At 46.1% G+C, this 288,358-nt stretch overlaps 2 protein-coding genes and 1 long non-coding RNA gene across 4 annotated transcripts in view; all 3 read left to right on the top strand.

Annotated features, from left to right (window-relative positions):
• The window catches only part of LOC126232123 (uncharacterized), a 32,090-nt gene extending 28,478 nt beyond the window's left edge, over positions 1 to 3,612 (top strand). The window contains exon 3 of the long non-coding RNA XR_007544667.1: positions 3,473 to 3,612. This is a non-coding gene — a long non-coding RNA (uncharacterized LOC126232123). The remainder of the gene's footprint in view (positions 1 to 3,472) is intronic.
• A 25,360-nt stretch (positions 3,613 to 28,972) lies between these two features.
• On the top strand, positions 28,973 to 90,324 carry LOC126232122 (uncharacterized). 2 transcript variants are annotated; one of them, XM_049942432.1, is made up of 4 exons: positions 28,973 to 29,099; positions 59,689 to 60,262; positions 64,142 to 64,288; positions 89,908 to 90,324. In XM_049942432.1, exons 2-4 carry the CDS (start codon positions 59,700 to 59,702, stop codon positions 90,287 to 90,289), a joined length of 1,092 nt encoding a protein of 363 aa, XP_049798389.1. In that variant the 5' UTR covers positions 28,973 to 29,099; positions 59,689 to 59,699; the 3' UTR covers positions 90,290 to 90,324. The 2 variants fall into 2 exon arrangements, with proteins under 2 accessions (XP_049798389.1, XP_049798388.1); XM_049942431.1 differs by lacking the exon at positions 28,973 to 29,099 and adding an exon at positions 34,931 to 35,061.
• A 39,674-nt stretch (positions 90,325 to 129,998) lies between these two features.
• LOC126232124 (circumsporozoite protein-like) lies at positions 129,999 to 276,478 on the top strand (the record flags this gene model as incomplete). Its single annotated transcript, XM_049942433.1, has 2 exons — positions 129,999 to 130,108; positions 276,084 to 276,478. Coding segments are annotated over exons 1-2 (505 nt in total), but the record flags the coding sequence as incomplete, so codon positions are not given.
• Between the last annotated feature and the right edge of the window lie 11,880 nt (positions 276,479 to 288,358).

Here is a 288,358-nt window from a genome sequence, read left to right as displayed (position 1 = left end):
CATGCATCCTATGTTGCTGACAAGAATAACATGCAGGAGAATGGAAAAGAAAATTGAGAATGTGTTATATGACAATCAGTTTGGCTTTAGGAAAGGTACAGGCACCAGAGAGGCAATTTTGACGTTGCGGTTGATAATGGAAGCAAGACTAAAGAAAAATCAAGATATTTTCGTAGGATTTGTCGATACGGATGTAAGATGTTCGAAATTCTGAGGAAAATGAGAGAAGGTTCAAACTGCTCTAAGCATTATGGGACTTAACATCGGATGTCATCAGTCCCCTAGACTTAGAACCACTTAAACCTAACTAACCAAAGGACATCACACACATCTATGCCCGAGGCAGGATTCTAACCTGCGACCGTAGCAGCAGCGCGGTTCCGGACTGAAGCACCTAGAACCGGCGGGAGAGAAGGGTAATATACAACAGTGCCAAGTGCCAAGAGGGAATAATAAGAGCCGACGACCAAGAACGAAGTGCTTGGATTAAAAAGGGTGTAAGACATGGATGTAGTCTTTCATCCCAACTGTATATCAAAGAATACATGATGGAAATAAAAGAAAGGTTCAGGATAAGGACTACGGTGAATGGGTATCAATGATGCGATTCGCTGATTACGTTGCTATCCTGAGTGAAAGTGAAGAAAAATTACAGGAGCTGTTGAATGGAATGAGCAGTCTAATGAGTACAGAATATGGAGTGAAAGTAAGTCGAAGAAAGACAAATGTAGCGAGAAGTAGTAGAAATGAGAACAGCGAGAAACTTAACACCAGGATTGATGGTCACAAAGTAAATGAAATTAAGGACATCAAAAGCGGATTAACACTGGCAGAAAGAGCATTCCTGACCAAGAGAAGTCTACTAGAACCAAACATGGGCCTTAATTCGAGGAAGAAATTTCTGAGAATGTACGTTAGGAGCACAGCGTTGTATGATAGTGAAACATGGGCTGTGGGAAAACCGGAACAGAACAGAATCGAAGCATTTGGGACGTGGTGCTACAGGCGAGTGTTGAAAATTAGGTGCAGTGATAAGATAAGGAACGAGAAGGTTGTGCACAGAATCGGAGAGGAAAGGAATATGTGGAAAACACTGAGAATAAAACGGGACAGGACGAGAGGACATCTGTTAAGAGATAAGGGAATGACTTCCACGGTATTAGAGGACAAAAACTGTAGAGGAGAACTGAGATTGAAATACATGCAGGAAATTATTGAGGACGTAGGTTGCAAGTGCTACTCTGAGATGAAGAGGTTAGCACAGGAGAGAAAGTCGTGGTGGGCCGCATTAAACCAGTAAGAAGACTGATGAATAATAAAAAAAAAAGTAGTAAATCGGCTGTGTCCTGTTTCAGGGAAACATGCCCTCAGTATGAAATGAAATGATGTTGGTAGCCCTCAACTACGCGCCCTCCGACTCAGAGTTGAAATATTAAAAGTTTTGGCCGGTTTCGTTGTCCAGGGGCTGGGATACGTAGTTGCCGCATTGCTTGCCACATACTGCTGAGTCTACAGTATACTACAAGAATACACACATGAATCGAATGGTCGAAGGTTTCTATCACTCGGCAATTGCGAATTATGAAAGTAACATATAAATTTATAAATGAAAGATTGCAATTAGATAAAAACTGCAGGTACTATCTTAACGACTTTGAATGATAAGTACGATAGTAGAAGTACTTTTGAGAATGCGGTATATTTCTGCAAAAGACTTATTGGTGTCGTTGGTCCAGCAATTAAATAAAATATAAGTTGAATAACAAGGAAACAATAGATTCCTACTGCACGTAATTAGTTACGAACAACGACATAGCTCGCGAGATACTCATTTCTAAACGCACACTACGTCTCCACTGTAGAAGGCACGGAAATCTCACAAGTGCACAAGTGGGCACTACGGAATATATCTACCCACCGCGACCACGCGCAGACCGCTCCACACTCTGCTAGTCTTTGCCACGACTACGCGCCCGTCGCCGTCCACATCAAAATATCCGAAAATGACGCTCACACGACAATTTCACGTCTAAAAACGAACAATCCGACTAACATTCAATCACGTAAAACTACTCATCACGTATATCCAACATATCACTCATCATCCTAACACTACATCACGAAACACTACTCATGACGCACTCCAAACCCATCATTACAATCCCCCCATCTCAGACAGAAGGTATGGGCTTCAATCAGTCCCGGCCCTTCGACACAAATAGGGGTCCAGAACCCATCCGATACTCCATCCTGTTCGGAACTGCCGTGTCCCGTGCGACCGTCCCTCGCGCCGCACCGTCCACCAGCTGCTCCGTGTCCTCTCCGGAGACGATGCTCCCATCCAGTCTCCCCACCCACGAGCGCTCGCGCCATGTGTGCAAACCGACGCACACACACACGCATATTTAAGCACATACGAAATACTGGATTTACATTTAAATACTTGAAATTAAATAAATATTCCTACGGCTGGACCATAAACACGTTCTAACACACATTATTAGATACATAAACAAATTAAATAAACATATATCAAAGGAATAGCAACAAAAGGTAGGCCAGTAGCCTAATGTCTCTGTGCTTTCTAAACCACAGTAAATATTTAAGCAATTTCTTCATGAATAGTATATATCGGATATAAACAAAGACATAGGTGAATAAATATATTTATAAGCATGCTGATACCGTTTATTTGTGTAACTGTGGAGTACTTATGGCCTGGCGCGATCGATAGTAATCGGCCACTTTGACCTCCAATAACTCATGTACTATTCAAGTTACATGCCTGTAAATCATACCAATTTAGGTTTACACTCATACCATTCTAAAGACACGGCGATCGACAAATTCGGAAGAAGCATTTATATTTTGGAAATTCGTTACTGGTTGTTATGTGTATAATTTACGGTCAGTACTAAACTTCAAACTAATAAAGATATTGAAAATCCGATCACACCATCAGAATCGACGTGCAAATAATAGTAATGTACATATTTCTTTTTGACGTATCATGATTCATCTGGCTACTATTAATTTCTATACGAACTGTGAGATGTCTGCCATTAAGGTTTCACGAAGTCCGCCATCTTTGGCCCTCCCGGCGCAGAGCGCCACCAGCTGTTGCTAAGGTAACGTTTGGGACCATGTGGTTGCTGCCGGGCCGCGGCTTTGGTGAGCATCCTGTGCGGCCGCCCCAACTCCGACCATATAATATTTCCAGGGCGCCGCAACTAGCCCGATACTTCACAAGTTGAATCTGGATGCCATGGCGGAGACTCAAATGGATGTGATCATGGATGCGACCTCAATGTCGTTTAATTCTCTGGTACAGAATTTTTTTGGTAGTAACAACACATGTGCCTGAACTTTACAGTTTTGACTTTTAAAATCCATACCAATATCCGTTGTTTTATTAAGGGAAAAGTTGCTACATATTCGTCATTGTAAATGCTGATGCTTACGTTGTTTACAGGTTCTGCATGGGGCCGAGGGTGATCAGCAGGTACTTCAGCAATGGTTGTGAACGGATAGTGGCCTAGCGTAGCATCTTATGTACAGCTGAAGTAAGGAACTACAGTGTATTCGCTTTATAATAAATAAAAGTTGATAGTCTCCATTGTTTTCAGTGCTGCTCCAGTCCCACAAGCCACGATGTTTAAATTCACAGTCCATAAAATGTCCTACGTATTCCAAACACCAGAAAGATTTGTAAAATTTAAATTATTGATTGCCCCTCATGATGTTTACAGTGTGTTTATGAAGGCGTATATACGCATTGAAAAAGCTTCTGACAGGTTTATAAAATTTCTTTCTTTCCAAACATTGGACGATACACTATGACATCAAAAGTATCCGGACACCCACAAAAACATACATTTTCGATATTGCATTGTTTTTCACATATGCATTTTGCTGCCACCTACTTCCAGGTACTCCATATCAGCGACCTCAGAATTCATTAGACATCGTGAGAGAGAAGAATGGGGCGCTCTGCGGAACTCACGGACTTTGAATGTGGTCAGGTGATTGGCAGTCACTTGTCTCATACGTCTGTACCCGAGATTTCCACACTCCTAAACATCCGTAGGTCCACTGTTTCCGATGTGATAGTGAAGTGGAAACGTGAAGGGACACGTACAGCACAAAAGGGTACAGGCCGATCTCGTCTGCTGACTGACAGAGACCACCGACAGTTGAAGAGGATCGTACTGTGTTATAGGCAGACGTCCATCCAGACCACCACACAGGAATTCCAAACTCCATCAGGATCCACTGCAGGTACTATGACAGGCGGGAGCTGAGTAAACTTGGATTTCATGGTCGAGCGCCTGCTCATAAGCCACACAATGCGCCAGTAAATGCCAAACGACGCCTCACTTGGTGTAAGGAGCGTAAACATTGCACGATTGAACAGTGGAAAAACGTTGTGTGGAGTGACGAATCACGGTACACAATGTGGCGATCCGATGGCAGGGTGAGGGAGGGTATGGCGAATGCCCGGTGGACGTCATCTGCCAGCGTGTGTAGTGCCAGCAGTAGAATTCAGAGGCTGTGGTGTTATGGTGTGGTCGTGTTTTTCATGGAGGCGGCTTGCATCCCTTGTTGTTTCCTGTGGTACTACCACAGCACAGGCCTACACTGATGTTTTAAGCACCTTCTTGCTTCCCGCTGTTGAAGATAAATTCGGGAATGGTGATTGCATCTTTCGACACGATCGAGCACCTGTTCATAATGCACGGCCTGTGGCGGAGTGGTTACACGACAATAACGTCCCTGTAATGGACTGTCCTGCACAGAGCTCTGACCTGAATCCTACAGAACACCGTTGGTATGTTTTGGAACGCCGACTTCGTGCCAGCCCTTACCTACCGACATCGATACCTCTCCTCAGTGCAGCACTCCGCGAAGAATGGGCTGCCATTCTCCAAGAAACATTCCAGCACCTGGTAGAACGTATGCCTGCGAGAGTGGAAGCTGTCATCAAGGCTAAGGGTGGGCCAACATCATACTGAATTCCAGCATAACCTATGGAGGGCGCCATGAACTTGTAAGTAATTTTTAGCCAGGTGTCCAGACACTTTTGATCACATAGTGTACATTTCGTGTACCGGTATTTTGAACTCACTTCGCGGCGGATATCCACTCCTGAGCTTAATTACTGTTTATTAGTTTTTCATTCTGTCTCAACTGATGGTCTCTGGAGTTCTTTCCCTATTTCCTCCAGACTTGCTTACATTTTTAGCTCTACCTATGTTTCGATGATTACTTTACTCTCCTGTCTTGTAAAAATTCTTGTAAAATTAAATTCATTTCAGATGGAATTCAAATGGAATTTCTTAACAAAAATACGAAAATAATTCTCATGCATAGAAAATATTGGCGTCACATTTCATATTCATGAAGGCAGGATCGCACAATTAATTGAACTCGAACTACGTTCTACTGGAGAGACGTACAAAGCAACAGGAGACTGGTAAGCTTTCAAGAGTACAATAACCTAGAGGCTGGTTGAATGTCGTACACGAAGGATGCCGACATAGTCTGTGAATGAGCTATACACATTATCAAGAAATATCAGCATAATTCCTGAAATGGGCCTCCAACACATAACGAGGAAAAGCTTAATCACCAGTCATTTAAAATACGATGGCATATCAGGCATGTAACTAGAAAAGATTTGGAACTGAAGACAAACATTCCGCCAAAACGATATGTTTATTGGCTCTTGTAATTGAGACATTATCTACAACCTGTGTTACTTCATTGAGGAAAGGGTCCACATTAACACTGGGTGATTAAGACATACGTAAAATAACTGATTTCTTGTTGATGTCAGGTGTTGTTAATGCAGTATCAGATTTTTGAAAGTGTTTCTGTTCACTTACGGTATCAAGTTCGTTCCTTGATATAACTGTGTTCCTTTTCTGATAGAAACGAACCATCGTCCAGCTCTTGAAGCAGATCTACAGGAAGACTGTCATTTCATACAATGATAATGCTATACAGGGCCGTACACTAACACTAACACATTCTTCGCTTGCAGCGTTATAGGACAAAGTAAAATATGAATGAAACAAAACCGTCTGGCAGGCAGGGAAATGCTTCTAACAGCAAACTTGTGCTTCCCTTCAGCAACTGCTATACGATAGATGATCCATAACAACGATAAATGTCTGGAAGTAAAAGAACTACACACAATTCATTCAATAAGTACTTCGTAACAGCTGAGGAAATATGTTTTTATCTTATTCATTTCTTTGTGAATGAGGCCAATGGAACATATGAATAACTGACTGGCTGTCCGTAATACACTGAGCCATAGAAACTGGTATAGGCACGCGTATTCAAATACAGGGATATGTAAACAGGAAGAATACGGCGCTGCGGTCGGCATAGCCTGTATAACACAACAAGTGTCTGACGCAGTCGTTAAATCGGTTACTGCTGCTACAGTGACAGGTTATCAAGATGTGAGTTTGAACGTGGTGCTATAGTCAGCGCACGAGCGGTGGGACACAGCAACTCCGAGGTAGCGATGAGGTGGGGATTTACCCATACGACCATTTCACGAGTGTACCATGAATATCAGGAATCTGGTAAAACATCAAATCTCAGACATCGCTGCAGCCAGAGAAAGATCCTGCAAGTAAGGGACCAACGACGACTGAAGAAAATTGTTCAGCTTGTCAGAAGTGCAACACTACCGCCGATTGCTGCATATTTTAAAGCTGGGCCATCAACAAGTGTCAGCGTAGCATAATCAACATGGCCTTTCGGAGCCAAAGGCTCACTGTGATCCCTGTATGACTGTACGACACAAAGCTTTACGTCTCGCCTGGGTCCGTCAACATCGACATAGGTCGGTTGATGACTGGAAACGTGCTGGCTGGTCGGACGAGTCTCGTTTCAAATTGTATCCAGCTGATGGACGTGTAGTGGAATGGAGACAACGTCACGAATCCATGGACCCTGCATGTCAGCAGGGGACCAGGTTGGTGGAGATTCTGCAGTGGTGTGGGGCGTGTGCATTTGAGGTGATACGGGACCGCTGACACGTGCAGATACGACTCTGACATGTGACACGTATGTAAGCATCCTCTCTGATCACCTGCACCCACTCATGTCCATGGTGCATTCCGACGGACTTGGGCAACTCCAGCAGGACAATGCGACACCCTATACGTCCAGAATTGGTTCCAGGAACATTCTTCTGTGTTTAAACACTTCCGCTGGCTACCACACTCCCCACACAGGAACATTACTGAACATATCTGGGATGTCTTGCAACGTGCTGTTTAGAAGAGATCTCCACCTCCTCGTACTCTTACGGATTTATGGACAGCCTTGCGGGACTCGTGGTGTCGGTTCCCTTCAGACATTAGTCGAGTCCATGCCACGTCGTGTTGCGGCACTTGGGCTTGCTCGCGGGGTCCCTACACCATATTAGGCAGGTGTACTATGGCGATCTTCCAGAGACGTTCGTTCACTCTAATAACGCAAGTAATGACTGCTCAGTAAAAAAAATATTGAAGCTGGTAGGCTTTCAAGGGCACTGGACAAAATGTTAGTGACCCCCGTAGACTCATAGCCAATACTGTGTGGCACCACCTCATTTCGCCAAGGGAGAGATTCCAAGAGTTTCTTCGGGTGCACTAGATCAAGCTAGAGACATTCACTGATGTTTGGGAGCCAAAAGCTGTGAGACTGCGAGAATGGTGATTTCACAAACAGCTACAGACGTGTGTTATGGGACAGCTATCGTGTAACGTAGCGGACAGTTCGAGGTACGACACACTGCCGAACTTCAAGTAACCAGAAAACCATGTGACCTGCCCTGGGAAAACAGGTGTTGCCGTATTGGAATATGCAAAGGTGCACCATGTGCTCATAATAAGGTGTAGGAAAAAGTGCAAAACTTGGTATCGATAATGTTGAAATAAAGATCAGCGTTCGTGTTCGAGGTAATGTGACTGAATGGCCGCAATCTATGGTTCGAGAAACACCCATAAAACATCACAAAACCACCTCCGGCCTCAAATATACCGTCCACACGCTGCAGGCTACACGCCTCATAGAGCCGTCGGTCCAATCAACGGCCTGCATTGTTTGAAAAGGGGCAAAGTCGAAACTCGTCGGAACGTGCTACTCCCTCCAGTCATGTAACGTCCAGTTGCGCCGTTGTGCGGCAAATCGAAGACGTGCAGCTTTACATGCCGTTGCGAGGGATGGACTTTATGGACTTCAGCGAAGTTTCCTACTCCAGTTTGCCACTGCGTGGAGTTCCCTTCACAATCACGGCTCAGAAACTGACTGGGAAGGACAAGCATTGACTAACAGCTGACATTTCTGTCGGGTTTGTAGCAATTTTGTGCCGTATTACATGTTTGCGAGATGGAAATCATTCGTTGCAGACATGTTGTAAAATACGCCTTGATACGCCAACAAATCAGGCAACTTCATTCACCGTGTACCTATTGGCAGCTCCAAACACGGCAGCAGCTTTCTGTCACGTCTCCACGCAAACAGATCTTTCGGTGTTCATTCAACACAATCGAGTGGCACATATCATCGACAGTCGCGTCTGCACACTTTGTATCGGCTCTGTTGTGTGCGCAAATCGGTAGGAGTTGTCGCTATGATACAACGTGACGTCACAGCACTGAAGAGTCACTGACTAGAAGATGTCTCCGAGAGTGGGCTCGAATTTTTGAAACCATTATACGGTGATGGTCCAAGGTGTCACAACCTGCAGTCGTTCACACCGGTGGGCCCTCGTCTGTGAGTGATCCATGAAAAGAATTTCTGAATTTCGTGAGTAGGTCTACTAGAGCTTTGAGTAGGTTCGTATCTCGTTACAGGCTTAGAATTCTTTTCTTTTTTAATCTTTATTGAAATCACTTTGATCGTTAATTTTATTCAAATAACAGTTTTAAATGTAACATTTTTTATTCCTTTGTAACGTCAATTTATTTACACTGTTCATTCTTTCAATTGCTCATTTTTTCTTCCTAACATTCTTCTACCACATGGGATACTTGTGCATGTGAATTTAATTATTGTGATTTATTGGTTACGATTTAATTTCTTTCCTTTTATCGTCTTATATTCTCGTCCATGTTATTGCCTTCATTATTTTTATTCCTGACTTTGCTACATACAGTTTTACTTATAACCCTTCTTTCGTCTTAATTTGCATCTGCGTTGTTTTGTGCATAGTGCAATAAGAATTTTTTTGTAAATGTCAATGTGGCAGTTGCCATTCAAAAAAGCTATGCACCTTGTAACAAAAAATATGTTTTTGACACCATACCACAGTCAATAGGAGTAGGTTTGTTTCGTCTTTTGTTTTTTTTTTAATGATAAAATGGCATTTTAAAGCGTTTAAATATTATGATAGATAAATTGAAAATAATGAAATTCACATGCACAAAGATTCGAAGTGGAAAAAGAATGACGGGAAGAAGTAATTACAACAACTGAAACAATAAATACACTGATTAAAGTAACGTGATAGTGGAATAAAAATTTAAAAAATCACTTTCCTTCCAGTTTATTGAATAAAAATAACACTTAAATCAATACTCGATGTTAACAAATTTCTCTTCTTCAGAAATGCTTTCCTTGCCATTGCCAGTCTACATTTTATATCCTCTCCGACCATCATCAGTTATTTTGTTCCCCAAATACCAAAACTCATTTACTACTTTAAGTGTCTCATTTCCTAATCTTATTCCCTCAGCATCACCCGACTTAATTCGACTACATTCCATTATCCTCGTTTTGCTTTTGTTGATGTTCATCTTATATCGTCCCTTCAAGACACTGTTCCGTTCAAGTGCTCTTCCAAGTCCTTTGCTGTCTCTGACAGAATTACAATGTCATCGGCGAACCTTAAAGTTGTTATTTCTTCTCCATGGATTTTAATACCTACTCCGAATTTTCCTTTTATTTCCTTTAATGCTTGCTCAATATACAGATTGAATAACATCGGGGAGAGGCTACAACCCTATCTCACTCCCTTCCCAACCACTGCTTCCCTTTCATGTCCCTCGACTCTTATAACTGGCTTCTGGTTTATGTGCATATTGTAAATAGCCTTTCGCTCCCTATATTTTACCCTGCCATCTTCAGAACTTGAAAGAGAGTATTCCAGTCAACATTGTCAAAAGCTTTCTCCAAGTCTACAAATGCTAGAAACGTAGGTTTGCCTTTTCTTAATCTAGCTTCTAAGATAAGTCGTAGGGTCAGTATTGCCTCACGTGTTCCCATATTTCTACGGGATCCAAACTGATCTTCCCCGAGGTCGGCATCTACCAGCTTTTCCATTCGTCTGTAAAGAATTCGCGTTAGTATTTTGCAGATGTGACTTATTAAACTGATAGTTCGGTAATTTTCGCATCTGTCAACGCCTGCTTTCTTTTGGATTGGAATTATTATATTATTCTTGAAGTTTGAGGGTATTTCGCCTGTCTCATACATTTTTCTCATCAGATGGTAGAGTTTTGTGAGGACTGGCTCTCCCAAGGCCGTCAGTAGTTCTAATGGAATGTTGTCTACTCCTGGGGTTTCGACTTAGATCTTTCAGTGCCCTATCAAACTCTTCCTGCAGTATCATATCTCCCATTTCATCTTCATCTACATCGTCTTCCCTTTCTATAACATTGCCCTCAAGTACATCGACCTTGTATAGTCCCTTTATATACTCCTTCCACCTTTCTGTTTTCCCTTCTTTGCTTAGAACTGGGTTTCCATCTGAGCTCTTTTCTCCAAAGGTCTCTTTAATTTTCCTGTAGGCAGTATCTATCTTACCCCTAGTGAGATAAGACTCTAAATCCTTACATTTGTCCTCTAGCCATCCCTGCTTAGCCATTTTGCACTTCCTGTTTATCCAGGTCCCATCTCCTTAAATTCCCACCTTTTTGCAGTTTCTTCAGTTTTAATCTACAGTTCATAACCAATAGATTGTGGTCAGAGTCCACATCTGTCCCTGGAAATGTCCTAGAATTTAAAACCTGGTTCCTAAATCTCTGTCTTACCATTATATAATCTATCTGAAACTTGTCAGTATCTCCAGGCTTCTTCCATGTATACAACCTTCTTTTATGATTCTTGAACCAAGTGTTAGCTATGATTAAGTTGTGCTCTGTGCAAAATTCTACCAGGCGGGTTCCCAATCCATATTCACCTACTACGTTTCCTTCTCTTCCTTTTCCTACTATCGAATTCCAGTCACCCATGACTATTAAATTTTCGTCTCCCTTCACTATCTGAATAATTTCTTTTATCTCATCATACATTTCTTCAATTTCTTTGTCATCTGCAGAGCTAGTTGACAAATAGACTTGTACTACTGTCGTAGGCGTGGGCTTCGTGTCTATATTGGCCACAATAATGCGTTCCCTATGTTGTTTGTAGTAGCTTGCCCGAACTCCTATTTTTTATTCATTATTAAACCTACTCCTGCATTACCCCTATTTGATTTTGTATTTATTCCTCGTAGCACTGATGTAAATAATGAAACACGGCAGTTCACCTTTGGCACGTGACAACTTCACTACAGTGACCCAACAAGACAATACGTTCATTCTGATAGTGTTCCGAAAACTCTGTGTTACATCTATATCTTTGTACATAAGTCAGCAATCCACTGTATGTTGTATTGTGGAGGATACCATGTACCACTACCAGCGATTTCCTTTTCTATTGCACTCGAAGTGAGGGAAAGAATGATTGCTTACATGCCTCCGCAAGAGCTCTAATTTATCTGGTGTTTGTGATATTTATGCAAAATATATGTTGGTCGCTGTAGAATTTTCTGCAGGCAGCTGTAGCTATTTCATGGGAAGTGTGTCGTCTTCCCTTTAGGGATTCCCATTTGAGTTTATGAAGCGTCTCAGTAGCAGTCTCACGATGGTCAAATCTACTGGTAACAAATCTAGCAGAGTGCTTCTGTATTGCTTCAATGTCTTTCTTTAATATTACTTTCTGAGGATACCAAATACTCTAAGAGTACTCAAGAATAGGGTTGCCTTAGTGTTGTATATGTGATCTCCTTTTGTAGGTGACCTACACGTTCCTAAAACTTTTCCAGTAAACTGTAGCTGAAAATCCACCTTCCTTACTGCTGTTTTAATGTGCTCATTAGATTTCATATCACTTTGCAATGTTATGTGTAGATATTTAACCGATGTGAATTTGTCAAGTAGCACAGCACTGTCACTGTGCTCAAACATTACAGGATTTTTCTTCCTGCTTATCTGCATTAATTTACGTTTTTCTACGTTTAGAGAATACGGCCATTCATCCAGACAAAACAGAAATTCTGTCAAAGTCACACTGTATAACTCTACAGTCACACAAGGAGAACATTTCCGCATATACTACGGCTTCATCATACGGTGAGGAGTAAACATTCTGCAAATTCTTTACTAAACAAAGGGAATTAATAACAAACTCCTTTTCTTATTATGGAAAGAAAGATGTTCCAGCTAATAAACCCAATATCCACCAGCCAAACAGTTTCTTTTTCTCTAAATATTATATGCACCTGCAGATATTAATGGCACTGTATCACTTGGAAGTGAGTCTGTACAGCCAAACTAACTTACCGTGTTTCCATCCAGCTCACATACTCAAAGTGTAACTATGTTCTGACAATTACGTCAAATGCATTTTCATCTTTAGTATGGAATGGAGATGTAGACGAAGAGAATTGTTAACGACTGTGCAGTGGCCAATAGCCAAGTAGTGCTTTTCGCAACCACACTTCTTTCATAGGTGTGGCCCTGGTGGAGTCGGTGCAGCTTTGCCCTCATCTGTAGTGTGCACAGGATCACACGGACCCACTGTCCCACCCGGACTTCTAACACTGGTCTTCTTTTCTTTCAGTGTTCAACCCTGAGGTTGGTTTGCAGCAGAGCGCCATTCCTCTCTTCTGTCTGCCTTTGTCTTCATTTCCACATATGTGTTACATCCAACGTCATTCATGATGTGCTGCATGTGTGATATCCTTGGTCACCCCCGCCGATTGCTTCCCTCAGTAGCTCCTTCTGCTATTGTTCCAATCATTTTGTTGTGTCGTAGGACGTGCCCTACAAGTTTGTCTTTTCTTGTTTAGATGTGCCTCCACAGGCATCTGGTTTCCTGTACTCTTATAAGCACCTCTTCATTTGTTACTTTTTGTCTCTCCAGCTGATCTTCATCGTCCTTCTATAGCACCACATCTCCAGGGCCTCTAGCCGTCTTCTCTCTTCTCTTCCAATTGTCCAAGTTTCACACCCTTATACGGCCACACTCCAAACGAAAGCTTTCATGATTCGTTTCCTCATTTTAAAACTGATGTTGTTGCTGGTGAGTAAGTTCCTCCGCCAGTTAAATGGAATTTTGACCTTTTGTATTCTGGTCGCAATTTCTTTCCAGCTTCTACCATCCCTTGTGATTTTGCTTCCCAGGTAAGTAAATTTCTCTATGACTTCCAGCTCCTCTCTTCCAATACTCATTCTCAGAGGTTCATATTCTGCTCCTGTACTGCATACCATCACTTTAGTCTTTTTCTTCTTTATTCTCATTCCACACTGATTGCATAGAATTTTTTCAATTGTTCTGAGGACTTCCCATAGATCTTCTTTTGTCTCCATGACTATAGCAATATAATTTTCATAACGTCCCATGTCTATCTTCAGCCCACTAATTTTGATACCAACCTTAGTAGTTTCTCGAACTTGGTCTATACCTTCCTAGATGCAAGCATTGAATATAAGAGGAGAGAGAGCACATCCTTGTCTTACCCCTTTTCTAATATCTGCTTCTTGTTCCTGGTGACAGTCCCTAATCTCTGCCACCTCACTCTTATACAAACTGAGTATCACACGGATGTCTTTGTACTTTATTTCACTTTTCCTCAGCACTCTGAACATCTCTTGCCAGAGAACGTTATCAAACGCCTTTTTCAGGTCTACAGAGGCAATACAAGTTGGTTTATTTTTCTGTCATTGCCTTTTGATAACGAGTCTTAGTGGCAGAATCGCCTCTATTGTTCCCAATCCCCTTCTGAAACCAAACTGATCTTCACTCAGCATATCCTCCACCTTCTCTTCAATTCTCTTCAGAATTTCAAGCGGAAGGTTTTAATGAACCGGTAAAAATTGGAACGCAACGGATAAAGCATTTTTTTTTTAACCATTACAGAAGGCACCTATACAGGGCTTAATAGACAGTATATAGCTTTTATTTGCTTTCATGACCCAGAATTCGCCTGGGGTACTGACTGCCACCTATTCTTTATGATGGACGGAGTAAATAATCAGTCGAGGGTAGAGATTAATTGATATTTATGGAATACCGATGGTATTTCAACAACTAGTCGTGTTTCTCTTGATATGTACATCATCAAAACCGGTCTCTAGTTAATATGGTCCAGCTTCGCCACGTAATTATGAAATCGGACAGATGAGCGCAGACCTGGCTTCAATGTAATTCTATACAACCGCACAATTATACCTAAACCCTCGGTTATTACATTCAGTTACTATAGATTACTCAGAACAAGTTCCGCAAAGACAATACAAGCAAAACTAGGTCAGGGTGGAAGAGTATTTCGCAAATGTTTATCAAATCAGTGGGCATTAAAATCCGATACTTTTCCTAGTGGCACGTGTATTTTACTTAACGCACAACATCGCCAACAAATCAGATCGCTATGGGGGTGCACAAGAAACATCACTTCAATGCTGTTCAACCCACATGGCCAAGTTTCAGCAGCCAACAGAAACCCAGAAAAATATGGACACAGACGATTATCCCTTCCCTATTTTACACTCGCTCACAATCGTATGATTATTCATCTTGTACAATATATTTTCAGACCAAAATTACAATTTATCAATGCGGCGGTTGCTCCACGTGGCGCGAAAGCAAATTCACAAAGAAAATGGAAAATAAATAAAAATCTCAAAAACATTACTGTAAATGAAAGAGCAGATTAAAATACATTGAATGAGTGAATTTCCGTTAAGCACAGAGCAGTAACGTGACCGTGAGCTTAAGGCACATGGTGCGTTGCCTGAACAAGGCACTGACGCAAGGTCTACTGAAATTCGAGTAAATTAAGAACATCCATTCCCTTATGGGGTTCAGTGGTAATCTCGCACCTGATTTCAACATCTGGACTTCATTACAGAGCAGATTTGAGACAATCTAATACCTATGTTAACATTACCAAAACGAGAGCTGCGTCTCCATGTCTGTCCAGCACCACGACCCAGGAACAAGTGCTCTTCCAACCGAATTCGCCTAACCGTTCCGCTTACAAACGTGGTGGGGGTGGCGCGCCAACCTGACAGAGCCAGTACGCGCGCCTACGTGTCATCTTTGCCCTGACCTGCAAACTTGGTCTCTGCTAAACTTGTTCACGCTTGGTTGGTTGGTACTACCCTGAGCCAGGACGACCATTCGTGCAGTGTTACAATCTGTGCCTAAAGCTTTCTGGTAGTTCTCACATTCACTCATTTATACCGTCCAGGTCGCACAAATGAAAGGAAACTGGGAAACATGGGACACAGCATAAAAAAATTCAGTAAATAACACTGTTTAGCCCATTCTCTCGTTTTTGACACCAGCTGAGGTATTACCTGCAAGAGAAGAAACTCTTGCTGATAATTTCTGCGTGCTACCAATTTAATAAAACATTGGAACGGTACAACAAGTTCCGTTTCATCACACTCTGGTATCTTCGAAGAAAATGGACTTGGGGCTGTCTTTCCGATGGAACGACAGTCCAGAACATTTTTCAATAATTGATGCCACGGGGAGCAGACCCTAATCTCCACGCTGCACCAATCCTTATATATATATATATATATATATATATATATATATATATATATATATATATATATATATAGAGCCGGTCGTGGTGGCCGAGCGGTTCTAGGCGCTTCAGTCCGGTACCGCGCGACTGCTACAGTCGCAGGTTCGAATCCTGCCTCGGGCATGGATGTGTGTGATGTCCTTAGGTTAGTTAGGTTTAAGTAGTTCTAAGTTCTAGGGGACTGATGACCTGAGATGTTAAGTCCCATAGTGCTCAGAGCCATTTGAACCATTTTTATATATATAACATGCTATGCTAGGCACTGTTCAAAGTACAACATTGGACAGTTAGTCTGCCATGACCGCACAAAATAATATCATTGACACAGTGACAATTGTAACAAATAATCTCAGCATTGTGAATGTTCTATAAGTGACATCATCTCAAGTAATTAATTTCAATTATAAAATACAGATGGGTACACATTACGCAAACACAATGAATTATTGCAACAAATATTCAGAGCATCCTTGAAGGTTCTAGAAACGATATCACCTTAAGTAATTAATCACAATTGTACAATACAGATGGGTACACATTATGGAAACACACTTAATTGTTTTAACACACTGTGAATTGGAACACTCATAACAACGAGGGCAGTTAGTGGTTCTCAATAGGCATCACAGAAGTACTGTTCAAAATATTAAAATGAGTAAATATTCACGTAATTACAAAGACAAATAAATACACATAATGGAAACACTCTTAGTTATGTCAAGACACTGTGCGATGAAACATTTATAGCAAGGGTGGCAGTTACTGTTTAACAACACATCAAAAATCATTATACAATCGCTTAATAAAAATATTTCGCCTTCAGGGGCTACAAACCTTTTTCTATTATTGATCTTATCAGAAACTCTAATAAAAACTCTAATTTAAGTTTCATTAGTTATTGAGTCTGCTAGCCTATAACTAAACCCTTAATAAGGTATCCTCATTATTGACTGCAATAAAGCTACGTGGGCCATGAAAGCAATGTCATGAACAATTATATAGGCACAAGTAGCTCACAAAACAATATCCCATTACACGTGTCTTAGGACCAGTTAAAATCAAGTATCTTATCCCTGCTACACCGAGGCTTATGGCCGCCTTGTCATGACACACACTTAATTCTGGCCAGACAGGATTGAGAGAAACATTGTCGACCTAGGTTCTGATTAACTCATTGGACGTACATCTTGCTTTGGGTCAGAAAATTTACCCCATCTTACATCCCGAGTTTCAGGCTGGTAGATGAAAGACTAACGACATGCACCTTACTGTACTTCTAACTTTAGAGATAATACTTTATGTTAAAGGTAATGGTCGTCTCCTTTTCCTCTCTGCTCAGAATCTGCTACGGAGTCATCAAAGAAGGATACACTAATGACACGACTAACCTACAACAAGTAACACTTTATACATGTTACTCAACATATTCACATGAATAAGATACAAGATTCTCTCTTGAGTGGCATGATACAGAAACACTTGAAAGAAGGGGCTAGCTCCTCTCTGGTTAGGTCGGTTATCACTGGCACTTCCTACACTTCAGTAGTCAATGCGGCACTGTTAAGTCACACGCAAACAATCTAGGGTTATCGTCGGGGAGGGCTTTCTTCCAAAGTAGCTTGGGGGGTAGCCTATTACACTCAGCCGACTCTCATTCCTCACACGCTGTCTCCTTAAGTTTTATTGCGCCCAGATCAATTGTCTTCTGCGAAATTCTGATGTCAAGCTAGTCGTCCGTTGGCAGTGAACACACTGTTAAAGCGGTTGCCTTTGTTGTCCTGCAAGCACCATGACTAGTGGAATGGGCTGGACTAAAGGTACAGCAGTTCCCGTAAGCCCACTTAAATCACCTGTCATACACTCGTTCTGAACGTTTGTGTCCCTTTATGGCTTGAAGTTTTCCTACTGTCCTCATTCAACCGCTAAATTATTGCGTGGCAGGTTTACTAGCGTTTATTGTCATGGATCACGAAAAGTGCTAGTGAAGTTCATCGTGATACCATCTACTTAGTCAAATATCGGCGAGGTTATGTCCTCTTCGAGTCCGAAACCTATCATGGATCAGTAAAACTGCTAGTGTAGCTCATCAGGATCTAATTAAATATCGGCAAGTTTATGCCCTAAGTCCGAAATCCGCTGTCTTTATATTGCCAGTCTTTCACGGGTTCTCCCTCATTTCCGTGTCCATAGTCACTACAGGGGTTACCTATGAGACTAGGAGCCTTCAGTCTGTACCCCATCATCTCTTGGCTCTGGAAACAAACCAAACAGCAACCTACTTCACCTGACAAGTTCGGTCACGCTAATGGCTTCTGCTAAAGTCATTACGACCGCCGCCTCTTGCATCCAGTCTTAACGGCATGCAAGTCGCCGCCTGACAAGATGCGCCGGAGCGATAACATCAGGGCCTCTTTAGTAGTTAAAGGCTTAGCCGCTCCGGCTGGTCGTGAATCCCCGCAGGTAACCACCCGAGGCCGTCGGCGCGTGTCAGCAGCGGAGAGTGGTACGTCAGCACAGGGCCGCTGTGGGCTGTGGACGACGAGCCACGCCCCAGCTCTACCAAGTGTTGTGGCAGGGGGGGGGGGGGGGTGTGTGTGCAAGGCTCCGTTCATAGCGCCTGGCCCGTGCGTGCGCGCCCTTCCGCGCTCGGCTGCAGCACCGGGACAGGTTCCCCCGTGTCCTTGCCACCTGGACTCCGTAAGCCGCCCTTTTCTCGCAATCGCCTTGCAACATTCAGACAGAACAATTGTCATTCTCTTAATTGTTAGTGGTCATTATCTCCTCACTTGATTACACCAAGTACATTTCTCAATTAACCTACAGTACACAAAACTTAATTATTTACAGGTTTCACCAGGGCTTTACAATGGATGGCAAATAGTTACCAATACAAAATAATTCTTAACCTCTACATATTACATTTTGTTTGTGCACAGACCTCTCTGAAATCTTACGCTAATCTGTTTGGCAATTTACAGTAACTGAGTTCAAATACAGGTTTCTTGATTCGTGAATAATAATTACAACACAGGAAAAAAATGCGTCTCCAAAAGGCGTTAGTGTGCGGAAGACGTTTTATAAAAATTGCTAGCCTATTTTTTGGTTACAGGTGATTTACTTCTCTCTGACAACTGTTAAATTCTTATGGCTACTTCCTTAGATGCCAATCATATTTGAGTGCCCATAAAGGAGCAACCCTTCTGTCTCGATTGTGGAGAAGGGCAGGTATCTTGGGTTTTGGGGATTGTTATGTAAACCACTACACCACCACCACGATCTACCTCTCTATCTTCCTTCCTTCTTGCATGCTCGCATTTCCAAACTACTCGAGTATTACTGCAGACATTCATATGTCACCACAACGTTTTAGATATTCCTTTCACCATCAAAATTTTCTAATCTACTATTATGAGAGATCGTTAGCAGTACTGACAGATAGCTAGAAGCATTATCCCAACGTTTTTTGTTTTTTTTTTTTTTGTTCCTTTAACACACAGGCAAAGCCAACATTGGCGACGTAACTGCTCATCCATTAGGTATGACCAGTTTAGCACACCATCAAACACTGAGTAGCTAGTTACACATCACAAGAAAAAACACAGAATAAAGGTTCATTGGAACGATACCACCTGGAGTTCGTTACAGTTTCATGCTTTAGCCGACTCAGATGTTTCCTCTACGTTTTGTCAAGTTCATTCCACCAAGAACAAGTTACGGCTGTTTTTTACCTGGAAAAGACTCACAGAACATTACACCAACAACTTTGGGTCATCACATCAGTCCTCTTTACTCGCAATTTCATCTGACGCCATTCTAATCAGCATCTCGTCCCTTTTAGTGCTGTTTATTCCCTGGGAACAAACATTCAAGCACAGAAACCGCATACCACATAATAATAGTTATAAATCTAAGGACACACTTTACATCTTGTATCTAGAGTGTCATCATCTTACGTCAAGATGTCATTCGTGACTGCAACCGGTACTCCCTCCTGTTACCTCCCTGGGGCTTCCTCTTCATTCAGTCGTGCCTTCATTCCTCTGGATGGTTTACCTCCAGGAACCTTAACTTGCCTCCGTCTGATTATCCTTGCTATGGTGTGTCACACACTCCTTACCAAGTTCAGCTCGCTCTCGGGATCTCTCAAAGTCACCACCACGTAAGTCAGTAACACTTTACAGCGCTGCGTATCTGCACAACACTAAAACACAAATACCACAACCACACAAAAAATTCGGTGCCTTTTGCAACCGACAACTGGTCCCATTGCTACCTCGACGCGAGCCATTACTACCACATAAGCGCATCTATGGCGCGTTTCCCCATCAATATACTTTGCAAAGGTCTACCTTTCCCAGCGTAACTACTTCTCGTTTCCCTTACGAGTGATCCTCGCTTCTCCAGAGCAAATCACCACCATAGCGTACGAATATCTTCCTTTGACACTCGTTTTTTCCACTTAGCTTCTAGCTTATGACCAGGCAAAAACAGCAAGAAGAGTACCAAATTCATTGCTTAAGATGTTGTGGAGTACTATGATTACACTAAACTAAATGGTTGCCTGCAAAGGATGACCCTCCTGTCACTTGTTCTTACTCTATCCACACCGAGCGAGGTGGCGCAGTGGTTAGCACACTGGACTCGCATTCGGGAGGACGACGGTTCAATCCCGTCTCCGGCCATCCTGATTTAGGTTTTCCGTGATTTCCCTAAATCGCTTCAGGCAAATGCCGGGATGGTTCCTTTGAAAGGGCACGGCCGATTTCCTTCCCCATCCTTCCCTCACCCGAGCTTGCGCTCCGTCTCTAATGACCTCGTTGTCGACGGGACGTTAAACACTAATATCCTCCTCCTCCTCCTCCTACTCTATCCATTTTTTGATGTTGGATATGTGGTGCAACCCTCTTGGCTTACGAGACAGTTTCGATTTCACTGGCGTTCTGATGTGCGACACGTCTCACCCTAAAGGGTCCTGAATACACGTTGATAAAACGTACTGCTAATATGCCGGTGTCTTTTCGATAATCTATGAGTCCTCACGAGAACCTTATCGCCAATTTCCAGTACTAATTGTCTAATGCGTCCCTTTTGTTGCCTTTTTCTACTTAACGACTCCTTCCTGATATTTGCAATTGCTAACTCTACCACTACCCTGTTTTGTTGTCGCCTTTCTGGTGGCCAATCTACCAGTTCCCTAATTCTGTTGGGAGGTGCCTGATTCTTCAGGACCAGTGTAGGACTGAGCTTCATCGTCCCATATGGAATTTCGTTCAGGATTCCTTGGAAGTCTGCCAGGTATTGATCCCCTGTTTTCGCGTTCCGTATTACCGCGGGAATTACGTGGCTCCTCTGACCTCCCGCCTGCTGCGTGCCACGAATTCTGCTCGTTACGACGGCACCGCTCTTCCCTAGAGCGTACCCAGCCTCTGCTGCGTTGTCGCGGGCTCCAAGGGGAACGCCCACGCCTGTCATGTCCACGACCATGATTATCATTACCGGAAAACTCTCCAACTCTGGTTGCGCCTTCGCCCGACATCCTCGTCGCGGTTTCCTTCAAACCTAACGGCGTTTTGCTGTTCACTTATATTTCTTTCAGTACCCAACTCTTGCAGCAGGTTCTGAAAGCCACTAACTTCGTCCATGCCTCTTCCCGCAATTGTAATTTCTTTACGCAGTTTTCTCGGGAGTTCAGTAAGACAGATTGTATTGAGTTTCTTAGGATCATACGGTGCATCAAGGAACTGATTGCTCTTGACCATGTCTTTGTAGTACTCTTCCGGGTGTCTGAACGTACTGTCAACGTAGTTCTCTCGCGTTAAGTTGCCCAATTTCACCCGCTCTTGCATGCTCCGAGACCAGAACTCACTGAGGAAAGCCGCCTTAAAGTCCTCGTACGTTCGACAGTCCTTAAGCATTATTTGTAATCGGGGTAGTGTCTCCTGCATTCTTCCTCATCAGTATCAAAATTCATACCATCATCAGTCGTCCGAGTAGGCGGCTCCGGATTACGCCTTAAATTACCGAGTCTCTCTTCAGAATCACAGTATTCCTCTTCTTCTCTACGTCTACATTCACTTCTGGAACTTTCTGCTCCCCTAGCCGCATTACTAACAGAATTACTGCCGTTGGCGCTTTCATTTTCCTGCAGCTTATTATGCAGGTCAGCTATCATATCCCGATTGCATTTGTTAATATCCGCCTGCGCCCTTTTAAACTGCAGAAGTGACTGAATTTCTGCGGATTCCGCGACAGGTACTGGCCGTGTCCTATCCGAGTCCGTTCCATTATTCAGCGCCATCTTCTCTACCGCACTCGTCAGGACGCCTACCTCATTGATGACCTTATCAATCTCGTCTGCTTGCGCCGTTAGCTGCTCACCGTGAGCGGCCACCTGTTCGCTCATACGAGCAACCACTTCTCTCTGTTCCGTGCAGACGCTCTCCTGTACTTCTCTAACTTGCGACTCGGAAGGAAGCACTATTTCTCGCAGGGACAGATCACTTTCAAGCACTGTGACACGATTTTCGAGTCTGCTTGTGGCCTCGCTGACTTCGGTTTGCACAGACTGTATCTCCTTTAACATGGAGTCAGCCAGTGCCTGGTTTCCAGCAGTGGCTGTTTCGACTCGGGTTTCTAACGCTTCTAGGCGTTCCTGTTGGTGCCCTAGCTTGCGTTCTTGTTCGTCGAAACGGCTATTAATTGCGCCTATCTGTTCGTCTAATTTTCTTGTTAGTTCCTCACGTAATGCCTTATTTGAGTTATTAATTTGTAAGGTCAAATTATATTATAACGCCAACGCCTTGTTTGAGTCCAGTAATGTCTTATTTGAGTCTTCTAACGCCTTATTTACCCTCTTCTGATCATCGGCTTGCTGCTTCACGAATTGCAAAACACTTGCTAGCAGTGGGTTCTCGTGGCCCGTATTTCCCGCGCTAGCCTGTGCTGTGAAAGTTGGCTCGGATGCACATTCCTGAGTCGCACCCTCACTCGTGCTGGTGGCTTCCGAGGTCGCCTCCGCACTACCTGCCTGGGGCCCGAGTCCCGTTACGAACGCACGAGGCTCCACTGTTTGTCCGTGGCCCGCGGTCAGCTCGTCCCGGTTTGGTACTCCGCACCAGCCGGCAATCCCTGCGTGCTGCACACACCACCGTTTTCGTCGTGCAACATATCCATCTCTGCTACGCTTTTCGCGCGCGCTCTAGTAATAATCTGACTCATTACCTATGTTTACGGTTTTAATCACTGTCCCCTACACACTATACAACGTACAATAAAAAAACCCAGAAATATCTAATTAACCGATCTCATGTACCAAAACACCCGTAAATTCAACTATAGACCAAGACACAACAAAATCAGCAGAACACAACATAGATAGAAGCAACGCTCTATTCAGCACAAGCAGAATTGTGCTCCACTGTACAAGAAAAAAAATTATTATTTCATTCAATTTTGTTAATGTAATGTAACCTAATTACTGATCAAAAGGACCTGTGACTCGATATCCAGGCGGGGTCGCCACGTGCAACGTAACATTCCAGTACTGGTGGTTGTATAAGTCCACCTAAGTAGGTAGATGACCGTCGCTTTGACATGTCCTACCGCTCCTGCAAGCTACCGTCTGCAGTAAATGGTTTCTTAAGTTCGTGTGGTCCACGAAATTACTGGCCCCTGCCAGTTATTGCTGGGTATTAATAATTTCTAGCGGAAGGTTTTAACAGACCGGTAGAAATTTGAACGCAACGGATAACGCACTTTTTAACCACTACAGAAGGCACCTATACAGGGCTTAATAGGCAGTATATGGCTTTTATTTGCTTTCATGACCCACAATTCGACTGTGGTACTGACTGCCACCTATTCTTTATGATGGACGGAGTAAATAATCAGTCGAGGGTAGAGATTAATTGATATTTATGCAATACCGATGGTATTTCAACAACTAGTGGTGTTTCTCTTGATATGTACATCATCAAAACCGGTCTCTAGTTAACATGCTTCAGTTTCGCCACGTAATTATGAAATGGGACAGATTAGCGCAGACCTGGCTTCAATGTAATTTTATACAACCGCACAGTTATACCTAAACCCTCGGTTATTACATTCAGTTGCTATAGATTGCTCAGAACAAGTTCCGCAAAGACAATACAAGCAAAACTAGGTCAGGGTGGAAGAGTATTTCGCAAATCTTAATGAAATCAGTGGGCATTAAAATCCGATACTTTTCCTAGTGCCACGAGTATTTTACTTAACGCACAACATCGCCAACAAATCAGATCGTTATGGGGGTGCACAAGAAACATCACTGCAACGCAGTTCAACCCACATGGCCAAGTTTCAGTAGCCAACAGAAACCCAGAAAAATATGTACACACACGATTATCCCTCCCTATTTTACACTCGCTCACTATCGTACGATTATTCATCGTGTACAATATATTTTCAGACCGAAACTACAATTTATCGATGCGGCGGTTGCTCCAACCGACCACGTGGCGCGAAACCAATTCACAAAGAAAACATATGGAAAATAAATAAAAAACCCAAAATATTACTGTAAATGGAAGAGCAGATTAAAATACATTGAATGAGTGAATATCCGTTAAGCACAGAGCAGTAACGTGACCGTGAGCTTAAGGCACATGGTGCGTTGCCTGAACAAGGCACTGACGCAAGGTCTACTGAAATTCGAGTAAATTAAGAAAATCCATTCCCTTATGGTGTTCAGTGGTAATCTCGCACCTGATTTCAACATCTGGACTTCATTACAGAGCAGATTTCAGACAATCTAATACCTATGTTAACATTACCAAAACGGGAGCTGCGTCTCCATGTCTGTCCCGCACCACGACCCAGGAACAAGTGCTCTTCCAACCGAATTCGCCTAACCGTTCCGCTTACAAACGTGGTGTGGATGGCGTGTCAACCTGACAGAGCCAGTACGCGCGCCTACGTGTCATATTTGCCCTGACCTGCAAACTTGGTCTCTGCTAAACTTGTTCACGCTTGGGGGGTTGGTACTACCCTACGCCAGAACGACCATTCGTGCAGTGTTACAATCTGTGCCTAAAGCTTTCTGGTAGTTCACACATTCACTCATTTATACCGTCCAGGCCGCACTAAGGAAAAGAAAATGGGAAACGTGGTACACAACATAAAAAAATTCAATAAATAACACTGTTTAGTCCATTCTGTCCTTTTGGACACCAGCTATTACCTGCAAGAGAAGAAACTCTTGCAAATCATTTCTGCGTGCTAGCAATTTAATAAAACATTGGAACGGTACAACAAGTTCCGTTTCAATAGGAACAATGATACATTTCTGGAAGTCTGTCGGTATCTCTCCTGTGTTATAGATGGACCTAATAAGTTTAAGCAGCATCATTTTCGTGCTGTCACCAACGTTCTTTATTAGTTCTGCAGGGATGTCATCAATACCCATTGCTTTGTTGTCTCGTAGTTCTTTTAGAGCTCTGTAAAATTCTTCTTGCAGAATGGCTTCTCCCTTGTCACCTTCATCTTCTTGCTCTTCTCTTCCTATTACTTCCTCGGAAAGAGGTGTTCCGTCGTACAACTCCTCTATGTAATCTTTCCATCTCTTCACTAAGTCTTCACCAAACAGCAATTTCGCCTCTTTATTTTCTATTGTGCCTAAGAGTGTTGTTTTACGTTTGTTAAAAAACTGATTTGCCTTTCTGTAGGCTAAATCAGTTTCTTCCGTTTTGCATATTTTCTTCCACTTCCCTGCACATTTCTGTAGAGTGAAAATTTCATTCCAGAAACGTCCCCCAGGCTGTGGCTAAGCCATGTCTCCGCAATATCCTTTCTTTCAGGAGTGCTAGTTCTGCAAGGTTCGCAGGAGAGCTTCTGTAAAGTTTAGAAGGTAGGAGACGAGGTACTGGCAGAAGTAAAGCTGTGAGGACGGATTGTGAGCCGTGCTTGGGTAGCTCAGATGGTAGAGCACTTGCCCTTGAAAGGTAAAGGTCCCGCGTTCGAGTCTCGGTGCGGCACACAGTTTTAATCTGCCAGGAAGTTTCAAATTTTCTTTTGCTTTCCTAGATTCTCTATTAACTAAATTCCTTAGTCTTCTGTATTCAGCTTTTCTTTGTTCATCAGTCGCATTTTTGTATAATCTCCTGTTTTCTATAAGCTCAATAATAATACAGGTAGTGCTTCATTAAAAAACAGAAACAGAAAAACAGGGGATACTGGTAGTGGTCAAAATCACATATACTTGTCTGCAATTGCAAGTCAAACCCTGATACATGAAATCAGCCCCTTGAGTATGGAGCATTCAAACTGACAACGTACAGATATCTGTTTGTATGTCTACCACCAGTGCTGGTGCTATGGTAATGAACTGCTAACTGGTTTTCATCAGTCATTTTTAGCCTACCATGCAGTCTCATTGTCATTCTACATTTTGTTTGACCAGTACTTAATTAACAGCTAGTTGTCTCATCGTTTCCAGTGCAAGAAACCGCCTGCTCTAATCCAATAGTTTCTGAGTCGCTGAGTTACTTTTCTGTGATGGACATTTCTATTGGTAATTCCGCACCTCTGTGTGATTGGCTGTTAAGAGGCGGTTAACTAGATTATGTGATCAAAAGTATCAAGATACCTGGCTGAAAATGACTTACAAGTTCTTGGCACTAGCCATCGCTAATACTGGAATTCAAAATGGTGTTGGCCCACCCTTAGCCTTGATGACAGCTTCCAGTCTCGCAGGCATACGTTCAATCAGGTGCTGGAAGGTATCTTGCGGAATGCAGCCCATTCTTCACGGAGTTCTGCGCTGAGGGAAGGTAGTGACGTCGGTCGGTGAGGCCTGGAACGACGTCAGCGATCCACAACATCCCAAAGGTGCTGTATAGGATTCAGGTCAGGACTCCGTGTAGGCTAGACCATTGCACGAATGTTACCGTCGTGAACCACTCCGCCACAGACCGTGCATTATGAACAGGTGCTCGATGGTGGTGAAAGGTGCAATCGCCATCCCCGAATTGCTCTTCAACAGTGAGAAGCAAAGAGGTGCTTAAATCATCAGTGCAGGCCTTTGCTGTGAGAGTACCACGCAAAACAACAAGGGGTGCAAGCCTCCCCTCCCGCCATGAAAAGCCCGATCACACCATAACACCACCGCCTCCGAATTTTACTGTTGGCACTGCACACTCTGACAGAAGATGTTTACCGGGCACTCCCTGCCATCAGATTGCCAGATTATGTACTGTGATTCGTTACTCCACACAACGTTTTTCCACTGATCAATCGTCATATGTTTACGCTCCTCACACCAAGCGAGGCGTCGTTTGGCATTTACCGGCGTGATGTGTGGCTTGTGAGTAGCCGCTCGACCGTGAAATCCAAGTTTTATCACCTCTGACCTAACTGTCATAGTACTTGCAGTGGATCCTGGTGCAGTTCGGAATTCCTGTGTGATTGTCTGGACAGATGTCTGCCTATTACACATCACGATCCTCTTCAACTGTCCGTGGTCTCTGTCAGTCAACAGACGAGGTCGACCTGTACGCTTTTGTGCTGTACGCGTCCCTTTGCGTTCGAAAACATTGGACTTTGGGATGTTTAGGAGAGTGGAAATCTCGCGTACAGACGTATGACACAAGTGACATCTATCACCTGACCATATTCGAAGTTCAAAAGTATCCGGACACCCCCAAAAACATTCGTTTCTCATATTAGGTGCATTGTGCTGCTACCTACTGCCAGCTACTCCATATAAGCGGAACTCACGAACCTAGTGTAGCAGCGCTGGCCCGCCGCGGGACCGAATGACGTCATCTGGAACGAGGGGCCGGCGCCGCGTTTGAAGCCGCCGCTCCCGTCTCTCTGGAAACGTCGAGCGTCCACCGTTGTTTCCTCTCAACATACAGTGCCCGCCCCCACGCCCTGACAACTGTGTTCCCCTCGTCTCTTTTAAAACTGTTGCTGTCCACTCTAATCTCATTCAAAAAAATGGTTCAAATGGCTCTGAGCACTATGGGACTTCAATTCTGAGGTCATCAGTCCCCTAGAACTTAGAACTACTTAAACCTAACTAACCTAAGGACATCACACACTTCCATGCCGGAGGCAGGATTCGAACCTGCGACCGTAGCGGTCGCGCGGCTCCAGACTGAAGCGCCTAGAACCGCTCGGCCACCCGGCCGGCTAATCTCATTCATCTCTTTTATAACGGAATCCCAGTATGTTGACGCGTGAGCTAGGACTCTCGTGTTTTCGAACTGTAGTTCATGTCCGTTTTCCAAGTAAAGTTCAGTTATGGTCAACTTGACAAGCTCCCTTTGTTTAATATCTTATGCTCAGTACAACGCTCTGCATCTGTGAATTGTCTGACGCATGTAAATGCTGCCACATTTACAAGGAACGCCGCACATACTGGGCACATGAACTGCTGTGCTGTCTTTAAGGAGGTAGGACGTCAAACGGCCCGACTTGTAGCAGGAGAGGCACCACAGGACATTTTATTCAGAAATCACACTCATAGCAGTGGAAGTTCAAAAACATAACAAAATAATTTTCTTTTTACATGTGGAATTTCAACATTTTTCACCCACTATTGGCTGCATTTGTTGCTATAGGTATACTTTTCTTCATAAGTAAAAGAGATTCTACTATGAATTTGGCACAGCATACAAACTATACTTACAGCTGTATGAAGCTCTAGAGTTTACTTAATTTATGAAAAAATGAGTAAGCTGTTACATTTTAAACTTTATGGTTAGATAAAAAATCTAATTTTATTGTCAATTATCTCAGTTTTTACCAGAGGTTTTAATAGATTTGGAAAATTCTAGATTTTCATACACCTGAAAGCATGGTTTGTACGCTGCGCCAAATTAACCGAAGAGTCTGTCTTATCTAGGAAGAAAAGCCAATAGCAAGTGAAAAAATGATGAAATTTAATTACTTTATTTTTTTGAATTTATCAGCAATAGCAAAATTATGGGCGACAGTCTTCGTATTACGTTCGCATGTTCTGCGCGGGGTCCCTGGAAGCGCTGCCGGCTGTGTGAGGCCCCGTAGCAGACTGCAGTTGGTACCTGCCGGCCTCGCAGCCGTTGGCAGCACTGACTGCCTGCCATAGCCCTGCCGCTTCAGGCGTCTGTCGCATTTGTAGCGAGTCGTGTCCAGTGTGACGTTCTGCGTTTGGATTTCGTGCTGCTGTTTCTGCGCCGAGAATTTCTTCTGATACACCCACACCCTTAATAAGGTAAGGACGACTGTTTTCATGCGTTCCCACAGTATTGAATTATTTTCTTTGTTTTCTTTTGGTTTGTTTCTGCAAAGTCATGGCAGCTGTAAGGTTTCATTTAGGTTCACTATGGAGACTATCGCGTATAAAACAAACCGCGTTCGTTTATTACGCTCTCAAAATACTAAGGAATTTCGTATTACAAATCTTGTTATTTTAAAGTCCTACCGACATTCCTACTAATTCAGCTGTTCTACGGACTTTAGGCATGAGTGAAAAGCATAGGCTCGGACGAGATTTCTACTCGTATTCGCGCCATTTTGTTGAATTTTTTTTTCCCGAAACGTAGGTTCGTATTTGTACGCATGTGATCCATAAAACGATTATTCTGCTTGTTAGGAATAACAGAACAGAATGATGGAACACTGCTTGTGCAAGTAGATAAGATGCTATGGCAACTTCGACTATTGAGGAATTAAACAATTACTTTACGTCAGGATACTGCGTAGACCTTGGGACAGTCTGATCCTACTCCTAATGGCTTGAAATCAAACCAAGCGAGACGCATTTTGACAGTTCCATAGTGGAGCATTGAATCAGATATTTCCCGAAGCAGTCAGCTCCACGAAAACTGCCGAATTTAGTACAACTAATCTGTTTGCGTCTTTCCCCCAGTCCTGCATTAGCAATCGTCAGCACGTTAAGTCACGCTAATGTGCTTTAGTACAGAACGCTGTTCCATTGAATTTCGATATCTTCACTTTTCTAGAGTAATGTTTTTGATGACAAGGTAGTCTGTTTGGTAGTCAGTAAGACAGATAATGTTATCGTCCATTTCGTCTTTGTTCTATATGTGTAAGTGCAGAAATGAATGAATTATTACGTTGACCTAAAATTGATCCTCTTGCTAGAAATGTTGTCAAAATTCCCGGCGTTAGGGGCTTAGTCTTCACTTATGTTAATAATCGTGCATCTCCAGGCAGTGACTGTGCCGTACACTTACCAAAAAAGTAGTCGGTTTTCTGCTAAGGGCGTATCTGGATGTGTGAAGCAGTGCTCCACGTAAAGGACCAGCACTGAAACACTTTGGCAGTAAAACCAGCCATCCTCAGAATCCTTTCTGATAAGTGTTTGTCAGTGCTCAGAACGATATCAAAATACAGAGTATCAGTTACAAATCTCACTGCAGAACTCAACTGTTATACATATTCTTGATGGAACAGTCCATAGCTGTACTTTCGGTTCATAGCGTGCACGCTGGACACTACGAACAGGCAGTTCACCTGTGGACTGTTCCATCAAAAAATAAGCTGGGAGAAACCTAGCTGCACTGAAGTGTGTTCAGCGGTGTCCGATGTGGAAGGAGTTCAGAGATTACCAGACAGACTCAGATACCTTCAGTGGCTTACGTATTTTACTACAGTGCGCTTTTACGCCACACACAGCTCATGTAGAAAAATTACCCTCGTTAGTCACGAATTTTCATCACTCCTGCTTTTAATTAAAATACTATGTTCGCTACTATCGATGGCATGTTATACTTTCCGTCCGGTCACCTGAGGAGAAAATCACCTGAGTTTTACCATATATTATTTCCTTCTGTTTAAAAATCCACATCCAGAGCTGTGTTGTCCTCTGCCCGTCTCTGTTTACCTCTGAACTGCCACTGCTCACACCAGTGTACGTTAGCTGGACCACTTGCCCGGCCAGCGCTGTCGAAGCCAAATGCGCCGGTAAAGCTGTTGCCCCGTATTACAGCACAAGTCGATAGGCACAGCATGAAACGAAAGCTCATTATCGTACTTGATTGCACTGGTGACCGCTTGGTTTCCGCTCCACCTGAAACTAAATCGAAAGAGGTTCCAGCAAACGCGGAAGAGTACATAGTGTAATGTTTACATGAAGTTTAATGTGATGAACGGACTATAGGCCGATGTCAACATTTGCAATATATTCAACGCACTTTGCCGTATATATCATGCCTTCCAAATTAAAATCTTAAACTGCTAGGGCACAACCACGTACCGTAAAACAAGACTCCTCACCGAGTGTCCTAGCGATGCCACACACTGGCTTTGACCTGTCGTGATTTCACGGGACTCTCTCTACTCCCAGTGCAGAGGCAGAACACAACACTGACCTTTGTTTCCCTCCCACATTGTTGCTTCAAAGGCAGGGTGTGCTGACACTTTTCCGCAGCTTAGACTGAAACGGGAGAGTTTGTGATCTGCGAACCGTATGAATGTGTTCTGATGGAAACAAATTAAATGGTCCTTGTTACTACACGTATTCTACGCATACTGCGTTTTGGTGAGTGGTTTATCCGGCGTTTTCGTCGTCGGTCAAAGAAGATGGCCAGCGGTAGCAACAGGTGCGGTATTTTCTTATTCCTAGTGTGGACAGATCCCGTAAGAGTACTGCTCCGTATTTCCTTTCACGAAATTCGTGCAGCAAGAATCGTCATGTGCTGTTAAATGTGCATTCAGTCTGCGTCGGAAAACAATATCTTTACTAGTCACTCTTTAGATGTTTCTGATCATGTGATCTTCTGATGCAAACCTGTAAAGTGTTGTATGGAATCCAGAATTCAAATGATGATTCACTCATCAGTATGCAAATGAACAGACAGTAATAAATTTCATTTTTAGCTACGTAATGCATACGAAGTTGTACGGAGAATTTTCCCGTCATTTACAATTAGCGGGAAGTCAGTGAATTCTCCCATGACTTCAGTTGTGTCGTGTTGTGGTTGGTGGGAAACAGCAGTCGCAGTAGACGCCAGGTTATATTCAGTTTCGGCGAAGCTTAACTGGTGCATTTCGTAGTCCTTACTTACTAAATTGCACGCCACGAAACTTAGTGACACGTTTTAGGGTACATAGATATTGGAAAACGGAAATGTCCTTCGCAATTGTGCAGTCCAGGCATGCAGTACGGAGCATTGGACAGCGTCTCCAGTACTTGGAGCTGGAACAACGGTTCTGCTCGCTTGGTCGGCAGTTTTCCTGTGAAGACAAACAAAGGAAATGGCGGAAGACCAGGCTTGATGTGGGCCGTCAAGAATGGTTAAAAAAAAGAAACTTATCACACTGTTACTCCGTGAGTTGACGACATTTGCACGTGACTGTTATAATTATTTATGCATGAAAAAAGTAGTCATTTGTCATGGCTGCTACTGGATATGAGGTCCTAAATTCCGTATTATGAAACCACACCATTTCAGGGCAACGGTACATGGAAGATTTATAAAAACACGTCACTTTCTTTCTGATGTGTTATAATCAGACGTCATTGCATTCAGTTTACGGTGCGGGGGCTGATCTTCATGCGGTTGATTGTGAGGCCGCGGTTGTAAGCGTTGAGTTACAGAGCAGAGGGGGGCTACGGAGGTGACTCGCGTCCTACCATCTCACCTTCACGTTTGCAAAGGTTCTGGGACTTCTTTATTAAGTTAATTGCAGTTAGTCCTTAAATATTAGATATTTTGTACATACACTAGTTCCCTCTCTCTGGAGGTGTGCGTATCAGGTCTGGGTTGTCATTACAACGATTACAAGGATTACAACGAAAAGCTCCCTAAGTACCATAAACATACTTCACACAAAATTCAAAACAGACATCAAAGACGACACTGTTTCATAAAGCAAGTAACAACGCGGATCAACCACAATGAAGAAATTGTGTGAGATCTGTAGAAAATAAAATTTACATGTTAGTACACCCTAACAATGTCACAGCATCAACATAAGATGCCTGGGGTGACCGAAATCCTGTGCAAAAGGGTCTCGCCATTATGAAGGCTACCTGTTCTCCGCAAAATTCAGATTTAATGGCAAAGTCGGTGTTCCGAATGAAACATGTTCCTGACTTCAAATACCAACAGCCACCAGGCAAACAGAGGTTATTTTCGTTTTTGTTTCATTGAGCACGCACCAGACACACAAACTTAGATTGTGGCTGAAATTCGTTCATGTACTGGAAAAATAGCCGAGAAAACCACCACCTGTCAGGCTGTTGTATGAGCTAAGGAATGAAATATCCTCGTACTGGATACACAAGACAACATATTACAATTTTATTGATTGATCGCTATTAAGGGAGGATAAGAACTGAATGATTTTAGGGATCTTGACTAGGAAGCAGAGTGGTGCTGTGAGGTGGTATGTAAAGAGCCACTCGACGTTTACGTCTGAATTAAAACACACGAAAATATTAAATGGTGCTTAAACTTCGACATAGGGTACGTCTCTCTCGAATGCAGCCTCCAAATGTGGAACCCAATCTGCCAAATATGGGGTAGGATTTACTTGATGCAGACACTGACCATCCATACATTATATAGTTTTGAAGAATGCTTGCTTATTCTGCTTTTAAGTACACTGGGACAGAGAGCAACTACTTTCGACAGTCAACTTCTGAGGACAAAGGCCCGTTGCAAGAATTCACTATAAATCCAATAATTAGACAGTACAGTTACCGAATAAGAACACCTCTACTCTGTACTTGTCAAAGAATTTTATGTTCGGTGTTGGCCTCTAATATGAGACACACTAACACTTGTGGGGAATGAAGTGGTTCTGGCACTACAGATTCCACCCTCCAAACGGAACTCACAATTGAAAATATTCTTTCCACAACAATACTTGTGTATAGTACAGCAGGAGCAAAACTCACAAGCGTGTCTATATTTTGACATGAAGTACCTGTACTTTTAAGTGTATTGAATACATCGCACAGTCTCTTAACTGTTTCCAAATTAGCTTTTTCCAATTCCTCAAGTTTCTGGGATACAGTGTTGTTCACGCATCCTATCTCGTCTGAAATGTTGCACATGAGTCTACTGCCTTAAGAATTATCAGAAAATTTAAAAGCTCAGCCCAAGAAACAGTATTTTTCTTTTTTTTTGTGTTCTCCAATGAAATGATATCGAGGTTGAAGTGGAGAAATCGACTTTTCCAAACAAGTCACAAAAGTGTCGAAGTGTCTTAGAATTGGTAAAAGGCTCGTATTTTGACCGAGTGAAAGTACCTTCCTTTTCCAAGTTAATTAAAATGGTATTGATTATTTCTTGAAGCAAGCGGAAACCGTGGTTATTTCCAACTTTTGGATTGAATTTAAAAAACATTTTCAATGGGCATTGTGTGAAATGAAGCCAAAGAAGTGATGTCGGTTTTCGAAAATTTGTTTCAGCAACGTGGGACACCTATTCTGAGATAGAAAACAAGATTTCAAAGGTTCAATAACTTTCGTAACTCCTGGCAACACTGACAACCATCTAGTTTTAATACTACCTAGAACTTTGCCGTATCCAGTATCAACGAAATCACAGAATGATTTCAGTTGGTCCACACGTTGAGGGTAAATGTGTGTCGTGCTCAGTGTAACTTAAGTTAAAGTAGTACGTGAGCCCAGGCACCGATGATCTCAGCATTGACATCCCTGTAACGTTCTTTAACGAAAACTTGTCACACTTGTCCGTCATTTCTGGAGTAGCAAATGATCGATACGAATCGCGAAGCTCGCGCGTAATTCACTGGCACTCAGCACGATGACGGAAGATGTTGTGTTCACACCTCTCCTCATCCCGTGACCAAAATGCAGCGCCTTTGTTCCATCTTTGCGTTGACCAAAAGCGGTACTGGGAAATCGGTTGACGAAATCCGGTTTTTGGGGCGCCAGGCGAAGGGGGTGTGTGTTGCCAGCTGTATAGCGCGGCTCGAGATAACTGACTGTGGCGTGGATGGGACGCAGGCGGTCCGGCAGTGCCGACACAGACGTAGACGCCCTGCTGCAGCCGTTCCCTCGCCTGCCGCGCGAGCTGGCAACGCCGCCCCGTGACGTCAGCGCTGGGTGGGGCAGCCGGCTGCCTGTGCGGCCCAGTTGTGACGCAGCAGCCTGGAGGGAAGCAGCGTGCGACATTGTCCTGCCTACCCCGACAGAGCTTGTGTATCTTGTATCTCCACGGGAATACCTCAGAAAGGTAAGGCAGGAATTTATGGGAGCGGCGGATGTTGTGCACGCTTTTGTGTGGTTTTTGTCGCGTAACGCACTTACTGCTCTTGTCTAATACTTTCTCTTACTTTGAAAAATTGCGACCGCTACGAGCAAAGGGGGTGGCTAACAGTGTGTTAAATTACCGTCTTGAGTGTTCAGTGATTTATTGGTCGTTACTGATGGCCTTGCTCCAGTCTATGAAAACTTGAGCGAGAATAACATGGAACGAATGGAAAATAACGCCACATTCAGTCGGCTAGTGTTTCGATGTGCCAGTGTAGATTTCCACGGAATTCACGTACAACAGGCATTTAAAATGAAAACCTCGCGTTCTTGATTATCTTCGTAGGACGCAATTTTACGAAAGCCATCAAACGCAGAACTTTGGAGTAAGCGAGTTTTTAGTGCGACAAGGCGTGTAGCGGCTTGCAGGCGTGGCAGAAACATTTTTTAATGTTTCGCGTAATGTGGCCGAATTCAGACATCTAAAATGTTGTCGTGATGTACTCATTTAGAAGTATAATCTTAAATTGCGGTTGTCACGCAGTAAGAGAAGTACCGCAGTTGGAAACGTTGCTCGTCGCGAGGTAACGTGACTAAGGGCGCTGAAATATGCGGACCTTTAGTCAGACAGTATTTCAGAATGAGCGCAGTTACCGACTTCCAAGAAACTGCACGCAAGACTACGTGAACTGAAGAGATTTTTCCGCTAGCCCCCTACTCCGGCCACGTTGTCGCTGTTCATGGAGTCAACTTAGGCATCAGACGTATCGTTGTAATTTATCAGTACCTGTCTATTCGCGACGCAGTTTGCAGACAGTATCCCCACACCCCGTAGGGTATCTGCAAAAATTACATCGTCGTACGGCCCACACTTCAGTAGACATGACGTGTCAAAAATTTAGACGCGCGATAAACGGGCTTTTCTTTAAAAAGCAGCGCAAATTAAGCAGACTGTGTTTACCCAGTATTTCGGAATGAGCACTTGCTTTCGAACACACATTAAGAACACTTTCAAACCGTTTCTAAACTTTATCTCGCTTACATGCTTAACGTCAGATGTTACACACGTTAACTCGTCTGCAAAGTAATGAGACGTCGGAAGCTGTTTCGTGCGTGGGCGTTGCGGATCCTGAAATCGGTTCTCGAATCACAACTCGTGGCGTCACGCCGACACGCTTGTGGCGGTGAGACGCAGCACACGCGTTCATTTCCGTATTTTCACAATTTTCTGGAATTAAGGTTATGGTCAACGAGCAATCTGTAGCTTTCCCCAACACCCTCATTACACAGAGGCGACCATTTGCGTAGTAGTTGGCAAATTCTTGAGAATTTATCGTAATGTTTGTGCTTCACGAAATAAACATTTCGTATTTTTTATCGCTCTGTCACGTCACGTCTCCTCGTTTGTGATTTGCTGATGAAATTTTTTTAGCACTCTACAACGCTGCATCGCTTTGTGTGGCTGTTCTCGTGTTACTATTTGCCTGATGAGAGAGCCCGGTGTGTCGACAAAGCAACGCGTCAGCGATCTGTGAGACGCGCCGTGTTCTGTGCGGCCTGCGCTTCAGTCGTGTATTATGTGAGGGAGGAATGAATGTCGGTGACTCTGACGCCGTCACTTACCAGCTTCTTCATTTGACGTTGAAATGACACGATTAAAGTGCAGTGTAGATTTCTATGTGTAGCCTGTAACGGCGGCAGAATCTAGATTTAATTTGTGCCATTTCCAGTGCAACAGTTGCGAGAATAGAGGTAGATTTGTTGTTAGTTTCCGTCAGAGGACTGAATCACGTCAGAATTATAACATTTGTAGGGGCATTTGCTAATTATGTTGGACAGAAACCTACAGTAAACATTATTTCGTTTAGCCGGATACTGTTACAGAATCCTTACCCGTTATCGATGGTAAGTCACAGTTTCGGAATCGTGGGTGGCCACTGACGTCACATTTACAGACACTTCGGCATGACAAAGTACTGAAGACGACCCGTCTTGAAGAGTTCAAAAATGCCATGTCAGTTAGACTGCACATCGTCGTAAAACGCAAATTTGAATACCAAAACCATAAAATTGACAATTTTCTTGGCAAACAGGTAGATTAACACGACGACTGTTCAGTGTGCTCCCCTCATCCACTGCCAGCAAAGAACGCGTGACGTCACGGAAAAGTGACTGTCGTCACACATGAGAGACAGGATGATTTGATAAAAGTTGCGCGAATTTTATGTATAAAAAGCAACCCGGAATCGGTGCTGTAAATGCCCTTCACTTCTGTGACATGGAACTGTGTGTGGTGGTTTTCGTATTTATTCTCGCCTATCACAAAATATACAACGCAGTTGATGCACGCCGTATTAAAGACCTGTTCAAAACGTGTCGTGTGTAGCGAGATAAGATTTGCTGAATTGTAGAAAACTGTGGCGTTCACGGATGAACAGCAGCGGCAGCCAAAACAGTTTCCTAAGAAGGCCTCCATTTAATCGCGATTGTGTGGAATCAGCTCTTTAGGTCACACACAGATATCCAATAATAAGGGAGTAATGTCACTCGTGACTTGGGAATGTGTACAGTGTTTCCGGGTGCTTTCAATTCATTAGGTGTTCTGTCCGCCAGTAAAATGTGATAGCTGCATAAAATTTCACACTGTGGTCTCTCACATGGTACTTGGGCCGGCAGTAAACGTGACTCAACGTGGAGACGGTGGCGAGGTGTCGCCCTGACACGTGGCTGAGGGTAACCTGCGTGCAGGAGTAACCGTGCTGTACCGGTGTGCGGACATTCGCCACGATTTTAGCTGCTCCGAAGGGTTGGGTCCCTTGTCTCCCCCTCCCCCTCCTCCTCACCCGCCGCGTAGTAAAGCTACTTACTGAGCCTTTCCGCTGGTTTACTTAACACAGGACCAGAAGCTCTTTGGAGTTTCCGCCACATTTATGGGGTATCAGTTCCGTCTCTTATTAATTTATTTGGTACGAATCTCTCAAGTGCTGTTGATAACATTTCTTTGACCTTTAAGCCTCATATGGTCTTCACTTACATAGTTTGGAAGGACTGGGGAGTGTCTCTTAGAAAGAAGTCTACCGAGTTTTTAGCAGCTTTTATAAATAGATATATTTCGCCTTTAGTTTTGGTGAATTTCTTTTTTACGGAATTGATCCTCGCTATGACTGTTCACTAACCCTCTATCCGTCGTGATGCTCGTGATTATTTGTGGCGAAGAGGTCAAGTGTGTTTTCGTAACCATTTACAATTTGAACGTGGACTAATTGCTAAAAATAATTTTTAAAAAAGCATTTAGAACAATTACGCAAGTTGTTTTATATCTACAATAGGGTGTGAAAATGTATTTTTCTCAACGTACGGAAGGTATATTGAAGTCACTGCCAACTGTATGAGTAGGGTACCTATTTGTGATGACTCAAGTTTTCTTTCAACTGTTCAGCAACTGTTTCTTCTGATACCGGGGGTTGGCAAAAGGAGCCACTTATTAATTTATTCGGGTTGTCGAATATAACCTCTGCCCACACTAAGTCACAGGAACTATCTGCTTCAATGTCGCTTGTGAGTTGGAACAGGCATTACATTATTTTTCCTTACGTTGTGCTTCTTGTTTCTGTTCTAGTGTAGATCATTACAATTACGGGTTTTCCCTCCAAAACCTAGGATGTTTTCTCTGTGACTCTGTAAATACCAGAGGTAAACAATGTAGAACAACGTACGTTACAAGCATAGCATTGTGTATTACCACAGTTCCTTATCTCTAACACTTTAAAAATGTACGTAGACTTTAGATGACATGTCAATCATAGAAGTTCTTATCTCTATTTAGTAGCGTATTTTCAGTCATGTTTTGAACATTGTCCCGCTACACTTTACTAACTAATGTTTCGCCGCAAGAGATATCGGATTTTACAGAGTAAATTAATATGGAGTATGTCGTTCTTTTCAAACGTTCACATACCTATTTCTTCTTTCCTTATTGTCTTTTGGGCATGCAGTTTTAGTAATTAAAGTAGGCACAAATGCAGCGATCAAAAAGAAATGATTAGCGTACATTCGCACTCTTTTACATCTTTCCGTCCTTGTTGTTCCCTTGGCGATGGACTGTTTCTATCTCACTATCTGGCTTAATCGTCGGTATTGCTTTCGTTTCCCAAAAGTTATAAATGTTTCGATTTCGGAGAAGCTCTGTATTTCCCCAAGATGTCGATGAAGGAGGTCCCTTATGTACTGGTTGTATTGAGTAAGATGTGGAGACAGCGGTTCGAAAGCGGACAGAAGTAGTACGAGGAAGGGCGTCCCTAACCTGAGGGATCGCTAGTCAAGCTAGTCAAGTGTTGCATATGTCCAGCGTGGCAAATGTCCGTCATTCGCTGTACCACTGTGTGCTTGTAGTCTGAAGTTGAGCCACTCGCAGAGGTCCATCGTGGGCTGTAACTGCTGTATGGCAGCGGAACTTGGTATGCTAATGCGCCCTTGCGGAACCGATTTACACTGGAAAGAAATGTTCCCATATCTAATGCATTGGGAACGGAATGTGGACAGGAACGGACAAACAAATGAGAAAGGCAGAATGTCGATATTATTAACCACCACTTGCAGAACTTGTTCAGTATGAGCACCGGAGACTTCCGCGAGGTGTTGCACAGTGACAGATTCGCACCTGGTAACCAACATTGGAATTGATTTCCTCCGGCGCCAACTGGTTTCGCGTTAACGCATTAGCAGCGAGACTGACGTCACGGCGCAGCGAAGAACGGCTTCGGTGAACAAAGTACCCACCACCACATTCCGCAAAGTCGTCTCAGGTTTGGATCTGTAGGTGGTTACTTAGTTTTACTGCATGCCCCATCACGATATTGATTTTGTGGTGCTTTAGGTTTAGATTTGATTGATACACAAGTGTGTTGGAAAAGAGCACTGTAACGTATTACGATTATGCACATGACGGTATACAGGTACATTCATGACGGTGCATTTTGTGTGCTTCATATCGTTTGAAAGCGATGTTTCACGCTGAGCCGGAAAACATTGGCGCGTAAAAAATGTGTACGCCACAGGAAGTTTTCAGACAGAAGAACGTTTCCTTCAACTTGGCCGATCTGCTCGGCGGTGGAGATGACCCGAAGTTACGGGGGCGGCGCAAACACCGAGAGAAGGTAATTAGCGACTCGGCCGGGAATCGAACCTGGGACGCTAACAACGGACTGCGGACACTGCTGCACCGACCGTGAACACGACTGGGTCTGGGATACGCTGTGTAGGGCTCACCACCTCTCTTTCCTGCTAGAAGTAGTCAGTGTCTCGAAATTCTTCCGTTCATTACCGCCTTAACAACGTCGCGTTTTATCTCTGTGGAGGGGGGGGGGGGCGGGGGCGCCAAGGGGGGATGTGAAGATTTTCTACAAAACAAAAATCTACTCTCATTTTGACGTAGAACATACGGATTTCTTCTCAGATGGGTCTCTGATAAGAGACGTGCTGTCCGTTCAACGGAAAGAACTATTGTTTTGCGGCATGTAATATCCGCTGACAAACTTCGGGGTCACGTTATTCTGTTTACACTTGTTAATAAATGAAATGGCCATGCTAGTACTCGCAATTATGTAGGAAAATTATATTACAAATCGCCTACTTTCAAAAAGAAATTCATAGCTCAGATCCTCAAAAACAGAATTGTGGTTGTGGAATTGCATACAAAGAAAGATTAATTAAACGAGAAAGCTTATTTGTTGTATCTTGAAATATTGATGCACTATTCGAAGTCTTCCAATTATCAAATAGATGATTTTTGGGCACAGGCCACTGATGTCATTGCCAAACAGAAAGAAGAATCGCTGCAAGGCATGCGAAAAAACGTCAAATTTGTCTAAGGGTGTTATCAGAGGTAACCAAGAAGGATGTTCCAATAATACAGTTTTAAACTCGCGTTCTGTGAACGTGTTATTAATAAAACTTATATAATGTTTTCAACAGCTAAGACGCAGTTACTGTCCAAAGCGCTGAAATTCAATATCGCACCTGTGATTAAAGAACCACACGTGGTAGACAATTTCATAGTATGCCTTAAATTAGATTTGGAGTGTACCAAAACGCCAAAGAATGTTCAAACGCGGTTTGGCTAATAATCCTGTAAAATCTTAGAAAATGATCTGTCGCTCAATCAAAGCATTAAGTTATAGACCGGTGAAAAGTATTAATTGTAAACTGGAGAACAATAGCGCCCTAATTACGAAAGCCGATAACGGGAACTCGTTAATTATAGCTTCCAAAGCGGAATACATAGAAAAACAGCCATTTTTCGATCAAAATGGCATTACTTCCATCGAATCAGATCCTACTCAAGCGTTACAGAAAGAGATAAGAACAGGTTTGCAGAACACTAATAAATTAATAGGAGGGTTTCAAAAGTAATGGCTCCTGAATATGAAACCGAAGCCGCCCAGACTAACGAGTCAATTCAAAGTTCACAAACTTCCATCCGATACGTCCTATCGTGGACAGTGCAAATAGTACGTACCATAAGCTGGCTATCTGTTTACATTACAAAATTAAGGACAACTTCGTTTTCCGGAAAAATTACTTTCAGAAACTCTGTCGATTGGTAAATAAACTGAATAATGTAATCTGCCATGCCACATCCAAGCTGGCTTCCTTTGATGTTTCCAGCCTCCGTACCAACGTACCTGTAGATCGGGCTTACACTTCCATAAGTAATTGTCAGATATTGAAATTGATGTGTTCATGAATCTCCTGCGCATTGTTTTGAAATACAATTACTTTTCTTTTAATGACAAAATATACTCACAAGCGTACGGGTTAGCATTGGGTAGCCCTATATCTTTCCGGTATATTCATGGATACGATAGAATCTCAATTTTTTGTTAATAATATAGAGATGGCGGAGAAAATAAAGTTGTATGCCGAGATACGTGGATCATATTCTCTTAGTGATTGACTCGTCCCAAGAAGACATAGATCAGATACTTGTACTATTTAACGATCTCCACGAGAAAATTATTTTTAGTCTTGAAAACGAGTCACCCAGTAGGACGTTGAACTACTTATATCTTACGTTATCTATAGTAGATGATCACATTGAACATGACATCTTCATCTCCAGGAAGCATAGGCTGAAAAAATGTCATACCTGCCGATTCTGCACACCCGCTGGCGCATAAAATGGCACTTTTTCATTCTAGTATGCATAGAGCGATATCCATTCCCCTATCCGCAGAAGCCTTGGAACACGAACTGGCAACCCTTGGAACAACAGCCCGAAATAACGGTTACGAGCTTGAAATGAAGAGACGGCTCTATGACAGGAAAGTAAATAATTATAAAAGTAAAAGTTCCACGTTAGGTTATCGTGCTGGAAGTTAGTGCATTCATAGGTAAAGTTTCATATTAAATAGGACGTCTTCTAAAGAACCAGGGGTTCAAGACAATTTTGCCTACTAATAGCAGGCTGCAGAAGAACCTGATTCACACTTTAAAAAAGCCTAAGTTGTCATCATCCGGCGTTTACAAGATTGCATGTGGCAATTGTCCGAAATTTTCTGTCGGCCAAACAGGAAGAGCCTTACTAAAGAGATACAAGGAGCCTATCCCTACTAAAGTTGCAGATGACAAGCGTGGTTCGACATTCGCTGAACACTAGGTGCAAACGGCTCACGCACCCAACCCTCCGAAGAATACTAAGCTCTTGCATTGCGATGTTCCCGTACTACATGACAAAAAATAACCTTCTTAACGACCAGCTGCAGCTGCGAAGCAAAAACTTTTTTGAAGGTGTTCAACCGTTATTCCATCCGCCATAATCGTAGGGAGTAATCAACATGTTTTAGCACTCCCGTTTCGCCGAATAGCTGGGATTATCCGGTATTTCAAACCCGTAGTCATCCCCATGTGGTCAAGTTCGATGTTTAGCTCAAATATGCTAGATTGGCTTAAAATAGTAAACGCATTGGTCCCTTCACTTTTGACGTCCAACAAATTATTACAAATGTTATTAAGACAGTCGCTATATCTGTGCTCCTTACAGGACAACGTGTACGTCAGTTTCATTAGCCGCACGCGGTTGTTCGTAAAATTTTAAGTTTAGGAGTACTCGTTGGTACGAGTGTCAACACACAGTGTCGCGCATGCGCTCTCGAGGCTGTGGACAGTACCAGTACAACGTCCGTTGCTGCCGTACAGCGGTCGCGGAGTGGGGCCGTGGCTGTTTCCCGGGTACGTTATTACAACGTGGCGACGTATTTCTGTATTATAGTTTTTAGTTTCTGACGTTGGCCAGTATGGACAAATCGTAGTTCCTTTTATTCTGAAGATGGTTGGGTTGTCCCAATTGAAACCTAGGTAAATCTAGGTAAACATTGCAACTGGTGCTGTTGTTAATTTCAAATTAATATTTATACAGCTGCTGACAGGGCCGCGAAATGTTGAAAATGTTGCAATAACCTCATCTCCTCTTCATTACTGCTCATACATAAGCAGCTTATTTTCTGGAGTTGGGCTTTAAGAGCGTCGTTGGTGGCTGCTCCACACGCCGTGCAGGGCGGCGTGAGGCACACACAGATTGTCCCTACAGCTGAAAGCAGCGTCGTGCCGTATTCGCGGTGCGCACTAAAGGCTGCCGAAGCTGCCGACACCGACTGCCGCATATCGGCGGCCATATTTGTCTGCACGGCATGCAGCCCGTCTTGTTCTCTGGAGTGCGTTAGCTTTTTTTCACAAAAACGTGATACCTGGTTATGGTAGTTATATGCGGACATCAGTTTGAAGAGATACGGACACAGACAAATTTCGAAATTACCGCTATCGGCTGTGTTTTACACATAAGGACGACGTCGTTTTGAGATCTCGTGATACCAGAAGACAGGAATGTGCTGCAGGAAACTCTCGTGCCGACGTCACTCGCTATTGCAGTTCGCTGCTGAGCTCGGAATAGAAGTGAAAGAAAACTACAGGATCCCTTAGAAACGTCCTTTCGTGCAAGAAATATAACTGCGTCTTTGCAAAACAAAACGGAAGCTAATCCTACCGCTGATGAAGAAGAGAGCATACTTTTAAACTGGGCCAAGCCATAGATCCAGTCTCGTATTTACGCCGTGACAACAGTATTGTGGGAAATCGTAACCCATTAGTCTCCGTCAAGGCACGATAATTCCAACTGCATATTCCAGTGTACTCAACGAGATTCTAAATCGAAATACAGTGATACGTAGTCCTGAAATAAATTCAACTCCATGTTTGCAATGTACGTGTTAATTCCATCTCCGGATCACACTTCAGTGCCCTTGAGAGGTGCAGACACTCTCTTCTCACGAGTACAGCTGTGGTAAACATTACCAAATGGTTTCCCATTCTACGAACCCGGATTGACGTGAGCTGTGGAAGTTTGTGCGGCATTCGGGTTAGAGTTCAGAACCGGCCCAAATTTTGGTATTTCGCAAACAGCGGCGGTCAGTCCGGAATCGCGAAATTCGAATACATTACCCAATAAATGTAAAACTGTTTCCCATCTACACGAACCTACCGTTATATATACGGATATGTTTGTCAAGCCCTAACAACTCGTGTACCGGAAAAAAAATCAGAATAAATGGCGATTTCGTAAGTTTTTCATTACTGTGTCACATGTTACGCTTGCACATGTTCTGTATAAAGGAGATAACCTAAAGTGAATCGTTACCACTGCCTGGTTTCTTATACTATTGTAAAACTTGCTGACACTTAAGTTTAGTGAAGCACGATGGATGAAGCTTGCGTATCTAGACATGTTGAAATTTGTCATAAGGCGTGGGCGGATACCTCAGCTGGCAAGAGTGAAGCTTCCACGTTGGCAACCTAATGTGGGGCGTAAACGTCTCGACAGCCTGAATACGCGGGTGTGGTTGACGCTTTGCTGATAGGCGCGGAGGCAAATACTCTGCCTGCGAGGCTGAAACACTGAGGAGACACACAGCCACTGAGAGAGAGAGAGAGCGGTCTGCCACCGGGGAGCGGCCGCCCGCCGCGGCCAGCCCAGGCTCCACAGAGGCCGGGACTTCCCCGGGCAGCTCGCGCAGTGCGGCCACACCCGCGGAAAAAAAGTACCTGTTGCTGCGGGGGAGAGGAGTGTGCGGCAGCGAAGCTGACGCGGCGACGGAGCGCAGAATGGCCTTCCTGCCCCAAGTACCCTCCGCCACACACCGTAAAGTGGCCGGAAGTAGCTGTTCTTTTTATTTTTGGATCGCACTCCAGCTCAGGACTTATTTTGTACTGCTAGATGTAGAATGTCGTATCAGAATCGAACTTCATCGACGAAGCATGTTCATAGTGAAATTTAAATATAGCTGTGTCATTGCTTAAAAGAGCTATTATTGTTTCAATTAAATCTTGCGGTAACTGTAGTAGCTTGCTAACTGTTGACTTTGCTTTAAAGTGACTTCACATTGTTTTCGGTAATTACAAAAATGGTTCAAATGGCTCTGAGCACTATGTGACTTAGCTTCTGAAGTCATCAGTCCCCTAGAACTTAGAACTACTTAAACCTAACTAACCTAAGGACATCACACACATCCATGCCTGAGGCAGGATTCGAACCTCCGACCGTAGCGGTCACGCGGTTCCAGGCTGTAGCGCCTGTAACCGCTCGGCCACCACGGCCGGCTATTTCCTATTATACTTCCACGAAACGTGAATAATTCATAGTCATACCAACAGTGTTTGTCGGTATTTTGCGTGATACTTTAAAGTCCTCCAGGAATTACGTTGAATGAAGAGCTGCGTTAGCGTAATGGTGACGGTGCTTGGCTGCTAAGCAAAAGGTTCTGAGTTCAAACATTGTGTGGTGTTTAATATTTTCTTTATTTAAAAACAACATCGAAGTGTCTTCATGAATTTCATTCGTTTGAATGTTATTATTTGAAATTTCTAGTTGCAACTAAAATCGACCATACGGAAAGTATACGCTGTGGACTTTTACCTCTGCAAACTCTTCAAAATTTCATGCAATGGTTTACTACACTTAATGCTGCGCAATAACTGCGTTGAACATCGAAACAAAATTGTCATTTATGGGGGGAAGGTATCAGTGAAGATGATGTGTTAAAATCAAATTTTTGGGCCAGATAGATTATGTGAAATCGAATAAGTGTGTCAAAGCAGTCGGAACAAAAAGTGTCTGCACAGGCGAGCAGTGCAGTGATGACAAAATCGCACACAGCACGGAATGCGGGGAGCACGTGTCTGCAGCAGCGAAAGGGTTAATGCGGCCGTGGTGGCTTTCCTTCATAAACTGCGCGCTCCCCCCTAAACGTAAGTTTGCGAACTATACTGTACTATGGCGCTGTTTATCTTGGCGCGTGCGTCGTGTGCAACTGGCAACGCAGCAATCTCCCGCGTCTGGGCGGGCATGCGCGAGCCGCCAAGATAAAAGAATTGAACTATAGCATAAACCGACACAATGAGGTTCTTCGTAAGTTATTGAGTTCTCTGGTCGCGAATTACTTGTTTAATGAGACACTTTCAGAATTCTGTCACAGTAGCTGTTCCAAAAATGAATGTTAAAATTATAGTGTGTTTTGGCAAGAAGTACAATTAACCGGTCAACAAGAGGAATATGACAGTTACTCACAAATAGTGATGCTTCATCGAATGAGAAAAGGTTAACAATTCACAAAAAAATAAACCGCCAATGCTGTTGGAATTGTGATTGAATCCCATAACCCATCGTATTTTTAACACTGAGCGACTGGAATGGAAACTTAAAGAATTTTATCCTTTTCTTCATCTGAGGAGTACTAAAATAATGACGAGCGTAGCCGTCGGGCAATACGAGACGCACACGCCATATACTGGTTACTGACTTACGCCTTGCAAACTATGAGAAAATGTGATTCGCGAATAAAACGGTTGTTACTGAGAAAAGTAAACGGTTGATAGGCGACAGAACACAGTGGTCAGTGAGCTGAGAATAATGCGCGCGACAGGAATACGGCAGCTGGCCGTGTGTGCCTTGAGAGAGGAAGAAATCACGTCGTTCGAAAGACATCGCCATGTAATTAGATCTGCCTTCATTGGTAATACAGTTAAGAAGTTAAATACATCAAATCACCACAGACTTTCACGATACTCGTACTTTCGAAATAATACCGACCACTACTTCATTTGTGTAGACTGTTGTATAATTAGTTTATTAATGCTGATTGATTGTGTGTGTGTGTGTGTGTGTGTGTGTGAGAGAGAGAGAGAGAGAGAGAGAGAGAGAGAGAGTATTGTCGTAATGCATGCGATCTAATGCGTAGGATTTGGGTCTAAGAATGTAGTCGCTGTCATGTTCACGCGAGGTACACTCAGCTGTGTAGTGTCCCTGAGCTGTCGAAGTCATTTCTAAAGCTGAAGACAGCGTCGTGTTTTATTTCGAGGCTCGTCTAAATGCGCTCGGACCTGCAGCCACAGAACATCGCGTATCCAGTGACATACGTACTGTTCTGTGAAGTGAGTAAGCTTTATTTTGCAGTTGTTGCCGGTAGTAATACCTTGAATTCAGTATAAAGAGCGGCAAAGTAGAGACTAGTATTACAATTAAATAGCCGCCCAGAACAAGGTTGTAATAGACAAAACTAATTTCCCTTTTCAGGAAGAAGGAAACATTGTTGCACAAAGGTTTATACTGCGAAAGCCAAAGTTACAATGAAACAAGTGTACTGACTTCGTTATTTGACTAACAAGCAGTTGTAAAGGTCACATGTAAATTAAACAAACAATTCCAAAAATAATCTTGCTCTACATACCTCATCTGGTGGAGATTTTGCCACTATTGACACCCCTTCTTTGATACTTCTGTACACTACTGGCCATTAAAATTGCTACGCCTCGAAGATGACGTGCTACAGACGCGAAATTTAAGACAGGGAGAAGATGCTGTAATATGCAAATAAGCTTTCCAGAGCATTCACACAAGGTTGGCGCCGGTGGCGACACCTACAACGTGCTGACATGAGGAAAGTTTCCAACCTATTTCTCATACAAAAACAACAGTCGACCGGCGTTGCCTGGTGAAACGTTGTTGTGATGCCTCGTGTAAGGAGGAGAAATGCGTACCATCACGTTTCCGACTTTGATAAAGGTCGGATTGTAGCCTATCACATTGCGGTTTATCGTATCGCGACATTGCTGCTCGCTTTCGTCGAGATCCAACGACTGTTAGCAGAACATGGAATGGGTGGGTTCAAGAGGGTAATACGGAACGCCGTGCTGGATCCCAACGTATCACTAGCAGTCGAGATAACAGGCATCCGCATAGCTGTCACGGATCGTGTAGCCACATCTCGATCCCGGAGTGAACAGATGGGGACGTCTGCAAAACAACCACCCTATGCGCGAACAGTTCGACGTTTGCAGCAGCATGGACTATCAGCTCGGAGACCACGGCTGCGGTTACCCTTGACGCTGCATCACAGACAGGAGACCCTGCAATGGTGTACTCAACGACGAACCTGGGTGCACGAATTGCAAAACGTCATTTTTTTCGGATGAATCCAGGTTCTGTTTACAGCATCGTGATGGTCGCATCTGTGTTTGGCGACATCGCGGTGAACGCACATTGGAAGCGTGTATTCGTGATCGCCATACTGGCGTATCGCCCGGCCTGATGGTACGGGGTGCCAATGGTTACACGTCTCGGTCACCTCTTGTTCGCATTGACGGCACTTTGAACAGTGGACGTTACATTTCAGATGTGTTATGACCCGTGGCTCTACCCTTCATTCGATCCCTGTGAAACCCTGCATTTCGGCAGGATAATGCACGACCGCATGTTTCAGGTGCTGTACGGCTCTTTCTGGATACAGAAAATGTTCGACTGCTGCCCTGGCCAGCACATTCTCCAGATCTGTCACCAATTGAAAACGTCTGGTCAACGGTGGCCGAGCAACTGGCTCGTCACAATACGCCAGTCACTACTCTTGATGAACTGTGTTATCGTGTTGAAGCTGCATGGGCAGCTGTACCTGTACACGCCATGCAAGCTCTGTTTGAGTCAATACCCGGGCGTATCAAGGCCGTTATTACAGCCAGAGGTGGTTGTCCTGGGTACTGATTCCTCAGGATCTATGCACCCAAATTGCGTGAAAATGTAATCACATGTCAGTTCTAGTATAATATATTTGTCCAATGAATACCCGTTTATCATCTGCATTTCTTCTTTGTGTAGCAATTTCAATGGCCAGTAGTGTATTGTTTTCCAGCACCCGTGAGTCGTTTACGCTTCACGTAACGCCACCCACTCACACGTTGTTTACACTGTTTGCCTCTGTTCGTGTGTTCCTGACAGTGATCTCTGTACTTCCTCCATGTCTAACTTCAGCTGTCAGGTCGTGCCAGCCGTAGGTGCTCGTATTTCGTTTCTTGCCAAACTGCAACATGGCTGCTAGGAAATGTCAGTAGAACACGAAAAGAAAATACTTCCGGAGTCGGCTTCCACATCGGGCTATTAAATCACATGTTGACATAAAGTTCAAAACAAGAAATGGGTCTGCAATTCTTTATCACGTACGGACCGATGGAAATATGTTTGCCAAACTACAACATGGCGGACGATGCAAAGCACATGAATCGGCAGACACGCTACAGTTCCATACTCAACAGACCAGACCACTACAGTCATGTTGTATAGAGGTGACCAGTTTTTGAGCACTGACTGTAATAAGTGTACCGGTACTTGTTGTGTCCGCCATCTTGCGTATTGATACACCCTCGTTCTGTGCAACGCAAACTTGGTAATCTGACGCCAACAAAAGAGTTGGTAGGCAGTTCCAGTATCCCTACCTTGCACCAATTACTGTTAGCAACCTTTTTCCATGCAAAACCCAACTTCTGTAAAAATGAGGGTTGCAACCTTGTTCTGGGCGACTATTCTATGTGCTGAGTTTAATCTCAGAACGAACGACCACAAGGCAGCGACATGCAGCTTTGACCTTTATACAGGTCATGTAGGTAGGATAGATTCAGCTTGCTATTAAGTGGCAGAACAGAAACGAGAGAGAATTACGGGTTCCCTCAGAAATGCTTTTGTAGGAAACAGATGTTACTGTACGTTAAGAAGTCGAACTATGGCAGTGTGGACGATGAACTAGGTAACACAGTTTGGAGTACGTGCTGACTGAGTAAAATACCCTCGTGTTTCTGGTCCTGCCCTAGAATGCAGCCGATGTAATACTGCAATAATTACCAACGGAGAGGGGACCCTGTCGGTTTCGGATAGTATCACAGCGTGCATTAGTGCCAACTAAAATACTGATCTCGTCAAGATTTCTCTTGATACTATCTTTTCACACCTGTAACGCTCGCGACGGCGCGTGGGTAGGGTGATCCTCGGTAAGGCGTCTGTATTGGCCGCAGTTTCTCGATTTTTCTCGTCGTCATTTCGCTGCAAGCCTGGAAGCTTCGAGGAGACGCGCTGGCACGGCGGAACAGCGGTTTGTGGGCAGGAAGCGGGCGTCCGCGCAGTGCAGATAACTGCGGGTCGCCAGTCCAGGGTCAGAGGGTGACGTCACGCGGCGAGGCTGGTGGAAACCGGCTGCTGCGAGCACAGTGAATCGGTACGGGGGGGGGGGGGGGCAGCAGCGAGACTGACGTCACGGCGCAGCGAAGAACGGCTTCGGTGAACAAAGTACCCACCTCCACATTCCGCAAAGTCGTCTTAGGTTTGGGTCTGTAGGTGGCTACTTAGTTACACTACATGCCCCATCACGATATTAATTTTGTGGTGCTTTATGTTTACATTTGATACACGAGAAGTGTTGGAAAAGAGCACTATAACGTATTACGATCATGTACATGAGGGTAAACAGGTACATTCATGACGGTGCATTTTGTGTGGTTCATATCGTTTGAAAGCGATGTTTCACGCTGAGTCGGAAAACATTGGGGCGTAAAAAATGTGTACGCCACATCGAATTTTCAGGCAGAAGAACGTTTCCTTCAGCTTGTATTTCTGTTTTGCTGAAAATGCAGTCCCGAAGGGAGTCAGGTTGTTGTTGTTGTGGTCTTAAGTCCTGAGACTGGTTTGATGCAGCTCTCGATGCTACCCTATCCTCTGCAAGCTTCATCTCCCAGTACCTACTGCAACCCACATCCTTCTGAATCTGCTTAGTGTATTCATCTCTTGGTCTCCCTCTACCATTTTTACCCTCCAAACTGCCCTCCAGTACTAAATTGATCCCTTGATACCTCGGAACATGTCCTACCAACCGATCCCTTCTTCTAGTCAAGTTGTGCCACAAACTTCTTCTCCCCAATCCTATTCAACACCTCCTCATTAGTTATGCAATATACCCATATAATCTTCAGCATTCTTCTGTAGCACCACATTTCGAAAGCTTCTATTCTCTTCTATTTACCGTCCATGTTTCACTTCCATACATGGCCACACTCCATACAAATACTTTCAGAAACGACTTCCTGACACTTAAATCTGTACTTGATGTTAACAAATTTCTCTTCTTCAGAAACGATTTCCTTGCCATTGCCAGTCTAAATTTTATATCCTCTCTACTTCGACCATCATCAGTTATTTTACTCCCTAAATAGCAAAACTCCTTTACTACTTTTAGTGTCTCATTTCCTAATCTAATCCCCTCAGCATCACCCGACTTATTTCGACTGTATTCCGTTATGCTCGTTTCGCTTTTGTTGATGTTCAACTTACATCCTCCCTTCAAGACACTGTCCATTCCATTCAACTGCTCTTCCAAGTCCTTTGCTGTCTCTGACAGAATTACAGTGTCATCGGCGAACCTCAAAAGTTTTTATTTCTTCTCCATGCATTTTAATGCCTACTCCGAACTTTTCTTTTGTTTCCTTTACTGCTTGGTCAATATACAGATCGAATAGCATCAGGGAGAGGCTACAACCCTGTCTCACTCCCTTCCCAACTACTGCTTCCCTTTCATGATCCTCGACTCTTATAACTGCCATCTGCTTTCTATACAAATTGTAAACAGCCTTTCGCTCCCCGTATTTTACTCATGCCACCTTCAGAATTTGAAAGAGAGTATTCCACTCAACATTGTCAAAAGCTTTCTCTAAATCTACAAATGCTAGAAACGTAGGTTTGCCTTTCCTTAATCTTTGTTCTAAGATAAGTCATAGGGCCAGTATTGCCTCACGTGTTCCAACATTTCTACGGAATCCAAACTGATCTTCCCCGAGGTCGGCTTCTACCAGCTTTCCATTCGTCTGTAAACAATTCGCGTTAGTATTTTGCAGCTGTGTGTGACTTATTAAACTGATAGTTCGGTAATTTTCACATCTGTCAACTCCTGCTTTCTTTGGGATTGGAATTATTATATTCTTCTTGAAGTCTGAGGGAATTTCGCCTGTCTCATACATCGTGCTCACCAGATGGTTGAGTTTTGTCAGGAATGGCTCTCCCAAGGCTGTCAGTAGTTCCAATGGAATGTTGTCTACTCCCGGGGCCTTGTTTTACAGTGCTCTGTCAAACTCTTCACGCAGTATCATATCCCACATTTCAGCTTCATCTATATCCTCTTCCATTTCCATAATATTGTCCTCCAGAACATAGCCCCTGTATAGACCCTCTGTATACTCCTTCCACCTTTCTGCTTTCCCTTCTTTGCTTAGAACTGGGTTGCCATCTGAGCTCTTGATATTCACACAAGTGGCTCTTTTCTCCAAAGCTCCCTTTAATTTTCCTGTAGGCAGTATCTATCTTACCCTAGTGAGATAAGGCTCTACATCCTTAAATTTGTCCTCTAGGCATCCCTGCTTAACCATTTTGCGCTTCCTGTCGATCTCATTTTTGAGACGTTTGTATTCCTTTTTGCCTGCTTCATTTACTGCATTTTTATATTTTCTCCTTTCATCAATCAAATTCAATATTTCTTCTGTTACCCAAGGATTTCTACTAGCCCTCGTCTTTTTACCTACTTGATCATCTACTGCCTTCACCACTTCATCCCTCAAAGCTACCCCGTTTCTGTCAATTGTTCCCTTATGCTCTCCCTGAAACTCTGTACAACCTCTGGTTCTTTCAGTTTATCCGGGTCCCATCTTTAATCTACAGTTCATAACCAATAGATTGAGATCAGAGTCCACATGTGCCCCTGGAAAGGTCTTACAATTTGAAGCCTGGTTGCTAAATCTGTCTTACCATTATATAATCTTTCTGAAACCTTTTAGTATCTCCAGGGTTCTTCCATGTATACAGCGTTCTTTCATGATTCCTGAACCAAGTGTTAGCTATGTTTAAGTTATGCTCTGTGCAAAATTCTACCAGACGGATTCCTCTTTCATTTCTTACCCCCAATCCATATTCACCCGCTATGTTTCCTTCTCTCTTTTCCTACTCTCGATTTCCAGTCAACCATGACTATTAAATTTTCGTCTCCCTTCACTAGCTGAATAATTTCTTTGATCTCATCATACAATTTATCAATTTCGTCACCATGTGCAGAGCTAGTTGGCATATAAACTTGTACTACTGTAGTAGGCATGGACTTCGTGTCTATCTTGGCCACAATAATGCGTTCACTATGCTGTTTGTAGTATTCTACAAACACTCCTTTTTTTAGTCATTATTAAACCTACTCCTGTATTACCCCTGTTTGATTTTGTATTTATAACCCTGTATTCACCTGACCAGAAGTCTTGTTCCTCCTGCCACCGAACTTCACGGATTCCCACTATATCTTTAACCTATCCATTTCCCTTTTTAAATTTTCTAACCTACGTGCCCGATTAAGGGATCTGACATTCCACGCTCAGATCCGTCAAACGCCAGTTTCCTTTCTCCTGATAACGACGTCCTCTTGAGTAGTCCCCGCCCGGAGATCCGAATGGGAGACTGTTCTACCTCCGGAATATTTTACCCAAGAGGACGCCATCATTTACCCATACAGTATAGCTGCATGCCCTCGGGACAAATTACAGCTGTTGTTTCCCTTGCTTTCAGCCGTTCATAGTACCACAACAGCAAGGCCGTTTTGGTTAGCGTCAGAAGGCCAGATCAGTCAATCATCCAGACAGTTGCCCCTGCAGCTACCAAAGGCTGCTGCCCCTCTTCAGGAACCACACGTTTGTCTGGCCTCTCAACAGATACCCCTCCGTTGTGGTTGCACCTACGGTACGGCCATCTGTATCGCTGAGGCACGCAAGCCTCCCCACCAACGGCAAGGTCAATGGTTCATGGGGGAGGGGGGGGGGGCAGAACTCGGGATAGAGACGAGATACAGCTAGGTGTTTTAGATAAGTTATATGTCAAAGGGGGCCACGCATTGCTACTAATGGCCGTAACTGTGAACGTCATTTGGTGGTTAAAGTGATTTTTTAAAATGAAATCCTAATATTGGAGTTAAGATTGGAAACATTTTACATGGAAAATGATAAATTATTGGCCATGGCAAGGTTCAGTGCGGGTCGAACAAGCAAATACGTCTTCAGATCTAGCATGGATTAAGTCTGAATATAGGAGGGATACAGCAGAATACAATGTTAGATACAAACCAGAAGAGGTGTGTTGAGGGAAGACAGGCGAGGGACTCGCTCAGCGACTTGCAAACCAGTGATCTCAGGTTTATTTATACATTTTGTCTTGCAAACGTCCAAATCACATTTATACTTGATGATTCATTTATTATTTCCAATAAACACGTTAACTGAAACATAAAGGCCAAATCTCTTCTCGATTTTCAATATGCAACGTCACTAATTGGAATTTCCATGAAACAAAACACAACTTGAGAATGATCTATAATTATCTTTAATACCTTCATTATAGGCAATAATACACGATTCTTTATGCGCCTTCCAGTTTGTATCTAACATTGAATTTTGCTGCATCTTCCGTATTGTGAATTAATCCATACTAGAACGAAAAACATGATTATTTTATCTTCATTGAACCTAGCCACGACCTTGAATTATGTGCCATTTCGTTCCTCAGACCCTGCAAAACACTTAAATAACCAAAACACGATGAAATAATTATTTTCCAAACTACTTTTTATTTAGTCAGAAATCTGTGGTAATGAAACGAAAGAAAATTCCAGACAATTAGATCTTATGGACCTGTACTTCTGGTTGTAGTTTCAATTGATGCTATAGATGAATCCATCAGTCGTCCCTTAGGTAAAAATTTGTATCTCCGAAAGTACTGAAGTTATTCACTTGAAATCAGCTGTGCCAGCGTGAGAACCAAAATTCTGCTTTCCTCCCAGCTCCGCGGTAAGCTACGCTTTCGATGTAAGATGACAATTCGTAATAATTAGCTACATTGCAAACCCAGAGAGTGGTTGAAAAAGTGTTCATATAGCTGACATGGCCAGTTTCATCTGGTTGTTTCATTCAACTGATAAAACTGACAGAGTGAGTAAACAGTTGATCAGCCACTCACGTCTTGCTGCATCAGTGACCTGCCGTCATCCGTGTACTGCTTGCCGTGGAGTGCATCCTTCGTTGGACCAAACAGACGGAAGTCGGAAGGTGCGAGATGCGGGTTGTTCAGCTCTGAGTGATCCACCGGTCACCTTGAAGGAGAGCACGTCCCCACGTCGCAGGAGTCACAGCCGTCTGCAGCTGACCGACACGTGGGGGTCGGCCAGATATGCACAACCTTGCTGCTGCTAGGCCAGGCGTTGATCACCAGTAAGCTCTTCTGACGATGACAGACACGTCGCACTACGACTCGCGGTGCTTCTGTTCACTGCCAAATCTCCTCAGACATTCTGCAAGCGGTTATGAAGATCTCCGATGCTCTGGTTTTCATCCGAGAGAAACTCAGTGACAGCTCTCCTTTACGGACGCCATTTTGGAGGCTACATACTGTGCTGTCAGCTGTTGCAATTTCATGAAGCTGTAGGGGCCGAAGCGGGAATATTCCACGATGTCTCACAAAATTTCGCATTTTTCCAGCAGAAATTGGCCAAGAAAAAAGTGTAGCGTTGCAGATCGAATGCCCCCGTAATTTTATAAGTAGCTCAGTTGGACGATGATTGTGCTTATGTATTTTAGTCTGGGTCCTTGATCTTGATGTGGCTAGATTCTTCACAATACCTGTCTTCGTCTCGGCATCTGGTAGCAAGAAATGCGTGTGTTTGAGAATAGCTCCTCCTTAGTTTCTCCGTGAGGTCACTGGAAATTTGTTTAATATCGTTCTCGGCCGAAAACACTAAAATCTTATTGCTATCTGAGCTGCACAGTGAAGTCGCTACCACAGCCAGGACAGACACACAGCCAAACCAGTTACAGAAGTACTGTCTTGCACGTCAACTAGTTCCGAAAACGACGAAGAGATTAAGGAAATGCTTTTTGAGAGAAAATAAATTGGTCAGATCGTTAAGCGAGATGAAAACTTGTGATGGGGCACTCGAAATCGATAGTCGGAATACGAAGTGGAAGAAAAGTTTTTGGAGAAAAGAACTGAAGTAAGGGAATGAAAGGGGAAGCTGCCTGGCAGAATTTTGCACAGAGCACAAGTTAACCACTGCTAACAGTTGGTTTGAATCATGAAAGGCAATTGTGTACATGTTAGGAGTCAGAATGCACCTCACTATTTGAGACATACTAGATAGTCCTAATATTTACTATTACTTAACAAATAAAAATGTGCTCGGATGGAACCCTGCTTCTCTCATAATGACTCTGGAAATTGCTAATGTCCATTCCAATCAGCTGGAAATTTATTTCCTGAACCAGAGATTACGAGTTGCAATTTTCATTTTAATCAACGACGTGGAAAGAAGTCCCCTCTTAAGAAAAACGAAGACATTGTTATCTAACAGTCTATCCAGAGTACGATATATTGTCTTAGAAATATTGGACCATGGTTGGCTGTCTATTCAGAAAATACTGTCTGAAAAACTAGTTTCGTCGATTTTTGGACTATTTCTGGACCAGTTGGTTGATAAAGACCAGATGCCATCAGATATGTGGAATTACAGTGGAAGGCCCCATCACATCGAAAACGCCTCTGAGTGGTGGAAGAAAGTGATCTATTAATATCCAAAGCTCAGTCAAATGTTTTCTCATTAATAAAAAACCTTCGAGAGGGCGTCGAGTGCTTTCGCTGATTAATTTCTAATTGGGATGGAAAAAGAATAAAGAAGTCTGCAATTCATACTGATGAGGCGACTGTAAAGATTCCAAATTGATGGCACCGTGAAATCGTTTCTGACTTGTGTGACCCACACACGGAAATTACACTGTAGAAGAAAACATCACCACCATTGGAAGTTACATAAATATTGAAAAGTAATTTAATGCACGTCGTACTCATTGGAAAGCTTGTAAACAACTTTAATGATGGACGAAATGAGACCACTTCCTCACTGTTTTCCTGGAAAACGACACACAGACAGTTAAATACCTGTTGCAATTTGTGGAACATTCGGTAATGAAGACCGGTAGGGCTACCTTAAAGGTCATGCCTCTACTAGGGCACCGTCACGGCACTCCTAGTGAGAGAGACTCTATGAAGGAAAACCTGTGTGGGTGGACAGCAAACAGAAAACCGCTGCAGAAGGCACAACTGACAAGCGGCCACATCCACTGATTCACCCTCTGTCTGCAGACCTGCTGCAGACCACTGCACGGTGTGTGGTCGAACCACTGTCCTCCCGAATGCGAGTCCAGAGTGTCTCACCGCCGCGCCCTGCGTATCCAGTCCACTACTTGCATTTCACACACGTTTCTCTGTCGGTTACATGGCGCAGACACGCACGAAGATTGTGTCTCCAAAATATGCTGAAGGTGATCGGGACCATGGCTCTCTGTCTACTAATAATTCAGACACGATCCCGCTCAGTATCTTGGCAAATTTGTGATTACCTAGAAAACAGTTTGAGTGAAAGAATCTGCGAAAGCTCAACGTAAACTACAGTCGCATTGCGAGTGCCACAATAAAGTAGAATACTACACCACTGATCTCGGGATACATAAAAGATTTATAAGACAATGACGTCTGATTCTTAGACGAGGAACATATCGATGCTCGAAGACTGTATGGAAATGTGAACGGCTTTACAGCTTTTACCGCTTCGTTTATTTACATGCAGCACCACTTGGATGTAGGAAAATACGGTAACAATACCTGTAAACAACAGTAAAAAGTCGTTCATTATGCGATTACAACGCCAGTGTCCAAAGTTTTGAGCCTATAACATTGAGTGCATACTTGGAATGGGGAGGCGAAAAAACCACAAAGCGATGTAAAACGGAAGCAAATGTACAACTAACGAGGGATGGGGAAGGAAGACTAGGGTTGGTCGGGTGGCTTCCAGAAGCCTGCAGTGTACGTGTTGGCCTGCGACCCTGCGCTGACCTCCGGCGCTACGCTCTGTACAGCACTGCCTCGGCGTCTCGATCCACGTCGAGCGGGCGCGACAGAAGCCTTCGGATGAATTCTTAGGAGCTCTGCTGGCACCATAACGATCCGGCAGACCCACTTGTCTGAATTTTGGAAACCAGTTTACACTGTAGGGTGTCGAACTATTTCACTGACTCCATCGTATGCCCCCTCATACGACCAGCAGAGTCAAGAGTGATGTCGGAGCTGTGATAAGCTTACTTTGGTTTAGCCATGACGTATCTGTCTAATAAGTATCCGAACGTTCTGTGGGCCAAAGATGCTATACAAACACGTCCACGGCAAAAGGAGATATAAGTATATATTTGTGCGAAAGTTCCACAACACACGTTCTGGAAATGGAGGCAACGAGTTTCATTCCTAAACTGCTCAACCTGGAAATACCTGGGTACACCATAGCTTGCAACATTTGGATAAAATGGCGACATGATTTATGATTGTATTATGCAGCATTTTTTTCGACGGAGGTGGCCGCTGCATCTTTTTCTGAAGAAAGAAGATGCAGATATCGATCTGTTCAAAGGAGAGTTAAAGATACCAATGAATTTAGACTCTTACAGTGGTTCAAAACGGTTCAAATGGCTCTGAGGACCATGGGACTTAACATCAGAGGTCATCAGTCCAATAGAACCTAGAACTACTTAAACCTAACTAACCTAAGGACATCACACACTTCGATGCCCGAGGCAGGATTCTAATCTGCGACCGTAGCAGGCGCACGGTTCCGGATTGAAGCGAGTAGAACCGCTCGGCCACCATGGCCGGTCAAGTTTAATCGTGCCTACCCTGAGACATTCACCGAGGAAACTGATTTCTGCATTACATGTACCCCGCTTCTGATCAGGTGTCACGGATCTGAGGAACCTGAGATAAGGAGGAAGAAAATATTTCTCAGAGGTGCCACGAGCTAGGATTTAAATATAAGTCCTGTAACTTTAGTGCTGAAAGAAGTTTGTTGCTTTCCCATTATTTTGCTATGACATCAATAAACCATCTTTTGACTGAGAACGATAACATTTTTAGAAGGTGAAAGCAGTCAATCGTAGCACCGCGCTGGTAGTTACAAACCTTAGGTGATCACGAAGCAGTACGGACCCTTGTCATTTTAAGGAAACTGGTGACGTTGCAATTGGTTTAGGGTGTACAACACTTTCACAGCTGCTGTTTCATACAGGTCTGCATGCGCCTCGTACAAGTGTTGAGGGTGCAGTGTGAGGGCTGCTCAGTGGCACTGTGTTTCAGGACCACCCACCATGTCGGCAGTTACGGAGGTTCAGAACAACACAACCGAGGCCCTGGCCGCCCTGGTAGACGGGGGTGAAGACGCCCTGGTGACGCTCGTGGCGGGCGAGACGAGGGTGGCGGCTCACAGGGCCGTGTTGGCAGCCGCGAGCCCCGTGTTCGCAGCGATGTTCGCGCACGACATGCTGGAGGCCAGCAGCGGCCAGGTGAGCATCGACGACGTGGAGGGCCCGGTGCTGAGGCTCCTGGTGGCCTACACGTATACCCTGCAGGCCCCCCAGCTGCCCGACACGGCCCCCCAGCTGCTCTCGGCGGCCGACAAGTACGGCTTGTCGGTCCTGAAGGCTGCCTGCGAGCGGCAACTGATCTCGCAGTTGGCTGTCGAGACCGCAGCGGCGACGGCCGTCACGGCAGTGAGGCACTCGTGCCCGGACGCCACGAGGGCTGCCGTCGCCTTCATAAAGGACCACCTGCAGGTGATGGCCACGCGGGGCTGGGCGGACGCTGTGCTCGAGTACCCGCAAGAAGTCAACGAAGTCATCCGTCTACTCAGTGAGCCACCAGCAGAAGCCAGGTAAGCACAATTCCATTTTTGGCAGTGCTACTGTGAATTTGACGTCGTCCTTGCTTTGTTAGTCATGGGTTACTTTGCTGGCTACGTTGCGTAACACCTTAACTTGATCTACTTACTGATCATCAGTCACGATGCTAAGTCTCTCACTGTTTTCACTTCTTCTGCTTCTTATCAATTTCGCCTTTCTCTGATTTACTCTGATTCCATATTCTGTACTCATTAGACTGTTCATTCCATTCAGCAAACCCTGTAATTCTTCTTCACTGTCACTGAGGGAATCAGTCATCAGCAAATCTTACATCATTTCACCCTGAATTTTAATTCCACTCTTCAATATTTCCATTATTTCTGTCATCGCTTCTTCGGTATATAGATTGAGCAGTAGAGGCAAAAGATTACATCTGTCTGACACCCTTTTTAACCCGAATACTTCGCTCTTGGTCTTCCACTGTTATTTTACCTTCTTGCGTCTTGTACATATTGCAAATTACTCGACTTCTCCTATGGCTTACCCGTATTTTTCTCAGAATTTCAAACATCTTGCAACATTTGATATTGCCGAACGCTTTCGCCAGGACCACAAATCCTATGAACGTTACGCAACTTCAGTTTTCTTTTCCGTTCTCCTGTGTATTATCCTTCTTAGCAACTGGGATGCTTGAGCTGTTAAGCTGATTGTGCGATAATTCTCACGCTTCTCTGCTCTTGCAGTGTTCCAAATCGTGCAGATTATATTTCTCTCAAAGTCAGATTGTATATTGCCAGTCTCATACATTCTACACACCAGTGAGAATAGAGCTTTTGCCACTTCCCCCAATGATTTTAGAACTTCTGATTGAATGTTGTCTATACCTTATGCCTTCATTGATCTTAAATTTTCCAAAGCGCTTTTAAAATCTGATTCTAATCACCAATATTTTCCGTACCGACTCCTGCTTGTTCTTCTGTCACGCCATCGGACAAGTTGCTCCAATCAGAGAGGCCTTCATTGTACTCTTTCCAACTATTCGATCTCGCCTCTGTATTTAACACTGGAATTCCCATTGTGCTCTTAATGTTACCACGCTTGCTTTTAATTCCGTGGAAGATTGCTTTGACTTTTCTATATGCTGCGTCAGTCGTCCCAAGAATCATTTCTTCTTTGATTTCTTCACATTTTTCGTGCAGCCATTTCGCCTTAGCTTCTCTGCACTTCCTATTCATTTCATTCCTAAGTGACATATTTCTCTATTACTGAATTTTCCTGAATATTTTTGAACTTATATCTTCGATTGATCAACTGAAGGATTTCTTATGTTTTCCATGGTTTCTTCGCAGTTAGCTTCTTTGTACCTACGTTTTTCTTTCCAACTTCTGTTAATGTCGTTGTTAAAGATATCCATTCCTCTTCAACTGAACTACCTATTGAGCTGCTCATTATTGCAGTATCTGTAGCCTCAGAGAACATAAATCTCATCTCTTCTTTCCTTAGTACTACTGTATTCCACTTCTTTGTACATCGATTGCTACTGACGAGTCTCGTAAAATTGAGCCTACTCTTATTCAGTGCTAAATTCTTATGACTCTATATCTACTCCTGGGTATGCTTTACAGCCCAGTATGATTTCAAAATGTTTGCCTGACAATAATATGGTGTGACTTTAAACCTCCCATATTTCGGTCCTTTTCCAAGTATACCTCCTCGTCTAGTGATTTTTGAACAGACTATACCAGCTATTACTACGATAAATTTACTGTAGAACTTAACTAGCCTTTCTTCTCTCCTATTCCTATTGTCAAGTACATATTCTCGTGTAACCCTTTCTTCTACTCCTTCCCCTACGATCGCGTTTCAGTCCCTCCATGACTATTACATAGTACTGAATTACCTGTTCAATATCCTCACTTTTTCTCTCTCTTCACCTTCAACTTGCGACGTCATCATGTATAGCTGAACTGTGCATGTTGTTGGTTTGCTTTCGATTCTCACGAGAAAATATCTATACTCGCTTTCTGCCCTGCCTTTCTATTGATACTGAATCCTACTGCTGTTGCTACTACCCTATTCTCATGTGACCAGAAATCCGTTTCTTATTTTCTGGCTCCCAACCACATTCGAACTCCTCACTTTCCAGCTCCCGAATCATAGAATGTTATCCTTTCGTTGGTTACTCAACCTTTTTCTCGTGGTCACCTCCCTCTTGGGCCACCTCGCCTGCAGTTTGAATGGGGGACTAGTCTTTTGCCAATGGAGAGACCGTTATGGCTCTTATTGAATCACATACCACATGTCATGTTGATGCACGTTATGTATCTTTATGCAGTGGTTTACATTGCCTTCTGTATCCTCACGTTGTTGATCATTGCCAATTCTTCCTCATTTAGGAGCAGTTTGACCTCAAGGGAAAGAGAGTTCCCTGAACCTCTGTCGGCCCCTCCGACCTCTTTGGAAAGGCTGTTGGCTGAAAGAGGGTCACACCTTATGCTGGAAGTCTTCAGACACCGATGCTGATGATTCTTATTCAAAATTCAAGTGATGGTGAGGTTCAAACCTGGGACTGAGGATTTTCCTGATTACTAAAAAAGACACTACCCCTGGGTGACTGGCCCCAAAGAGCAGGGTGTGACTCCCTGAGATATCCAGTAAAGCAGGAGCTATGAGCACTGGGGCTACTCATGCACACTGGGGGCAAACAAGAAGAGAACACTCCAGCCAGCACAATAACATTGTGACACCCAAGGCTGTGCCTTACAATCACATTTCCTTCTCGTCTCTGTTCAGCTATCACCCCGAATTTTTTCCGTGCATTCCCTTTTACAAAACAGACAGGAAATCTCTGCCCCCCCCCTTGTCTTTTTTGAAGTTCCATGTGGCGTTACCAGAGGTCGTCCAGGGAATCCTATCAGGTTTCCTGCTACTGGGATACAGCAGATTATATTCGCTGTCCACCTACAGGTGTACGACATATCTCCCACGACGTCAGTATTGATGTGACGTTTTCATCCAGCTATCATTTGTTGCCTCTGTCTCTCGGATACATATGCTCCATACAAGTCTATTTTGTTTCTTTTTAAATTAAAAGAAAAATCCATATTCAATAGACTACAGGTTACTTCAAAAGTTGTAAACGTTGTCCATAAGATAAAATTGCATACACTGCGTAATCCATTTTTTTCTTTTAATGGTGGCCTCTACTGCAAACTGCTCAACACGAAAATTGTTGTTTATGAAACACATCACCACTGCTGTCTTTTCAAGGAATCGAATTATGGAGACATTAGATATATAGTCCTATTTGCTTTACTGGGATGCAAAATTTGAATATACTCTCGATAACTTTTATAGCATAGCTCTTGTAATTCTTGTCCATCTTCTTCATTCCCTCGGGCGTCACATCAGAGCGCCTGCATATCCATGACCATATAGTTTCAACAGTAAGTTGATACCCCAACTTATCAGTTTCTCTCTCTCTCTCTCTCTCTCTCTCTCTCTCTCTCTCTCTCTCCCTCTCCCTCCAGTGATATAATTCAGCATCCATATATCAGTTTTCAAATTACCTCACAACCAAAAGTAGCAGCCAGTTGACTTTAACTGCTTCTAAATTCTGTCTGATAGTTGTTCTGTCAGGGCAGCAAAATTGTTGGCCCTTATGTTTGGGATTTGGTTTGTGCTTCATTGTGAACAATTTGTTGTTTTGCATCTTAAGCTATGCCATTGGGGTATGTAGCAGAAGTAGTGCAGAAAAAGACCAGTTAATTGGTGGTACAGTCACCTTAAGTGACAGGCTGGTGTTGTTGGCACTGAGTGTTCTGTTACCCCAGTGGACAGTCCCTCAGCTGTACCACCTGCAGTGAGCCCCTGTGTGAACACGCCCACCCACACAGTGTTTCTCTGTGCAGCTCGCCGACTGCCACAGGGGGCGGGTCCACCCCCAACTCTGACAGTCAACCCCACAGCGGCCACAGCCGGACTCCTGCTGCAGCTGCGCCTCCCACGTCTGCCCAACACACCCCTCCACCTGATTACGCAGCCGCCTTGCACTTCCGGTGAGTTGTGTTACCACATGTGCCCAATTTTTACCCTCACAGTACTGCTTACTTTGGCATTAACCAGCCGATACAGTAAATAAAATAAAAAATCGATTGCTTCAGTTTTTGGATAGAGGTTACAGTTGCCATTAAACGTTACTCCTTTTTATGTTTTTTTGGCTATGATATTTTGAAGATTGAGCACATATGCAGAAGATTTGTTGTTCTCTGTATCTGCCGTGAGAATTACGTTCAATTCAGAGTCACTCAGCTGTAGTTACGTAGGAAGTGCCCCATACAAATCGTACCCATTTCCAAAGATTCTTTATATATTCATGTGTTGAATCTAGATTTTGTTTTGAGTGATGATTGTGTCTTACAAATTGATTCTGAATTAAATGGGTATGGAAACGGGATTTTTCACACAATTCCACTCAACAAAACCTATGTGAATGGTTGTAGATATAAGTTATTGGAGACACTCAGGAAGAAATGGCGAAAGAAAGGTAAACAGAAATACAAGTAATAATGACAAAAAGTTAATATTTAGTACCGGAATGAGGATACAGCTTGTTTTGGGTATGTCTTAAAATGTAATTTGAATATTCCTTAAATGGTTCCCTGGTCAGTTACATCTGTAGTGACTACCGGAAATCTGTGCCGCACTGTAACAGGAACCCAGATTTGCTGCTTATTGCAGGCAGTCTCCTTGACCAGTAGGCTGCCTGAGCACACCTCCACTTCTGACTCAGTGTCTCATCGACACTTGCACTAGAGTTTATCCCGGGGGACTTGTGGGAAGAGCAGCAAAAGGGAAATCGAATCGGTGGATGTTATCCTACTGCAGAGGATGTACATGAGAATCTCTGGCGGTAGTGTTTGCAAACCATGGGTAAAAAACGTCATACACAATGGTAATTCCATCTACGCCAGCAAACGCATTCAGCTGGTCTAATGGTTGAGGTAACTGCTCTGGAGAAGTGGGAAATCCAGTGGGTGTGGCTGAGTGGAGATGCGTGCAGCACTGTATGGATCGTCAGTTGTAAACAAATTCCTGCAACTGATGGATGATGGAGGTCACCAGGTGTGATGAGTAGTGGTTTTGGTTCACCGAGGAGAAGTTTTGCATAATTCCATGGCATAGTTAACTTCTATTTTTAGAAATGAGCAACCGACGTGGGCAAAGATAGTTGGTCCTACTGTGTATATAATATATATATATATATATATATATATATATATATATATATAACCAACAGCAGAGTTTCCACAATGATGATGGTGCCACTAAACCGGAGTTACTAAATACAGCTTTCCTTAATTCCTTCACGAAAAAAGACGAAGTAACTATTCAAGAATTCGAAACCAGAACAGGGGTTAGCATGAGTGACATAAAACTATATATCTGAGGTGTTGTGAAACAACTCAAATCACTTAAGAAAGGCAAGTCTTCTGGTCCAGATGGAATACGAATCAGGTTCCTTTCAGAGTATGCAGACACAATAGTGTGTTTCTTAGCAATCGTATACAACCGTTGACTTGACGAAAGGTCTGTTCCTAAAGAATGGAAAGTAGCACAGGTCACACCAATACTCAAGAAAGGAAATAGGAGTAACCTATTGAATTACAGGCGCATATTACTGACCTCAATTTGCAGTAGGATTTTGGAGAATATACTGTACTCGAACATTGACTCACCTTGAAGAAAATGACTTACCGATACATAACCAACACGGATTCAGAAAATATCGTTCTTGTGCAACACAGCTAGCTCCACGTGATACGTATTTACATTTAGTGATTTTGCTGTTTCCTCGTCGTTTATTGTTCTCACGCCAATGGAATAAAAGTGATTTCTGTCGTTGGGAACTATCAAGTGAATTAAAATACATTCACATAATTATGGAAGGCTAAAATGTTACTAGTTCCAGATTTTAATATAATATCCACCTTTCTGACAGTCAAGCAGCAATCGCCTTGCAGAACAACGAAGTTATTTTTGTCGCTTTACTGAAGAAATTCAGCTTTTATTTACGATGAATTTCTTAAATCGCAGAGCGTTTGACGCTAATTTAAAGACCAACTCTTTGATGGCAAGCCATTTAGAAAAATTTTCGAACCCAGAACATCAGAGATTGATGTTAGTGTTAAACGTTTTACTGGCACATTGTGTGATGTATCTTAAAAGTGCAAACACGCAAGAAAGATAAAAATTATATGTGAAAGCTTAGCTTCTCTTGTAGTTTATTAATCTTCGCAGCAAAGATTATGTATGAAAGCTTTGCTTTTCCTGTACCAACACTATGTAATTAGTTTAAACCATTAACTTTCCCTGTTTGTGTTTTTACCCTAATTGAGTGATGTTGCTATTCACTGACTATATCATGTGTCCTATGTTCTGAATACCCGCTGTCATCGGCTGGCGAGATCATGTGACATGAGCTGTGACTGGCTTACACACAGTTCGTAGTGATAAGACGGCAAAACATCGAGTAGAACTGAAGTGATATCAGGCGTTCCACCAGGTTCCTGATTTAAATAAATGATCTTAGAGATAATATGAGCAGCCCTCTTAGATTGTTTGCAGATGACACTGTTTGCAGATGACACTGTAATTTACCGTCTACTAAAATCATCTCCCCTGAGGGTCCGGGGTAAGAATAGGCCTGAGGTATTCCTGCCTGTCGTAAGAGGCGACTAAAAGGAGTTTCAACCGTTTCGGCATTTCATGTGATGGTCCCCCTTGGGGTTTGACCTCCGATTTTCAAAATTCTACAGAAGTATGAGCCTTTTGGCGAAGGACGCCTTACGTGGTGTATCACTGGTCCTCAGTGCACTAAGACCTTGGCACTCAGCATTGTAACGGCGTTGTAACCATACCCACTATTCCTCAAATTGGGCCTAAACGTCTGATGGGCTGTATAAGTTATGCCCATAGTGCGTCCCCATCGGCACCTACGATCATGATGGACTTTCCATGGCACCCGAAATGCAGCACGGTAGCCAGCCTGTTGTGGTGGGGTCGTCATGTACCCTGTAGGTTGTAGCCCCCTGAGAACACAGAGATCGTACTGCCGATACCTGAGCTGCACCCTCCCCACGTCGGCCAAGGAGTAGATGCCAGTCTCCTTGGGGCATCAGGACTCCCGGCAACGGTCATCCTGCCAGGTGGCCATTGCTGAGGCTGTGTGGCGCCTGTGGGGAGAGCCCCTGGTCGTAATGGGTGGTATCGGGGCGGACGTTTCGCAGATGAAACGTCAGCATGTATCAGGTCGCTCTGCGGCCGAGTCTTTTAAAAAGAAAGGTACTGTCTCTGGCTCTGCTTCTCCTGCCCTTTCCCCCTTGGCCACTCCGTGGGAGGAATGACAGGCCCGCCGGCTTGGGGCGAAGTACTTCCCCCGCTATTTAGTCTGTTCTCGGACCAATGGGGGGACGTTCGCCACCTCCAAGCCCATGTTCTTTGTCCAGCACATCGAGGACATCTTTGGGGAAATTTAGGCTCTCAGTAAAATGCGTTCGCGGTCCGTTCTTATAAAGACCACCTCCGCCACACAGTCGGCAGCGCTCCAGGCGTGCGACCGACTAGGGGACATCCCAGTGTCCATTTTCCCGCATCTGGCACTGAATAGGACGCAGGGGGTTATTTTTCATCGGGACCTCCTGCTGCAATCTGATGAGGAGCTCAGGGCCAACCTGGAGCGCCGAGGCGTGCATTTCGTCCGGCGAGTCCAGCGCGGCCCCAAAGACCGTCGCATCGACACCGGGGCCTTTATCCTCGCCTTCGAGGGGGACATTCTCCCAGAGAAGGTAAAGGTGATGTGCTACCGGTGCGACGTGTGACCTTACATCCTACCTCCTATGCGCTGCTTTCGGTGTTTGCGCTTTGGGCACATGTCGTCACGGTGTGAGGCTGAGCCCCTTTGTGGCGATTGTGGACGTCCTCTTCGTGAGGAACATACATGCACCCCACCACCTCGGTACGTTAATTGTCCTGGCATCCACTCGCCTAGATCTTTAGACTGACCTGCGTATCAGAAGAAGAAGAAGAAGATTCAAGAACTCAAAACTTTGGATCGTCTCTCTTATTCTGAGGCCAGGAAGAAGTATGACCGCCTTCATCCCGTGACGTTGACAACTTCGTTTGCCTCAGTCGTGTCCACTCCTTCCACAGTATCCTCACCCCTACCCTGTCCCCCCTCCACCTCCTCACCCCATCTGGGGTGTATGCCTCCACCTCCCAAATCCCTCCCTTCCAAATCCTCCTCCCTCGCGGCCCCCGCCACCTCTGCCCCAGGGGCCACCCTTCCTTCTCCTCCCCCTCCCCCCCCCCCCACCGCCTGAGAAGCGATCCTCTTCTCAGGCGTCCATCGGGGAAACATTCCGGACCCCGGCTTCCGAGGTCCGGCGTTCCAAAACGGACCCCGCGCGTGAGGACCTTCTTCGGGTCCAGCATACCATCCCCATGGCTCCTCGGACTTCCAAGAAGGCCTCCAAGAAGTAGTCTTTATCCCCCTCTCCAACCCAGCGCGTTTCGTCTGACGCTCCATCCGTGAGTCGCTGCTCCCGGCTGTCCTCAGTTTCGCCGGGACGCTCTGCTGCCAGGCGCTCAGCTGGCCTCTCGTCAGCAAATGATGCTGCTCCTCCTACGCAACCCGGGACAGCGGCCGCAGCTGGCGACGACTCGATGGAAGAGGATCCGCCTCCCGCCGGTGGTAGCGTTGTTCCCTCGAAACCTGGCCCTCCGCGGCTGTCGAGGTGACCAGCTTTTCCCCCGTCTCGTTCCCCCCTTTTTTTCTGACTAGAGATGGCTTTGTTACATTGGAACATAAGAGGTATTCGATCTAATCGGGAGGAATTACAACTGATCCTCCGCCTGCACTGTCCGCTCGTCCTTGGTCTCCAGGAAACCAAGTTGCGCCCAACTGACCGTATTGCATTTACCCACTATACCTCGGAGCGGTATGACCTCACCCCTGTGGACGGTATCCCAGCTCATGGTAGGGTCATGTTGCTCGTTCGGGACGATGTCTATTACCATCTCATCCCATTGACCACCCCACTCCAAGCAATAGCTGTCCGTATTACTCTTTCTGCCTTTACTTTTTCAGTTTGTACCATCTACACTCCATCGTCATCCGCAGTTAGTCGGGCTGACATGATGCACCTGATTGTTCAGCTTCCTCCGCCGTTTTTATTGTTTGGCGACTTCAATGCCCATCATCCCCTTTGCGGCTCTCCTGCATCCTGTCAAAGAGGCTCACTCTTGGCGGATGTCTTCAACCATCTCAATCTTGTCTGCCTCAATACTGGCGCCCCGACTTTCCTCTCGCACTCTACTCATACCTACTCCCACTTGGACCTCTCGATCTGTTCTACCACTCTTGCCCGTCGGTTCGAGTGATATGTCCTTTCTGACACCTATTCGAGCGACCACTTCCCCTGTGTCGTTCGTCTCCTGCACCACACCCCATCCCCCCGTCCTTCGAGCTGGAACATACCGAAAGCTGACTGGGGACTTTACTCCTCCCTGGCGACCTTTCCGGACCACGATTTCCTCAGTTGTGACAGTCAGGTCGAATACCTCACGGCTGTTATCGTCAATGCTGCCGAACGTTCCATTCCTCATACTACCTCTTCACGTCGCGTTTCCGTCCCCTGGTGGAATGAGGCTTGTAGAGACGCTATCCGTGCTCGACGACGTGCTTTACGCACCTTTCGCCGCCATCCTACGTTGGAGAATTGTATTGGATACAAACGACTCCGAGCGCAATGCCGTAGAGTCATCAAAGACAGCAAAAAAGCTTGTTGGGCCTCTTTCACCAGCTCCTTTAACAGTTTTACTCCCTCTTCTGTCGTTTGGGGTGGCCTGCGCCGGCTGTCGGGCATTAAGGCCCACTCCTCGGTACCTGGCCTGACTTCAGGTAATGAGGTCCTTGTTGATCCTGTGGCTGTCTCCAAAGCCTTCGGCCGGTTTTTCGCGGAGGTTTCAAGCTGCGCCAATTACCACCCTGCCTCCCTTCCCAGGAAAGAGGCAGAAGAGGCTCGGCGACCTTCCTTCCACTCGCTAAATCTGGAAACTTATAATGCCCCCTTAACTATGCGGGAACTCGAACGTGCGCTTGCACTGTCCCGGTCCTCTGCTCCGGGGCCAGATGCCATTCACGTTCAGATGCTGGCACACCTCTCTCCGGCAGGCAAAAGCTTCCTTCTTCGTACGTACAATCGCGTGTGGACCGAAGGTCAGGTCCCCATGCGTTGGCGTGACGGCGTCGTTGTTCCTATACCCAAACCCGGGAAGGATAGACACCTTCCTTCTAGTTACCGCCCCATTTCTCTTACAAGCTGTGTCTGTAAGGTGATGGAGCGCATGGTTAACGCTCGGTTAGTCTGGATTCTTGAATCTCGACAGCTACTTACCAATGTTCAATGCGGCTTTCATCGCCGCCGCTCCGCTGTTGACCACCTTGTGACCTTGTCGACATTCATCATGAACAACTTTTTGCGAAAGCGCCAAACGGTAGCCGTGTTCTTAGATTTGGAGAAGGCTTATGATACCTGTTGGAGAGGAGGTATCCTCCGCATTATGCACAGGTGGGGCCTACGCGGTCGCCTGCCCCTTTTTATTGATTTATTTTTAACAGATCGAAAGTTTCGGGTACGTGTGGGTTCCGTATTGTCCGACGTCTTCCTCCAGGAGAATGGAGTGCCTCGGGGCTCCGTCTTGAGTGTAGCCCTTTTTGCAATCGCGATGAACCCAATTATGGATTGCATTCCACCTAATGTCTCAGGCTCTCTCTTTGCCGATGACTTCGCGATCTACTGCAGTGCCCAGAGAACATACCTCCTGGAGCGCTGCCTTCAGCGTTGTCTAGACAGCCTATACTCATGGAGTGTGGCAAATGCATTCCGGTTCTCTGAAGAGAAGATGGTTTGTATCAACTTTTGGCGATATATAGCGTTCCTTCCGCCATCCTTACATCTCGGTCCCGTTGTTCTCCCATTCGTGGAAACAACTAAGTTTCTAGGGCTCACATTGGACAGGAAACTTTGTTGGTCTCCGCACATCTCTTTGGCAGCCCGTTGTACACGTTCCCTTAATGTCCTGAGTTCTTAGTGGTTCATCTTGGGGAGCGGATCGCACTGTCCTGCTTCGCTTGTATCGGTCCATAGTCCGATCGAAGCTGGATTATGGGAGCTTCGTCTACTCGTCTGCTCGGCCATCCCTCTTACGCCGTCTCAACTCCATCCACCATCGGGGGTTACGTCTTGCGACCGGAGCCTTCTACACTAGTCCCGTCGAGAGTCTTTATGCTGAAGCTGCCGAGTTACCATTGACCTACCGGCGCAACGTACTGCTTTGTCGGTATGCCTGCCGGCTGTTGTCTATGCCCGACCACCCCTCTCATCAGTCCTTCTTCGCCGATTCTCTCGACCGTCAGTATGGGTTGTATGTGTCTGCCCTGCTGCCCCCTGGAGTCCGCTTTCGTCGCCTGCTTCGACAATTGGATTTTGCCCTCCCTACCACCTTCAAAGAGGGTGAGAGCCCGACACCACCTTGGCTCCAGGCTCTGGTTCATATTTATCTCTACCTCAGCTCGCTCCCGAAGGAGGGTACTCCGTCTGCAGTGTATTGCTCACGGTTTGTCGAACTTCGTGCTCGACTTGCCGGTCACACCTTTATTTACACCAATGGCTCCAAAACTGACGATGGTGTCGGCTGTGCCTTTGTCGTTGGGGCCGTCACCTTTAAATACCGGCTCCTCGACCAATGTTCCAGCTTTACGGCCGAGCTTCTTGCTCTCCCATCAGGCCGTTCAGTTTGCCCGCTGCCACCGCCATTCATCGTATGTACTCTGCTCTGATTCACTCACAAGGGGAGGCCGCCAATTGTGAAATTCAGATTCGATTCATACTGCACATAATAAAAGCTCATGGCCAGAGGTGTAATGTGGCAAAGCACCAAGATGCACTTCTCAGCCGTTGTCGAGAAAATCGACAGTTAGAAGAAACTGTTGCGGTAAAATACCCTCCACATTTAATAATGTTCCACAGCGTTGTGGTGCAGCGGTAAGCGCTCGGGTTCGTAATCCGCAGGTCGCCGGATAGAATCCCGCCCCATGCAACTTTTTTTTATTATAAGTTCTTTTAAATTCATATATATATATATATATATATATATATATATATATATATATATATATATATATATATATATATATATATATATATATACACTCCTGGAAATGGAAAAAAGAACACATTGACACCGGTGTGTCAGACCCACCATACTTGCTCCGGACACTGCGAGAGGGCTGTACAAGCAATGATCACACGCACGGCACAGCGGACACACCAGGAACCGCGGTGTTGGCCGTCGAATGGCGCTAGCTGCGCAGCATTTGTGCACCGCCGCCGTCAGTGTCAGCTAGTTTGCCGTGGCATACGGAGCTCCATCGCAGTCTTTAACACTGGTAGCATGCCGCGACAGCGTGGACGTGAACCGTATGTGCAGTTGACGGACTTTGAGCAAGGGCGTATAGTGGGCATGCGGGAGGCCGGGTGGACGTACCGCCGAATTGCTCAACACGTGGGGCGTGAGGTCTCCACAGTACATCGATGTTGTCGCCAGTGGTCGGCGGAAGGTGCACGTGCCCGTCGACCTGGGACCGGACCGCAGCGACGCACGGATGCACGCCAAGACCGTAGGATCCTACGCAGTGCCGTAGGGGACCGCACCGCCACTTCCCAGCAAATTAGGGACACTGTTGCTCCTGGGGTATCGGCGAGGACCATTCGCAACCGTCTCCATGAAGCTGGGCTACGGTCCCGCACACCGTTAGGCCGTCTTCCACTCACGCCCCAACATCGTGCAGCCCGCCTTCAGTGGTGTCGCGACAGGCGTGAATGGAGGGACGAATGGAGACGTGTCGTCTTCAGCGATGAGAGTCGCGTCTGCCTTGGTGCCAATGATGGTCGTATGCGTGTTTGGCGCCGTGCAGGTGAGCGCCACAATCAGGACTGCATACGACAGAGGCACACAGGGCCAACACCCGGCATCATGGTGTGGGGAGCGATCGCCTACACTGGCCGTACACCACTGGTGATCGTCGAGGGGACACTGAATAGTGCACGGTACATCCAAACCGTCATCGAACCCATCGTTCTACCATTCCTAGACCGGCAAGGGAACTTGCTGTTCCAACAGGAAAATGCACGTCCGCATGTATCCCGTGCCACCCAACGTGCTCTAGAAGGTGTAAGTCAACTACCCTGGCCAGCAAGATCTCCGGATCTGTCCCCCATTGAGCATGTTTGGGACTGGATGAAGCGTCGTCTCACGCGGTCTGCACGTCCAGCACGAACGCTGGTCCAACTGAGGCGCCAGGTGGAAATGGCATGGCAAGCCGTTCCACAGGACTACGTCCAGCATCTCTACGATCGTCTCCATGGGAGAATAGCAGCCTGCATTGCTGCGAAAGGTGGATATACACTGTACTAGTGCCGACATTGTGCATGCTCTGTTGCCTGTGCCTATGTGCCTGTGGTTCTGTCAGTGTGATCATGTGATGTATCTGACCCCAGGAATGTGTCAATAAAGTTTCCCCTTCCTGGGACAATGAATTCACGGTGTTCTTATTTAAATTTCCAGGAGTGTATATATATATATATATATATATATATATATATATATATATATATATATATATATATATATATATATATATATATATATAGCTTATGCATGTTGAAGGCGGAATGCTCTCCAATTGTACCGCCTCCATTTTTCCGTTTGTTTAACAGGGTGTACCAAAGCTCTCCCGTCCGCACTGATTTTCTACGATGTTATAAGTTGCGCTAGGGACCGCATCTACCTTCTTTCGAAGTTAACAGGCAACTACGCTGTTATGCGACGGCTCGTTTCGGCCCATTCAACATCTGTCCTTCAAGTGTAACGAGCGAGTAACGGAGTTTATATTTCATACCTGCCACAGCAAATTTGTGTTCGTGGGGTCTCTATTCTAATTCGAACGTTTGACTTACGCTATACGTATTCGTTTCGGAATATCGTTTCTACGTCTTCCGTTAACTATACGTGGTTAACATTATGAAGACAATTAATAACATTTGTTAAATACAACTTTGTTCGTGGAAAACATAATGATGTTCGAAGTCGCCAGTTTTTCCACGACAAACGACTTTCAACAACTTAATATATGCATAATTGTTGCAACTGATTGCCGGGGTATTATATATATATATATATATATATATATATATATATATATATATGTGTGTGTGTGTGTGTGTGTGTGTGTGTGTGTGTGTGTGTGTGTGTGTGTATTACAAAAAACAAATACTAAAAAAAAAGTTGCATGACCCGAGATTCGATCCGGTGACCTTCGGATTACAAACCCGAGCGTTTACCGCTACACCATGACGCTGTAGAAAATAGATAATCGTAGAGAGTATTTCACGGCAACGGTTTCTTTTAACTGTCGATTTTCTCGACAACGGCTGAGAAGTGCATCTTGGTGCTTTGCCACATTACACCTCTGGCCATGAGCTTTTATTATGCGCAGTATGAATCGAATCTGAATTTCACAATTGGCGGCCTCCCCTTGTCAGTGCTCTTCAGTGCCTTGGAGCTCCCTATCCCGTCCATCCCTTGGTGCAACGGATCCAGCAGTCCCTCCATTCTTTCGCTGATGGTGGCTCTCCTGTCAGCTTTCTGTGGGTTCCCAGCCATGTAGGAGTGCCTGGGAATGAGGCTGCTGATGCTGCAGCCACGGCTGCAGTCCTCCTGCCTCGGCCAGCCTCCCATTGTGTCCCATCATCTGACGTTCGTGGGGATGTTTGTAAGAGGTTTGTGTCGTTGTGGTGGGATGCTTGGTCATCCCTCCAAGGAAACAAGCTCCGGGCAGTAAAACCACTCCCAACTGCTTGGACAACCTCCTCCCGACCATCTCGGCAAGAGGAGGTCCTTCTGACCAGGTTGCGGATTGGGCATTGCCGGTTTAGCCACCGCTACCTGCTCTCCGGTGACCCAGCCCCGCAGTGCCCTTGTGGTCAAGCATTAACAGTGCGCCATGTTTTATTGTCGTGTCCCCGCTTTAGTCAATCTCGTGTTGTCCTGTCTCTGCCATCTACTTTACTGGATATTTTAGCTGATGACGCTCGAGCAGCTGCTCGTGTTCTTAGTTTCGTAACTTTGACTGGCTTGTCCAAAGACATCTAACTCTTTCACTTATTTTATCTGCATCTTTGTAAGGACTTTCTGGTGTCCCCCCCCCCCCCCTACCCTTTTTACTAGATTCTATGTGCTCTAACAATTGTGACTGGGCGCTAATGACCTCAGTAGTTGAGCGCCCTTAAACACCCCCCCCCAAAAAAAAAAGAAAAAAAAAAAAAACGAAAATCATCGGATGATCAATTCGAATTACAAAATGATCTAGAGAGATTTCTGTGTGGTGCGACAAGTGGCAATTGGCACTAAGCAGAGAAAAGTGCAGGGTCATCCACATGGGTACTAAAACAAATCAGATACATTTTGGGTAAACGATGAATCGCACAAATCTAAGGGCTGTCAATTCGACTAAATACCTTGGAATTACAATTACGCGCAACTTAAATTGGAATTACCGCACAGATAATATTGTGGCGAAGGTGAAACAGACTGCACATTGTTGGCAGAGCTCTTAGAAAATGCCACAATGGCATTTTATTAAATTTCGATACATCGGAAACTACATTTTTAAAATTTGAACAGTCGTAAACAAGTTCTATAATTCCGCAATTGAAGTCTGTTAATTTCCGTCGTGTGGCTATCAAGACATCGGAAACCCTTTGCCAGGAGTCACCTCAGTACAGGTGACAGCGGCGCCAACACGCTGCCCTTTTATACCTTGCGTACGCGATACTGCTGCCATCTGTATGCGTAGATATCGCTATCCCACGACCTTCTGTCAGCTCAGTCTAGCACTTGAGCTGTCTGCCTGGAGGCACCTGGGTGGTTCTACAGCGCAAAAGACCTGCTGTCAGTTAGAAATTAGAAACTACTCGAAATTGTCCATAGACGGAATAGATTTTAAATAAGCTAAACATTTATTAAAAATAACTGATGCCTTGTCATCCACAAACTAAATACTTTCCTTAGTGAAGTGTGGTCTCACATTTTAATGAACAATGTGGTCAAATTGCGCACCATCGACTGCTAGACACATTTGGAGTGGCTGTTTGAGAGAGGGAGATGTACTGGACAAGCTACATTGGATGATACGTCGTTGTGTGGTCTGGCACGAATCACCGGACATACTTGGGGTTCATGTCAGACTGCATCTTTCAGTGCTCCCAGTAGAAAGAAATAGAGTTGAGTCAGATCAGGGTACCTGGCTGGCCTTTGTACTGCAGCATTCCGTCCCATCCAACAGCCGTGAAACTTTCCATTCATTGGTCGATTTACAGCAGGTGAAGAGTCTGGGCAACGGCAGTGTTCGATCCACATACACTGTCGCTTCTCCACGGAACTACCTCTAGAAGAACAGGCTGAATGTTAGTAAAAATATGTGCATACGTATTTCCATTTAATCACCCTGTGGAAGAAGTAAGGTCCCACAATGTAGTTAGTGTTGAAATTATATCAGGAGCAGGCAACAAACAGAAATATTTCAATTTTCGTGCATACAAATCATGCGGGTAATAACGGGTAATTTGGCAGAGGAAGTACATGCCTACAAGTAAAAAAATTTTAAAAACGCTCAATGTAAGATGACACACACCTACATGTGCTACATGCACACTGAAAACATCATCGATAGTGTCGAATTGTATACTTAGTGTCCAGGAAAATGGTATTAATTATGCAGCACATGCTGATATCAATATCAGTATGCTCCGTAGAGAATGTGAAACAAAGCAGAAAAAAATAGAATGCCAGGATGAGATGCAAGATTTGGAAAGGTAAGAAGTGGGGAAATGTTTGGGATGCAAACACAACAGGTTATGTTACAACGAGAAAAGTGAGAAACTTACTGTTAGAGGAGGAAGCAATGGACTTACAGCACACACAATAACAAACTAGGACAATGAAAAACAAAGAATAAAGTTTTGGGGGATGAATCGGTAGCTTTCAGAGAAGGTAGAAAAAGATCAAATAGGTAAAAAACAGGGCCAAATAGAAATCCTTGGTTAATGTAGGAGATACTGAGTTCAACTGTTAAAAGAAGAAACTATAAAAGTTCAGCAAATAAAGCAGGAAAAAGGAAATATGAATGTTTAAAATAGTATTGACAAGAAGTGCAAAATGGCTAAGGAGGACTGTCTAGAAGGTGTGTGTGTGTGTGTGTGTGTGTGTGTGTGTGTGTGTGTGTGTGTGTGTGTGTGTGTGTGTGTGTGTTGTTCTTAGCATGTTAGTTTAAGTAGTGTGTAAGTCTGGGGACCAATGACCTCAAGAACCTGGTAGTAGACAACATTCCTTCAGAGCTATGGCAAAACTCTCCCATCTGGTATAACACAAATCTCCCATCTAGTGTGCAGGATGTATGAGGGAGGCGAAATACCCTCACATTTCAAGAATAATATGAGATTTCAGTTCCAAAGAAAGCAGTTGCTGACAGGTGTGAGCACTAATGAAATACCAGTTAAGTCATTGGGTTTGCAAAGTATTAACATGAGCTCCTTGCAGAATAAAGGAAAAACTCGTAGAAGCTGATGTCGGAGAATATCAGTTTGGATTTTGTAGACGTCTAGGAATATATGAGGCTATACTGACCCTACGATTTCTGTTAGATGATACACTACTGACCATTAAAGTTGCTACACCAAGAAGAAATGCAGATAATAAACGGGTATTCATTGGACAAATATATTATACTAGAACTGACATATGATTACATTTTCACTCAATTTGGGTGCATAGATCCAGAGAAATCAGTAGCCAGAACAACCAGCTGTGGCCGTAATAACTGCCTTGGTACGCCTGGGCATAGAGTCAGAGTTTGGATGGCGTGTACAGGTACAGCTGCCCGTGCAGCTTCAACACGATACCACAGTTCATCAAGAGTAGTGACTGGTGTATTGTGAACAGCCAGTTGCTCGGCCACCATTGACTAGACGTTTTTAATTGGTGAGAGATCTGGAGAATGTTCTGGCCAGGGCAGCAGTCGAACATTTTCTATATCCAGAAAGGCCCGTAAAAGACCTGCAACATGCGGTCATGCATTATCCTGCTGAAATGTAGGATTTCCCGTGGATTGAATGGAGGTTAGATCCACGGGTCTGAAATGTAACGTCCACTGTTGAAAGTGCCGTCAATGCGAACAAGAGGTGACAGACGTGTAACCAGTGGCAGCCCGTACCATCACGCCGGGTGATACACCAGTATGGCGATAACGAATACACGCTTGCAATGTGCGTTCACTGCGATGTCGCAAAACACTGATGCAACGATCATGATACTGTAAACAGAACCTGGATTCATCCGAAAAAAATGATGTTTTGCCATTAGTGCACCCAGGTTCTTCGTTGAGTACACCATCGCAGGTGGTCCTGTCTGTGACACAGCGCCGGCCGGAGTGGCCGTGCAGTTCTAGGCGCTACAGTCTGGAGCTGAGCGACTGCTACGGTCGCAGGTTCGAATCCTGCCTCGGGCATGGATGTTTGATGTCCTTAGGTTAGTTAGGTATACTTAGTTGTAAGTTCTAGGTGACTGATGACCTCAGAAGTTGTCGCATAGTGCTCAGAGCCATTTTGTGATGCAGCGTCAAGGGTAACAGCAGCCATGTCTCGGAGCTGATAGTCCGTGCTGCTGGAAACGACGTCGAACTGTTCGTGCAGATGGTTGTTGTCTTGCAAACGTCCCCATCTGTTGGCGCAGGGATCGAGACGTGGCTGCACGATCCGTTACAGCCATGCTTCTTCCTGTCATCTTGACTGCTAGTGATCCGATGCCGTTGGGATCCAGCACGGCGTTCCGTATTACCCTCCTGTACCCACCGATTCCATATTCTGCTAACAGTTACTGGATCTCGACCAACGCGAGCAGCAATGTTGCGATACGATAAACTGCAATCGCGATAGCCTATAATCCGACCTTTATCAAAGTCTGAAACGTGACGGTATGCATTTCTCCTCCTTACACAAGGCATCACAACAACGTTTCACCAGGCAACGCAGGTCAACTGCTGTTTGTGTATGAGAAATCGATTGGAAACTTTCCTCATGTCAGCACGTTGTAGGTGTCTCCACCGGCGCCGACCTTGTGTGAATGCTCTGAAAAGCTAATCATTTGCATATCACAGCATCTTCTTCCTGTTAGTTAAATTTCGCATCTGTAGCACTTCATCTTCGTGGTTAAGCAATTTTAATGGCCAGTAGCGTATTATTCAGACAACATACTGCATCACTAGAAATACGTCTTCTCGCCACGCGAACTAAAGACAGTCTCTGTAATTTAGATTTTTTCACAGTTTTCGGAAAATATTGAAGTTGCTTTTTTGAATTTGTACTGAGGCACAATTTTACTTTCACTGTGTCAAGGAGTGTAGTCGCTTTTTGAACTTTCATCAGGTCCAGTGTTTAATTTTGACTATGTGAGGCAAGTGTATGTGACACCCATTGCCCCGGGGGAGGAGCGGTTTGAATGGAATAACATGATTTCAAATGCGAAGAAACTGGACACCAGTTGCGTTACACAATTTTTATCGAAACTAGTGTGCTCTTTCTTCACATCGACATTCTTCAAAAACAGACGTTGAAAACGAACAAAAATCTAAACGGCAAGACTGGTCGCTGCAGTGGACTGAGGGAACTGCTGTCGTAATCGGCGCCCAGTGCTACCAACAGAAACTGCAAACTTTCAGATTCGCCACGCAGTTTTGGCGCTGCAGCTGCAGGGTCGCTGGCGTTTGCAGAAACGAAAAAGCAGGGAAGTCGACGTGAAGTGTTGCGGACAAATCCGATACGTGACGACACCGAACGATGGACCCACGAGATACCTTTAAGTGTGCCACTTACATGCAGTTACCGTAGCTAGCACGGTGGTTGTCGGGAGGTGTGAATGTGCGTCGTTCTCCTTTCAGTTCTTGCTCTGAGGGGGATAGCTTGTTGATGTACAGAGTATCCAATAATAAATCAATACTCCAACGTACAGCTCTAAAACCGGCAGTGTACTTACAACCTGCAGCCCATATTTTTATAGGCAGGCACGTTGATGATTTTGCGCTGATATATCCATACTTTCCTCGATACATGGGGAGCAGATAACGGTATTTTATTAAATATCGATACATTTTAAAAATATCAAGTCATAAACAAGCTCTATCATTCCGCCATCGAAATCTGTTAAAACCCGTCGTGCGGCTATCAAGATGGAAACCCTTTCCCAGGAGTCACCTCAGTACAGGTGACAGCGGCGCCAACGCACTGCCCTTTTATACCTTGCATACGCGACACTGGTGCCATCTGTATGTGTAGATATCGCTATCCCATCACCTTCTGTCAGCTCAGCCTGTCTCTGCCTGAAGCACCCGGGTGGTTCTACAACGCAAAAGACCTGCTGTCAGTTAGAAATTAGAAACTACTCGAAATTGTACGTAGACGGAATAGATTTTAAATAAGCTAAACATTTATTCAAAATAACTGATGCCTTGTCATCCACAAACTAAATACTTTCCTTAGTGAATTGTGTTTTTACATTTTAATTAAGAATATAGTCTATTTGCACACCATCGACTGCTAGGCACATTTGGAATGGCTGTTTGAGAGAGAGAGATGAACTGGACAACCTACATTGGGTGATACGTCGTTGTGCGGTCTGGCGCGTATCATCTGACATACTTGGGGTTCATGACACACTATCTTTCAGTGCTCAGGCGAAAACGCTTGCTATTGGGTGGAGCGCCGTGACGTCATGACGAGGACACTGGCGCGGCCGTATGCTTACACGGCAAATGCGCCGCACCACAGACTCGGTGCCATGTTACTCATTCATTTTACTTTTGCTTTCGTTCGATACGCATCTGTAAAAGTCAAAACAAGGGGCATGACAGGTTTTGTACACATTAACAGTAAATAAATGATAATTAAGTTGAAAAATAACTCACTCGTTTAATGAAGAAGCAGATTTGAATGTAGTCTGTTTCTACTGCCGTTTACCAGACGACGATGCAATCCATAACTGCTTCCTCTTTGCGGCACATTTCTTCATTGCTTCCAACTTTGCTTCTTGATTGAGATGCCTAATCCTTACAAATGTTCTCGTTTTTACATAAAGAGTAATAACTGGTTCATGAACCTCAGGAAACTTTTGTTTTGTAATAGAGCACAGAGACTTTACGACATTTTTTTGTTTACACACTCCATTTCCGTGAAAAGCAGCAAATTCTTCTTCAAACTGCAACACACTTGTTTTTCCATGCTGGCGTTGGAGTGTAAAGACCACCACTAGATGTAATTGATATCCAGTCTGCAGCATGATCTCCTTCACTTTTTGCTGCTGGAAAGCCTTGTGATTTATCAGTGTCGTGGCACTTAAATGCAGTATAGCCTGCAATGTATTTTACCGCATCTGGAAGAACATCTGAGATTACAGAGTTATTCCCCATTGTTACCACATGTCACTAAATTTTCTTCCACATCCACAGTTTCTGGGATTTCTCATAGTGGCGCTTCGTCAACAACATATACACAGAGCTCACTGGTAATGAAACTTAGGGATGCAGGATCCAGGTCGACGTCACACTGGGAAGACTCCGTGTTTAGTTCTTTAGTAACTGGCGTGTTCCCAGAGACAGAGATATCACTTGCATTACCTGTCAGTATAAGGAGACTTGCCCTGTTCCTTACTTAAATAGGTGTAGGATTGTTATGAAATGTACCTAATCCTCATACCCTAGGAAAAAAGCTTTCCACGCAATCTTGATTCAGTCTACAAGTTAATACACTCGTGGAAATTGAAATAAGAACACTGTGAATTCATTGTCCCAGGAAGGGGAAACTTTATTGACACATTCCTGGGGTCAGATACATCACATGATCACACTGACAGAACCACAGGCACATAGGCACAGGCAACAGAGCATGCACAATGTCGGCACTAGTACAGTGTATATCCACCTTTCGCAGCAATGCAGGCTGCTATTCTCCCATGGAGACGATCGTAGAGATGCTGGATGTAGTCCTGTGGAACGGCTTGCCATGCCATTTCCACCTGGCGCCTCAGTTGGACCAGCGTTCGTGCTGGACGTGCAGACCGCGTGAGACGACGCTTCATCCAGTCCCAAACATGCTCAATGGGGGACAGATCCGGAGATCTTGCTGGCCAGGGTAGTTGACTTACACCTTCTAGAGCACGTTGGGTGGCACGGGATACATGCGGACGTGCATTGTCCTGTTGGAACAGCAAGTTCCCTTGCCGGTCTAGGAATGGTAGAACGATGGGTTCGATGACGGTTTGGATGTACCGTGCACTATTCAGTGTCCCCTCGACGATCACCAGTGGTGTACGGCCAGTGTAGGAGATCGCTCCCCACACCATGATGCCGGGTGTTGGCCCTGTGTGCCTCGGTCGTATGCAGTCCTGATTGTGGCGCTCACCTGCACGGCGCCAAACACGCATACGACCATCATTGGCACCAAGGCAGACGCGACTCTCATCGCTGAAGATGACACGTCTCCATTCGTCCCTCCATTCACGCCTGTCGCGACACCACTGGAGGCGGGCTGCACGATGTTGGGGCGTGAGCGGAAGACGGCCTAACGGTGTGCGGGACCGTAGCCCAGCTTCATGGAGACGGTTGCGAATGGTCCTCGCCGATACCCCAGGAGCAACAGTGTCCCTAATTTGCTGGGAAGTGGCGGTGCGGTCCCCTAAGGCACTGCGTAGGATCCTACGGTCTTGGCGTGCATCCGTGCGTCGCTGCGGTCCGGTCCCAGGTCGACGGGCACGTGCACCTTCCGCCGACAACTGGCGACAAACATCGATGTACTGTGGAGACCTCACGCCCCACGTGTTGAGCAATTCGGCGGTACGTCCACCCGGCCTCCCGCATGCCCACTATACGCCCTCGCTCAAAGTCCGTCAACTGCACATACGGTTCACGTCCACGCTGTCGCGGCATGCTACCAGTGTTAAAGACTGCGATGGAGCTCCGTATGCCACGGCAAACTGGCTGACACTGACGGCGGCGGTGCACAAATGCTGCGCAGCTAGCGCCATTCGACTGCCAACACCGCGGTTCCTGGTGTGTCCGCTGTGCCGTGCGTGTGATCATTGCTTGTACAGCCCTCTCGCAGTGTCAGGAGCAAGTATGGTGGGTCTGACACACCGGTGTCAATGTGTTCTTTTTTCCATTTCCAGGAGTGTATACAGCTAACTTACACACTTTTTAGACTTTCAAAAAGACCAAAGAGAGAGATTTTATTGAAGTTATAAAACATTTTTGGAAAGGCAACATTGTTTCTTTGTCACCAACGCGCATTGCTGGACAAATATCTAAGAATCTGTTCAAAGTATTTTCACAAATTGAGAGATGGATTCCAAACCCACTACGGAGGGGTGAGCATTCGTATTTTGGAACTCAAGAGTTCAAGACATCAAAGACGTCGTTAACGAGTTCAATAAAATTACTTTCAACGTCTTTATGAAGAACATACTTCAAAGCCTGAGCTGTTAGTCGTGAAAATAGTCGCGCTGCCATCTGTACATTGTGCCTTGCTTGATGAGTTACGTTTCAGTAATGTGTTATCGTTAAGTCACTCTTCTGATGCTTTAAAAGTTCCTGTATAGGAACTTATATTGGATCCATCAGGTAGCGTAAAGCCTGTATCCAAGAAACGGTTCCGTAATAACTTTAACAGGTGTGGTACACCGAAGAAAACCCATACATTCGTGGTGCAGTCTGCTTGATTTACGAAATAAGGTCTCTCTGTATCGACAGACAGTTCCTTCCAAACTTTTATATTTTTTCCGCCCATATCACACGTCACAACAGATTCCTCAACTGCATTACTGATGCTCTGAAGCAAATTACTGGTCATCACAGTGTCGAAATCTTAGTAAACTGGTTGTTTCCACTGCTTACACAACCGACGTATCGTGCAAACTTGTACATTGGAATGTGGTCCGACTACTAAGTCTTCAGACGAATCGTAACATATGCGGCCATCAACATTGATTTCGTCAAATGTCAGAACAGCTTGTCTCTCTCTTGAGTGGTAAGTGTGTGACTTGGCTTTCAACAAACACAGGATATCTTCAAGAATACCATGTCTGCATTTAAATTCCTTTGTCCATTTCTGAAGCGTTGCCCTGCACTGCAAAGGAATTTTTCACTTTCGCAACTAAGTGTATGCTTTAGGTGACAGAGCTCTTAAAGTTAATGCATGGGAAATGTCCTCTGAATTCCACTTTATCCTTTCATTTTCGTTTAATAGACATCTTATTTGCGCCGGTGTAAAACAATTTGACAATACACTATTTACACTTTTGTGCAATTTTACTATTTCTTTCACGTCAGATGACTTTTCTGCCCGCTTCAGCGAAAGAACACGTCGGAGATCTTTCATTTTACTTCGTAACGCTGCATCACATTTTTTTGTGCCGCTTCTTTCTGTGCATTCAATCTCGGCCCTCAGTTCCTTAATTTCCAAATTCTTATTCACTAGTTCAGTTGGTGTATGAACGGAATTGGTGACACAGTTTCTAAAGCCGTCAAAGCTCGCTTTTGCAAACTTCTTGCTCCACAGTGTTGTGCACGACTTCCGGATCCCTAAAGAATGAATTTAATTTTATTATTCCTAAAATTATTTACGGAGTGGGGCCTACTATTCCTAAAATTTTTGACCAAGTACTATGCAACTGCATTAATTTCTCACTAAAAATAAGATCAAATGACAAAAGCGATTAAATATCAGTGGCGTAAGCGGCTAAAATAGCCTAGTTTGATAAAATGCAAAAATACAATGTAAGAGGAAATACAGGTATACGAACCCATAACCTCCAACATGGGAGTCAGTCCACACCACTACGCTGCAAAGTCAACTGGTCAGCATCAGCTATTGTTACAGAAGTAAATGTAAACAAATTAAGCGAAATATGCTGATTTTGTCATTTGAACTATGTACTAGCTTTAAAATAGTGAACATATCGAGAATACTTAAAAAAACGGCTATTTCTAAGACAAATGTAGCTATTGTATCCCGGAGGAAAAACAAATACACTAGAGCAACATTATTTATTGCCTGTACAACATAACGAGTCATTCACTCCTGTAAAGCAATATAGTAATGCGTCAAAAAGCGTTGCATTTATGTGAATTCGTTTGTATTATGGTAATTTTTCAGTTTAAATTATTGAAAGTGTTATGTATGTGCAGACCACACACACGTGCAGTTTCCACATTCACTTTGTCCTTGCGTTTGCATCGAACCATCCATTCACGTCGCAAGTGCTCATCCTTGGGAAAAACGTGACAAGTAACGTCCGTCGTCGTCCGAGCACTATTGATGCAATGTTGCCACGGCACAGCTACAGGGAGCCTTGCTCGTGGCTGTCTCAAAACTGGATGCTCGCCGCTGCAGCCTCCTCTCCGTGACGTCAAGGCGCGCGAGGGCGTCTGCGAGTTTTTTACTCGCTGGGGGCCGGAATGGCCTGCCTGCTTTTTCTATATACCTCGTTTCCGAAATGCCGTGTCGGCGTTTCCGCGGCGCGCGCCTTAAATCGGTTGCGACGCACTGAGCAGACCCATCCGGGCAGCGTTCATGATTAGGTAAATCAGTTGGCACCACTGCGAGACAGCAGACGATAGCCCTCTCCCGAAACACAACATTGTGGAGTAAATTACATCCACACAGGAACAGAAATCAAAAGCCAGGGTTGCTGCATCTATTACAGATATACGTCATAACCGAATGCCTGTTCATCTGAATGCATTTTCACCTACAATTCCCTCCTAAATGGATGGATATATTCCGAAGCAATTATAAACGAAATGTGGTGTAATTATACCGGACAACTGAAGACTTGGTCTTCCATTGTGTTTCCTCTAAGAGGTAAAAGTTCCCCTTGATTGGGTGGATTGAAACGCAACCCTTCTTGTGATACGAGAAACTCGACATTTCACGCGTTTTATTACTCAGATTCTTACTACTAGGTGACAGATGGCCAAGACCACTGAAATGTGAATGTTGCGTGTCTGGCAGTAATCTTCGGTTTTAACAGTACAGTCCACCACGACTCCTCGTCCCAAGATGAAATGGCCAGTAGTCAGAACTTCTCACCAGCTCAACCCCGATGGCTTGAAGCAATGCGGAAAGAAGTCCGGTTTTGTGGCGGAACAATTCATTGTTTCTGCACTGCGATAACGCACCTGCTCACAGTTCATTGCGTGCTTGTGCATGTTTGGCTAGAAACAATACTGCAGTGATGTCCTTGGCCCCACGTTCGCTCCATGTGTGACATTTTGTTCCCAAAAATAAAGACAAACCTTAAAGAGCTGTCTTTTACATAAGAGATGAGATTCAAACTGCACCTCTCAGAGAACTGAACACTACTGTAAGGATTGTTCCAGCATTGCAAGAGCCACTGGAATAAATGTATAATATGTAATGGGAAATATTTTGGTGAAGACGATATTGATGTAGACCAATAAATAAACCAAGTATTGGATTCAACATTCACCGCTGTTGCTTGCACTATAATATTGTCCATTTTGGTGCCAACGTCACGACCCTGTCATCGTCTTCTAAGAGGAAGTTTCGTCGACATAAGAGTTGTGTTGATTTCCTGACTTGTATCAAGTATTTGCATCGCGAGTCAGTAATGACTTCTCTCTAGAGGGACCTTTCCTTTACGTAGAGGTCTGTTGCAAGTAAATCGCATTTCATTCAGTGTCTTACGCTAAACAGCTTTCTTTGAAGGAAAATATTTTTTTTTGTTTTTACGGCAACAACTAATTTGTGTAACGTCAGCCATACAAAAGTCACTATGGTTGATCAAATTACCTATTTTGAGAATCTGCCTGCAATGATGGATTTATTCCCCAAATTTCGTAGTGCACTTTCTTGGCGGTTCTGGCAAACTGTGTGGTTTATTTTCAGTCGCCTTTCTGATGCGTCCAATAGCGGTAAGGCTGACTTTTGTGTAAACTACAATCCCTTTTTTTTTTTGTTTTTTTTTTGTTTTGTTGAGACTGGCAACATCAGCCCAGCCCCCAGTTCTCTCTCTGCCAACTCTTTAATACAATCCGTGATTGCAATAGAGGTGACTGAGCCATTTTTACCCCACAGATCGTAATTCTTTGCATTGTGCAGATTTTCCTGTAATGTGGTGCGCTTGTCGATCGTCTCTGAATAACATATTCGTACATGTCCACAGAGCATTTCACACAGTCTATTACTGTCGACTGTTGAAGGAGATAAAAACATGTGGATTAGGTTCCCATGTGTGTGAGTGGACCTCAGCTCTTAAGTCACAGAACCCAGTATGTTGTCCTCAGTGGCGAGCGTTCGCCAGAGGCAGGAGTTCTCCAGAAAAGGGTGGTGGGACCGCTGTCACTGTCTGTATACATAAATGGTCTGGTGGACAGGTATCTGCGGCTGTTTGCTGATTGTCCCCGAGTGTACAGTAAGATGTCGTCGTTGAGTGAGTGTAGGAGGACACAAGGCGAGTTCGACAAAATTTCTAGTTGGTGTGACGAATGGCAGCCATCTGTAAATGTAGAGAAACGTAAGTTGATGCAGGTGAGTAGGAAAAAGAGACATGTAGGGTCGAGGTGTTCGTTAGACACAGAGGCGTCGTTTAAATGTCTGAGCGAAAGTTCGCAAAGCGATATGAAATGGGACGAGGTTGAGAGGACTGTGGTAGGGAAGGCGGGAGGTCGACTTTAGTTTGTTGGGAGAATTTTAGGAAAGTGTGGTTGGCCTGTAGATGAGGCTGCACGTAGGCCGCTGGTGCGACCTATTCTCGAGTACTGCTCGAGTGTTTGGTATCGGCAACAGGTAGAATTAAAGGAAGACAGCTAAAGGATTGAGAGCTGAGCTGCTAGATTTGCTACCGGTAGTTTCGAGTGACGCAGAGGTATTGTGCAGAAGCTTCAGGAACTCAAATCGGAATCAATGGAGGGGAGGCGAAATTCTTTTCGAGGAATTCTGTTGAGAAAGTTTAGAGAACTGTTTTTTGAGGCTCACTGCAGAACCTAGTTCTGGCGATGTACACTTGAGACAAGGCGTGTGAAGATAGGGTGAGAGGCACTGTCGCTCGTACAGAGGCATAGAGGCAGTCGTTTCTTCCTCGCTCTGTTTGGGAGCGGAACGAAAAAAGCAGATGACTGCAGTCAGTTAGGATAACTTTATGTGTACCAGTTACTACTTTTGTTTCATACGGTTGCTGCTCCACCTACATTGATTATTTTGTACTAAATGCAGCAGTTTTATTACCTCTGTAACTTCTAGTTAGTATTTCACTTGTCTTTGAAGCTTCTTACTGGCTCTCTCGCTTGGGATTAGCCTTTAACTTGCATCAACTGTGGGGAGAGGTTCTCGCGACATTGGTTAAAGTTCAGCAATGCCAGATCTATACAAGTATTTTGATATTTGTAAGTGAACATGCAATAATCAATTAACACTGTGTGTTTCTATTTCTTACAAACAGCTGATTTCTTTCTGGCATGATCTAAATTTATGCACAGCATCAGATATAGGAAAAAATTGTACATTTTTTGCTACGGTAAATGTAAAGTGTTACGCTGCCTGTAGCGGTGTGTAACTTATTTTGTTTCCAGAATTTTCAAAAGGTGGAAAAAGATGCACAAAGTTAACATGACTGAGTATAGTAGTTTTAGAGGATACCGCCTACCACACACCATATGGTGGCTTGCAAAGTGTGTAAGTAGATGGACATGAATGTGCCAGTCAATGTATCTCTTGTCGCATGCGTGATTATATGAGCACATGTGACGATTATTATGCAGCGGGTAGTGTGTGTGTGTGTGTGTGTGTGTGTGTGTGTGTGTGTGTGTGTGTGTGTGTGTGTGTGTGTGTGTGTGTGTGTCAGGGAGAGTCGACCTGGTGCCCTTGTTGTATTTGAAATATGCCTACCAAACTATTGTGTAAGAAGCAGTGACTTTTATATTTTTTGTCGATATGTCAGGAAATTTCCATGTTACTGGTCTGAATCACTTAGCTGTCTGGTGAGCAAATTGTATTTCAGTACTTACAGATGCGTTTAGTTTCTAGTGTTTTCTTCCTAGGTGACAGAAGGAATTGGTACCCAGAGAAGGTAGTTTTAGGGGTGTGTTTGAATGTAGATGAAGGATTGGGTGGCAACTGCATGCCGAGGTGAGAGGAGGCCGATATGTGGAGTGAATTATGAGGAAATGTGCCAAATTAATTTGTTAAGAGATGGAGTGCACCTATTTTTAATGGCAGATGGCTGAAGTTTTTGACTATGGGCTAGTGCTGTGGATCTGTCTGTAATACGCTGGTTAACCCGTTTCGCAGAAGCGAGATTTCTAGATTTGTGACTTGTCGCTCGGAAGAAGTGTATTCAGAATTGTTGGCAGTTTTGCGGCCCTGACAGTTTCTTTCATTTGGTGTGTGTGTGTCTCAATAGTAGAGAGTAAGTGTGTCGATGTTTTGTGCAGGAGCCTTCATTGGGCAGAGCGAGGCAGGAGGCTGATAGAGGCGGCTAAGGCGGGGGCGGTGGGGGAGGTGCGGCTGTTGCTGGCGGTTGGGGTGAACGTGCGGGAGAGGGACGGGGTCAGGCGGACCGCCCTGCACTGGGCTGCACTGAGAGGCCACGCGGCTGTGGTGCGGCTGCTGCTCTCTGCGGCGTCCGACCCCAACGCCACGGATCATGAGAGGTGGACGCCGCTGCACGAGGCGGCATACTTTGGTCGTGCGGAAGCAGTGGCTGCGTTGCTGCAGGCCGGAGCCATAAGGGGGGCAAGGAATTCTAGTATGAAGACCCCCCGGGACATCGCCAGGCAGTTGACCAATCAGCATATCATCAGGATGCTAACATAGCGTTAATACGTGCCACTAGAGAAAATGACATCCTGTACTTCATTCTACATAATATTAAAATAAAAAATTGATAAAAAAGAACGCTTTCTCTATTCATTTCTACATTTGCAGTCCATACAAATACTCCAGTAACACCACAACTACTGCAACATCAGGAAATATCTGTAAACCAATGTGACAAACCTTCCTTTTGAGAATACACTATGTAAAACGTTTCACAAGCAATTTCTGCAAAAGCTCAGCAACAATTGACAAATACTCCATCATTCATAAACTCCACTTCTCTCTCCCTCTCTCTTGTGTTTCTCGTCCCACGTACAATATTCAAACAGCTTACAAGAATACAGCTGATGTCTTTCACAACCGCCTGTATTTCGAAACGTGAACGCCCAATCTCTTCCAAGACACAAACCCGAGAATATCGGTTGTTGTGCAACACTCAGCTGCGTTAATGTTAGTTCTTTCCACCAGTCCGCTACATTACCTAATTACTGCAAACTATTTGCTAGCAGTGTCTATGTTGCTACATTACATCACTGCGAACTGCACCATACTCAGATTACTGGCATATAAGCTGTTCAGTTAGAATGTATCTTCACTTGCGACCTCACACTGAATTCACTTCTGTGCGTGCACTGCACAAGTGCTTTCTGTGTTTAACTGTAATGTCACATTTGTAGCAGTGCTCACACCACATCATGCTCACACCATCTGCAGCCTTCCTGCCAGCTCACCTTCAAATAAAGAGAATTGAAGAACCACCTAAAATCATTCCTTTCCCACACACCTCCCTTGCTGCTCTTACAGAACAAACTACGATCTCTCAGGGAATTATACTCAATCACGTGGGACATGCAGCCATCACTGGAATTATACGGCAGTTTCCCCAAAGTACACTTTTGCGTCTCTATAGGCGTTTTGGAAGCACACCACATTTGGAACATTCATTCCCCTGTCTGCTGTGATACAATTAGACTTGGTATCCCCGTGCGTGCATGTGTGACCAAAGTGGCAGACTGCATTCTGAACAAGAGCTTCTGTGGCCCTCATGTGGCGGCGTTACAGACGGAAGCTCCTCAACATTCTCTCTGAGGAAGCAGCGACGCCAGAAGACAGTATTGACTTGGTGAGTGACCTCCACGGCATTGATGAATACTTCAGGCTCTGCCAGTTGATCCTCAACATAAATAAATGTAATATACTGCGCATACACAGGAAAAGAAATCCACTACTGTACAATTACACTATGCATCACAAATTGCTGAAAACAGTAAGTTGACTAGCAGGAACTATCCAGAGCCACCCTACGTGGAATGACACCACTTACTAAGAAACTGCGGCAGATCTTTTCTCTGCGATTCCATAATCACATGTTTTGGGCTTCTAAACCCAAAATTCGTGCTTCCTGCCTTGTAGTATGTCGGCTCTACAACGAAAGCCTCAAAATTTTCAGACTTTTCTCAGATTTTCATTTATTTCACAAAGACTACGTGTCTCTCAAAGTTGAAAACCCAACACAAAATTAATGTGGACAAACTCTTCTACAACATGCAGCAATGATTTTCTGACGAGTGGTGACCGGGCTAGAGCCCCCTAAAAAAACGGTGACTCCCCAAAATTCGGATCGCGCCTAACGCCATTCACCTGTTGCACTCTGCTATTACGGCTCTTTGGAACGGTATGGCACGCTTCAGCAGACGGAAAACAGCCCAGAACTCCATCTGTGTTCTTCGCATCGTCAAACACAATAGCACTCACGCACGGCAGACATCCGCTGTCGAAACGGACGTCATATATTTTGAAATTCGCATTTATTTAAACTAGTGCATCTAAGTGTGTGTGGTTGGTATCTGAGAAATGGCTAAAATTTATTTTGATATCGAAATACGTAAATCTCAGTCCAGTGCGACAGAAAAGTGTAAAAATTAAATTTTGTACGGAAGTATGCGAAGCACACGCTACACGATGCGAAATCCAAGCTAGCCGGTACATCAAACAATTCGCCTGCGAGAGAGGACGTCGTTTTCAATGTAATTTATACATACCATTTATCTGCAAAACAGATAAATCAATTTAAAATATTTGTCCTGAATATTGTAAATCTTTATCTTCAGAGTTGTAAACAATAACTGCACCAGATCTGCTATCGTATTTATAGTGCAAATGAAGATAAAATGTAACGCATCCCGTTTTGTGTCAAAACTGCTCCAAAATTCACAAGATAACGCCTTTCTGAAATAATTTACCGATTTGGAAAGTCTGAAATGATAATTTCACAGATACATTCTGGTGTGTGGCGGAGGTTAGTTTGAGTACCACAGCTGTTCCGGCCTTTTCCTGTTGCAGTCGCGATGCGAGAAATATCTTTGGACTACTCGTCTATTAAGAGCTCTGAATGGAAAGTAAGGAACCCGGAGAGCATCTGGCGTCCATTTCCTCGCCATGTTACAGTTTTAGGTGGAACCTTTAACCTGCCACCTCTGCAGTGGGAGACATAGGTGACTGAGACTGTTGGCAGGGCCAGGGAATCGTGAGAAACTGATCCAAGTGCTTCACTCAAAAACCACTTCGGGCAATTAATCTGAGAAACGAGTCGTGAAGACAGCATCTTAGACTTGCAAGTGACAGATAGACCCGAACTTTTCGAATCTGTTAGGGTAGAACGGGGATTCAGCTATGAGAACAGCGTTACAGTGTCACTGAATACGACCGTAAAGAGAAATAGAAAATAAGTAGGGAATATTATTGTGCTTAGCAAGAGCGACGAGAAACAGGCTTCAGCTTTCCTTTCCTCTGCAGCACCAACAGCGCGGGTGTCAGTGGAAGCAGTTGAAGAGCATTGTGAAATACGCTTCAGACAGGTGTGTACCGACCAAATGCGTTTCAAGCCCGGTTTCACAGCGATTGGTTTACGGCGCTGGTTTTCATTTCAGTGCGCGTCTGCGCACGCCAGATCACGAGATAACAAAGAAATTTCCGAGATCCGAATTTCATCGATAAAAATGACGCCAAAGAAACAGTTGTTTCTGGAAAGAGTAACGTATCTGTAACATGTTGCATTACTCTCTACGTAACGAAAGCCTGTGTAAACATTCGGTCTTGTCTGTAAGGCAGAAACGCTTACAGCACTGTTATTCACGTGCAAACAGCAACAGGTGGCGTCAGACTGCCCGCGCAAACGGCCGGCGCAGTCGCCGTGGGGAAACTCGCAGGTGGGGGCGCGACGCAGAATGCGGGCAGCGAATCCGGCAGAGGGCCGCGCATGCGCAGAAGCAGCGGAGGCGCGGGAACAGGCGGTAGGGGTGGTCCGACCATGGCGGCGGAGAAAAGAACGGCCACACGACAGGGGCGCCGAAACTAAATCGGAACGATCACTTTACACATAAAATGTGTAATACTGTTTAGCGATTACTGCTCCAGTTCTGATCAACAGTTTCAAAGTCGGTGGTGATCGCAGACACCAGCGTCCGGCTGCAATTTAATGCCCCAGTATTACAAAGATATTTTCTCTCGCCCTCCCAGCAGTTTCGCAGTTACGTCACAGCACGCTACATCCGTCTAATGGCAGTCCACTATGTACTAACACTAAACATTATTTCGATAACAACCTCCGTTAAAATTAGTGCTCTGGATGATTTAATACATGTAATGTATTATTTTTGCAGCAAGTCTCAATGACAGGTATAGGAACATCCGCTGACTTTCAAGCTGTCATTACTATCTATCCAGAAATCAACAGCGCAACGGCAGTTCTTTAAAGGGATGGGTTTACACCTGAAAACGTCCAACTTTATCTCGTGCAATTGCATGTTCTGTCGCTGAGACATTCCGCTTAAATATTTACGCGCCATGCGGGACTGACGTTACACATGCACGATCGGCCTATTTTTATACAGGATGTCCCACATCTTTTGGTAAATGTGTGTATGCGAAGAACATGCTACACGATGCGAATTAGAGGCTACTCAGTACATCGAACAATTCGCCTGCGAGAGGTAGCAGGCCGATTTCAGTGTAATTTGTATATCATTTGTCTCCAAAACAAATGACTCTGATTAAAATGTTGGCCCTGAATATTGTTAATCTTTGTGTTTAGACTTCATTCACCCGTTTGAAACATCTAAAATGATATATTTCCACAGATACATTGTGACAATCATTGTACCTTACAGTGATGGTAATTAAATTTGTTGGCCTAGCTGTGCGAAGGGAACGCTCCTCTGTTCTGGAACCAGTTACTATTAAGAGAGTGATGGAACTGTCAAAAACGTACGGTACAGGTCCAGTGCGACAGCCACCTAGACACAAAAAGGGTACCAGCATCAAAGAGCCAGCAGAGGGATTCGATACGCCTGCGCATGTGCAGAAGTACCCGTTCTGCTCATTGCTCGGGTGGCCACCAGCCAAGGGCAGTTTCGTAATGCAGATATTTCGCCTTTTTCAGTAACTCTTCATGAACACAGTAACTAAATGATGTACAAAAAGAGCCGGGAGAACGAATTGTGACAGGCGTTGCGAATGTGGTCACCTCTCTAAACCTCTGCACTCCCTCCGCATCAAACAAGAGAGCTCCAAGGGAAAGATTTTTCAGCGATCGACTCAGAAGGCATGACACCCTTCTGTGGCGCCCTGCAAAATCTGACTGCAGGTCTGGACACGGAAGCCGCAGCTGAGCGGCGCGCCGCCACACGCACTCACTGCACGCACGCCTCGGCAGTGTCGGCTTCGAAGCCTGACAGACTCCACACCACAGCGGGCTGTGAGTAACTGTGCAGGATTACGACGCAGTCCCTGTCAGCTTCTCCGACCGTGACACTGTAATTGTGAAAGCAAAAGGTCTACCTCGTCCCAAAATAATTCGCAGAGGATAACGGAAATTAAATTGTAACCTGCTCCACATAAAATCAGTGAATATGGATTTCATTGCTCGGTACAAATCATGGGTTAACCGGAAACGTTCCTCCGTAACGCAAGTGAGTGGCGGGTGAACCTTGCAAAGCCCGGTGTCCGGAAATTATTTACCAATGTCGCCTACAGGATTGAAGTAAAGCGTGAATTTCATTTTGAATTATTTGATACTTGTAAGAATAATTAGTAATTAGCACTACATAATTAAAAAAAATAAAACAATTCGTTCACATGACATAACAAACTGTAAATAATATAAAACACTTTGGCAAGTCCTACATCTGACTTATCTACAGAATTTTCATTTGGGGAATAGTAAACAGTTATGTATAAAATGCTACACAGGCAACCACGTCCTCCAGATAAACTCATGTGTGTTAACTGGAGAAACACTGGCCACGGTGGCTGGAAAGGAACAAGTAGCGGCGAAGCCTTCGACTGCAGGCGACAGACTAACTGGGCGACATTTTGGAAGAAAATGTCCTCCAACTAAGAGCAAAGTGAGGCCGTGGAGATGGTGTAAAGCGCGTGGTGACGAAGTGAAAAAAGAAACTGGAGAGTCGAAACGGAAAGAAACAACACACTGTTGTCCAGTGTGTGATGTTGCGCTGTGCAAGGCAGAATGCTTTCAACCGTTTCACACTCTTAACAATACCACCACTTGCAAAGTAAGTTAGAAATCAGATTAATAATGTTGCTCACGCACCATGTGTTCCCTTTATCGGGCAACATCAAAATTATTGACTGTGGATGGTATCGTCAGGATGGAAATAATGAGGTCACTGTAAAAAGAGTCATTAATTTGGCACTTACCTTGAATGGATTCCCACGTAGATTTCGTCCAAGTCGTTATGGCTCATCTTGTTGATTCTAGGGCGATTCCACTTTGACTGCTAGAAGGTCCAGATCTGTATCTTAGCAATATTTGAAGACCTAACAAATGCGTTTTTGTGGAAATTCTTAATGATCACACAATACCAGATCAAAAAAATCATAACAGCACAATCCTTGCAGGGTCGAAATTATGGGAGGCACCCACATGCCTTGCTCATACTGTGGCATCAAGCAGTCAGGCCTGCAAGATGAGTGGTCTGCCAAGCGAATGGATTCCTTCTTATTTATCGAGTAACATGATCTGTCGTACTCACAATTAAGTTACAAATTATCCTCCTGTATGAATATCACGCAACGGAAACTCACATCTGACTATCAGTAATTTACAGAACTCTGACTGTTTACTACGCACTGGCAATACCACATTTTCTTTCTTATTTAACGGCTTTGATCAACACGTGGCCACCGCACTGAATATGAATGGCGCACACATTATAAATTCTGGATATCATGACAACATACAATTCGAAGGAAAAGGCCACCAATCTTTTTCTTTTCACTATCTTATTTATTACGATAAATTCTATAACCTAAACACACAAATTCTATAACCTACAACAATAACACATGAGAAATTCCGCCCAGTGGGCATGGCTTTACATTGGTGATTCTCTATCTTATGGTCTCGTAATTACTTAATGCTACAGTGCACTTTCTGGATAAGATGGTGGATCTTTTGCTATATCTCACACTTCGACTCTCACAACCATCATCACGAAACTTTCCTCCAGACCGAGCGGTACAAAAGGAACATGCATAACCCACTACCTCTGAAACTACGTTGCTACTCTCCCATGTAAACCACACACACTTAAATTACATGACATACACCACACTGCAACATGGAATACAACATCAGGAATAGTCACAACATTATAATCACATCACTTTAACGTTTCCCACTTCAATTAGTATTCATCCCAGTTTCACACGACACTGCCCCACTTCGTAACTTTTCTTTCCTACTACGAACTCTGGACGATATATGCACGTCTTCCTGTGCAATGCAAGCCAAGTGGCGTTGCTGGATAGACAGATGACTCACCTTGCTTCTTTCTCAGAGTATTGTAGTTTGAATCAAGCGTCACACGGAAACATATCTCGCAAAGTAATATTAAGAACATATTCATCACACACACGAGTCCTCAACTGATACCATGGACGAGTACTTCTCTTTATCCTTTGTCTCATACACAGATTGAGACTCACGCAGTACTCACCATGTGGAAGTACTCGCCTCTAATTTGAAGTTCTGCACACGCCATTCCTTAAATATTTCCAACTTATAGTACACACGCCAGTAATTCAGCTTAACAGTAGCACTCGGAAGTATTTAAACTTATTGCTACACGTGGTTTCATTGTGACTGTTGGTCACTTCCGAAGATTACTACGACCCCCTTAATATTGCCTGCCTGACATTTAATTCTCCCCACAAAAGTTCCTGAAATAGAGGAAATAATTATTCCAAACTACTCTAAAGTATTTCACATGCATACCATGTGTCCACTCTTTTGTCTTTACGGAGCACACCTAAGACAGGTCTTACCAACACTAGATCCAGCGTCAGAGTGCTGAAACATGGTCATTCTTCAGGTCATCTCGCACCTCTGTCGAGGTGGGGGAAGACCATGCTACCGTATTGGTCAGCCAAATTTCAGGCGCTCAAAGCTCAGGTAAATTTCATCTCTTTGGTCCTACCAAAGGTCACCCAAGTACCATCTCAAAGATGATCATATATTGCACATTCACTATCTGCGATTAGCAGACGACCATACATTCATTCAATTCGCAGATCTCACCAAATTGGATGTAGGGATTTATTTTGTGAGAGTGCACATGTAATCAATTAAATAAATAGTCATTCTTTCCTGCACTGGTATCCGGCTTCGGTGTATTAAGTGAAATTGAGTTGTTATTACAAAAAATATGTTGTTATGACAAGAATAACGAAGAATGTTGTACCTATTTTCAATGTCGGGCAGTACTGTACCCTTTCACCACCGGCTACCCATCCAGAAAAAAATGGCACGGTACTATCCTTGCAATGCTAGGGTAGTTCTGAACATTTTTTTTTTAAGAAAACTGTATCAGAACAAACGTAGCAAGTAATCAAAATAACCAGGAGGAGACCTTAGCCCCTGGTGACCTCAAATAGATGACCAAATGCTGTTACTTTACCAAATTCTTGACACAGTTGTTGCATTATTGTACTCCCCACAATCCGGAGTAACGTACACATACAAATTTACAACAATCCAAATGAAAAATAAAACATTACATCATACAAATAAAGAATAATGGTATGATAAAAATTTGCTTAGTTACCGAGAACTCCGTTATTTTTAGGAGTAATTCAAACTTCACTAATTCTATAACAAATAAAAAAAATACTAATTATACTCATGAAATTTTAAATAGCTCACTGTCCAAACACAGAGCAAGTAATCTGACATTCATAAATTGCAGGGTAATAATCTTTACACAGCAATGTCTAAATACAAAACCAAAAAATTGTGTACACTAGTTACATGTAGAAGTCAGGCTTCATACCATTACTCTAAAATATACATCAAACCCACAGAGAAATAAAACTGAGAAGAAAAACGAATGAAATATACCACAAGTTACATACTGGTTACGTAGTACAGTCAACCTAAGACATCATGTCATACCTCATTAACTATCATCACTTAAGCAATTGCCACCACTACTCGAATGTGAGTTTAACCTTATCCTTGTCCACCAGTACAAATACCTGCTGCTGAGCTAGTCAGTCCATCAACTTTGATCAATACACACAATAAATAGTTTGCAATAATTGCTTGAATCCACCAGTAGCTCTCGTATCTTACTCTACTGTTCATTTCTCTGTCGTCACACATATAGACGAGAAGAACTTGCATTTCGACTAGCCTCCATTACACTTTAATGTGAAATATCACCACTGTGATAATAAAAATAAGTGGCCTCAGTCAACACACCAACATGATCATTACTGTCCACGACATCAATATGCATCAGTTAATTCCTATATTTGTTGTGCAATGCAAACTCTTGTCCCCTGCGACAATCTTACTGACCAATGCAACAAGAGCCGCTACATTAGTATTACGCGACTGGCTAATAATTAAAGCATCTTTGTACCAAATATTCTAATAAACATGCTACGTGAACTGGTAACCCAGAACAAACAAAAAAAAAGAACACTAACTATTCTAAACACAAATGTTAATGAAATACAATTACACTTGCTGTCCCTTCAGGAATGAAGCATATAAAAAAAATTTACACAATTACAAGTACAAATACATTATTCCCTATCTTGCAAGTCACACGGAATAATTTCATTCTGTGATTTTCTTGGGGGTCAAAAAAGTTGCTGACAGGTTCCCTAGAAACACTGTCTCGGTGTCAAAGCTCTCCCATGGTTATCCGGACGAAAGACTTTAAGTCACTCAAATCGGCATTTTGAACACACACTGAACAGTAAACTGTAACTCACATTAAACACAAATGTCATAGTCACTCTCAGAGTACCATCCACACGAATCTGATCCAGAAATGGCCCTACAACTACTATTACCCACGGTTCTGTCCTTCCAGTTCATGGTGTAATTAAAAGTCGTAAGTTCCAACAAACAGCACTTATTCCCGCACCAATTAAAGAAATGTCTCCTACTACAAATGCAAGTGTCAATGTCCCACTTTAGTTTCTTGCGTTCATACAATAATTAGTCACCAAACGACAAATGTCCACTTTAAGTATACCAAGTGTCCCACATGCAATTCACAAAGCACACTTAACAAGTCACTGCCAAAAGTTTATGGATCCCACCATTCAGTGGTCAAGACAAAACAAAACAATCGTCCTGTCTGCTAAAGACAAAATCTTTACCACCACTCACAACGTGGGAACACCAGTCCTTCACTTTCCACCTTATGGAGACATACGAGCAGTCATCTTGTTTCACAGCTCCTCAGTCCAGTACTAGTTAATAGCTGCTGGTAAAAAATGCCCGCCGGGCACTGCCGCGCGTCGTTCATTCTGCCGTAGCACCGCCGCCGCCGCGCGAGCCGTTGAGCGGAAATAAGCCACCCGCTGTTGCCTCCGCGGGATACTGTCTCCAGTCGTAAGGGTGGCGGAACTTATGGTGGTATGTGCGTGTCGCCCCAGGCTCACCAGACATCACATTTTCCTTCTCATTCAATCCATTAATACACTAACAGAATAGGTCTAGAAGTCAGCTAACCTTAACACCACCACACTCACGACAACATACCATACCTTTGCTCCCTTATACTCAACCACATAACACATGAAGCTGTTTCGGAGATAGCATTCCAGTCTCCGAATTCGTCCTTTCACTCTGGCACCTCTCTCCATTGGCTTACCTCTGCATTCACTTTACCGATTATTTATCCTGCTAAATATCAACTTAGTATTGCGACATTTCATCTAAAACAAAAATACACAAATTATTCACCCTGCACAAGAACTGTACACATTCTTGGTACCGTTTGGTTAGTTATACTGGTACCAGGCTTCAACAACAACCACAAAAATTATTTTTTTCATATTGCAAATGTTATGGTAAGAACTAGATTTACACTTATATTACATCTTACGTCGGTATTCCACAACGTTCCCCATCTGGATCTCATACTCCCTTTATGTCCCTTCACGTTGTGCAGTTGTCCTCATCTCTTCATTCGTATTTCGGCTCTCCGTCCATCCATTACTCCATCATTTCCTGGTCTTCCTTCGCCATTCGCATCAATCTCAATTGCAGCATACACAGGCCTCTCTGTAACATACCTCTAAGACATCTCCACATTATTAGTTCTACTCACCTTTATTTGCCACTGTTTCATCACGTCGAATCTCTCTTTATTAATCACACTGCTTCACGTCGCTTCTCTCCTTAAATATCACCTTTGTCCACTACTATTTATCACGTCGCTTCTCTATCTACCATCTTTATCCACTCATTAATCATCACGTCGTTTCTGCTCTATCCTTATTCAAATGACAAAAAATACGTACATACACCACTCTGTCGACTCCTGTTCGACTCATTCGACCAGTCTATTCCGTCATACTTCCTGACATCCCGCCTGAAAATTCTTATGTTCGATTTGACCGTGCACAACGTTACACACCACAAATAAACACACTATCTACCATAACTTGCCTACTTTCGATCTATCCTTCACTTTTCCATAATTTGATGTTAGAAATGTGATGAAGCCCACGCGATTGTTTTCCCTTGATCGTCTCAATCAGTACAGCATTTTCCCGGACAATCCGCCTCACTCTGAATGTTCCACTATACACAGCAAAGAATTTGCTAGTTAGGAATCTGTGCTTACATGAAAATTAAATGTGTGCAGAGAATAAACAAGCTGGGAGAAATGGGACAGCCCAAGTGTTAGAAACTTTGGTGCTAGTGGCCTCTTTCCCTAACACCAGATTCTGAACAACCATACGCAGCACCTCATAACTGTCACTATGACAATGACATACTACCGATCAGATGGCAGCTAATCTGAAAACTTCGGTCACATTGCTGGTGTTTTATTCTATGATCAGAAGTAAGGTATTTGCGCTCCTACATATCAGTAGAGTATGTCTGCTACATAGACAATTTTCAGTGCCAGCGGCATGTGTTTTAAGGCAAGATGCTAAGGGCTGATATGTTGGATTAGTTTCTCCTGTCCATCAGTCTATTACGACAAGAAAGAAATGCCTGGATTCCATGCTCTCCTGTCATTCTGGTAGTTTCTGCTGATCCTATCCTCGACTCTGTCTGACCTATGAGTCGTGTCTCCATTCACAATGTTGCTCTCATTACCCAGTTCCTGTAACAAGTGCTGAAATGACGCGGAATTGTCTAAACCTCTGCCTGCTATCACTATATCTCTGCGCAATTTCACTGGCAACTTCGCCGGCCGCGGTGGTCTCGCGGTTAAGGCGCTCAGTCCGGAACCGCGCGACTGCTGCGGTCGCAGGTTCGAATCCTGCCTTGGGCATGGATGTGTGTGATGTCCTTAGGTTAGTTAGGTTTAAGTAGTTCTAAGTTCTAGGGGACTGATGACCACAGATGTTAAGTCCCATAGTGCTCAGAGCCATTTGAACCATTTTGAACCACTGGCAACTTCGTTATACGTATCCTAATGAGCTCCCCAGGTTCGTATGGCACATCCAAATACCTATTTCGTCTCAGAATTACCTGATACCACGCCACTGGATCTGTTACACCACCTTCGTTACAATTTGGCATCATCAATATGCTTTGGTTAACCTGGTCCTCCTTACTTTTCGACCAGAATTCATTTAAAAACTTGTCACAAAATTTCTTGTAGCCACTACAGTCTTTAATAACTTCCTGCATTTTCGCTCTAGCCTCGTCCCTCAAATGGATACACACAAACTTCATTTTGAGGAGAGGTCCCCATGATGAAGGTAATGAATCTTGAAATTGAGACAGCCTTGGACTATACCCAGTTGGGTTTGCCACCTGTTTTATCCGACACAACCGTTCTTCTGACTCTCAGAATTCTTCTTCCTCTCCCTGCCTATTTTCCTTTTTTGAATTTATCTCACTCTACCTCTGCAATCTACCTGGTGGTGTGTCACCTTCGCTACTGCACGCTAATTGCAACTGTGCTAGTTCTTCCCTATGTTTCCTACTTATTTCTAATTGCGCCTCTTTAAGCTGTAATAGTGATTGTATCTCCCCATGGTTGGCATAAACCTCTCGCTGCGTACTGTCAGCGCCTGTCTCTCCGCTTATACTGATCTTTTCTACATCTGCACTAATAGTATTCATTCTGACCACTACCTCTTTGATTCGCTCATCCGGCAACACGTCCCTACGTTCTGTAGTATCACTCTCTATTGCAAATATTCGTACCTCCAAATTATTGGCTTTTTCTTTCACGACGTCACATACTTGCTTCAATGCACCCAGGTTCTTCTCCCCCTCATCTAATCGATTATTAACTACGGGCAGACGCTCATCGATAATTGAGAGTAGCTTCCTCATTGCCTGTTTATTTCCCTTATCCATTGCCTGCAATCTCCCCCCCCCCCCTGCGGGTCCGGGGATTAGAATAGGCCCGAGGTATTCCTGCCTGTCGTAAGAGGCGACTAAAAGGAGTCCCTACCCCTCAAGGGGGTAGTTAGCGCCTGCGTCCGGAGACGGACGGTTCCACGACCTCTATTTGCGGTCATTTTGCTTTTCACCTCTCGTTTCTTCCTTCGTTTGGTTGGTTCCTTTCTTTGCTCTTCTCCACCTCACTGTCTTCCTTACTCATTCCCCTGAAAAATCTACTTGCCTTCTTCTCCTTGCCTTTTCATTGCCTTCTTCTCCTTGCCTTCCCATTGCCTTCTTCTCCTTGCCTTCTCATTGCCTTCTTCTCCTTGTCTTCTCCTTGCCTTCTCTGGTCTCTGCCTTGGCGTTTGAGGCAGTCTGTCCTCTCTCTCTCTCTCTCTCTCTCTCTCTCTCTCTCTCTCTCTCTCTCTCTCTCTCTCTCTCTCTCCCTCTCCTTTTTCCTCTTCTTCCTTCCTCCCTGTGCGTGCCTGAAGGCCGACCCACGCGTTCGCACGCGTAGCCGGTGACAGGGTAACGCGTAATTCCCCGCCCTGGGTAGACATGTAAGGCACGCGCGTACCCCCTGGTAAAGGCCAGGCCCGGGGAGGGGTGATTGCCTGAGGTGATACCTTCTGACCATGCCGATTGGTCCCTCCGTCTGTTTCTCGGGAGGTGTGACCTGAGGTGTAAACATTCACCTAAGGCGGGAGTGCCCTCTGAGAGGGTCCCCACAAGGAAGGAGCGCGCCATCGGAGACGCTGGCAATCATGGGGGATTCCTTCGCAATGGATTTCACTCCATCTCTCTCGACTTCTGCCCAAAAACGGAAACATGACCAGCTACCAGTGACAAAAGTACTACCGCCTGCCCCACAGTTCCTCGTCGTTTCTCGATCTGAGGACGGAAAGGATTTTTCCTCTGTCAACCCTTTCGTTATCCAGAAGGGCGTCGATGCCATAGCCGGATCTGTCAAATCTTGTACCAGGTTGCGTAACGGTACCTTATTACTCGAAACTGAGAGCGCCTTTCAGGCACAAAAACTGCTTCGGGCCACACTCCTGTACACATTCCCTGTCCGGGTGGAGGCTCACCGAACATTGAATTCGTCTCGTGGTGTGGTCTATACTAGATCCCTCGATGGCTTGACTGACGAGGAGATTCAATCTTTCCTCGCTGAGCAGGGCGTGACGGCTGTCCATAGGGTCATGAAAAAGGTCAACAATGACCTTGTACTGACCCGGACACTTTTCTTGACCTTAGATGGTGTTCAGCTGCCATCGCGCATCAAAGCGGGCTACGAGGTTATTTCTGTTCGCCCCTATGTCCCGACACCTACGCGCTGCTACCAGTGTCAGCGTTTCAATCACACTCGCCAGTCTTGTTCCAATGCGGCTAAATGTGTCACTTGTGGCAGGGATGCCCATGAGGGTGACTGTCCACCTCCGTCTCCTCGTTGTGTGAACTGTCAGGGTGACCATGCCGCATCCTCCTGCGACTGTCCTATCTATAAGGAAGAACGCTGTATCCAAGACATTCGGGTCAAAGAGAAAGTATCCACCTCGGCTGCTCGCAAGCTATTGGCTAGTAGGAAGCCCACGCTGCTCCCAGCGGGGAAATACAGTACTGTCCTCGCCTCTCCTCGGACTATCAGGGAGGTGGCAACCCAGACATGCGATCTGACCTTCAGCACCACGGTCGTCCGTTCGGCCAGTGCTAAGATCGCGCGGTCGACATCTCCTCTTCCTCCCATCACCCCACAGACACCAGTACCTTCATCAGCTTCTGCTAAGACGAAGACTCAGAAGTCAGATGCACGGGCCTTCAAGAAGGAGCCGTCCAATGCAGACTTCCTACGTACCTCGACCTCCCAGCCTTCGACCGGTACTTCCACCAAACGACCTTCCAAGAAGGCTCACAGGAAGCACAGTTCTCCTTCTCCGCCACGGCGCATTTCTTCACCTGCGCCACCCAGCGGTTGCCGCCCCAGGCCGTCCTCCGTTTCGCCTGGCCGCACCGCTGGAAGCCGAACATCTGGCCGTTCACCGGCGGAGGAAGCTCCCCCTCCCGGCCATCTTCCCAAGATGGCCGATGAACCTATAGACCCAATGGACGATGACTGTCCGCCTACTGACAGCGGCGGCAGTGTTCGCTCGAAGCCAGGCCCTCAGCGGCCTTCGAGGTGACCCCTTCTTTCATCTTCCCTTTTTTTTCTTTTCTTACGATGGCACTTATTCACTGGAATATTCGCAGCATTCGTTCCAACCGAGAGGACTTGAAGTTGCTGCTCCGCTTGCACCGTCCGCTCGTCGTAGCCCTCCAGGAAACGAAGCTACGCCCATGCGATCAAATTGCCTTGGCACACTACACCTCTGTGCGTTTTGACCTACCCCCTGTGGTAGGTATCCCAGCTCATGGAGGGGTTATGTTGCTGGTCCGGGATGATATTTACTACGATCCCATCACGTTGCACACCGGCCTGCAGGCAGTTGCCATCCGCATTACTCTCCCATCTTTTACATTTTCCATTTGTACCGTTTACACTCCATCGTCGTCTGCCGTTACCAGGGCAGACATGATGCAGCTTATTGCTCAGCTACCTACACCATTTTTGTTAATTGGAGACTTCAATGCCCACCATCCCCTTTGGGGCTCTCCAGCATCCTGCCCGAGGGGCTCCCTGTTAGCAGACCTTTTCAACCAGCTCAATCTTGTCTGCCTCAATACTGGCGCCCCTACTTTTCTTTCGGACACATCTCACACCTATTCCCATTTAGATCTCTCTATATGTACTCCCCAACTTGCACGCCGGTTCGAGTGGTATGCACTTTCTGATACATATTCGAGCGACCACTTCCCGTGTGTTATCAATCTCCTGCAGCATACCCCCTCTCCGTGCTCGTCTAGTTGGAATATCTCCAGAGCAGACTGGTGGCTCTTCTCTTCCAGGGCGACCTTCAGGATCAAACATTCACAAGCTGTGATAGTCAGGTCGCACACCTCACGGAAGTCATTCTCACTGCTGCTGAATATTCCATCCCTCACCCTACTTCTTCTCCACGTCGCGTACCGGTCCCCTGGTGGACCGCGGCATGTAGAGACGCTTTACGTGCTCGTCGATGTGCTTTACGCACCTTTAAACGCCATCCTACAGTGGCGAATTGTATCAATTATAAACGATTACGTGCACAGTGTCGTCGTATTATTAAAGAAAGCAAGAAAGCCAGCTGGGCTGCCTTCACAAGCACCTTCAACAGTTTTACTCCTTCTTCTGTTGTCTGGGGTAGCCTGCGCCGGCTATCTGGCACTACCTGAAGACGAGCTAGAATTGGTGACTGACTCAGAAGAGAGAGAGCCACGCCCTCCAACCAGGGATGTAGTCGTACATGCCATAAGCGATCTAAAGCAACTGGAGAAGATGGTATAGCAGCCGAGACGATAAAGTGGGGCGGCAACAAACAAACAGAAAAAATGACCAATGTAATACACCAGATTTGGAGAAAAAAGGAGTTGCCAGAAGGATGGAAGAATGCAATTGCAGCGCCAATATATAAGAAAGAGGACAAGAGAGATGCAAACAACTACACAGGAATATCGCTACTGAAGGATGGATTTAAGGTGCTGTCAAAACTCTTGCTCAAGAGAGTAGAAGAAGAGGTAGTAAGTACAGTTGGCGACTACCATGCGGGATTCAGGAAGGGAAGAGGATGTATAGAACAGATATTTATCCTGAAAAAACAAAAAGACAGTAGTAATCTTCGTGGACTTCACAAAGGCATATGACTCCATCGACAGAGTCATGTTAGGATCCTGAAGAACAGAGGACTAGATGAAACTACACAAGAGCTTATAAATGAAATTCTGAAAGACACAAAAGAAAGGGTGAGATTCAGAGGAGCACTATCAGAAGAATTTGAGAACAAGACTGGTGTTAAGCAAGGAGATGGATTGTTACCATTGTTGTTCAATATAGCACTGGACGAAGTTATCAGGCAGTGGAGAGCAATAAACGAGGAAACGGGAATACCAAAGACCCATGTGGGGGCAAAAAGGACAACAGGGCTCAAGTGGAGTGCCTAGCCTTGGCAGACGACATAGCAATAGTAAGCGAGACGGAAAAAGAAGCAAAGACACAACTCGACAACTTGAGTAAGGTAGCCAGGGAGGTGGGACTGAGGAACGCCTATAACAAGACGAATACATTAAATATCCTGCAGACGGAAACACCAGAAGGCGCCGGGCAAAAGGTAGAAAAATATAAATACCTGGGAGAATTTATAACAGGAAGGAACAGGAGCAAGGAGGGAATAACAGAGAGGATAAAGATGATTAGGTCAGCCTTCTGTATGACGAGAGAGATATACAATAAAAAGATATCCACAGAGGCAAAGATAAGCCACTACAAGGTAACGGTGAGGAATGTAGTATTATACGCTGCTGAGACGGGCAGAACAACTAGAGAAAGAAGAGAGAAAAATACTGACAAAAGTACTAGGTCCCGAAAGAGGTGCATAGAGATGGATGCGAAGACCTAGGGAAGAACTGTACAGGAACACTAGAACAATAGTTGGGGAAATCAGACTCAAAAGGGCAAGGTTTTGCTGGACATGTAATTAGGATGAGTACGGACAGAATGACGAAGAGAGCGTGGGAAACAACAGGGAGGACAAGGGGAAAGACAGGAACCAAATGGGTCGTTGGACTTCGGAAGGACTGTTTGGAATTAGGGATCAAGGTCGAAGGAAAGGAATATTTGAGGAAGAAATATACACAAACTACGCCAAAGGTCAACGACAGAGAAGAATACAGGAAAAGATTAGAGTGTCACCAGTGGAGCCAACAGGAGAAAAGAACACTGAAGATCTCGGAAGAAGAGCGGGAGGGAAGAAGAGAAAGAATGAAGTGGTTCTGGGAGAAGAAGAGGAAAATGCAGTCCACGAAGGGGCTACCCGTAGTCCTACAGAAGCCGTAACGCAAGAAGAAGAAGAGTGAAAGAAACTCCTACACCTAATACCGTGTAGGGCCCCCGCGAACATGCAGAAGTGCCGCAACACGACATGGTATGGACTCGACTGATGTCTGAAGCAGTGCTGGAGAGAACTGACACCATGAATCCTGGAGGGCTGTCCATAAATCCGTAAGAGTACGAGGGGGTAGAGGTCTCTTCTGAACAGCACGTTGTAAGGCAGGTCAGATATGTTAAATAATGTTCATGTCTGGGGAGTTTGGTGGCCAGCGGAAGTGTTTAAACTCAGGAGAGTGTTCCTGGAGCCACACTGTAGCACTTTCGGATGTGTAGGGTGTCGCATTGACCTGCTGGAGTTGCCCAAGTCCGTCGGAATGCACCATGGACACGAATGGATGCAGGTGATCAGACAGGACGCTTAGGTATGTGTCACCTGTCAGAGTCGTATTTAGACGTATCAGGGGTGCCTTATCTCTCCAACTGCACTCCTCCCACACCATTACAGAGCCTCCACCAACTTAAACAGTCCCCTGCTGACAACCAGCGTTCACGGATTCATGAGGTTGTCTCCAGACCCGTAGACGTGCATTCACTCGATGCAATTTGAAACGACACTCGTCCGACCAAACAACATGTCTCCAGCCCAATGTCAGTGTCGATGGGTCTAGGTGAGGCGAACGGCTTTGTGTCGTGCAGTCATCAAGGGTACACAAGTGGGACATTGAACGTGATAGAAGCCGCCATTTGCAGGGAAACAGTGCGTAAACAGGGTATGTTCGTGTGCTGCTTATAATTGTAACAGTAAGAATGGAAGCAAAGACGAAGACGGAAACAATGTTACATTTCACAGGTCAGTCATTTCTGATTGTTTGTTACTTTCCATTACTTGTATATAGTATTTTCATGGAGAAATAATACATGATGACCGTTTGTTTTTGTTTAGGTTTCCCCTTACAAATGATTTTCTAAATCGGAAATGGATAGTTGCTACTCGGAGAGAGAACTTCCAACCTTCAGCAAATCATTTGCTGTGCTCTCTTCATTTTGAAGAGAATTGTTACATGAAAAATTATGTAAATAGACGTCAACTTAAGGACGATGCTATACCGACAGTATTTGGATTTACAACTCATTTGAAAAAGGTATAATGTCCTGGGAATCGTGCAATATAGGCCTAGGTCAAATAGTGTGGAAATATTGTCAGTGTGTATAATTTTGAACGTTCCTTTTCCAGGTTACCAAGGCAATCATATATATATATATATATATATATATATATATATATATATATATATATATATATATATATACTCCTGGAAATTGAAATAAGAACACCGTGAATTCATTGTCCCAGGAAGAGGAAACTTTATTGACACATTCCTGGGGTCAGATACATCACACTGACAGTACCACAGGCACATAGACACAGGCAACAGAGCATGCACAATGTCGGCACTAGTACAGTGTATATCCACCTTTCGCAGCAATGCAGGCTGCTATTCTCCCATGGAGACGATCGTAGAGATGCTGGATGTAGTCCTGTGGAACGGCTTGCCATGCCATTTCCACCTGGCGCCTCAGTTGGACCAGCGTTCGTGCTGGACGTGCAGACCGCGTGAGACGACGCTTCATCCAGTCCCAAACATGCTCAATGGGGGTCAGATCCGGAGATCTTGCTGGCCAGGGTAGTTGACTTACACCTTCTAGAGCACGTTGGGTGGCACCGGATACATGCGGACGTGCATTGTCCTGTTGGAACAGCAAGTTCCCTTGCCGGTCTAGGAATGGTAGAACGATGGGTTCGATGACGGTTTGGATGTACCGTGCACTATTCAGTGTCCCCTCGACGATCACCAGTGGTGTACGGCCAGTGTAGGAGATCGCTCCCCACACCACGATGCCGGGTGTTGGCCCTGTGTGCCTCGGTCGTATGCAGTCCTGATTGTAGCGCTCACCTGCACGGCGCCAAACACGCATACGACCATCATTGGCACCAAGGCAGAAGCGACTCTCATCGCTGAAGACGACACGTCTCCATTCGTCCCTCCATTCACGCCTGTCGCGACACCACTGGAGGCGGGCTGCACGATGTTGGGGCGTGAGCGGAAGACGGCCTAACGGTGTGCGGGACCGTAGCCCAGCTTCATGGAGACGGTTGCGAATCGTCCTCGCCGATACCCCAGGAGCAACAGTGTCCCTAATTTGCTGGGAAGTGGCGGTGCGGTCCCCTACGGCACTGCGTAGGATCCTACGGTCTTGGCGTGCATCCGTGCGTCGCTGTGGTCCGGTCCCAGGTCGACGGGCACGTGCACCTTCCGCCGACCACTGGCGACAACATCGATGTCCTGTGGAGACCTCACGCCCCACGTGTTGAGCAATTCGGCGGTACGTCCACCCGGCCTCCCGCATGCCCACTATACGCCCTCGCTCAAAGTCCGTCAACTGCACATACGGTTCACGTCCACACTGTCGCGGCATGCTACCAGTGTTAAAGACTGCGATGGAGCTCCGTATGCCACGGCAAACTGGCTGACACTGACGGCGGCGGTGCACAAATGCTGCGCAGCTAGCGCCATTCGACGGCCAACACCGCGGTTCCTGGTGTGTCCGCTGTGCCGTGCGTGTGATCATTGCTTGTACAGCCCTCTCGCAGTGTCCGGAGCAAGTATGGTGGGTCTGACACACCGGTGTCAATGTGTTCTTTATTCCATTTCCAGGAGTATATATATATATATATATATATATATATATATATATATATATATATATATATATATATATTAAGTATGAATCAGTGGTATGTCGAATAATTGCGTTTAGATACTTAATATGTGTTGTCAGGTGGTGATTATACTTCGTAAATGGGCAAATATTTGATCAAATGTTGCAAACTCAACCACTTTCAGAGGTGCTATCAGTGTTAAATACTAATGTGCGAATGAAATTCCTACGGTATTTAAAGTGATACGGGTTATTTCAATTAATCATACCAAAATTTGAGTGTAGACAATACTGTGCTAAACAAAAGCAAGATTGCAAAATGTACACAGTAGTCGGCAAAAAGCCATCAGGACCTGACAGGAAAACTACGTGAATTAAATAATAATCGTACTGTCTGCTACTTTAAACGTTTCAGGTAATTATCTAATGCAAATAACTCGTTGTAAACTCGCTCCACCTTGTCAGGAAAGAGTCTTACATTCTTAAATTTCGCGTCTCAATGCAGACGTACTTTGGAAATTAGGAAACTTCATTCATTTAAGTATACTTTTAAAATAGACTCGAATACTCAGTACTTTTTTAAACAAACGTGTTTAATTTGTGCTTCAATTTGCTCTTGTTGCGCCTCATATACCTCAAATCACAACCCCAGTACTAAGATTCATCCCTGCAAATGGCGGCGATCGGCTGCTTCAACTGGGGGACAGCTGCCTCGCTTCTCCGGTACGGCGTGGCAGGGAGGGGCTTGTGTGGCACTGCGTCGCGGTAAACAACAGCCTCTACTCACTCGTGTCCGCCCTGCGCATGCGTGTTAGCTCACAGTCCCATCTGTATCAACTTGCCCACGTATCAACTTACCCCACTCTCCCCTGCACATAATTTTTATAAGGAACCACATCTGATACTCCAGTTCTATGAGGGATGCGTACTAACAAGGGAACCTCCCCATCGCACCCCCCTCAGATTTAGTTATAAGTTGGCACAGTGGATAGGCCTTGATAAACTGAACACAGATCAATTGAGAAAACAGGAAGAAGTTGTGTGGAACTGTGAAAAAAATAAGCAAAATATACAAACTGAGTAGTCCACGGGTCACATAGGGAACATCATGGAAAAAATAAGCTCAGGAGCGTCGTGGTCCCGTGGTAGCGTGAGCAGCTGCTGAACGAGAGGTCCTTGGTTCAAGTCTTCCCTCGAGTGAAAATTTTCTTTTCTTTATTTTAACATAGTTATTATCTGTCCGTTCGTTCATTGACGTCTTTGTTCACTATAATAAGTTTAGTGTCTGTGTTTTGCGACCGCATCACAAAACCGTGCGATTAGTAGACGAAAGGACGTGCCTCTCCAATGCGAACCGAAAACATTTGATCGCAAGGTCATAGGTCAACCGATTCCTCCACAGGAAAACACATCTGATATATTCTATATGGTGACGGCATGTGCGTCACATGACAGGAATATGTTGTCGACCCACCTAACTTGTACACTTGGCGAATGGGTAAAAAGATTCTTCTACCTTGCCCGATTTAGGTTTTCTTGTGAATGCGATAATCACTCCCAAACAAGTGATGAAAACATAGGAGTTTGTCACATAAACTGAAAATAAAAAATTAAAGTTTTCACTCGACAGTAGACTTGAACCTAGGACCTTTCGTTCCGCAGCTGCTAACGTTACCACGAGACCACGGCGGTCCTGCGCGCTCAGCTTCCTTGACATTGCATATCTTCCCATGAACTACTCAGTTTGTATATTTTGCTTATTTTTTCACAGTTCCACACAACTTCTTCCTGTTTTCTCAATTGATCTGTTTTCAGTTTTTCAAGGTCTATCCACTGTGCCAACTTATAACTAAATCTGAGGGGGGTGCGATGGGGAGGTTCCCTTGTAAGGAACGACTGTTACGTTTCGCTCACACCGGTGCTTCGACATAAACATTGAAACTTTCAGCCAAGATTAAAGTTTTAGCGGCTTTATGCTGAGGCAATATTGGTAACACATGAAACTACGTTTGCTTCTAGTGAGATGAGATTGATGGCACTCGTTGTTTGCGACATACACCGCATGCGCCACCGCGCCACACACAGAACGTTAACTTGTCCGCATCTGCATCTACATATACACTCCACTAGCCACCAAGCGGCCTGTGGCGGAGGGCACTATTCGCGCCAAGGTCATATTTCCCCCACCCCTCTGTTCCACTCGCAGATTGCGCCAGGGAAAAACTACTGTCTGAACGCCTCAGTGCGAGCTCTCATTTCCCTTATCATTAAATGGTGATCAATGTGCGATATGAAAGTTTGTGGTGATAATACATGCTGTACATCCTCGGCGAAGATTGGATTTTGGAATTTAGTGAGCAGCCCCACCCGTTTAGCGCGTCGTCTATCTGCAAGTGTGTCCCACTTCAAACTTTCTATGAGAACTCAGTCTCCTGAATGACAGCCAACTGGTAAGGGTCACATACACACGAACAATACTAGACTGGACGAACTAAAGTATTGTAAGCGATGTCCTTTGTTGAAGGACTTCATAGCTTCAGGATTCTACGAATAAACTGCAATCTACAGTTCGCCTTACCCGTTACTTGTGTAGTCTGATCATTCCATTTGAGATTATTTCGATTAGTCACACCCAGATACATGACGGATGTTACCGCTTCTAAAGACTGGGCATTTATTTTGTATTCGTACATTGATGGGGATTTTCGCTTTGTTATACGCAGTATGTTACACTTACTAATATTGAGAGATAACTGCCAGTCATTACACCACGCATTTATTTTCTGCAAATCCTCACTGATTTGTCACATCTTTCGTATGATACTACTTTCCTGTAGACTACAGCATTATCGGCAAACAATCTAATGCCACTGTCAATACCATCAACCAGATCGTTTATGTAAATCGTAAAAAGCAGTGGACCTATTACGCTGCCCAGGGGCACACCTGATGTTACGCTTGTTCTTCTTGAAGTCTCCCCATTCAGGACGACATACTTCTCTCTGTCTGTTAGAAAAATTTCTATCCAACCGCATATGTTATCGGAGAGATCGCAAGCGCGCACTTTTTGTAGCAAGCGACAGTGCGGAACTGAGTCGAACGGCTTTCGAAAGTCGAGGAATACGGCATCAACCTGGGAGCCGGTATGTAGAGCCTATTGTATGTCGTGCACAAACAGGGCCAGCTGTGTCTCGCTATACCGCTGTTTCCTAAAACCGTGCTGGTTTCTGCAGATGAGCTTCAAAGAGTCTAGAAATGTTATTATGTCTGAACACAAAATATGTTCCATGATTCTATAACAAATCGATGTCAGTGAAATTGGTCGGTAATTATGTGCATACTATTTTCTACCCTTTTTATAGATTACTATGACCCGCGCCTTCTTCCAGTCCCGTGTAACTTCCCGCTGTTACAATTATCTCTGATAGATGACGGATAAGAATGGTGCTATATTTGTACCATAGTCAACATAAAATCTTACGGGGATACCGTCTGGGCCAGATGCCTTCCTGGCGTCTAGGGACCTTACTTGTTTTACAATCCCAGATACACTAAACACTATGTCAGCCATCCTTGCGTTTGTTCGATAATTGAAAGGGTGAATGGTGCTGCAGTCCTCTACCGTAAACGAGTTTTTGAAACCTAGGTTTAGAATTTCGGCCTTCTGTTTATCATCATCCGTTACATTACCCATACTGTCAGCAAGAGAAGGTATTGAATTATTAGTAGTGTTCATAGATTTTACATAAGACCTAAATTTTTTGGGGTTATTTTTATAATCTGCATTAAATATTGCTTTCAGATTTGTTAAAAGAATCTCTCGTTGAGCTTTTGACAGCTGCTTTCATTTCGCATAATTTATGTCAGTGGGGGGTGACTACGTTTAAAACAACTGTGCATAATTCTCTGCTTTCTGAGCAACTTCCTAATATGTCTGCTGAACCAAGGCGGATCCTTCCCTCCCCTTTATTTTTGCTAGGCATATATTTCTCTAGCACGTGGTGGACAGTATAAATTCCGACTAAAGAAGCTCGATATCTTTGTGTCCCGCGGTGAATGCTTGGAGCTGACTATGAAGATATTCTTAAATGACCCTTTGTTTGCTTTCGCAAGCAAATAAACTCTACGCTGTTTCTTTGTTTTTCTTTTTTTTTTCTTTTTTTTTTTTTTTCAAAGTCCACTGACAGAAGCCACGACATTATGGTCACTAATACCTCCTTCTAGATTAACTTCCTCAAAAAGATCAGGTCTGTTTGTCGCCAAGATATCTAGTATGTTCCCATGTCGAGTTGGTTTTCTAACCAACTGCTCAAGGTTGCCTGTTGAGAGAGCTCCTAGAATAACTTCACACGAGCCTTTGTTTCTTCCCCCTGCGATAAACGTGTAATTTTCCCAGTCAATGGACGCCAGATTGAAGTCTCGAACTATAACTAATGGATTATTTGGATATTTTTGTCCTATGTACTCAAGACTTTCCCTGAAACGTTCTGTGACGTTTGTTGCGGATGCTGGTGGTCTATAAAAACATCCTAACACAATGGCCAGTCCGTGTCTGATTGACAGATTTATCCAGACTATTTGACACTCCGACCCAGTATCGATCTCAGCTGGGTTTAAACAGCTTTTAACTACAATTAACACTCCACCTCCCATAGCATCATTCCTATCCTTCCTAAGCACTGTCCAATCCGACTTTACAATTTCACTGCTATTTATGTCTTGTTTCAACCAGCTTTCGGTAGCTAATACAATATTGGTATCAGTACTGTTTATTTCGGAGAGTAACTCGGGGATCTTGCTACAGACTCTGAGACAATTCACTAGCATGAGATTTAGCATATTTAAATCTTTTGGAATGACCTGTTTAGGCGAACTGACAATTTTTACACTTGGCACACCCACATAAGTGTAATGAACTGGTAATTGTTCAGGCCAACGGTTTGTTTCCTGTGGGGAGGAACCTAATCTGCAAAGCCCCCACGTGCTCGCCGCAAGTACTGCTTACTGTGTGTAGTACACCCCCGATCTATCGCCTTGTGACGTAGGTATGCACTGAAACCCTGAAGGAAAGAGTGCTTTACACTCCTGTATTTGATGACTCCTGCTTCATATTTCTGAATGATACTCAGCTCTGGTTTATCAGGAAGTAAGACCTGGCCTCCTGTCAGTGACGATAGCAAACCTTTAATAACGGCCGAAGCACCAAACGCCAACCAGAGACGCTGTTAAGCGAGTCCGTCACTACTGACGATGCGAGGCAGCTGTTTGACCAACTCGTTTAAGTGTTCTGCTTAACTTATAAAGCTTTGCGATGAGACTGAAAGGGCCATAGTGTTTTATTTCGAGGTTAGCGGATTCCTTGTTTTCTCCGCAAGCAGTTTCATTTCGCTTCACTGAAAACTATCACAAGCAACGTACGGGCATTTCTGAAAAAAATAGCTCGCAGTTACCAAGCAGAACATATGTAGTCATATTACTTTACACACACTTCACTGTTACATTTACATTCAAACGCTAATGTTGCTGGTGAGAGAGAGTTCCTGCTTGACGCAACGAACTAATTCCTGAAAAATCTAACCACAGGAGGATCTCATTATGACATTTCAGTCCATCCAGACAGAGCAGTTCTGCCGTCCACACGAAATCTTCCACCAGCGACTGCTTCACACTTTTTCCACACACTGCGTAACTGAGGTTGGGGAATAAAAAAGCTTCGAGCTAATTGATAGGAATAGGAGAGATTTTTACACATCGATTCCGAGCCAATACACTTTTCCCCCTCGTCCTCATGACGACTCGGCTGACATACACTCCTGGAAATTGAAATAAGAACACCGTGAATTCATTGTCCCAGGAAGGGGAAACTTTATTGACACATTCCTGGGGTCAGATACATCACATGATCACACTGACAGAACCACAGGCACATAGACACAGGCAACAGAGCATGCACAATGTCGGCACTAGTACAGTGTATATCCACCTTTCGCAGCAATGCAGGCTGCTATTCTCCCATGGAGACGATCGTAGAGATGCTGGATGTAGTCCTGTGGAACGGCTTGCCATGCCATTTCCACCTGGCGCCTCAGTTGGACCAGCGTTCGTGCTGGACGTGCAGACCGCGTGAGACGACGCTTCATCCAGTCCCAACATGCTCAATGGGTGATAGATCCGGAGATCTTGCTGGCCAGGGTAGTTGACTTACACCTTCTAGAGCACGTTGGGTGGCACGGGATACAAGCGGACGTGCATTGTCCTGTTGGAACAGCAAGTTCCCTTGCCGGTCTAGGAATGGTAGAACGATGGGTTCGATGACGGTTTGGATGTACCGTGCACTATTCAGTGTCCCCTCGACGATCACCAGTGGTGTACGGCCAGTGTAGGAGATCGCTCCCCACACCATGATGCCGGGTGTTGGCCCTGTGTGCCTCGGTCGTATGCAGTCCTGATTGTGGCGCTCACCTGCACGGCGCCAAACACGCATACGACCATCATTGGCACCAAGGCAGAAGCGACTCTCATCGCTGAAGACGACACGTCTCCATTCGTCCCTCCATTCACGCCTGTCGCGACACCACTGGAGGCGGGCTGCACGATGTTGGGGCGTGAGCGGAAGATGGCCTAACGGTGTGCGGGACCGTAGCCCAGCTTCATGGAGACGGTTGCGAATGGTCCTCGCCGATACCCCAGGAGCAACAGTGTCCCTAATTTGCTGGGAAGTGGCGGTGCGGTCCCCTACGGCACTGCGTAGGATCCTACAGTCTTGGCGTGCATCCGTGCGTCGCTGCGGTCCGGTCCCAGGTCGACGGGCACGTGCACCTTCCGCCGACCACTGGCGACAACATCGATGTACTGTGGAGACCTCACGCCCCACGTGTTGAGCAATTCGGCGGTACGTCCACCCGGCCTCCCGCATGCCCACTATACGCCCTCGCTCAAAGTCCGTCAACTGCACATACGGTTCACGTCCACGCTGTCGCGGCATGCTACCAGTGTTAAAGACTGCGATGGAGCTCCGTATGCCACGGCAAACTGGCTGACACTGACGGCGGCGGTGCACAAATGCTGCGCAGCTAGCGCCATTCGACTGCCAACACCGCGGTTCCTGGTGTGTCCGCTGTGCCGTGCGTGTGATCATTGCTTGTACAGCCCTCTCGCAGTGTCCGGAGCAAGTATGGTGGGTCTGACACACCGGTGTCAATGTGTTCTTTTTTCCATTTCCAGGAGTGTACATAAAGAAACTGTTGTCTCTCTTTATTGAAATTATTACCAAAGTACTGCTAAACTAGCCTCGTCGCACAAACTGTTTTACGGACACCATTAGTGAAGAGTGACCACACTACCACAAACGAAATGTGATTTGGTAAGCGAAAGCGATTCACGTCTTACATGCAAACACGACGGCGGAAACGGTTCCGGGAATTCGGTTTTTGCTTTGCTGGGATTCTTTTCCGCCGTCTCCATTTGTCTGATACTGGAATAAAGTACTGTAACCGCAAGAAGGTAGTGGATTACATTTCAGCATTGGCCGTAATTGGAACACTTCTTTGGTTAGCACCGATCACGTTTGCAGTTCATGTACTGCACCTGAAATGTGAGCAAACACGCACGTACCAATTTTCCGACACTCTGACTGCTCTTCATATCGTCAGCAACAGAGAAAACGAACGTTTTAACTGACGAGCAGTTTGCAAAGCGCGGCTAAACAGCTCTGGCCGAAAATTCCGTTACAGCCGAATACGGAGTCTCTCGCGACGCCATTGTTGTGACAGACGCTCTCTGTATTATTGCCGCGTTAGATTCCGACAGCAGATGGAGATTAGAACCAAAATAGCCGTCGCCACTTTTCGGGACAATCTGAGCGCCTCCGTCTTGGTAGATAGGGTGTCGATATCCGCGACGCTGTTTCCCCCACGCTGGTACGTAAATAAGTGGCGGATTTCCTCTGTAGTCTCTCAACACTAAGATAAACACCTGGCGTCCATGTTGAAGTTGTTGCTGGGCGATCTGATCTCTGAAATGTAAAGCCCTTTTGTTACTTAAGGGGAGCCAGAGGTGGTCAAATCCAAAAAATTACGATTTTTTTTTTTGCTACTGAAAATTAATTGGAACATTCCTCTTTAATGTAAACTTTGAATTATTGTTCTGCTCGCCCTAGAAGTGGAGTTATTACCATTTTCCCCCACGCCTGCAGAGGAAATGGGCGGCCGCTGAATGCATCTAACACCCTATCGTGACTTCCTGGCTAACTGCTTGGGATTTTCTCGGCCTGTTACGCATACAGCGCCTTATGTTACGCATACAGCGGGTGTGCAAGGGTTGGCTACATTGTTTTCTGTGACAAATGAAGCGCTAAGAGCGCGGAACATCGTCTCTTTGCTGTTTACCGTTTCGAATTAGTTCAGTGTTGGGCCTGTTGTTGGTAGTATTACACTTCTTGTGTAAAGCGTTGTTCTGGTTACGATGCCACGTTTTAGTAACCGTGTATATAAGAAGAGGAAGAACGTAGGGAAAAGAAAATTAACACTAATACCAAGTTGCAATACTACAATTACTGAAACAGTGCGTTCTTCTGCTAAGCAACACATGGCCGGCCATAGCCCTGTGACATCTTCTAGCAAATACTACCTTGGGGATGGTGACTCCAAAGGTTTCAAGACTATAGAGGAACTGAAACCATATGGAAATGAATTTGTAGTTGAAAAGTTGGAATGCATTGGGCATGTGCAAAAGCGTATGGGTGCACAGCTTTGAAGGCTCAAACAAACTTTGGGTTCAAGTAAGCTCATTGATGGAAAGACAATAGGAGGGAGAGGCAGGCTTACTGGTGAGGTGATTGAATGTCTACAGAGATACTATGGGTATGCTATAAGGCAAAATACTAGTAATGTTAGTGACATGCGAAAAGCAGTGTGTGCATTGTTCCTTCATACTGCCTCTTCCAGTGAATACCCTCAACACAGCCTGTGCTCAAAAGATTCCTGGTGCAAATATAATGCAAAAAAGGACTATGATCACAAACATGGTTTGCCAGCAGCTGTGATAATTGCAATAAAACCAATTTTTCATGACTTAGCACAGCCAGAATTGTTACACAAATGTCTACACGGAAAGACGCAGAATCCTAATGAGAGTGTAAACAATTTGATTTGGAAAGTGATTCCTAAAAGGGTGTTTGTAAGCATAAAAACACTGCACTTTGGCATTTATGATGCAATAGCAACCTACAACCAAGGGAACAGTGTGAAGTGTGAAGTTCTGAAGGCATTAGGATTTACAGCTGGGGTGAACACTATACGAGCACTAAGAAATATTGACAGAGAAAAGATAAGAGGAGCAGAAAGAAGAGAAAGGCATATGAAGTATGATGGAACAACAGGCCAGAAAAGAAGACAGAAGAGGAAGCTTTTGGAGGATGAAGAAGAAGACCCTGATAATCCATCCTATAGTGCAGGAATGTATTGAGAAACTCTGATAGCCATTTCCCGTAAATTAGAATTTTTCGAATATAAGGAACATTTTCTCAAAATCCACTCAAGGTAGAGAGATGAAATTTTTATACAGCACTCCTAGTGGTCAAACTTACATTGTAACACAGCCATTTGGCAATATGTTCAGTAGTTTCATTTCAGTTTAATTATAAAGCAATTATTTGTAAAAAAAATTGGGTCATTAATAAAAAAAATAATTGGAAGGAAACTAGAAAAGATACTCCAAAATCCCTCTGTCATAACTGCAATACTAAACCACTCTATATGTAAAAAAAAATTCAAATTTTTCTATTTGGTAGTTTATTCATAAATGTTCCTCAAACTTAGTGATTTTAACATGGGCGGCATAGGCACCTCCGGCTCCCCTTAAGCGAATAGCCACATCGCTCGGTTTCGCGAACTGTTATACATCCTTACGCTAAGTAGAAAACGACGCGAAATATTAGAAATATGGCTCGCTTCCCAGAATTAAATATTCCTTTTGCTTGATCTGTGTTACGTTTATTCACTTTCGTAGTACTGAGTAGTGCTTTCACAGTTGTCTCTGTGAATCGGCAAGCAATTACATCACACACAGTGGAGAGAACTTCTCACCGTCGTACCAGCTTCTAAAACGGACACGTGAGAAGTGTAGTTTAGAAAACTGCCACATGTTTCCACCGATGGCTGCAAGTCTCACGCGATTGTACACAATTGTGACGGCAGATCGTCCACTCACACGACTTATTTGGCTGGTTCAAATGGCTCTGAGCACTATGCGACTTAACTTCTGAGGTCATCAGTCACCTAGAACTTAGAACTAATTAAACCTAACCAACCTAAGGACATCACAGACATCCATGCCCGAGGCAGGATTCGAACCTGCGACCGTAGTGGTCGCTCGGCTCCAGACTGTAGGGCCTAGAACCGCACGGCCACTCCGGCCGGCACGACTTATTTACATCATCATCATCATCATCATCATCATCATAATCATTTAAGACTGATTATGCCTTTCAGCGTGCAGTCTGGAGCATAGCCCCCTTATAAAATTCCCTCATGGTCCCCTATTCAGTGCTAACATTGGTGCCTCTTCTGATGTTAAGCCTATTACTTCAAAATCATTCTTAACCGAATCCAGGTACCTTCTCCTTGGTCTGCCCCGACTCCTCCTACCCTCTACTGCTAAACACATGAGTCTCTTGGGTAACCTTGCTTCTCCCATGCGTGTAACATGACCCCACCATCTAAGCCTGTTCGCCCTGACTGCTACATCTATAGAGTTCATTCCCAGTTTTTCTTTGATTTCCTCATTGTGGACACCCTCCTGCCATTGTTCCCATCTACTAGTACCTGCAACAATCCTAGCTACTTTCATATCCGTAACCGCAACCTTGTTGATAAGGTAACCTGAATCCACCCACTCCCATACAACAAAGTTGGTCGAAAGATTGAACGGTGCACAGATAACTTAGTCTCGGTACTGACTTCCTTCTTGCAGAAGAGAGTAGATCGTAGCTGAGCGCTCACTGCATTAGCTTTGCTACACCTCGCTTCCAGTTCTTTCACTATGTTGCCATCCTGTGAGAATATGCATCATAAGTACTTGAAACCATCCACCTGTTCCAACTTTGTTCCTCCTATTTGGCACTCAATCCGTTTATATTTCTTTCCCACTGATATTACTTTTGTTTTGGAGATGCTAATCTTCATACCATAGTCCTTACATTTCTGATCTAGCTCTGAAATATTACTTTGCAAACTTTCAATCGAATCTGCCATCACAACTAAGTCATCCGCATATGCGAGACTGCTTATTTTGTGTTCACATATCTTGAGCTCACCCAGCCAGTCTATTGTTTTCAACATATGATCCATAAATAATATGAACAACAGTGGAGACAGGTTGCAGCCTTGTCTTACCCCTGAAACTACTCTGAACCATGAACTCAGTTTACCGTCAACTCTAACTGCTGCCTGACTATCCATGTAAAGACCTTTAATTGCTTGCAAAAGTTTGCCTCCTATTCCATAATCTCTTAGAACAGACAATAACGTCCTCCTAGGAACCCGGTCATATGCCTTTTCTAGATCTATAAAGCATAGAAACAATTCCCTGTTCCACTCATAACACTTCTCCATTATTTGCCGTAAGCTAAAGATCTGGTCCTGACAACCTCTAAGAGGCCTAAACCCACACTGATTTTCATCCAATTGGTCCTCAACTAATACTCGCACTTTCCTTTCAACAATACCTGAGAAGATTTTACCCACAACGCTGATTAAAGAGATACCTCTGTAGTTGTTAAAATCTTTTCTGTTTCCATGTTTAAAGATTGGTGTGATTACTGCTTTTGTCCAGTCTGATGGAACCTGTACCGACTCCCAGGCCATTTCAATTATCCTGTGTAGCCATTTAAGGTCTGACATTCCACTGTACTAGGTGAGTTCCGACTTAATTTCATCCCCCCCATCTGCTTTATTGCACTGCAATCTATTGACCATTTTCTCCACTTCCTGAAATGTGATCATATTTCCATCATCATTCCTATCTCATTCTACCTCGAAATCTGAAACATTGCTGATCGTATTTTCACCTACATTGAGCAACTCTTCAAAATATTCTCTCCATCTGCCCAAGGCATCCACAGGATTCACCAGCAGTTTTCCTGACTTGTCCAAATTACTTGTCATTTCCTTCTTACCTCCCTTTCGAAGACTGCTAATTACACTCCAGAATGGTTTTCCAGCAGCTTGACCCATAGTCTCCAACCTGTTTCCGAAGTCTTCCCAAGATTTCTTCTTGGATGCTGCAATTATCTGTTTGGCTTTGTTTCTTTCTTCAACATAACTTTCTCTGTCTACCTGGGTTCTGGTATGTAGCCATTTTTGATACGCCTTCTTTTTCCTTTTACAGGCTGCCTTGACTGTGTCATTCCACCAAGCTGTTTGCTTCCTCCTACTTTTACACACTACTGTTCCAAGACATTCTTTAGCCACTTCTAGTACTGTGTCCCTGTACCTTGTCCATTCCTTTTCCAATGACTGTAATTGACTACATTCAACTAACTGGTACCTTTCTGAGATCGCTGTTATGTACTTGTGCCTGATTTCCTTATCTTGAAGTTTCTCCACTCTTATCCTCCTACATATAGACCTGACCTCCTGCACTTTCGGCCTCACAATCCCAATTTCACTGCAGATTAAATAATGATCAGTGTCATCAAAGAATCCCCTGAATACACGTGTGTCTCTCACAGCCTTCCTGAATTCCTGATCTGTTATTATATAGTCAATGACAGATCTGGTTCCCCTGCCTTCCCAAGTATACCGGTGAATGTTCTTATGTTTAAAAAAGGAGTTTGTGATTACTAAGCCCATACTGGCACAGAAATCCAAGAGTTGTTTCCCGTTCCTGTTGGCCTCCATATCCTCTCCAAATTCACCCATAACCTTTTCATACACTTCTGTTCGATTTCCAATCCTGGCATTAAAATCACCCATGAGAACAACACTGTCCTTGTTCTTTACTCTAACAGCTCTATTTACAAGCACCGAAAATTGACCGTCACGTCTACATCTACACCCCTTACGTAGGCTGCAAAGCACAATGTAGTGCATGGCAGTGGGTACTTGGCACGGTAACAAGTCTCGAAACGTATTCCCCTTCCGGTCGCGGCAAAGGGTGAGTGCTGAGGCGCCTCCTCGCTCCTCACGGCAGCGACATACAGTGAGTGGCCGGAGAGCGACTCTGGACTCCCCGATCAGCAGGCGTCTGCGGAACTTCGTAAGCGGCCTTTCGTACGATATCTTGTGTCTTTCTTCAGGCGTCTGCCAGCTCAGTTTCTTCAACATTTCCTCGATATCCTCCCGTGGTTCAGACAAACCAGTAACGATTCGTGCTGCCCTTCTCTGTATACGTTCATTAGCCCCTGTCGTTACTATCTGGTATGGGTCCCACACACTGGAGTATCGTTCTACGACGGGACACACATGTGTTTCGTAACCAACATCGGTTTCAGACTGGCTCCACTGTCCCAGTATTCTGCCAGAGGTCCGAAACCGTATTAAAAACTGCTACGTAAGCAAAGAGACCTCCGTCACAAATTGTAAGAAGAGTCCAAATCTAGCCGACAAACAGAAGCTGAACGAAGCGAAAGTGAGCAAAACCAGGACAATTAGACAGGAGTCTAATGACTTTGACAGTAACCGGCAACCGATTTGACTCAAAGCTCTTACAGGTTTTGGTCTTACCTACAAGCAGTACCGGTTCGAAATAATCTATTCAGTCGCTCAGACACCAAACTGGCACCGAAACGGAAGAAAACTGAGAGAAGGCCGAAATACCGTATTCGGTCATCCGAAATTGTTTCACTGCCGAAAATCGGAATACGTTCCCACCTTTCAGTCATCGTGCGAACAACGAATGGTAGCTATTGAGTATGATCAGGAAGTTAAGAATGTTGATATATTGCCTCATTACCTACCAGATTTCCAGAAAATCGCCCTTAAAGTTCAATACACTAAATCGACTCAAAATTAACGTAATCGACAGATAATTGTAAACTGAGCATTTTTCACCGTCATCTACGTTGTGCGAAAACGTGTATTTTCCGAGAAATCAAGAAAAGAAGCTTTTACGACTGCCGCTTTGACACGCATGAAGCTAAACACGCTCCAGCGAAAGCGGCGCTGGGCGATTGACCGAGACACGTGGTCCGTGAGCGGAGGTTACGTGTTAGACTCCTACACGGATACTGCCGTGTTTGTTTTTGCATACGTAACTTTCTTCGTATTGGTGAGGTCATAATGTACATGAGTCAATAGGGAATAATAACATGGTACGTGAATCTACATCTACATCTACATTTATACTCCGCAAGCCACCCAACGGTGTGTGGCGGAGGTCACTTTACGTGCCACTATCATTGCCTCCCTTTCCTGTTCCAGTCGCGTATGGTTCGCGGGAAGAACGACTGCCGGAAAGCCTCCGTGCGCGCTCGAATCTCTCAAATTTTACATTCGTGATCTCCTCGGGAGGTATAAGTAGGGGGAAGCAATATATTCGATACCTCATCCAGAAACGCACCCTCTCGAAACCTGGACAGCAAGCTACACCGCGATGCAGAGCGCCTCTCTTGCAGAGTCTGCCACTTGAGTTTGCTAAACATCTCCGTAACGGTATCACGCTTACCAAATAACCCTGTGACGAAACGCGCCGCTCTTCTTTGGATCTTCTCTATCTCCGATGTCAACCCGATCTGGTACGAATTCCACACTGATGAGCAATACTCAAGTACAGGTCGAACGAGTGTTTTGTAAGCAATCTCCTCTGTTGATGGACTATATTTTCTAAGGACTCTCCCAATGAAAATCAACCTGGCACCCGCCTTACCAACAATTCATTTTATATGATCATTCCACTTCGTTCCGTACGCATACTCCCAGATAGTTTACAGAAGTGACTGCTACCAGTGTTTGTTCCGCTATCATATAATCACACAATAAAGGATCCTTCTTTCTATGTATTCGCAATACATTACATTTGTCTATGTTAAGGGTCAGTTGCCACTCCCTGCACCAAGTGCCTATCCGCTGCAGATCTTCCTGCATTTTGCTACAATTTTCTAATGCTGCAACTTCTCTGAATACTACATCATCATCCGCGAAAAGCCCCGTGGGACTTCCGACACTATCTACTAGGTCAAAATGGTCCCATAACACTCTCCTGTGGCACGCCAGAGGTTACTTTAACGACTGTAGACGTCTCTCCATTGAGAACAACATGCTGTGTTCTGTTTGCTAAAAACTCTTCAATCCAGCCACACAGCTGGTCTGCTATTCCGTAGGCTCTTACTTTGTTTATCAGGCGACAGTGCGGAACTGTATCGAACGCCTTCCGGAAGTCAAGGAAAATAGCATCTACCTAGGAGCCTGTATCTAATATTTTCTGGGTCTCGTGAACAAATAAAGCTAGTTGGGTCTCACACGATCGCTGTTTCCGGAATCCATGTTGATTCCTACAGAGTAGATTCTGGGTTTCCAGAAACGACATGAGACGCGAGAAAAAAACATGTTCTAAAATTCTACAACAGATCGACGTCAGAGATATAGGTGTATAGTTTTGCGCATCTGCTCGACGACCCTTCTTGAAGACTGGGACTACCTGTGCTCTTTTCCAATCATTTGGAACCTTCCGTTCCTCTAGAGAATTGCGGTACACGGCTGTTAGAAGCGGGGCAAGTTCTTTTGTGTACACTGTGTAGAATCGAATTGGTATCCCGTCAGGGCCAGTGGATTTTCCTCTGTTGAGTGATTCCATTTGCTTTTCTATTCCTTGGACACTTATTTGGATGTCAGTCATTTTTTCGTTTGTGCGAGGATTTAGAGAAGGAACTGCAGTGCTATCTTCCTCTGTGAAACAGCTTTGGAAAAAGGTGTTTAGTATTTCAGCTTTACGCGTGTTTCCTCTGTTTCAATGCCATCATCATCCCGGAGTGTCTGGATATGCTGTTTCGATCCACTTACTGATTTAACGTAAGACCAGAACTTCCTATGATTTTCTGTCAAGTCGGTACATAGAAGTTTACTTTCGAATTCACTGAACGCTTCACGCATAGCCCTCCTTACGCTGAGTTTGACGTCGTTTAGCTTCTGTTTGTCTGAGAGGTTTTGGCTGCGTTTAAATTTGCAGTGAAGTTTTCTTTGCTTTCGCAGTAGTTTCCTAACTTTGTTGTTGAACCACGGTGGGTTTTTCCCGTCCCTCACAGTTTTACTCGGCACGTACCTGTTTAAAACGCATTTTACGATTGCCTTGAACTTTCTCCATAAACACTCAACATTGTCTGTGTCGGAACAGAAATTTTCGTTTTGATCTGTTAGGTAGTCTGAAATCTGCCTTCTATTACTCTTGCTAAACAGATAAACCTTCCTCCCTTTTTTTATATTCCTATTTACTTTCATATTCAGGGATGCTGCAACCGCCTTATGATCACCGATTTCCTGTTCTGCGCTTACAGAGTCGAAAAGTTCGGGTCTGTTTGTTATCAGTAGGTCCCAGATGTTATCTCCACGAGTCGGTTCTCTGTTTAATTGCTCGAGGTAATTTTCGGATGTGCACTCAGTATAATGTCACTCGATGCTCTGTCCCAACCACCCATCCTAAACATCTGAGTGTCCCAGTCTATATCTGGTAAATTGAAATATCCACCTAAGACTATAATATGCTGAGAAAATTTATGTGCAATGTATTCCAAATTTTCTCTCAGTTGTTCTGCCACTAATGCTGCTGAGTCGGGAGGTCGGTAAAAGGAGCCAATTATTAACCTAGCTCGGTTGTTGAGTGTAACCTCCACCCATAATAATTCACAGGAACTATCCACTTCTACTTCACTACAGGATAAACTACTACTAACAGCGACAAACACTCCACCACCGGTTGCATGCAATCTATCCTTTCTAAACACCGTCTGTGCCTTTGTAAAAGTTTCGGCAGAATTTATCTCTGGCTTCAGCCAGCTTTCCGTACCTATAACGATTTCAGCTTCGGTGCTTTCTGTCAGCGCTTGAAGTTCCGGTACTTTACGAATGCAGCTTCGACAGTTTACAATTACAATAGCGATTGCTGCTTGATCCCCGCATGTCCTGACTTTTCCCCACACTTTTTGAGGCTTGCCCGAAGCCATGTTACCTAAAAAACCGCCCAGTCCACGCCACCCAACCCCTGCTACCCGTGTAGCCGCCTGCTGCGTGTAGTGGACTCCTGACCTATCCAGCGGATCCTGAAACCCCACCAACCTATGGCGCAAGTCGAGGAGACAAGCAGTACATTGCTCCCTCCTACGTATATCTCGCTAAGAGACCATGAGGATAAAATCAGAGAGATCAGAGCCCACACAGAGGCATACCGACAATCTTTCTTTCCACGAACCATACGAGACTGGAATAGAAGGGAGAACTGATAGAGGTACTCAAGGTACCCTCCGCCACACACCGTCAGGTGGCCTACGGAGTATGAATGTAGATGTAGATGAGCATAGGTAACATCCGCTATGCTCTTGTATGTTGAACACAAATACATGTAGAATTTTCGTGTGTGCCAATTCGAGGATTAACTACATAATGCCTCCCCCCTTCATCCACACTCTGTTCAGGTGAGGTGTGACTGCCGGGTACTCCGCCAGTCTCACGCAGTTCAGAGAAAACTGGATTGAACCACCTTGAATCTGTCAGTCTATGGTTAGGAAATCCTCTAGCATGTTACCTACAAGCAGCGTTTGCATTACAAAACCCATACACAAACACCATATCGGCTTACTCAGCATTTGTGAATATGGGGTGCACGTTTAAACGATATGATAGTATTGCTCAACAAATCAGAATCGCAGTTGAAAAGTTCATTTATGCAAAACCAAGCGAAACTTCACAAACTGGTCCCCAAAGTAAACCCACATCAAATTCAATATGAGCACTTGAAATGAAAACTTATCTCAATAACCATCTATCTTTTTGTAGCCAATACAAACTGGACACGTATTATATGAAATGTTTTATGCACATTAGTTTATACTACCACCACTTAAACTATCTACTATTCCTCTTGAGATGTCCTGTCACAGCTGTACACTGGAAGACAATAAGTCATGTTGCGCTGAGTGTACTCAAAGGTGTTGCAAGCTTTCAAAAGACGTTGACTGTCAGCTACCGTCCCCGGTATCTGAGTGGTCAGCTCGACAGAATCTCAATCCTAAGGGCCCGGGTTCGATTCCCGGCTGGGTCGGCCTGGGTGTTGTGTTGTCCCAACCATCATCGTTTCATCCCCATCGACGCGCAAGTCGCCGAAGTGGCGTCAGATCGAAAGACTTGCAGACGGCGAACGGTTTACCCGATGGGAGGCTCTAGTCACACGACATTCTTCATTGATCTATTAAGAGTAGAGGAGTTACGACACACACCTAAAGCAACATTTAACCAAGTTTTAGGGTGATAATGATGATGTCGTGTGACGAGGGCCTCCCGTCGGGTAGACTGTTCGCCGGGTGCAAGTCTTTCGATTTGACGCCACTTCGGGGATGAAACGATGATGATTAGGACAACACAACACCCAGTCCCTGAGCGGAGAAAATCTCCGACCCAGCCGGGAATCGAACCCGGGCTCTTAGGATTGACAGGCTGTCGCGCTGACCACTCAGCTACCGGGGGCGGACAGTTTTGCGGTGAATGACAATTTAGTAAGCAACTTAGACTTATGCATAAGCTAATAAAAGCAGCAAAGAAGATCTATGCCGTTTGGTAAAAAGGCGTTCTCAAAGCTAGAAGCTATTCATATATATATATATATATATATATATATATATATATATATATATATATATATATATATATATACGAGGCCTGTTCAGAAAGTAAGCTCCGATTGATTGCCAAATTGAAACCACAGTGAACATCAGAAATGTTTTACTTGTAACAATTAGCTACACCTTTCAGCTACTTCTCTACGTAGTCGCCGTTCTGACTTAGACGTTTGTCATAGCGTTGTACCAACTTTTCAATAGCACTCTGGAGCAGTATCATTAATATTATTTTCTTTAAACAAGTCTGAGTTGAATATTATTAATCAGTTCAGAAGTATAGTGAAGCAACGTTATCGGACTTAAGATGGCCGACAACAATATGAACACCATCTGCGCCTCTCGCTACTTACAGCAGTCACGTCCGGCATCAAGCACGCTCGAGATAGAAGATCAGAAATTGAAGAAGAAGAAGAAGTGAGAACGAAAAAAGTCATCAGGACATTTGTTCCAAGAATGAAAATGATCATAGATATTAGTTTCCCATCTAACGGTTCTTTGTAGGTCATGAAACATTTAATTGATATTTTTCGTAATATTTTTGTAAAGAAAGTTCGTCATTATCATTTTTTGACACTTTGTAACTCGTAACGAAGTTTTTCGTGGTAAATAAAGTTCACCTTCACGAAAGTTTATCGGTAAAGTGTCTGCTCCAGGAGGCAAGCCGTACGCAGTTCACATTACTTTTCCGTTCAGTATTTACTTTGACCTGTAGTAGCTCTTGTCTACCAGGTAGACTTTCCTTTGGCAAATTTCTGTACATTGTACTGCTGAAGGCAGTTCTTCTTTGATCTGCAAATTTTCAGTCCTGGCTGATGACCAAGTGTATATACTAAACACAATACACATTTCACATGAAAACGATTGGTAAAATACTTACTACTCTTAACTTCCTCAAGCCTTCGTCGAGGTACAAACCCAAAACCGTTTCCTCTATTTGTCTTGGTATCGGCTAACAACTACAGCCGTGTGCTAGTCTTATTATCCTGTACGGCCCTGCGTAACCCAATCGCCAGTTTCTTTTTCTACATAATAGGTGATTTCGGCTGAGTCCTTAACAACACTATATCATTTACTTAAAATTATAGTGTATTCCTCACACCACAGTCATATTTTAATTTCCTACATTGGGTACACTTGGTTGAGTTATCCAAGACTTCTGCGTATCTATCCTTTGAACTTTTCTGCCCCTGGTACCCCAGGTAATGGAACAATCCACTCGTTACTTTCCTCCCTACCTATTAACACCTTGGCTCGTGAGTACCAAGTCGCAACATGCAATAGGAGATCGTGAATCTTCTCGAAGACTGACCCATAGTTTTCCCACTTACTGTGCTGACTGGATACGAAGGTTCTTGTAAATCTGGTTAATTCCTTAAAAATTCTCTCCACCGGAATTTCTTCTGGGTCTTAAGAACTACTCCCATGTTGAACTGGTAAAATAAGCAGCACTGTCGGACACCATAGCCGGAAGTTTGCCTGGATTTGGTGTGCAGTCCTTTACCATAATTCGAGTTATTGGCGATGCTGTGGAGGTTTTTACAGTGTACAGTTTTCACATCTTTTGTGAATGTATCGTACACTGCGCGGAGATACTCAACACCACCGCATGCCTTGCGTAAGCATCCCACTGTGTCAGTTGACACTGATCGTGAAGGGTTAGTTAGTACCACCATACGTAACACGTTCTTTCTTGACCTGTCCATTGGCTTGGTCTTCTGGCATATTTCGCGGGTTCGTATTACACCTTGTACTTGTCTTTTGAAGTTATTGGGTATGACAGTACCTTTTTATGATTTTTATACACTTACTAATTCCTACGGGCCTCCAAGTCATGCGCATATACCAGATGAAATCTTTCATGAACGACTATGTTATACACATGAACCAGACACTTGTTTTTATGTCCCTCCTACAGAATAGGACTGAATTTTCTATTTTATATCGCTCGCTTAGGGCACACGGTGGATCCTGAGACAAGACTGTTGTTACCTCATTCCCAGTCGGATCTGAGTTTTCCAGTTTGGCCACGTCTTCACACGTCTGCAAGAACTTTTGCCTATGTGTTTCATCCCTGACTGGCAACATGTTACACTCAGAATCCTGTTCAGTCAGCTCGGTAATCTTATCCACACTACGTGGTAGGCGTGATAAAGCATCTGCTACTACATTGTTACATCCTTTGATATATATTAATTTAAGTAGGTACTGTTGTAAGGTTAGATCCCACCGGGACAACCTGCCATGTAAAACATTGCACGTAAGCAAAAAGCTAAGAGCTTGATGATCACAATATACTTTATTGGCTTACCGTAGAAGTTAAAACATAACTTTTTAACAGCCCAAATGACCTCTAAGGCTCCCGGCTGTGATACTGAATAGGAGTGCCAACAACTAGTGAGCACTCGACTTGTGAAACCGATCACTCCTATATCTTTGCAACTGATCTCATCTTCTCCTTGAAACAGACAACATCCTAACCCATTTAATTGCTTCTTCGTTCTCAGTTGAGGAAATTCCTCAATCGCTTGCATTCTCTTATGATCACGAGCGATACCTAAGGGCGAAATAACTTTCCCTAAAAATTTTATTTAGTGCCCACTAGACTTGGATATCTCGAGGTTTCTAGCCACCCTTGCGTCTGTGAATTTTGGCAATACCTTCTCTAAAATCTCTACATGCTCTTCCCACGTTGGGGTGACAGTAAGTAAGCCTTCCACGTATAACGCTACTCTATCTAAGGGTTCGTGGCCAAGTACTGTACCACGTGCTGTTTTAAATACGCCTACACTAACACTCAGGCCAAGTTGCAGTGCTCTGAATTGGTAGCCTCTACCACAAAATATGATGCTATACACTTGTTGGAAACTTCAGTTAAAGGAATCTGCCAGTAAAACTATTTGCAATCTATTGCTGTCAAATATTTAACACCAAAGAATTTTTGTATATGTTATTCCATATTCTCCAGTCTGGTGTGAACTGATACAGTTATAAATATCTCCAGTATCTAAATCCAGACGAATTTGTGGCTCTGAGCACTATGGGACTTAACTTCTTTGGTTATCAGTCCCCTAGAACTTAGAACTACTTAAAACTAACTAACCTAAGGACATCGCGCACATCCATGCCCGAGGCAGGATTCGAACCTGCGACCGTAGCTGTCGCGCAGTTCCAGACTGTAGCGCCTAGAACGGCTCGGCCACCCCGGCCGGCTACTATTTGGTGACAAGAAGAAAGGTTCTATTATTCCCCATTCAATCATTTTCCTAATTTCCTTGGTGACTGACTTCTTCTTGATGTACAGCACGGATTAAGTGGCACGAAAAAATATGAGGTATCACCTCTATATTGTACTTGTATTCCTTGATGATACCTGGTTGGCCTGTAATTACATAGAACTTGACCTAATTCGACTCGCTTGCTGCTACTCTGATTCTCGTGTTTTCGAGATAATCAGCTTTTCCACGTGAGGCAGATTATCTTCTCCAGTGCCTGAGTAGCAGAATCCCTTATTATACACTGTATTGAAGATTTGCAACACGCGTGGCCCCCTACACATAATCTGGATACTTTGGCAGTATTTGCCAAGTATTTCCTCTGTTCACAACATCACCAGTGACACTATTCTTCCCTCACTGATAGAACTTATTTCACCTTTGGAGAGGTCAATATTTGCTTTCCTCTCCCTGAGAGACTAGGAACTCAGGATATAGGCAACTGAGAGTCCTCGGACTACGAAAAAGGTGGCGCTAATAGGTTCCTCTGCTACCATTATTACAATCTGAACCTGGTATTTTATCAGCCGAGACTGGGCGCCAATACCACCTGTCACCCTACAGTTTTCCACCGGTTAATGTCCGTAGTATCTGGACCTGAGAAATTTTCATGAGGTATTATACACTCATTACGTTCGTGGAAGTACCTGTGTCTGTGATTATATTAACGGGTATGCCACATATGGTCGCTTCTACTGCGGCCTCCACAAGTTCTCTGTCCGTCTTCTGACATGGACGCTGTTCATTCAGCAGACATGGCTAATATCGGGATCATCGCTGTTCCTCAACACTGACATGTCGTTGCCATCAGTGTGAGTTATGTTGCCCTCACTCCGCCGCAAGACCAACAATGGAGAGCTTATTGCGGCCGAATCTAGTTTAATGGAACAGACAGACCGAGCAAGTTTCCGTCCGTTACTTCCATTATACACGCACAAGTTTTGATTGGAACTCTGCCGCTGAAGTGTCAATATTAAGGTGCATACAGCAAAATATTAAAGGCTATAAAAGTACATGGAGGTATATATATATATATATATATATATATATATATATATATATATATATATATATATATATATATATATATATATATATCACAAGAAGATACTTTTAATCCTGAGAGGATAAGAATAGTTGGAAAATAAATACAATACTATACAGGGAATATAAGATTAATCTTCAACAGATAGTGGCGGCGATGTAGAATTTTCTATTGTCGAGTAATTTCTAAAGGGAATGCACAGAAGATAGTTCCTGTTATTGGTGGTATTCGTTGCGGTACGCCATCACTCAGTCATTTAGTTGTGCGTTGTTGCTTCTTGTATAGAGAGCTAGTGCGTTTTGTACCAAATACGTGCTGTATTTCGTGTGACGAATCCTGGTTAGACCTATGAAATAGGCAGAACGGTTAGCTGTCCAAGGCTCGCCTGTGCCGGGGGACAGTGAACACGCTGAAGCAGGTAACCTCACTGGGTATACTGGAGCCGATGTCGGCAAGGAATCGCAGTAATTAGTGATCTGGGTGCAGCATCTCTCACAGGACGGACCTAGCTGATCGCCTATACCAGATCAGTTCGCTGAACTTCTACATAAGTTAGGAGAACGTGACACAGAACACGATCACTTAGAAGCAGTAGAAACGAATGCGATCGCTTGCAAGCAGAACCTGAGATGGAGCGTTATAGGAAATTAGTCCATGAAGTGAAAGAAATAAAGGCTGGATTTACAGAATGAAGAAGGGCGTGCAAAGGTTTACCACAATCAATACAGTCGTTGTCCACGCCGCTAGAAACTTTAAAAGCCGCAGACTGGGCTGTCGAGGAAGAAATAGCGTCACTGACTGATCTGTCCGATAATCTTGCACTATATTGAAATAAAAATGTCGAACAAAAATTTGCTGAGGAAGCAAAGAACAGAGAATCTGAATTGAATAGATGGTTAGATACACTACTGGCGATTAAAATTGCTGCACCACGATGACGCGCTACAGACGCGAAATTTAACCGACAGGAAGAAGAAGATGCTGTGATATGCAAATGATTAACTTTTCAGAGCATTCACACAAGGTTGGCGACGGTAGCGACACCTACAACGTGCTGACATGATGAAAGTTTCCAACCGATATCTCATACACAAACAGCAGTTGACCGGCGTTGCCTGGTGAAACGTTGTTGTGATGCCTCGTGTAAGGAGGGCAAATGCGTATCATCACGTTTCCGACTTTGATAAAGTTCGGACTGTAGCCTATCGCAATTGATGCTCGCGTTCGTCGAGATCCAACGACTCTTAAAATAATATGGAATCGATGGGTTCAGGAGGATAATACGGAACGCCGTGCTGGATCCCAACGGCCTCGTATCACTAGCAGTCGAGATGACAGGCATCTTATCCGCATAGCTGTAACGCATCGTGCAGCCACGTCTCGACCCCTGAGTCAACAGATTGGGACGTTTGCAAGACAACAGCCATCTGCACGATTAGTTCGACGTCGTGTGCAGCAGCATGGACTACCAGCTCGGAGACCACCGCTGCGGTTACCCTTGACGCTGCATCACAGACAGGAGCGCCTGCGATGGTGTTCTCGACGACGAACCTGGGTGCACGAATGACAAAACGTCATTCTTTCGGATGAATCGAGTTTCTGTTTACAGCATCAAGATGGTCGTATCTGTGTTTGGCGACATCGCGGTGAGCGTGTATTCACCATCGCCATACTGGCGTATCACCCGGCGTGATGGTATGGGGTGCCATTGGTTACACGTCTCAGTCACCTCTTGTTCGCATTGACGGCACTTTGAACAGTGGACGTTACATTTCAGATGTGTTACGACCCGTGGCTCTTCCCTTTATTCGATCCCTGCGAAACCCTACATTTCAGCAGGATAATGCACGACCGCATGTTGCACGTCCTGTACGGGCCTTTCTGGATACAGAAAATGTTCGAGTGCTGCCGTGGCCGGCACATTCTCCAGATCTCTCAGCAACTGAAAACGTCTGATCAACGGTGGCCGAGGAATTGGCTCGTCAGAATACGCCAGTCACTACTCTTGATGAACTGTGGTATCGTGTTGAAGCTGCATGGGCAGCTGTACCTGTACACGCCATCCAAGCTCTGTTTGACTCAATGCCCAGGCGTATCAAGGCCGTTATTACGGCCAGAGATGGTTGTTCTGGGTACTGATTTCTCACGATCTATGCACCCAAACCGCGTGAAAATGTGATCACATGTCAGTTCTAGTATAATATATTCGTCCAATGAATACCCGTCTATCATCTGCATTTCTTCTTGGTGTAGCAATTTTAATGGCCAGTAGTCTAGTATAAGCAACGCGATTACGGATCGCGTACATCCTCAGGTAAAGTGTGGAATACAGCTTGTAAGGAGGGAAATTGCAAACAACAATGTTGAGGTTCTGCTACCGCTGAGTCAGACGGCACAGCGCACAGAAACGAACGTAGCAGCGAAGCGCTGCACAGTGTTGTGACACGAGTCGCAGTCCAGTAGACGGTAAGAGGCGTGTTGTGGCGTGAAATGCGGAAATACGTGTCGTAATGAAGGCCACTGTCCGAGCGCGTTCGAGCAGCCACACTCACGCACACTGGATAGTCAGAGTCAGTCAGTAGACAACATTCGTCAGTTGTGGGGGCAGCACCTCCAGTCTCTGACTTCTCGTTTGAAGAAGGCTCGATTAAACAATGACAGTTTCGACCTTATGCTGATGAAAAGAAATCTATTCACAGGCTTGTGTTCATTCGATGTTTTTAAAAATATATTATCTAGTGCTTGGAGTGAGAGACATGAAAACCAATTTCTTTTTTTTCTGACATTCAAGGTGAATCAGGTTTACGGGCCACACGCATGGCAGAAACTTGTGATAAACAACAACAAATCGAATAAGTATTTCTAGCGAAATTTTGGTCACTCGGTACTCAAGAGCGTTTATGTAAACAAATCGACAACCCAGAATTACATAACTCAAAAGGAGGGTTCTCTGAGAAAGTATTTCGAAAGGTACATAAATAAAACAGGTTACTGGGATGAACTCATGTCTAATAGAGACGTCATTCGCTTACTGAGTATTAGGTTATCTCACAATATTTAAGGAAAGTTGATCAATCTATCTGAAAATGATCTTGAGCAATTTATGTCCGTGCTAGTCTCTACTGACCGCATACAGGAAGACTCGAGGCATAGTAATCGGTATGTGAACGGTAATGGATCTTCACCTAAGCGAGATAGACGCAACCGTTTTCCACACAGCAACGGCAATGGAGATGGAAGGAGGAGTAATCACAATCTAAACGACAATTGGTAGAAAAACGATTGTGGCAATCATTTATTTGACCTAAAAAGGCGTCATGAGAGACAAAGCACTCAACCCTTAATAACAACGAGAAGTGGGAGAAATACTGGGCAAGGAGGATACTCTGGAACGTCGAATACAAATCAGGGAATATCGCCTAGTAATTCGAACATGCAAGGTAGCATGCGAACCAGTGGCATAGTCTTATGAACAGGGCACTAAGTTGGTTGGTTGGTTTAAAGACAGGGTAAAGGGACCAAACTGCTAGGTCATCGGTCCGGGGCACTAAGTGCCCGAAACCGGTAAAGAAATTAAGTTTCTTTTATGCAATTGGTTGCTTATTATTTCATTATACACTGAAAAGTCTAAGAAACTAGGACACCCGCTCAATATCGTGTAGGGCCCCTGTGAGCATGCACAAGTGTCTTGGTCTCCACTAATGTCTGAAGTAGTGCGTGAGGGAACTGACGACACGAAACCCGTAGGGCCGTCCATAAATCCGAATGAGGGGGTGCAGGTCCCTTCTGTACAGCACGTTCCAAGGCGTCCCGGATAGCCTCAATAAGCTTCATGTCTGGGGAGTATGGTGGCCGAGGAAAGTGTTTGAAGTTAGAAGAGTGTTCCTGGAGCCATTCTGTTGCAATTCTAGACGTGTGGGATGTCGCGTTCTCCTGCTGGAATTTCCCAAGTCCGTCGGAATGCACAAAGGACATGACTGCATGCAGGTGATCAGAAAAGATGCTTACATACCTGTCAAGTCAGAGCCGCATCTAGACATATCAGGGATCCACGTTACTCCGGCTGCACACGCCCCACACCATTGCAGAGCCTCCACCAGTTTGAACAGTCCCCTGCTGACAAGCAGAGTCCATGGATTCATACCCGTATACGTCGATCCACTGGATTCAATTTGAAACGAGACTCGTCCGACCAGGGAACAAGATTCCAGTCATCAACAGTCCAATGTCGGTGTTGACGGGCCCAGGCGAGGCGTATAGCTCTGTGTCGTGCAGTCATCAAAGGATATACGATTGGGCCTTAAGCCCCAAAAGCCCATATCGATGATGTTTCGTTAAATGGTTCACACCCTGACACTTGTTGATGGCCCAGCGCTGAAATCTGTAGCAATTTGCTGAAGGGCTGAACTTTTGTCACGTTGAACAATTCTCTTCAATCGCCGTTGCTCTCGCTCTTGCAGGATCTCGCTCCAGCCGCAACGATGTTTTACCGGATTCCTGATATTCACGGTACACTCGTGATTTGCTCGTCCGGGAAAGTCGCCACTTCATAGTTACCTCGGAGATGCTGCGTCCCATCGCTCGTGCGCCGACTATAACACCACTATCAAACCGACTTAAATCTTGATAACCTGCCTTTGTAGCAATAGCAACCGATCGAACAACTGTTCCACACACTTTTCTCTTATATAGGAGTTGCCGACCGCAGCGTCGTATTGTCCCTGTTTACATAGCTCTGAATTTGAATATACATGCCTATACCTGTTTCTTTGGCGCTTCAGTGTAAATGACAACAGTTGCTGAAGATGGATAAAATACTCTGCAAATTAGGTCGTAAAATATTGCATGGATTCTGAGCCTAGCACTTTCGTTTGCGTCGTAAACTACAGATCAATTCTTCGTCACATTTACTTCAATAATCGTGAACTGAGCCTTACATTTAATTATTATGACTGCGTGACGTAAACACTATAAAAACCAATGATGAATTTAGAACAATCTCGTTACGATAAAAGTCTGTAACCACCTCAAAATCAGGCGTGCTACTGTAAATGACTACGACTGTAAATATTTCTCATCATAAGGGTTTACCAGTGCACAGTCCCACACCTTTCCTTTATAACGTGACTTTAAATTACGCCTTAGTTGGTTTGTACCCAGTCCAGCTGAAAAATCAATCATTTGTTGTACATCTAGTTGTTTCGATGTAAATAAAATCCCCTCCAGGTTCACAGGCTCCTGAGAAATAGAAATGTCACACTAATTGTGCGAGCAGTTGTGCAGCTGTAAATAAAAGCATTACAGTTCTAATTTGCCGCGTAATGGCGGCTGTCTGGTAGCTCATGCGTGCTGCGTGCTGGCAGTGGTGCAAACGCTTCGTTATTTGAGGCAGGGCGATTACGACCACGAAATGAAAGCGTCACATAGCGGTTTAAGTCGAAAATGTATTTCACAATTAATAACGAACTGTACAGTCGTACAGACCTGGAAGACGCGGAGCCATCTTATAACGACGACAGAGGCAGAGACAGAGAAAGAGAGAGAACGTCGTGGAGAGAGACGCTGCCACAGTGTCTCTTTTATGTATACACCAAACTGTAAGACTTACAGATGTAAACACACTGAGTCGTAGCACATTATATCAAGTCTCTATTGTCACTGGTTTTCTCCAGAGTAACATTTCGTAGAATTAACAGTCTTATATTCCATAGCACTGATTTTCTGTTTCACTAGTTATCACATTAGACAGAGTCACACTGTTCCTCAATTCGTAACAAATATTAAAATGTTCCTGACAAATACATATGCAGACGCTATGAACAGGAAGCAGATTGTGTTTCGTTCACAATATTCACCTCAGTGTTCTCGCAACAACCATATTTAAGTTACTATTCCAGTCAACATGACATCGAAAGCAGATCGAGTGTCTCACTGTACTGATACTGTGGAATGTAAGGACGGACTGTTGTGAATAACTGCAGTAGCAAGCAATGGGGCATTATCCAGTTGGAATGTTCTCTCTCAGTAATTTCGAAAACGTTGAAACAATGTGGTCTTCCTCACGCTGCTCACGTCATCATTCTCTCAACGAACTCCACAGACCGCTGTAGGCCACTGTTCCTTACAACACGGTACTGTAGTCTGGACCTGTGTGTCACTATAATGAAACTGGGTAACGAGGCATACGACTGAGCTGAATATTACCGTAAGTAACCAACAGTGCATTGTTCAGTTGGAAAAACTTGTTAACCATGATATAGTAACTAAAATTAGAAAAGTATAGTAGTGAGTAAGAAATGGAGCAGTGTTAAGCTTAAACGTCTTGCTTCGCGATTACTGAATATTCTCCTAGAAAACAAGAGTTCTTCTATTTTTAACTACAGCTTGGTACCTCATGCTGATTCTGTACAGCACAGCACAGGCGCTGAGAGACTTTGGCGGGATTTTGAAGAGTAACTTTACAAATGGTGGATTGTACAGCTAGAGTCAAGTTCACTGAAGTTTCAGGTACAATAGCACAATATGCTTCATACTCACTTTGCCCTTCAAGGATTCCTTAGCTAACTACACCAAGTTACAGTAGTAGGTCATTGATCCCTTTACAATGGTACCCAAAAAGTTTCAGCACCTGACAGGAATGGTGGTGGAAAACGTGTTGAACAGTCAGGAGAGTAACAATTTGACAAAAGAATCGTTGACTGTACTGCTGGGGGATCAGGTGCCCTTGATGTGGTGATGAAAGTTAATTGTGTTTTATTAATCTATATCTACATTCATACTCCGCAAGCCACCCAACGGTGTGTGGCGGAGGGCACTTTACGTGCCACTGTCATTACCTCCCTTTCCTGTTCCAGTCGCGTATGGTTCGCGGGTAGAACGACTGTTTGAAAGCCTCCGTGCGCGCTCTAATCTCTCTAATTTTACATTCGTGATCTCCTCGGGAGGTATAAGTAGGGGGAAGCAATATATTCGATACCTCATCCAGAAACGCACCCTCTCGAAACCTGGCGAGCAAGCTACACCGCGATGCAGAGCGCCTCTCTTGCAGAGTCTGCCACTTGAGTTTGCTAAACATCTCCGTAACGCTATCACGGTTACCAAATAACCTTATTACGAAACGCGCCGCTCTTATTTGGATCTTATCTCCTCCGTCAACCCGATCTGGTACGGATCCCACACTGATGCGCAATACTCAAGTATAGGTCGAACGAGTGTTTTGTAAGCCACCTCCTTTCTTGATGGACTACATTTTCTAAGGACTCTCCCAATGAATCTCAACCTGGTACCCGCCTTACCAACAATTTTATATGATCTTTCCACTTCAAATCGTTCCGCACGCATACTCCCAGATATTTTACAGAAGTAACTGCTACCAGTGTTTGTTCTGCTATCATATAATCATACAATAAAGGATCCTTCTTACTATGTATTCGCAATACATTACATTTGTCTATGTTAAGGGTCAGTTGCCACTCCCTGCACCAAGCGCCTATCCGCTGCAGATCTTCCTGCATTTCGCTACAATTTTCTAATGCTGCAACTTCTCTGTATACTACAGCATCATCCGCCAAAAGCCGCATGGAACTTCCGACACTACCTACTAGGTCATTTATATATATTGTGAAACAATAGTGTACAATTCATTGTTTGATTAGCAACGAACTGAATTTTTTTAAAGTTTACCCCTCCATATATCGTGATTCCCCCAAGGTGGTACTATTTTAATAGTCAGGTACCTGAGGAAAATACATGGACGTTGACAACTGAAACACTGTAATTAGTGAATGGTACATTGTCCACCTGGAAAGTCACGTGTCACTGATAATATAGGAACTGAAGCGAAACGTGGTTTGTTCGCACTACACAACTCAAAGTTTACTCAAAAAACAGAGCAGACTGTTTTAGGCTACTGTACCTCGCAGCATGGTAGCTCATGGTTCTACTATAAATCAAAGTAAGCGAGCTGAATAATTATAATGTTGATGGACAAGAGAAACATTTTTAGTAATAATAGGGCATGCTGTATCTTGAAAATTATTTATCGCAGTTGTGTTAAGGAAATGAGAATGGGCTTTCTTTTTATTGCTCACCTCAATGATCACAGAGCAAACTGAAGAGGTTATTTTGTAAAAGTGTTCCTTAGAACACTGGGTCGAAATTATTCATGAGTTCTGCATTAAACCATCCGAGGTTGGCGAGGCTTGAAACGTGTAATATTATAAGTAAAGAATGGGACTTTGCAGACGTGAAAGGTTATCGTACCTACAGTGTGGTAAGCAGATGCGTTGCTTTATGTCACATGGAAGGTGCTGAGGAACACATGTGAGGGTTCAGAAGAGTACCTCCGTAAATAGTGCATGGTGCATTGTTTAGCTGGAAAATCGTGAATCTTTTACGTTGAGAGAACTGAAACAGAATGGTTTACAGTTCAACGTTTGCCCTGCAGCCGTGTATTTGCTTACTTGTATTTATATAATTATTTATCCTGTGGCAGCATGTGTGCCACTGATACTTGGTCACGAAACTAGGCAGTGCATAGCTTACAGAAAACTGAAAGCGGGATTAAGGAGTCAATAAAACACTAAAAACAAGAGATATAGAAGAAGAATTCTAACCACAGTTAGGAAACCCCGTATGGAACAGCCACAATGTGCCACGAGGGAACCATTTCTCTACTATTTGAATAGTTGGGTTTATCACTTAACATTTGCTGTTCTGGCGGTAACCTATTGTAAATGAAACCTGCTGAATACTCTACGCCTTTGTGCACAAAGCTGGAGGTAGTGTTATTCAAGTCCATGTCGCATTCTGTATAATGTTCAATGATTGGTTGTTGCAGTTTCTTCTGAACGAGTCAGCATCTTCTAGAACTATTCCCATGATGGAACATGAATATGGGGGCGGCGGAACTTTGATTCTGAGACACCTAAAAGTGGCCTACACGAAGTCTGCAAACGGACAGCGCAATTGACTCAATGTTTGAAGTGTCGTGAGTTGGCAATGTCCTGGTAGTTTAAAACTGCGTGCCAGACACAGACTCGAACGTGGGGGACGCGGTACTGGCGGAAGTAGAGGTGGGGCGAGGGGTCATGAGTCGCACTTGCGTAGCTAAGTCGGTAGGGCGCTTGCCCACGAAAGGCAACGAAGAGTCCCAGATTCGGGCCCCAGTCTAGCACACCGTTTTAGTCAGCCAGGACGTTTCACGTCGGCGCACATTTCGTTGCAGAGCAAGACTTCATTCTGGGTATCTGTGGTTGATGAGACTAGCATTTTAGATGAGGGACGACACAATTTTCAGTCGAAACATGGCGCGTCGATGGTCTTGTGGCAACGAAGAAAGAGTATGCTTTATTTACAATTCAGTAATATATGCTGCTGTTCGCTGCAAGATGGCACACAAAGTTGTTCGTAAACTCCACAGTGACAGAGCTAGGAAATATATATCGTGTGCCAGGACGAATCGTCTGTTGTCAGGGATATGATAGGAACACGGTCATCCAGAGAAAAGGTCTAGTAAACAACGTCTCTAAAATGCACACCTAAGAGGTACGAGCACTTGTACATGCAGTGCGAAACAAATCTCTTCTACTGTGACCTCTTCGCTTTCCTTATTTTGTGAGGAAGTGTTAGTGAGGAGATAAACAAAAGTCCAGTAAACGTGTGCTCTAAAGTGGATAGTTCAAATTATGAGCACTTCTTCATTAGAAGTGGTGCGTTTTACAGTAGCTGAGATGAACGAGTGGTCATACCTTAGTATGCACTTTACATCCAATGATTGCTGGAGATTTTTTCTTAATGTGGTCGATACTACAACCGATCAAAACAGTGAAAGGTAAGAGATGGCACTATAAGGGATTTGAATCATAGTATCTAGGATGAAGAATTGCTAGTATCTCTTTACAGCCCACGTTGACCAGATTTTTTTGCTTCAAGTGATCGTTGCTGTCACGCTCTCGAATACTGACCACCGCTCCTGCGACACCTTGTACGTGATGTCTGAGGAGAGGCACGATGTAAGTAATTAATAATGGGTTGCACTGCTTGAACATCACGTATTGCAACATGTCATCCATTAACAGACACAGAAGGTGTTTTAGGTATGAGTTATTTCCTCATTGGCACCAGGTTTAGGTCTTGTGTGACATACCGGGGTAACTGGGACACGTACGTGGAAGCTGGACGGAGCACCACTGGAGGTGGAGAACAGCGCAGCGTCCAGCGTGTCAACCGTTCTCCAGGAGGAGCGCCCAGCGCCACGCCCCTCCAGTGCAGGGCCTCAGTGAAGGGCCTCTGAGAGTGAGCCTTTCTGGGCTCAGCCCGGAGCCCTGCAGGGCTTTGTCTGCTGGGCGCGGCCTCGCCCCCCGCCCGCCTCTCACCTGACCCAACCGAATCTATGAAAATCGCGCCCAGTGAGATTCGGCCCCAACCAGGAATGCGTGAGATTCACTCCCTTTGTGTCGGGCTTACCTTTGCCTGGGCCGTCCTAATCACCCTAAACTACCTGCTCCTCGGAAACAGGGCCAGCCGAAGTGGCCGAGCGGTTCTAGGCGCTACAGCCTGGAACCGTGCGACCGCTACGGTCGCTGGTTCGAATCCTGCCTCGGGCATGGACGTGTGTGATGTCGTTATGTTAGTTAGCTTTAAGTACTTCTAAGTTCTAGGGGACTGATGACCTCAGAAGTTAAGTCCCATAGTGCTCAGAGCCATTTTTTGAACCTCGGACACAGGGACCTGCCCCCCTCCCCCGGTACTAGGCACAGCCGCCGACTGTCTGATACACAAACACAGCCTTAGTGCCACGCTGGCTGTAGAAGAGTTCACATCGCGCGATTCGTGTATTTCCCACACAGTAGTTCAGATATGGAATTTTCAACCACTAATCACAGTAAGCCATGTTGCCACTACGAAGGTTATTCAAACATAGTGAAGAGAACTAAAGAAGATGGAACAGTTCAAGATAGAGAGCAAACCACTGCCGAGGAATGCTAGAAACGGAGGATTCGACAGTGCTTTTTTCATTCGAGCATCAATGTGGACCTCTGGATGTCGCTCGGTTGGAAGTAAGGAAGACTTTGAACCACGCAAAGAAGAGGGCAAGAGACAAAGAGATGTCTATTTAAAAAAAAGTATTCAGAGGAGCTGGGTTGCCTGCATAATCGAGGCTATGATTTTGTCACTGAAATGCCAGAGCAGCAAATAACGAAGAGAGCTTTGTACTACCAGCGGGCAAAATCACAGGGAAATGAGAGAGATCCACCGACAAGAGAAGACATTGACCTAAAGGCAGATTTACTAGCTATGAACGATGGCAGCAGTTTTCTGTTAAGCGACTACAAACTAGGAGAGAGGATAATAGTTTTTAGCGGAAGGGCAGGAAGAGAGTCTCTAAGGAGTAAACAAGACTTTTTTATGGATCGTACATTCAAGTGCTGCGGCAAACAGTTTTAGCAAATATACGCCATTCACGCCGACTTTGGGAGTACAAATAATGAGACAAACATCTATCCAGTTGCCTTTGCACTACTGCCAAACAAAAGAAAAGAGACGTACGTCCGTCTTTTCCGAAATTTGATGGAAAAAATTCCTGAATGGAAACCTGCAAACGTGACCGTAGACTCCGAATCAGCTGCGATTTCAGCAATTAAAGTTGTATTTCCGACAGCTGAAGTGCATGGATGTTATTTCTACATGTAAAAGTGTCTCTGGAGAAAAGTCCAAGAGCTAGGACTTGTTCATGAATACAAAGAAAACGAAGAAGTGTGACAAAATCTTCGCATGTGTGCTGCGCTGGCGTTTCTACGGCCTGAAGATGTATGTGATGGTTGGCTGGAGATACATTCACATGCACCGGATATCCCCAAACTTTCTGAATTTTTTGACTACTTCGTAGATAGATGGTTGGAAAATGAAGAAACCACTATCAACCTTTGGAGTTGCTACAAACGGCGCCACCGAACAACCAGCGCTGTAGAAGGTTGGCACCAAAAAGTTAATAACATGCTTGCTAAACCAAATCGGAAAAGTAACGACGATTTAGGTGTTTGAAAAGAGAAGCAGAAAATTCAGCGAGCGCCTTAATGAGGGCAGAACTGAGTATGGAAGGTAAACGGAAAAAACAGTCTACATGAAACTTGATGAAAGGTTGGGAAAAATAGTAAAAAAATACGAAGAGGATGGTGAGATCAAGGATTGCATGAAAGCCATATCCTACCTACAGAAACTTGACTGAATTTATCAGAAGAAGTATATAGATACAATAGTGTTCAAATGTAAATAGCAACTTATATAAAAAATATTAAAAATTAAAAAAAAATATATTGACGATGCTTATAAGCTGATTTTAAACACCCCTAAATGACTTTCGCTCTTTTAGCCAGTCCAAAGCCTGGATAAAGTGTGATGGAAATCAGATTATTTTTAAAATATAGTATATGTGTTTTACAATACACCGAAACAAAGGCGAACCCTTTTCAGAGTCAACCCTTTACAATTGTACTTCTCATTCAAGAGTCACCACCACAATTCGTCGCTAGTTTTTATAAATTAAGAGTTAAAATTAAGTGACATTACTAATCGCTAAGTATTGAGTCACTTGATATTTCTGAGTATTCAAGAAGTGTAGTTGTTATAATGAAAATGATATTGGTAATGACTGCTGAATGGTACTGCAAGTGAAGCAGAAGAATGTAATCTCTTGTATTTACTGCAGTTTAAAGTGGTGTGTGGTATAAACTTAATTCTCTTTCTCTGTCTCTCTGTCTCTCTCTCTGTCTCTCTTCTCTCTCTCTCTCTCTCTGTCTGACAGCTGAAAACTCCAGCTCGGAAACCTCCAGGTAGCGTCCCTCAGCTCTTTTGTCTGCCGGGCAAGGAAATTAGCGGACCCGTCCTGGACGCTTTCTGGGCACGAATCTCACTGGGAGCGTTTTTCGCTGGGCGCGTTTTCCAGTACGCCGACCCAGCCAGCCAGCTGCAGCGGGCGTCCACAGCCCAGCACGAGCTGCCAGCCACGTCCTAGAATACTATTCCCACCAAGAGAGTCACAGAGCAGAGAGTCCTGTAATCGGGAGCACTGGATGTGCCTCTTGGTTGAAACCACCCAAGGGAGAGAGAAGGAAATAACATTACCTGTGTCAAGGTCCAGAACATTCGAAATCACATGCACTGAAGTACTAAAGAAACTGGAAGAGGCATACGTATTCAAATACAGAGATATGTAAACATGCACAATACGGCATTGCGTCAGCAACGCCTGTATAAAATGACAAGTCTTTGGCGCAGTCGTTTGATCGGTTACTGCTGCTACATCACGATTTAAGTGAGTCTGAACGTTGTGTTATAGTCGGCGAACGAGCAGTGAGAGACAACATTTCCGAGGCTGCGATGAAGTGGGGTTTTTCGCATACGAGCATTCCACGAGTGTACCGTGAATATCACGAATCCCGTGAAAAGTCGAATCTCTGACATCACTGCGGCCGGAAAAAGATTCTGCAAGAACGGGACCAACGATGACTGAACAGAATCGTTCAAAGCGACAGAAGTACAACCCTTCCGCAAATTGCTGCACATTTGAATGCTGGGCCATCAAAAAGTGTCAGCGTGTGAACCATTCGACGAAACATCATCGGTATGGGCTTTGGGAGTCTAGCGACCACTCGTGTACTCTCGAAGACTGCATGACACTATGCTTTACACCTTGCCACGACCTGTCAACATTGACATTGGACTGTTGATGACTGGGAAATGTTCCCTCGTCGGACGAAGGTCGTTTCAAATTGTATCGAGCAGATGGAAATGTACAGGTATGAAGACAACCTCATGAATCGCTGGACCCTGCATGTAAACAGAGGACTGTTCAAGATCGTGGAGGCTCTGTAATGGTATGGGTCGTGTGAAGTTGGAACGATATGGGACCCCTGACACGTCTAGATACGACTCTGACACGTGACATCTACGGTAGAATGCCATCTGATCACCTACAGCCACTCTTGTCCGCTGTACATTCCGACGCATTTGGGCCAATACAGCAGGACAATGTGACACCCCACACGCCTAGGATTGCTGCAGAGTACTCCAGGGACACTCTTCTGAGTTTAAACACTTCCGCTGGCCTCCAAACTCCGAGACATGAACAGTATTCAACATATCAAGGACGCCTTGCCACGTGCTGTTCAGAGGAGATCTCCACCCCCTCTTACTCTTCCGGATTTATGGACAGCCGTGTAGGATTCATGGTGTCACTTCCCTCCAGCACTATTTCAGACGTTCGTCGAGTCCATGCCACGTCGAGTTGCGGCACTTCGTCATCATCGTGGGGGCCCTACACTATATTAGGCAGGTGTGCCAGTTTCTTTTGTTCTTCAGTGTAGAACAGAAAGGAATTACGCAGTTGGCTGTGAATCATGTTCCTTATCAATCGTCAGGTGACTTGTGCGATTAGCAAACAAACAAGCCAACAGTCAAGAGACGTCCATAACCTTTATCACACCACGCTGCAGATATCTGAAGTACGGACAACGCGCAATCTTTCTAGAATGTTACGCATGTGATGGGTAAACAAATTTCCTCTGGAAAAACTCAAGTGCAGCTGTTGTGCAATTACGGCCTCTTCTTATGTCAAAGAGTATTTGCTCGTAAGTTTTTGTACATAGCAACTGCGGCTGAGAAAGGTAGACGAACCGCAATATTAAAGGAAATAAAAATTAAATGTAATAGAAGAATCCTTAATCTCAGGAAATAAGAAACATAATTCTGTGTTTCAAGAGCAAGCGTCAGATATTTGAATGTAATATATACACGGAGTTTGTTTTAGCTTGACCCAACCACACATCTCAAAAACGACGTTTTGTAGAGGAAAATGTTCTAGGTATAATTATCTGCTATGTTATAAAAAATAAATTAATTAATTAGGTAACTTGATCTTTGACACAGATAAGAAAGGTACTACCATTAAACTCTTTCCGATATTTTTTTTTTTTTGCCTAGATTCATTCATTCTAAAATTTTATCTGTCTAAGATTAAAATCTGTGAAAAAAATTGATTTTAGATGATTTTGTTTTCTTTATGGCTGCTATAATGAGAAAACGGGTTAGGTACAGGACGAGTTGGCGGTCAGAGGTTTCCGTTTCTCCGGTTCTCAGAGGACGCCGGGCAAAGTCGGAGGAAATTGCTACAACTCGCGATGAAGACTCCGTCTCCCTTGGCAGCTAAAGTACTCACATCCGCCATGAGATTTTCTGGAAACACTCTCAGAATGAGAAGGTTGAACAACAGTGGCAGTGTGGTACCTTCTGACTAACAAACTGGCCCCTTAGGGAACGTCTTGAACACGCAAACTGACGGCGAAATACTGCGCGTCGTTCGGACCGTGATAGTAGAAGATTCGCCCAGTATTGTCAAGGGGAATTGGTCAAAAAGTGACATTTTCGGATTATTATCTCTTATTAATATTTGATCTCTCCTGAATAATTTGATGCATTATTTGCCGAAAAATTCCAATTGGAAGTGTAGTTTTTATCATTTCAAATTTATTAGTGCATGTATAAAATTATCTGGTCGTTCTGCACTGACTTGCCGAAGTATCTCTATCTCTTGAACTATTCAATCTAGAAGGCTGTGGTTTTCAGCTATTTATTCCTTGAAATCATGTTAATGTTCGTGTTAAGAGGTTGGATGCAGTGTGTAAACAGAAATGGCGGTATAGCACATGCATTTTGTTTATTTACTTTGTGGTTGTTGTGTTTCATAAGTTTTGAACTGAAAACATAGTGGTTTGGTGTGTTGTTATACCGCTTTTCAACATGACGAAACGAAAGGGTTGTTTTAAGAAGCGACGTTTTCATGGAAATCAGCATATCACAAAATCTGAATCCAGTGTTGATCCTGAAATAGATTTTTCACAGACCCGTGATAAGGACACTCTTACTAGTGCTTCGAAGAGGAAACTTGGAGACCATGAGGATTTATTTATTGGCAAAGACCAAAATAGTTTAGGTTATGTTCTTTTAGATTTGAGTGTGTTAGGACAAGTTTTGCAAGATGCTGTGTCGTGTAAGGTTTGTGGTGGGCAAATTAGCATCTCTGAGGACTCGCCTGCAAGAACTGGACTGGGTAACAAACTTGATATTCAGTGCAAAGTTTGCAGGCTCTCGACATCATTTTGGACTTCTGAAAAGTGCAAGAATGACTTGTTTGAGGGCAATGTTAGATTCCTGTATGAAATGAGGTGCATTGGGAAAGGATTGACTGCAGCTGAAGTATTATGTGCTATGCTGAACTTGCCAAACCCACCAACCAGATCAAGTAAGTACGCAGAAGTAATTGGTGAGTGTGTCAAATCTGTTGCTACTGCTTCTGTGAAAGTTGCTGCTAAAGAAGCAGTAGAATTAAATAACACAACAGACTTATCTGCGGCAGTTGATGGCACATGGCAGAAGAGAGGTCACACATCAAAAAATGCAGTTGCAACTGTCACTAGTGTTGACACAGGTAAAGTTTTGGACATTGAAGTGCTAACTAAATACTGTCGTCAGTGTAAATAAGTTGATGAAACAAGTGAAGACATAAAACAAATTGTGCTAAGAATTATGAGGGAACTAGGGGGGTATGGAGGCTGCTGCAGTTGTTTCTGTGTTCAGACGTTCACAACAGGAGAGAGGTGTGTGCTACACTGAGTACTTGGGGGATGGTGATTCAAAAGCTTACAAATCAGTGGTGGAAAGCCAACCTTATGGTAATAAGCAGATTGTTAAGATTGAATGTGTGGGCCACGTTCAAAAACGGATGGGAACACGTCTCCGAAAACTGAAGCAGACAAAACGAAGAGAGAAGTTATCAGATGGAAAGACTCTAAATGGTAAAGGAAGACTTACAGACAAAAACATTGATGAACTCCAGCATTGTTATGGAATGGAATTACAAAACAATACACATGACCTACAAGGGATGCAACGAGCAGTGTGGGCTACATTCTCCCACAGATGATACACCTATACATGGTCTTTGCCCACCTGGTGCTGATTCATGGTGCAAGTACCGCAAAGCTCTGGCAGCGGGTAGCGAGGAACAATTTAGTCACAAAAATACCATACCATCTGCAGTGATGGAAGCTATTAAATCAATATATAGAGAATTAGCTCATCCTGACCTTCTTTCCAAATATCTCCATGGTCGAACATAAAACCCGAATGAGTCTTTCAATAATGCAATTTGGACCCGCATACCAAAAAATGTAGGAAGGAGAACTCTATGCTTGGGTGTTTGTGATGCTGTGATAACGTTTAATGATGGTATAAAGGAAAGAATTGTGGTACTAGAGGAACTTGGTATCACTCCAGGTGCCAACACACTGCAAGCCTTTCAGCGAATGGATCGACTTAGGATCATGAAAGCCCAGCGTGCTGCAGAAGAAATGACTAAAGAAGCAAGAGGCAGGAAAAGAAGGAAGCTTCCAGGTTTGCAGGATAGTCAAGAACAGGATCCAAATAATGCTGATTATGGGCCTGGCTGTTTCTAGAAGCTGGCATGCCTCCACCTATAAGTTAATATCAAATAAAATGTTTGAACTTGATTTGCCAGAAATGATATGTTTAACCCATTATATCAGGAACTATTACAGATACATATCTCTAATTTTACACCATGTTACCACTTAGTACACTGCACCAACTGAACCTCCCGAAACATCTCTACCTCTAACGGTTTTTTACTTACGGAGGAAAAAGTGGACTTTTAAAAGAAAATATGGAAGAACATTTTTTAAAAATCATAACTATCTAATTATTTCTCTGTACATTTTGATTCTGGTTTAGTAAACGAGTGATACTATATATCCCAAAAATTTCAGATCTCTATCTGTTACAGGTTTGAGATAATGGGTCATCAATACTGCAAATTTAACACTGTGGGTATAGGACGTACGTACTCCCCTTAATTCGCGAAGAAATCACTATGCACCGTATTGCTAAACACACTAATAGTTTTTATGAGGGTCCGGCGATCCAACACCGAATAGAAGTTCGTGTACGATATTTACCTTATTTTTCATAATATAAATTTTTCATTCTTGATTATTGCAATTACAAGTTGACCTCTGCGCTCCAAAATACGACTATATGAAAATTTATCTGACATAAAGAAACGCAATGTGCAATCGGCATTCCTTATCTCCAACAATTGCAAAAAAACTACGTACTTTTTTTCACAACAGAGAACGTTGTTGCAACAGCAAAGTGCGTTATCGTCTCAATTACGGTAGCGCATCATCGTAATATTATATTGACATTACATTCCGTAAAGACATTACATAGGTAAACTCTTATTCTTAGTAAGCAGGCCATCTGTCTGTGCTGCAACTAGCCACCTCAAAAACACCCAATCCTGCAGGGGCAGTGTTAACTTTGCATTCCCTAATGTGACCACTTCCCCTAACCCTTCCACCAAATTTTCCCCTCTGCCTAACCCTTCCACCAATTTTTATTGTATATACGGATTCTGCGTCAGAAATACGTAAAGTTTACTCAAACCATTGTTTTCTGTTCGTCGTAGATGGCACTCTAATCAGCAAATATCTACTGAGTCTGTTTTCGCAAATAACGACAAACACATTTGCTTCTACAGGGTTTTTTAACGATTGAAAACATACTACGGCTGCTCCACGATACATTGCTAACTATGTCCCGTGACGTGGTGTCCGAAAGAAAGTAAAACCCTAGATATAGCGACCTCTTGTGGAGACCTTCTGCATACTCCTTCCACATTTCAGTTATCCCTTCTTTTCTTAGGACAGGTTTTCCATCGGAGCTCTTGATATTCAAACAGCTGCTTCTTTTTTCTCCACAGGCCTCTTTAATTTTCCTGCAGGCGGTATCTGTCTTTCTCTACTGATGTATGGTCCTAAACCCTTATAAGTAGCTTAATTGTCAGAAATATCAATGGATACCCATATTATTTACATTGTATAATCCTATTTGCATCATTCAAGCAAATTTCGAAGATAGATGGCAAACGTCAGAACACAAAGGTTTTTATTTACCACGTAAATACACTGAAACGAAAAAGAAACTGGCGTAGGGATGCGTATTCAAATACAGTGACATGTAAACGGGCAGAAAGCGGCGATGCGGTCGGCAACGCCTGTATAAGACAACAAGTGTCTGGCGCAGTTGCTACATCGGTTACTGCAGTCACAATGGCAGGTTATCAAGATTTAAGTCAGTTTGAACGTGGTGTTATAGACGGCCCACAAGCGATGGGATACAGAATCTCCAAGGTAGCGATAAAGTGGGGATTTTCCCGTACGACCATTTCACGAGTGTACCGTGAGTATCAGGAGTCCGGTAAAACATCAAATCTCCGACATCGCTGCGGCCGGAAAAAGATCATGCATGAACGATACCAACGACAGTGAAGAGAATTGTTCAGCGTCACAAAAGTGCAACTCTTCCACAAATTGCTGCAATGGTGGGCCATCAACAAGCGTCAGCATGTGAACCATTCAACAAAACATCATCGATATGGGCTTTCGGAGCCGAAGGCCCACTCCTGTACCATTCATGACACCACGACACAAAGCCTTATGCCTCGCCTGCGACCGTCAACACCGACAATGCATTGTTGTGACTGGAAACATGTTGCCTGGTTGCACGAGTCTGGTTTCAAATTGTATCGAGCGGATGGACGCGTATGGGTATGGACACAACCTCATGAATTCGTGGACCCTGCATGTCAGCCGGTGACTGTTCAAGCTGGTGGACGCTGTGTAATGGTGTGGGGCGACGGCGGTTGTATGGTTCCCCTCATAAGTCTAGATTCGACTCTGACAGGTGACACGTACGTAAACATCCTCTATGAGCACCTACATCCATTCGTGTCCGCTGGTCATTCCGACGGACTTGGGCAATTCCAGTGGGACAATGTGACACCCCACACGTCCAGAATTTCTGCAGAGTGACTCCAGGAACACTCTGTTCAATTTAAACACTTCCGCTGGCCACCATAGTCCCGAAGTATGAACATTATTCAGGATATTTGGGATTCCTTGCAACGTGTCGTTCAGAAAAGAATTCCAGCCACTCGTACTAATACAGATTTATGGACACCCCTGCAGGTTTCACAGTGTGAATTCCCTCCAGCACTACTTCAGATGATAGTCGAATCCATAACACATCGCGCTGCAGCACTCCTGCGTGCCTGCGGGCGCCCTACACGATATTAGGCAGGTGTACCAGTTCCTTTGGCTCTTCAGTGTAGAACAGAAAGGAATTACGTAGTTGCCTGCGAATCATGTTCCTTACCAGTCGCCAGGTAACTTGCGTGATTAGCAGAACAACAAGCCAACATAACCTTTATCACACCACGTTGCAGATATGTGAAGTACGGGCAAACTGAAATCTTAATAGAATGTTACGCATGCGTGTAATAAACAGATTTCCTGTGGAAAAACAAAAGTACACCATTCGCGCAATTACGGCCTCTTTTTTCCTCAAAGATTATTTGTTCATAAGTTTTTATCTAAAGTAAATGTGGTTGAAAGAGGTAGACGGTCCGGAATATTAAAGTAAATAATGATTAAATGTAACAGAACAATGATTAATCTCAGGAAATAAAAAGAACTTTATTGTGTGTTGGAAGAGCAAGTGTCAAGCTTTGATTTTAATACATGCATGGAATTTGTTTTAACTTGAGATAACTACGTATCTCAGAAATGACGTGTTGTATGAGAAAAATGTTCCAGGTGAAAAGTTGGTACTAGTAAAGGGGCCATCTGTCTGTGCCACAAACTAGCCACCTCCTAACCGCCCCTCCTGCATGGGCAATGTCAACTTTGCACTTCCAAATGTGAAACCTCGCCCTACCACTTCCTCCAATTTTTATCTTATATGCGTATTGAATGTTAAAAAATACGAACAGTTTACTGGAACCATTGTTTTCCGTTCGTGGTAGAAGGCGCTCTAATCAACAAATATCAACAGAGCCTGTGTAATATCCCCACGGAAAATTACCCTCTACCACGCACTAATTAATAGTGATCAATCAAATCATCCACATTTATTTACGTTTGAAAAGTATTTGATCAGATTTTCTAGTAAGATATGCGCCGACAGCTCGTCGACGCCAAGGTATTTTTCTAGTACGTTTATTCTTTGGAACAACAGAGGTACAGATATGTATACTCCATGGTTATTATAGTTTAGAGAGAGAGAGAGAAGGGAACAGTTTTCGGAAATATCGGTGGGAGGATTTTTGGATTCCTAAAGAAGTTTAGGTACTCTTCTTCGCACTAAAGCGAACAAGGGAAATTTGTGCCGATAGCGGGATAGATAAAGAAATGATAAACCTGTAAAAAGGTAAATTTCCTGAGACTTAAAATACACGGAAACGGAACCTGTAATTAACAAGGATTCAATATACATCTTTCATCAGAAATAAGGTTTGTGATCATTTTATTACAGAGTGAATGAAGAATGAGTTCTCTGTATGAATCATTGATGATTGTCTAGGCCTGTAATTAATTGGGAAGTTTCAGCTGTGACGAAGAGAACCTGCAATCTATGAGTTTTATAAATCGTCCAAAAAGGCTTCGTCCACATCTGAAATATTAGATCTGTCGTAAACTGAACGAATTGTTCAAACGATCGATTTTCCCAACTGAATGCAGCGCTTAATAATAATAACAAATGTAAAGATTTTTTCTAGCAAGACCGCCGCTGAGTATTAAGACGAAGGGCTCTACCGGAGATTCGACCAGGCTGATCTCAAGTAATTTATATTTGAATTGTACACAGATAAATTAGAGAGAGAGAGAGAGAGAGTGAATGTAATTCTAGAAATTACTTAGAATCCTCCAGTAGTATAATTGTTTGTCTGTCCTTTTACGGATCAGCCAATCATAATACACGAAGCCCTGACTTTACTGTACTGATTCAGGTGTGAGAGTGAAGGAGCGATAAAGACGACAGACACACTTCTGTACAGACAAACATTACACCAAGTTAGCGGCAAGCTGCATTCACACACAAAGACTTTCATCAGAAACAAAACCACAAAACAAAGTAGTAATCAGAGAATTCATTAGACCTGTTCGCTTCTACAGAGTGTTTCACAATGTTTTGACGATTTAAAATATACCACGGCCGCCCCAGGATACACTGCTAACTACGTTTCGTCACGTACTGCGAGGAAGAAAGTAGAACCGTGGATACCGCGATCTCTTGTGGAGACCTTCTGCTAGTCCTTCCACAGCTTTACCTTCTTTTCTTAGGACAGATTTTCCATCAGAGTTCTTGATTTGCATACAGCTGCTTATTTTTTCTCCAAAGGCCTCTTTAATTTTCCTGTAGGCGGTACCTGTCTTTCCCCAGTCATGTATGCTTCTAAATTCTTACAAGTAACTTATGTGTCAGAAATATCAATGGCTAGCCATATTATTTATACTGTACAACCATATTTGCAACATTAAAACAAATTTCGAAAATAGGTATCAACAGTCAGAACACGAAGGTTTCTATTTACCACGTAAATAAATCGTAGAATGAAATGCGTCGGTTCTTAATTGCAGGAACAGACACACTTGATATTTTTCGACTACAGCGCCATCGACGACGAATGAGAAACAATGATTTGAGTAAACAGTACGTATATTCTGAAGTAGAATCCGAATACGCAGTTGAGAAGCCGGGTTCCCGTAGTGGGCACCGATTAGAGTTGGCTTAGACCGGGGAGCGGCAAAGCTAACCCCCACTCTGTCTGCCGCCCGCTTTACAGGTCCGTTCTGCGGGTAGCCGAAGATGCAGGCGCTCGCCCTGGACACATCAAGTAATCACGTCGTAGTGGTCGAAGAAAGTGCGATCACTACACGGTGTGCAGACGTGTTGCAGACGTTCCTGATCCACACGTTTCGCAGTCGTAGACGCTACCAGTCAGCTTGATTCCAACAAGGCATCGTGACATGCCACACATCTAACGAAATCTTGCGAGTTCCCCGTGAAGCGTTTGGTAACCACATTACTCCCAAACGCTCTCGCCTCTAACAGCCGCCTCTTTCGCCTGATTTGACTGTGCCAGACTGTTGCCTTCTTTGAAGGCGAGAGTGTACTCCGACGGGCCGAGAAGCTCGCAACAGTTAAATGTTCGAATTCACGACGAGAATTCCGGAATTCCTTCAGTAATCTCGTATGAAATATGTGTTCAAAAGCTGAGTGAAATGGGTCGAGTATTGTATAGCTTAGATTGTAGCTTGTCATAAGGAAAGTTGCATCATGTGTAGAATGTTAATCTATGTTTCATCATTACTTTGGGCGTTATTGAAATTTGAAATCGTCAAATGGTTCAAATGGCTCTGAGCACTATGGGACTCAACTGCTGAGGTTATAAGTCCCCTAGAACTTAGAACTACTTAAACCTAACTAACCTAAGGACAACACACACATCCATGCCCGAGGCAGGATTCGAACCTGCGACCGTAGCGGTCGCGCGGTTCCAGACCGTAGCGCCAGAACCGCTCGGCCACCAGCGGCCGGCTGAAATCGTCAAAACATTGTGATTCACCCTGTACATTTCATTTACGATGTAAATGTAAACCCTTGTCCTCTAACGGCTGATATTTAGGTTAGACATTTTCGTTAGTGTTGCAAATCTGTTTGTACAGTACAATATACTTAGTCGTTTCAATGTTTGTTTAGAAACACGTTTAGCGTAATCCAGAAAAACGACGTCGGTGTGGTAGTTTTCTGTTCCCATGTGGATGCTTGATTTCCGTGAGTCGCCTTGCCTGTCCCCAATGCGGCGCCTGACTTCTGTGAGCATCCGTGCCAGATGCGCCAGCCGCCGTCGCTTCACCCACGCTTCGCCACAACACAGCGGCTGTGGTTTGTATTCCACCAGTAGCCGCGTGGCGGTCATCGTGAGGGTGACGGCGGTTGGATGGAAACTCGCACCAGAGTCAGTGACTCTGATGGCGGGGTTCGAGGGTGGCCACCGAAGTCGAGCATTCTGACGGTCTGATGGTCTCACTACAGTCAGCCCCGTAGCAACAGAAAGCTGCGTCACCACACAAGTAGCTTGTTGCTGTTGTGGTCTTCGGTGTGAAGACTGGTTTGATACAGCTCCACATGCTACTCTAAACTGTGCAAGATTCTGAATAACTACTGCAGCTTACATCCAACTGCCTCTGCTTACTGTATTCACCTCTTGTTTTCCCTCTGCGATGTTTAACCACAACCTCAAAGCAATTATTTCTTCTCTCTCGACTTTAACTCCCACCCTAAATTTATGTTTGGGCAACGGCCTTGCCACAGTGGATACACCGGTTCCCGTGAGATCGCCGACGTTAAGTGCTGTCGGGCATGGCCGGCACTTGGATGGGTGACCATCCAGCCGCCATGCGCTGTTGCCATTTTTGGGGGTGCACTCAGCCTCGTGATGCCAACTGAGGAGCTACTCGACCGAATAGTAACGGCTCCGGTCACAGAAAACCATCATTACGACGGGGAGAGCGGTGTGCTGACCACACGCCACGCCTATCCGCATCCTCAGTGAGGGTGATACGGCGGTCGGATGGTCCCGATGGGCTACTTGTGGCCTGAAGACGGAGTGCTTTTAAATTTATGTTTCGTATCATTTACTCTTTTCTCAGCGTAGAAATTGAATAACATCGGGAATACGCTACAAACCTGTCTCAAGCCATTCACAACTACAGCTTCCCTTTTCATGCACCTCGATTCGTAAACTACCCTCTGATTTCTGTACAAGTTGTAAACAGCCTTTCGATCGCTATATTTTACCACTGATGGCTTCATAATTCCAAAGAAAATATCCCAGTCGACACTGCAAGAAACTTTCTCTAAGTCTACAAATACCATAAAGGTAAGCGTGCCCTTTCTTCTAAGAGAAGTTGTAGGGTCCGTATTGCCTCCAGTGTTCCCATATTTCTCCGGAATCCAGACTGATCTTGCCCGAGATCTGCTTCAGCCAGTTTTTCCATTCTACTCTAAAGAATAAGGTGTTAGTATTTTGCAGGTATGACTTTTTGTTATATTGCCTTCAATACACCTCACTTGTAGAGGCCCTCTATATACTCCTTCAGCTTTCCGTTCTTTCCTTAGGACTGGTTTTCCATCTGAGCTCTTGATATTCATACAGCTGCTTCTTTTCGCTTCAAAGCCGTCGTTAATTTTCCTGTGGGCGGTATCGATCTTTCCGTTGGTCATGTATGCTTCTAAATCCTTACAAGTAGATTATTTGCCAGAAATATAAATGGCTAGACATATTATTTACACTGTATAATAATATTTGAATCATTAAAGCAAATTTCGAACATAAATGTCAACCTTCACAACATAAAGCTTTTTATTTACTACATAAATAAAATGTAGGATCAAATGCGTCAGTTGTTAACTGCAAGAACATGGACACTTCATATTTGGTGACTTTATCACCATCTATGACGAATGAGGAACAGTACGTATATTCAGGTGTAGAATCCAAATACGCAGTTGAGAAGCAGAGTTCTCATTTGAAAATACATGCAGGAGGGATGGTTAGCATAGACAGATGTCGCCTTTACTAATATTAACCTTTCAACTACAACATTGGTTTAGTACGATACTCAACTTAGGAGGTAAAGGTGTAGTGCCGGAAAAGGAAATGCACAGTAATAAAGGCTTACATGTACTCATAGGCAGTACCGTGAATCGAGGTACAGTCACGGTCATATTTGGACTGCTTCTGTCGTACAGTAAAGTACTTTTTGAATTTGCCACCGCCGCTACCTTGGAATTGGGGTGGGAACCCTATCAGTGTGTCTGTGATGTCACAGGCCTAACAGTGCTTGCGTCATCAGCTGACATAATTTCCTACATCTTGGATTACGTCGTGGGATGGACGACAGAGCCCTCTCGTGGTGGTACTGTGTACTAAGTCAGTTGGGCTCTGGACCTCATGGCAAACACCCACACTGGATGGCGTTTTTAGTGGCTCAAATTGTTTAAATAAAGACTGGTGCACGATTTCAACAGCTGACGATTAACTTGCATTTTTGCAGAGTCTTTTAGTGGTTTGCATGTCTGTAGGCTGTGTGGCGCGACCCCAAGCATGTCAGATCGTGTGTTCTGTATCACTGTGTTAAATATACTCCATACCTAAATAAATTGTTCCAAAATAAATAAAGTACACCCCTTCCTTATTCTCTCCAACAGCCCAGTGCAGGCTGAGTCCTTTTCTCACCAATCTCTAGGAAGAGGTGTCGGTTGGGTGACTTAGGTTAGTGGAGGTAGCCCAAATGAGGTGTTAAATATACTCCATACCTAAATAAATTGTTCCAAAATAAATAAAGTACACCCCTTCCTTATTCTCTCCAATAGCCCAGTGCAGGCTGAGTCCTTTTCTCACCAATCTCTAGGAAGAGGTGTCGGTTGGGTGACTTAGGTTAGTGGAGGTAGCCCAAATGACCTTTCTTTCCTGGCATTTTCTTAGGTGTGATGCATTGGCCTGTTGGAATTTGAACATCCCGCCATTTTACTTGGGGAGAGGAGGGGGTTAGCTTAGAGGAGGTAGCCCAATTGACCTTCTTCCAGGCAAAATTCAAACTTCCCACCCACCAAAATCCGCCATCTTGGATTATGTCACAGCCGACATCTTGGATGACGTCATGCGCTGTTGAGAATTCTACATGACGCCATCTTGGATGACGTTATCACCGCCATCTTGGGTATGTCTGGCAACAATGTGAAGTCGGACTGTACTGGTTTTGCCCCAATACTCACGTCACCCACCTGTATTAACGTTAGTTCTTTGCACTAGTCCGCTACATTACGTAATTACTGGAAACAATTTGCTAGCAGCCTCTATGGTGCTGTGTTCAACCAGTGCAAACTGCACCATACTCAAATTACTGCCACATGAGCTGTTTGTTCAGAATGTATCTTCGCTTGCGACCTCACACTCAATTCACTTCCGTGCCTGCACTGCACAAGTACTTTTCGTGCTTAATTGCAACGTCACATTGGTAGCAGTGCTCACACCACATCATACTCACACCATCTGCAGCCTTCTTGCCAGCTCACCTTCAAATAAAGAGAATTAGAGAACCACCTAACATCATTCCTTCCGCACACACCTGTACGCTCCTCTTACAAAACAAACTACCATCTGTCTTATACTCAATCGCATGAGACATGGAGCTAACAGTGGATATATACAGCAATTTTCCAAAGTGCACTTTTGCGTCTCTGTAGGCGTTTTGGAAGCAGACCACATGGAACACTCATTTTCCTGTCTGCTGTGATAGAATTAGACTTGGCGTCCCCGTGCGTGCATGTGTGACTAAAGTGGCAGACTGCATTCTGAACAAGCGCTTCTGTGGCCCTCATGTGGCGGCGTTACAGACGGAAGGGATGGGGCCCCTCCACGCCCGCACCAACGTGGTGACCAAACCAAAAGTTCTACTGTCACCTCCGTAAACATGTTACTTATCTAGTAAGTGGATCACACGATGCTGGGCTGTGATGTTATCCGTGCGTCTGGGTAAGGCTACGCATTAACACGGTCCATCAGGTGATAGATAGTGGACGAAACGCGAGTGAGGGTAGCAATTTGAAGAGCAGAGGGAAAAAAGTGCCATGGCTCGTGCCGTGGGAAAAAAACCTCTGCGACAGTGGGATGGGTAGTAAGAGCAGTAGTGGCTTACTAGCTGCGATAGCTCGTGCAAGGTTGGATTTGTTAGTATAGGTATCATGCATCATTACCGTGACAAGCGATGGTGATGTGTCCCAGTTGCTGCAGCTGCCACATTCCTGGAACAATCGAGATCGTTATACAGTAGTGGGAGATCGGCCATAGATCATCTCACTGTGTGGGGGATGTGTGGAGCTTGTCTGCATGCAGTGTACGGTACGGCTTCCCTGTGTGGTGCCAGTTATTGGGCAGTGTATTTCAGCTGGATATCCAATAAATGCGTCTGATTAACAGGGGTTCGCCTGTGCCGTTATGTTTGCGTATGCTTGGCCATAGATGTTATGTCCTTGCAAGTATGTCTTTTGGTCTTTTATGTTTCCATCTATGGTTGTGGTCGTAGTTCCCCAGATTCAGAATAAACGGGTTCTGCGAATGTCTGGAGTTTCTGTATAGTCTTGTGGTGAGTTTGTGGATTACCTCCGTGAGAGTCTCAAGTCGGTATTCCCGGTGAAGGTCCGCGATGCGTGTGTATCGTGGAGCATTGCTTATGATTTTGAGTACTTTGTTTTGTATGAGCTGCAGACGGCGCAGGCGTGTAGGCGCAGCGTATCCCCAGACGGGAGCTGCGTACGTCATCAGGGGTCGGATAAGTGTCATGTACATGGACCTCGACACCCTTCTGTTCAGTGTGCTACGCCTGTTGAGCATAGGATAGAGCTGTTTGAGCCTCGCGCTAGCTCGGTTGGTCATGTGTTGTATGTGGTCCTCCCAGAGTAATTTCCGGTCCAGCCAGACACCGAGGTATTTGACTTTCTCGCGGAAACGTATTGGACGTGCATGTAGAGTTATTGGTCTGCAGTAGCGGCGTTTGCGCAGTTGCTTCGGTCTTCTAGTGAACAGAACGTCGACGTTTACTCTAACACGCCATTTCTCCAAACAAGGCTCGGCCACTCTGTGCAGACTGTAGGCGTGACGTAATGTTTGATGGTTTCCAATCTTGCGCGAGGATGGTGGTGTCATCCGCGTAGGTTGCCATCATTGTGTTGTGTGTGGCTGGGAGATCGTTTATGTAGAGGTTAAACAGTAGGGGCCCTAGGATGCTTCCCTGGGGTACTCCCGCGTGTATACCGTGTCGTGTTGATTGTTGTCCCTGCACGTCAGTGTTGAAACTCCTGTCTGTGAGGTATGAGTGTATTAGACGCAGCAGAGCGTCGGGGAATCCCGCGTCGCTGAGTTTGCGGATGAGGCCGTTGTGCCATAGACGGTCGAAAGCCTTTTCGATGTCCAGGAACACTGCCCCTGTAGCTTTGTTTATGTTGAAGCCATGTGTTGTATGTTCAACGACCCGTAGGAGTTGTTGTGTTTTGGAGTGGTGATTCCTGAAGCCGAACTGCTCCGGTCTCAGGATGTCATTTGTTATGCAGTGCCTAGTGATGCGTTTGAGAATCACCTAAACAATCTTACTGAGCGAGCCCAGAAGGCTGATGGGTCGGTAATTTTGTGGGAGGCTGTGGTCTTTCCCCGGCTTCCTGAACACAGCTGTTTTCGCAGTACAGGGAGGTGAAATGGGAAGAACTGCGATTACTATGATAAGCTCAAGGCTTTTCTTAACATTTCTTATCGTGTTACCTGTGGATTAAGGGAGACAACAGTATGCTGTTTCAGTCTATTCCCCTAAGCAATGAAACTAAAAGACCGATTTACCCCGAGTTGGCAAATCGTTTCATCGTCTCGCTTCTACGGAAGACCTCCAGTATGAAAACGGAGATTCAGCCGTTGAGAAAAGTTTGCTACCGACGCTTCCTCAGTTCCCAAGCAGAGCAGTGCACACACCGAGAGGTGAGTAACACACACGGAAACGAATGACTTCGCTAAGTATACTGATATCAGGTGTATTTTATTTCTTTCTGGCCTCACTATAAACCAACGGCAGAAGAGTAACTTAGAGTGACGTGGTGGTTGTAGGTGCAGGAACGGTGAAGTATAATCTGTCGGAACAAAGAGGTGCTATCATTTTCTTCTGACCAGAAGACAACGTACCTTCGTATACTACCAATATGTTACCAATTCTGACTAAACTGAAATCAGCTAAATACTTCCTCCAGAACCATATCTGTACTGCCTCCAAAACTTTAATAGTGGCTGAAAGTTTCGATGTGTACTTCGAAGCATCTGTGTGAACGAAGCAAAAGAGACGTTCTATGCATTATTCATGGAAATCTTCCGAGTACAACAGACGCTATGTTACGTAAGAGTCAGTGTATCAATGACAAATTAAAAATTCTAGTAGCACACAGTGATTCTAGTACAGCTACGATGTTTCCCGAAACTGCGTCACGTTTTTCAAAGATTGCGCACATGTACCTTTGGCGCCAATTTCTACTACAGTTTTCTAGTCAGTACTCTTTAAACACGACGGAGAGTGCACAACACATTTGGTAGAAGCAGATATTGATGCCAAATATATTGTGTCGCTAGCAAGGCAACTTTGATACTGATTTGATACGTGGCCGCAATGTGTAAGATGTTGCAGAAGTACTTTGCGGGGGAAGATGCAGCACTTTGGCAAGAGATGTTGCGGGATTCGATTGACGAGACAGAAATCAAACCGATGCAAATTTGTACGTTTGGCAATTGTAACCCGCAATGTTGAAAATGACGTCTTAGTTATACAGCATTAATATGTCAAAAACGTATATGAAATCTTCGCTCAACAAGGAGTACTCCTTTTAAACGCTTAAACTTGATAATACAGGAATATTTTGGAACACTAGACGTATCATATTGTGATAAGAGCGTAAGGTAGGGGCTGCATAGGTGACGTTTGAGAGTCGTCGTAATAAAGAGGACGCGAGTGCAGATGTTATAACATCGTTGTGTATCAGGCAACGCGATGTGTATAGAACATACGCAGATTTTCCACACTAGGTCTCCACATCTGCATCTACGTTTCCAGGGCTGGGCTGACAGCGATGAGCTGCCGCTGTGTCTTATGACGGAAGTGCTTGCCGACCGCCACAAACACACGTGAAACTAAAGTCGTTTCAGTTTGCCCAGTGACGGAGCACTGAAAGCTCTCATTCAAAAGAGGGAATATCAACCCAAATGACAAGAGGAGAAGCTACGCAGCAAACATATTCCAAAGTCCTTGGGTTGGATGAAAGTAGGGACGTACGCTATGTGGGTCGCCAGATCTGAAACTCTACGAATGGCGAAAATTTCTGACGCGACAGAATGTCAATATGTAACCCACTATTGTGAACTTACAGGTAGCGTTTTGTGGTACATCACGCATCTTATCTCGATATTGTGTCGGTATCTGCACTGGATTAAGCAGAAGTAATAGCTCTTTATTCCGTGTCAAAATCGGACATGGCGGAGATGTCGGTTGTTAAAGCATAATGCCACACATGACACGCACTCCTGAGGAAATGGCCAGAAGGCTACGTGCTTCCCGCCAAACCTATTCTGTGGAAGCGGCCAGCTAAATGAGCCACAGTCCAACAACGACAGGTATTCATCGAATTGCTGCAATTCTGTCGTTTATGAAAAATAAAAGAATTGTTACGGCAGTGTTTGAAACGTTTGCTGGCGTTCCATCTGGCCAAACATAACAAGGATAGTTATCGAATTAACATTGCGACTCTTGGGGAAAGTGGGTTAATTCAATTACTACATGTGTGACACTAATACAACAAAGTCAGTTGTTGAAATCAGTACTTGATTCCATGTATAGACAATGTAACTGTCTAATCCATTTGTTGTCGAACCTAAACACGGCAAGAATGGATGCATGCTCCGTGTATCTCTACGGTCGAACACATGATACGTGGTGTGTGTCCACAGTTTCAGATGCGCCAACGAGCGGCGTATAACCAGTCAGGCACCGTAAATTAAAGCGTTGGTGGTCTGCGTTCTGCCGATCGGCGCTGGCCAGCGACACGACAGAATAATATCTATGACACCAGGTTTTTCCTTGATCGCCTTTTCATTGAATTAACAGATCGTTTTTTATCTGTTACCGTTTAACGAATGCAATTTGTAGAAACAGAGCGTGAACAGTTGGATCCATTGCACCAAAGTAAAACAGGTGCTCGCACTGAGTTTGGATTTCGTTTCCATAAAAAGCAGATGATGCTGTCAACTTGATTATTATATGTTCACAAGCAGTGGCTAGAGACAACATATCCGCTAATCCTACTTAGATGATTAACACTTCGCCTTGACTCCAGAGCAATTTTTCTATCCATTATGTATATCTTCAAAACCATGGAGTGTAAATACGTTCCACCCATTACAGCTGTTCCTATTCCGCACAACGCGTGTCATCCAAGTGAGCATAATAAAAGTATCACATGTGTTAGTTGGCTAGGATAAAAACATTGTGACGATTTCTACACATATTTTTCGGGAGATTTTCTCACAGAATCGCCTCCTTCTCAGAAGCGTAGAGCTGGAGGCAGCTGAGACAGGAGGCCATCCACGAATGTGCCGAGTGCGAAACAGGAAGTGTGCGGGTGCGTTACAACGGAGAGACTGGCCAGCGACCGTCGGTGTGAGCCACATGTGGGAGTGGACACGCATCTGGCAACTGGAGCGATACGCGACCTTGTGCTGTGAGTTGATTTTATAAATGTAGTCGCCGCGTCAAATATGGATTCACTCTCATTTCGGAAATGAACTCGTGCACGTAAATTTCTTTACCGTTCTCATTCACTTCATATAACCGCCAATGCTCGCGGGAGAGTTAAAACTGCCAACATTCCGCGGAGCAAACAGCAACAATCAGTCGCTGAGGCAGCGACAAAGCTGTGTCGGTTGCAGGAGACGGAAAGTTAACGAAAAAATAAGTTCAACTTTTACATTACTGCTATCTGCATTTGCGATTTACATCTAAATGTGCTCATAATCGGTACACGTTAGGTATGCGGATCTGATGCTGCTTTCGCGATACGGGAACGTAATTCAAGACATAGGGACGTCTTTACTCAAAATGAAAGGAAATTCACAGAAAATGTACGCATGACCACAGTCTCTGGACTAGCCAGTCTTCAGGATGAGAACAAGAAAAAATTAAAACATTACATACACTTTTATCATACTTAGCCGACGTACCAGATAGTACTTCTTTAGAAAAGAAGAAAATCACAAGTCCATGTTTAATGTTTGAAGATAAGATCAAAGTGAATGAAAAATGAGTCAAAAAATTAGTCACCTCTTAATTAACGTAAGTATGTCGTAGCAAATGACATAATGATACTCGAATTCTCAAGAGTCCATAGAAACTGCTGGAAACGGCAAAATGACGGAATGCGTTGGTAGCAACGTACAACTTTAAAATTAAGTAGACGGTAAGTACGTGAAAGAAAATGCGGTACGTTTAACCATGCTGTTACTATGTAAGATGTAAAATATCCTTCTTCATTACAAAAAGTCCCCTACCGAAGTTGTAAATGTATAAATGTCCTGACATTATGGGGCAACATATGAGCCGCTACAGCATCGGTACTAATGAAACGAGAGACAATGCACCATTGGTCAGTTCCCAATGCACCGACAATGAAACACAACCTAGCCCAGTTGCCCTCATTTGTTGTATTTATTTACAGTTTTGACTGAAATGTGGTGAATTTTGCCTGAAGTCCTCCATGTAGGTATCTAATACCTGCTGCAATTTTCCATTTTTTTTACTCAGCAGTCAAGATGAACGGTACGACACAGACGAGGACAACACGGAACACAACATTCAGGTGAGGAAAATTTCGGAATCCGTTTTTCTCTAACCATGTGGTTATATGTTAAGCATTAATCGGCCTTGCTAGGGTCAACAAACGTCGATGTCCCGTGAATCATAATTTTTACACGCATGGTCTCTGCAATACAGCTGTCCTTGACGAAGAGAACCTATCAGTCTTTGTGTAATATGAACGGGAGACATTAACAGATAGTGGAGAGCACGGATTCCTGACAGACGCCAGTGAAATCAGTGGAAGACGAGGAAGGAACTGCGGGTAGATGGATGTTCAAAAGTCTCGTGCACGGCCATTGAAGCGTTCATAGCTGATTTGTTACGCGATCAGGATTACGATCGTTGTGGAAAGAAGTGGAAGATGGGCTCTGCTGCAAACACATTTCACCAAAAAGCATCAGGCGTTTAGGCACGGCGACAAAACTTGTCAGAGAGTGAACACACAGCCACACCGCTGTGCACAGAGTCAGGGGGTGTCTTGTCTCCGGCCACTGTTTGCCGTGGCCCTCGCCACTAAGCGAGAGGCTGGCTGTGGTCACAAGCACATTTCCAGGATAGGTATCACAGAGTTTGCGTAATAAGCCAGAACAGCTATTGGCCGGTCGGCTTGGAAAGACGGCCCTATGTACTACGTAGTAGCAGTCCTACTATTTGACGTTCACAGGAACGGACTGAGCACCAGATACGCTTCCCTACGTAAGTATATTACTGGGAAATCGGAGATTCGAATACTAGATAAAAATTCTATCATCGCAAATGTACCGCAGATGTGTTTTTCCCGAATTGGGCAGTGACTTCGAGGGAGTATGTAGATGTACACATCCCGCCAACTTGTGGTACAGCTTTGCGATGTCGACTGTTGAAACACGAAGGATAGCACGTTTAATAAGAGAAAATAAAAATGACAGATTTAGTTTTCGTGGTCATCAAAAACATTGCGGAATTCTTTTAATATATAGCAAGAATCTGCAACCGAATACGATAGAATTTCCATATGCAAGATGCAGCAGGAATGTTACTGGCATGTGGCCAACAGAGATCACGTGATCCGTTTGTCGAGGCGAACACAAAGCCACGAGGAGCACAAGTTTTGCGCTTGTAGGACGGTGAGGTAAACACGATGGGACAGATATCCGCCGTTTACACGCTTCAAGAAAAGAGGATGGATGTTTTTACAGTACTTAATGTGTCGTTCTAGTGAGAAGCAAAGAGGCCCTCCTCAGGGCTAGCATATGTGGCAGTGCAGAGCCGTTTGTAATGAATGAGACGCGAGTGTGGATGTTATGACGTCACCATAGTGTATCAGCAAGAGACGCTTGTCGTGGTCTCTAGTTAATGAAGTGCTGTCGCAAAGAAACTGGAGAGTTACGCACAAAGTTCTTGACAACACGACATACAATAATGACGCCAAGTAATTCTCTTTCTATTAGCATCACGACAATTGTAACACTCTTTTAATATGTGGCTGGAATATGTAAAGCGCCACAGCACCGCGTCGCAATGGAAGATGCCAAATTAAGGAAAATATCTCAAGCAGTCAGCTAATGAAACACAAGTTTAGGCCAGATTAATTATATGTAAGCGACAGAGTTGCATACGGTTACATAAACACCTCTGAGATAATTGTAGAGTGTACTAAAGCTACAGCGAAACACAAAGTATGCCCTTGAAACTCCTTAACTACCTAGAACGACGGAACTTTTCGAGTGCTAAATGTATTTTCTTAGTGTGGCCAGTAACAGACTAAGCTGTGTCGATTCTAGAATACACGTAAACCTTCACAGGCAGCTTTCTAGGCAAGCAAAATCGTCTCCAATGCTGGTTTGACGGCGGCGAGTTTCCTGCACTATTATTGGTGCATTTGCTTGCCGACGGCCACAAACACATGTGAAAACAGAGAGGGTACTACGAAACGTGAATACGTTTAATGCGAAAAAACAGTTAGCAATAGATTTAAATATTCGCCGTAGTGTTTTGGGAATATTATTTGACTTTACATATATTCAGGTAAAACCGAGGTACATCTGTTCCGTGAAAAGACAGGCCGCAGAGATGAGAATGTGCAGCAGTAACTTCTACTGACACGGCGGTTATTGTCTTAGCGTTGAGAAGCTGCAGAGGATCTCGAAGACCTGACAACGTTTCAAGCATGATGGAAGCAGCGTCGCAGACGTCGACACCTTCTTTGCCAGCACGGCTGCAGTCGGCTGGTCCAGAAAGAGGCGATGGAGAGATTCGTCCGAACCTCGGTTTGATATTCACGTTTAATTCTGCGTCTGTCAAAACAATGTCGCCGCTATGCACTCCGCTCCCATTTGCAACGGAATTTTCGGCACAGGTCTGTTTTCACGTCTTTGTAATTGTTCATTTACGTATTGATGAAGAAACGAAAACCTCTGAAGTAATCACGATAAAGAGTTTACGAAACATTTAGCATTTGAAAGAGAACGATTATGGAAATTACTGTAGCTTGAATAAGTTAGTATCATTTTCAAGCGAAGAATACGATGGGTAGTTTCTGTTGGAACGAACGACGACTTTTGCGATTCGCTTTCCACGTCTGCATTCGAGTTTTAACCGCTGTTTCACTGCAATAAAACATTATCACTCCATGTTAACAAACCGGTGCTCGAAGCTCAATGTGACTGCCGACATGATAATTAACAAGTAAGAAGACGATAATCTTTTATATCTCGTCCACTACTACTGCGAAAATACTGAAATGTATTTATATGCGGACAGTGTTTAATACAGCACACAATCGTTTGCTGCAGGGAGGTGGAACTGTTATGCAAGCACGACGCCAGAAGTGATTAGTGGAAGTCAGTAGCATTTTTCATTGAAGAATACGACGCGTAATTTCGATTCGACAGAACGATAACTATTGCGAGTTTGTGTGTGGAAGGCCTAAGTGTAAATGTGGGCTTATATAGACGAAATACAGTTACGGGTACCCAACAGACGTTATTTATCGTTTAAAGGTTTACACGTTTCTAACGCCGAAAAATGTGAAGTTTGACTGGTGGTTGTGCATTTACTCTCATTTTTTCCGTTTTCATTTTCTCCATAAAACCGCCATTATTCGCGAGAAAGTTCTAAACTGCCGATATTGTGGAGCGCCAGCGGTAACAATCACTCCCTGAGGCAGCGACAAAGCCCTGTGGGCCGCACGAGACGGACAATTAACGGAAAAGATAAACTCAGCTTCTATATTTCTACGATTTGCAAGCGCGATTAAATGCATTCAGAGACAGTACCGTGTCATAATGGGAATCCGACGCTGGTTTTCCGATTTTGTGAAACCCGTGGCGGCGTTCGAGTGGCGTGGCGGGACATAGGTGAACATCTCTTCTGGAATTCATTCAGTGACGCATGTGAAGAAAGGCAAACGCAAGCAGTGGTGTCTGAGCGATGTTTTGTCACCCAGCACCGTTACACGTGCCAGACGTCACGTGACAAGGGTGCTGCCCACAATCTCAGGAGCCCCGTACTTATTCTTCGATAAAATGAAAGTCCTTAAAACGGGAGAACGAGCGAGGACGACTCTCCAAACCCTTGTCCGGCCATCCTGATTTAGGTTTTCCGTATTTTCCTGAATCGCTACAGGCAAATGCCGAGATGGTTGCTGTGAAAGGACACGGCCGACTTCCTTCCCCCCTCCTTCGCTAATCCGATGGCACAGATTGCGTCGCTGTTTGGTCCCCTCCCCCCATCCAACTAACTAAAACGGTAAAATAATGGAATGCAGTGGTAGTGTTATTTCCGTTCAAAATATAGTACGAAAACCGGCATCGGTGAGCACGTTTCGGGAATCGATATGATAGCGTTTACATGACGAACCAGAAGCGGTAGTGGCAGACCGGTTTATGGGAAGCAGATTCGTTAGACGTATGTAGAACTGTTAAAGAACGTTTTATATTTTGTTTGACACAATGAAAGCGATTATTAACATACCGTTTCTTTTTCAAAGTGGAAACACAGAGAATGAAATGCTGCATTTTTACGTTTAAGATTTGTCCTCAGTTCGACATGTATAATTTTCTATAAAAAGATATCAGAATTTCCGTGTCCATGTTATGTACACGGTCCTTGATCGTTGTGTGGCAGAACTGCGTCCGCAGACATACTCATTTTGGCGCTGTTTATTCCGTTTCAACGTCTTATTCCCTATATCAAAGTGTAACACCGCAAATCGAATACTGCCATCTATCGGCCATCGACAACACTGCGTCTTCTGTAATTTCTTTGGCAGTTAACTTCTGCAACACGGGGCGCCATAAGAAGGCGTCTTTCGATACCGCCGGTTCCTATCGGAATCGCGCCCTTTCAAGAAATAGAAACACAACATCTGTACATCGAAGTCTCTTGTTGTGGGCCACGAGGTAAAGCTGTGGCCTATCTGTATGAAAGAAGATGAAATGAGACACTGTGAGCGGACAAGACTGCGGCGACAGAGAATGTCGTATAACGCAGTCAGGAGGCGCAGAATAAATTTCAGACTGTCTTCGTTCTCAGGAAAGCGTTGGTCAGCGCTTTCAAATAGGTAGTAGCATATTAAGACATGATACAAGTTCATGTTTTGTACTTTTTTTGTAATAGAATCCAAATAAATACATTATATGTTCCGTCATATTCGAACACTACCAGGATATATATATATATATATATATATATATATATATATATATATATATATATATATATATATAACTTTTTTTTTTTTTTTGAGAGGAAGCATTTGATTTCACTGATAGGTGCAAGTCTAGTCCCTATGAAGTATACTTTTCAAGTACTTAAAATAATACGATGCATTATTTTTTATTCAGTTCTTCAGTAAAGAGGCACACTCGTGGCATGGAGTGACAGGAGTCAGCAGCCGTCAGATGCGACGCTGGGAGAAACGTTACCTGAATGGAGAATGAGCTAAACTAACAACCGGTGGCAGAATTCAGAGAAAGCGGTCGCGAATCAATGTGTTGCGAGCGGCCTACTGTCTGGCGGATCTTGGAACGGAAAGTCTGAACTCCATCAACAGCAGCGGGAGGCAAAGGCCGGGCAAGTTCTGTTACGTAGGAAGAGTATCCAGAAATCTGTGGGCGGCGATATGGCACCGTGTGGACAGATTAAAATCGGCGTAGCTGATCAGTGATTGGGACACGGTACTGGAATGCATCTTACAACTGGCAGGAGACGCGAAATGATGCTCTGCTTGGAGTTTCGGACATTAATCCGCTAGCTTGGGTAGGAAGGGACTCCAACGTTTCTCTTAATCAGATATACGGATTGACATCTGTCTCATACGTGGAAGATCGCATTTTGCATATAAATTGTAAAGATATGTTTCGCACCTAATACTGCTAAAGATGTACCCGGTAAAAGCGGACCAAGTTTGAAAGGTACACGTAATTTACTTGATGCTTACTGTGTGTAGAAAGAGGAAAGGCGGCAGCTAGCGAATAAGTATCCGACAAAAATTGAATGTAAAATTGTTTATGATCATACTGCTCATAAAAAAGTATTATACAGCGCGTTTAAATTGAGTGAATTGATGCCGAGAAAATATACTGGAGATGAAAGGTGAGTAAATATACAAGTGGTCGATAAAGACGATTAAATGATTAGATACAGCGAAACACGCCCCGCTTTGACTACGGAGACAGGGGTGCCATGTGACGTCACACGTCAGTGTGGGCTGCTGCTACGTCTGTAGACGCGCCTCAGCCGCTGTGGCCGCCGTTAAGATTTCACGGACGACTCAGCTGTCACTACAGCCCTATGATGGCGGACTTCTGTAGCCAAGTCTTGGTATTTTGTGCCTATTTCTCGCTGTTGCCGCCAAAATTGCAGCATTCATTCACACTATGCAGTACGTAATTCGGTTCGCCCTTCTACTAAATATTCAGTTCATAAAGTTAAATATGAATTACATGTAGAGGTAATTGTCGGATCATGCCTGTGTCGGAAAAGGAAATGTTCAGGCTGGAGGAAATGTGCCCCGGATGATTGCATGACAGACGCAAGACTGCCATCTCGTGTGAGCATTTCGCTCATTCGTTAAGAAAAATACGAGTAGTAGTAGTAATACTCAGCTTCGCCATGCTCAGTTACGTGTAGTTCCTAAGAAATAGTGTAATTCAGTAGTGTGTAATATGAAAGTTGGCAAGGACGATAACTTTAGTGGGTTTGTCTGTGGAGGGCGCAAATTAAAACCTGGGTTTGTGTAATTGCTGTTAACTCAATCAGCCGGCCGGTGTGGCCTAGCGGTTCTAGCCGCTTCAGTCTGGAACCGCGCGACCGCTACGGTCGCAGGTTTGAATCCTGCCTCGGGCATGGATGTGTCTGGTGTCCTTAGGTTAGTTAGGTTTAAGTACTTCTAAGTTCTGGCGGACTGATGAGCTCAGATGTTAAGTCCCATAACGCTCAGACCCATTTTTATTAACTCAATCGCATCACGAAAGTTTTTGTTCAAAATTGTCTTCGCATTAAACTACCAGAAACGTACTGTTTGATTCCTATTTGCCCCGTTCGTTACTTCTTTCTGTTTTCATTCCTTTAAAAGAAGACCAATTACTCCGGAGAAAGTCTGAATACAACTGCCATCATTCTGTGGCGCCTACAGCAACAATCGACCGCTGATGCAGCGACAGAGCTCTTGTGTTTTGCAGGAGACGGAGAATAAACGGAAAGATAAACTCGGCTTCTACATTTCTATGATCTGCATTTGCGATTAATGTCTGAATGTGCTTACAATCAGTACAGTGTCACTACGCGAATCTGGTGCTGGTTTCGTGATTTTGTGGATGGTGTGCTGGCTTTCCGGAGACGTGGCGGAATATAGGTGGACAACCTGGCTGCGTGTCATTCAGTGACATATGTGTAACGAACAAATGAAGTAAATAATTTAAACAGTCCTGTTCGAGGGCGGTTTGCCATCCAGCACCGTTGTACAGGGTGTGGAGAAAAAATTTGACCAAAAATGCAGGGCGGAAGGACAGCACGAAACAGAGGAATGTGTGTATGGCAACTAAGAGTCGTAAATGCGTATTTTCAGCGCTACAGAAACGGAACTGAAATCTGACATACGGAGGTCATTGTTCGAAAAGATAGGTAATTTACAGAAAATGTATAGGTGAACAGAATGTTTGGACTAACCAAGCGTCATGATAAGAACAAGATAGATTTAAACCCTCACTAACACCTGTATCGTATTTGGCTGACGAACCAGATAGTGCTTCTTCGCAAATGAGGACAATCAGATGTCCATGCTTCTTGTTTGGATACATGGGCGTACCCAGCGAGGGGAAGGGGGGGGCAGCTGCCCCCTAGAAGATATTCGCAGTTTTTCACTGGTTTGCTGTTTTATTTAATAAGAAGTGCCGTATGTTGTCTCGAGTCCTTGTTTCCTGAGACTGGTATGACCTGCAGCCCCCCCCCCCCCCCCCCCCTAGTTCAGATCCTGGGTACGCCCTTGTTTGGATATATCTTAAAAGGTCAAAATGAGTGAAAATGAGCCACCACTTAATTAACATGAGTATGTACAGAAAATGCTGTAACTGATCACCGTTTTCATGCTGGCATACCGCCTTAAATATTTAACAGCGACCTGCATTTTCTGTACTCATTCATTTTCGTTTTTCCCCGCCCTGTATATGCGATACGGTGCGTTACAAATGTTGTTCGAATTCTCTGGAGTCCAGTACACTTTATCTTTGGTAGAAAGTGCCAACAACGGCAAAATGGCGGAATTCGTTGGTAGAGATTTGTAACTTTACAATTCAGTAGACAGTAACTACTTAAAAGGAAATGTGACATGTTTATCGAAGCGCTAGGAAAGTAGACGTGACATACGTTTCTTGATTACAGAGAGTGAGTCCTCCAGTAAAGAGTGTCTGACACGCTGTTATGAGGCAACGTACGAGACCCCACCGAATCGGCGTTACTGAAAGCGTGCACCGTTGGTCAGTTGCCGAAACGTTCAAAATTAAACAAAACATTTAAATGGGTCGATCACATTGCATTTATCATCGTGAATGAAGACGAAATAAATTTATAGCGTCTATCTACATCTGCATCGACATGATTATTCTGCAATTCACACTTAAGTGCCTGGCAGAGGGTTCATCGAACCATTTTCATACTACTTCTCTACCATTCCACTCTCGAATGGCGCTTGGGATAAAGGAACACCTAAATCTTTCCGTACGATCTCTGATTTCTCTTATTTTATTATGATGAACATTTCTCCCTACGTAGGTGGGTGTCAACAAAATATTTACGCATTCGGAAGAGAAAGTTGGTGACTGAAATTTCGTAAATAGATCTCGCCACAAAGAAAACCGCCTTCGTTTCAGTGGCTGCCAGTCCAACTCGCGTATCATATCAGTGACACTCTCACCCCTATTGCGCGATAACACGAAACGAGCTGCCCTCCTTTGCACTTTTTGGATGTCCTCCGTCAATCCTACCCGGTAAGGATCCCATACCGTGCAGCAATATTCCAGCAGAGGACGGACAACGGTAATGTAGGCTATCTCTTCAGTGGGTTTGTCGCATCTTCTGCCAACATAGCGCAGTCTTTGTTTCGCCTTCCGCACAATATTATTTATGTGATCTTTCCAATTTAAGTTACTCGTAATTGTAATTCCTAGGTATTTAGTCGACTTGACAGCCCTTAGATTTGTGCGATTTATCGTATACCCAAAATTTATAGGATTTCTTTTAGCACCCATGTGGATGACCTCTCACTTTTCTTTGTTTAGTGCCAATTGCCACTTTTCGCACCATACAGAAATTCTCTCTAGATCATTTTGTAATTGGAATTGATCATCTGATTATTTTACTAGACGGTAAATTACAGCGTCATCTGCAAACAATCTAAGGGGCCTGCTCAGATTATCACCTAGAGCATTTATGTAAATCAGGAACGGCACAGGGCCTATGACACTACCTTGAGGAACGCCAGATATCACTTCTGTTCATGATTTACCGTCTATCACTACGAACTGTGACCTCTCTGAGAGTAAATCACGAATCCAGTCACGTAACTGAGACGATAGTGCATACGCACGCAATTTGATTAATAGTCGCTTGTGAGAAACGGTATCAAAAGCCTTCAGGAAATCTAGGAATATGGAATCGATCTGAGATTCCTTGTCGACAGCACTCATTACTTCATGGGAATAAAGAGCGTACTGTGTTGCACAACAACGATATTTTCTGAATCCGTGATGGTTATGTATCAATAAGTCATTTTCTTCAAGGTGATTCATAATGTTCGAGTACAGTATATGATCCAAAATCCTACTGCAAATTGATGTGGAAGTGAGGTTTCAGAGACTGATGAATACAGTGTTAATTCGAAATATATCTACGACACAAGGACGATACTACAGGGAACCAAGTAGCTCAAAATGGTTCACATGGCTCTAAGCATATGGGACTTAACATCTGAGGTCATCAGTCCCCTAGACTCAGAACTAGTTCAACCTAACTAAGCTAAGGACATCACACAAATCCATGCTCGAGGCAGGATTCGAACCAGCGACCGTAGCAGCAACGCGGTTCCGGGCTGAAGCGCGTACCAAGTACCCCTTATTTCTTCTCCTGACCAGAGGCAAACAGTATTCTAGTTATTAACTGTTTTGACAATACTGAAATGTGGTGATTATTGCTTCTAGCCCTCCATCAAGGTGGTGTAAGAGAATCTGGTACTTGCTGCGAGTTTCCATATTTGTATTGAGCAGTAAAAATGAAGGGCGCGAAAGAGACTGCGACTACGCGGGACACAACATTAAGATGACCAAAATTTCGGAAACCAATTTCCTGCAGTCATGTTTACATGTTAAAGCTTAATCGATTCCATTAGCCGGAACGAACGTCTGCGGTACGTTGCAAGCTTCATACGTTTTACACCCAGGGTCTCTGCTGAGCAACTGTCGAGGATGAAACAAACTTAGCGGTGTTTTCGTATTGTGAAAGGAGGAAGTCAACAGGTACAAAAATGGTTCAAATGGCTCTGAGCACTATGGGACTCAACTGCTGTGGTCATAAGTCCCATAGAACTTAGAACTACTTAAACCTAACAAACCTAAGGACAGCACGCAACACCCAGCCATCACGAGGCAGAGAAAATCCCTGACCCCGCCGGGAATCGAACCCGGGAACCCGGGCGTGGGAAGCGAGAACGCTACCGCACGACCACGAGATGCGGACTCAACAAGTACTGTAGAGTACGAATTCCTTACGGAAGCCAGTGAAAATATAAAATGGAGGAGTGTGAGGAGCAGATCACACGTGAAAGGATGTTCAAAAGTCTTATCCGGGCCCATTAAAGCGTTCGTGGCTGCTTTATTAACCGGCCAGGATTACGCTCGTTGTCGAAAGAAATGCGGGGCGGGCGCTGGTGGAAGCGTTTTGCATCTGAAGAGATTGAGCGTTTAGGGAAGGCAGGAAAACTTCTGGTCGAGTAAAGACACATTCACACCGCCGTACACGGAGTAAGGGGATGTTTTTGTCACAAGTCACTGTCGTGTGCCGGAACCTTTGCCACTAAGCGAGAGGTCGGCTGTGGTTGTAAGGACATTTCCAGCATCGACATCGCAGTTTTTCCCTGTAAGACTGAACTGCTACTGGCAGATCGATTTGCAAAGACGGCCTGTGTGGATTGCGTTAACAGACCTGCTATTTTACTGTCACAGAAACGATTTGAAGATCGCGTGCACCTCCCTAAATGTGTATATTACTGACAAAACAGAGATTCGAATACTAGATGATAATTGTATCATAACAGATGTCCCGCAGATGTGCTTGTCCCATAGTGGGCAATGATTTAGAAAGAGTACGTAGACATACAAATCGCACTGACTTGTGGGACAACTTTGCCGTGTCGACTGTCGAAACACGACTGACAGCACGTTTGATAAGAGGAAATCAAAATAATAACTTTTGTTTTACGTGATAGTCAAGAAATTTGTGAGAATGTTTTAATATATCGCAAGCATATGAGGGAAACTACGGCAGAATTTCGAGACTGGCCGAAGCTACGAAACACGGTTTGTGTCCAAAGTTTTACACAGGCCGACGACCGGCATATAACGCATTCACGCACCGTCAATAAAGCTTTTGTGGCGTTCGATCTCGCGACCGACTCTGCCCAGCAAACACGACAAAAGAATATGGATGAGACACATTTTTTGTTACAATTTTCTATCGTCTTGTCAGTGAATTACTGTTTGACTTGAACGTGTCTCTTTGTCCTCACAGGTGCAGTGTGTGAAGGTCCTGGATAGATATTTTTTTTATCTGTTGCCAGTTACGAATGGAATCTGTCGAAACAGAGAAGCAACTGATGGACACACTGCGTTTAAATTCCGCATCGGCACAAAGCAGGTGACATTGTCGACTACTTTTAATACATCTTCACAATCGATGTCTGTTGACAACATACACGCTGATAATGCGTATATGATTAAGACTTGGCCGGGACTCAAGACGAATCTTTCTAGCCGTTACAAGTCTCCATAACCTTGGAGGGTAAATACGTAACATCTCTTACAACGCAACGCGTGTGATCCAGGAGAGCATAATAAAACAGAATCTCGTGCATTAACTGACCCGGATAAAAATGTTTTGACGGTGTTTTTTGACGACTTCTATACGTGTTTCCTGCAAGGCTTTCTCACACAACCTCCTCCTCCTCCTCAGAAGTTTAGGATACCATCAGCTGGAGGCAGCTGTAACAGAAGGCCGCCCATGAATGTGCGGACTGCGAGACAGCACTGCCCGGATGCTTTAAAATGGTGCAGCTGGCCAGCGACCAGGCGTGTGATTCACGAGTTGGAATGGATACGCATCTCGCAAATGGCGGGCGACGCGACGTACTGCTGAGGATAGATTTTAAAAAAATTTCCCGTTTTCACTCACGTCATAAAACAGCCATCGCTCGCGAGAGAGTCGAACCGCCGACCTTTCGGAGCGCCAGCAGCGACAGTCAGTCGCTGAGGCAGTGGCAAAGCTCTGTCGGTCGCAGTAGATGGAGAACCGACGGAAGAATATATTCGGCTTAACTATGTATAATATTTCGCACTTGTGTTTTAAGCAAAAGTATTGACAGTACTGTTATCGACGCAAAACCGAGGGTTCCAAACTTCTTTATTTCATGCAATGGCTTTGTTATGAACGCAAAACCGAGGGATCCAGACTTCTTTATGTCAGACAAAGGCTTCCCGTATCCTGTCATGAGAGAGGGAGCACAGATCAGGTTTCGCAACTGTAATTTCAACCTGGACAGCGGCTGCACTCCAGAGTAATTCGTCGCATCATTGACGCCCCGACGTGGGGAAACAGCGTCGCAGACATCGACATCTTCCCTGGCAGCACGATGACAGTGATACGGTCCCCTCCCCCTCCCCCCAAAAAAAGGGCGATGGACCTTTATAATAAAATCCTGAATCGCTACTCAAGTTTAACTCGGCAAGAACACGGACAGCGTCTGACGCAAGAATGCCGTCGCGAGCAACTGCGTTCCCTGTTGTAACGAAATTTTCAGCCCACAGCAGGTTTCGCGGCAATTTATAAACACCACGTCATTTTAATTGTCCGTTTATCTCATGCTGAAGAGCTACAGACCGAAGAACGAGAAGGAATTGCGATTACGATGATCAATTGAAGGCTTTTCTTAACTGTAGTTTACTCGGAAGACCGTAATATTTCTTACCGTGTTTCCTGTGGTTTAAGTGGGACAACACTATGCTCTTTCAGTGAATTCCCCTAAGCAATGAAAGTAGAGAAACAGAAGATTTACCCACAACTGGGAAATCGCTTCATCGCCTCACTAGTAAAGGCGACCTCATTTCATGGCAGCTGTGGTTTGGAAACGGGGTTTCAGCTGTGGGCAAAAGTTTGCTACCGAAACTAACTAGAGACGGTCCTTGCTTCCGAAATGAAGCATTGCGTAAGCCGATAAGTGAATAACGTGCACAGAAATGAATGAGAGGACCTCATATATAATGATTTAATCCTATTTTTTTCCCCTTTCTGGTCTCAATGAATAACTGCGACGCAAGACTAGCAAACCGTGTGTGACTTCGTGATCCACGTGGAGGAACGGTTAAGGATAATCTGTCGGAACAAAGGGGTGCTATTCTTAAGACCAGAAGACTGCGCATCTTCATTTGTTACCCACCTTGAGTAGACTGAAAGCTGCTACATATTGCCTCGGGAATCGTAGGTGGATAAACTCCAAAACAGTAACTGCAAGTCTCATATTTGCATCTAAGTATCATTCAGAACGAAACAAAAGTAGGATACGTCATTCACAGAAATATTCTGAGTAGATGGGACGCTTTCCTATGTAAAGACAGTGTATTAAAGATAAATTAAAAATTTTATTAGTACACAGTAGTTTTAGCTTAGTAAGTCTGTTTGCCGCAATTGGGACAAGTTTTTCAAAGATTAGCTACTAGACAATGCGTGCCAATTTGTAGTACAGTTTCCTAATATGGACTTTTCGGACACGTCGGAGAGCGACCACCAAAGTTCGTACAAGCACCTAGTACTGATAAATCTCTTCTGTATTGTCATCAAGGCAACTTTCATGCTGATATGACGCGTGGCTGGGATGCGTAAGAAATCACAGCACTACATCGCAGAGGAGGAAGCAAACCACAACGAAAAGTCTTTGGCAACAAAGGATGTGCATTCGACTGTCGATGTATATAATAAAGAGAAGGAAATTTGTGCGTTTGGCACTTGTAACCCCCGTTTTCCTAACGATCGATTAGATGTACTCCATATATATGTTTTTGAGAGTATATTAAAGCTTAACAGAAACAGAAGTACATCATTTAAATACTAAATATATATATTTTGCAATACTAATCACTTCATCTTCAGTATGAAGACTGTAAGGCCGAGCTCTGTCGATGGCAGGGGCTGCACGTGTGGCGCTGCAGAGTCGGCCGTAATAAACAGGGCGAGAGTGTCCATGTTGTCACGGTTGTGTCTCGCGCAACGAGGCCTGCCGCGATGGGTATAGAATATGTGGAAATTTTCTAAAGCAGGTGTCTACATCCGCATATTATGTTTCCAGGGCTGCGCTGACGGCAGTGAAGTATCGGCACCGCTTGGTATGGTGGTGGTGGTGGTTGTTGGGATGTGTAAGGGGGACTAAACAGCGAAGGTCATCAGTCCCCCATTCCAAAAACAAGCGAGACAAAGTCGCAGAGCAGACAAAACCCCAAGGGGGAAGGAGACTGCCCCCCCCCCCCAGGTGCTAAAGAACACAAATTAGGCAACGAACACTACAGAAAAGAAGAGTACGGACGAACACCAGACAGAAAGAAATAGAAGAGAAGAAGATGGCCGGAGACTGGTTGACTGACCACGACAACAAAAAAGGGAAAGAGTCAACCATCTCACGGCACACCAGAACAGCAACAGGCACAAGGACAAAAGACACAGAAAGGGAAAGGTGCAGGACCTCCCTAAATCGAACCATAAAACGGACTACCACGGATAAAATTTAAAACGTTATCAGCCATGGAGGCATCGTCAGATAAAACCAAAGGCAAAGTGCCCGGGAGATTAAAAGATTGCCGGAGTGTGCGCAGTCGAGGACACTCCAGCAAAATGTGGCCGACCGTCAGCCGGGACCCACACTGACACAGGGGGGGATCCTCCTGACGCAAGAGATGGCCGTGCGTCAGGTACGTATGGCCGATGCGCAGCCGACACAGGACCACCGAGTCCCTGCGAGAAGCCCGCAGGGAGGAACGCCACACGGCGGTCGTCTCCTTGACAGCCCGCAGTTTATTCGGGGCTGTCATGCCACGCCACTCAGCAGCCCACATCCCAATCAGCTTACGGCGCAACACCATCTGCTGGTCGCGAGCCGTAAGGCCGACCTCCAAAGCCGGGGCGTCGATCGCCCCTTTAGCCAGCCTGTCGACACCTTCGTTCCCTGGGATGCCAACATGACCGGGCGTCCAAACCAAGACCACCGAACGACCAGAACGGGCAATGGCGGAAACAGACTCCTGTATGGAGGACACCAGAGGAGAGGAGGGATAGCAGCGGTCGATGGCCTGAAGGCTGCTCAGGGAGTCACTGCAGATGACGATGGACCCACCTGAGCAGGAACGCAGATGCTCAAGAGCGCGCATGATTGCCACCAGCTCTGCAGTAAAAATACTGCAGCCAGCCGGCAAGGAGCGTTGCTCAACATGGGCAGCGTGAGCAAAAGCGTAGGCAGTGCGACCATCAACCAGGGAACCATCCGTGTAGACAGGCTCACAGCCCGGAAATGAGGCGAGGAGCGCAAGAAAACGGCGACGGAGGACCACAGGCGGAACCGAGTCCTTAGGTCCCTGTGCCAAATCCAGACGGACGGACGGCCGGGACAAACACCAGGGAGGCGTAGGTGTACGGACCCGGAAGGGAGGCAGAAGAGGGAATGACCCCAGGTCTGACAGCAGGGACTGGACACGGACAGCTATGGAAAGCCCAGACCAAGGTCGCCGTTCGGGCAGATGGAGGACCATAGCAGGGAAAAGCAGGCGACGATTGGGATGATCTGGCGAGCAATGAACGTGGACAGCATAGTCGACGAGCAGACGATGGCGGCGAATCCGCAGCGGGGGAACCCCGGCCTCCACCAGTAGACTATCCACGGGGCTGGTGCGAAAAGCGCCAGTGGCAAGCCTAACCCCACAGTGGTGTACGGGGTCTAACAACTTCAACACTGAGGGGGACGCAGACCCATAGGCCAGGCTCCCATAATCAAGCCGGGACCGCACAAGGGCTCTGTACAACCGCAGCAGCGTGCAGCGATCTGCACCCCAAGACGTGTGGCTAAGGCAGCGGAGGGCGTTGAGGTGCCGCCAGCATTTTTGCTTCAGCTGAGTAATATGAGGAACCCATGTGAGCCGGGCATCAAACACGAGTCCCAAGAAGCGGCAAGTGTCCACCACCTCAAGCAGGTGGCCGTCGAGGTAAAGTTCAGGATGAGGGTGGACCGTCCGACGCCTGCAGAAGTGCATAACTCGAGTCTTGGCTGCAGAGAACTGAAAACCGTGAGTCAGAGCCCACGAGGCTGCCTTGCGAATGGCGACTTGCAGCCGGCGTTCGGCGACTCCCGTAGTCGTGGAGCTAAATGAGATGCAGAAGTCGTCGGCATACAAAGAAGGAGACAACGACGACCACACTGCTGCAGCCAGACCATTAATAGCCACCAGAAATAAGGAGACGCTCAACACTGAGCCCTGCGGGACCCCATTTTCCTGTATATAAGAGGACCTAGAGGTGGCACCGACTTGCACCCGGAAAGAGCGGCGCAATAAAAAGCTTTGAAGAAAAGCCGGGAGCTGACCACGAAGACCCCACTCATGCAACGTGGCGAGGATGTGATGCCTCCATGCGGTGTCATACGCTTTCCGCAGATCGAAAAATACAGCAACGAGATGCTGACGTCGGGCAAAGGCCGTACGGACAGCTGATTCCAGCCGCACCAAATTGTCCACTGCAGACCGGCCCCGACGGAAGCCACCCTGGGATGGAGTGAGGAGACCGCGCGACTCAAGGACCCAACACAAACGCCGCCCCACCATACGTTCGAGCAATTTGCACAAAACGTTGGTGAGGGTAATGGGACGATAGCTGTCCACCGCCAGTGGGTCCGCACCGGGCTTCAAGATGGGGACAATAACACCCTCTCGCCATTGCGACGGGAACACACCTTCGCTCCAAATGCGATTAAATATCGCGAGAATGTGTCTCTGGCAGTCCCTGGAGAGATGCTTCAGCATCTGCGCGTGGATGCAGTCTGGGCCTGGTGTTGTATCAGGGCAATCGGCGAGAGCAGCGAGGAATTCCCTCTCGCTGAAAGGGGCATTGTATGTTTCAGAACGACGCGTGTGAAATGAGAGCGGCGTCCGCTCGGCTCGCTCCTTTAGAGAGCGAAAGGCGGGGGGATAAGATGCAGTCGCAGAGCTCTGAGCAAAGTGCGCGGCAAGCCGTTCAGCAATGGCGGCAGCGTCCGTGCATACAGCGCCGTCCAAGGAGATCCCAGGGACACCGAAAGTGGTCTGGTGTCCATAAATCCGCCGTATCCGGGACCACACCAGCGAGGGGGAGACACGGGAGCCCAACGATGTGACATACTGCTCCCAGCACTCTTGCTTACGCCGTGTAATCAGACGTCGGGCGAAGGCACGTAGCCTCTTAAAGGCGATGAGGGTCTCGAGAGACGGGTGCCGCCTATGACGCTGGAGGGCCCGCCTACGGTCGCGAATAGCCTCAGCAATCTCCGGCGACCACCAGGGTACAGCCTTCCTCCGAGGGAGTCCAGAAGAGCGGGGGATGGCAGCCTCGGCTGCCGAAATGATGGACGTGGTGAAGACACGGACCACCTCGTCAATGTCACCCTGCGGGGGACACTCAACGGTTGCCGCGGAAGTAAAACGCGGCCAGTCAGCTCTGTGGAGGGCCCAGCGTGGCAGACGCCCAGAAGAATGACACTGGGGCAGTGACAAATAGATGGGAAAATGGTCACTGCCACACAGGTCAGGATGCACCCTCCAGTGGAGGGATGGGACAAGTCCGGGGGTGCAAAGAGAGAGATCGATGGCGGAGAACGAGCCATGGGCCACACTGAAATGTGTGGGAGCACCGGTGTTCAAGAGGCTAAGGTCGAGCTGAGCCAATAAATGCTCCACGGCACGACCGCGGCCATCGGAGACAGTCCCACCCCATAGAGGGTTGTGGGCATTGAAATCGCCCAACAACATGAAAGGTGGCGGCAGTTGGGTTATCAGAGCAGCCAGGACATGCTGCGAGACAGCACCATCCGGTGGAAGGTAGATACTGCAGACGGTAATAGCCTGTGGCGTCCACACCCGTACAGCGACAGCCTCTAAAGGTGTTTGGAGAGGGACAGACTCGCTGTGCAGAGTGTGAGCGACATATATGCAGACGCCACCAGACACCCTTTCATAAGTTGCCCGGTTCTTAAAATAACCCCGATAGCCACGGAGGGCGGGGGTTCGCATTGCTGGAAACCAAGTTTCCTGCAGAGCAATGCAAAGGAAAGGATGAAGGCTGATAAGCTGGCGGAGCTCAGCTAGATGGTGGAAGAAACCGCTGCAGTTCCACTGGAGGATGGTATTAGCCATGGATGGGAAAGGCGTGAGGGACTGGGGAGGCAGATTACACCTCCGAGGCCCCTGCTGCTACTGAGTCACCACCTGGAGAACAGCCAGCCAGTGCGTCCGAGGGACTGGCGAGATCCATGTCCTCAGCGGACGCCAGAATCTCCACCTCATCCTCAGACGCAGAGCTTGTAGGAAGCGGTGGAATGGGTGCCACCGCAATATCGGTAGCCTTGGGGAGTTTCTTCTTCTTCTGCTTTTCGCGCTGCGCCTTTGGTGGTTCAGGCTGGGAGGGCGTCACTGGGTCAGTCTCAGGGACAGACGACGACCGAGTGTCCCGACGACCAGGGACCAGCGGTTGTTTAAGCCACTTGCGGCTGTCGGCTTTGGTACCGGTCGGAACTTGCGAGGGGATGTCCCCAAGGGACCCCTTCCGTACGAGAGTAGCCGAAGAAGTCTTACGCTTCTCCGGCTGGGAAGGGGGAACTGATGTCCCCGATGGTTGGGGGGGTGTTGCTCCTGAAGTAGATGGAGCAGGAGCAACAGTGGGTTTAGTGCCCCCCACCATCAAGGGGGCAGGTGCGGGACTGCGACTCTGCGAGCTGGCTGGAGAGGATTGAACCGTAGCAGGAGAGACAGTTGCGGCATAAGAAGCCGTCATGCGCACTGGGTGAAGCCGGTCATATTTCCGCTTCGCCTCAGTGTACGTCAGGCGATCGAGAGTCTTTATCTCCATGATCTTCCGCTCCTTCTGCAGAATCGGACAGTCTGGCGAGCAAGGCGGATGGTGCGCACCACAGTTCACACAGATTGGAGGTGGGGCACAGGGATGATCAGGATGGGATGGTCGACCGCAATCGCGACAGACGAGGTCGGAAGCACAGCGTGAAGACATGTGGCCGAACTTCCAACACTTGAAGCACCGCATCGGGGGAGGGATATAAGGCCTGACATCACAACGGTACACCATCACCTTGACCTTCTCAGGTAACGTGTCACCCTCGAAGGCCAAGATGAAGGCACCGGTGGCAACTTGACGATCCCTCGGACCCCGGTGGACGCGCCGGACGAAATGGACACCTCGGCGCTCCAAGTTGGCGCGCAGCTCGTCATCGGACTGTAAAAGGAGATCCCTGTGGAAGATAATGCCCTGGACCATGTTCAGACTTTTATGGGGCGTGATAGTGACGGAGACATCCCCCAGCTTAGTACAAGCGAGCAAGGCCCGCGACTGGGCGGAGGACGCCGTTTTTATCAACACCGATCCGGACCGCATCTTTGACAAGCCCTCCACCTCCCCAAACTTGTCCTCTAAATGCTCGACAAAGAACTGAGGCTTCACGGACATAAAAGATTCCCCATCAGCTCTGGTACAGACAAGATATCTGGGCGAATACTGCTCACTTGCATTTAATGCCTTTCGTTCCTCCCATGGTGTGGCGAGGGAGGGGAACGATTTGGGGTCATAAACGTTACCTTTGAAATGGGCCCTCGAACGCTTAGAGACTGCTGGTGGCTGGCCACCAGCAAGAGAAGAAGTGCCACGCTTCATTGCGTGTCATCCACCCTGATGCCACCTACTCCGACCAAGGGCCCTCCCCACGGGCGCCACCCAGCCACAGCAAAGGCCACCTGGCAGGATGGCCATTGCCGGGAGTCCCGATGCCCCAAGGAGATGGGCATCTACTCCTTGGCATACGTGGGGAGTTAACGGCGCAGGCATCAGTAGAGCGATCCCTGTGTTGTCAGGGGGCTACAACCAAGAGGGTACATGGCGGCCCCACCACAACGGACTGGCTACCGTGCTGGATGTTAGGTGACAAGTGGTCCATGGTCGCCGTCAGTGCAGAAAATGGCCCTGCACAGTGTTTGGCAGAGAGTGTACGCAGGAGCGTATCCGTGCCCAAGCGATGGAAAGCGGGCAGGACTGCAACGCAACGACGAAGAAGATGGCGAAAGTTCGGAACACAACATGGACACAAGGCACCAAGTAAGGCGCCCTTCCCCAATCGGCTCGCTCTTCGGAAGAATTTTGAAATATGGAGGTCAAACCCAACAGGGGACCAAAACATAAGGCCGAAACGTGTGAGACTCCTTTTAGTCGCCTCTTACGACAGGCAGGAATACCGCGGGCCTATTCTAACCCCCGAACCCGCAGGGGGCGCTTGGTATGCAAGTGATTGCAGACCGTCACAACGCACCTGGAACAAAAGTCGTTAGAGTTGGCCCAGTGACGGAGCACTGAGGAACGTTTGAAACCTCTCTTTGGAAAGGGAGAATTGTAACCCGAACGACTCCACAAGCTACGCAGCAAACCTGTTTCAAAATCCTTGTATTGGTTTATAGTAGGAATTCGCGTCGGTCGTCAGATCAAAAATGATTTTGAGACGACAGGTTGTTAATCTCTAACTCCATGAGTAACGTATTCGGCACATCACGCTTCGTAAGTCGATGCTGTGTCGACGTCTGTACTGGATTAAGCAGAGGTCATAATACGCACATCGCGGATGTTACTTCTTAGAGCATAACAACACACGTCACACGTACTCCAGAGAAAACGGCCAGAAAACTATATGCTTCCCGCCAGGCCGATATTTGTTCTTCTGTAGAAGCGGCCAGCTAAATGAGCCACAGTCCAACAAGACCAGGAATTCTATCGTTTGTGAAAATAAAGAATTGTCGGGACAGTGTGTGAAACGTCTGCTGTCGTTCCACCTGGCTAAACGCAACAAGGATAGATACCGGATTAGCACTGCGAGTCTTGGGGAAATTAGCTTATCTGAATTGCTACACGTGTGACACTAATACGACAAGGAGATCACATGTTGAAATCACTGCTTGATACTGCAACTGTGTGAACCACCTGGTTTCGAACCTGATCACGGCAAGGATAGATGCATGTGCCGTCTACAAGTGTATCTCTATGGTCTAAGGTATGAAACGTGTTGTGTGTCCAAAGTTCCACACGCGCCAACGAGCGGCGTACAACGCAATCAGGCGCCGTAAAATAAAGCTTTGGTGGCGTTCGTTCCCGCGTTCGGCGCCGCCCAGCGACATGACACAACAATATCGGTGATGTAAGTTGATTTATTTTTGTTGCCTTTCCATTAAATTAGTTGTTACTCTCAATGAGGTATTCCACATGTGCAGTGTGTAAAGGCCCCCGTAGATCTTTTTCCTTATCCGTTACCAGATACGAATGCAGTCTGTAGAAACACAAAGACAGCAGCTGGACAGATTTCCACGAAGTAAGACAGGTTCTCACACTGCGATTATATTCCGCATCGATACGAAACAGACGACGCTGTCAACTTCTTTATTATAGCTTCACAATCGATGGGTGGTGACAACAAATCTGCCAATCCTATGAACTTGCTTAAGGTTTCGCCTTGACTCGAAGGAATTTTTCTAGCCATCATACGTCTTCAAAACCATGGAGAGTAAATACGTTCCACCCATTACCGCTGCGCATATTCCGCACGACGCGTGTCATCCAAGGAGCATAAGTGGCTTGGATAAGAACATTTTGATGGTATTTTTTGACGATATCAATACGTGTAGATTTTCTCACAGAATCGACTCCTCAGGAATGTAGAGTAACATCAGCTGGAGACAGCTGTGACCGAAAGCCACGGACGAACGTGCGGAGTGCGAAACAGAACAACTCGAATGCGTTACAAAGGTACAACTGCCAGCGACTAGGAGTGTGATTCACGTGTGGGAATGGACACGCATCTCGCAACTGGAGGGCTACGCGAGGTTGTGCTGTGCGTAAATATTAAAAACTAAGTCGCTGCGTCCATTAGGACTTCACTATGGTTTCCACGACGCACACGTGCATATAAATTTCTCTGCCGTTTTCGTTTATTTCGGAAAACCGCCATTACTCGCAGGAGACTTAAAAAATAATAAGAATGTGAGGCCAGGGTCACTCGATTACAGGGGTGGCGTGTTTGGCAGTGCAGGTTCGTTCGTAGTGAGTGAGTCGCGAGTGTCGATGTTGCGACGTCTCCGTAGTGTATCAGCAAGAGACGCCCTCCCGAGACCTGAATATGTGTAACACACCTGAAGCGAAGGGAACAGTTAATTCTGCCAAGCGAGCCATAGTTATAACTTTTTCCGTAGTATTCTACTTGCCTCATCCAAGTGTAATACTTAGCCAAGCGTTTTACGCAAAAATCTTTAGAGTACTGTTATCAACGAAAAATCGAGGAATACAGACATTCTTTTACATAAAAAAGGGGCTTCACATTTCTCTGTTAACAGAGAGGCCGCAAAGATCAGATTTCGCAAAAATAATTTCAAGCTGTACAGATGCTGTTGTACAGGGCAATTTGTCGAATCATTTGGGTCCCGACGTGGGGAAACAGCGTCGCACATGTCGACACCTTCTCTGGCAGCATGAGGATAGTGATACGGTGCCGAAAAAAAGGCGATGGACATTTTCAAAATAATCTAGACCTGTTAAGTAAAGCTTAACTCCCAAGAACACGGGCAGCGTCTGACGCAAGAATGTCGTCGCGAGCAACTCCGTTCCCAGTTGTAACGGAATTTTCGGCCCAAAGCTGTTTCCGCGGCAATTTATAAGCACAGCGTCATTGCAATTGTCCATTTATATAATACTGACGTATTACAGAGCGGTAAACTGGAAAGAACTGCTATTACGATGATGAGGTGAAGGCTTTTCGTAGGTGTAGTTCCATCGTAAAAAAGTAACATTTCTTGTCGTGTTTGCTGTGAATGTTGTTTCAGTCTATTCGCCTAAGCAGTGGAAGTATATTTAAAAAACAGAAGATGTAACACGAGTTGGCAAATCACTTCATCGTCTCGCTAGTAGGGAGACCTCCGGGTTGAAAACGGAGATTTAGCCGTTGAGAAAAGTTTTCTACCGTTACTAACTAGAGACGCTTCCTTAATTCTGAGACAAAGAAGTACACATTGCGAGAGGTGAATGACATACACAGAAACGAATGACGTCGTTAAATATACTGACACGAAGCGACTCTTATTCTTTCGTGGTGGTTCCACATGCACGAACGGTGAAGTATAATCTGTCGGAACAAAGAGGTGCTATAGTTTCTCCTGACCAGAAGAGAAGGTGGCTTCAAATGTTACCAATTCTGAGTAAACTGGAAGCACCGAAATACTGTCTCCATAACCGTATCTGCACTGGCTCCAAATCTTTAATAGCAGCTGGATGTTTTGATGTTTACATCGAAGCATCGATCTGAACGAAACAAGAGTCGTAGTATAGAAATGTTCTGAGTACAGGAAACGCTTTACTACAAAAATTCATTGTATCAGTGACAAATTAATAATTGTAATAGAACAGAATAACTCTTGTTTCCCGTAATCGGGTCACAGTTTTCAAAGATTACGTACATGTACGATTCCCGCCAATGCTAGTACAGTTTTCTAGTATGGACTATTTAACCGCAGCAGAGAGTGGAGAACACTTTCGGTAAAAGCAGATATTAATTTTATATTTCTTCTGAGTCGTCATCAAGGCAACTTTGATACTGACGCGTGGCCGGAATGTGTAAGATATTGCAGCAATACATCGCGGATGAAGGTGCAACTACAAAGTTAAGACTTTGGCAGCAGAAGTTGCGCGATACGATTGTTGTGGTAGAAAACGAAGCGATGGAAATTTGTGGGTTTGGCACTTGTAACCCGCCGTGTTCCAAACGACCGGCTAGTTTATTCGTTATAAAAGTTTATTAAAGCTGTAGCAGAACAAAAACTACGCTTTTTAAACACGTAAACTTGACAACAGGAGGAATCTTTCAAAACACTAAACGTATCATCTTAGTGAGGAGAGTATGAGGGCAAGATCTGGCGACGGTATGGGCTGAACACGTGGGGTTTGAGAGTCGGTCGTAATAAACAGGACGCGAGTGCCAATGTTGTAACGTCCCGGTTGTCTGTCGTGGAACGCGATGCGCACGGAACACAAGTAAATTCCCTAAAGTAGGTGTCTACAGCTGCATACGCGTTTTCACGGCTGGGTTGACAGTGGTGAGTTGTCGGTACTGCTTAAGATGCAAGTGCTTGCCGACAACGACAGACACACGTGAAACAAAAGTCGTTGCAGTTTGCCCACTGACGGAGCGCTGAGGAATGTCTGGACAGTCTCTTTGCAAAGAGAGAATTTCAAGCCAAACGACCGCACACGCTACGCGGCCAACGTATTCCAAAATCCTTGGATTGGATGGAAGTAGGGATGTAGGCTATGTCGGTCGTCACATCTAAAACTCTACGAACGGCGAAGATATTTGGCACGACAGAAAGTTAACCTCTGACCCACTTTTATGAATTTACAAGTAACGTTTTCTGGTACATCTCGCTTCTTATCTCGATATTGTGTCGATATCTGTACCGGATGAAACACAAGTCATAGCTCTTTATTCCGTGTAAAAATCGGAGACTACGGATGCTACTTCCTGAAGCATAATGCCACACGTGAGGTGGCTATGTGCTTCCCGCCAAACCGATATTCAGTCTTCCGCGGAAGCGGCCAGCTAAATGAGGCGCAGTGCAGCAAGAACAGGAATTCCTCGAATTGTTGCAGTTTTGTCGTTTGTTAAAATAAAGAGTTGTCAGGACAGTGTTTGAAAAGTTTGCTGTCGTTCCACCTGGCCAAACGTAACAAGGATAGTTATCGCATTAACATTGCGAATCTTGGGAAAATTAGGTTAATTCAAATACAACAAGAGGAGATGTTGAAGTCAGTGTTTGATTGCAGGCATTGATAATGTAATTGTCTAGTCCACTGGGTTACGAACATCAGCACAGCAGGGGTAGAGGCAGGCGCCGTGCATATGTGTATGTGTATGGTCGAACATATGGAACGTGGTGTGTGTCCACAGCTTCACACTCGCCAGCGGGGAGCGGACGGCGCAGTCGAGCACCGTAAAATGAAGCTTTCACTGTCTTCGATGTCGCGATCGGCGCTGATCAGCGGCAAGACACATTAACATCGCTGACGCAAGCTTTTTCCTGTTTTCCGCCTCTTCGGTGGATTGACTGTTGACTTGAATGCGCTGTGTCTCCTCTCATGCGCAGTGTGTAAAGGCCCTCAGCGGATCGTTTTCCATCTGTTACCATTTAACGAATGCAGTTTGTAGGAACAGAAGGTGAACAGCTGGACACAGTGCGACGAAGTAAGACAAATTCTCACACTGGGTTTAAATTTCACACTGATAAAAAACAAACGATGCTGTCAACTGTTTTATTACATGTTTACAAGCCAGTGGCTGGTAACATATCCGATAATTCTACGTACACGATTAAGAGTTCGCCTTGACTCTAGAGGAATTCTTCTAGGCATTACACGTCTTCAAAACCATGGAGTGTAGACACGTCCCACCCCTTTCCGCTACGCCTATTCCGCAAAACGCATGCCCAGATGAGCATAATAAAACGGCATCACACGAGTTAACTGGCTTCGATAAAAACGTTTCGACGGTATTTTTAGACGATTTCTATGCGTGTTTTCCGGAAGTATTTCTCACACAATCGCCTCCTTCTCAGCAGAGTAGGGTAACATCAGCTGGAGGCAGCTGTGGCAAGAAGGCCAGGCCATCCATGAATGTGCGGAGTGCGAAACAACACAGTCCGGGTGCTTACAATGGTACAACTGGCCAGCGACCAGGAGAGCGATTCACACGTGGGAAAGGACACGTGTCTCTCGCAACTGGAGGGATACGCGAGGTTCTGCTGTGGGTAGAAATTAAAAATTAAATTGGTGCATCAAGTACGGATTCACTCTGATTTCGACGATGAACATTTGTTTCCCGTTTTCATTTACTTCAGAAACCGTCATATCTCACGGGAGAGCTAAAACCGCCTACGTCCCGCGATGCTGACGGTAACAGCAACAGTCGCTCGGGCAGCGCCAAAGCTCTCTCAGTTGCAGGAGGCGGAAGATTAACGAAAAAATAAATGCAGCTTGAACATTACCACTATCTGCATTTGTGATTAACGTCGAAATGTGGTTCAAAAATGGTTCAAATGGCTCTGAGCACTATGGGACTTGGCTCTGAGCACTATGCGACTTAACTTCTGAGGTCATCAGTCGCCTAGAACTTAGAACTAATTAAACCTAACTAACCTAAGGACATCACACACATCCATGCCCGAGGCAGGATTCGAACCTGCGACCGTAGCGGTCGCGCGGTTCCAGACTGAAGCGCCTAGAACCGCACGGCCACACCGGCCGGCCGTCGAAATGTGCTCGTAATCAGTACAGTTAAGTTATGCGGATCTGATGCTGGTTTCGTGATTTTATGTGTGGCGTGGTTGCGTTCCAGTGACGTGGCGGAATATAGGCGGACGATGGACGTTGGAGTCGCTCAATGACATGTGTGTAGCGTATGTGAAAAAGTGAATAATTTAAGCGGTGTTGGCTGAGCGACGTTTGCCTTCCAGCAACGTTATACGGGGTGAAAGAAAACAATTTGACCAAACGTGCAGGGTGGAGTGACAGTGGGAAACATACAAATTTGAGTAACGCAACTAAGGGTCGCAAATGCGTATTTTCCGCGCTACAGGAACGTAATTAAAATCTGACATAGGGACGTCTTCACTCAAAATGAATGGTAATTGACAGAAAATCTACCTGGAACACAGACTTTCGACTAACCAGTCTTCAGGATGAGGACAAGAAAAAGTTAAAACACCACATATACGTTTATCATACTTAGCCGACCTACCAGACAGTACTTCTTTAGAAATGAAGACAGTAATATGTCCATGTTTAATGTTTCAAGATGTCTAAGAAAGGTCAAAGTAAATGAAAAATGAGCCACTACTTAATTAACGTAAATATGTCGTAGCAAATAACGATAGTCGACTTATCACCAGTCCATAGAACGCGCTGGAAACGGCAAAATGGCGGAATGCGTTGGTAGCGATATACAACTTTAAAATTTAGTACACGGTAAGTACGTGAAAGAAAATGCGGTACGTTTAACCAAGGTGCTACTATGTAAGATGTGAAATACGTTTCTTGATTACAAAAAGTCCTCGACCGAAGTAGTGAATGTATAAATGTCGTGACAAAAGCGTCTGTCACAGTATTATGGGGCAATATATTATGAGCCCCTACAGCATCGGTATTAATGAAACGAGAGACAATGCACGACTGGGCAGTTCCCAATGCACTGACAATGAAACACAACTTTTATTGGCGCGGTTGCATTGCTCCTATCATCGTGGCTAGAGACGAAATAATTTTATGGCGTCTGTGATGTGAAAGTGACGACTCAGAGACCGATGAATTGTGTGATATCAGCTGCTCTCTGTATCTCGATGTATACCTGCGACACAGTAACCTACGGAGCCCAGCTGCCCTCATTTGTTCTATTTCTGTGCGGTTTTGACTGTACTGAAATTTAGCTGAAGTCCTCTATGTAGGTATCTAACACCTGCTGCAAGCTTCCATGTTTGTATTGAGCAGTCAAAATGAACGGTACGGCAAACGCGAATCTCAACGTTCAGATGAAATTTTGGAAACCGTTTTTCACTAATCATGTACTTACATGTTAAACATTAATCGTCTTTGCTAGGGTCAACAAACGTCGACGTCCCGAGCTTCATAATTTTTACACGCATGGTTTCTGCAGTCCAGCTGTCCTTGACGAAGCGAACTTATCAGTCTCTGTGTAATATGAACAGGAGACATCAACAAATAGTGCAGAGTACGGATTACTGACAGACGCCAGTGGAGTCATGATGCGGTGGTGGAAGGCGAGGAAGGGACTGCGGGTAGATGGATGTTCAAAAGCCTCGTGCTCGGGCAGTGAAGCGTTCATAGCTGACTTATTAAGCGATCAAGATTACGCTCGTTGTGGAAAGAAGTGCGCGATGGGCACTGCTGCAAACACATTTCACCAAAAGGCATTAGGCGTTTAGGCACGGCGACAAAACTTCTCAAAGACCAAAGACCCATTCAGACCGCTGTGCTCAGAGTTAGGGGGTGTCTCGTCAACGGCCACTGTTTGCCGTAGCTCTTGGCCCTAAGCGAGAGGCTGGCTGTGGTCATTAGCACACTTCCAGGATCGATATCACAGAGTTTGCGTAATGAGACAGAACAGCTATTGGCAGATCGGTTTGCTAAGACGGCCCTATGTGCCACGCAGTAGCAGTCCTACTATTTGACAGAATGAGATTTTCACTCTGCAGCGGCGTGTGCGCTGATATGAAACTTCCTGGCAGATTAAAACTGTGTGCCCGACCGAGACTCGAACTCGGGACCTTTGCCTTCCGCGAAAGACAAAGGTCGCGAGTTCGTGTCTCGGTCGGGCACACAGTTTTAATCTGCCAGGAAGCTACTATTTGAGTGTCACAGAAACAGACTGAGTACCAGATACGCTTCCCTACGTCTTCATTTTACTGAGAAAACGGAGATTCGAATACTAGATAATAATTCTACCATCGTAAATGTCACGCAGATGGGTTTCTCTCATATTGGGCAATGACTTCGAGATAGTCTCGTAGATATACAAATCGCGCCGATTTGTGGTACAGCTTTGCGATGTCGACTGTTGAAACACGACGAATGGTACGTTTAATAAGAGGAAATAAAAATGACAAATTTGTTTTCTTAGTTATCAAAAAAATTGCGGGTTTGTTTTAACATATAGCAAGAATGTGAAACCAACTACGGTAGAATTTCGAGACGTGAGACGCTGCAGGAATAATACTAGCATGTTGCCAACAGAGAGCACGTGATCCGTTTGTCGAGGCGAACACAAAGCCACGAGGAGCTTAAGTCTTGCGCTTGTAGGCCGGTGAGTTAAAACACGACCGGACAGATATCTACCATTTACACGCTTTCAAAGTGTGTTTGTATCTATACTAACAAAAAGAGTCGTGTTAAATGTGGAAAAAAATAATCTGTCCAGAAAAGCGTGATCTTTTTAGTGTACTTAATGTATTATTCTAGTGAGAAGCTAGAAGGCCCTGCTCACTCGATTCCAGGGCTAGGATATGTGGCAGTGCAGAGCTGTTCGTAATGAATGAGACGCCAGTCTGGATGTTAGGACGTCACCATAGGGTATCAGCAAGAGACGCCTGCCGTTGCCTTTAGTTAATGAAGTACTATCCAAAAAATAAAAAATAAAAATAAACTGCACAGATACTCACTAAACTCTTGATAGTGCGAGAGAAAATAATAAAAACTTTTTCTTTTCGCGTCGGAATGGAAAATGCCATAATGAGGACAAAATATCAGGCAGTCAGCTCCTAGAAAACGAGTAAGGCCAGAATAATTACATGTAGGCGACAGAGTTGGAAACGGTTACATACAAACGGCTGAGATGTTTTTAGAATGTATCGAAGCCAGAGCCAGACGAAAAGTAAGGCGTCGACATTCCTTAACTTCCTACAACGACGGAGCTGCTGGGATGTTAAATGTATTGTCTTAGTGTGGCCAATAATAGACCAAGCTCTGTCGCTTCCAGAATACTTGCAAACTATAATAACCGGTTTTCTAGGCTAGCAAATTCGTTTCAGATGCTGGTTTGACGGCGGTGAGTTTTCTGCTCTGCTAATGGTGCATTTGCTTGCCGAGGGCCAAAAAAAAACACATGGGAAAACGGTGAAGATATTACGAAACCTGAATATGTTTAGGACGACATTGCGAGAAAACAGTTAGTAATAAATGTAAATATTCGCTGCAGTGTTTTAGGCAAAATTAATTACGTTATTTATATTCAGGTACAACCGAGGGACGTCAGTTCCGTGAACAGACAGGCCGCAGAGATGACAATGTGCGGCAGCGACTTCTACCGCCACGCCGGCTGTTGTCTTTTAGCGTCGAGGAGCTACAAAGGATCTCCGAGACCTGATAACGTTTCAAGCATGGTGGAAGCAGCGTCGCAGACATCGTCACCTTGTTTACCGTTTTAGTGAGTTTGACGGGGGAGGGAACCAAACAGCCAGGTCGTCGGATTAGGGAAGGACGGGGAAGGAAGTCGGCAGTGCCCTTTCAAAGAAACCATCTCGGCATTGACGTGAAGCGATTCAGGGAAATACGGAAAACCTAAACGAGGATGGCCGCATGCGGGTTTTAACCGTGGTCCTCCAGAGTGCGAGTCCAGTGTGCTAACCGGTGCATCAGCTCGTTCGGTCTACCGTTTTAAGCACATTCATTTTATCGAGGAATGAGTGCGGAGCTCTTGAGATTGCGGGCAGCACATCATGTGTAACGGTGCCGGATGAGAAAACATCGCTCCAACAACACTGCTCACGTTTGCTTTTTCTCACATACGTCACTGAATGACTTGTAGAAGAGACGTCCGCCTATGTTACTCCACGCCACTCGAACGCCAGCACGGGTTCCACAAAATCGTAAAAGCAGCGTCGGATTCACAATGACACGGTACTGACTTTGAACGCATTTAATCGCGATCGCAGACCGTAGAAATATAGAAGGTAGGGTTTATTTTTCCGTTAATTCTCCGTCTCCTGCGGCCCACAGAGCTTTGTCGCTAGTTCAGCGACTGATTGTTGCTGCTGGCGCTCCACAATATCGGCAGTTCATAACATTCTCGCGAATGATGGCGGTTTTATGGAGAAAATGAAAAGGGGAAAAAATTATAACAAATGCACAATCACCAGTCAAACTTTACGTTTATCCAAGTTGTAAGCGAGTAAACATTTAAACTGTAAATTACCTCGGTGGGGCATGCCTAACTGTATGTAGTCTATATAAACCAGCATTTAAAGTTAGGTCTTCTACACACAAACTCGAAAAGGTATCGTTCTGTCCAATCGAAATTACGCGTCGTATTCTTCAATGTAAAATGCTACTGACTTCTACTAATGACTTGTGGTATCATACTTGCATAACACTTCCACCTTTCGACGGCAAACGATTGTGTACTACTTTACACACTCTGTCCGCACATAAAAGCACTTCAATATTTCGCAGTAGTAATGGGCGAACTATAAAGATTTATCGCTTCTTAATTATCATGTCGGCATTCTCATACGTAATGTGAGCTTCGAGCACCGGTTTGTTAACATGCGGTGATAACGTTTTATTGCTGTGAAATAGCGGTTAAAACTCGATTGCAGACGTGGAAAGTGAATCGCAAAAGTCGTCGTTCGTTCCAACAGAAACTACCTACCGTATTGATCACTAGAAAATGATATTAACTGATAAAAGGCACAATAATCTACATAATCGTTCTCTTTCCAAAGCTAATTGGTTTGTAGGCTCATCATCGTAGAATGAGGAAAGACAGGAACTAACGAATAAGTACCCGACAAAAAATGAATGTAAAATTGTTAATAATCATTCTGGTCGTAACAAAGTATTATAAAGATGGTTTACATTGGTTATATTGATACCTACAAAATATACTGGTGTTCGAATGTGATGATATGCTCGATAAGTCGAAATAAATGATTAGATACAGCGAGACACGTGGCGCGTGCTCCAGGGAGACAGGGGTGCCGTGTGACGTCACACGTCCGTGTGGGCTGCCGCTACGTCTGTAGCGGACATCAGCCGCTGTGGCCGCCATTAAGACTTGGCGGACGTCTCAGCTGTCACCACGGCTCTATGATGGCAGACATCTGTAGCCGAGTCTTAGTATTTTGTGCTCGTTGTTCTTTGTTGCCGCCAAAATTGCAGCATTCATTCACACTATGCAGTACGTAATTCGGTTCGCCCTTTTACTAAATATTCAGTTCATGAAGTTCAATATGAATTACATGCACAGGTAATTGTAAAATCATTCCTGTGTCGCAAAAGGAATTGCTGTGGCTGGAGGAATTATTTCCTGGATGATTGCAAGACTGCTGTCTCGTGTGAGCATTTTGCTCATTCCTTACCTAAGAAAAATACGAGAGTGGTAGTAGAAATAGTCAGCTTCGTCATGAATTACTGGCTCGGTTATGTGTAGTTCATAAGAAATAGTGTAATTTAGTTGTGTGTAAAATGAAACTTGGCAAGGACGATAACTATAGTGAGTTAGTCTGTGGAGGGCCCAACTTAAAACTTGGGCTTGTGTAATTGCTGTTAACAGAATCGCATCACGAAGCTCATCGTTGAAAATTGGCACCGCATTAAACTAAGAGAAACGAACTGTTTGATTCCTAGTGGCCCCGTCTGTTACTTCTTTCTTTTCATTCCTTTAACAGAAGCCCAGTTACTCCGGAGTAACTCTGGACGTAACTGCCTCCATTCTGTGGCGCCAACAGCAACAATCGACCGCTGATGCAGCGACAGAGCTCTGTGGTCTGCAGTAGACGGAGTATTAACGGAAAGATAAACTCGGCTTCTAGATTACTATGATCTGCATTTGCGATTAATGTCTGAATGTGCTTACAATCAGTACAGTGTCAGTATGCGAATCTGGAACTGGTTTCGTGATTTTGTGGACCGCGTGCAGGCTTTCCAGAGACGTGGCGGGACATAGGGGGACAACCTGGCTGGGTGTCATTCAGTGACATACTTGTAACGAACGTATGAAGTGAATCATTTAAACAGTGCTGTTTGAGCTAGTTTTGCCATCCAGCACCGATATACAGGGCGTGCAGAAACCATTTGACCAAGATTGCAGGGCGGAAGGACAGCATGTAGCATAGGAATTTGTGTATGGCAACTAAAAGTCGTAAATGTATATTTTCAGTGGTGCAGGAACGTAATTGAAATCTGACATACGGTGGTCCTTGTTCAAAATGATAGGTAATTTACAGAAAATGTATATATAAACAGAACTTTCGGACTAACCAGTCACGATTATAACAAGATAAATTTAAAACATCACTAACACGTGTATCGTATTTAGTTGACGAACGAGATAGTACTTCTTCATGAATGAGGACACCCACATGTCAATGTTTCTTGTTTGAATATGTCTCAAAAAGGTCAAAATTAGTGAAAAATTAGGCACCACTTAGTTAAGATGAGTATGTATAGAAAATGTTCAAACTGACCACCGTTTTCATGTTGGCATAGTGGTTTAAGGATTTAATTGCGACCTGTATTTTCTACAGGGTGGTCCCGAATTCATGGTACAAACTTTAATGGTAGGTACAGGACATTGTAACAAGGATTTATTGTATAGGAATGTATAGTCGCAGGTGACGCGGTGAGGCGTAAACAGGGGAAAGAGAAATGGAGTGATCGGTTGGTGTCACTGCCGGTAGAGGGCAGTAGATGAACATGATGTATCGCAGTAGGGACAAGCGCCATTCACAATTGTGCTGCCGTAGACGATGGGTGACTTTACGTATGCAGAAAAAGCAGACATGCATTACATGTACGGCCGTGCAAATGGTAACGCCAGAGCTGCGTTACGAATGTATCGCGCGGAGTATCCTAATCGACGAATGCCGGATCATAGAATTTTTCAACGGTTACATCGTCAACTTTGTGAAACAGGTACGTTCGACGTCAACAGACATGACGCTGGTCGATTAAGAGCTGTACGCACTCCACGACTGGAAGAACGCATCTTGAACATAGTGGCTGATAGACCCGAGTCAAGCACAAGAACTGTTGCGCGTGACGTACATGTGAGTCATCAGACTGTATGCAGAGTGTTAAATGAAAATCGCTTACACCCCTTCCATTTTCAAAAAGTACAAGCATTGAATCCGGCAGATTATCCTCTTCGCGTGAACTTCTGCCAGTGGTTGTTGCAGCAATGTGCGTTGCAGCCGGATTTCGTAGGTCATGTGCTATTTACAGATGAAGCGACATTTTCACGCGAGGGTGTCTTTAATGCGCACAATTCCCATGTGTGGGCAACAGATAATCCACATGCAACGCGTCCACATGCGTATCAACAACGTTTCGGTATTAATGTGTGGGCTGGTATTGTGAACGACTTTTTGATTGGGCCATACTTACTACCCACGCGACTCTGTGGCGAAAGCTATCTTATTTTTCTGCAAGAAGTGTTACCAGAACTGCTGCAAGATGTTCCGCTCGCCATTCGTAACCGCATGTGGTTTCAGCACGATGGAGCGCCAGCACACTTCAGCACTGCTGTACGGAATTACCTGAATGCCACGTTTGGTGCTAGATGGATTGGGCGTGGTGGACCAGTCCCTTGGCCACCCCGATCTCCTGATTTCTCTTGCCTCGATTACTTTTTATGGGGACATCTTAATAGCCTTGTTTATGAGACTCCAGTTGACTCAGATGAGGATCTCGTTGCTCGCATATCTGTAGCTGCTGCAGGTGTGCGTGAAATACCAGGCATCTTTGAACGTGTACGCCAATCGCTGCACCGACGCTGTCAAGCATGTATCGCTCATGGTGGACGCAATTTTGAACACTTACTGTAAACATGACACTTGTCAACAACGATTTCAATAAAATCTTTCGTTTTCCTTTCGGCCGTTATTTCCCCTGTTTACGCCTCACCGCGTCACCTGGGACTATACATTCCTATACAATATATCCTTGTTACAATGTCCTGCACCTACCATGAAAGTTTGTACCATGAATTCGGGACCACCCTGTATACTCAGATTCCTTCATTTGATACTGTCTTCGTCAGACTGGTTTTCCGCGCCCTGTGTATGCCAGACGATGCATTACACTCTGTTGTTCGAATTCTCACGAGTCCAGTACACTTAATCCTTGGTAGAAAGTGCTAAGAAAGGCAAAATGGCGGAATACGTTGGTAGCGACTAGTAATTTTAAAATTCAGTAGACAGTAACTACGTAAAAGGAATGTGACACTTATAACGAAGCACTACTGAATTAGACGTGAAATACGTTTCTTGATTACAAAAAGTCCTCTAGTAGAGTGGTGGACGCAGAAATGTCGGACAAGAGTGTCTGTCAGGCTATTGTAGGGCAACGCATGAGGCCCCACAGAACAGGTATTAGTGAAAGCAAGCACCGTTGGTCGGTTGCCAAAGCGTTTAAAAATAAGAAGACGAAATAAATTTATACCGTCTATGATGTTGAAGTAATGTTTCGGAGCAGCATGAATACGGTGAAATTGATTACTCTTTCTTAGTTTGATATATATCTACGACACAAGGACGATACTCTATGGAGCCAAGTAGCCCCTTCTCCTTCTCCGGACCAGAGGCAAACACTATTCTACTTATTAACTGTTTTGATTATACTGAAATGTTGTGAATATTGCTTCTAGCCCTGCATCAAGGTGGGCTAACAGAATCGGATACCTGCTGCGAGTTTCCATGTTTGTACTGAGCAGTCAAGACGAACGGCGCGACACAGACGGCGGCCATGCGGGGACACAACATTGGGATGACCAAAATTTCGGAAACTACTCTTCTGTAGTCATGTTTACATGTTAAACCTTAATCGATTCTACTAGCCGGAACGAACGCCTGCGGTACGTTCCAAGATTCATACGTTTCAGACCCATGGTCTCCGCTGAGCGAAATATGGACAATGAAACGAACTTAGTGGTGTTTTCGTATTGTGAAAGGAAGAGGTCAACAAGTAATGTAGAGAACGAATCCCTTACGGACGCCAGTGAAAATATAAGTTGGAAGAGTATGATGAGGTCAGACGTAAGGGGATGTTCGAAAGTCTAATCCAGGCCCACTACATCGTTAGCGGCTCCTCTGTAACCGACCAGGATTACGCTGGTTGTCGAAAGAAATGCGAGGCGGGCACTGGTGGAAGGGTTTTGCACCTGAAAAGATTAGGCGTTTAGGGATGGCCAGAAAACTTGTGATAGGGTAATCAATCAGTGTTGTGTGATGGAGCCTATGCCCCTAAGCGAGAGGTTGGCTGTGGCTATAAGGACATTTGCAGCATCGATATTGCAGTGTTTCCGTGATAAGACAGAACTGCTATTGGCAGATCGATTTGCAATGACGGCCCTATGTGGAATGTATTAACAGTCCTACTATTTTACTGTCAAAGAGACGATTTGAAGACCTCACGCATGTCCCTAAATATGTATAGTACCAACAAATCAGAGATTCAAACAGTAGATAATAATTGTCTGATAACAAATTTCTCGCAGATGTGCTTGTACCACACTGGGGAATGATTTAGGAAGAGTACACAGATATACAAATCGCACTGACTTGTGGGACAACTCTGCGATGCGACACGAGGGACAGCTCATTCAATAAGAGGACATCAAAATGATAACTTATGTTTCACGTGATAATAAAAAAAAATTGTCAGAGTGTTTTAATAAATGGCAGGAATATGAAGGACACTACGGCAGAATTTAGAGGTCGGCCGAAGGTACGGAGAATAGTGTGAGTCCAAAGTTTTACACTGGCCAACGAGCGGCAAATAACGCATTCAGGCACCGTGAATGAAGCTTTGGTGGCGTTCGATCACGCGACCGGCTCTGCCCAGCAAAAGGACAAAAGAATATGGATGACACAAAGTTTTTATTCTAATTTTCTACCGCCGTTTGTCTTGAACGTGATCTTTGTTCTCATAGATGCTGTGTGCGAAGGTCCTGGATAGATCTTTTTTTTTCAGTTGCCAGTTACTAATGGAACATGTATAAGCAGAGAAGCAACTGCTGGACACATTGCCCCAAGGAAGGAAACAGTATCTCACACGGCGTTTAAATTCCGCATCGGCACAAAACACATGATATTTGTTTTTATTACATTTTCACAATCGATGCCTGTTTACAAAATACACGTTGATAATACATATATGATTAAGATTTCGCCTCGACTCAAGACGAATCTTTCTAGCGGTTGCAAGTCTTCATAATCTTGGAGCGTAAAAATACGTCACACCTCTTACCACGCATCGCGTGTCATCTAGGTGAGCATAATAAAGCAGAATCACATGCGTTACCTGGCGCGGATAAATATGTTTTGACGGTATTTTTTGACGATTTCCATCCCTGTTTTCTTGAAGATTTTCTCACAAAACCTCCCCCCCCCCCCTCCTCACAAGTTTGGGATACCATCAGCTGGAGGCAGCTGTGACAGAAGGCCACCCATGAAAGTGCGGACTGCGAAATAGCAGTGTCCGGATGCATTAAAACAGTGCAAATAGCCAGCGACTAGGAGTGTGATTATGACATGTGGCAATGGTTACGCATCTCGTAAATGGCAGGCGACGCGACGTTCTTCTGTGGGCATTTTCGAAAAACTTTTCCCGCTTTCCTTTAGGCCAGGAAACCGTTGATACACCTGTACCTCCTCGGACGATAGCTACAGTTAACCAACCGTTCCCATGTGTAAATGTGTCATTCACATCAATGCTGAAATTCAGTCTGCATCCACGAAACACAGATGGTCCATCCAGCAGTGCGTGTGCTGAAACAGGTTTCACAGTATTCTTCTTCTTGTCCGCAGCGGATGTTGTCATTTCGACGTCTTCCACTGCCTTGTATATTGTTTGTCTCGTTAACACAGCGCTCGCCGGCCTGTGTTATCTCGATGTTATAACTACATGGCAAACTCGCCGGCACGGCCCTAGTAATATTAAGGGCCGTGCTCGTGAGGCGCTGCCAAGTGCGTTGCGCAACCGCGCGGCTGGCGCGGAAAGCGCGCGGCCGCCATTAACGTAGCAAACTCTATGCGTTGCAGGGGGGGGGCTGCGCCCCCCCCTGACCCCCCCTGCCAAAAAAAAACTTCCTGCATAACGCGTTCGCCCGGGCTACGCTACAGGTCAATTTATTTATGAAAATACAGTGTACAATCTCCAACAAATTTAACATACAAACTCCTTTTCCTTTACACCAGATATACACACTTTCATTTACATTAATCTTACGTCTATTACGAGTATACAGGACGAAAGGTGAAGGTGACATGTATGCTGATTTGCCGAAATCCTTATTTGCTAATTCCGTAACGTGATAGGTTTTATAAGCTATGATGTCTCTGTCCACAAAGCTTTCCTATCCAGACACACTTGATACACCTGTTCCACCTCGTACAATGGCTACAGTTAACCAGCCGTTCCCACGAACACGGACAGCGTCCGACGCAGGAATGCCGTTGCGAGCAACTCCCTTCCCAGTTGTAACGGAATTCTCGGCCCACAGCAGGTTTCGTGGCAATTTATAAACACCGCGTCATTTTAGTTCGTTTATCTCGTACTGACGAATGACAGAGGTGTGACGCGGAGAGAAATGCGATTACAATGATGAGCTGCAGGCTTCTCTTAGCTGCGGCGTAATCGGAGGAGCGTAACATTTCTTATCGTGTTTTCTGTGGATTAAGGACAACACTGTGCTCTTTCATCCTGCAAGTTTTGATATTTACTTCGAAGCATCGTTCTGAACGAAACAAAAGTAGTAGGCAACATTCCCTGAAATGTTCAGAGTACCTGTGACGCTACCTATGTAGAGTCAGGCAGATGAAAGATTCTAACAGTGCACAGTAGTTTCGACTCGGTGACTGCGTTTGCCCTAATTGGGACATGGTTTCCAAAGAATTGCATTACATATACGGCGTGTGCCAATTTGTAGTACAGATTCCTAGTAGTATGGACATTTCGGACACGTCGAGTAGCGGACACCAAACTTCGTACGAGAACCCTGAAATGAAAAATTTCTTCTCTATTGTCATCAAGGCGACTGAGCTGATACGTGGCTGGAATGTGTAAGAAATCACAGTACTACTTCGCAGAGGAAGAAGCAAACTACAAGGAAAACTCTTTGGCAACAAAGGCTATGCGATTCGATTGTCGATGCAGAAAACAAAGCTACGGTAATTTGTGCGTTTGGAACTTGTAATCCCTGTTTTCCCAGCGATCGATTACATGTACGCCATTTATATGTTTTGATAGTATATTAAAGCAGTAGCAGTACACCATTTAGATGCTAAAACTTCATAATAGGACAAATCTTTTGCAATACTAAACGCATCGTCTTAGTGAGAAGACTGTAAGGCCGAGCTCTGTCGAAGGCAGGGGCTGCACGTGTGGCGCTGCAGAGTCGGCCGTAATAAACAGGGCGAGTGTGTCCGTGTTGTGACGTCACGGTTGTGTACCACGTAACGAGGCCTGCCGCGATGAGTACAGAATGTGCGTACACTTTCCAAATTGGGTGTCTACATCTGCATATTATGCGTTTTCCGGGCTTCGTGGGCGGCAGTGAATTATCAGCACTGCTTACTATACAAGTGCTTGCAGACCGTCTGAAACACACGTGAAACAAAAGTCGTTACAGTTTGCCCGGTGGTGGAACACTGAGGAATGTTTGGACACACTCTTTAAAAAGGGAGAATTTTAACCCAACTGACTCCACAAGCTACGCCGCAAACCTGCTTCAGAATCCTTGCATGGGTTGAAAGCAGGGATGCGTGTCGGTCGTCAGGTCTAAAACGCTACGAATGGCGAAGATTATGAGACGACAGGATGTTGATCTCTAACTCGGTATATTAATGTCTTCCATGAGTGACATATTCGGTAGATCACGCTTCATATCTCGATACTGTGTCGGTATCTGTACTGGATTATGCAGGGATCATAGCCTCGTATTCTGTGTAAATTCGGACATCACGGATGTTCTTAAAGCTTAATAACACACCTCACACGTACTCCCGATGAAACGGCCAGAAAACTATATGCTCCCCGCCAAACCGATTCTGTGGAAGCGACCAGCTAAATGAGCCACATTCCAACAAGAAGAGGAATTCGTCGTATTACTGTATTCTGTCGTTTGTGAAAACAAAGAATTGTCACGGCAGTGTTTGGAACGTTTGATGTCGTTTCACGTGGCCAACTGCAATAAGGACAGTTATCGGATTAACACTGCGAATCTTGGGGAAATTAGCTCAACTTCATTACTACGTGTGTGATACTAATACAACAAGGAGATCAGTTGTTGAAATCAGTCCTTGATTCTACCTATAAATACTGCAGAATGAAGTTTTTATAAATACTGCAACTGCCTTGGTTTCGAACCTCAACACAGTAAGGATAGATGCACGTGCCTTAATATGTGTATCTCTATGGCCTAAGGTATGAAACGTGGTGTGCCGGCCGGAGTGGCCGAGCGGTTCTAGGCGCTACAGACTGGAACCGCGCGACCGCTACGGTCGCAGGTTCGAATCCTGCCGCGGGCATGGATGTGTGTAATGTCCTTAGGTTACTTAGGTTTAAGTAGTTCTCAAGTTCTAGGGGACTTATGACCTCAACAGTTGAGTCCCATAGTGCTCAGAGCCACTTGAACCATTTTGAAACGTGGTGTGTGTCCGCATGCGCCAAAGAGCAGCGTATAACGCAGTCAGGCACCGTAAAATAAAGCCTTGGTGACTTTTGTTCTCGCGATCATTGCTCACCGGCGACATGACAGAGTAATATCGCGAACAGAAGATTTTTTGTTTTTTGTTTTTATCGCCTTTCCAGTAAATTAGTTGTGACCTTCACTGCGGTTCTCGTCTTCACATATGCAGTGTGTAAAAGCCGACGATAGATCTTTTTTCTTATCCGTTACCAGATACGAACGCAATCTGTAGAAACGGAAGGACAACAGCTGGACACATTGTACGAAGTAAAACACGTTCTGACACTGCGATTATAATCCGCGTCGATACGAAACACACGTCGCTGTCAACTTCTTTATTATGTCTTGACAATCGATGAGTGGTGACTACATATCTGCTAATCCTATGTACGTGTTTAAGGTTTCGCCTTGACTCGAGAGGAATTTTTCTAGCCATCATACGTCTTCAAAACCGTGGAGCTCCATCCCTTATCGCTACGCATACTCCGCACAGCGCACGTCATGCTAGTGAGCATAATAAAAGTATCACATGCGGTAATTGGCTTGGATAAAAACGTTTCGACGGTACTTTTTGACGACTAGTATACGTGTTTTCGGGAGGATTTACTCACAGAATCTCCTCCTTCTCAGGAGTGTAGGGTAAGACCAGCTAGAGGCAGCTGAGACAGAAGGCTATCCATGTAGGTGCGGAGTGCGAAACAGCACACTCCGAATGCATTACAAAGGTACAACTACCAGCGACTAGGAGTGTGATTCACGTGCGGGAATGGACACGCATCTCGCAATTGGCGGGCAACGCAAGATTCTGCTGTTCCTAAATATTAAAAATTAAGTCGCTGTGGCAATTAGGGATTCACTATCGTTTCGATGACGAACACTTGCATATATATTTTCCTCCCGTGTTCGTTTATCTCAGAAAACCGCCACTACTCGCGGGAGAGCTAAAATTTACACCGATCCTCGTGGTAGCAGCAACAATCAGTTACTGAGGCAGCGACAAAGCTCTGTCGGTTGCAGGAGAAAGGAAGACTAGCAGAAAAAGAAATTCAGCTTCTACATTACTACTGTCTACATTTCTGATTAACTTTTAAATTTGCTGACACTCTGTACAGTGTAATTATGAGTATCTGATGCTGGTTTCACGGTTTGTGTGTCGCGTGCTAGCGCTCCAGTGACGTAGCAAAATATAGGTGGACGATCGGCGTGGGAGTCATTGAATAACATATGTGCAGTGTACGTAAAAAATTAAAAATTTAAGCAGTGCTGATTCAGCGAAGTTTGCCATCCCGCATCGTCATACAGGCTACATAGAAAATATATGATGAAAAGTGTAGCCTAGAAAGGCTGCATGAAACACAGAAATTTGAGAATAGCATTTAGGCGTCGCAATTGCACATTTCCGGCGGTACCGGAACGTAATTAAAATCTCCCACAGGGGCATCTTGGCACCAAATGATGGTTAATTTACCGAAAATGTATACCTATGAAATGATCGATAAAAATAAATGATTAATTGCAGCGGATACAAGAAGACTTGGTCGCCAAGTGACGTCACACGTCAGTGTGGTCTGCCGCCGTCTCTAAACGCCCCTCAGCCGCTGTCGTCACCATTATGACGTCACGGAAGACTCAGCTGTCACGACAGCCCTGTGATGGCAGACATCTATAGCCAAGTCTTTCTATTTTTTTGCTTGTTTATCGTTGTTGCCGAGAGAACTGCCGCATTCATTCACGTAATTCAGTTTGGAAGGTCACATATGAATCATTCATGTGTGGCAACAGGGAATGCTCTGGCTGGAGGTATTGTTTCCTGGGTGATAGCGTGCTAGACACAAGACTACTATCTCATGTGAGCGTTACGTAAGGAAGATACAACAGTAGGAATAGTAACAGTCAAGTTCGTCATGAATTACAGGCTTAATTATGTGTAGCTCATAAGAAATAGTCTGATTCAGTTGTGTGTAAAATGAAATGTGGCAAGGACGATAACTTTTAGTGAGTTTGTCTGTTGCGAGCGTAACTTTAAACTTTGATTTTTTTAATAGATAAAACTCTTTATCTTTTAAAATTCTCGTCGCATTAAACTAAAAGAAAAGTGTTGTCTGACTGCTAGCTGCCGCGTTCGTTACTTCTTTCTGTTTTCATTTCTTTAATAGAATCTCAGTTGCTCTAGAGAAACTCAGAATCTAACTGCCATCTTTCCGTGGCGCCTACAGCAAAATCGACCGCTGATGCACCAACAGAGCTCTGTGGTCTGCGAGAGATGGAGAATTAACGGAGAGATAAATTCGCCTTCTATATTACTACGATCTGCATTTGCAGAACGTGTATACGTAAACAGAATATTTGAAGAACAGGATAAATTTAAAGTATCACACGTGTATCGGACTTGGCTGACGCACCATGTTTCATTTTTCAATATCTCATAAAATAGCCAAAATGAATGACGGATAAGCATCCACTTAATTAACATAATTATCTGTAGCGAATGTTCAAACCGACCACCGTTGTCATGCTGACATAGCGCCTTAAATATTCACGTGCGGCCTCTGGCTTCTATATTGAGATTCTTTCATTTGATGCCGTCCTTGTGCCCTACACTTTTGGTCAAATTGTGTTTCCGCACCCTGCATATGCCAGACTAGGCGTGACAGAGGGTTGGTCGAATTCTCTAGAGTCCAGTACACTTAATCTTTGATGGAAAGTGTGGAAAATGGCAAATTGACGGAATGCGTTGGTAGCAATTTGTAACTTTAAAATTCAGTGGATGATAACTATGATACGTTTAACAAAGGCGCTAAGGAAATAGATGTGAAATACGTTTCTTGATTACTAAATGTCCTCAGGTATAGTAGTAAATGTACAAGTGTCGTGACAAGCGTATCAGTCACGCTATTATGGGGCAACACGAGAGACCGCACAGAGTCAATATTAATGAAAGTAAAGACTATGCACCGTCGGTCAACTGCCAAAGCATTGAAAACGAAGCAAAATTTTTAACTGCGTTGGTCACATTGTTACCATCATCGTGAGTAACGGCGGTACTCTTGTTTATAGTCTGTGATTCGGTATTGATGACTCAGAGGCTGTCGAATACGGCGATATTAACTTCTCTTTGTATTTCAATAAACATCTGAAACATGTGGACAAGAACCTATGGAACCACGTAGACCTCGACCTGAATTTAATATTTTCTGTGATTTAACATCTAGCCTGGTTACTGAGCAGGTAAGGTGGACGGTACGACAGATATGACGTTTACACGGGACACAACATTCACAAGACGAAACTTTGGGCAACTGCTTTTCTCTAGTCATGTTTGCATATGAAACGTTAGTCCGAAGAAGCCTCTATTTTGCGAGCTTCATAACATTTACGCTCATAGCCTCTGCAATGCAACTATCCTCGGTACAGCGAACTTTTCGGTGTTTCTGTAATATCGAGAGGAGACATTAACAAATGGTGGAGGGTACGGACTTGTTACGGACGCCAGTGAAAACATGAGGAGCAGGAGGAGGTTGCACATAAACGGATGTTCAAAAGTATCCACGTCCGTTAAAGCGTTGGAAGGTGCTGTATTGAGCGACAAAAGTTACGTTTACTGGTGCACGGTTGTGAACTAAGTGTAGATACAGGTTGCGCACTTATTTCTTTTGCGGCTTTGTGGTACCCACTATTCAAACACGATAGAGAATGGACGGCATACTTGAGGACAGGTTACAAAAAGGATAACTTTACGTGTTTCCACATTGTCAAGAAGACGAGACTGGCCTGTTTTTATACACGACTGGAATGTACAGGAGACCCAGCACCACTTCCGGAAAGAAGATCTCACAGCGATGTAAACATGTCGTCTACTCGGCTCGCGCGATCCTTTTGCACAATCACCAGACAGAGCGATTAATAATTATATTAGTTGGCAGCTGTAGCTAGCAGAGTTGAAACCAGTCGGAAAGATGTCCGCCGTTTACGTTTTCAAGGTGTATTGAGCGTATAGTAGAGCAAAAATGAGACACATTGAAATGGAAAAAAATTGTTTCTTCAGTACTTTAGTAATAAGAATGTGAGGCCAGGGTCACTCGATTACAGGCGTGGCGTGTCTGCCAGTGCAGGATCGTCGGTAATGAATGACTCGCGAGTGTCGATGTTGCGACGTCTCCACAGTGTATCAGCAACAGACGCCCTCCCCAGTCCTGAACATGTGTAACACAACTGAAGCGAAGGGAACAGTCAATTCTGGGAAGCACGCCATATTTCTAACATTTTCCCTCGTTTGCCACTTGCCTCATCTAAGTGTAATACTTTGGCTAGCGTTTTACGTAAAAATATTTATAGTACTGTTACCAACAAAAAATATAGGAATACAGACTTTTGTATAAGAAAAGGGCTTTACATTTTTCTGTCGTCAGAGATGCCGCAAAAATCAGGTTTCCCAAAAAACAAATTCAATTTGTGCAGCGGCTATTCTACGGGGCAGTTGGTCGAATCATTTGCGTCCGGACGTGGGGGAGCAGCGTCGCAGACGTCGACACCTCGTCTGGCAGCACGACGACAGGAGATGAATCTTTCTAAAGTAATCCTGAGCAGATACAAAAGTTTAGCTCGACAAGAGCACGGACAGCGTCTGACGCAAGAATGCCGTCGCGAGCGACTCCGTTCCCCGTTGTAACGGAATTTTAGGCGCACAGCTGTTTTCGCAACAGTTTATTGTAAACACTGCGTCATTTGAATTGTCAGTTTATCTGATTCTGACGAATTACAGGGCGGTGAACTGGAAGGAACTGCGATTACGATGAGAAGTTGAAGGTTATTCTTAGCTGTAGATTAATCGGAAGAACGTAACATTTCTTATCGTATCTTCTGTGGATTAGGGGAGACCACACTATGCTGTTTCAGTCTATTCACCTATGAGATGAAAAAAAAAATTAAACAGATTTACCCCTAGTTCGCAAATACCTTCATCGCCTCACTAGTACGGACGACCTCCAGATTCAGCCGTTGACAAAAGTTTGCTACCAACGCTTCCTCCTTTCCCAAACAGAGCAGGGCACACTGCGAGAGGTGAATAACGTACACAGAAATGAATGACTTCGTTAAATATACTGATATCAGCCGTCTTTTTTTTTCCTTTCTGCTCTCACTATAAAGCTACGGCACAAGAGTAACACACACTGTGTGACGTGGTGGTTGTACGTGCAGGAACGGTAAAGTATAATCTGCCGGAACCAAGAGGTGCTATCAGTTTCTTCTGACCAGAAGACAAAGTAGCTTCAAATGTTACCAATACTGACTAAACTGAAAGCAGCAAAATACTTCCTCCGAAACCACATCTTCACTGGCTCCAAAACTTTAATAGCAACTGGAAGTTTCGATGTTTACCTCGAGGCATCGGTCTGAAAGAAACAGAAGTGCCGTAGTATGCATTGTTCGTGCAAATCTCCTGAGTACAACAGACGCTTTGTTACGCCAAAGTCAGTGTATTAATGACAAATTAAAACTTCTAGTAGTACACAGTGGTTCTAGTACAGCAACTGTGTTTCCCATAATTGGGTCACAGTTTTCAAAGATTACGTACATGTATGACTGGCGCCAGTTTCTACTACAGTCTTCTAGTAAGGACCATTTAAATACGACGGAGAGTGCACAACGCATTTTGTAGAATCAGATATTAATGAGTAATTTATTCTTTGTCGTCATCAAGGCAACTCTGATATTGGTTTGATACGTGGCCGGAATGTGTGAGATGTCGCACAACTACTTTGCGGAGGAAGATGCAACTACAACGATAACACGGAGGAATCTTTTGGAACACTGAACGTATCATCTTGGTGAACAGAGGATAAGGTAGGGGCTGCATACGTGGGTTGTGACAATCTCTCGTAATAAACAGGACGGGAGTGTAGATGTTATAACGTCACGGTTGTGTATCATGGAACGCCATGTGTATGGAACATATGTAAATTTTCCACAGTATGACTACACATCTGCATATGCGTTTCTAGGGCTGGGCTGACAGCGGTGAGCTCCCGCGCTTGCCGACCATCACAAAGACACGTGAAACAAAAGATGTTACAGTTTGCCCACTGACGGATCACTCAGGAATGTTTGGACACTCTTTCAAAAGGGAGAATTTCAACCCACATGACAACAGCACACGCTACGCGGCAAACATTTCCCAAAATCCTTGCGTTGGATGAAAGCAGGGATGTTGGCTGTGTCGGTCGTCATTTCTAAAACTCTACGAATGGCGAAAATTTTTGACACGGCAGAACGTTAATCTCTAACCCGCTATTATGAATTTACTATACAAGCAACGTTTTCTGGTACATCACGCTTCTTATCTCGATATTGTGTCTGCATCTGTACTAGATCAAGCAGAAGTCGTAGCTTTTAATTCCGTCTAAAAATAGGGCGTTACGGATGTCACTTCTTAAAGCATAATGCCACACATGAGACGCAGTCGTAAGGAAGTGGCCAGAAAACTATATGCTTCCCGCCAACTGATTCTGTGGAAGCGGCCAGCTAAATGAGCCACAGTCCAACAAGAAAAGGAATTGGTCGCATTACTGTAAGTCTGCCATTTGTGAAAATAAGGAGGTGGCAGGACATTGTTTGAAACGTTTGCTGTCGTTCCACGTGGCCAAACGTAACAGGGATAGTTACCGCATTAACGTCGCGAATGTTTGCAAAAGTAGGTTAACTGAATTAGTAGATGTGTCACACTAATACAAAAAGATCAGTTGTTGAAGTCAGTACTTGATTCCAGTTGCAGGTAATGTAACCGTCTAAATGTATTTGGTTTCGAACCTCAACACGGCAAGGATAGATGAATGCTCCGTGTATATGTGTATCTCTACGGCCGAACACATGAAACCGTGGTGTGTGTGCACAGTTTCACATACGCCAACGGCGAGCATATAACGCAGTCAGGCACCGTAAACCAAAGTTGTGGTGGCCTTCGTTCTCGCGATGGGCGCTACCCAGCTACACGACGAAATAACACCGCTGACGCAAGATTTTTCCTTTTCTTTGCCTTTTCAGTGAATTACTTGTTGATTTGAATGTGGTCGTCGTCCTCTCGTGTGCAGTGTGTAAAGGCCCTCGAAGAATCCTTTTTCATCTGTTACCATTTAACGAATGCAATTTGTAGAAACAGAAGGCGAACGGCTAGGCACGTAGGCAGGAAGTAATACAGGCTCTCACACTGAGTTTTAATTTCACATCGATACAAAGCCGACGATGCTGTCCACTTTTTAATTACGTCATCATAAACGATGTCTGGCGAGAACATATTCGCTAATTCTACGTACCCGGCTAAGACTTGGCCTTGACTCTAGAGCAATTTTTCTATCCATTATACGTCATCAAAACCGTGGAGTGTAAATTCGTTCCAGCTCTTACCGCTTCGCATATTCCGCACAACGCGTGTCATCCACGTCAGCATAATAAAACAGCATCATTATTTGGCTTGGATAGAAACGTTTTGACAGTGCTTTTTTTACGGTTTTCTTTACATGTTTACCGGGAGATTTTTTCACTCAATCGCCTCCTTCTCGGGAGTGTAGGGTAAAATCAGCTGGAGGCAGCTGTGACAGGAGGCCATCCACGAATGTGCGGAATGCGAAACAGCACAGTCCAGATGCGTTACAGTGGTACAACTGGCCAGCGACTACGGCTGTGATTCACATGTGGGGAAGGACACACACCTACGCGAGTTCTTGCTGTGGGTAGACATGCGTCGTGTAGGGATTCACTCTCATTTCGACGATGAACACTTGCATCTGAATTTTTCTCCCGTTTTCGCTTATTTCACAAAACCGCCATTACTCGCGGGAGAGTTAAAACCGCCAACATTCCGCGGTGCTGGCAGCAACAATAAGTCTCTGACGCAGCGACAAATCTCTGTCGGTTGCAGGAGACGGAAAATTAACAGAAAAATAAATCCAGCTTCTACATTACTACTATCTGTATTTGTGACTAACGTCTAAATGTGCTGACAATCAGTACGGAGTAATTATGCAGATCTGATGCTGGTTTCGTGATTTTGTGTGTCGCGTGCTGGCTTTCCACTGACGTGACGCAATGTGGGCGGAAGACCGGGGTGGGAGTCATTCAGTGAAGTATGTGTAGCGTACGTTAAAAGTGAACAAATTAAGCAGTGCTGGTTTCGCCATCCTGCATCGTTATACAGGGACCGGAGAAACGGTTTGACCAAAAGTGTAGCGCGCAAAGACAGTGTGAAACATAGTGAGTACAACTCGGGGTCGCAAATTTGTATTTTCGGCGCTACAGGAACGTAATTGAAATCTGACATGTGGACGTCTTTACTCAAAATGAAAGACAATTCACAGAAACTGTAAGTGTAACCACAATCTATGGACGAACCAGTCTCAGGAAGGTAACAAGGAAAACTCAAAGCATCACATACACGTGTATAATACTTAGCCGACGTTCCACACAACACTTCTTTAGACAATCACATGTGCATGTTTTATATTTCAAGATGTCTTCAAAAGGGCAAAGTAAAGGAAACGTGATCCACCACTTACTTAGTGTTAAGTATGTCGCAGCAAATGTTGAAACTGCCCACCGTTTTTATGCTGGCATAGCGCTATAAATATTCAACAGCGATCTCTAGTTCCTATACTCGGATTGGTTTTTTCAATGCTGTCTTTCTGCCCTACACTTTGGGTCAGACTGTTTTTTTTTTTTTTTTTTTTTTTTTTTTCACACACTGTACATGTGAGACAAGACGAGGCAGAATGATGGTCAACTTCTCAGGAGTCCATAGAAAGTGCTGGAAACGGCAAAATGACGGAATGCGTTGGCACTGGTAGATAACTTTAAAATTTATTAGAAAAAGTGCGATACGTTTAACCAAGGCGCTAGACTGTAAGATACGTTTCTTGGTCGCAAAAAGTCCTCGACTGAAGTAGTGAATCTACAAATGTCATCACAATATCCTCCGTCACGTTAATGTGGAGCAACATATGAGCCCCTACAGCATCGGTATTCACGAAACGAGAGACAGTGCACCGGTGGCCAGTTCCCAAAGCACTGAAAATTAAACACGATTTTTAACTGTGTTGGTCCCATTGCTCCTATCGTCGTAAGTACAGTATTTTTACAGCTTCTGTGACGTGGAAGTGATGACAGAGACCGATGAATACCGTCATATCAACTCCCCCCACACGTTAACCTATGGAACCAAGTAGCCCTCATTTCTTCTTCTGATCAGAGGCAAACCACATTCAATTTATTTACGTTTTTGACTGTGCTCAAACGTGGTGAATTTTGCCTCTAGTCCTCCGTCAAGGTATCCGACACCTGCTGCGATTTTCCATGTTTGTATTCGGCAGTCAAGATGAACGGTACGACAGAGACGACGACTACACGGGAAACAGCAGTCAGGTGAGGAAAATTTCGGAAACCATTTTTCTCTAATGATGAAGTTGCATGTTAAACATTAATCGGCTTTGATAGGATGAACAAACGTCGATGTCCAGAGCTTCATAATTTTTACACGCATCTCTCTGCAATGGAGCTGCCCTTGACGAAGCGAACTTGTCATTTTGTGTAATATGAAGAGGAAACATTAACAAGTAGTGGAGAGTACGGAATCCTGGAAGACGCCAGTGGAGTCGTGATATGGGGGAAGATGAGGAGCAGACTGCACGTAAAGGGATGTCCAAAAGCCTCGTGCACGGCCACAGAAGCGTACGTAGCTGATTTATTAAACAATCAGCATTACGCTCGTTGCGGAAAGAAGCGCGAGATGGGCACTGCTGCAAACACATTTCACCAAAAAGCGTTTGGCGTTTACGCACGGCGGCAAAACTACTCAAAGAGTGGAGACCCATTCAGACCGCTGTGCACAGCGTCAGGGGGTGTCTTGTCTCCGGCCACTGTTTGCCGGAGCCCTCGCCACTAAGCGAGAGGCTGGCTGTCGCTATTAGCACATTTCCAGGATCCATATCGCAGTGTTTGCGTGATAAGACAGAACTGCTATTGGCAGATCGGTTTGCAAATACTGCCCTACGTACTATGTAGTAGCAGTCCTACTATTTGACGGTATATTGATAATTTTTACTTATCGACCGTCTGACAGCAACTGAATAAAACACAATTTTAGTGCCATACGCGTTTCGCCTTTATTTTCTGCAAGACATCATCAGTGGCAGGTTGCGTGGACAATTTCTTACATATTACGCCCCTGTTGCATTTTCGGTGTTCTTCTTCTTACGAATGCGAATTTGCTGTTTTTTTTCCCACATTCCGCAGCACTATGAACTGAACGCTTGTTTCAATGCAATGTTTTGGTTTCTGTTGCCGACTGTCAGACGGTCCATAAGTAAAAATTATCAATATACCGTAATATTACACGCAACTGAGGAAGACAGGACTACAAAAGTTGAAGATGTCTACTATTTGACGTTCACAGAAACGGACTGGGTACCAGATACGCTTCCTAATGTAAGTATATTACGGAGAAATCGAAGATTCGAATACTAGAGAACGATTCTATCATCGCAAATGTCCCGCAGACGTGTTTGTCCTATATTGGGCAATGAATGACTTCGAGAGAGTATCTAGGAATACAAATCGCACCGATGTGTGGTACAGCTCTGCGACGCCGTCTGTTGAAACACGACGAATGGCACGTTTAACAAGAGGGTGTAAATAATGACAACTTTTATTTTCGTGGTTTTTCAAAAAAACATTGCGGAATTGTTTTAATATATACCAAGAATGTGAAACAGACTACGTTAGAATTTTGAAACCATAAGGAGTATAAGGTTTGCGCTTGTAGCCCGGTGACTTAAAAACGATCGGCCACACATCCGCCATTTGCACGCTTTCAAAGAGGGTTAACACATACACTAGAAAAAAAAGTGTCGTACTAAACCTCTTCAGAAAATCATGCATCAGGGAAAACATGTCAAGCAGCCAGCCCTTACAAGTAAGGCCTGAATAAATACATGTAAGCGACAGAGTTGCAAACGGTTACGTACACACCACTCAGATGTTTCTAGAGTGAACTAAAGCTAGAGACAAACAAAAAGTATGCTCTTGAAATTCCTTAACTTCCTAAAACGACGGAACTTTTCGAGTGCCAAATGTATTTTCTTTGCGTGGCCAATAACAGACCAAGCTGTGTCGGTTCCAGAATACATAATGTCATAGGCAGCTTTCCAGGTAAGCAAATTCGTCTCTGGTTTTACGGTGGTGAGTTTCCTGCTCTGCTAATTGTGCAATTTGCTTGCCCACGGCCAAAAACACGTGTGAAAACAGAGAGGGTATTACGAAACCTGAATATGCTTTGGGCGATAATGCGATAAAACAGTTAGCAATAAATGTAAATATTCGCTGTAGTATTTTAGGTAAAATTAGTTGCGTTATTTATACTGAGGTAAAACCAAGGGATATCAGTTCCGTGGAAAGGCAGGCCGCAAGAGACGGGAACGTAGAGCAGATACTTGTACCGGCACCGCGGCTACAGCCTTTCCTTGAGGGGCTGCAGAGGATTTCCCCGACTTGGTTGCGATTCGAGCATGGGGGGGGGGGGGGGGGAAGCAGCGTCGCAGACATCGACGCCTTCTTTGACAGCACGGCTGCAGCCGGCTGGTGCAGAGAGAGGCAATGGAGAGATTCGTCCGAATCTTGATTTCTTATTCAAATCTAACACGCCGAACGCATTTGTATCCAGAATGCCGCTGCGACCCACTCCGTTCGCAGTTGTAACGAAATTTTCGGCGCAGTACTGCTTTCGCGACATTTCAAAAATTCACCTCTTTGTAATTGTTCGTTTATGTACTGCTGAAGAAACGAAAACCTCTGAACTAATTACGATGATGAGTGTACGAAACATTTAGCTTTGGAAAGAGAACGATTACGGAAATTATTGTCGATTACATCAGTTCGTATCATTTCCTGGTGACGATTACGATAGATTGTTACTGTCCACGTCTGCATACGAGTTTTAGCCGCTATTTCAGAGCAATAAATCATTGTCTCTCCATGTGAACAAATCGGTGCTCGGCACTCACATTATGTATGTGAATGCCAACAAGATAAGTAAGAAGGAAGAAGACGTTGAATCTTTATAGCTCGTCCATTACTATTGCGAAAATATTGAAATGCTTTCAAATGCGAACAGAGTGTGTAATATAGCACACAATAGTTTGCTGTAGGGAGGTGGAAGTGTAATGCAAGCATGACGCCACAAGTGATTACTGGAAGTCAGTGGTATTTTTCATTGAAGAATACGATGCGTAATTTCGATTGGACACAACGATAACTTTTGCGAGTTTATGTCTGAAGGGCCTAACTCTATAAATGTGGGTTTATATAGATTAAATACAGTCATGTGGGTTCCATTGACGTTATTCATCGCTTAAAGGTTTACTCGCTTACAACTTCGATAAATGAAAAGTTTGACTGACGCTTGTGCACTTACTATCCCTTTTCCGTTTTCATTTTCTCCATAAAACCGCCATTATGCGCGCGAAAGTTAAAACTGCCGACATTGTGGAGCGCCAGCAGCAACAATCAGTCGCAGAGACAGCGACAATGCTGTGTGGGCCGCGGGAGACGCAGAATTAACGGAAAAATAAACTCAGCCTCTGTCTTTCTACGATCTGCACGCGCGATTAAAAATGCCCAACGTCATTACCGTGTCATTATGCGAATGCGACGCTGGTTTTACGATTTTGTGTAACCCGTGCTGGCGTTCGGGTTGCGTCCCTTTTGGTAGTCAGTCACTGACGTGTGTGAAAAAATGCAAACGTAAGCAGTGGCGGTTGGGCGGGGTTTTGACATCCTGCACCGTTACACATTATCAGACATGACATGACAAGGGTACTGACCACAGTCTCAATTTTCGATAAAATTAAAGTGCTTAAAACCGTAAAATGATGGAATGCTGCGGTATTTTTTCTCGCTTCAAAATACAGTACGAAATCCGGCATCCGTGACCATGTTTCGGGAGTCGATGTGATAGCGTTTACATGTCGGACCAGCAGCGGTAGTGGCAGATTCGGTTTATGAAAAGCACATTCGGTAGCCGTCTCTAGCACTGTTAAATAACGTTTTATATTTTGTTTGACACAATGAAAGCGATCATTAACATACAGTTTCTTTTTCGAAGCGGAAACACAGAGAAACAAAGATTTTATTTTTACGCCTAACATTTCTCCTTCGTTCGACATTTATAATTTTCTGCAACAAGATATCAGAATTTCCGTGTCCATTATTATATGCAAGGTCCTTGATCGTTGAGTGACACAATGCCGCCCGTAAACATACTCTTTTCCACGCTGTTTATTCCTTTCCAACTTCTTATTCGGTATATCAAAGCTAAACACGGCAAGTCGCATGCTGCCATCTGTCGGCCATCGACTACTCTGCGTCCTCTGTAACTCCTTTCGCAGTTGACTTATTCTGCAACACGGGTCGCCATCAGAACGTGTCTTTCGATAACGCTGGTTGGGGTGCGATTCACGCACTTTCAAGAAATAAAAACAGAACATCTGTACATCGAAATCTCTTCTGGGCAACGAGGGAAGGCTGTAGCGTGTTTGTATGACAGAAAGTAAAATGTGATGACTGTGAGCGGACGAGACTGCCACATCAGAAAAACAGGCAGCAGCGATTCCAAATCCGCCTCCACACAGCCCCAGAGAATATCGTATAACGCAGTCAGGCGGTGTAGAATAAATTCTAGATGGTTTTCGTTCTCGAGCGAGGCGTTGGTCAGCGCTTTCAAATAAGTGGTAGCATATTAAAACATGAAATAAGTTTATATTTTCTATGTCCTATGAAAAAAATGGAAATAAATAAGGTTTTTTTTTTCGTCACGTTCCAACACTAACAGGAACATCTTTTCTTTTTTCGTGAGAGGAAAAAAATTGATTTCAAAGTCAGGTGCAAGTATATTCCCTGCGAAGCGTACTTTTCAACTACTTAATATAATACGTGGCCTTAATTTCTCTTTAGTTCTTCAGTGACAGGGCACAATTCCTGGCATGGAGAACAAGAGACATAAGCAGTTAGGTGCGGCGCTGGGAGATACATCATCTGAATGGAGAAAGAGCTAAAGTAACAACCGGCGGCAGTCTTCAGAGAAAGCGGTCGCGAATCAGGTGTCGAGTGCGACGGACTACCTGGCGGATCTTGAAACGGAAAATCTGAACATCAACAGTAGCGGGAGGCAAAGGCCGGACAAGTTCTGATAGATAGGAAGAGCATCCAGCAATCTGTGGGCGGCGATATGGCACCGTGTGACAGATTAAAATCGGCGTAACTGGTCAGTGAGTGGGACAGGATACTGGAATGCGTCTGACAACCGGCGGCAGACGCAGCATTATGCTGTGCTCACAGTTTTGGACATTAGTTCGCTGGCTTGAGTAGGGAGAGACTCCAATGTTTCTCTTAACCAGCTACACGGATTGACATGTGTCTTTTTTGTGGAAGATCGGAATTTGCATATGAATTATAAAGATATGTTATGCGCCTAATACTACTAAAGATATACCCGGTAATAGTGGAGCAACTTTGAAATGTACAAGCAAATATGCTTGACGTTTACTGAGTGTAGAATGAGGAAAGTCGGAAACAAACGAATAACCAGACAAAAATTGAATGTAAAATTGTTAATAATCATGCCGCTCGTAAAAAAGTATTATACAGAGCGTTTAAATTGACTATAGTGATACCGAGAAAATACACTGGTGTTCAAGGGTGAGAAACTATCGAAATGCTCGGTAAAGATAAATAAATGATTGGATGCAGCGAGACACGTGGCGCGTGCTCTACGGAGACAGCGGTGCGATGTGGCGCCTCAGCCGCTGTGGCCGCCATTAAGACTTCAGAACGACTCAGCTGACACTGCAGCCCTATGATGGCGGACATCTGTAGCCAAGTCTTAGTATTTTGTTCTTGTTTATCACGGTTGCTCAAAAAATTGAAACATTTATTCACACTATGCAGTATATAATTCGGCTCACCCTGTTACTAAATGTTCAGTTTATAAAGAAAAATATAAATTACATGAAGGGCGTTTCTGCTCTGGCTGGAGCAACTGTCTCCTCCACGATTGCATGATAGACGTAACACTTCTATCACGTGTGAGCATTTTCCTCATTCTTTACCTAAGAAAAATACGGGACTAGTAAAATTAATAGTCAACTTCGTCATGAATTACAGGCTCAGTTGTGCGTAGTTCGTAGGAACGTGGCAGGGACGATATCTTTAGTGAGTTTGTCTGTGGTGGACGCAACATAAAACCTGGGTTTCTGTGATTGCTGGTAACTCAATCGCATCACGAACGTTATCGTTCAAAATTCTCAACGCGTTAAATTAACAGAAACGTACTGTTTGACTGCCAGTTGCCGCTTTCGTTACTCCTTCCTGTTTTGATTTCTTTAATAGAATCCCAGTTACTGCGGAGAAAGCCTGAATCTAACTGCCATCATTCCGTGGCGCCAACACCAACAATCGACCGCTGATGAACCGACAGAGCTCTGTGGTCTGCAGCAGACGCAGAATTAACGGAAAGATAAACACGGCTTCTGCATACTACGATCTGCGTTTGCGATTAATGTCTGAGTGTGCTTACAATCAGTACGGTGTCACCATGCAAATCTGATGGTGGTTTCGTGATTTTGTGGATCGCGTGCTGGCTTTCCAGTGACGTGGCGGAATGTGGGCGGTCAACCTGGCTGGGTGTCATTCAGTGAGATACGTGTAGCGTCTGTAAAAAGTGAATAATTTAAACGGTGCTGGCTGAGCGACGTTTGCCATCCAGGAATGTTATACAGCGTACGGAAAAACAATTTGACCAAAAGTGCAGGGCGGAAAGACAGTACGAATCGTAGGAATTTGAGTGCCGCAAGTAAGAGCCGCAAATGCGAAATTTCGGCGCTACAGGAGTGTAATTAAAATCTGACATGGAGACTTATTTACCCAAAATGAAAGGTAATTTATAGAAAATGTACGGGTGAACACAGTCTTTGGACTAACCAGTCTTCAGGATGAGAACAAGAAAACTTTAAAACATCACATACACGTTCATCATACTTAGGAGACGTACCACACAATATTTCCTTAGAAATGAAGACAATCGCATGTCCATGTTTAATACTTGAAGATGTCTTAAAAAGGTCAAAGTAAATGAAAAATGACTCACCACTTAATTAAGTAAGCGTGTCGTAGCAAGTGACATAATGATAGTCGAACTCCACGCCTCCATAGAAAGTGCTGGAAACGACAAAATGACGGAATGCGTTGTTAGCGATATACAACTATAAAATTTAGTAGACGGAAAGTACGTGAAAGAAGATGCGAAACGTTTAAGCAAGTAATAAATGTATAAATGTGGTGAGAAAAGCGTCTGGCACATTATTATGGGGCAACATATTATGAGCCCCTACAACGTCGGTATTAATGGAACGAGAGAGACAATGCACCATTGGTCAGTTCCCTATGGACTGAAAATGATACGCAACTTTTAATGGCGTTGGTAGCATTGCTCCTATCATAGAGACGAATTAATTTTATAGTTTCTGTGATGTGGAAGTGATGACTCAGAGACCGATGAATAGCGTGATATCAGCTGCTCTCCGTATCTCGATATATACCTGCGACACAGTAACCCACGAGACCGAGTTGCCCTGATTTGTTCCCCTGTCAGAGGCGAACTATATTCTATTTACGGTTTTCACTGTACTGAAATGTCGTGAAATTTGCCTCATGTCCTCCATGTAGGTATCTGACACCTGCAGCAAGTTTCCATGTTTGTACTGAGCAGTCAGGATGAACGGTACGACAGAGACGACGACTACACGGAAAACAACATTCAGGGGAGGAAAATTTCGGAAACAGTTTTAATCATGTGGTTACACGTTAAACAGTAATCGACTTTGCTAGAGTGAGCAAACGACGATGTCCCGGGCTGCATAATTATTACACGCGTGGTCTCTGCAATGCAGATGTCCTTCACGAAGAAGAAAAAAATGGCTCTGAGCACTATGGGACTCAACTGCTGAGGTCATTAGTCCCCTAGAACTTAGAACTAGTTAAACCTAACTAACCTAAGGACATCACACACATCCATGCCCGAGGCAGGATTCGAACCTGCGACCGTAGCGGTCTCGCGGTTCCAAACTGCAGCGCCAGAACCGCGCGGCCACTTCGGCCGGCCACGAAGAAGACTTATCAGTCTTTACGTAATACGCGGTGGAGACATTAACAAGTAGTGGAGAGTACGGCTTCCTGGCAGACGCCAGTGGAGTCGTGATGTGGTGGAGGGTGAAGAGGAGATTGGAAGTAGAGCAACGTTCAAAAGTCACGTGCTCGGCCATTGAAGCGTTCGTAGGTGGTTTCTTGAGCGACCAGGATTAAGCTCGTTGTGGAAAGAAGTGCGAGATGGACACTGTTGCAAACATGTTCCACCAAAAAGCTTTAGGCTTTTAGGCACGGCGACAAAACTTGTCAGAGACTACAAACCCATCCACACGGCTGTGCACAGAGTCAGGGGGTGTCTTGTCTCCGGCCACTGTCTGCCGTGGCCCTCGCCACTAAGCGAGAGGCTGGCTGTTGTCATAAGCACATTTCCAGGATCCATATCGCAGAGGTTGCGTGATAAGACGGAACTGCTATTGGCAGATCCGTTTGCAGAGACTGCTCTATGTAATAAATAGTAGCTGTCCCACTATTTGACGATCACAGAAACGGACTGAGTACCAGATACGCTCCCCTACGCAAGTATGTTACTGAGAAATCGGAGATTCGAATAGTAGAGAACAATTGTATCATCGCAAATGTCGTGGCAGTTGTGTTTGTCCCATATTGGGCAATCGCTTCGAGAGAGTGTGTACATATACAAATCACGCCGATCAGTGGTACAGCTTTGCGATGTCGACTGTTGAACCGCGACGAATGGTACGTTTAAGAAGAGGAAATAAAAATGACAACATTTGTTTTCGTGGTCATTCAAATAAATCGCGGGATTGTTTTAATATATACCAAGAATGTGGAACCGACTACGGTAGAATTTGGAGATATAAGACGCTGCAGGAATATAATCAGCATGTTGGCAACAGACGTCACGTAATCCGTTGGTCGAGGCGAACACAAAGCCGTGAGGAGTGACAAGTTTTGCGCTTGTAGCCCGTGAGTTAGACACGATCGGACAGATATCCGCCGATTACACGCTTTCCAAGTGTATTAATACCTGTAGTAAATGAAAAGTTGTATTAAATGGAAAAAATCGTCTGTCCAGAAATGCATGGCTCTTTTGAGAGTAGTTGCCGTGTTATTCTAGTGAGAAGCAAAAAGGCCGGGCTCACCCGATTTCAGGGCTAGCATATGTGCCAGTGCGCAGCCGTTCATAATGAATGAGACGCGAGTGTGGATGTTATGACGTCACTGTGGTGTACGAGCAAGTAACGCAGGCCGTGGTCTCTAGTTAATGAAGTACTGTCGCAAAGTGACTGCACAGCTACGCACTAAGCTCTCGATAACACGAGATACAATAATAACAACAACTCATTCTCTATCCATTATCATCACGACAATTGTAACACGCTTTTAGTATGTGGCCGGAATAGGTAAAGAGCCACAGTACCGCGTCGCAATGGAAGGTGCCAAATTAAGGAGAACATGTCAAGCAGTCAGCTCCTAAAAGACAAGTTTAAACCAGAATAATTATATGTAAGCGACAGAGTTGCAGACGGTAAGATAAACACCTCTGAGATGATTTTAGAATGTATTGAAGCTAGAGCCAAACAAAAAGTATGCCCTTGAAATTCCTTAACTTCCTAAAACGACGGTCTTTTTCGAGTGCCACGTGTCTTCTCTTAGTGTGGTCAACAACAGGCCAAGCTGTGTCGGCTCTAGAATAGATGTAAACCTTCACAAGTTGCTTTCTCGGTAAGAAAATTTGTCTCCGATGCTGGTTTGACGACGGTGAGTTTCCTGCACTGATAATGGCGCATTTGATTGCCGGCGGCCACAAACACGTGTGATAACAGTGAGGGTATTAGGAAACCTGAATATGCTTTGGACGATAATCCGAGAAAACAGTAATAAATGTAAATATTCGCCGTAGTGTTTTGGCAACATTATTTACGTTATTTATATTCTGGTAAAACCAAGGAACATCTGTTCCGTGAAAAGACAGGCCGCAGAGACGAGAGTGTACAGCAGTAACTTGTACCGTCACGGCGGCTGCTGGGAAGCTGCAGAGGCTCTCCTAGACTTGATAACTTTTAACCCGGGGTGGAAGCAGCGTCGCAGACATCGACACCTTGTTTGCCAGCATGGCTGCAGTCGGCTGGTTCAGAAAGAGGCGACGGAGAGATTCGTCCGAAGCTCGGTTTGTTATTCGCGGCTAATCCGCCGAAGAACGCCGAAAGCGTGTGTCAGGGCAATGTCGCTGTGGTACACTCCGTTCCCATTTGTAGTCTCTGTAATAGTTCGTTTACGTATTGCTGAAGAAACAAAAGATGGTGAGTTAACGAAACATTCAGCTTCGCGAAGACAACGGCTATGGAAATTAGTCTCGCTTATATAAGTTAATATCATTTTCTAGCGACCAGTATCATGGGTAGTTTCTGTTGGAACGAACGAAGACTTTTGCGATTCGGTTTCTACGTCTGCATACGAGTTTCAGCCGCTGTTTCAGAGCGATAAAACATTATCAATCCCTGTTAACAGGGAGCTCACACAACGTTTGTGAATGCCGACATGGTAATTAAGCAGTAACAAGACAAAAAATCTTTTTAGCTCGTCAATTACTATTGCGAAAATATTGAAATGCTTTTATATGCGGACAGTGTTTAATATAGCAGACAATCGTTTGCTACAGGGAGGTGGAACTGTGACGCAAGCACGACGCCACAAGTGATTAGTGGAAGTGAGTAGTATTTTTCATTGAGGAATACGATGCGTAATTTCGATTGGACAGAACGATAACTTTTGCGAGTTTGTGTGTGGAAGGCCTAACTATAAATGAGGGTTTAAATGGACTACATACAGTTATGTGTGCCCCACCGACGTTGTTTATCGTTTAAAGGTTTATCGTTTATATATGACGATAGTATCTGTTCCCGAAAGAAGTTACCGTTGATGACCTTGCAGCTTTGCTAGAAATGAAATGGTAATTAAATAGACACCCTAGCTGCAAGCAGGCGTTGATATACTTCAGTGGGGACATGTTGAAAATGTGTGCCCCGGAGATCCGGGGTTCGAGTCCCGGTCGGGGCACACATTTTCAACATGTCCCCAATGTAGTATATCAACGCCTGTTGCAGCTAGGGTGTCCATTTACTTATCATTTCATTTAGTTTATCGTTTACATGTAAAGTTTGATTGGTGGTTGTGCATTTACTATAATTTCTCCGTTTTCATTTTCTCCATAAAACCGCCATTGTCAGCGAGCAAGTGATAAACTGCCGACATTGTGGAGCGCCAGCAGCAACAATAGGTCGCTGGGGCAGCGACAAAGCACTGTGGGCTGCTGCAGACGCAGAATTAACGGAAAAATAAACTCAGCATTATCTTTCTACGATGTGCAAGCGCGATTAAAAGTGCCCAACGCCAGTACCGTGTCAGTATGCGAATGCGACGCCGGTTTTACGATTTTGTGTAACCCGTGCTGGCGTTCGAGTGGCGTCCCTTTTGGTAGTCGGTCAGCGACGTGTGTGAAAAAACGCAAACGTAAGCAGTGGCGGTTGGGCGGGGTTTTGTCATCCTGCACTGTTACACATTATCACACATGACCGCAGTCTCAATTCTTCGATAAAATGAAAGTGCTTAAAACCGTAAAATGATGGAATGCTGTGGTAGTGTTTTTTTCGCTTCAAATTACGGTACGAAACCCGGCATCGGTAACGAGGTTTCGGGAGTCGATGTGATAGCGTTTACATGACGAACCAGCAGCGGTAGTGGCAGTTCGGTTTATGGAAAGCACATTCGTTAGCCGTGTGTAGAACTGTTAAATAACGTTTATATTTTGTTTGACAGAATGGAAGCGATTATTAACATACCGTTACTTTCTCGAAACGGAAACACAAGAGATTCAAATATTTTATTTTTACGCTAAACATTCTCCTCCGTTCGACATTTATAATTTACTATAAAAAGGTATCAGAATTTCAGTGTCCGTATTATACACAATGGAGCCCGTAATATTTTTCGCGCTAGCACCAGAGAATATCGTATAACGCAGTCAGGGGCCGTAGAATAAATTTCAGACTTCGTTCTCGAGCGAAGCGTTGGTCAGCACTTTCAAATAAGTAGTAGCATATTAAAACATGAAATAAGTTTGTATTTCGTATTTCTTTTGAAAAGAATGGAAATAAATAAAGTTTTTTTCGTCACATTCCAACACTCCCCGGAACATCTTTTCTTTTTTCCTGAGAGGAAAAAAATTGATTTCAATGTCAGGTGCAAGTATATTGCCTACGAAGCGTACTTTTCAACTACTCATAATAATACGTGGCATTAATTTTTCTTTAGTTCTTCAGTAAAAGGTCACAATTCGTAGCATGGAGTAACAAGAGGCATAAGCAGTTAGGTGCGACGCTGGAAGATACATTATCTGAATGGAGAAAGAGCTAAATTAACAACCGGCGGCAGTCTATAGAGAAAGCGGTCGCGGACCACCTCTTGCGAGCGATCGACTGTCTGGCGGATCTTGAAACGGAAAATCTGAACTACATCGACAGCAGCGGGAGGCAAAGAGCGGAAAAGTTCTGTTACATAGGCAGAGTATCCAGGAATCTGTGAGCGGCGATATGGCACCGGGTGGACAGATTAAAATCGGCGTAACTGGTCAGTGAGTGGGACACCGTACTGGAATGCATCTTACAACTGGCAGCACACGCGAAATGACGTCTGCCTTTTGCGTAGAACATCAAGTTTTGCATGCAAATCATACAGACGTGTTAAGCACCTAATACTACTAGAGATGTACCTTGTAAAGGCGGGCCAAGTTTCAGAGGTGAACGTAATTTGCTTGACGCTGGGTTTAGAATGAGGAAATACAGTAAATAACGAACAAGTACTGGACAAAATTGAATGTAAAATTGTTAATAATCGTGCCGCTCGTAAAAAAGTATTATACAGAGCGTTTAAATTGATTGTATTGATACCGAGAAAATATACTGGAGTTCAAAGGTGAGTAAGTATGGAAATGCTCGATAAAGAGAAACAAGTGATTAGATACAGCAAAACACGTCGCGCGTTGTCTTGGAGACAGGGGTGCCTTGTGACGTCACCCCACGCTGTGGGCTGCTGCTGCATCTGTGGACGAGCCTCAGCAGCCGTGGCCGCCATTAAGATTTCACGGATGACTCAGCTGCCACTGCAGCTCGGTGACGGCAGATATCTGTAGCCGAGTCTCAGTATTTTGTGCCCGTCGTTCTTTGTTGGAAAATCGCAGCATTCATTCACACTATGCAGTACTTAACTCGGTTCGCCCTTTTACTAAATATTCAGTTTATGCAGTAAAGTATGAATTACATGCAAAGGTAATTGTAAAATCATTCCTCTGTCGGAGAAAGAAATGCTCTGGATAGAGGAATTGTTTCCAGGATGATTGCGTGACAGACGCAAGACTGCTTTCTCGTGTGAGCATTTTGCTAATTCCTTACCTAAAAAAATACGAGAGTGGTAGTAGAAATAGTCAAATTCGTCATGAATTACAGGCTAGGTTATGTGTAGTTCATAAGAAATAGTGTAATTTAGTTGTGTGTAAAATGAAACTTGGCACGGACGATAACTATGGTGAGTTTGTCTGTGGAGGGCGCAACTTAAAACCTGGATTTCTCTAATAGCTGGTAACTAAATCGCATCACGAAAGTTCTCGTTCAAAATTGTCATCGCATTAAACTACCAGAAACGTACTGTTTGATTCCGAGTTGCCTCATTCGTTACTTCTTTCTGTTTTCATTCCTTTAACAGAGTCCCAGTTACTCCGGAGAAACTCGGAATCTAACTGCCATCATCCCATGGCGCCAACAGCAACAATCGACCGCTGATGCAGCGACAGAGCTCTGTGGTCTGCGGGAGACGGAGAATTAACGGAAAGATAAACTCGGCTTCTACATTACAACGATCTGCAATTGCGATTAATGTCCGAATGTGCTTACAACCAGTACAGTGTCACTATGCGAATCTGGTGCGGTTTCGTGATTTTGTGGATCGCGTGCTGGCTTTCCAGTGACGTGGCGGAATATAGGCGGACGACCTGGCTGGGTGTCATTCAGTGACGTATGTGTAACGAACGCATGAAGCGACTAATTTAAACAGTGCTGTTTGAGCGAGGTTTGCCATCCAGCACCGTTATACAGGGCGTGGAGAAACAAAAATGCAGGGCGGAAGGACAGCATGAAACATAGGAATGCGTGTATGGCAACTAAGAGTCGTAAATGCATATTTTCAGCGCTACGGGAACGTAATTGAAATCTGCCATACTGAGGCCCTTGTTCAAAATGATAGGTATTTTACAGAAAACGTATACATAAACAGAATGTTTGCACTAACCAGTCGTCACGACGAGAACGAGATAAATTTCAAGCGTCACAAACACGTGTATCGCATTTAGCTGACGAACGAGACAGTACTTGTTCAGAACTGAGGACAATCACATGCCCATGTTTCTTGTTTGAGTATATTTAAAAAAAGTGAAAAATGAGCCACCACTTAATTAACAGGAGTATGTATAGAGAATGTTCTAACTGACCACCGTTTCCATGCTGCCGTACCACCTTAAATATTAAACTGCGACCTGTATTTTCTATACTCAGATTCCTTCGTTTGACACTCTCTTTGTGCCCTACACTTTTGGTCAAATAGTTTTTCCGCCCTGTAAATGCCAGACGATACGTTACAGAATGTTGTTCGAATTCTCAGGAGTCCAGTACACTTAATCGTTCGTAGGATGTTCTAACAATGGCAAAATGTCAGAATGCGTTGGTAGCGATTTGTAACTTTAAAGTTCAGTAGACAGTAACTATGTAAAAGGAAATGTGACACGTACAACGAGGCACTACGGAATTAGACGTGTAATATGTTTTCTGATTACAAAAAGTTCTGCAGTGGAGCGGTAACCGCATAAATGTCGTGACAAGCGTGTGTGCCACGCTATTATGGAGCAACGTATGAGACCCCACAGAATCGGTATTAGTGAAAGCATGCACCGTTGGTCAGTTGCCAAAGCGTTCAAAATTAAACAAAACACTTAACTGGGTCTATGACATTGGAACTATCATCGTGAATGAAGACGAAATAAATTTATAGTGTCTATGATGTGGAAGTGTGGATTCAGAGACTGATGAATACCGTGAAATTAATTCCTCTATTTTTTATTTTTTTTTGTTCGATAAATATCTACGACACTATGAAACCAAGTAGCCCCTATTCCTTCTCCCGACCAGAGGCAAACACTATTCTACTTATTAACTGTTTTGACAATACTGAAATGTGGTGAATATTGCTTCTAGCCCTCCATCAAGGTGGGTTAACAGAATCGGATACCTGCCGCGAGTTTCCATGTTTGTACTGAGCAGTCAAGATGAAAGGCGCGGCAGAGACATCGACTACGCGGGACACAACATTTAGATGACCAAAATTTCGGAAACCAATTTTCTGTTGTGGTGGTTACATGTGAGACCTTAATAGATTCCACTAGCCGGAACGAACGCCTGCGGTGCGTTCCAAGCTTCATACGTATCAGACACATGGTCTCCGCTGAGCAACTGTCGACGATGAAACAAACTTGGCGGTGTTTCCGTATTGTGAAAGGAAGACGTCAACATGTAATGTAGAGTACGAATTCCTTTCGGAGGTCAGTGAGAATATAAGATGGAGAAATGTGAGGAGCAGATCACACGTAAACGAATGTTCAAAAGTCTTATCCAGGCCCATTAAAGCGTTCGTGGCTGCTTCATTAATAGACCGGAATTACGCTCGTTGTCGAAAGAAATACGAGGCGGGCACTGGTGGATGCGTTCTGCACCTGAAAAGATTAGGCGTTTACATATGGGCAGGAGACTTGGAGTAAATTCACATTCCCGCCGCTGTACACAGGGTTAGGGGACGTTTTTGTCACCATCCACTGTTGTGTGGCGGAGCCTTTGCCAATAAGCGAGAGGCGGCTGTGGTTGTAGGGACACATCCAGCATCGACATCGCAGATGTGGAATGTAGTAGCAGCCCTACTATTTTACTGTCACAAAACGATTTGAGGGTCGCATACAGCTCCGTAAATATGTATATAACCGACAAATCAGAGATTCGAATACTAGATAATAATTGTATCATAACGAATTTCCCGCAGATGTGCTTGTCCCACACTGGGCAATCATTTAGAAAGAGTACGTAGACATACAAATGGCACTGGCTCGTGGGACAACTTTGCGATGTCGACTATTGAAACACGAGTGATAGCACGTTTAATAAAAGACAATCAAAATACTAATTTTTGTTTTACGTGACAATCAAAAAAATTTGCAAGATTGCTTTAATAAATGGCAAGAACATGAAGGACACCACGGCAGAGTTTCGAGATTGGCCGAAGGTACGGAACACGGTTTGTGTCCAAAATTTTGCACAGGCCGGCGTGCAGCGTGTAACGCATCCAGGCACCGTGAACAAAGCTCCTGTGGCGTTGGTTCTCGCGACCGGCTCTGCCCAGCAACAGGACAGAAGAATATGGATGAGACAAGTTTCTTTGTTTTACTTTTCTACCGCCTTGTCAATGAATTACTGTTTGACTTGAACGTGTTCTTTGTCCTCACAGGTGCAGTGTGTAAAGGTTCTGGATAGGTACGAATTGAATCTGTCGATACACACCGCATTTAAATTCCGCATCGGCACAAAGCAGGTGACATTGTCGACAATTTTTTATACATCTTCACAATCGATGTCTGTTGACAATATAGACGCTGATAATGCGTATATGCTTAAGAATTGGGTGTGACTCAAGACGAATCTTTCTAGCCGTTACAAGTCTTGATAACCTTGAAGCGTAAATACGTAACAACTCTTACCACACAAAGCGTGTGATCCGGGTGAGCATAATAAAACGGAATCTCATGTATTAACTGACCCGGATAAAAATGTTTTGACGGTGTTTTTTGACGATTTCTGTACGTGTTTTCTGTAAGATTTTCTCACACAACCTCCTCCTCCTCCTCCTCAGAAATTTAGGATACCATCAGCTGGAGGCAGCTGTGACAGAAGGCCGGCCATGAATGTGCGGACTGCGAAACAGCACTGTCGGCATGCATTAAAAAAGGTGCAACTGGCCATCGACTAGGCGTGTGATTCACATGTTGGAACGGACACGCATCTCGTGAATGGCGGGCGACGCGACATCCTGCTGTGGGTGGATTTCAAGAAAGGTCAGATAACAGCCGTCACTCGCGAGAGAGTCGAACTGCCATCAGTGGCAAAGCTCTGTTAGGCCGCAGGGGACGCAGAACTGACGGAGAAATATGTTCGGCTTAACTATGTATAATATTTCGCACTTGGGTTTTAAGCAAAAATATTGGCAGCACTGTTAACGACACACAACCGAGACAAACAGACTATTTTATTTCATACAAGGTTTTTACGTATTCTGTCATCAGAGAGGCCGCACAGATCAGATTTCGCAACTGTAGTTTCAACCTGGACAGCGGCTGTACTCCAGAGTAATTCGTCGAATCATTGACGCTCCGAGGTGGGGAAACAGCGTCGCAGACATCGACATCTTCCCTGGCAGCACGATGACAATGATACGGTCACCGAAAAAAGAGCCATGGAACTTTATAAGATAATCCTGAATCGCTACTCAAGTTTAACTCGGCGAGAACACGGACAGCGTCTGACGCAAGAATGCCGTCGAGAGCAATTACATTCCCAGTTGTAACGGAATTTTCGGCCCACAGCAGGTTTCGTGGCAATTTATAAACAACTCGTCATTTTAGTTGTCCGTTTATCTCATAGCGAAGAGCTATAGAGCGGTGAACGAGAAAGAAATGCGATTACGATGATGAAGTGAAGGCTTTTCTAACTGTAGTTTAATCGGAAGACCGTAATATTTCTTATCGTGTTTTCTATGGGTTAAGGGAGACAACACTATGCTCTTTCAGTGAATTCCCCTAGGCAATGAAAGTAAAAAAAAAAAAAAACAGATTGAGCCAGAGTTGGGAAATCGCTTCATCGCCTCACTAGTAAAGGCGACCTCATTTCATGGCAGCTGTGGTTTGGAAACTGAGTTTCAGCTGTGGGCAAAAGTTTGCTGCCGAAACTAACTAGAGACGCTCCTTACTTCCCAAATAAAGCATTGCATACGGCGAGAAGTGAATAACAGGCACAGGAATGAATGAGAGGAACTCATATATAATGATTTCATCGTTTTTTTCCTTTCTGGCCTCAATATATACCTGCGGCACAAGACTAGCAAAACGCGTGTGACGTTGTGGTCCACGTGTAGGAACGGTTAGGCATAGTCTGTCGGACCAAAGAGGTGCTATGAGTTTCTTAAGACCAGAAGACAACACACCTTCATTTGTCACCAATCCTGATTAGACTGAAAGCTGCTACATGTAGCCTCTGCAACCGTACGTGGATAAACTCCAAAGCAGTTTCGATATTTACTTCGAAGCGTCGGTCTGAACGAAACAAAAGTACTATGCATCATTCACAGAAATATTCAGAGTACATTATAGTGCTACAACGATGAAAAATAATATTACGACGATGTCAAACCTTATTTTCATGATATAAAGAAGAACTGACGATATTAAAACTGTAATTATAATTTTATTATTTTAATTTTTTTCCTCAGTGAATCAAAGACTTTCTATTGCACGGAATAAACTAGCATTGTTTGTACTACGAAACTATATATGATTGTTAAGTGAGAACTGATTCTATGTAAGACATTTTGTCTGGCCGGAATTTGTTCTCGTACTGGTCGGTAGAGAAAGAAAAGTTTCTTAATCGATGTATGTAATGTGAATGTATAAAGGCTATAAAAAGGAGAGACAGAGAGAGAGAGAGAGATAATCCTTGCGGAGAATCACCATATTGTATAAGAAAAGGTGAATACAAGTTATTCAAAACAAATGTCTCTAAAGCGTATCGTACTGTGATTTCTAAATACTGAAAATTGCGGTGTTTAATCTAAACCTGTCCCGAATAACAGCGAAGAACATTTATGTCATCATATATTTTCTTCGTTTGACCAAGGTTGTGATTCGCATGTTACTTTTTGTTACGCGACGTGTTAGGAATATTTTCATTATACGCGCGAAAGTGCACACAGCTTTGATCGAACCTGCATCTTTCGGAAACGATAACTCTTAATCAGTACAATGACGCGAATACCGTCTGAATCGCAACCGTGAACACAAAAGTGTTTCCTGGACCTAATTTTTATAAATGTGTAGACTAGAAAGCCAACAATATTCCACCATCGCTGGCTCGCAACAATTGAAAGAAAACAAAACAGGGACTGAACAACTATAAATTTTAAGGCCGTCAGCGTTACGAAATCTGAACGACGTAAGTTAATTAATTAAAATTAACGGGAAGAGAATTATTAAATTTTAAAGATTAAATGATAGCAAGAATTTAAAGCATTTTAGCATCAGTACGTTTCTTTGCATTAGTAGTTGAGTATCAGATACCATCATATCTATTTAAAAGATAGTGCGTAAATAACATTGCCACCTTTTATAAATATTGTTCTAGCAATTCAACGTGAGACGCTTTCCTATGTAAAGTCAGTGTATTGGAGACATATTAAACATTTTATTAGTACACACTAGTTTTAACTTAGCAACTGCGCTTGCCGTAGATGGACACGGTTTTAAAGATTATCAACATACACAATGCGTGCCATTTTGTAGTGCGGTTTCCTGGTATGGACTTTTCGGACACGTCGGAGAGCGGACACCACACTTCGTACGAGCACCTAGTAATGTTAAATTTCTTCTCTATTCTCATTAGGGCAACTTTCATGCTGATTTGATACGTGGATGGAATGTGTAAGAAATCACAGCACTACTTCGCAGAGGAGGAAGCGAACCACAACGAAAACTCTTTGGCAACAAAGCCTGTGCGATTCGAATGTCGATGCAGAAAATAAAGCGATGGAAATTTGTGCGTTTGGAACATGTAATCCCCGTTTTCCTAACGATCGATTAGATGTACGCCATTTATATATTTAGATAACATATTAAAGCAGTAGCAGAACAAACAGTACACCATTTAAATGCTACAACTTAATAATAGGACAAATCTTTCCCAATACTAAACGCATCGTCTTAGGGAGAAGACTTTAAGGCCGAGCTCTGTCGAAGGCAGGGGCTGCACGTGTGGCGCTGCAGAGTCGGCCGTAATAAACAGGGCGAGTGTGTCCGTGTTGTGACGTCACTGTTGTGTACCACGTAACGAGGCCTGCCGCGATGGGTACAGAATGTGCGTCCACTTTCCAAATTAGGTGTCTACATCTGCATATTGTGCGTTTCCCGGGCTGGGTGGACGGCAGTGAATTACCAGCACTGCTTACTATGCAAGTGCTTGCAGACCGTCTCAAACGCACGTGAAACAAAAGTCGTTACAGTCTGCCCAGTGACGGAGCACTGAGGAATGGTTGGACACTCTTCTTTCAAACGGGAGAATTTTAACCCAAGTGGCTCCACAAGCTACGCACCAAACCTGCTTCAGAATCCTTCCATGGGTTGAAAGCAGGGACGCGTGTCGGACGTCAGGTGTAAAACGCTACGAATGGCGAAGATTTTGAGACGACGGGATGTTAATCTCTAACTCGGTATACGGGCGTCCTCCATCAGTAACGTATTCGGTTCTTCACGCTTCACATCTCGATACTGTGTCGCTATCTGTACTGGAGTATGCAGGGACCATAGCCTCTTATTCTGTGTAAATTCGGACATCACAGATGTTAGTTCTTAAGGCATAACGACACACATCACACGTACTCCTGAGGAAACGGCCAGAAAACTGTATGCTTCCCGCCAGGCCGATATTTGCTCTTCTGTAGAAGCGGCCAGCTAAATGAGCCACAGCCTAACAAGAACAGGAATTCTGTCGTTCGTGAAAATAAAGACTTGTCAGGACAGTGTGTGAAACGTTTGCTGTCGTCCCACCTGACCAATCGCAACAAGGATAGATACAGGATTAGCACTGCGAGTCTTGGGGAAATTAGCTTAACGGAATTGCTACACGTGTGACGCTAACACGACACGGAGATCCGTCGTTGAAATGAGTGCTTAATATTGCAACTGTCTTATCCACCTGGTTTCGAACCTCGACACGGCAAGGATAGATCCATTTGCCGTCTACATGTGTGTGACTATGGCCTAAGGTATGAAACGCTGTGTGTGTCCAAAGCTTCACGTGCGTCAACGAGCGCCGTACAACGCAAACAGGCGCCGTAAAATAAAATAAAACTTTGGTGACGTTCGTTCTCGCATTCGGCGCTGTCCAGACACGACAGAATAATATCGCTGACGTAAGATTTTTTTTTCATTTTTATCACCTTTCCAGTAAATTACTTGTTAGTTTCCATACGGTGCTCCTCTTCACATGCGCAGTGTGTTAGGGCCGATAACAGATCTTTTTCCTTTTCCGTTACCAGAGACGAATGCAGTCTGTAGAAACACAGAAGGACAACAGCTGGACACATTGCCACGAAGTAAGACAGGTTCTCACACTGCGATTATATTCCGCCTCGATGCGAAACAGACGACGCTGTCAACTTGTTTATTAAACCTACACAATCGATGGGTGGTGACAACATATCTGCTAATCCTGTGTACTTGTTTAAGGTTCCGCCTCGACTCGACAGGAATTTTTCTAGCCATCATACGTCTTCAAAGCCATGGAGTGTAAATAAGTTCCATCCCTTACCGCTACGCATATTCTGCACCACGTGTGTCATTAAAGTGAGCATAATATAAGTAGCACAAGCATTAACTGGCTTGGATAGAAAGGTTCTGAAGGTATTTTTTGGCGATTTCTATACGTGTTTTCCAGAAGATTTTCTCACAGAATCGTCTACTTCTTAGGAGTGTAGGATACAATCAGCTGGAGGCAGCTGAGACACAAGTCCATCCATGTAGGTGCGGTGTGCGAAAGAGCACACTTCGAATGCATTACAATGTTACAACTGCCAGCGACTAGGGGTGAGATTCACGTGTCGGAATGGACACGCATCTCGCAACTGGACGGCTACGCCAGGCTCTGCTGCTCGTAAATATTAAAAATTAAGTCGCTGTGCCAATTAGGGATTCACTCTCGATCAGATGATGCATATATATATTTTTCTCCCGCTTTCGTTTGGTTCAGAAAACCGCCATTACTCGCGGCAGACTTTAAAATTGACATCGTTCCGCGTGGTAGCGGCAACAATCAGTCGCTGAGGCAGCGACAAAGCTCTGTCGGTTGCAGGACGCGGAAGACTAACGGAAAAAGAAATTCATCTTACACATTGCTGCTATCTACATTTGTGATTAACGTTTAAATATGCACATAAACGGTACAGTGTAATTACGCGGATCTGATACTGGTTTCGTGATTTTATGTGTCGCGTGCTAGCGTTCCAGTGACGTGGCAGAATATGGGTGGCAGTCACCCAGCGTTCGTAAAACAAGAAAAATTTAAGCTGTTCTGATTCAGCGAAGTTTGCCATCCGGCGTCGTCATACAGGGTGCATAGAAACAATCTGACCAAAAGTGTATCGTGGAAACGCAGCATGAAACACAAAATTTGAGTATAGCAACTAGGCTTCGCGACTGAATATTTTCGGCGGCACCGGAACGTAATTAAAATCCCACACACGACCGTCTTGGCTCCAAATGATTGGTAGTTTACAGAAAATATATACGTAAACACAGGCTGTGTGAACTAACCAACCGTCACCATGAGAACAAGATAAATTTAAAGCGCCACTTACACGTGTATCGCACTTAGCTGACTTAGGACACAGCACGTTTTTAGAGATGAAGAGAATCAGATGTGCATGTCTCATGTTTCAATATGTCTTAAAAAGGTGAAAAAGAGTAAAAAACGATCCGCCACTTATTGCTATAAGTATGTCATAGCAAATGTTCAAAGTGAGCACAGTTGCCATGTTGGCATAGCGCCCAAAATATTCAACTGACACTTGCAATACCGAAATTCCTTCATTTGATGCTGCCTTCCTGCTCTGCACTTTCGGTCAAATTGTTTTTCCCCACCCTGTTTATTCTAGACGTGACGCGACAGTAATGGTCGAATTCTCAGCCATCCAATACACTTCGTCTATGGTAGAAAGTGCTAAATACGGCAAAATGACGGAATGCGTTACGAGCGATTTATAACTTTGAAGTTCAGTACACAGTAACTACGTAAAAGCAAATGTGATACATTTAACCAAATCGTTACGAAGCAAGATTTAAATACGTTTCCTGATTAGAATGGGCAATGATTTCTGAAGAGTATGTAGATACACAAATCGTGCCAATCTGTGGTACAACTGTGCAATGTCGGTAATTTAAACGCGACGGATAGCACACTTCACAAGAAGAAATAAAAATGATAATCTCGTTTTTCGTAGTAAAAAAAAATTGCGGTATTTTTTTGACGTACAGCAGAAATGTGAAACAGACTACTGTAGAATTTCGAGGTGGAAGACGTGACGGGAACAATGTCAGCATGTTGTCAACAGAGGACAGGAGATTCGTTTGTCGAGGCGAAGACAGTGCCTTAAAAAAGTATTTTTGCGCTTATCGCCCAGAGAGTAAAACACAGTCGAACAGATATCCGCAACTTCCACGTTTTCAAACTGTTTTACACTTACAGTAGAACAAAATTGAGACGCTTTGAAATGGCGAAGAATGTACTTTTTTCAACAAACAATAATGTGTCAGAGCACTCACTGTATTATTTTAGTGAGGAGAATGTGAGGCCAGCCACACTCCATTACAGAGCTAGCATATGTGGCAGTGCAGAGCCATTCGTAATGAATGAGTCGCGAGTGTGGATGTTATGACGTCCCCATAGTGTATCAGCAAGAGACGCCTGCCCTGATCTTTAGATAATAAAGTACTGTCGCAAAGAAACTGCATAGATACTAAGCTCTTGATAGTACGAGACATAATAAGAACAACTTTCTCTTTTCCATCATCATTGTCATCAGGACAATCATAACACTCTCTTAATATGTGGCCGGAATATGTATAGGGCCACAGCCCCACTTCGCAATGGAAAATGCTGTAATAAGGAAAACATGTCACCAGTCAGCTAGTAGAAACACGGGTAAGGCGAGAAAAATAATTTGTAAGGTGCAGAGTTGCAAACGGTTACATATACACGACTGAATGTTTTTATGGCGTTTTAAAGCTAGAGCCAAACAAAAAGTGCGCCCTTGACATTCCCTAAGTTCCTAAACAGACGGAATTTTTCGAGTGCTAATTTTATTTTCTTTGTGTGGCCAATAACAGAGTAAGCTGTGTAGGTTCCAGAATACATGTAAACTCTGGTAAGTAGCTACCTTTCCAGGTACGCAAATTCGTCTCCGATGCCGGTTTGACGACGATGAGTTTTCTGCGCTGGTAATGATGCCGACGACCACAAGCACATACGAAAACAGTTAAGGTACTACGGAACATGAATACATTTAAGATGAGTAATGCGAAAAAGCAGTTACTAGTAACTGTAAATATTGGCTGTGGTGTTGTACGCAAAAATAGTTACGTTACTTATATTCACGTAAAACCGAGCCCCATCACTTGTGTGAAAAGACAGGCCGCAGAGAGGTGAATGTACAGAAGCAACTTGTAGCCGCACGGCGGCTGTTGCCGTAGCATCGACAGATGACAGAGGAGTCTCAAGACTCGTTTAGGTTTTAAGCACGGGGGAAGCAGCGTCGCAGACGTCGACAACTCGTTTGGCAGCACGGCTGGAGTCAGGTGGTCCAGGAAGAGGTGGTGGAGACATTCATACGAACCTCGATTTGTTACTCACGTTTAAACCGGCCAAGAACGACGTTGAATGTCGTTGCGACACACTCCGTCCACAGTCGTAACGGAATTTTCGGCGCAGTGCTGTTTCAGTGGCATTTCGTAAATATCTCATCTTTGAAACTGTAGCTTTATGTATTGCTGAAGAACTAAAACCCTTGAACTAAGAAGAATGCAATTAACAGTTGACGAAACATTTAGCTATGGAAAGAGAACGGTTACGGAAATTACTGTCGCTTTTATCAATAAGTACTGTTTTCTAGAGGCGAATACGATAGTTAACTCATGTTAGGATGAACGACGAGTTTGGTGATTCGGTTTCCACATGTGCTGTTTGATGACAATGAATCATCATCTCTCCGTGTGAGCAAACCGGTGGTCGACGCTCACATAACATATGTGAATACTGACGTGATAATTAAGAGGACCAAAGGTGACAGCTTTGAGTATCTCCTAAATTACTATTGCGGAAATATTGAAGTGCTTCTGCATCGGACAGAATGTGTAATAGAGCTCACAGCCGTTTACTGTAGTGAGGTGGAAGTGTTGTGAAAACATTACGCCACAAGTGATTAGTGGAAGTCAGTGGCATTTTTCATCGAAGAATACGATGCGTAATTTCGTTTGGACATAACGGTAACTTTTGCGACATTGTGCGTGGAAGGCCCAACTCTGAATGTGGATTTATGCAATAACGGTTATGTGTGCCCCATTGTCGTAATGGCACTTATGCAGTTTAGCAGGTACGGAAAAAATTTTTCATTTTTTAGTCATCCAAATCGTTTCATACTTGGCATATATAATGTTTACATGCAGTTGCCAACAGTTCAATATTTTCGAATCATAGGCGGCCGCTGCCGCGGCCGCATTCCAAAAAAAAAACTCCCAACCTAACCTCAAGTGGGCTACGCTACAGATGTGTAAATATACAGTGGGGGGAGTTTATTAAAAGTTTGTTAATTTTGCACTGGCGTTTGATTGTGGCTAATTAGTAAAAATACGTACCTACCGTTCCGTTAAAATGAACGTATTCTGTAATCGACAAAATATTGAAAAATAAAAAAAAAAATTTTAAAAAAATTTAAAACAATTTTTTTGATGTAAATAATTGACTGGGGCGAAAATAAATATCGTATTCGTTAATCAGCGTATCACATTTGACTATAATCGATCAAATTTTGGAAAAAAATGAAAAAATTTTTCCGTACCTGCTAAACTGCATAAGTGCCGTCGTAACTTTTGGCCTAAGGCTTTGCTCGCCTATAACTTCGCTAAACGTTACGTTTGACTGGTGGTTTTGCAATTACTATCATTTTCCTCCGTTTTCATTTACTTAATAAATCGACATTACTAGCTAGAAAGTTTAACTGCCGACGTTGCGGAAGGCTAGCACCAACAATCAATGGCTGGGGCACTGACAAAGCTCTGTGGGCTGCAGAAGAGGGAGAATCAACAGAAAACCACATTCGGCTTCTACGTTACTAAGATCTGCAAGCATAATTAAATACGTTCAAAGTCAATACAATGTCATTATTTGGCGATTTCGTGTAACCAGTGCTGGTATTCGAGTGACGTGGCGGAACATGGGGGGACGACCCGTTTGGAAGTCATCCAGAGACGTATGTGCCACGTATGTGAAAAAAGGCGTAACTTAAGCAGTGCTGTTTAAGCGAGATTTTGTCATCGTGCACCGTCGTTCACGCCAGAGATGAGCCGACTAGATCGCTGACCGCATTCCCAGGAGTTCAATACTTACTTAGTCTCTGATAAAATGATTGTGCTACAAACGGTAAAATGATGGAATGTGGTGGTAGTGTGTTTTACCTTTAAAATACAGTAAAAAATCCGGAACCGGTAACCGCATTTCGAAAACCGATATGATAGTGTTTACATGACGAACCACAAGCGGTGGTGGACGATCGGTTTGTGAGAAACACACTCGGTAGACATATGTAGAACTGCTAAGGAATGTTTTACTTTTTGTTTCACGCAATGAAAGTAAATATTAACATACCTTTCCTGTTACAAAACGGAAACACAGAGAAGCAAAGATTTTATTTTTACACTTAACATTTCTCCCGCTTTAGATATTTACAATTCTCAACAAAAGGCCATCAGAATTTTCGTGTGCACTATTATATACAATGTCCGTGATGGCCGCGTGTCACAAGATGCCCAGTAGACATGTTACTCTTTTCCGCGCTGTTTATTTCTTTTTAGCGTCTTATTGTTTATATCACTGCCGGACACTGCAAGTCGCCTACTGCCATCTCTCGACCAACGGCTGCTCTGCGTCCTCCGAAACTCCTTTCGCAGTCAACGTCTTCTGCCACGCGAGGCGCCAATAGAACGTGTCTTTCCATATCGCTGGTTCGGCGCGAATCACGCATTTTCGTGAAATGAAAAAAAAAAAATAGAAATCTGTTTTTGTGGGCGTGGAGAGAAGGCTGCGGTCTTTTAGCATGAAAGGAGGTAACACGTAATATGAAATAACTGTGAGCGAACAAGACTGCCACGTCACAGAGACAGGCGGCTGCGATTTCAAATCCGTCAGCACACAGCGCCAGAGAGTATCGCATAACGCAGTCTGGCGGTGTGGAATAAACTTTGGATTGCCTTCGTACGACCGTAGAGATGGCCAGCGCTTTCAAATAAATTTGTATTATAGGTATGGGATAAGTTGATTTTTTTGTACTGCCTTTATAGAGAATGGAAATAAATAAATTCCGGTTTTCGTCACAGCTTTCAACACTACACAGAACGTTTTTTCTCGTCCGAGGTAAACTCTGAATAGAATATCGGGTTCGAGGCTACTGGCTAAGAACTGTTACTTCCATCAGTTTAAAATAATAGTTTACGTTGCATTAATTTTCATTTAGCTCTTCGGAATGCAGATTACCATTCATGGCATGGAGTAACCAGAGGCATCAGTCAACAGAATCAACGTTGGAAGAAACGTTATGTGACTGGAGAGGGAGGTAAGTTCACAATCGGCGGCAGACTGCAAAGAGAGCGGTCGTGAAACACGGACTGGGAGCGACTGTCATTTGGCAAACCTTGAAACGGAAAGTCTAAAATACATAAACTGGATATAAAGGCCGTGCACGTTCTGTAATAATCTGTGGACGGCGAAACAGCTCACTCTGGACAGATTACAATGGCGTAACTGATCAGTGACTACTGGGCGCGCACGTTGCAATCGGCAGTATATGCGGGGATGAGCTATGGGCGGAGTTTCGGACATACGCTCGCCGCTTCAAGTAGGGAGAGATTCCCACGCGTATCTTAAACAGAGATAAGGATTGACGTCTGTCTGTTTCGTAGAAAATTAAGTTCTGCGTGTAAATTACAAAGACATGATATGCACCTAATACTTCTAGAGATGTACCTGGTATAAAGGTCCAAGTTTCGAAGGTACGCGTGATTTGCTTGACGCTAACTGAGCGTAGAAAGAGGAAATGGGGTAACTAACGAATAAGCTATTGATAAAAATTGAATGTAAAATTGTTAATAGTAATGCCACTCGTAGGGGAGAATTATACAACACGTTTCATTTGTTTATACCGATCACATAAAAAACATACTAACGTTTCAGGTATGAGCAAATAGTGAATTGATCAAATGTAGCGAAACACGTTGTGGGTGGTCAACCGAGACAGGAGTGCCTTCTGACGTCACACCTCAGTGTGGGCTGCTGTGCGGTTGCTACGGCTGTAGACGCGCCTCAGACGCTGTGGTCACGGCCAAGGCTTCATGAACCACTCGGCTGCAACGGTAGCTCTGTGTTGCCACTATTCTACAGCCAAATCTCGGCATTGACTGGTTGTTTGTTGTTGTTGCCACCAAAATTGCAGCAATTATTCACACGGTGCAGTATGTAATTCGGTTGGCCCTCTTACTAAATATTGAGTTCATAAAGTTACAGATGAATTCCATATAGAAGTAATCACAAAATCATTCCTATGCCGCAACAGAAAATGCTCTGACTGTAGAAATTGTAACCTGGATGATTGCATGCTAAACGCAAAACTGCTATTTTGCTCGTTCTTTACCTAAGAAAGATACGATAGTAGTAATACAAACAGACAACTTCGACATGAGTTATGGCCTCAGTTCAGTTCATAAGAAGTAGTCAGAATCAGCTGTCTGTAAAATGAGAAGTGGCAAGGACGAAAACTTTAACCACTTTGTCCATCGAGGGTATATTGCAGATTCCTGTGATAGCTCTCAGTTCCACTGCGTAGTTTATTGTTTAAAATTGTCATAGCATTAAACCACCAGGAACGTTGAGTTTGACTGCTACTTGCCGCTTTCGTTACTTCTTTCCATTTTCATTTATATCGTAGAATCCCTTATACTTGGACGAAATTTGAATTTAACTGCCATCATTCCGTGGCGGCAACAGCAACAATCGACCGCTGATGCAGCGATAGAGCTCTGTGGGTCGCACAGTACGGGAAACGGCCGGAGAAACGAGACGAGACACATTCATTGCTGCTTTCTGCAATTGCGATTAATATCGAAAGTAGCACACGTTTAATACAATAGCTTTACAAGAATGTGATGCATGTATCGTTATCAAAGTCTTAACTGTATTGTTCGCCGAAACTTTCAAAAATGACCATTCTACGTGAATCTATTGTGAAACGAATCTAAATTATATACACCTCTTAACCGAGCCAGTCAATTTACTTCCTCGCATCGTCAGTCAGGATGACCGTGTGTAAATAGTGTCTTTGCATTAAGCTTTTAGAAGATGTTCACTACAACAACAACTTGCAATGTCATTTTACTTACGAAATTTATACTATCTCAGCAAACAAGGAGTGAATGATGTCGATGTGTGTAAGTTACCTAGCCCCATAAACTGAGTAGCTGTGATGTAAAGTCTTTATGTTATCTCGTTATATGCATACGACAGAGTAACGAATCTGCCCCTTGGATGGGACAGTGTACTGATACGAATTGTTAAGCTCTGTCTGTGGAAACAAATAATCGCTTTTAGTTTCTCCTGACCAGAGACTACTTTCATTCCACTTACTAACAATGACAACAATATCGGAAGGTGGTAAATGTTTCCCATTTTCCTTAATGTAGGTGACCGACAAGAATAAAATACTTGCTGTCAGTTACACGGTGGCGATATCGAGACATCAGTATGAACCATGCAACAGAATTCTTTGCGGAGGTTTCAAACACATGGTGGCATTACACTAGGTCCTGAAGCACAGCTATCGAAGATTCGGTCAATTTAAGAGTTTCACATGTGTGTCTGTGCACGATTTTCGCTGCATGCTTACTAAGATTGCAAGGGGGGACGGGAATGGTTACCTCATCCAAACCAAGCGACAGAGGTAGATACGTATGTGACACTTATCCATAGCTTTCATACTGACTGCATGCGATGAAAGAGTTGAATTTATGAAATGTGATACATTATGAATCCATAAACAGCATTGGGAGCTCCCTAAAAGCAAGTACCTTGAAAGACTTTATGTAGGAGCCAAACATTGGTATTATTCTAGTTACAGAAGTAAAGGATACTGCACTACACGATGTATTGGGATATAGCGTTGTAATTAATGCTGGAACTGGAGATGAATTAGAGACCGTGATACTCGCGAAAGAGGGCATAATAAAGGATCACGTTGAAAACTCACATGTAATACAGTTGTAGCTTGTACTGTTTACAACACCTGGCTATTTAATATATATGTTCCACCTGGTGGCAGTAAACGACGTAAACGAGCAGAGTTTCTTTAATTACGAAATTGTCCCTCTCTTCAGATTTCATTAAGGTAATATCATTTTGGCAGAAGATATCAAAGGCGTTCTACGTCCAAGAGGTCAATCTCCTAATCGGAACCCTTCTATTGAATTATAAAACGTAAGACAAGAGTACCATTAAATTAACACGTAGAGCATAAAACAGCGACATGGCTGGGTTTACATTAATTATTAACTGCTTGGAAGGTCGCTCGTACAGGCTACACCTGTGGAACAGAGACCAACGTGCTGCACACAGAAGTGTGGCGCAGCAGCTGCACTGAGCACTCTGCACTCGCGTGCACAGCTGATGTGGAGCGACAGGGCGCCCACCACACCAGAAGTCATGACGGAACCTCAACCCTGCACACCTACTGCCAGATGCCGAATGCTGCGACCGTTCCCGCAAAAATATGCAGGAACGGGAAGGTAACTTCACATCCTATATTTCTTTCCTCAGTTTGTGGCCAATATGCACGAAAGTAAACTGTCTCCAGAAGGTGTGCTGCCTTTGGGATATGTGCTGTCCTTTGGAGGAGAGCTGTATTTAGGAAATGTGCTGTCTTTGCAAGGTGTCCTGCATTTGCAATGTGTGCAGCCTCCACAAGGTGTGCTGCCTTTGCAAGGCACTTGTTCTTTGCAAGGTGTTCTCCTTTGCAAGATTTTCAGCCATTGCATTCTGTCCTGTCTTCGCAAGGTGTGCTACTTTCGTGAGGTGTGCTGCCTTTGCAAGCTCTTCTGCCTTGACACAGTGTGTAGCCTTCGCAAGGTGTGCAGCCTATGCTAGGTTTTCTGCCTCTACTATCAGAAGATGTGCTACCTTCACAAGATGTGCTGGCTTCTCAAGGAGTGCTGCTTTACAAGAAATGCTGCATTAGCTAGGTGTGTTGCCTTCACAATATGTGCTGCCTTTGCAAGGTTACCTTGTGGAAGCTGCATATCCGGTGAAGGAAGTCAACCTTTCGAAAGTAGCAAACCTTGCGAAGGTAGCACAGCATGCAAAGGAAGAAGACCATGTGAAGAAATAAGACACTGCAAAGGCAGTACATATTGTGAAGGAGGGCCAACTTGTGAAGGCAGCACACCTTGTGAAGCCAGTACACTGTATAAATGCAGCATACATTATGAAGGCAGCACACATTGTGAAGAAGCCGGCCGCGGTGGCCGACAGGTTCTAGGCGCTTCAGTCAGGACCTGCGCAACTGCTATGGTCGCTGGTTCGAATCCTGCCTCGGGCATGGATGTGCGTGATGTCCTTAGGTTAGTTAGGTTTCAGTAGTTCGAAGTTCTAGGTGACTGATGACCTCAGATGTTAAGTCCCATAGTGCTCAGAGCCATTTGAACCACATTGCGAAGACAGAATCACTTGTGAAGGCTGCAAACATCGCAAAGGCAGCACACATTGTGAACATAGCACACTTTGCTAAGGCAGCATACCTTGTGAAAGCTGCACAGATTGCGAATGCTGCACACCTTGAAATCACTGCAAGCATTGCAAATACTACAAATTTTATGAAGGATGCACACCTTGTAAAGGCTGCATACCCTGCAAAAGCAGCACATGGTGCAAAGGCGGCACACAATGAAAATGCAACACATGTTCAAATGCAGCACAGACTGCAAAGAGGCACATGCAGCAAAGGAAGCACATGCTGCAAAGGCACCACATGCTGCAAAGGCAGCACAAATTGGGAAGCCTGAAACACACTGGAAAGGCAGCACAAACTGGAAAAGCAGCATATACTGGAAAGGAAGAACACACTGGAAAGGTGCAGACATTGGTAAGGCATCACAAACTGGATAGGCAACACTCACTGAAAACGCAGAACACACTGCGGAGCCACATCACTTGAAAACCACACACAATGTGAGGCAGCACACGCTACGACTGCAGCCTTACCAGTGTGTGATGCCTTTTCCAGTATGTGGTGCCTTTCTAGTGTGTGGTGCCTTTCCAGTGTGGTTCAAAATGGTTCAAATGGCTCTGAGCACTATGGGACTTAACATCTATGGTCATCGGTCCCATAGAACTTAGAACTACTTAAACCTAACTAACCTAAGGACAGCACACAACACCCAGTCATCACGAGGCAGAGAAAATTCCTGACCCCGCCAGGAATCAAACCCGAGCGTGGGAAATGAGAACGCTACCACACGACCACGAGCAGCGGACTCCAGCATGGTGCTTTCCACTATGTGTGCTTCTCCAGTGATGCTGCATATTAAATGTGTGCTTCCTTTCCGATGTGTGCTGCCTTCCCAATATGTGCTGCCTTCCCAATGTGTGCTGTCTTTAAAATATGAGGTGACTTTCCAATGTGTGTTGCCGTTCTAATATGTGCTACCTTTGCAACATGTGCTGTCATGGCAGTATGTTCTGCCAGAGCAGTGTGTGCTGCTATTGCAGCGTGTTCTGCCGTTGCAGCATGTGCTCCTTTCCTATTTGTGCTGCATACCATTGTGTGTGGATTTCTAGTGTGCACTGCTTTTCTAGTGAGTGCTGCCTACCCAGTTTGTGATGCATTTCCATTGAGTGCTGCCTTTCCAGTGTGTGCTGCACCTCCAGGAGTGCTGCCTGGCCAGTTTGTGCTCCCTTTATAGTGTGTGTTGCATATCCAAAGTGTGCTGCCTTTATAGTGTGTGCTGCATATCCTGATTGTGATGCATATCCAGGGTGTGCTGCACTCCTTGCGAAGTCTCCACTCCGTGCAAAGGCTGAACTCCGTGCGATGGCTGCACTCCGTGCGAAGGCTGCACCCCGTGCAACAGCAGCACTCCGTGCGAAGGCAGCACTCCGTGCGAAGGCAGCACTCCGTGCGAAGGCTGCACTCCGTGCGAAGGCTGCACTCCGTGCGAAGGCTGCACTCCGTGCGAAGGCTCCACTCCGTGCGAAGGCTGCTCTCCGTGCGAAGGCAGCACTCCGTGTGAAGGCTGCACTCCGTGTGAAGGCCGCACTCCGTGCGAAGGCTGCACTCCGTGCAAAGGCTGCACTCTGTGCGAAGGCTGCACTCCGTGCGGAGGCTGCACTCCGTGCAACAGCAGCACTCCGTGCGAAGGCTGCACTCCGTGCGAAGGCTGCACTCCTTGCGAAGTCTCCACTCCGTGCGAAGGCTGCACTCCGTGCGATGGCTGCACTCCGTGCGAGGGCTGCACTCCGTACAACAGCAGCACTCCGTGCGAAGGCAGCACTCCGTGCGGAGGCATCACTCCGTGCGAAGGCAGCACTCCGTGCGAAGGCTGCACTCCGTGCGAAGGCTGCACTCCGTGCGAAGGCTGCACTCCGTGCGAAGCCTGCACTCCGTGCAGAGGCTGCACTCCTTGCGAAGGCTGCACTCCGTGCCAAGGCTGCACTCCGTGCCAAGGCTGCACTCCGTGCCAAGGCTGCACTCCGTGCGAAGGCTGAACTCCGTGCGATGGCTGCACTCCGTGCGAAGGCTGCACTCCGTGCGAAGGCTGCACTCCGTGCGAAGGCTGCACTCCGTGCGAAGGCTGCACTCTGTGCGAAGGCTGCACTCCGTGCGAAGGCTGCACTCCGTGTCAAGTCTGCACTGTGTTCGAGGGCTGCACTATGTGCGAAAACTGCTGCACTGCATGCAAAGGTTGCTCTCCTTGTGGAGGGTGTATTCCCAGTGGAGGCTGCACTCCATGAGGAGACTGCACTCCATGCAGAGACTGCACTCCATGCAGAGACTGCACTCCATGTGGAGGCTGCACTCCATGTGGAGGCTGCGCTCCCTGCGGAGGCTGCACTCATTGTGAAGGCTGCACTCATTGTGAAGGCTGCACTCCGTGCGAAGGCTGCACTCCGTGCGAAGGCTGCTCTACGAGCGAAGGCTCCTCTCCTTGCGAAGTCTCCACTCCGTGCGAAGGCTGCACTCCGTGCGATGGCTGCACTCCGTGCGAAGGCTGCACTCAGTGCAACAGCAGCACTCCGTGCGAAGGCAGCACTCCGTGCGAAGGCAGCACTATGTGCGAAGGCTGCACTCCGTGCGAAGGCTGCACTCCGTGCAAAGGCTGCACTCCGTGCGAAGGCTGCACTCCTTGCGAAGTCTCCACTCCGTGCGAAGGCTGCACTCCGTGCGATGGCTGCACTCCGTGCGAAGGCTGCACTCCGTGCGAAGGCTGCACTCCGTGCGAAGGCTGCACTCCATGCTAAGGCTGCACTCCGTGCGAAGGCTGCATTCCGTGCGAAGGCTCCACTCCGTGCGAAGGCTGCACTCCGTGCAAATGCTGCACTCCGTGCGATGGCTGCACTGTGTTCGAAGGCTGCACACTGTGCGAAAACTGCTGCACTGCATGCAAAGGCTGCTCTCCCTGAGAAGGGTGTACTCCCAGTGGAGGCTGCACTCCATGCGGAGACTGCACTCCATACAGAGACTGCACCCCATGCAGAGACTGCACTCCATGTGGAGGCTGCACTCCATGTGGAGGCTGCACTCCCTGCGGAGGCTGCACTCATTGTGAAGGCTGCACTCTGGTCGAAGGCTGCACTCCGTGCGAAGGCTGCACTCTGTGCGAAGGTTGCACTCCGTGCGAAGGCTGCACTCCGTGCGAAGGCTGCACTCCATGCGAAGGCTGCACTCCGTGCGAAGGCTGCACTCCGTGAGAAGGCTGCATTCCTTGCGACGTCTCCACTCCGTGCGAAGGCTGCACTCCGTAAGATGGCTGCACTCCGTGCAGAAGCTGCACTCCTTGCAACAGCAGCACTCCGTGCGAAGGCAGCACTCCATGCGAAGACAGCACTCCGTGCGAAGGCAGCACTCCGTGTGAAGGCTGCGGTCCGTGCGAAGGCAGCACACCGTGCGAATGCTGCACTCCGTGCGAAGGCTGCACTCCATGCCAAGGCTGCACTCCGTGAGAAGGCTGCACTCCGTGCGAAGGCTGCACTCCGTGCGAAGGCTGCACTCCGTGCGAAGGCTGCACTCCGTGCGAAGGCTGCACTCCTTGCAAAGTCTCCACTCCGTGCGAAGGCTGCACTCCGTGCGATGGCTGAAATCCATGCGAAGGCTGCACTCCGTGCAACAGCAGCACTCCATGCGAAGGCAGCACTCCGTGCGAAGGCAGCACTCCATGCGAAGGCTGCACTCCATGCGAAGGCTGTACTCTGTGCGAAGGCTGCACTCCGTGCGAAGGCTGCACTCCGTACGAAGGCTGCACTCCGTGCGAAGGCTGCACTCCTTGCGAAGTCTCCACTCCGTGCGAAGGCTGCACTCCGTGCGATGGTGGCAATCCGTGTGAAGGCTGCACCCCGTGCAACAGCAGCACTCCGTGCAAAGGCAGCACTCCGTTCGAAGGCAGCACTCCGTGTGGAGGCAGCACTCAGTTCGAAAGCTGCACTTCGTGCGAAGGCTGCACTCCGTGCGAATGCTGCACTCCGTGTGAAGGCTGGACTCATTGCGAATGCTGCACTCCGTGTGAAGGCTGCACTCCGTGCGAATGCTGCACTCCGTGCGAAGGCTCCACTCCGTGCAACAGCAGCACTCCGTGCGAAGGCAGCTCTCTGTGCGAAGGCAGCACTCCGTGTAAGGCCTGCACTCCGTGAGAAGGCTGCATTCCTTGCGACGTCTCCACTCCGTGCGAAGGCTGCACTCCGTTAGATGGCTGCACTCCGTGCAGAAGCTGCACTCCTTGCAACAGCAGCACTCCGTGCGAAGGCAGCACTCCGTGCGAAGACAGCACTCCGTGCGAAGGCAGCACTCCGTGTGAAGGCTGCGGTCCGTGCGAAGGCAGCACACCGTGCGAATGCTGCACTCCGTGCGAAGGCTGCACTCCGTGCCAAGGCTGCACTCCGTGAGAAGGCTGCACTCCGTGCGAAGGCTGCACTCCGTGCGAAGGCTGCACTCCGTGCGAAGGCTGCACTCCATGCGAAGGCTGCACTCCTTGCAAAGTCTCCACTCCGTGCGAAGGCTGCACTCCGTGCGATGGCTGAAATCCGTGCGAAGGCTGCACTCCGTGCAACAGCAGCACTCCATGCGAAGGCAGCACTCCGTGCGAAGGCAGCACTCCGTGCGAAGGCTGCACTCCATGCGAAGGCTGTACTCTGTGCGAAGGCTGCACTCCGTGTGAAGGCTGCACTCCGTACGAAGGCTGCACTCCGTGCGAAGGCTGCACTCCTTGCGAAGTCTCCACTCCGTGCGAAGGCTGCACTCCGTGCGATGGTGGCAATCCGTGCGAAGGCTGCACTCCGTGCAACAGCAGCACTCCGTGCAAAGGCAGCACTCCGTTCGAAGGCAGCACTCCGTGTGGAGGCAGCACTCAGTTCGAAAGCTGCACTTCGTGCGAAGGCTGCACTCCGTGCGAATGCTGCACTCCGTGTGAAGGCTGCACTCCGTGCGAATGCTGCACTCCGTGTGAAGGCTGCACTCCGTGCGAATGCTGCACACCGTGCGAAGAATCCACTCCGTGCAACAGCAGCACTCCGTGCGAAGGCAGCTCTCTGTGCGAAGGCAGCACTCCGTGTAAGGGCTGCACTCCATGAGAAGGCTGCATTCCTTGCGATGTCTCCACTCCGTGCGAAGGCTGCACTCCGTAAGATGGCTGCACTCCGTGCAGAAGCTGCACTCCTTGCAACAGCAGCACTCCGTGCGAAGGCAGCACTCCGTGCGAAGACAGCACTCCGTGCGAAGGCAGCACTCCGTGTGAAGGCTGCGGTCCGTGCGAAGGTAGCACACCGTGCGAAGGCTGCACTCCGTGCGAAGGCTGCACTCCTTGCAAAGTCTCCACTCCGTGCGAAGGCTGCACTCCGTGCAATGGCTGAAATCCGTGCGAAGGCTGCACTCCGTGCAACAGCAGCACTCCATGCGAAGGCAGCACTCCGTGCGAAGGCAGCACTCCGTGCGAAGGCTGCACTCCGTGCGAAGGCTGTACTCTGTGCGAAGGCTGCACTCCGTGCGAAGGCTGCACTCCGTACGAAGGCTGCACTCCGTGCGAATGCTGCACTCCTTGCGAAGTCTCCACTCCGTGCGAAGGCTGCACTCCGTGCGATGGTGGCAATCCGTGCGAAGGCTGCACTCCGTGCAACAGCAGCACTCCGTGCAAAGGCAGCACTCCGTTCGAAGGCAGCACTCCGTGTGGAGGCAGCACTCAGTTCGAAAGCTGCATTTCGTGCGAAGGCTGCACTCCGTGCGAATGCTGCACTCCGTGTGAAGGCTGCACTCCGTGCGAAGGCTGCACTCCGTGCGAAGGCTGCACCCCGTGCGAAGGCTGCACTCCGTGCGAAGGCTGCACTCTGTGCGAAGGCTGCACTTCGTGCGAAGTCTGCACTCCGTGCAACAGCAGCACTCCGTGCGAAGGCTGCACTCCGTGCGAAGGCTGCACACCTTGCGAAGTCTCCACTCCGTGCAAAGGCTGCACTCCGTGCGAAGGCTGCACTATGTGGGAAGGCTGCACTCCGTGCGAAGGCTGCACTCCGTGCGAAGGCTGCACTCCGTGCGAAGGCAGCACTCCGTGCGAAGGCAGCACTCCGTGCGAAGGCTGCACACCGTGTGAATGCTGCACTCCGTGCGAAGGCTGCACTCCGTGCCAAGGCTGCACTCCGTGCGAAGACTGCACTACGTGCCAAGGCTGCACTCCGTGCGAAGGCTGCACTCCGTGCGAAGGCTGCACTCCGTGCGAAGGCTGCACTCCGTGCGAAGGCTGCACTCCTTGCAAAGTCTCCACTCCGTGCGAAGGCTGCACTCCGTGCGAAGGCACACTCCTTGCGAAGTATGCACTCCGTGCGAAGGCTGCACTCCGTGCGATGGCTTCACTCCGTGCGAAGGCTGCACTCCGTGAAACAGCAGCACTCCGTGCGAAGGCAGCACTCCGTGAAACAGCAGCACTCCGTGCGAAGGCTGCACTCCGTGCGAAGGCTGCACTCCGTGCGAAGGCTACACTCCGTGCGAAGGCTGCACTCCCTGCGGAGGCTGCACTCATTGGGAATGCTGCACTCCATGCGAAGGCTGCACTCTGTGCGAAGGCTGCACTCCGTGCGATGGCTGCACTCCGTGCGAAGGCTGCACTCCGTGCAACAGCAGAACTCCGTGCGAAGGCAGCACTCCGTGCGAAGGCAGCACTTCGTGCGAAGGCTGCACTCCGTGCGAAGGCTGCACTCTGTGCGAAGGCTGCACTCCGTGCGAAGGCAGCACTCCGTGCGAAGGCTGCACTCCCTGCGGAGGCTGCACTCATTGGGAAGGCTGCACTCCGTGCGAAGGCTGCACTCCGTGCGAATGCTGCACTCCGTGCGATGGCTGCACTCCGTGCGAAGGCTGCACTCCGTGCAACAGCAGCACTCCGTGCGAAGGCAGCACTCCGTGCGAAGGCTGCGCTCCGTGCGAAGGCTGCACTCCTTGCGAAGTCTCCACTCCATGCGAAGGCTGCACTCCGTGTAATGGTAGCATTCCGTGTGAAGGCTGCATTCCGTGCAACAGCAGTACTCCGTGCAAAGGCAGCACTCCGTTCGAAGGCAGCACTACGTGCGGATGCTGCACTCAGTTCGAAGCCTGCACTTCGTGCGAAGGCTGCACTCCGTGCGAATGCTGCACTCCGTGTGAAGGCTGCACTCTGTGCGAAGGCTGCACTCCTTGCAAAGTCTCCACTCCGTGCGAAGGCTGCACTCCGTGCGATGGCTGCATTCCGTGCGAAGGCTCCACTCCGTGCAACAGCAGCACTCCGTGCGAAGGCAGCTCTCTGTGCAAAGGCAGCACTCCGTGTATGGGCTGCACTCCGTGCGAAGGCTGCACTCTGTGCGAAGGCTGCACCCCGTGCGAAGGCTGCACTCCGTGCGAAGGCTGCACTCTGTTCGAAGCCTGCACTTCGTGCGAAGGCTGCACTCCGTGCAACAGCAGCACTCCGTGCGAAAGCTGCACTCCGTGCGAAGGCTGCACACCTTGCGAAGTCTCCACTCCGTGCGAAGTCTGCACTCCGTGAAACAGCAGGACTCCGTGCGAAGGCAGCACTCCGTGCGAAGACAGCACTCCGTGCGAAGGCAGCACTCCGTGTGAAGGCTGCGGTCCGTGCGAAGGTAGCACACCGTGCGAAGGCTGCACTCCGTGCGAAGGCTGCACTCCTTGCAAAGTCTCCACTCCGTGCGAAGGCTGCACTCCGTGCAATGGCTGAAATCCGTGCGAAGGCTGCACTCCGTGCAACAGCAGCACTCCATGCGAAGGCAGCACTCCGTGCGAAGGCAGCACTCCGTGCGAAGGCTGCAGTCCGTGCGAAGGCTGTACTCTGTGCGAAGGCTGCACTCCGTGCGAAGGCTGCACTCCGTACGAAGGCTGCACTCCGTGCGAATGCTGCACTCCTTGCGAAGTCTCCACTCCGTGCGAAGGCTGCACTCCGTGCGATGGTGGCAATCGGTGCGAAGGCGGCACTCCGTGCAACAGCAGCACTCCGTGCAAAGGCAGCACTCCGTTCGAAGGCAGCACTCCGTGTGGAGGCAGCACTCAGTTCGAAAGCTGCATTTCGTGCGAAGGCTGCACTCCGTGCGAATGCTGCACTCCGTGTGAAGGCTGCACTCCGTGCGAATGCTGCACTCCGTGTGAAGGCTGCACTCCATGCGAATGCTGCACTCGGTGCGAAGGCTCCACTCCGTGCAACAGCAGCACTCCGTGCGAAGGCAGCTCTCTGTGCGAAGGCAGCACTCCGTGTAAGGGCTGCACTCCTTGCGAAGGCTGCACTCCGTGCGAAGGCTGCACCCCGTGCGAAGGCTGCACTCCGTGCGAAGGCTGCACTCTGTGCGAAGGCTGCACTTCGTGCGAAGTCTGCACTCCGTGCAACAGCAGCACTCCGTGCGAAGGCTGCACTCCGTGCGAAGGCTGCACACCTTGCGAAGTCTCCACTCCGTGCAAAGGCTGCACTCCGTGCGAAGGCTGCACTACGTGGGAAGGCTGCACTCCGTGCGAAGGCTGCACTCCGTGCGAAGGCTGCACTCCGTGCGAAGGCAGCACTCCGTGCGAAGGCAGCACTCCGTGCAAAGGCTGCACACCGTGTGAATGCTGCACTCCGTGCGAAGGCTGCACTCCGTGCCAAGGCTGCACTCCGTGCGAAGACTGCACTACGTGCGAAGGCTGCACTCCGTGCGAAGGCTGCACTCCGTGCGAAGGCTGCACTCCATGCGAAGGCTGCACTCCGTGCGAAGGCTGCACTCCTTGCAAAGTCTCCACTCCGTGCGAAGGCTGCACTCCGTGCGAAGGCACACTCCTTGCGAAGTATGCACTCCGTGCGAAGGCTGCACTCCGTGCGATGGCTTCACTCCGTGCGAAGGCTGCACTCCGTGAAACAGCAGCACTCCGTGCGAAGGCAGCACTCCGTGCGAATGCAGCACTCCGTGCGAAGGCTGCACTCCGTGCGAAGGCTGCACTCCTTGCAAAGTCTCCACTCCGTGCGAAGGCTGCACTCCGTGCGAAGGCTACACTCCGTGCGAAGGCTGCACTCCCTGCGGAGGCTGCACTCATTGGGAATGCTGCACTCCGTGCGAAGGCTGCACTCCGTGCGAAGGCTGCACTCCGTGCGATGGCTGCACTCCGTGCGAAGGCTGCACTCCGTGCAACAGCAGAACTCCGTGCGAAGGCAGCACTCCGTGCGAAGGCAGCACTCCGTGCGAAGGCTGCACTCCGTGCGAAGGCTGCACTCTGTGCGAAGGCTGCACTCCGTGCGAAGGCAGCACTCCGTGCGAAGGCTGCACTCCCTGCGGAGGCTGCACTCATTGGGAAGGCTGCACTCCGTGCGAAGGCTGCACTCCGTGCGAATGCTGCACTCCGTGCGATGGCTGCACTCCGTGCGAAGGCTGCACTCCGTGCAACAGCAGCACTCCGTGCGAAGGCAGCACTCCGTGCGAAGGCTGCGCTCCGTGCGAAGGCTGCACTCCTTGCGAAGTCTCCACTCCGTGCGAAGGCTGCACTCCGTGTAATGGTAGCATTCCGTGTGAAGGCTGCATTCCGTGCAACAGCAGTACTCCATGCAAAGGCAGCACTCCGTTCGAAGGCAGCACTACGTGCGGATGCTGCACTCAGTTCGAAGCCTGCACTTCGTGCGAAGGCTGCACTCCGTGCGAATGCTGCACTCCGTGTGAAGGCTGCACTCTGTGCGAAGGCTGCACTCCTTGCAAAGTCTCCACTCCGTGCGAAGGCTGCTCTCCGTGCGATGGCTGCATTCCGTGCGAAGGCTCCACTCCGTGCAACAGCAGCACTCCGTGCGAAGGCAGCTCTCTGTGCAAAGGCAGCACTCCGTGTAAGGGCTGCACTCCGTGCGAAGGCTGCACTCTGTGCGAAGGCTGCACCCCGTGCGAAGGCTGCACTCCGTGCGAAGGCTGCACTCTGTTCGAAGCCTGCACTTCGTGCGAAGGCTGCACTCCGTGCAACAGCAGCACTCCGTGCGAAAGCTGCACTCCGTGCGAAGGCTGCACACCTTGCGAAGTCTCCACTCCGTGCGAAGTCTGCACTCCGTGAAACAGCAGGACTCCGTGCGAAGGCAGCACTCCGTGCGAAGGCAGCACTCCGTGCGAAGGCTGCACTCCGTGCGAAGGCTGCACTCCGTGCGAAGGCAGCACTCCATGCGAAGGCTGCACTCCGTGCGAAGGCTGCACTCCGTGCAACAGCAGCACACCGTGCGAAGGCAGCACTCCGTGCGAAGGCTGCACTCCGTGCGAAGGCTGCACTCCTTGCGAAGTCTCCACTCCGTGCGAAGGCTGCACTCCGTGTAATGGTAGCAATTTGTGTGAAGGCTGCACTCCGTGCAACAGCAGCTCTCAGTGCAAAGGCAGCACTCCGTTCGAAGGCAGCACTCCGTGCGGATCCTGCACTCAGTTCGAAGCCTGCACTTCGTGCGAAGGCTGCACTCCGTGCAACAGCTGCACTCCGTGCGAAGGCAGCTCTCTGTGCGAAGGCAGCACTCCGTGTAAGGGCTGCACTCCGTGCGAAGGCTGCACTCCGTGCGAAGGCTGCACCCCGTGCGAAGGCTGCACTCCGTGCGAAGGCTGCACTCTGTTCGAAGCCTGCACTTCGTGCGAAGGCTGCACTCCGTGCAACAGCAGCACTCCGTGCGAAAGCTGCACTCCGTGCGAAGGCTGCACACCTTGCGAAGTCTCCACTCCGTGCGAAGGCTGCACTCCGTGCGATGGCGGCACTCCGTGCGAGGGCTGCACTCCGTGCAACAGCAGCACTCTGTGCGAAGGCAGCACTCCGTACGGAGGCAGCACTCCGTGCGAAGGCAGCACTCCGTGCGAAGGCTGTACTCCGTGCGAAGGCTGCACTCCGTGCGAAGGCTGCACTCCATGCGGAGGCTGCACTCCTTGCGAAGGCTGCACTCCATGCCAAGGCTGCACTCCGTGCCGAAGGCTGCACACCGTGCAAATGCTGCACTCCATGCGAAGGCTGCACTCCGTGCCAAGGCTGCACTCTGTGCGAAGACTGCACACCGTGCGAAGGCTGCACTCCGTGCGAAGGCTGCACTCCGTGCGAAGGCTGCCCTCCTTGCAAAGTCTCCACTCCGTGCGAAGGCTGCACTCCGTGCGAAGGCACACTCCTTGCGAAGTATGCACACCGTGCGAAGGCTGCACTCCGTGCGATGGCTTCACTCTGTGCGAAGGCTGCACTCCGTGAAACAGCAGCACTCCGTGCGAAGGCAGCACTCCGTGCGAAGGCAGCACTCCGTGCGAAGGCTGCACTCCGTGCGAAGGCTGCACTCCGTGCGAAGTCTGCACTCCGTGCGAAGGCTGCACTCCCTGCGGAGGCTGCACTCATTGGGAATGCTGCGCTCCGTGCGAAGGCTGCACTCCGTGCGAAGGCTGCACTCCGTGCGATGGCTGCACTCCGTGCGAAGGCTGCACTCCGTGCAACAGCAGAACTCCGTGCGAAGGCAGCACTCCGTGCGAAGGCAGCACTCCGTGCGAAGGCTGCACTCCGTGCGAAGGCTGCACTCCGTGCGAAGGCTGCACTCCGTGCGAAGGCAGCACTCCGTGTGAAGGCTGCACTCCGAGCGAAGGCTGCACTCCCTGCGGAGGCTGCACTCATTGGGAAGGCTGCACTCCGTGCGAAGGCTGCACTCCATGCGAAGGCTGCACTCTGTGCGATGGCTGCCCTCCGTGCGAAGGCTGCACACCGTGCAACAGCAGCACTCCGTGCGAAGGCAGCACTCCGTGCTAAGGCTGCACTCCGTGCGAAGGCTGCACTCCTTGCGAAGTCTCCACTCCGTGCGAAGGCTGCACTCCGTGTAATGGTAGCAATCCGTGTGAAGGCTGCACTCCGTGCAACAGCAGCACTCCATGCAAAGGCAGCACTCCGTTCGAAGGCAGCACTCCGTGCGGATGCTGCACTCAGTTCAAAGCCTGCACTTCGTGCGAAGGCTGCACTCCGTGCGAATGCTGCACTCCGTGTGAAGGCTGCACTCTGTGCGAAGGCTGCATTCCTTGCAAAGTCTCCACTCCGTGCGAAGGCTGCACTCCGTGCGATGGCTGCATTCCGTGCGAAGGCTCCACTCGGTGCAACAGCAGCACTCCGTGCGAAGGCAGCTCTCTGTGCGAAGGCAGCACTCCGTGTAAGGGCTGCACTCCGTGCGAAGGCTGCACTCCGTGCGAAGGCTGCACCCCGTGCGAAGGCTGCCCACCGTGCGAAGGCTGCACTCTGTGCGAAGGCTGCACTTCGTGCGAAGGCTCCACTCCGTGCAACAGGAGCACTCCATGCGAAAGCTGCACTCTGTGTGAAGGCTGCACACCTTGCGAAGTCTCCACTCCGTGCGAAGGCTGCACTCCATGCGATGGCTGCACTCCGTGCGAGGGCTGCACTCCGTGCAACAGCAGCACTCCGTTCGAAGGCAGCACTCCGTGCGGATCCTGCACTCAGTTCGAAGCCTGCACTTCGTGCGAAGGCTGCACTCCGTGCAACAGCTGCACTCCGTGCGAAGGCAGCTCTCTGTGCGAAGGCAGCACTCCGTGTAAGGGCTGCACTCCGTGCGAAGGCTGCACTCCGTGCGAAGGCTGCACCCCGTGCGAAGGCTGCACTCCGTGCGAAGGCTGCACTCTGTTCGAAGCCTGCACTTCGTGCGAAGGCTGCACTCCGTGCAACAGCAGCACTCCGTGCGAAAGCTGCACTCCGTGCGAAGGCTGCACACCTTGCGAAGTCTCCACTCCGTGCGAAGGCTGCACTCCGTGCGATGGCTGCACTCCGTGCGAGGGCTGCACTCCGTGCAACAGCAGCACTCTGTGCGAAGGCAGCACTCCGTACGGAGGCAGCACTCCGTGCGAAGGCAGCACTCCGTGCGAAGGCTGTACTCCGTGCGAAGGCTGCACTCCGTGCGAAGGCTGCACTCCATGCGGAGGCTGCACTCCTTGCGAAGGCTGCACTCCGTGCCAAGGCTGCACTCCGTGCCGAAGGCTGCACACCGTGCGAATGCTGCACTCCGTGCGAAGGCTGCACTCCGTGCCAAGGCTGCACTCTGTGCGAAGACTGCACACCGTGCGAAGGCTGCACTCCGTGCGAAGGCTGCACTCCGTGCGAAGGCTGCCCTCCTTGCAAAGTCTCCACTCCGTGCGAAGGCTGCACTCCGTGCGAAGGCACACTCCTTGCGAAGTATGCACACCGTGCGAAGGCTGCACTCCGTGCGATGGCTTCACTCTGTGCGAAGGCTGCACTCCGTGAAACAGCAGCACTCCGTGCGAAGGCAGCACTCCGTGCGAAGGCAGCACTCCGTGCGAAGGCTGCTCTCCGTGCGAAGGCTGCACTCCGTGCGAAGTCTGCACTCCGTGCGAAGGCTGCACTCCCTGCGGAGGCTGCACTCATTGGGAATGCTGCACTCCGTGCGAAGGCTGCACTCCGTGCGAAGGCTGCACTCCGTGCGATGGCTGCACTCCGTGCGAAGGCTGCACTCCGTGCAACAGCAGAACTCCGTGCGAAGGCAGCACTCCGTGCGAAGGCAGCACTCCGTGCGAAGGCTGCACTCCGTGCGAAGGCTGCACTCCGTGCGAAGGCTGCACTCCGTGCGAAGGCAGCACTCCGTGCGAAGGCTGCACTCCGAGCGAAGGCTGCACTCCCTGCGGAGGCTGCACTCATTGGGAAGGCTGCACTCCGTGCGAAGGCTGCACTCCATGCGAAGGCTGCACTCTGTGCGATGGCTGCCCTCCGTGCGAAGGCTGCACACCGTGCAACAGCAGCACTCCGTGCGAAGGCAGCCCTCCGTGCTAAGGCTGCACTCCGTGCGAAGGCTGCACTCCTTGCGAAGTCTCCACTCCGTGCGAAGGCTGCACTCCGTGTAATGGTAGCAATCCGTGTGAAGGCTGCACTCCGTGCAACAGCAGCACTCCATGCAAAGGCAGCACTCCGTTCGAAGGCAGCACTCCGTGCGGATGCTGCACTCAGTTCAAAGCCTGCACTTCGTGCGAAGGCTGCACTCCGTGCGAATGCTGCACTCCGTGTGAAGGCTGCACTCTGTGCGAAGGCTGCATTCCTTGCAAAGTCTCCACTCCGTGCGAAGGCTGCACTCCGTGCGATGGCTGCATTCCGTGCGAAGGCTCCACTCCGTGCAACAGCAGCACTCCAGGCGAAGGCAGCTCTCTGTGCGAAGGCAGCACTCCGTGTAAGGGCTGCACTCCGTGCGAAGGCTGCACTCCGTGCGAAGGCTGCACCCCGTGCGAAGGCTGCCCACCGTGCGAAGGCTGCACTCTGTGCGAAGGCTGCACTTCGTGCGAAGGCTCCACTCCGTGCAACAGCAGCACTCCATGCGAAAGCTGCACTCTGTGTGAAGGCTGCACACCTTGCGAAGTCTCCACTCCGTGCGAAGGCTGCACTCCATGCGATGGCTGCACTCCGTGCTAAGGCTCCACTCCGCGCGAAGGCTTAACTCCGTGCGAAGGCTCCTCTCCTTGCGAAGTCTCCACTCCGTGCGGAGGCTGCACTCCGTGCGATGGCTGCACTCCGTGCGAAGGCTGCACTCAGTGCAACAGCAGCACTCCGTGCAAAGGCAGCACTCCGTGCGAAGGCAGCACTATGTGCGAAGGCTGCACTCCGTGCGAAGGCTGCACTCCGTGCGAAGGCTGCACTCCGTGCTAAGGCTCCACTCCGCGCGAAGGCTTAACTCCGTGCGAAGGCTCCACTCCGTGCGAAGGCTGCACTCTGTGCAAATGCTGCACTCCATGCGATGGCTGCACTCCGTGCGAGGGCTGCACTCCGTGCGAGGGCTGCACTCCGTGCAAAGGCTGCACTCCATGCGAAGGCTGCACTCCGTGCGAAGGCTGCACTCCGTGCGAAGGCTGCACTCCGTGCGAAGGCTGCACTCCGTGTGAAGGCTGCACTCTGTGCGAAGGCTGCACTCCTTGCAATGTCTCCACTCCGTGCGAAGGCTGCACTCCGTGCGATGACTGCACTCCGTGCGAAGGCTGCACTCCATGCGAAGGCTGCACTCCGTGCGAAGGCTGCACTCCGCGCTAAGGCTCCACTCTGTGCGAAGGCTTAACTCCGTGCGAAGGCTCCACTCCGTGCGAAGGCTGCACTCTGTGCAAATGCTGCACTCCGTGCGATGGCTGCACTGTGTTCAAGGGCTGCACACTGTGCGAAAACTGCTGCACTGCATGCAAAGGCTGCTCTCCCTGTGAAGGGTGTACTCCCAGTGGAGGCTGCACTCCATGCAGAGACTGCACTCCATGCAGAGACTGCACCCCATGCAGAGACTGCACTCCATGTGGAGGCTGCACTCCATGTGGAGGCTGCACTCCCTGCGGAGGCTGCACTCATTGTGAAGGCTGCACTCCGTGCGAAGGCTGCACTCCGTGCGAAGGCTGCACTCCGTGCGAAGGTTGCACTCCGTGCGAAGGCTGCACTCCGTGCGAAGGCTGCACTCCGTGCGAAGGCTGCACTCCGTGCGAAGGCTGCACTCCGTGAGAAGGCTGCACTCCTTGCGACGTCTCCACTCTGTGTGAAGGCTGCACTCCGTGAGATGGCTGCAGTCCGTGCGAAAGCTGCACTCCGTGCGAAGGCTGCACTCCTTGCAAAAACTCAACTCCGTGCGAAGGCTGCACTCCGTGCTATGGCTGCAATCCGTGCGAAGGTTGCACTCCATGCGAAGGCTGCACTCCGTGTGAAGGCTGCACTCCGTGCGAAGGCTGCACTCCGTGCGAAGGTTGCACTCCGTGCGAAGGCTGCACTCCGTGCGAAGGCTGCACTCCGTGCGAAGGCTGCACTCCGTGCCAAGGCTGCACTCCGTGCCAGGGCTGCACTCTGTGCGAAGGCTGCACTCTGTGCGAAGGCTGCACTCCGTGCGAAGGCTGCACTCCGTGCGAAGGCTGCACTCCGTGCGAAGGCTGCACTCCTTGCGAAGTCTCCACTCCCTGCGAAGGCTGCTCTCAGTGCGATTGCTGCACTCCGTGCGAAGGCTGCACTGCGTGCGAAGGCAGCACTCCGTGCGAAGGCAGCACTCCGTGCGAAGGCAGCACTCCGTGCGAAGGCAGCACTCCGTGCGAAGGCAGCACTCCGTGTGAAGGCTGCACTCTGTGCGAAGGCAGCACACCGTGTGAATGCTGCACTCCGTGCGAGGGCTGCACTCCGTGCGAGGGCTGCACTCCGTGCAAAGGCTGCACTCCGTGCGAAGGCTGCACACCGTGCGAAGGCTGCACTCCGTGCGAAGGCTGCACTCCGTGCGAAGGCTGCACTCCGTGTGAAGGCTGCACTCTGTGCGAAGGCTGCACTCCTTGCGATGTCTCCACTCCGTGCGAAGGCTGCACTCCGTGCGATGACTGCACTCCGTGCGAAGGCTGCACTCCATGCGAAGGCTGCACTCCGTGCGAAGGCTGCACTCCGCGCTAAGGCTCCACTCTGTGCGAAGGCTTAACTCCGTGCGAAGGCTCCACTCCGTGCGAAGGCTGCACTCTGTGCAAATGCTGCACTCCGTGCGATGGCTGCACTGTGTTCGAGGGCTGCACACTGTGCGAAAACTGCTGCACTGCATGCAAAGGCTGCTCTCCCTGTGAAGGGTGTACTCCCAGTGGAGGCTGCACTCCATGCAGAGACTGCACTCCATGCAGAGACTGCACCCCATGCAGAGACTGCACTCCATGTGGAGGCTGCACTCCATGTGGAGGCTGCACTCCCTGCGGAGGCTGCACTCATTGTGAAGGCTGCACTCCGTGCGAAGGCTGCACTCCGTGCGAAGGCTGCACTCTGTGCGAAGGTTGCACTCCGTGCGAAGGCTGCACTCCGTGCGAAGGCTGCACTCCGTGCGAAGGCTGCACTCCGTGCGAAGGCTGCACTCCGTGAGAAGGCTGCACTCCTTGCGACGTCTCCACTCTGTGCGAAGGCTGCACTCCGTGAGATGGCTGAAGTCCGTGCGAAAGCTGCACTCCGTGCGAAGGCTGCACTCCTTGCAAAAACTCAACTCCGTGCGAAGGCTGCACTCCGTGCTATGGCTGCAATCCGTGCGAAGGTTGCACTCCATGCGAAGGCTGCACTCCGTGCGAAGGCTGCACTCCGTGCGAAGGCTGCACTCCGTGCGAAGGTTGCACTCCGTGCGAAGGCTGCACTCCGTGCGAAGGCTGCACTCCGTGCGAAGGCTGCACTCCGTGCCAAGGCTGCACTCCGTGCCAGGGCTGCACTCTGTGCGAAGGCTGCACTCTGTGCGAAGGCTGCACTCCGTGCGAAGGCTGCACTCCGTGCGAAGGCTGCACTCCGTGCGAAGGCTGCACTCCTTGCGAAGTCTCCACTCCCTGCGAAGGCTGCTCTCAGTGCGATGGCTGCACTCCGTGCGAAGGCTGCACTGCGTGCGAAGGCAGCACTCTGTGCGAAGGCAGCACTCCGTGCGAAGGCAGCACTCCGTGCGAAGGCAGCACTCCGTGCGAAGGCAGCACTCCGTGTGAAGGCTGCACTCTGTGCGAAGGCAGCACACCGTGTGAATGCTGCACTCCGTGCGAAGGCTGCACTCTGTGCCAAGGCTGCACTCCGTGAGAAGGCTGCACTCCGTGCGAAGGCTACACTCCGTGCGAAGGCTACACTCCGTGCGAAGGCTGCACTCCGTGCGAAGGCTGCACTCCTTGCAAAGTCTCAACTCCGTGCGAAGGCTGCACTCCGTGCGATGGCTGCAATCCGTGTGAAGGCTGCACTCCGTGCAACAGCAGCACTCCATGCGAAGGCAGCACTCCGTGCGAAGGCAGCACTCCGTGCGAAGGCTGCACTCCGTGCGAAGGCTGTACTCTGTGCCAAGGCTGCACTCCGTGTGAAGGCTGCACTCCGTGCGAAGGCTGCACTCCGTGCGAAGGCAGCACTCCGTGCGAAGGCAGCACTCCGTTCGAAGGCAGCACTCCGTTCGAAGGCTGCACTCCGTGTGAAGGCTGCACTCCGTTCGAAGGCTGCACTCCTTGCGAAGTCTCCACTCCGTGCGAAGGCTGCACTCCGTGCGAAGGCTGCACTCCGTGCGATGGCTGCACTCTGTGCGAAGGCTGCACTCCGTGCGAAGGCTGCACTCCGTGCGAAGGCTGCACTCCGTGCCAAGGCTGCACTCCGTGCCAGGGCTGCACTCTGTGCGAAGGCTGCACTCTGTGCGAAGGCTGCACTCCGTGCGAAGGCTGCACTCCGTGCGAATGCTGCACTCCGTGTGAAGGCTGCATTCCTTGCGAAGTCTCCACTCCCTGCGAAGGCTGCACTCAGTGCGATGGCTGCACTCCGTGCGAAGGCTGCACTGCGTGCGAAGGCAGCACCCCGTGCGAAGGCAGCACTCCGTGCGAAGGCAGCACTCCGTGCGAAGGCAGCACTCCGTGCGAAGGCAGCACTCCGTGTGAAGGCTGCACTCCGTGCGAAGGCAGCACACCGTGTGAATGCTGCACTCCGTGCAAAGGCTGCACTCTGTGCCAAGGCTGCACTCCGTGAGAAGGCTGCACTCCGTGCAAAGGCTGCACTCCGTGCGAAGGCTGCACTCCGTGCGAAGGCTGCACTCCGTGCGAAGGCTGCACTCCGTGCGAAGGCTGCGCTCCCTGCGAAGGCTGTACTCTGTGCGAAGGCTGCACTCCGTGCGAAGGCTGCACTCCGTGCGAAGGCTGCACTCCGTGCGAAGGCTGCACTCCTTGTGAAGTCTCCACTCCGTGTGAAGGCTGCACTCCGTGCGATGGTGGCAATCCGTGCGAAGGTTGCACTCCGTGCAACAGCAGCACTCCGTGCAAAGGCAGCACTCCGTTCGAAGGCAGCACTCCGTGCGGAGGCTGCACTCCGTGCGAAGGCTGCACTCCGTGTTAAGTCTGCACTGTGTTCGAGGGCTGCACTATGTGCGAAAACTGCTGCACTGCATGCAAAGGCTGCTCTCCCTGTGGAGGGTGTATCCCCAGTGGAGGCTGCACTCCATGAGGAGACTGCACTCCATGCAGAGACTGCACTCCATGCAGAGACTGCACTCCATGTGGAGGCTGCACTCCATGTGGAGGCTGCACACCCTGCGGAGGCTGCACTCATTGTGAAGGCTGCACTCATTGTGAAGGCTGCACTCCGTGCGAAGGCTGCACTCCGTGCGAATGCCGCACTCCGTGCGAAGGCTCCTCTCCTTGCGAAGTCTCCACTCCGTGCGGAGGCTGCACTCCGTGCGATGGCTGCACTCCGTGCGAAGGCTGCACTCAGTGCAACAGCAGCACTCCGTGCAAAGGCAGCACTCCGTGCGAAGGCAGCACTATGTGCAAAGGCTGCACTCCGTGCGAAGGCTGCACTCCGTGCGAAGGCTGCACTCCGCGCTAAGGCTCCACTCCGCGCGAAGGCTTAACTCCGTGCGAAGGCTCCACTCCGTGCGAAGGCTGCACTCTGTGCAAATGCTGCACTCCATGCGATGGCTGCACTCCGTGCGAGGGCTGCACTCCGTGCGAGGGCTGCACTCCGTGCAAAGGCTGCACTCCATGCGAAGGCTGCACTCCGTGCGAAGGCTGCACTCCGTGCGAAGGCTGCACTCCGTGCGAAGGGTGCACTCCGTGTGAAGGCTGCACTCTGTGCGAAGGCTGCACTCCTTGCGATGTCTCCACTCCGTGCGAAGGCTGCACTCCGTGCGATGACTGCACTCCGTGCGAAGGCTGCACTCCATGCGAAGGCTGCACTCCGTGCGAAGGCTGCACTCCGCGCTAAGGCTCCACTCTGTGCGAAGGCTTAACTCCGTGTGAAGGCTGCACTCCGTGCGAAGGCTGCACTCCTTGCAAAGTCTCCACTCCGTGCGAAGGCTGCACTCCGTGCGATGGCTGCACTCCGTGCGAAGGCTCCACTCTGTGCAACAGCAGCACTCCGTGCGAAGGCAGCTCTCTGTGCGAAGGCAGCACTCCGTGTAAGGGCTGCACTCCATGCGAAGTCTGCACTCTGTGTGAAGGCTGCACCCCGTGCGAAGGCTGCACTCCGTGCGAAGGCTGCACTCTGTGCGAAGGCTGCACTTCGTGCGAAGGCTGCACTCCGTGTAACAGCAGCACTCCGTGCGAAGGCTGCACTCCGTGCGAAGGCTGCACACCTTGCGAAGTCTCCACTCCGTGCGAAGGCTGCACTACGTGTGAAGGCTGCACTACTTGCGAAGGCTGCACTCCGTGCGAAGGCTGCACTCCGTGCAAAGGCAGCACTCCGTGCGAAGGCAGCACTCCGTGCGAAGGCTGCACACCGTGCGAATGCTGCACTCCGTGCGAAGGCTGCACTCCGTGCCAAGGCTGCACTCCGTGCGAAGACTGCACTCCGTGCGAAGGCTGCACTCCGTGCGAAGGCTGCACTCCGTGCGAAGCCTGCACTCCGTGCGAAGCCTGCACTCCGTGCGAAGGCTGCACTCCGTGCGAAGGCTGCACTCCTTGCGAAGTCTCCACTCCGTGCGAAGGCTGCACTCCGTGCGATGGTGGCAATCCATGCGAAGGCTGCACTCCGTGCAACAGCAGCACTCCGTGCAAAGGCAGCACTCCGTTCGAAGGCAGCACTCCGTGCGAATGCTGCACTCAGATCGAAGCCTGCACTTCGTGCGAAGGCTGCACTCCGTGCGAATGCTGCACTCCGTGTGAAGGCTGCACTCTGTGCGAAGGCTGCACTCCTTGCAAAGTCTCCACTCCGTGCGAAGGCTGCACTCCATTCTATGGCTGCATTCCGTGCGAAGGCTGCACTCCGTGCGAAAGCTGCACTCCGTGCGGAGGTTGCACTCCTTGCGAAGGCTGCACTCCGTGCGAAGGCTGCACTCCGTGCCAAGGCTGCACTCCGTGCGAAGGCTGCACTCCGTGCGAAGGCTGCACTCCGTGCGAAGGCTGCACTCCGTGCGAAGGCAGCACTCCGTGCGGAGGCTGCATTCCGTTCGAAGGCTGCACTTCGTGCGAAGGCTGCACTCCGTGCGAATGCTGCACTCCGTGTGAAGGCTGCACTCCGTGCAACAGCAGCACTCCGTGCGAAGGCTGCAATCCATGCGAAGGCTGCACTCCGTGCGAAGGCTGCACTCCTTGCAAAGTCTCCACTTCGTGCGAAGGCTGCACTCCGTGAAACAGCAGCACTCCGTGCGAAGGCAGCACTCCGTGTGAAGGCTGCACTCTGTGCGAAGGCTGCACACTGTGCGAAGGCTTCACTCCGTGCGAAGGCTGCACTCCGTGCGAAAACTGCACTCCGTGCCAAGGCTGCACTCCGTGACAAGGCTGCACTCTGTGCAAAGGCTGCACTCTGTGCGAAGGCTGCACTCCGTGCGGAGGCTGCACTCCGTGCGAAGGCTGCACTCCGTGCGAAGGCTGTATTCCTTGCCAAGTCTCCACTCCCTGCGAAGGCTGCATTCCGTGCGATGGCTGCACTCCGTGCGAAGGCTGCACTGCGTGCGAAGGCAGCTCTCCGTGCGAAGGCAGCACTCCGTGTGAAGGCAGCACTCCGTGCGAAGGCTGCACTCCGTGCGAAGGCTGCACTCCGTGCGAAGGCTGCACTCAGTGCGAAGGCTGCTCTCCGTGCGAAGGCTGCACTCCTTGCAAAGTCTCCACTCCCTGCGAAGGCTGCACTCCGTGCGATGGCTACACTCCGTGCGAAGGCTGCACTCCGTACGAAGGCTGCACTCCTTGCGAAATCTCAACTCCGTGCGAAGGCTGCACTCCGTGCGATGGCTGCGCTCCGAGCGAAGGCTGCGCTCCGTACGAAGGCAGCACTCCGTGCGAAGGCTGCACTCCGTGCAACAGCAGCACTCCGTGCGAAGGCAGCACTCCGTGTGAAGTCTGCACTGTGTCCGAAGGCTGCACTCCATGCGAAGGCTGCACTCCGTGCGAGGGCTGCACTCCGTGCCAAAGCTGCACTCCGTGCCAAGGCTGCACTCCGGCCAAGGCTGCACTCCGTGCGAAGGCTGCACTCCGTGCGATGGCTGCACTCCATGCGAAGGCTGCACTCCGTGCAACAGCAGCACTCCGTGCGAAGGCAGCACTCCGTGCGAAAGCTGCACTCCGTGCGAAGGCAGCACTCCGTGCGAAGGCTGCACTCCGTGTGATTGCTGCACTCCGTGCGATGGCTGCACTGTGTTCGAGGGCTGCACTCTGTGCGAAAACTGCTGCACTGCATGCAAAGGCTGCTCTCCCTGTGAAGGGTATACTCCCAGTGGAGGCTGCACTCCATGGAGAGACTGCACTCCATGCAGAGACTGCACTCCATGCAGAGACTGCACTCCATGTGGAGGCTGCACTCCATGTGGAGGCTGCACTCCCTGCGGAGGCTGCACTCATTGTGAAGGCTGCACTCCGTGCGAAGGCTGCACTCCGTGCGAAGGCTGCCCTCCGTGCGAAGGCTGCACTCCGTGCGAAGTCTGCACTCCGTGTGAAGGCTGCACTCCTTTCGAAGTCTCAACTCTGTGCGAAGGCTGCACTCCGTGCGATGGCAGCACTCTGTGCGAGGGCTGCACTCCGTGCAACAGCAGCACTCCGTGCGAAGGCAGCACTCCGTGCGAAGTCTGCACTGTGTCCGAAGGCTGCACTCCGTGCGAAGGCTGCACTCCGTGCGAAGGCTGCACTCCGTGCCAAAGCTGCACTCCGTGCCAATGCTGCACTCTGGCCAAGGCTGCACTCCGTGAGAAGGCTGCACTCCGTGCGAAGGCTACATTCCGTGCGAAGGCTGCACTCCGTGCGAAGGCAGCACTCCGTGCGAAGGCTGCACTGTATCCGAAGGCTGCACTCCGTGCGAAGGCTGCACTCCGTGCGAAGGCTGCACTCCGTGTCAAAGCTGCACTCCGTGCCAAGGCTGCACTCCGGCCAAGGCTGCACTCCGTGCGAAGGCTGCACTCTGTGCGAAGGCTGCACTCCGTGCGAAGGCTGCACTCCGTGCAACAGCAGCACTCCGTGCGAAGGCTGCACTCCGTGCGAAGGCTGCATTCCTTGCGAAGTCTCCACTCCCTGTGAAGGCTGCACTCAGTGCGATGGCTGCACTCCGTGCGAAGGCTGCACTGCGTGCGAAGGCAGCACTCCATGCGAAGGCAGCACTCCGTGCGAAGGCAGCACTCCGTGCGAAGGCAGCACTCCGTGCGAAGGCAGCACTCCGTGTGAAGGCTGCACTCCGTGCGAAGGCAGCACACCGTGTGAATGCTGCACTCCGTGCGAAGGCTGCACTCTGTGCCAAGGCTGCACTCCGTGAGAATGCTGCACTCCGTGCAAAGGCTGCACTCCGTGCGAAGGCTGCACTCCGTGCGAAGGCTGCACTCCGTGCGAAGGCTGCACTCCGTGCGAAGGCTGCGCTCCCTGCGGAGGCTGCACTTATTTTGAAGGCTGCACTCATTGTGAAGTCTGCAATCCGTGCGAAGGCTGCACTCCGTGCGATGGCTGCAGTCCGTGCGAAGGCTGCACTCCGTGCAACAGCAGCACTCCATGCGAAGGCAGCACTCCGTGCCAAGGCTGCACTCCGTGCCAGGGCTGCACTCTGTGCGAAGGCTGCACTCTGTGCGAAGGCTGCACTCCGTGCGAAGGCTGCACTCCGTGCGAATGCTGCACTCCGTGCGAAGGCTGCACTCCTTGCGAAGTCTCCACCCCCTGCGAAGGCTGCACTCAGTGCGATAGCTGCACTCCGTGCGAAGGCTGCACTGCGTGCGAAGGCAGCACTCCGTGCGAAGGCAGCACTCCGTGCGAAGGCAGCACTCCGTGCGAAGGCAGCACTCTGTGCGAAGGCAGCACTCCGTGTGAAGGCTGCACTCCATGCGAAGGCAGCACACCGTGTGAATGCTGCACTCCGTGCGAAGGCTGCACTCTGTGCCAAGGCTGCACTCTGTGAGAAGGCTGCACTCCGTGCGAAGGCTGCACTCCGTGCGAAGGCTGCACTCCGTGCGAAGGCTGCACTCCGTGCGAAGGCTGCACTCCGTGCGAAGGCTGCGCTCCCTGCGGAGGCTGCACTTATTTTGAAGGCTGCACTCATTGTGAAGTCTGCAATCCGTGCGAAGGCAGCACTCCGTGTGAAGGCTGCACTCCGTGTGAAGGCTGCACTCCGTGCGAAGACTGCACTCCGTGCGAAGGCTGCACTCCAAGCGAAGGCTGCACTCCGTGCGAAGACTGCACTCCGTGCAACAGCAGCACTCCGTACGATGGCAGCACTCAGTGCGAAGGCAGCACTCAGTGCGAAGGCAGCACTCCGTGCGAAGGCAGCACTCCGTGCGAAGGCAGCACTCCATGCGAAGGCTTTACTCCGTGCGAAGGCTGCACTCCGTGCGAAGGCTGCACTCTGTGCGAAGACTGCACTCCGTGCAACAGCAGCACTCCGTACGATGGCAGCACTCCGTGCGAAGGCAGCACTCAGTGCGAAGGCAGCACTCCGTGCGATGGCTGCACTCCAATCGAAGGCTTCACTCCGTGCGAAGGCTGCACTCCGTGCGAAGGCAGCACTCCCTGTGAAGGCTGCACTCCGTGCGAAGGCTGCACTCCTTGCAAAGTCTCCACTCCGTGCGATGGCTGCACTCCGTGCGAAGGCTGCACTCCGTGAAACAGCAGCACTCAATGCAAAGGCAGCTCTCCGTGCGAAGGCAGCACTCCGTGTGAAGGCTGCACTCCGTGCGAAGGCTGCACTCCGTGCGAAGGCTGCACTCTGTGCGAAGGCTGCACTCTGTGCGAAGGCAGCACTCCGTGCGAAGGCTGCACTCCGTGCGATGGCTGCACCCCTTGCAAAGTCTCCACTCCGTACGAAGGCTGCACTCCGTGCGATGGCTGCACTCCGTGCGAAGGCTGCACTCCGTGCAACAGCAGCACTCCGTGCGAAGGCAGCTCTCCGTGTGAAGGCAGCACTCCGTGTGAAGGCTGCACTCCGTGCGAAGGCTGCACTCCTTACGAAGTCTCCACTCCGTGCGAAGGCTGCACTCCGTGCGATGGCTGCACTCTGTGCGAAGGCTGCACTCCGTGCGAAGGCTGCACTCCGTGCGAAGGCTGCGCTCCCTGCGGAGGCTGCACTTATTTTGAAGGCTGCACTCATTGTGAAGTCTGCAATCCGTGCGAAGGCAGCACTCCGTGTGAAGGCTGCACTCCGTGTGAAGGCTGCACTCCGTGCGAAGACTGCACTCCGTGCGAAGGCTGCACTCCGTGCGAAGGCTGCACTCCGTGCGAAGACTGCACTCCGTGCAACAGCAGCACTCCGTACGATGGCAGCACTCAGTGCGAAGGCAGCACTCAGTGCGAAGGCAGCACTCCGTGCGAAGGCAGCACTCCGTGCGAAGGCAGCACTCCATGCGAAGGCTTTACTCCGTGCGAAGGCTGCACTCCGTGCGAAGGCTGCACTCTGTGCGAAGACTGCACTCCGTGCAACAGCAGCACTCCGTACGATGGCAGCACTCCGTGCGAAGGCAGCACTCAGTGCGAAGGCAGCACTCCGTGCGATGGCTGCACTCCATGCGAAGGCTTCACTCCGTGCGAAGGCTGCACTCCGTGCGAAGGCAGCACTCCCTGTGAAGGCTGCACTCCGTGCGAAGGCTGCACTCCTTGCAAAGTCTCCACTCCGTGCGATGGCTGCACTCCGTGCGAAGGCTGCACTCCGTGAAACAGCAGCACTCAATGCAAAGGCAGCTCTCCGTGCGAAGGCAGCACTCCGTGTGAAGGCTGCACTCCGTGCGAAGGCTGCACTCTGTGCGAAGGCTGCACTCTGTGCGAAGGCTGCACTCTGTGCGAAGGCAGCAGTCCGTGCGAAGGCTGCACTCCGTGCGATGGCTGCACCCCTTGCAAAGTCTCCACTCCGTGCGAAGGCTGCACTCCGTGCGATGGCTGCACTCCGTGCGAAGGCTGCACTCCGTGCAACAGCAGCACTCCGTGCGAAGGCAGCTCTCCGTGTGAAGGCAGCACTCCGTGTGAAGGCTGCACTCCGTGCGAAGGCTGCACTCCTTACGAAGTCTCCACTCCGTGCGAAGGCTGCACTCCGTGCGATGGCTGCACTCCGTGCGAAGGCTGCACTCCGTGCGAAGGCTGCACTCCGTGCCAAGGCTGCACTCCGTGCGAGGGCTGTACTCTGTGCGAAGGCTGCACTCTGTGCGAAGGCTGCACTCCGTGCGAAGGCTGCACTCCGTGCGAAGGCTGCACTCCGTGCGAAGGCTGCACTCCTTGCGAAGTCTCCACTCCCTGCGAAGGCTGCACTCCGTGTGTAGGCTGCACTCCGTGCGAAGGCTGCACTCCGTGCGAAGGCTGCACTCTGTGCGAAGGCTGCACTCTGTGCGAAGGCTGCACTCCTTGCGAAACCTCCACTCCGTGCGAAGGCTGCACTCCGTGCGATGGCTGCGCTCCAAGCGAAGGCTGCGCTCCGTGCGAAGACAGCTTTCCGTGCGAAGGCAGCACTCCGTGAGAAGGCAGCACTCCGTGCGAAGGCTGCACTCCGTGCGAAGTTTGCACTCTGTGCGAAGGCTGCACTCCGTGCGAAGGCTGCACTCCGTGCGAAGGCTGCACTCCATGCAGAGACTGCACTCCATGGAGACACTGCACTGCACCCCATGCAGAGACTGCACTCCATGTGGAGGCTGCACCCCATGCAGAGACTGCACTCCCTGCGGAGGCTGCACTCCCTGCGGAGGCTGCACTTATTGTGAAGGCTGCACTCATTGTGAAGCCTGCAGTCATTGAAAGTCTCATTCTTTGCAAGGGCTGCACAGCTTAATAAGGCTGCACACCTTGCAAAGTCTGCACACACCGTTATTACTGCGTAGTCTTATTTCATCACTCCTATTAAGTGAGAAGATCTTTGTGGACGTCATGCAGTGTACGGTCTGCAAACCATGTCGAAGTAGCATGACTTGTAGTCAGTACACCTTGTGGGATAGCACTGTTAATGAAATAATGACAGATTGTGAGGAAGATACATATAAGAAAGAGACATGTTGCTACAGGTAGAGGAGCATATGTTCTGATATCAGTAGCTCTTGTCAGAGCAGCTCACAGCTCACCATGAAAGGATAGCACACCTACCAGGGGCAACACACATTCGAAAGACAGTACAGATTGTGAGAGACTACACTGATTGGAAGTGGCATATGTTATTAGGAAGTGACTCTATTGAAGGACAGAACGTGAAGCATGGACACCACTCCTTTTGAGGGCAGCATCCCTACTTAGGACAGAAGATCTTGGGATGGGAGAACCACACAATGTGAGCTCAGCTTGCTCTGCAAGGGGGGCTTGTTATGCGCTGCATGAGAGTACAGCACAGCTAGCAAGGTTGGCACACCTTGCGGGGACGGCACACCAAGCGGGGACGGCACACCAAGCGGGGACGGCACACCAAGCAGGGACGGCACACCTTGCGGGGACGGCACACCAAGCGGGGACGGCACACCAAGCGGGGATGGCACACCAAGCGGGGACAGCACACCACGCGGGGACGGCACACCAAGCGGGGACGGCACACCAAGCGGGGACGGCACACCAAGCAGGGACGGCACACCAAGCGGGGACGGCACACCAAGCGGGCACGGCACACCAAGCAGGGACGGCACACCAAGCGGGGACGGCACACCAAGCGGGGACGGCACAGCAAGCGGGGACGGCACACCAAGCGGGGACGGCACACCAAGCGGGGACGGCACAGCAAGCGGGGACGGCACACCAAGCGGGGACGGCACACCAAGCGGGGACGGCACACCAAGCGAGGACGGCACACCATGCGAGGGTGGCACACCATGTGAGAATGGCACACCATGTGAGAATGGCACACCATGTGAGAATGGCACACCATGCAGGGACAGCACACCTCACAAGCACTGCACACCTAGAGAAGGCAGCACACCTGTGAAGTTAGCATGCCATGTGAAGACAGGTCGCCCTGCAAAGATACCTTCAGAACACAAGACACCAATAAAATTGCACACCTGCTGAGTACATCAAGCGTTAAGAAGATGGCAGATATGCAGAGGACAGCACACTTTAGGCAGTCCTCACACCTTAAAGGGAGAGCACATGGTGGAATGAGAGGACATCTTATAAGGGTGGCACACCCTAAGAGGAGAGTATGCCTTGTAATGTTAGTACACCGTGTGGGGATAGGACAATATATGAAGATGGCATATTTTCTGAAAAATTATATGTTCCAATGACTGCACTCATTATGAGGTTAGCACATGTTGGCAGTACAGCTCACCATGTGGGGGACAGAATAATTTTCACGGACAGCACAACCTCTGAGGACAGCTCACCTTGCACAGAATGCACACCCCTTGCAAGGACAAAACAGCCTGCAAGGAAAGGACATCTTTCGAGGACAACACACCTTGTGCAGCAGCATACTTTTTGAGGACAGCGTATCTTATGAGAACAACAAATATTTTCAGGACCGTTAAACAAGCGAGGACAGAACACCATATTAAGGTACAACATGTTGGGAGGAAAAACATATTTTCTGATATGTGTATATTGTGCCATGCCATACCTGCTCACCTTGTGATGAGTACAAAACCTGTGAGGACAGTACAGCTTACATTGACAGCAGATATTGACACCAGCAATCCTCACAATGACAGAACAGGTAGTTAGTGTATCTGACCTTGTGAACATAGCATGCTTTTTGATGACAGCACAGCACACATTGCAAGGACAGCACACCTTGCGAGGGAAGCACACCTTTTGGGGACAGCACAATTTGCGAGGACAGCACAAGTTGTGAGTACAGCACAACTTGCGAGGACAGCACAGCTTGCAAGGACAGCACAGCTTGCAAGGACAGCACAGCTTGCAAGGACAGCACAGCTTGCAAGGACAGCACAGCTTGCAAGGACAGCACAGCCTGAGAGGACAGCACAGCTTGCGAGGACAGCACTGCTTGAGAGGACAGCACAGCTTGCGAGGACAGCACAGCTTGCGAGGGCAGCACAGCTTGCGAGGGCAGCACAGCTTGCGAGGGCAGCACAGCTTGCGAGGGCAGCACAGCTTGCGAGGACAACAGACCTTGTGATTAACAATGTGGATGCCATAACCCTAGTACATTCAGTAACTGTTTCATTTGCAGCAACCTTTATGTATACAGTAACACTTGCATGTACAGATATACTGAAATGAATAGGAAGAACTTCACATTCAGCAGTTTTAGCTGATAGAACATGAATAGTGTGTGCTGCAACTCTTGCATGCACAGTATCTCTAATGTACAGAGTAAGTTTTGCGTAAGCAGTCACTTCTCCATGCCAGGTATCTCTTGCAAGTTCAGTAATAGATGCTTTTGCAGCTGAGTTATGTGTAGTAACTACATAACTTGAATAGACTGCTTTGCTTGCATGCTGTAATGCAGAAAAAGAGAAATGGGGAGGAGAAAAAGCAGTATTTAGAAAGAAGGGAGGGAGTGTATGAGGAAAGTATGTTTGAAAGAGTTGAAGAGGATAGTAATATGGGGAAGGAGGAGAGGAGGAGAAGGAAGCCATGGTGAGAAGAGGGAGAATGTATGGGGCAAAGAGGAAACGATGGAGAGAAGTAAGGAAGGAACAAAAGTAACAGGTAATATAACTATAAAGTGAAAGGAGGAGGATAGAGAAAAGTAATATATATACATAGTGTGTAGATGGTATGTTTACTACAATTGAGAACACACAAAAACGCTGTATAGGCAGTGAAGTGGAGACTCAAAAGGAGAAATATCCACTAAGTCTGTGGTGAGGCAAGAAGGAAGAACGTCCATAACAGTAAGCGCTACTGAATAATAAAGTGGGGAAATCAAAGTGTAGAATGGTAGTCGAGCCACATGGTGGCTAGAATAAAAGACACTCGTCGGTGTGGTGTCTAATATCAGTCATGCTGTCTGTCAAGACAACAACAAGAATGTACAGATCAAACTGGTGCATCGAAATTCTTGACGACTGGAGCATTATAATCAGTACCATAAGCTGTGCTGTGTGGCGCCAATTAACAAGTTGTCAGACGAGAATCGAAGGCAACATATCCACCGTAATAGAAAAGATGAGAGACAGACGTAACAGTATTGCTAGACATGCCTAATGCCGCATAAATCCACGCTGCGACTTGTGCCGCCCATTGACATAACGTAGTGTTACAGATGAAGTGCCTGCCGAATACGTGGAGGGATTTCTATAGACTGTAACAATAAAAAAAAAAAGGAAAGTGTGAAGAGCGTGGGACACAGGGCATCCGATACATTGTACACCAAGGACGGAATGCGTCGGAAAGCGCGGTCCAGTATTGCGATAGGTGGTGTGTTGGGGGGGGGGAGGGGGTTAAGGGGCACAAAATGCGGCCCGTCATTCATCGGAATTCGCAGCTCGCGGCCGATATCCTGTGGTGCGATTCCAGGGATGAGCACAGCCTCTCACAGTCGCCTGGAGGCGCCATAAAATTTTGACTGTTCAGACTCAGCACATTCATATCGACATGGCGAACATCCATGTTCAGCTATTTGCTTCCAGGCTCCACTTCCTGAGTTAGCAGGCTCCGATGTAATATTGTTGCAACCCTAGCTTCCGACTGAGAAAGCAAAACAGAAATTTACAGATCACACACACTCACAAATCGTCGCAATTGGGCTGCATTAAAATAATTGGAGCATTACATAATAATTAAGTCACAAGCAGTGCTGTGTGGCAGCAGTGAAAGTGTTTCCATAAGGAAATCCAGGGGAAAAAAAGATTCGCTGTAATACACGCCGTCAGAGGTGGGGGTGGCACGCCTGCTAATACAATTAACAGCGACTATTTTAATTGCTGCTTGGGGGCTGGTGTGTCTGACAGCTTGGCAGCGCACATACTGCTTCCTCACTTGCTTCCCAACTTAGCTAGCGAAGTCGCAAACAAGTTATTTCAACAGGCACCTTTGTATCACCTGTGTAGTTTGTGTGTGAGTGTGGGGGGGCGGGAAGATGAAAATAGTGCGCAGCCTGTTGGCTTGGCAGCATGCATTTTGTTTCCCTTCTAGCCGCCGACTTAGCAGGCAGCATGTATTTTGTCCCCCTCCTAGACGCCCGACTTAGCAAGCGACTTTGCAATGCGACTCCGCTGCGCTCCGCTTGCTCACAGTTACCTTATAAGGCGGCCGGTCCGAACAAGTGGCAGCGAGAGGCCCGCGTATACTAAGCGGTGCGCGGAATATCTTCTGCGTCAACGCAACAAACAACACGTCACCTACAATCTTAAAACTTTGACACCGCCAAGCGACCACCGTCCTCAGTACGTCATAAAAATTTCACCTCGATACGACCTCACTGTCCCAGGCAAAAACGCACTCAAAGACGTAAATACAAACCGAAAAGAAAAACGGGTTACACAAACTCACGCAAAAGCTACTTTTTCGTCTTATCTAGTTACAAATTAAACACTTTCCGTTACTCTCCTTTCATTCTACTGTGGAAACTAGTATTTTTTTACGTCGCCACGCGGTCCGATATCAAAGCAAATTACGCTTACTGCGCTAGCCGGCGCGGCGCGTCTCCGCTCATCGTGTTTCAAAACACACTGCATAAACGTCCGTAACTCATCGATGCCTTCACTTACAATCTTAAAACTTTGACACCGCCAAGCGACCACCGTCCTCAGTACGTCATAAAAATTTCACCTCGATACGACCTCACTGTCCCAGGCAAAAACGCACTCAAAGACGTAAATACAAACCGAAAAGAAAAACGGGTTACACAAACTCACGCAAAAGCTACTTTTTCGTCTTATCTAGTTACAAATTAAACACTTTCCGTTACTCTCCTTTCATTCTACTGTGGAAACTAGTATTTTTTTACGTCGCCACGCGGTCCGATATCAAAGCAAATTACGCTTACTGCGCTAGCCGGCGCGGCGCGTCTCCGCTCATCGTGTTTCAAAACACACTGCATAAACGTCCGTAACTCATCGATGCCTTCACTTACAATCTTAAAACTTTGACACCGCCAAGCGACCACCGTCCTCAGTACGTCATAAAAATTTCACCTCGATACGACCTCACTGTCCCAGGCAAAAACGCACTCAAAGACGTAAATACAAACCGAAAAGAAAAACGGGTTACACAAACTCACGCAAAAGCTACTTTTTCGTCTTATCTAGTTACAAATTAAACACTTTCCGTTACTCTCCTTTCATTCTACTGTGGAAACTAGTATTTTTTTACGTCGCCACGCGGTCCGATATCAAAGCAAATTACGCTTACTGCGCTAGCCGGCGCGGCGCGTCTCCGCTCATCGTGTTTCAAAACACACTGCATAAACGTCCGTAACTCATCGATGCCTTCACTTACAATCTTAAAACTTTGACACCGCCAAGCGACCACCGTCCTCAGTACGTCATAAAAATTTCACCTCGATACGACCTCACTGTCCCAGGCAAAAACGCACTCAAAGACGTAAATACAAACCGAAAAGAAAAACGGGTTACACAAACTCACGCAAAAGCTACTTTTTCGTCTTATCTAGTTACAAATTAAACACTTTCCGTTACTCTCCTTTCATTCTACTGTGGAAACTAGTATTTTTTTACGTCGCCACGCGGTCCGATATCAAAGCAAATTACGCTTACTGCGCTAGCCGGCGCGGCGCGTCTCCGCTCATCGTGTTTCAAAACACACTGCATAAACGTCCGTAACTCATCGATGCCTTCACTTACAATCTTAAAACTTTGACACCGCCAAGCGACCACCGTCCTCAGTACGTCATAAAAATTTCACCTCGATACGACCTCACTGTCCCAGGCAAAAACGCACTCAAAGACGTAAATACAAACCGAAAAGAAAAACGGGTTACACAAACTCACGCAAAAGCTACTTTTTCGTCTTATCTAGTTACAAATTAAACACTTTCCGTTACTCTCCTTTCATTCTACTGTGGAAACTAGTATTTTTTTACGTCGCCACGCGGTCCGATATCAAAGCAAATTACGCTTACTGCGCTAGCCGGCGCGGCGCGTCTCCGCTCATCGTGTTTCAAAACACACTGCATAAACGTCCGTAACTCATCGATGCCTTCACTTACAATCTTAAAACTTTGACACCGCCAAGCGACCACCGTCCTCAGTACGTCATAAAAATTTCACCTCGATACGACCTCACTGTCCCAGGCAAAAACGCACTCAAAGACGTAAATACAAACCGAAAAGAAAAACGGGTTACACAAACTCACGCAAAAGCTACTTTTTCGTCTTATCTAGTTACAAATTAAACACTTTCCGTTACTCTCCTTTCATTCTACTGTGGAAACTAGTATTTTTTTACGTCGCCACGCGGTCCGATATCAAAGCAAATTACGCTTACTGCGCTAGCCGGCGCGGCGCGTCTCCGCTCATCGTGTTTCAAAACACACTGCATAAACGTCCGTAACTCATCGATGCCTTCACTTACAATCTTAAAACTTTGACACCGCCAAGCGACCACCGTCCTCAGTACGTCATAAAAATTTCACCTCGATACGACCTCACTGTCCCAGGCAAAAACGCACTCAAAGACGTAAATACAAACCGAAAAGAAAAACGGGTTACACAAACTCACGCAAAAGCTACTTTTTCGTCTTATCTAGTTACAAATTAAACACTTTCCGTTACTCTCCTTTCATTCTACTGTGGAAACTAGTATTTTTTTACGTCGCCACGCGGTCCGATATCAAAGCAAATTACGCTTACTGCGCTAGCCGGCGCGGCGCGTCTCCGCTCATCGTGTTTCAAAACACACTGCATAAACGTCCGTAACTCATCGATGCCTTCACTTACAATCTTAAAACTTTGACACCGCCAAGCGACCACCGTCCTCAGTACGTCATAAAAATTTCACCTCGATACGACCTCACTGTCCCAGGCAAAAACGCACTCAAAGACGTAAATACAAACCGAAAAGAAAAACGGGTTACACAAACTCACGCAAAAGCTACTTTTTCGTCTTATCTAGTTACAAATTAAACACTTTCCGTTACTCTCCTTTCATTCTACTGTGGAAACTAGTATTTTTTTACGTCGCCACGCGGTCCGATATCAAAGCAAATTACGCTTACTGCGCTAGCCGGCGCGGCGCGTCTCCGCTCATCGTGTTTCAAAACACACTGCATAAACGTCCGTAACTCATCGATGCCTTCACTTACAATCTTAAAACTTTGACACCGCCAAGCGACCACCGTCCTCAGTACGTCATAAAAATTTCACCTCGATACGACCTCACTGTCCCAGGCAAAAACGCACTCAAAGACGTAAATACAAACCGAAAAGAAAAACGGGTTACACAAACTCACGCAAAAGCTACTTTTTCGTCTTATCTAGTTACAAATTAAACACTTTCCGTTACTCTCCTTTCATTCTACTGTGGAAACTAGTATTTTTTTACGTCGCCACGCGGTCCGATATCAAAGCAAATTACGCTTACTGCGCTAGCCGGCGCGGCGCGTCTCCGCTCATCGTGTTTCAAAACACACTGCATAAACGTCCGTAACTCATCGATGCCTTCACTTACAATCTTAAAACTTTGACACCGCCAAGCGACCACCGTCCTCAGTACGTCATAAAAATTTCACCTCGATACGACCTCACTGTCCCAGGCAAAAACGCACTCAAAGACGTAAATACAAACCGAAAAGAAAAACGGGTTACACAAACTCACGCAAAAGCTACTTTTTCGTCTTATCTAGTTACAAATTAAACACTTTCCGTTACTCTCCTTTCATTCTACTGTGGAAACTAGTATTTTTTTACGTCGCCACGCGGTCCGATATCAAAGCAAATTACGCTTACTGCGCTAGCCGGCGCGGCGCGTCTCCGCTCATCGTGTTTCAAAACACACTGCATAAACGTCCGTAACTCATCGATGCCTTCACTTACAATCTTAAAACTTTGACACCGCCAAGCGACCACCGTCCTCAGTACGTCATAAAAATTTCACCTCGATACGACCTCACTGTCCCAGGCAAAAACGCACTCAAAGACGTAAATACAAACCGAAAAGAAAAACGGGTTACACAAACTCACGCAAAAGCTACTTTTTCGTCTTATCTAGTTACAAATTAAACACTTTCCGTTACTCTCCTTTCATTCTACTGTGGAAACTAGTATTTTTTTACGTCGCCACGCGGTCCGATATCAAAGCAAATTACGCTTACTGCGCTAGCCGGCGCGGCGCGTCTCCGCTCATCGTGTTTCAAAACACACTGCATAAACGTCCGTAACTCATCGATGCCTTCACTTACAATCTTAAAACTTTGACACCGCCAAGCGACCACCGTCCTCAGTACGTCATAAAAATTTCACCTCGATACGACCTCACTGTCCCAGGCAAAAACGCACTCAAAGACGTAAATACAAACCGAAAAGAAAAACGGGTTACACAAACTCACGCAAAAGCTACTTTTTCGTCTTATCTAGTTACAAATTAAACACTTTCCGTTACTCTCCTTTCATTCTACTGTGGAAACTAGTATTTTTTTACGTCGCCACGCGGTCCGATATCAAAGCAAATTACGCTTACTGCGCTAGCCGGCGCGGCGCGTCTCCGCTCATCGTGTTTCAAAACACACTGCATAAACGTCCGTAACTCATCGATGCCTTCACTTACAATCTTAAAACTTTGACACCGCCAAGCGACCACCGTCCTCAGTACGTCATAAAAATTTCACCTCGATACGACCTCACTGTCCCAGGCAAAAACGCACTCAAAGACGTAAATACAAACCGAAAAGAAAAACGGGTTACACAAACTCACGCAAAAGCTACTTTTTCGTCTTATCTAGTTACAAATTAAACACTTTCCGTTACTCTCCTTTCATTCTACTGTGGAAACTAGTATTTTTTTACGTCGCCACGCGGTCCGATATCAAAGCAAATTACGCTTACTGCGCTAGCCGGCGCGGCGCGTCTCCGCTCATCGTGTTTCAAAACACACTGCATAAACGTCCGTAACTCATCGATGCCTTCACTTACAATCTTAAAACTTTGACACCGCCAAGCGACCACCGTCCTCAGTACGTCATAAAAATTTCACCTCGATACGACCTCACTGTCCCAGGCAAAAACGCACTCAAAGACGTAAATACAAACCGAAAAGAAAAACGGGTTACACAAACTCACGCAAAAGCTACTTTTTCGTCTTATCTAGTTACAAATTAAACACTTTCCGTTACTCTCCTTTCATTCTACTGTGGAAACTAGTATTTTTTTACGTCGCCACGCGGTCCGATATCAAAGCAAATTACGCTTACTGCGCTAGCCGGCGCGGCGCGTCTCCGCTCATCGTGTTTCAAAACACACTGCATAAACGTCCGTAACTCATCGATGCCTTCACTTACAATCTTAAAACTTTGACACCGCCAAGCGACCACCGTCCTCAGTACGTCATAAAAATTTCACCTCGATACGACCTCACTGTCCCAGGCAAAAACGCACTCAAAGACGTAAATACAAACCGAAAAGAAAAACGGGTTACACAAACTCACGCAAAAGCTACTTTTTCGTCTTATCTAGTTACAAATTAAACACTTTCCGTTACTCTCCTTTCATTCTACTGTGGAAACTAGTATTTTTTTACGTCGCCACGCGGTCCGATATCAAAGCAAATTACGCTTACTGCGCTAGCCGGCGCGGCGCGTCTCCGCTCATCGTGTTTCAAAACACACTGCATAAACGTCCGTAACTCATCGATGCCTTCACTTACAATCTTAAAACTTTGACACCGCCAAGCGACCACCGTCCTCAGTACGTCATAAAAATTTCACCTCGATACGACCTCACTGTCCCAGGCAAAAACGCACTCAAAGACGTAAATACAAACCGAAAAGAAAAACGGGTTACACAAACTCACGCAAAAGCTACTTTTTCGTCTTATCTAGTTACAAATTAAACACTTTCCGTTACTCTCCTTTCATTCTACTGTGGAAACTAGTATTTTTTTACGTCGCCACGCGGTCCGATATCAAAGCAAATTACGCTTACTGCGCTAGCCGGCGCGGCGCGTCTCCGCTCATCGTGTTTCAAAACACACTGCATAAACGTCCGTAACTCATCGATGCCTTCACTTACAATCTTAAAACTTTGACACCGCCAAGCGACCACCGTCCTCAGTACGTCATAAAAATTTCACCTCGATACGACCTCACTGTCCCAGGCAAAAACGCACTCAAAGACGTAAATACAAACCGAAAAGAAAAACGGGTTACACAAACTCACGCAAAAGCTACTTTTTCGTCTTATCTAGTTACAAATTAAACACTTTCCGTTACTCTCCTTTCATTCTACTGTGGAAACTAGTATTTTTTTACGTCGCCACGCGGTCCGATATCAAAGCAAATTACGCTTACTGCGCTAGCCGGCGCGGCGCGTCTCCGCTCATCGTGTTTCAAAACACACTGCATAAACGTCCGTAACTCATCGATGCCTTCACTTACAATCTTAAAACTTTGACACCGCCAAGCGACCACCGTCCTCAGTACGTCATAAAAATTTCACCTCGATACGACCTCACTGTCCCAGGCAAAAACGCACTCAAAGACGTAAATACAAACCGAAAAGAAAAACGGGTTACACAAACTCACGCAAAAGCTACTTTTTCGTCTTATCTAGTTACAAATTAAACACTTTCCGTTACTCTCCTTTCATTCTACTGTGGAAACTAGTATTTTTTTACGTCGCCACGCGGTCCGATATCAAAGCAAATTACGCTTACTGCGCTAGCCGGCGCGGCGCGTCTCCGCTCATCGTGTTTCAAAACACACTGCATAAACGTCCGTAACTCATCGATGCCTTCACTTACAATCTTAAAACTTTGACACCGCCAAGCGACCACCGTCCTCAGTACGTCATAAAAATTTCACCTCGATACGACCTCACTGTCCCAGGCAAAAACGCACTCAAAGACGTAAATACAAACCGAAAAGAAAAACGGGTTACACAAACTCACGCAAAAGCTACTTTTTCGTCTTATCTAGTTACAAATTAAACACTTTCCGTTACTCTCCTTTCATTCTACTGTGGAAACTAGTATTTTTTTACGTCGCCACGCGGTCCGATATCAAAGCAAATTACGCTTACTGCGCTAGCCGGCGCGGCGCGTCTCCGCTCATCGTGTTTCAAAACACACTGCATAAACGTCCGTAACTCATCGATGCCTTCACTTACAATCTTAAAACTTTGACACCGCCAAGCGACCACCGTCCTCAGTACGTCATAAAAATTTCACCTCGATACGACCTCACTGTCCCAGGCAAAAACGCACTCAAAGACGTAAATACAAACCGAAAAGAAAAACGGGTTACACAAACTCACGCAAAAGCTACTTTTTCGTCTTATCTAGTTACAAATTAAACACTTTCCGTTACTCTCCTTTCATTCTACTGTGGAAACTAGTATTTTTTTACGTCGCCACGCGGTCCGATATCAAAGCAAATTACGCTTACTGCGCTAGCCGGCGCGGCGCGTCTCCGCTCATCGTGTTTCAAAACACACTGCATAAACGTCCGTAACTCATCGATGCCTTCACTTACAATCTTAAAACTTTGACACCGCCAAGCGACCACCGTCCTCAGTACGTCATAAAAATTTCACCTCGATACGACCTCACTGTCCCAGGCAAAAACGCACTCAAAGACGTAAATACAAACCGAAAAGAAAAACGGGTTACACAAACTCACGCAAAAGCTACTTTTTCGTCTTATCTAGTTACAAATTAAACACTTTCCGTTACTCTCCTTTCATTCTACTGTGGAAACTAGTATTTTTTTACGTCGCCACGCGGTCCGATATCAAAGCAAATTACGCTTACTGCGCTAGCCGGCGCGGCGCGTCTCCGCTCATCGTGTTTCAAAACACACTGCATAAACGTCCGTAACTCATCGATGCCTTCACTTACAATCTTAAAACTTTGACACCGCCAAGCGACCACCGTCCTCAGTACGTCATAAAAATTTCACCTCGATACGACCTCACTGTCCCAGGCAAAAACGCACTCAAAGACGTAAATACAAACCGAAAAGAAAAACGGGTTACACAAACTCACGCAAAAGCTACTTTTTCGTCTTATCTAGTTACAAATTAAACACTTTCCGTTACTCTCCTTTCATTCTACTGTGGAAACTAGTATTTTTTTACGTCGCCACGCGGTCCGATATCAAAGCAAATTACGCTTACTGCGCTAGCCGGCGCGGCGCGTCTCCGCTCATCGTGTTTCAAAACACACTGCATAAACGTCCGTAACTCATCGATGCCTTCACTTACAATCTTAAAACTTTGACACCGCCAAGCGACCACCGTCCTCAGTACGTCATAAAAATTTCACCTCGATACGACCTCACTGTCCCAGGCAAAAACGCACTCAAAGACGTAAATACAAACCGAAAAGAAAAACGGGTTACACAAACTCACGCAAAAGCTACTTTTTCGTCTTATCTAGTTACAAATTAAACACTTTCCGTTACTCTCCTTTCATTCTACTGTGGAAACTAGTATTTTTTTACGTCGCCACGCGGTCCGATATCAAAGCAAATTACGCTTACTGCGCTAGCCGGCGCGGCGCGTCTCCGCTCATCGTGTTTCAAAACACACTGCATAAACGT

The sequence above is a fragment of the Schistocerca nitens genome, unplaced genomic scaffold (genome assembly GCF_023898315.1).
Source record: "Schistocerca nitens isolate TAMUIC-IGC-003100 unplaced genomic scaffold, iqSchNite1.1 HiC_scaffold_431, whole genome shotgun sequence".
Taxonomy (NCBI): Eukaryota; Metazoa; Arthropoda; class Insecta; order Orthoptera; family Acrididae; genus Schistocerca; species Schistocerca nitens.
The sequence above is the reverse complement of the archived record's forward strand: the minus strand, read 5'-3'. Positions and strand labels throughout refer to the sequence as shown.

Coding starts and splice junctions, on each gene's coding strand:
- LOC126232122 (XM_049942432.1), top strand. CDS start 59,700: ATGTCGGCAGTTACGGAGGTTCAGAACAACACAACCGAGGCCCTGGCC. Junction 60,263..64,141: donor GAGCCACCAGCAGAAGCCAG/GTAAGCACAATT, acceptor TTCTCTGTGCAG/CTCGCCGACTGCCACAGGGG. Junction 64,289..89,907: donor GCAGCCGCCTTGCACTTCCG/GTGAGTTGTGTT, acceptor TGTTTTGTGCAG/GAGCCTTCATTGGGCAGAGC.